This window comes from Natrix helvetica (genome assembly GCF_964273705.1).
Source record: "Natrix helvetica genome assembly, chromosome: 12".
In the NCBI taxonomy this organism is placed as follows: domain Eukaryota; kingdom Metazoa; phylum Chordata; class Lepidosauria; order Squamata; family Natricidae; genus Natrix; species Natrix helvetica.
This window is the reverse complement of record NC_138556.1, coordinates 3,979,213-4,237,878: the sequence shown is the minus strand read 5'-3', so window position 1 is coordinate 4,237,878 and position 258,666 is coordinate 3,979,213. Positions and strand designations below refer to the sequence as shown.

General features: G+C 44.2%; 5 protein-coding genes across 15 annotated transcripts in view; 2 read left to right on the top strand and 3 right to left on the bottom strand.

Moving 5' to 3' along the window:
* Positions 1-20,906: 20,906 nt before the first annotated feature.
* DPP8 (dipeptidyl peptidase 8) lies at positions 20,907-64,796 on the bottom strand. 2 transcript variants are annotated; one of them, XM_081965214.1, is made up of 20 exons: positions 64,678-64,796; positions 57,298-57,574; positions 54,555-54,667; positions 51,871-52,044; positions 49,492-49,660; positions 48,383-48,493; positions 48,018-48,146; positions 47,336-47,397; positions 45,793-45,893; positions 43,694-43,871; positions 40,967-41,126; positions 38,317-38,396; positions 34,706-34,858; positions 32,257-32,392; positions 31,113-31,258; positions 29,144-29,290; positions 24,686-24,838; positions 23,865-24,007; positions 22,745-22,856; positions 20,907-21,273 (listed from the first exon to the last, which is right to left on the bottom strand). In XM_081965214.1, the coding sequence occupies exons 2-20, from the start codon at positions 57,557-57,559 to the stop codon at positions 21,148-21,150; spliced, it is 2,655 nt and encodes an 884-aa protein (XP_081821340.1). In that variant the 5' UTR covers positions 57,560-57,574; positions 64,678-64,796; the 3' UTR covers positions 20,907-21,147. The 2 variants fall into 2 exon arrangements, with proteins under 2 accessions (XP_081821340.1, XP_081821341.1); XM_081965215.1 differs by lacking the exon at positions 64,678-64,796 and adding an exon at positions 63,437-63,455.
* On the top strand, positions 64,789-90,644 carry HACD3 (3-hydroxyacyl-CoA dehydratase 3). The gene is made up of 11 exons (XM_081965228.1): positions 64,789-64,935; positions 66,336-66,378; positions 69,010-69,083; positions 73,594-73,758; positions 78,556-78,607; positions 78,691-78,801; positions 79,156-79,283; positions 82,507-82,619; positions 84,466-84,572; positions 86,000-86,131; positions 89,428-90,644. Exons 1-11 carry the CDS (start codon positions 64,855-64,857, stop codon positions 89,502-89,504), a joined length of 1,083 nt encoding a protein of 360 aa, XP_081821354.1. The 5' UTR covers positions 64,789-64,854; the 3' UTR covers positions 89,505-90,644.
* A 1,237-nt stretch (positions 90,645-91,881) lies between these two features.
* Positions 91,882-110,222, bottom strand: INTS14 (integrator complex subunit 14). Of its 3 annotated transcripts, none has more exons than XM_081964790.1 (11): positions 110,146-110,222; positions 106,432-106,697; positions 103,383-103,646; positions 101,160-101,278; positions 99,106-99,248; positions 97,992-98,084; positions 97,747-97,891; positions 97,043-97,176; positions 95,346-95,464; positions 93,587-93,652; positions 91,882-92,459 (listed from the first exon to the last, which is right to left on the bottom strand). In XM_081964790.1, the coding sequence occupies exons 2-11, from the start codon at positions 106,651-106,653 to the stop codon at positions 92,208-92,210; spliced, it is 1,557 nt and encodes a 518-aa protein (XP_081820916.1). In that variant the 5' UTR covers positions 106,654-106,697; positions 110,146-110,222; the 3' UTR covers positions 91,882-92,207. The 3 variants fall into 3 exon arrangements, with proteins under 3 accessions (XP_081820916.1, XP_081820915.1, XP_081820917.1); XM_081964789.1 differs by lacking the exon at positions 110,146-110,222 and adding an exon at positions 109,982-110,118; XM_081964791.1 differs by lacking the exon at positions 110,146-110,222 and adding an exon at positions 109,982-110,118 and having other exon boundaries at positions 97,747-97,888.
* A 2,635-nt stretch (positions 110,223-112,857) lies between these two features.
* Positions 112,858-219,881, bottom strand: DENND4A (DENN domain containing 4A). Of its 8 annotated transcripts, XM_081965190.1 has the most exons (34): positions 219,745-219,877; positions 218,202-218,366; positions 216,138-216,218; positions 205,482-205,811; positions 200,699-200,948; positions 197,407-197,476; positions 189,314-189,483; positions 186,672-186,898; positions 184,026-184,092; positions 183,023-183,081; positions 180,025-180,172; positions 176,336-176,511; positions 174,174-174,274; positions 171,856-172,074; positions 168,398-168,543; positions 160,203-160,336; positions 155,819-155,954; positions 151,884-152,090; positions 151,504-151,632; positions 145,387-145,531; positions 142,626-142,742; positions 141,924-142,073; positions 139,946-141,033; positions 137,706-137,919; positions 136,570-136,646; positions 132,551-132,726; positions 132,313-132,459; positions 131,164-131,380; positions 127,653-127,907; positions 126,435-126,552; positions 125,622-125,784; positions 123,289-123,353; positions 116,738-118,484; positions 112,858-116,688 (listed from the first exon to the last, which is right to left on the bottom strand). In XM_081965190.1, the coding sequence occupies exons 4-33, from the start codon at positions 205,787-205,789 to the stop codon at positions 118,348-118,350; spliced, it is 5,616 nt and encodes a 1,871-aa protein (XP_081821316.1). In that variant the 5' UTR covers positions 205,790-205,811; positions 216,138-216,218; positions 218,202-218,366; positions 219,745-219,877; the 3' UTR covers positions 112,858-116,688; positions 116,738-118,347. The 8 variants fall into 8 exon arrangements, with proteins under 8 accessions (XP_081821316.1, XP_081821315.1, XP_081821322.1 ...); XM_081965189.1 differs by lacking the exon at positions 216,138-216,218; XM_081965196.1 differs by lacking the exon at positions 216,138-216,218 and having other exon boundaries at positions 131,164-131,377.
* A 28,846-nt stretch (positions 219,882-248,727) lies between these two features.
* The window catches only part of RAB11A (RAB11A, member RAS oncogene family), a 43,940-nt gene continuing 34,001 nt past the window's right edge, over positions 248,728-258,666 (top strand). Inside the window, exon 1 of the mRNA XM_081965234.1 lies at positions 248,728-248,924. Coding sequence (XP_081821360.1) covers positions 248,882-248,924 — 43 coding nt within the window. The 5' untranslated portion in view covers positions 248,728-248,881. The remainder of the gene's footprint in view (positions 248,925-258,666) is intronic.

Genomic DNA, 258,666 nt, shown 5'->3' with positions numbered 1-258,666 from the left:
CTCTCTCCCTCCATCTCTCCCCCTCTCTCCCTCCCTCCCTCTTCCTCCCTCTTTCCTCTCTCCCTCTTTCCTCTCTCCCTCTCCCTCTCCCTTCCTCCCTCTCCCTTCCTCCCTCTTTCCTCTCTCCCTCCCTCTCCCTCCCTCTCTCCTCTCTCCCTATCCCTCTCCCTCCATTTCTCCCTCTCTCTTTCCCTCTCTCTTTCCTCTCCCTCTTTCTCTCTCTCTCCCCCCTCTCTCCCCTATGTCTCTCCCTTTCCCTCCCTCCACCACTCTCTTCCCCCTCTCTCTTTCCTCTCTCCCTCCCTCTCTCCTCTCTCCCTCTCCCTCCATTTCTCCCTCTCCTTCTCTCCCTCCCTCTCTCCCTCCCTCCCTTCACCTCTCTCTCTTTCCTCCCTCCCTCCCTCCACCTCTCTCTCTTTCCCTATCCCTCTCTCTCTCTCCCCCCTCTTTCCCTCCCCCTCCTCTCGTGTCTCACACACACACAGAAACATACACAAACATACACAGTTACACTCCACCCTTGTTGCAAAGTGGAGAATGCAATGAGGACACTTTACTAACAATGCCAGTTTTGTAGTGATTTTGGTTCTCGCCTTTTATGCATTTCCACATTTCATGAGGTAAAAAGCAAGGGGAAAGTTTCAGTTGCTAAATTAAGGTGTTGTGCTTTAATTAAAGCCACCAGAGCAGGCGCCTATTGTGTTTCACAGGCTCTACCATACAGAGAGCACAATTCTTGCACAACTGCATTTCTTTGGATCTGTCTTGAGTCACTAAGAAGAAGGCAATCACCTTGAACCTGGGCTACAAAGTTTTGGATCCAGTGATCCTAAGTTCCTTTTTTGTAAAAGTGCTAGAGGTTCGAATATTGTTCAATACTTTACATTAATTAAAGTAGCAGCCTGCGATGCTGGCAAATAAACATGAGGAGAGAAACTGTGCTGAAAAGCGGCTATTTTCCAAGAGCGATTTTCCTCACGTATCAAAGATCATCCTATGCAGACGATATGGAGATACGTTCCTAGCATAAGTTATGTGTGACTTATTGGATTCAGCTACGTGACTTACAATTTGCTCAGGGTGGAGAAAAGCCAACGCCACTACAGGCTTTGAATCTAAATTGAGAAGTGTCCATTACTCACAGTGCTTATTTTAATAGCGACCAACCCAATGCCTTTGGGAAACTCACGAGCTCCAGATCAAAATAATCTCCTTGCTGCAGATAATACCACGGAATAGACCTCCCTCCCCAAATGGGGGGGCAGATTATGAAATCCACACAATAGGAAAAAATAAAGTTACAATATACAGGTCGTCTCCGACTTACGCCCACAATTGAGCCCAAAATTTCTGTTGCTGACTGAAACATTTGCTTAGCGCCTCATTTTACGATCTTTCTTGCCACAGTTGTTAAGTGAATCACTGCATTTGTTAAGTTAGTAGCCCGGTTGTTAAGTGAATCTGGCTTTCCCATGGACTTCACTTGTCAGAAGGTCGCAAAAGCGGCTCACGTGACACGGGGACATTGCGACCGTCATAAATATGAGTCAGTTGCCAAGAATTCAGCCAGCCAGCCATACAGAGCCCATATTGGTCTTTATACGTGACTGGCTGGGGAATTCTGGGAATTGAAGTCCATCCATTTTAAAAGTTTCTAAGATTAAGAAATGGATTTAGAGGCACAGAGCTCACCAACCACAGCCTTGCCATCATAATATGAGAGACACGATTTCTGCAAGTCACAGTAATTATTTTTGAATATTTATATAGCTTAATATGCACAAATTGTAGGTCATTTTTTGTCCTCTTTTTTACTTTAGGGGCTATCTTAGATGATCTATATTGGCTATCTTGTTGGCAGCATTGCCAGGATTTTAAACGGGTCTTTTTAGCACTTGATTTGACATATTTTTTCCAGCAGAATCTTTCATTGAATGCTTACATTGAGACACAAGTGAATGGATTCGCACTTATAATTTAAGCTGATTTCACTATTATTATTATTTTTGTACATCTGAAACGGAATTAGATTTGGGTTGATGCTTGAGTTTCTGTCCACAAAGAGCAAAATGGATGAAAGTTTATTAATTATATTGATATAAATATGCACGTAGGGGAGATCTGTTCCATTGAAAAATATGCTTTGATCATGAAAGAAAATATTACTATAACCTCAACAATAGTAGGTCTTATTTAACACATTTTTTTCAGAAGAAAGTATGCAATATGGTGTTTTGGAGGGAAATATTTTATTTAATACAAATATAGGCTTCCTTGATCATTTTTTCCAAAGGGTGGAAGAATCTTCCACTGTATAATACTGCAAACCTAATTTGGAAGCAAATTTCTTTTCAACTCAAGTTTTCACGAAGTATGTGCCTTTACTTCTCATTAAAATGCAGGATTTGAAACTAATAAAAGTGCCAGGATTTAAGTCAATTAAAAGCACCAAGAGTAGAGGTACTTGTAACTAGCTTGCTTCATCAGTTTTAACTCTAGTAAGTTTGATGTTGTAGTTACGTCAGAGAAATTGAGAAAGAAACACGTTTGAGCTACAGTGTGAGCTTTGTACGATTGTAGCGGACAATGGCTGTAGTAAGTGATCGCAACGGCTATAATAGATGTTTTAACTAGTGAGTAATGTCAGGTGGGATTTGATGATCTAGTTTGCCCTGGAAATAATCACAATTGTAATGTTGTTGATGGTTTAACAGTGTTAGAACTTCACACTATTTTTTTCTGTTGAGCATTAAACATTGAAAAAGAATGTGTCTCTTTCTTTTTTTTAATTTGGCTAGTTTGGCTAGTCTAAAGAAAAGAAGAATTAGGGGTAACATGACAGCAGTATTCCAGTATTTGAGGGGCTGCCACAAAGAAGAGGGGGGTCAAATTATTCTACAAAGTACCAGAGAGCAAGACAAGAAACCATGGTTGGAAACTAATCAAAGAGAGAAGCAACCTGGAATTAAGGAGAAATTTCCTAACAGTGAGGACAATTAACTGGCGGAACAGCTTGCCTCCAGAGGTTGTGGGTGCTTCATCACTGGAAGTTTTTAAAAAGAGACTGGACAGTCACTTGTCTGAAGTGGTATATGTTCTGCTTGAGCAGGGGGCTGGACTAGAAGACCTCCAAAGTCCCTTTCAGCTCTATTCCTCTTTCTGTTCTATTCTATTCTATTCCTAATTCTATTCTATTCCCAATTCTATGCCTAATTCTATTCTATTCTATTCCTAATTCTATTCTATTCCCAATTCTATGCCTAATTCTATTCTATTCTATTCCTAATTTTATTATTCTATTCTAATCCTATTCCGTTCCAGTCCCACCAGTCCCCATCTCATTCCATTCCATTCTATTCTATTCTATTCTTCTGTGGAACAAGAAAACATCCCAGAAATAAATTTCAAATCTTAACAACTGCTGTAAAAATTGTAGTAAAATCAGGTCTAATTCAACTTACAGCTGCCATGACCTAAAATGGAATTACATTTTAAAATTTTCAAATCTTCCTTCCTTCTTAGTTTGGATCAAACGGGGAGCATTGGAGTGGATTTCATCTATAGTGATGGGATTCAGCTACAAAACCGTACACAGGTAGTACCAACCTCAGGTTTTGCAGCTGAATCCCATCACTATAGTTGAAGCCCACTCCCTTGCTCCCAGTGGATCCAAACTAAGAAGAAAGGAAGATTTGAAAATTTTAAAATGGAATTCCATTTTAGGTCATGGCAGCCGTCAGTTGAATTAGACCTGATTTTACTACAATTTTTACAGCAGTTGTTAAGCAAACCACCGCTGTTATTAAAAGAATACAGTTTCCCCTATGGGTTTTTTTTTCTGGAAATTGCCCCCCCCCCAATTGCAATCATGTAAGCCGGATGCTGCGATGGTCACAAATTTGATCCAGTTGCCATGTACCCAAATTGCGGTCACATGATTATGAAAGTCATGCAACAGTCTTAAGCGTGAGTACAGCTCGTAAGTCTGTTTTTCTGAGGCCATTGTAACTTTAAACTGACATTAAATGAACTGTTGTAAGTCGAGCACTACCTATAAATCCAAAGTATTGAATTTTGCCCCACCTTACAACTTTTCTTGCCACCGTTGTTAACTGAACCACTGCAGCTGAAAGATTAGTAACATGTTGCTAAGTGAACCGGGCTTCCCATATTGACTTTGCTTGTCAGAAGGTCGCAAAAGGGGATCACATGATGCCAGGATGCTGCCACCGTCGTAAGTATGAGTCAGGTGCCAAGCATGTGGACTTCGATCACGTGACCAAGGGGATATGCTGCAACAGTGTGAAAATTGGTTATATGTCACTTTTTTCAATGCTGTTGGGACTTGAAACAGTCACTAAATGAACTGTCGTATGTTGAGGCCTACCTGTATAGTTCTGTGAATATACTGATGTGTTTTTAGCAAATTGGACAATTGGTACATTTTGCCTATTATTATTTACATCTCAACTTTTGGTAAGAGGGATAACACTATCAAGTGTAAAGCTGCAGAGGGACTCTTCAAATGTCACCAGGCCAGAATTAGAGGACCGGTGCCACTGTTGGAGAAAGGGAAAATTCAAAACTATCTATTACTGTACAAGCTGGTAATCTTGGATTGATTTCAGGACCATGACTCGTGTATTTCGTACAGTGGTTTTGTGGCATAAGTCGCCTGTCACTCTTGTTCAGAAACATGCACCTTTAATTGACAAGGACAACTGTAGAGCTAGTTGTCCAAAAACCTTCTTGGTCTCTGCTGCTTCTATGCTTCCACAAATCACAAAATTAACAGAGTTGGAAGGGACCTAGTAGGTCATCTAGTCCAACCCCCACCCAGTGGGAGACCCTACACCATTTCTGACAGATGGCAGTCCAGTCTCCAATGATGAAACCCCCATAACTTCTGAAGGCAACTTCTGTTCCATGGGTTGATTGTTCTCACTGTCAGAAAATTCCTCCTTATTTCCAGGTTGAATCTCTCCTTGGTCAGTTTCCATCCATTATTCCTTGTCTGGCCTTCAGGTGCCTTGGAAAATAGCTTGACCCCCTTCCTCTCTGGGGCAGCCCTTCAAATATTGGAAGACTGTCCTCATGTCTCCCCTGGTCCTTCTCTTCACTAGACTAGCCAGGCCCAGTTACTGTAACCATTCTTCCAATTATGTCCTACATTGCAACATTAAAAGAAGTTTCTTTTGTGGATTTGATCAATTACCTATGGGCATTATAATCCATACAGGTAGTCCTCGACTTACAACCATTTGTTTGAAGTTACGACAGCAGTGACTTAGGCCGGTGTTCACATTTACGACCTTTGCAGCATCCCAGTGGTAATGTGATCTAAATTAAGATGCTTGGCAACTGGCATGTACTTACATGCTGACTCTGTAAACTGCTTAGGGCTGTAAAGCACTGTTAAAGCGGTATATAAGTCTAAGTGCTATTGCTATGACAGCTGCACTATCCCAAGGTCACATGATCACCATTCCCAACTGGCTTCCAACAAGCAAAGTGTCAGGTATTGAGGAAGGGAATAATATTGTACTGGAGGAGTCTTGTTCTCACCATCTTCTGCGCATGCTGGTGGCTGATGTTTGGACTTGGTCAAGGCCAACCGTCTCACATACCAACTTGATGAGGCTGTTTGAAGATACACCCCACATGACACCCTTGGGAGTTCCAGATTGGACAATTTGTTGGGGATTATCCCCAACAGATTCTTGGGTTGGGGAATTGGGGGGAGGGTGCTGGGTAAATGTTTGATATGTATATGTTCCCGCCTTTCTGGCTCAGATCTTGCTTTCCTTTTAGCTGCTTTCACTTCATATCTAGTAAACGTACTTTATCTCTCTTAACATGGAGTTGAGGTTTTCTTTCTTGGATATTGAAGGAGGCATGCCTGACACAAAGTCAATGGGGGAAACCAGCTTCTCTTAATGACCAAATTATTCACTTAACAACTGCAGTGATCCATTAACAAGCAGGGCAAGAATTGTACAATGAGGCTAAACCCAATGAGCAAGCATCTTGCTGGGAGCTCAATTGTGGCCATAGGTTGAGGACTATATGTACTGTATGTTGGGAAGGGTTCTAATATCCAAAGTGAATCCTATCAGAAAAGATTCATTCTCCAAAGCACCTGAAGGCAGGACAAGAGGGCAATGGGTGGAAACTAATCAAGGAGAGAAAGAACTTAGAATTAAGGAGAAATTTTCTGACAGTTAGAACAATTAATCAGTGGAACAACTTGCCTCCAGAAGTTGTGGATGCTCCAACACTGGAAGTTTTTAAGATGTTGGATATCCATTTGTCTGAAGTGGTGTAGGGTTTCCTGCCTAAGCAGGGGATTGGACTAGAAGACCTCTAAAGTCCCTTCCAACTCTGTTATTCTATTCTGTGTGTGGACTATTTAATTTTTTGCTGTGAACAATCACAAATTCTACCATCAACTTTGCAACCATAAGAGTTATCCTATGTGAAGCCACTCAGGGATGCTTTAATCAATCAGTTATGGTCAAAAACCATGGCATAACTCATATAAAGGAGGAATGAATGTGGTTCTTCTTGTATAACCTGATAGTCAAAGTTTGCTTAGTCATAGTTTATTCAATTCGATTCAGTAGGTTTACAAGACTTTAAAAGAAAAGCTTTTAGATAAAATTAAGTTGGCTAAGTCTCTGGGATGTACAAGCCTAGCCACCAAAGTCAAAATGAACTTTCCTGCTTCTCTTAAAGCAGTTCAGTTCCCTTCAATTTCCATCTGCTTAAAAAAACCAGCACACTATTAAAAAAAGAAAAGAAAGGACAAGTTTGATATGCAATGCACTTTTAAAAAGCTTTTTAAAAATGTTTTTTTAAAAAACAGTACTACTACTACTACTTCTACTTCTTCCTCCTCCTCCTCCTCCTCCTCCTCTTCCTCCTCCTCCTCTTTCTCTCTTTCTCTCTCTCTGTATGTATGTATGTATATATATATACATACATAGATCATACATACATAGATCATACATACATACATACATGCATACATACATACATACATACATGCATATGGCTGTATGTGTCTATGTTCCAGCATAACTCTGGAACACCTCAAGCAATTCAACCAAACTTGGTACACAGATGACTTACTCTCTGGAAACAAACACTGTGGGGGTAAAACACCCCTAACAGCCCTAGGGGTGTGTTTTCTGTTAAGTTAAGTAGCCTGTTGTGCCTTAAAATGACTTCTACCGTACTGCCATAAAATGGCTTCTACTGTACAGCCATGATAATGGCTTCCCAGTACTCCACAAGGGGGCTCCCTCTGGTAAGGGGGAAAATCCAACATTAGAAATTACGGTTGGTCCAGACATTTCCCCCCTATAAATAAATAAACCGGGCAACGCCGGGTTATCAACTAGTTATAATATTTTTTTTAAAAGGAAGGACAATTTTAATGCCCTCAGGGAATCATGTCCCTTTTCCTATTGCGCCACCTAAAATGTTTACCCTTAAAAAGCAGAAATAGGCATAACTTATTTTGCAAAGCTTTTAGGATGGGAACCGAGGAGAAGAATATAAAAATAGACATGCAGCTCCAGAAGAATAAACTTTTGACAAGGGAGCGGCTGCAGAGACAACTCAATACTTTAAAAGGCTTCCTAAGCAAGCAAGTTTACTCTGCTTTAGGCAAACTGCCCTGCAAATTCCACCCTCCGTTTTTCTTGTGAGAAGCAATGCGAGGGAACATTTTTGAACTACTGGATAAGGGCAGGCTTCAAATATACCACTGGAAGGGTACCTGTCTTGCACAAATTTAGCTTTGCAGCTGACTCCCAAGTACAAGGAGCCCTCGATTTTAATGACCACAGTTGAGCCCAAAATTTCTGTTGCTAAGGGAAACAACTGTTAAGTTAGTTTTGCCTCACTTTATGACCTTTCTTGCCACAGTTGCTAAGTAAAACACTGCAGTCAGGGATGGTATATACTTCCCTTCCGTACCGGTTCGCGAATGTGAGCGTGTGTGTGTGTGCACAGATCCTTCCGCGCATGTGCTTTTGGCGAAAAAAGGGCCCAAATGGGCTACCGTAGAGCCGGGCGCCGGTAGGTGGAGCCACCTGCGATTTCTGCTACCGGTTCGGCCGATCCAGTCTGAACCGGTTGACTACCACCTTTGACTGCAGTTGTTAAGTTAGTAACCCGGTTGTTAAGTGAATCTGGCTTCCTCATTGATTTTTGCTTGTCAGAAAATTGCAAAAAGTGATCCTGTGACCCTGAGTCACTGCGACCGTCATAAATAGGAACCAGTTGCCAATCGTTTGAATTTTGAACTTGTGACCTTGGGGATCTTCTGCAACGGTCATAAGTTACTTTTTTCAGTGATGTTATGCCTTCGAATGGTCACTCAATGAATGATAGTAAATCAAGGACTACCTGTATTGAATTTTCCTGGATCTTCTGTTTTTTTAAGCAAGCATACATATAATTGCTTTGTTAAAGAAAAATCTTTCTCATGGGACTCGATGAATGATGAGAGATCTAACTGGTTTTTGGATGTGTTTTAAGAACAGCCAAAGCACTAAATGCTAAATATTTTTTCTAACATTGGGAAAAGGAATTTGGAAGTGAAGCAATGAAATAGAACAGAATGGAATAAGAAAAAGAAAGTTGGAAGGGATCCCAAAGGTCTTCTAGTCCAACCCCCTGCCTAGACAGGAAACCCTACATCACTTCAGACAAATGGTTATCCAACATCTTCTTAAAGACTTCCAGTGTTGGGGCATTCACAACTTCTGGAGGCAAGCTGTTCCACTGATTAATTGTTCTAACTGTCAGAAAATTTCTCCTTAATTCTAAGTTCTTTCTCTCCTTGATTAGTTTCCACCCATTGCGTCTTGTCCTGCCCTCAGCTGCTTTGGACAATAGCTGGACTCCCTCTTCTTTGTGGCAACCCCTGAGATATTGGAACACTGCTATCATGTCCCCCTTAATCCTTCTTTTCATTAAACTAGACATACCCAGTTCCTGCAACCGTTCTTCATATGTTTTAGCCTCCAGTCCCCGAATCCTCTTTGTCGCTCTTCTCAACAAAGTGCCTGAAATGTTTCCAGGCACATCACTTCTGGGAATGCGGGAGATTACCTCACTTGCCTCATTTTATTGAAGTGTTTCTGCTCACCAAGCAACTCTCTCTGAATGTAATTTATCTCCATAAAGATGTTTTTCACCCAGTTTTGCCAGGCGTAGGTGGAGTTTTAACTACTTAAATACCTTGCGTGCCAACATTTGCATCTCTAACAGCAATCTCGTCCCCCTTCTGCAGCCAGGATGACTCTATACCAGGGATGTCAAACTCGATTTCATTGAGGGCCGCATCAGGGTTGTGTTTGACCTCGGGGGGGGGGGGGGAGAGGCTGGCTGGGGATGGGCATGGCCAGCTCGACGTCACTCATCGAGGCTCAATTTTCAGCTGCGACGGCTTCCTGCAGCCATCTGCCAGTGAAAAAGGAGCGGCCCTCCTGAGCTCCGTTTTTGCTGGCAGAGGCACCGTGGGGCAATCCTTTATTTATTTGTTTGTTTGTTTGTCGAACATGTACAAGATAACAAGTATAGGTATGAACATAAACATGAACAAAGGAAGTAAATACAGATAAATGGGGACAGTGAGACAGGGATGGTAGACACTCTGGTGTGCTATGCCCGCCCCCCTTATGGACCTCTTAAGAGTGGGGCGAGGTCCACAGTAGACAATTTAAGGTTGAAGCTGTGGGGGTTTGAGGCTGTAACAACAGAGGTGTTGACCACTCTGTTACTGAAGTCGTATTTTCTGCAATCAAGTTTGAAGCGGTTAGTAGTCATTGGCTGGCAAGACGTTTTAGCAGACAATTTTGTGTTGTTTCCAGCTAGATCTAAACATCCTGTGGGCCGGATCCAGCCCGCGGGCCTTGAGTTTGAAACTTCTGCTCTATAGTCTAAGATGGAAATCCTTAAACCCCCAAAGCTTTCGTAGCCCATGACATTATAGTAAGATCACACCTAGAATACTGCATCCAGTTTTGGTCACCGCACTATAAAAAAGATCTTGACAATGAGTGCAGAGAAGAGCAAGAAAGATGATTAGGGGACTGGAGGCTAAAACATAAGAAAGATACGCTTGCAGGAATTAGGTATGTCTGGTTTAATAAAAAGGACTAGGGGTGACATGATAGCAGACTTGCAGTATTTGAGGAATTGTTACAAAGCAGAGTGGGTCGACCTATTCTTCAAAGCTCTTGAGGGCAGGATAAGAAGAAAAAGTTAGAAATTATTCAAAGAGGAATCTAACCTAGAACGAAGGAGAAATTTCTTGACAATGAGAACAAATAGTGGAACGACTTGCTTCTGGAAGTTGTGCTCCATCACTGGAGATTTTTAAGAAGAGAGTGGACAGCCATTTGATTAAATTAGATAGATGATAGATAGATAGATAGATAGATAGATAGATAGATAGATAGATAGATAGATGATAGATAGATAGATAGATAGACAGACAGACAGATAGAGTAGATGTAGAGATAGCTAGAATAGATAAAGTAGATGATGATAGATTAATAGATAGATATAGAGATAGATAGATAGATAGATAGATAGATAGATAGATAGATAGATAGAGTGATTGATCAATAGATAGCTAGAGAGAAAGAGATAAATAGAGTAGATAGATAGACAGATAGATAGATAGATAGATAGATAGATAGATAGATAGATGATAGATAGACAGACAGACAGACAGACAGACAGACAGACAGATGGACAGTCAGAGGTAGATGATAGATTAGGTAGATAATATCTTCTTTATTTAAGATAGATGATATATTAATAGATGACAGACAGGTGATAGATAAATATTGTTATGATTGTTCACACAGTCAGCCAGATGTTTAGACTGGATTTGTCATTTTTATCCACCTATAGAGTCTTTCCCAAGGACTTGGGATAGGCAGATGTGGATGTTTGATTTGTCTGGAATAGTATAGGATCTCCTGCTTGAGCAAGGGGTTGGACTAGTAGACCTCCAAGGTCCCTTCCAACTCTGTTATTATGTTATTTAATTTAATTTTATTCTCTTTGTGCAAAGCATAACTTGATTGTCATCTTTAGCTTGTAAATCAGCATGAAATGAACACTGTTGGAGACAATTTCATGTAAGAGCTTCCATCTGTTGCTCCATATTTTCACTAAAAGGTCATGGGTTAATTTAGTAACTGAAAGATCCAAGCAAGGACAATTAGCACATTTCACTTAATACATCCAGAGTATCCCATTTAATAAGAAATGGCTAATGCTGCCCTCAAAATAGGACTGTCATGAAGCTGATATAGCAGCCTCACGTTTTACAGTTGGGGTCTCTGTACACCAAGGAGCCCATCTGCCATCTGAGCTAATATTACATTTCGTGGCAAGTATATACTTTTCAGTTGCAGAGTTTATATTCTGTATCACAAGCTGACCTAACACAACTGTAGTGTTTGTCTCACTGGGCTATTTTGGTTTTTTTGCAAGGACTTGGGGAAAATGTACATCACCCATCCTGCAGAAGAAAATTAATTGCTCATTATAAAATATTCCTTATGTGTTCTATGAGAGTTAACATTCTTAGAACTATTGCCAGAAATGGAGAGTGGTTTGCAGGCATTTCTTGGATGAAATAGGTTGACCTTTGTGCCTGCAAATATGATCTCAACTAAGTTTACATTTGTGCTTATTTTATCCATTGGATGAGGATATAATTAGGAAAATTTGGGATTGTGCCAAAATGGATAGATTAACCTTAAAAATTAAAGATAAAGGAGACTCAAAATATTATCGGACATGGAATAGATTTTATGAATGGATAGAGACAAGAGGTAGAAATGAGAGGGAAAATAAGTTTACAAATGTCAATAATTGTTAGTATGACTATATATGACTATAGTAAGGGGGAAATTGTAAATTGGCTAATGTAAGTGGAAATTTAGCTAAAGCTCTTTTTCTTAACTCTTTTTGGTCATACTACCAAACCATACTACCATACTACTACTACTTATATTATTGTTATAGTTACTACCTTGTGTGTTAAGATTTGCTATTAACTTCTCATTTGCTTTATATTTAATTATTATCCTGACATGTCACTGTCTCTTCAATAAAACAACAACAGGAATTCTGGAGTCCTCTCTTGCATCTGAATGTTGAGAGGAGAGGGTGAAAATGAGCAGACAATCCTTTAGTGTGAATTTCATAGTTTTGGTTCAGTAGTTAAAGACCAGGCTAGAAAACAAGAGACCATTTCAAGTCCTGCCCTTAACCATGAATGCCAGTTGGTTGACTTTGAGCCAATCAGCTGGAGTTGGTGAGTTCTAGTCCCGCCTTAGACAGGAAAGTCAGCTGACCTTGAGCCAATCACACTGTCTCAGCCCAACCCACCTCACAGGATTGTCGTTGTGGGGAAACAACCCAAAGGCCCATGAGGTCGTTTGCCTCGAGGAAGCAGTCAAATCGTAGCATGTACGAGTCCCAGTGCTCGGTGACTGGGTCATATGGAGTCGGTGGGGCGTGCATGGCCATTTTGTGTTTAGAGGGCGTTTTGAGTTTGCCGCTCAAAAATGCCGCTCGACGCTGCGCTGAGCTGGATGTACTTGCTGGATTGCTACGCTCTTCGGTTCGCCTAGTTGCCTTCCAATCCCACCTTCATCGCAGTGTTAGATTGGGTAATGGATAGGCACACACAGGTTTAATGGTAACAACAGCTCTTTATTAAGTACAACAAGTGAGAACAATCCAGCGAAGGTTGGGTCTGACAGCAGCCCTTTTATAGGGAGCGGTCAGACCCTTCAATCAATAGGATTAAACCTCTGTTCCCGCCGGAACAGAGGACCTTGGTGGAAACCACTGTAGTTAGAGCAAGTATCTAACAAAGATCCTTCCAGTTTTTACGGTGGAGTTCATATTCAGATATGTTTTAATAGCATTCAGCTAGGAAAAGACGTAGCCGTAGACTGCAGAGAGCAAAACAATTCCTAACAAGGCTGCCAATTTCCATTCCATTTTACATGCTGCCCTTTAAAGGTTTATGCTGCTGCTGGTCAAAGCGATTCTGTCTGAATATAATTTATGCACCATCTGTAAACAAAACTGAAATGTCTCACACGCTTCTTCTGTGCAGGGGTGAAACGTTAGCACAGAACTGATAGTAGTAAGTGGTTTTTTTCCCAAGTTCACAGAACTTGAAAATTATTTTCATTTCATTCAACCAACAAGTTAACTGGGGGTTACTGGAGGGCCTCTGGAATGCATTCTTAATGCAAACCTTTTTAGTAAATATAGCTGATAACCTGGCGTTGCCTGGGTATTTATTTCTCCTAATCCTGTGTTAGATAGGAAAAGGAATGAATTATATCTATAGTGTCAAGTGAAAGTAATTCACTACACAGGTGAAACTCGAAAAATTAGAATATCGTGCAAAAGTTCATTTATTTCAGTAATGCAACTTAAAAGGTGAAAGTAATATATGAGATAGACTCATTACATGCAAAGCAAAATAGTTCAAGCTGTGATTTGTCATAATTGTGATGATTATGGCTTACAGCTCATGAAAACCCCAAATCCACAATCTCAGAAAATTATAATATTGTGAAAAGGTGCAATATTCTAGGCTCAAAGTGTCCCACTCTAATCAGCTAATTAAGCCATAACACCTGCAAAGGGTTCCCGAGCCTTTAAATGGCCTCTCAGTCTGGTTCAGTAGGAATCACAATCATGGGAAAGACAGCTGACCTGACGGTTGTGCAGAAAACCATCATTGACACCCTCCATAAGGAGGGAAAGCCTAATTGCAAAAGAAGTTGGATGTTCCCAAAGTGCTGTATCAAAGCACATTAATAGAAAGTTATGTGAAAGGGAAAAGTGTGGAAGAAAAAGGTGCACAAGCAGCAGGGATGACTGCAGCCTGGAGAGGATTGTCAGGAAAAGGCCGTTCAAAAGTGTTGGGGACTTTCACAAGGAGTGGACTGAGGCTGGAGTCAGTACATGAAGAGCCACCACACACCGACGGATCCTGGACATGGGCTTCAAATGTCGTATTCCTCTTGTCAAGCTGCTCCTGAACAACAAACAACGTCAGAAGAGTCTTACCTGGGCAAAAGAAAAACAGACCTGGTCTGTTGCTCAGTGGTCCAAAGTCCTCTTTTCTGATGAGAGCAACTTTTGCATCTCATTTTGAAACCAAGGAGCCAGAGTACGGAGGAAGAATGGAGAGGCACACACTGCAAGATGCTTGAAGTCCAGTGTGATGTTTCCACACTCTGTGTTGATTTGGGGAGCCACGTCATCTGCTGGTGTTGGTCCACTGTGCTTCATTAAGTTCAGGGTCAACGCAGCCATCTACCAGGAGATTTTGGAGCACTTCATGCTTCCTCCCGCAGACGAGCTTTATGGGATGCTGACTTCATTTTCCAGCAGGACTTGGCACCTGCCCACACTGCCAAAAGCACCAAAAACTTGGTTCAATGACCCTGGGATTACTGTGCTTGATTGGCCAGCAAACTCTCCTGACTTGAACCCCATAGAGAATCTATGGGGCATTGCCAAGAAAAACGTCTAGTGATGAAGCACCCACAGCTTCTGGAGACAAGCTGTTATACAGGTTAATTGTCCTCAATGTTAGGAAGTTTCTCCTTAATTCCAGGTTGCTTTTTCCTTGATTAGTTGGGGAGGAAGAAGGAGAGAAGGAAGCCTAAAGGAACATCTTGCTCACATCTCCTTCAGATTCTGATTTAGAGGCTGGAAGGATCTTTGGAGAGGCAGGAGAGCCAGTGGAGACCAGTTGCCCGTCGGTGCCAGTGCCTGGAAGATTCCTTCTGAGCCTGGCAGACAAGAGAAGAAGCAGGGAAGGCCCCAGGTTCTGAGGTCCTTCCAGGAATGGAGAGTAATTGGGTGGATCTCACAAATCTTTCCCCTGATCTGTCTTTCAGAGGGATCCCTGAGGATAAAAGTCAAGTAAAGGTCAGGATACCTCACTAGTGGACAAAATGGAGTCACCGTTGTTCACTGAATCATCTCCTTCTGTTGATGAAGCTGAAAGAGCTGCCGGATTCCTGACTCAGATGGCGGCGCGCTTGGACTTTAAGCTCCTGGTGTCACAGTAGAGTTAGGCAAAAACTAGTCTATACCCGCAGGGAGTTATTAAAGATTGCATCTTCTAGTCGACTAGATATTACCAGCGACTTCCAGCAGTCTCATAATGTACCGAGTGACCAGTGACGTGCGGTGAGGTTTATAGCTGGTGAGGCAGCAATTTTTTTAGACTTGTGGACTTCAACTCCCAGAATTCCACAGTCAGGCATGCTCAGTTGCGACCTGCCGCCCTCTGCCCTGGGATTCGGCCACGGCACCGCCTGCCAGAGCTGCGCGAAATCCGGGGCGCGCTTGTCGGGCGAGGGCAGCGCAGATGGGGAGCGGACGGAGCGGAGGAAGCCTCCCCCCCCCCGCTTCCCACACCCGAAAGAACAAAGGGAACCTCTGCCACCGCCCGGGCAACCTGGCCGGCCTCTCTCGCGGCGGCTCTCTGGTGCCGAGCTTGGGAGTCCCTGGAGGAGCTGGCGGGGGCTGCAAGCACCGCAGGCTGGACTGGAGCCTCGAGTCTAGGGCAGCGAGTCATTCGATAGGAAACTTGCCTCTTGGAAGGAATGACTCGGCTTGGCTCCTGCTTTGTCTCTCCTGCCTCTTCGCTTCTCCTTTCGGTCGTTGGGCGGCAGATCGAAAGCGGGAGCCAAGCTGGGTCATTCCTCCCAAAAGGCAAGTTTCCCATCGAATGACTCGCTGCCCTGATGATGAGAGGTTAGGCTGTGCCTCACTTGCCTCACCTGACTGCACGTCACTGCGAGTGACATAGTAAGACTGCCAGGCTCTCCGTGAATCGTTGTTGGGCCTAGGAAGAGAACGAAAGCAGAAGCAGGAATGCAGAGCTGGTTTGCTAGTTTGGTTACGGAAGCAGCCTCAGAGACCAGCATTACCAAGCATTTTTCTAACCAACTCTAGATCCTTTGGCCACAAAACTGATGAACTAGAGCTATGGATGGCAGCAAATAAGCTCATTCGTGACTGCAAAGTGTCTCTTTGCACTTCTACCATCAGGCGGAAGCCATCAAAGCTTAGCCAGCCAAACAAACAGGTTTAAAGATAGTTTCTATCTTTGGGCTGTGAGACTTTTAAATACAACCACCATCACTCCGTGCACACGCTAGGTTTTTCTTTCTTTTTTCGTTTCTGTTATAATTTTGCACCAGTGAGGTTAAAACCAATTTCGTTGTATTTAAGTACAATGACAATAAAGATTATACTTATACTTATAAATTCCCCTACGGAATTCTGGGAGTTGAAGTCCACTCAGCTTAAAGTTGTGGAGACCAACAACATTGCAAGTGAACTCCAAAAGCTGAATGCTGGTCATTCAATATACAAGGGCGCCCTCTCCCGGACAGTGCCAAGTCCTTTTTGAACCTTTTTGAAACAGACATGCTCTCAGTGAGAACATAGTTTGATTCTTTTGTGCACATCCTGTATTGGTTCACAAAATCATCTGGATGTGAGAAATGCATATGAAGCTACCAAGAGAAGAGAATCGGGAGTAATAGAAGCAGAAGCCCATCGAAATTCACAGCAAAAGATTACCCAGCCTGTGGGATGAGGTTCACTTTTCAGCAAATTTAAATCTTCCTTCCACTCCCCACTATTTTGTCAGAGCTGAAGAAGCTTCTTGGATGAGAAGCGAAACATCTTCAAAGAAAAAAAACAAGAAAGCCCAGTTGCCTCCTGAAAAAAAAACAACCTTTGGGACAACCGTGACCTGGATGACGGAGAATCTCTACAGACTTTTAGCTACACAGTTTGGGATGAAGACCCTTTGAAAGGAGTAAGAGGAGGAATGGATTTCCAGAGAGAGAAAAATGGCAGGAACCATTTGCACCACTCAGGTGACTCTGAGGACAGAGATAAACCTCCAAGTGGCCTCAATGTCTCTCTAAAAAGGATGCAAATGACCAGCTGTCTGCAAGGAGTATAAATCCTTCCATTTCCCACCATCCGGTCAGAGCTGAAGAAGCTTCTTGGATGAGAAGTGAAACGTCTTCAAAAGAAAAAACAAGAAAATCCAGTTGCCTCCTGGAAAAGCAACTTTGGGACTCCATGTGGCCTCGATGTCTCTCTAAAAAGGATGTAAGTGACCAGCTGTCTGCAAGGAGTATAAATCCTTCCATTTCCCCACCATCCAGTCAGAGCTGAAGAAGCTTCTGGGATGAGAAGCGAAATATCTTCAAAGAAAAAAACAAGAAAGTCCAGGTTCCTCCTGGAAAAAAAAGCCCCTTTGGGACAACCGTGACCTGGAAGACTGAGAATCTCTACAGACTTTTAGCCATACAATTTGGGATGAAGACCCTTTGAGTGGTGGGGGAGTTAGGAATGGGTTTCCAGAGGAAAAATTGCAGACTACAGGAACCATTTGCACTACTGGGGTGACCCTGAGGACACAGATAAAACCTCCAAGTGCTTCAAGGACCCTCTCAAAGGATGCAAATGACCAGCTGTCTGCAAGGAGTATAAATCCTGCCATTTCCCCACCAACTACTCAGAGCTGAAGAAGCTTCTTGGATGAGAAGCTAAACATCTTCAAAGAGAAATCAGAAAGTCCAGTTGCCTCCTGAAAAAGCACCTTTGGGACAACCGTGACCTGGATGACGGAGAATCTCTACAGACTTCCTCCCTACAGTATCTCTCCAATGAGAATCAAAAGTTACATTCTTCTTCCAATCTAGCCATAGCTTCTAGATGACCACATTGCTTACCATATACGGTAGATCCCAATTCCAATTATGGTGATATGTCAGGGGCTGCCTTGTATGTTAAGATCCAGAGCATCTTGTAAATTGTCCCAGATACCGAAAAGAAGTTGTGCTCCATTCCCAAACTATTTTGGAAGTAATAAATCTTATGAAACCAAATTGTACAACGGAATGGGACATTCCCTTTAGTGTAAGCCTTTAGTTACACTTCGTCTTCATGTGCTCTCTTAGGAAATACAATCTGGACTTTTCGTAAAGTAACACCGGCTTCTTTGTTGTTTAAATGAAATGTCCCCTTGCGTTTTGTTAAGGTTAATGCAGGGGTGTCCAAACTTGGGAACTTTAAGACTTGTGGACTTCAACTCCCAGAATTCCCCAGCCTGGCTGGGGAATTCTGGGAGTTGAAGTCCACAAGTCTTAAAGTTCCCAAGCTTGGACACCCCTGGGTTAATGTATAATGTCTGAAAACTTTTACAAATCAGAAGCATTAGTAGAAAAGAGGTTTCTGATTTCCTGACTTGCTGTAGACCATCTTTTAGAGTGTCATAATACAGAGAGCCCTCAACGTACAACAGTTCATTTAGTGACCGTTGAAAGTTACAACAGCACTGAAAAAAATGACCATTTTTCACACTTATGACCACTGTAGCATCCCCATGGTCACATGATCAAAATTCAGACGCTTGGCAAATGGTTCATAGTTATGACCGTTGCTGTGTCCCCAAGTCACGTGATTCCCCCCTTTTACAACCTTCTGACAAGCAAAGTCAAAGGGGGAGCCGGATTCACTTAACGACTAGGTTACTAACTTATCAACTGCAGTGGTTCACTTTACCAACTATGGGAAGGTAGGTCGCAAAACGGAGCAAACTTCACTTAACAAATGTCTCACTGAACAGCATAAATTTTGGGCTCAATTGTGGCCGTAACTCAAGGACTACCTGTACTTTTCCCCATAATTTTTGAAAAAGCCCAAAAGCTCTTTGCTGTAAATCAGCTGCTCCGTCACAATTTCAGCCAATCTGCTTCTAAATTAGTGGGAGAAGTGACTTAACTGATGCGAGAACTCCGATCGGATGTCTGTGTTGACCTTGGCTAGATTTCAGTCACAGAGTAAGCATCAGTGTGTGTACTTAAGATTATCTCATTTTCACTGTGTATAAAAGCTCCTTGATAGGACTAGTTGTAATACTAGCTGTACTGACAACGGGACAATAAAAGGAACAAGTACTGGCCATGTTTATGTTGTTATACAATCTCATTTGAAAGTGGCTTTCAATTAGGATACGTGGAGCTTCCTCACGGGAGGCTTTCAAGAAGAGATTGGACTGCCATTTGTCAGAAATGGTATAGGGCAGTGTTGGTAAAACTTTTTAGCACCGCGTGCCAAAATGGGAGCGTGCGGGTATACGCGGGGGGGGGGGAAGTGCCAGAAACCGGAAGAGCAACTCCCTGGCGCGCACACACACGCGGGCCAGAAGAGCAGATGAGCTTCTGGTTTCCAGCGTGTGAATGCGCACCAGTCACCTAGTCTTCCAGTTCCTGGTGCGCATGAAAACCAGCTGGCTGGCGGGCATGCGTGCACCGGAACTCGGAAGAGCAATGGCTGACAGCTGGCGAGCACGCATGCCATAGGTTCACCATCAAGGGTGTACGGCCTCCTGCTTGGGCGGGGGGCTGGACTAGATGACCTACAAGGTCCCTGTTAATCTATATCCAGAACTATAAATCAAAATGAAGTGAAGGTGACACATCTACCGCTTTCTCTTTCTTTTCTGTTTTTTGTGTCTTCCCCTGAAAGATGTAGGAAGATATAGAACATCTGGCTAATTGTTGTTTATTGAATAAATTGAAGCTGGGTTTTTCCTTAGAAGATGGCCAACAAGAGAGAAAATACCTCCCCGCCACATTAACCAACGTCTCTTCTGGTTCTCACCAATGTGTGTAGTTAATGGCAGTGACTCCAGTTGTGTCCAAGGGTTTCAGGCAGGAACGAGCCCACTACAAGTTGATCAAACAGAATCTTCAGAATTCTGTTTCAGAAAACCAAAAACGCGACGTGTGTTAAAAACCTTCCTCATGCTAGAGTTATAGTCACACTTTAGGAATGATATCCTGGGCTACTACACCCCAAGACAACGTGAAGAATGTAGAATAACCGGGTTGGAAGAGACCTTGAAGGTCTTCTAGTCCTACAAGGTCCAAATCCAGAATACCCCAAGGTCCAAATCATTCTGAATAATGAGGAGAGCTTGGTTTTAACAGAGATTAAGGGCCACAGGAGCTGCATGATAGGTTTTCTCGGGAGAACGGTGAAGAAAAACAGAACATTCCCAAGCAAACTATTTTGATCTGATTGATAGAAAAATGGAATCATAGGGCTGAAAGGGACCTTGGAGGTCTTCTAGTCCATCCTTGCACAATGTATACCATCCTGTGAAAATGGTTGTCCAATTTATTCTTGAAAACCGCCAGTGATGAAGCACCCGGAGCTCTGAGAAGCGAGCTATTCCATGGCTAAAATCGGTTAAACAAGGACCCAGATTGTTGGGGGCAAGAGGCTGACTCTGTAAACCGCTTAGACAGGGCTGTAAAGAACTGTGAAGCGGTATATAAGTCTTAAGTGCTATTACTTTATATGTCTTATCTCTCTGTCTCTGTCTCACTCTCCCTCTGTCTGTCTGTCTATCTATCATCTATCTATCTATCTATCTATCTATCTATCTATCTATCTATCTATCATCTATCTATCTATCTATCTATCTATCTATCTATCTATCTATCTATCTATCTATCATCTATATCTATCATCTATCAGAATGCAGTATTGCAGGCTGACTCTGCCCACTGCTAGCAGTTCGATCCTGACTGGCTCAAGGTTGACTCAACCTTCAATCATTCGGAAATTGGTTGAACGAGGACCCCAATTGTTGGGGGCCATAGGCTGACTCTGTAAACTGCTTGGAGAGGGCTGTAAAGCACTGTAAAGCGGTATACAATTCTAAGGGCTATTGCTATTGTTCTGTAACCAACATCCCCCTGGTTAGGAAGGAAGCCCAGAATCCAAGAGACTGTACAGCCATCCGTTTTATTATTTACATTTAAAATTATTCATTTGCCGTACAGTTATCTCCTGTATGGCAATGGGGGGAGGAGGGGATCTTGAAAAAGGAAGAGGATCATCAATCAAGCCGGGCAACGGGAATAGATTTCTCTCTCGGTTAGAAGCCGGCACCAGGAAGGAAGGCACCATTCAAGCACTCCTGTTTGGTTAAACCGCTGTGGACGAGAAGTCCTGGGGTTCAGGGGCTCAGGGCATCGCCTTCAGCGCGGCCATGCGCGATCCCAGGTTCTCCTGGAGGTAGTACAAGAGGTGAAGTTCGTAATGTTCTCCAGATTCAGGAACCCGGATACTGTGCCGCTCCTGCGGATAAATCTGGGGGAGGAAGGAAGAAAGCGAAAGAAATCCAGCTGTGACTGGGATGCAGAAGGCTGGGGTGCAATCCTCGGGATCTCTGGGGAGGAGGAGGGCGCCAGGTGTCCACTCTCGTACGAGCACCTCAAGAAAATCTAGGCTGTTTCTTTCCACCTAGAGCAGTGACGGCTAATCTTTTTGTCCCCGCACGCCAAAAGTGTGCACATGCACGCAACAGCACGCACTTGTGTGTCCACACCCATAATACAATGTGTGTGCGACATCACCCTGCGCGACATCCCACCGCGCATGTGACACCCCTACGACCCCCTCTGTTCCCAATGCGCATGCGTGCACGACCCCCCTCCTCTGCCCCATTTTGGCCCTAGCAGGCCTCCCTGATGCCTCCCGCGACCAAAAATTGGCTGCAGGGGTGTGTGTCGCACCTCCCCATGCTCCTCCCTGCACATGTGATCCTCCTCCCCTATGCATGCACATATGTCTCCCACATGCGCGGAAGACCTGAAAATCAGCTGGCCGACAGGAGGTATGCATACATGCACGGTGGAGCTGAGCTGGGCAACGGCTCGTGTGCCTGCAGAAAAGGCTCCGTGAGGTTCGCCCTCACAGACCTAGAGCTAAGAGAAGCCATGACCGAGGAACTCTGCAGATGGCTTCTGTTGTCTAGCACCTGAAGAGACAGGTAACCCCTGAGAGACACCGTAAGAGTGGTCATGTGACTGTGAGGAAGCAGCCATCAGGATTGGCTTGTAACTCCCTTGTTCCAGATGCCATATTTTTCAGAGTATAAGACGCACCAAGATTTTAAAGAGGCAAATTAAAAAAAAAAAGTTTTTGCACTCTGCAGACCTCCCCAAAATGGCCCATTTTTTGCGAAAACAGGCCTGTTTTTTGTCAAAAAAAGAGGGGGGGGCATGCATAGCCTTTAGGAGGCTTATAGAGTGTTCCTGGGGGCTGAGGAGGCAAAAATGAACAAAAAATGGCCCACTCCTAAAGGCTATGCATGGCCATTTTTGCAAAGGGGGCAGAGTTTCAAGAGGCAAAAAATGCTGCATTCAATGTATAAGACGCACCCAAATTTTCACCCTCTTTTTTGAGAGAAAAAGGTGTGTCATACTCTGAAAAATACGGTAGGTCGCAACTTCAAACGGATGCTAAGAAACAGTGGTAAATCAAGGACGGCCTGTATAATGCCTTCATTCATCCACAGTTCCTTTTCTAATTTCTCAGTTCTACAAGATTCTGGGGGTCTGAAAGAGCCGCAGACTGTTGAAGCCAGGAGGAAAGGGGTTGACCTGGCTGATTCCTTTTATCAGGGGTGGAAGAACAACATCTCCCTTGAGAGTTAGCCAGGAGCTCTCCATGGTCCTGATCCTGCCTCAGCCTTGCCCCCTCCATGCCACCCAGCCCGAACCAGACCCAACTGCATTATAACCCTTGCATCTTAGAGCTGTACACATTTCTCTGCTACCTGGAGGTCGTAGGGTTTCCCAGCCCTGACCAGGAAGCTCAGCAAAATACTAGTATGTGCAAAATGAACATTTTCATCCAGGAATCCATGCAGTAGCAATAATCGGTTGGGCCTGAAGAAACCGACAAAAAACAGGAAAAAATGTAATTAGAAGTAAAATCCAGTGGCTTCACAGAAATTAACTATTACCGTTAACGGTCTTATTTTCTTTTGACCCCCGAAATAAGCGCTTGGCCTTATTGAGGTGCAGGAGGCAGTGAGTGTGGTCACCTCATGGCTGCTGCTGTGATGCAATATTTTCAGGGGGGGCTTATTTTGGGGGGAGGGCTTAGTTTAGCGCATGTGCTCAAAAGCCCGATTGGGCTTATTATCCGGGAAGGTCTTATTTTCAGGGAAACAGGGTATATTTCCTGCAGATTTTTTCCCCACATCTAGGAATGCAGTATTTTATAAAATCACCTAATGACCCAAAGAACAAACAAAAATCAGTCAAAGAGAGCAACTGGGATGAAAAGCAAAAAGTTAAATCCAGCAACAATACTAGAACAGGTTTTCTTCCCAATAATTTCCTCGCTCAGAGCACCTAAATTTGTGCCTCAGCTTCTAAGACATACTCAGATTAATCATTTGTCAAAACTGTCACTGAAAAAAACCCCACCTTATTACAGGTAGTCCTCGACTTATGACAACTGAGCCCAACATTTATGTTGTTCAGTGAAACATTTGTTAAGTCAGCCTTGCCTCATTTTACGATCTTTCTTGCCTCAGTTGTTAGGCGAATCATTACAGTTGTTAAGTTAGCAACACCGTTGTTAAGTTCCTCTTTGTCAGACGGTCGCAAAAGTGGATCAGATGACTCTGGGACACTGCGACCGTCATAAGTATGAACCAGTTGCCAAGCATCTGAATTTTGATCCTGCGACCACGGGATTGCTGCAATGGCCATAAGTGTGAAAAAAGGGTCATAAGTCCCTTTTTTCAGTGCTGTTGTAACTTTGAACGGCCCCTAAATGAATCGTTGTAAGTTGGAGAGTACCTGTATTAGAGAGATGTACCGTATGTTTCTTTCTTTTATATACAAACATTATTTATTCTTTCTTTAAATGTCACATAGACTTACTGTGAAGGGAATTTCTCTGCCTGCATAGCTACGGAGCCCAAGCAGTAGCCCTGTTCGTTATTGTCCGGGTCTCCCATGTAACGCTCGGTGTAACCCGTGTCGTAGAAAAGCCACAACGTGACGGGAGCACCCGCCACCGCCACCTGCACAAAGAAAAGTCACGTTGGCTGCAAGCATTTGGAAGAATTGTCTCAACTAGATCAAAGCCTAACCCTACCCATTTGCTCTTCTCTTGCCCTCGGGTGCTTTGGAAAATAGGTTGACCCCCCTCTCCCCTCTTCTTTGTGGCAGCCCCTCAAATACTGGAATACCTCTCACGGGGATGCCTAAACTTTTTGTCCTTGCGTGCCAAAAGCCCATAATGCAATGCGCACACAACACATACCCACATCGTGTGGCCGGCCCCCTGCTCATGCACTCATGACTCCCCTGCACGACTCTTGTGACCCGCTTTGGGCCTAGGAGGCCTCCCTGAAGCTTCCTGGGACCAAAAATGGGCGTGGGGGGGCGTGACACACCTCCCCCGCATTCCCGCATATGCGCATGACTCCCCCGCCCCCCTCTGCATGTACCTGTGTCTTCCACATGCGTGGCAGAGACCTAAAAATCAGCTGGCCGGCGGGAGGCACGCACGCACGCAGGCATGGTGGGGCTGAGCTGGGGCGACGGCTTGCATGCCGGCAGAGGGGGCTTCATGTGCCACCTGTGGCACACTCACCATAGGTTTGCCATCGGGTCCTATCATGTCACCCCTGGGCCTTCTACACTTCCGCATCCCCCGTGCCCAGAGGAAGGGAATGGGCCGTGGCAAGGCAACCAACCTTGAAGATCTCTGGCCTCTGCAGCAAAGCCATCAGGGAAAGAAATCCACCGTAGGACCAACCGTGAATGCCAACTCGGTCTAAATCGATGAACTCGTATCGGGAAGCCAAATACTGCAAGCCCTCCACTTGGTCGCCAATTTCAATTTGTCCCTGTTGGAAGGAGAGAAAAAATAGGCGTGGGGGGAAAATATCACGTATATATCAAGTATGTAAATTAGGGAATCACAGAGTTAGAAGGGACCTTGGAGGTCTTCTAGTCCAACTCCCTGCTCAAACCGGAGACCCTATACTACTCTGGGCAAATAGCTGTCCTGGCTCTTCTTCAAAGCGCCCAGCGATGGAGCCTCAACAACATTTAAATATAGAATAGAATAACAGAGTTGGAAGGGACCTTGTAGGTCATCTAGTCCAACCCCCAAGCAGGAGACCCTACACCATTTCTGACAGATGGCAGTCCAGGCTCTTCCTTGAAAGCCTCCAGGGATGAAGCTCCCACAACTTCCGAAGGCAACTTCTGTTTCACTGGTTGATTGTTCTCACTGTCAGAAAATTCCTCCTTATTTCTAGGTTGAATCTCTCCTTGATCAGTTCCCATCCATTATTCCTTGTCTGGCCTTCGGGTGCCTTGGAAAAAAGCCTGACCCCCTCCTCTCTGTGGCAGCCCCTCAAATATTGGAAGACTGCTACTTCTGAAGGCAAGCCGTTCCACTGTTTAATTGTTCCCACTGTCAGGAAATTCCTCCTTAGTTCTAGGTAGCATCTCTCCTTCATAATTCAAACATTTATTGTCAGAGCACAACACGTGTACAACAAGATTGGCTGAGCTCCCTTTGTGCACAACACATAACCCAACACAATACAACTCACAGTGAAAGACAGAAAATCCCTAGCCTAGTGAGCCCTACTAACAAACACCCGGTCCTCCAAAATTGTGGTGGTTAACAACTAACAATGGCCACGGCTTTATGAAGAAAATCTGCATAAGATGTTCTACAGATGGTATCTTCCCCTAGCAGGGCTCTCCAAAATGTTTAAAAACTTGGCCCCAAATTGTTGGAAGTGCAAAAAAACACCAGGCACTTTTTATCACATGCGGTGGACATGCAATAAGGCAAAAACATGCTGGGAAATGATACGATCATGGCTGGGACAAATGGTGGGAGATCAAATTTTGTTCAAACCAGAACTTTTTCTCCTAGGCATAATACAGGAGGGGTATAAGAAAGATGCGCTTTATCTAAGATACATGTACTAATTACGGCACGTATAACTTATGTGCATATTGGAAAAAAGGAAATACACCACCAGAGTTCGATATACTTAGAAAAAATGATGGCCTGTGCGGAAGCAGATGGACTCGCCCTTGAACTAAAAAATAAAGGGGAATCGGAATATTTTGAAGTCTGGAACAGATTCTATTATTAGTATAAGACAAGGTGACAAGACTGAACAAACTGTAAATAATGTGATTGGATAGAAGGATAAATAATGTATTAATTAGGCTAACAGTTACTGGACGAGATTATTTTGTATATAATGTGATTGTATGGTTACTTTGACTTCGCGGTGCTGCACTGTTTTAAATGTAAAAACAATAAAAATATATTTTTTTAAAAAAATTGTAGCGGTTGAGGATTACATATATGGCAGAAGTGGACTTCTAACCTCTTGTTCCTTTTTGTCTTCACCAATGAGATTTGGCTGCTTACTTCAACGGCCTCTTGTGTGCTTTGAACATGGGTTTTTATCACCACTGGCAGGCAAAAAGGGAACAAGAACTAAATTCTGGGCTTTACTTGTTTTCTTCCCTGTGATGTAATCAGTCTGGCTGAAATTTATTACAGTATTTTGAAAAAGTGAAAGTATTCCAGGGCTACATTGGGTTCTTTCAGAATTGTATTACGAAGTCTACGCCCAGGAGAGGAATTCGTTCAATTCAACGTTATTATTCAAACAAGCAGCATTTGGGCTTTTCCTTACGCAAAAGGAAAGATGGAAAGATTGTATTGCTTGCTTCAAAGGGAGCAGAGATTCTTTGACAATCCCTTTTTTCAGTTCAATTCAAACCTTCATTGTCAGAGTACAACGTGTGTATAATGAGATTGGCTGAGCCTCCCTTCGTGCACAATCACCACCCCCTCCCCAACACAATACAACCCACCGTGAAAGACAAAAAACCCCTTGCCCACTGAATCCTACTAACAAACCCCCAGTCCCATTGCACCATTTGAATTTATTGCACGCCACGCCCGTCCTGCAAGTCAGTTGTACTATGTTGTTGTAGAGTTGTGTTTCATTCAGGAGTCTGACAAACTACGGATAAAAACTGTTCTTCAGCCTGTTTGTGCGGCTGCCTATGCTTCTATATCTCCTTCCCGATGGTAGGAGGATAAAGAAGGGCTGACCAGGGTGCGAGTCGTCCCTCAGGATTTTCCTCACTCTTCTAAGGCAACGAGCCCTAATAATGTCAGGGGACAGCCTACGATGTTTTGTGCTGTGCTCACATCTGAAAACTTCTTGTCCTGCATTCAGAACGAGGCCGGTGTCCTTACTCAAGTACAGAAAGGATACCGAAGCTGCTCTTTTCACATTCCCAGCTAAAAAGAACTTCCCTCTGGCTTGTAGGCTTAAGATACAGAAGGATCTTGACAAACTTGAACATTGGGCTCTATCTAATAAAATGAAATTCAATGGTGAAAAGAGTCAGGTTCTACATTTAGGCAACAAAAACGGAATGCACAGGTACAGTATAGGTGGTACCTTGCTCAATAGTAGTAACTGTGAAAGGGATCTTGGAGTCCTAGTGGATCACTGTTTAAATAGGAGCCAGCCGTGTGCAGCAGCTGCCAAAAAAGCCAACACAGTTCTAGGCTGCATCAACAGAGGGAGAGAATCAAGATCACGTGAAGGGTTAATATCACTTTATAATGCCTTGGTAAGGCCACACTTGGAATACTGCATTCAGTTCTGGTCGCCATGATGTAGAAACGATGTGGAGACTCTAGAAAGAGTGCAGAGAAGAGCAACAAAGAGGATTAGGGGACTGGAGGCTAAAACATATGAAGAACGGTTGCAGGAACTGGGTATGTTTAGCTTAAGAGAAAGAAGGACTAGGGGGGACATGATAGCAGTCTTCCAATATCTCAGGGGTTGCCACAAAGAAGAGGGAGTCAAGCTATTCTCCTAAGTACCAGAAGGCAGGACAAGAAGCAATGGGTGGAAACTAATCAAGGAGAGAAGCAACAGAACTGAGGAGAAATTTCCTGACAGTTAGAACAATTAATCAGTGGAACAGAAGTTGCCTCCAGAAGTTGTGAAGGCCCCAACCCTGGAAGTCTTTAAGAAGATGTTGGATAGCCATTTGTCTGAAGTGGTATAGGGTTTTCTGCCTAGGCAGGGGGTTGGACTAGAAGATCTCCAAGGTCCCTTCCAACTCTACTATTGTATTGCATTGTATTATTGAATTGTATGTTTATTCACTGTTATTCATGCTTACCGTCCCTTTTCAGGACTCTCCTCTCCCCCAACTGGGAATGAGAACAGAAAAACAAAGAATAGGTAGGACTTCAACTCCCAGAATTCCCCAGCCAGCATCTCAATGTTGCCAAGCCTGGTCCAGAGCAGGGGTCACCAACCTTTCGGACCTCAGGGACCACTACATTCATAATTTTAAATCCCGCGGACCACTAATATGATCTGCCTAATGACCAGCTGGGTCAGCGTGGATAGGTGGTCATGTGACTGGGTGGGTGTGGCCAACTTGATGTCACTCATGTCGAGGGGCGCCTCGCCAGCCTCTACTTGCCCCTCCCCTCCCACCACTCCTCGCCTGCCCGCCGGGCTCCTGAGGGCCCCAACAGGAAGCAGTTGTTGGAGCTAAGCAGCCACCAGGAGAAAGAGTTGGCAAAACAGCTCAGTTCAAATTGAATCTGACCGAGAAGGAGGCTCAGCAGAAGCACCTCACTAAGGACTAGGAGCATAGGCTTTCCAAGCAGAGGGAAGACTCCTGTGGGAGTGCAAGGCTAGGTACCGGTGCCTGGAGGCTCAGCGGGCTGAGATAGTCAGCCAGTTCCAGGCCATGATGCAGTCCCACTGGAACAAGGCCCTTTGGCTCTTGGCCATCAACAGCACTTCCCTCCAGCCTTCGTCCAAAGCCCCTCACCAGGAGGCTGAAGCAGACCCCAAGTCGGAATTTCTGCCCCCCTCTGCCCCACACAAAAAGACCATTTTTTCCATTCATTGCACGTACTAGTCCCAGGGGCCGTAATTTGAGGACCCCTGATTTAGTGCAATATAAAAAACACAAATAATTTTTCTGCGAACCACCAAAATTTTCTCACGGACCACCAGTTGGTGACTGCTGGTCCAGAGGAGACCCAAAATGAGAAAAAAGACCCATGAAAGGGCCGTTGGTCCTTTTCAGCACTTGCTACCTCCATTTGTGAGGCAATTTACCATCTTATATTTGAAGGCGCCTTCGAAGGCCAGGCCCCGGTGGCAGGAACCTCGGTTGTCCAGCACCACGACCACATAGCCCAGGGAAGCCAGTGTGTTCAGCCGGAAATATTTGACCCCTTTAAAGCGGTTGTTTACAAGCTGCACCTGGAAGGAGACATCAAAGCATCATCACCCTTGTGGTTGATGTTGTTCTTATTCATCAAGGGACAATAAAAGACACAAATAATCACATCTTGGGCTGGAATTCTTTGCACATTCAGATTCCAGCCAAGAACCTAGGAAACATTCAAATATTCGTGTAAATCATAACATGCTGAGTAAATCCACAGTTAATGCCCAAACTGAAAGTTTTTTTCCTTCCTTCATTTCACGAAGAAGAGGGTGTCAAGCTATTCTCCAAAGAACCTGAAGGCAGGAGAAGAAGTAATGGCTGGAAACTAATCAAGGAGTGGAACAACTTGCCTCCAGAAGTTGTGAATGCTCCAACACTGGATGTTTTCAAGAAGAGATTGGACAACCATTTGTCTGAAGTAGTGTAGGGTTTCCTGCTTAAGCAGGGGGTTGGACTAGAAGATCTCCAAGGTCCCTTCCAACTATGCTATGCTATGCTTTGTTCTGTCCCGTCCCATCGCATCCCATCCTATCCTATCGTGTTGTTATTTTGTAATTCTATTCTATTCTATTCTTAATTGTATTATTCTATTCTATTCTATTCTTAATTGTATTATTCTATTCTATTCTATTCTTAATTGTATTATTCTATTCTATTCTATCCTATATTCTGTTCTGTCCTGTCCCTTCCTATCCTATCCTATTTTTATTTTGTAATTCTATTCTGTTCTATTCTATTCTATTCTATTCTATTCTATTCCATTCCATTCCATATTCTGTTCTGTCTCGTCCCTTCCTATCCTATCCAATTATTATTTTGTTATTCTATTCTATTCTATTCTATTCTATTATTCTATTCTATTCTATTCTATTCCATATTCTGTTCTGTCTCGTCCCTTCCTATCCTATCCAATTATTATTTTGTTATTCTATTCTATTCTATTCTATTCTATTCTATTCTATTCTATTCTATTCTATTCTATTCTATTCTATTCCATATTCTGTTCTGTCTCGCCCCTTCCTATCCTATCCAATTATTATTTTGTTATTCTATTCTATTCTATCCTATCCTCTCCCATCCCATCCTATTCATTTATGTGAAAAATAAACCAAACACAGTTTTCCCCATCTATTTGTGCTCAGCTTGGCTTCTTTTGCTATCCTTCATCTCTGTCCAAAGTGGCACCTGTAAATTTAGTTGCAGAGAACTTAAGTAAATAAGAAGATGACCTCCGTCATCTTATCATAATTATGATTTCTGTCACAGGTAGTCTTGTAAGAGGTACAACTTTTTGTTTAGTGACCATGCGAAGTTACAGTGGCATTCAAATTTATGACCATTTTTCACACTTACAACCGTTGCAGCATCCCCATTGTCTCATGATCAAAATTTGGAGGCTTGGCAACTGGCATGTACTTACGACAGTTTCAGCATCCCAGGATCACGTGATCCCCTTTGGCGACCTTCTGACAAGCAAAGTCAACAGGGAAGCCAGATTCGCTTAGCAACTGCAATGGTTCATTTAACAACAGTGGCAAGGAAGGTCATAAAATGGGGCAAAACTCACTTAACAACTGTCCTGCTTAGCAACATAAATGTTGGGCTCAATTATGGTCGTAGGTCAAGGACTTCCTGTACTCTAGTGGGTTCCATTTGCCCTTTCAAGTGCAGTTCTCAATTCTAAAACACGGAATCATTTATGGGACATAAACATTTTCTGCAAATACAGACCATTTCTGCAATTCCCAAACTGAGCTCCTTCTGGGCACCAGCAATCAGATCTACTCAAATGCAGACTTTCATTGATTCCCTCCCACCCCAAAATGTAGCTGAAATACAAAAATGAAGACTCACCTGTGGGCCCCCATAGATGAAAAGCACCGTGGGGTATTTCTTCCCAGGTTGTAAATCATGGGGCTTGTACATCATCCCATAAAGCACAAACCCCGAGGAGCTCTCAAAAGAGAAGATTTCTGGTGGGATGTAATCTGGGAGAGATCCTGCAGAGAAACAGGAGAGAGAGCGAGAGAGAGGGAGGGAGGGAGGGAAGGGAGGGAAGGAGATATATATATTTTGAGTAGCTTTCTTGTTGGTGCAATATCCCAAACCTATCTGCAAGATGAGGCACCTGAATTAGGTCTCAAGGCCCATTTCTGCAGTTTCAAGAGATCCGGAATTGTTTTTCACTAAAAAATAAATTTCTTCTTTCCTATTTTTCCTTCCTTCCTTCTTTCCTTTCTCTCTTCCCTTTCCTTCCCACACTTCCTTTCCTTTCCTTTTCCCTTTCCTTTCCTTCCCCTTCCATTCCCTTTTTTTCAAGCACCCAGTTTCCCACAATAGAAGCCAGAATTTTCCTTCCTTCCTTCCTTCCTTCCTTCCTTCCTTCCTTCCTTCCTTCCTTCCTTCCTTCCTTCCTTCCTTCCTTCCTTCCTTTCTTCCACCCTCCCTTCCTCTCAATTATTTTACTCAGGGTTCCAAATAGCATCCAAAAGTAAATCAGAGTCCAAGGCAAAGTATTGCTCAAAGTTCCGATTTATTAAGAGAGCCATGTTGGCACATCTGGGAAAACCCGCATCCGAAAGCTTCCCGGTTTTCCCCACCCAGTTGAAAGTTCAAGATCCTGCCCCCATACCCACAAGTCCATCACATGGTCCAATCTCCCACTGCCATGCTGGCGGTTCCACCCATCCAGTTCCGCTCAGGTGCAGAGGTGCAAAGACAAAGGATGACCTTGGCTTTCTAGAAAGAATTTTGTTTTGGCTACATATCATCTAACTCCGTACAACCCCCCCCCCATTTTCCCACAATAGAAAATGCAAAGCAGAATAATAGAAAGTGTGGCAGGCCCAAAAGACCCAAGAGAAAAGATGGCTGCAGGCCTGACACTCTCCCTCCCTCATAAAACCAGAATGCCTCTGAGCATTGCAAGCCCCACAGCACCCTGAGCATTCCCTCCTAGTTCAGAAACATGCCCAGCCTCCAAGAGAAAATCGCTTACCTGAAGAATGCAAAATGGTGGCCCAGAATTCCTTGCCCCTTTGACCAATTCCCTCTTCCACTCCAGTCAGCTTGTAGAGGGAGACTTGGTGGGGGCATTTCTGGTTACTGAATTTACATATCACCATGTCGCAGTCCTGCAAAGAGAAACAGAAATCATACCAGACCCCTAAACCAATGTTGGCTTGTATTCCAGTTCCTTCTTCACTTTTCCTCAAGGACAAGGCCAACTCTGCTACAGCTGGACCGCCATTTCTTCGTGACAGAGCAAATCTCCGATATTGGAGCATTGGAGATTTGCTCTATCATGAAGGACAGGGTTTCTCAACCGTAGCAACTTGAAGATGCCTTGACTTCAACTCCCAGAATTCCCCAGCCAGCATGGACATGTGTTAAGACTCAGCCAACTCTCTAGAAAAGGCTCCCAAAAGCTGGGAAAGGTGGAAGGGAAGAAAAGAAGAGAATGACGAGCAGCAGAGTGGAGAGTCTCAGATTGTAAGGGTTTCTGACTCCCAGAAAGCTGGCTGGAGAATTCTGGGAGTTGAAGTCCAAACATTTTCAAATTGCCCAGGCTAAGAAACACTGGCTTAGATGTCCCGCCACTGGCTTCAAAAGAAAGAAATTCCAGTTCCCAACGCAAATAGAGATGCCGGCAAATTGGGGAAAGTTGTTAAAGACCAAATCTAACTTTCTGCAAAGCTATCATGCAAACCAATGTTTCCTGCATCGGATGAGGAGAGCACATCTTTCTCCTTCTGTCCTGGCTACTTTTTACAGAGGCACGACTGAGAACGTTTTAACAAACTGCATCCCTATTTGGTTTGGTGGTCGCAGTGCCTCAGATAGAAAGTCCCTACAGAGAGTGGTGAGGACAGCCGAGAAGATTATAGGAAGCTTGCTCCCTGTTATACAAGATGCTGCTTATAAGCTCTATGTGCTTAGAGCTCGAAGCATTGTTAGACACCCTACATAGCTATTTCACAGTCTGTTTCTGTTGTTCTCCTCTGGGAGAAGGTTTTGAAGGATTTCTAGCAGGATTATTAGATTTTGCTTATTTCCACAAAGTGGGATATATCAATCCAACTCCAGACTGAATCTGAACATCATGCTCCGGTATCTGACCTGGCACACCAAACACCGTAGACTCACAATAGCTAAGTTCACACATTTGACTAAGCTAAAAGAATATCTTTGTCTCTTCTACAGGTAGTCCTCGATTTACGACCACAATTGAGTCCATCTTTTGTGTTGCTAAGCAAGGCAGTTGTTAGGTGAATTCTGCCCCATTTTATGACCTTTTGTGCCAAAGTTGTTAAGCGAATCACTGTAGCTGTTGAGCTAGTAACACGGTTGTTAAGTGAATTTGGCTCCCTCATTGACTTTGCTCATTAGAAGGCCCCAATAGGGGATCATCCAAAGGTTGCAGTGTCCCAGGACTCTGCAACCGTCATAAAGTACATTCCAGTTGCCAAGAGTCTGAATTCTGACCATGTGACCACAAGGCTGCTACAATGGTTGTAAGTGTGAAAAATGGCCATAAATTACTTTTTTCAATGCTGTTGTCTTCAAATGGTCACTAAATGAGTCGAAGACTACCTGTATCAAATTTATGGTCAGGATAGGACCTTCTCAAGAAGATAACCAGGTTCCCTTGTAGATTGGCCCTTTTCATCATGGCATGATAGATTAGATAGATTAGTTTAGAAGCCCTAGAGCCCACTGTAGTAACAGCATTGCCAAAAAAGGCATTAGGAGTTATTAACCTAATTTTGCGAAGCTTCTTCTCCAGTAACGTTGTACTGCAAATTAGGGCATACAAAACCTTTGCCCGACCAATCCTCGGATACAGCTCATCTGCCTGGAATCCACACTGTCTATCGGACATTAATACAATCAAGCGAGTCCAGAGGTATTTCATGAGAAGAGTCCTCCACTCCTCTGCTCACAATAGAATTCCCTATGCCACCAGGCTTGAAAATTTGGGCTTGGACAATCTGGAACTGTGCCACCTGCGGTATGATCTAAGCATAGTACACAAAATTGTCTGCTATGTCGTCTTACCTGTCAACGATTTTGTCAGCTTCAACTGCAATAATATACGGGCAAACAATCGATACAAACTCAAAGTAAACCACTCCAAACTTGATTGCAGAAAATATGACTTCAGCAACAGAGAGGTCAACACCTGGAATGCTCTACCCGACTGTTGTTACAGTCTCAACTCCTCACAGCTTCAACCTTAAACTGTCTACTGTGGACCTCACCCCGTTCCTAAGAGGTCCGTAAAGGAGGCCTGCATAAGCGCACCAGTGTGCCTACCGTCCCTGTCCTACTGTCCCTATTTATTTGTATTCATTTCTTTCGTTCATGTCCATGTTTACATTTATACCTGCTATCTTGTACATGCTTGACCAACTAATAAATACAAATACAAATACAGAATAGTGTACCTGACTAACATAGGAAGCATGTGAGAAACCATGTTCGGTCAGCTGCTGAATTTCTCCAGGGTTCTCATAGCTAACGACGTATAAGTGGTGTTCCAAGGGAGAATCTCTTGTACCTTCAAAATATACCAGTTTGTTAACTTCATCCACCCGGATCTGATTAAAAAAGCAAAAGCACAAAACAGACGTGAGCCACTTTTCTACCATCAAGGATACCCACGAAGCCACATCAGTTGTAGCTTTACTGCCTGACCAGGAAGTGAAGGCAGAATTACCTTGTGCTAGAATGTCCTCCGCATGACTCTCTGAAGCCATTTTTCTCTGAAATGGCATAGAGTCCCCTGCTTGAGCAGGGGGTTGGACTAGATGACCTATTAAAACGCTGTTTGGAAATTAGCATCCTTGAGTTCAGCTGTAGGGTGATGGATGGATGGATTGATTGAAGGAGGGAGGGAGGGAAGGAAGGAAGGAAGGAAGGAAGGAAGGAAGGAAGGAAGGAAGGGGAGGAATGGGGAAGGAAGGAATAGGGAAGGAAGGAGGGGAAAGGGAAAAGAAGGAAGGAAGGCAAGAGGGGAGGAAGGGGGAAGGAAGGAAGGAAGGAAGGGGAGGAATGGGGAAGGAAGGAAGAGGAGGAATGGGGAAGGAAGGAAGGAAGGGGGGGGAATGGGGAAGGAAGGGGAGGAATGGGGAAGGAAGGAATTGGGGAGGAATGGGGAAGGAAGGAATGGGGAAGGAAGGAGAGGAAGGGGAAAAGAAGGAAGGAAGGAAAGAGGGGAGGAATGGGGAAGGAAGGAAGGAAGGAAGGAAGGAAGGAAGGAAGGAAGGAAGGAAGGAATGGGAGGAATGGGGAAGGAAGGAAGGAAGGAAGGAATGGGAGGAATGGGGAAGGAAGGGAGGAAGGGAAGGAAGGAATAACAGAGTTAGAAGGGACTTTGGAGGTCTTCTAGTCCACCTTTCCTCCTCAAACAGGAGATCCCATACCCGTGATGGCGAACCTATGGCACATGTGCCCGAAGTGGCACAAAGAGCCATGATGCCTGGCACATGCTGTGTCTCCCATTCCTCTTCTGGGTTTCGGCGTGCATGAGCCCACGACAATCTGCTGATTTTTGTGCGAGCGGCATTGCCGGAAACCGAAAGAGCTGGTCTTCCATTTTCCAGCGTGAGCATGCGCAGCACGTAGCTGATCTACGCATGTGTGGCTGTAACCGGAAGAGTTGCTGGCCAGCGCGCAGGTGTGCACTGGAAACCAAAAGTTCATTTTCCGGTGTGTGCATGCCCCCTGGGCAGCTCCTCTTCCGGGCTGTGGCCCTGACGAGGGAGCGTGTGCGAAGTGCTCCCTTTTTGGCACTTGGTGCCGAAAAGCTTCGCCATCACTGCCCTCTACCACTCCAGACAAGTGATTGCTCAGTCTCTTCTTAAAACCTCTGAAGGCAAGTTGCTTCATTGGTTAATTGTTCTGTCAGGAAACAGATTTCTCCTTAGTTGCTTCCCTCCTTGATTAGTTTCTCTCCATTGCTTCTTCTCCTGCCCTCAGGTGCTTTGGGGGAAAAAAGACCTCCAAGGTCTCTTCCAACTCTGTGAATCTGTTAAGTCAGAGCCATGACAACATATTTAACAACCAGAATCGAACACCAAAACTCATCATTAAAAATGAACTAAGCCCCTTGTACAAATGATGCTACTACGAGGTTTGTGAGTGAGCTGGTGGGGGCCCGTGAACACAGCTAGGTGAGAGAATGGACTGGACTGATTAAATTCACCATGCCTGTTGCATGGTGAATTCACCATCCACGTTGCCCCATCTTTACCACAACAAACCAGTTGGAGCAGTGGTGGGATCCAAATGCTTTTACTACCGGTTCTGTGGCTTGCTGGGCGTGGCAGGGCAAGGATACTGTAAAATCCCCATTCCCCACCCCACCCCACTAACCTGCTTTCCAGCTCCGTCCTCCTGTGCAGGGCAACAGGAGAAGCCCCAGCCGATCAGCTGGGACTCGGGAGGCAGCAAAGAGATGGGGGAAGGGCCAGTCAGAGGTGGTATTTGCCGGTTCTTCGAACTACTCAAAATTTCCATTATCAGTTTGCCAGAACCGGTCAGAACTGGCTGAATGCCACCTCTGAGTAGGAGGATTGGCAGAGCCAAGGAGAAGGGTAAAAAGAGGGATCAGCCTAGCCACAAACGAATTAAATCCAGCCCTCCCTGGTTTGCCAGTCAATCTTACCTAGCTCTACCCAGAAGCTGAGAATTGCAATAAAGTTTAGCAATAGATCAGTTAAATTGCTCCGCCTTCAGAAAAGAGACAGGCCCTCACACAGGAAACGAAGAGGGGAATTGTTGCTATACAGGAAGTCCTCACTGAATGACCGCCATTGAGCCAGGAATTTGGGTTTTGCGCCTGGCAAAAACCAGACATTTTATAATCTAACAACCAGGTGGCTATGGGACACGCAAAATGCCACAATAATCTCATGCAAACCAGAGGTGGGGTGCTCCCGGTTCAGCTGTGGAATTCAGGCCTGGGTCACAGAACCGGCAGCGACCCAGGCCTGCCACGCCCCTGAACCGGTTCCCTCGCCGCCACTGGGCTGCCGCCATTTTGGTTTTTACTGACTACGTGTGCGCAGTTCACTGTAAATTGTTCTGCGCATACACGAAGCTCAATTTTCATTAAACAGAGCAAGTGCGGGGGTTGCCCGTACGGGGGTTACAAACCAGTAGTAAAATTGGCAGCAACCCACCCCCGATGCAAACGATGAAGGGTTTAAAAGCCTGTTTGATTGTTATCAATTTGAAGAAAAGGGAGACCAAACAGCTTACATTTGAGCCGTGTCGGCCATGCACTTCCCATTCTTCACTTTCTAAAATACTGTTGATTACATTTGAAAACAAGAGAAGAAAAAGATCTATTCCATGAGGATAAACGCGAGATATGAATTTTCTCCCTTTAGAGCAGTGTTTCTCAACCTTGATGACTTTAAGTCCTGTGGACTTCAACTCCCAGAATCCCCCAGCCAGCACAGCTGGCTGGGGAATTCTGGGAGTTGAAGCCACATGACTTAAAGTCGCCAAGGTTGAGAAACACTGCTTTAGGGTTTAAAAAAAATATTGAAATAATTTAGAGGACATAACTCCTCCTTCCTCCGGCCAAGTGTGAGATTACTTGGATTATGGAGAGGATTCTCTTAATATGAATTACAATAAAAATTAATGAGTTAACAGAAGCATATATTATTCCCCACAACAAAGAGAAGCAGAGATGGTCAAATTGGTTCTTTTATCCAAAGAAGAGAAGATATCTAACTTTGTTTCTATTTTGAAATTGCTTCTCAATGTGCTTGCAATGAAAAAAAAATGAAACTTTGCTTTTGCTGATTAGATAGATTTATTGTTAAAGAAATGACTTGTACATACTGTTGTGTAAAAGTAAAAAGTTGCGGTTGTAATGTGATCTTCTACTGTGCTAAAGAGAGTCGGAAGTCGGTGCCTTTCTCTTTCCGTCTTTACCCCAGTTTTCTCTTACTTTTTTTGAATTTCTCTTCGTATTTTGATAAACCAACAAAAAGTTTCAAAAGTTTGTCAACTGAAGAAAAGGGAGACAAAACCAGCTTACGTTTGAGCCGTGTCGGCCAAGCACTTCCCATTCTCCGCTGGTGAGAGGCAGCTCTTCTTTGACATGACATAAGAAGTCGCCTACAAGGAGATCAAAGTTACGGGAGTCCGTCGTTTCTCTTCCCCAGCTCAACCAAGCAACATCATTTCTGAACGTAGAAGAGGCACGCAAGAAACTGGAACGCCATGCAAATGTCTATGGAGATTCTCAGTCATCCAGGTCATGGTTGCGCCACAGGTGCATTTTCAAGAGGCAAATGGACTTTCTGTTTTTTCTTTGAAGACAATTCGCTTCTCACCCAAGAAGCTTCTTCCGTTCTGACTGGATGGTGAGGAAGGAAGGATTTACATTCCTTGTGGTCATCTGGTTGTTAGCACTCTTTCAAAAGTATGGAAGAAGGAACCTAAACTGCTAATATGCATGTAATAATGATATTTTGATATATACAAAATAAGAGAGAGATGTAAGATCCCGGGGAAGCACCACCTTCCGTATGATGTAGCTGTCAAATTTTTTTTCCATACCTATGTACCCTTTTCCCCAAAATATTTGTAAAAACCAATAAAACTTAAAAAAAAGTATGGAGGAAGGGTCAAGGAGGCCATCTAAATTAAGACTGAACAGCCCTCTCTCAACAGTGGGGGAGAGATACGACATCATCTATCTCCAATCTACAATTTAGTCCTTTCAGCAGTTCCAAGAAGGCTCCACACCCATTTGCCCCACTCAGGTGACCCTGAGGACAAAGGTAAATCTCCAGGTGACCTCAACGACTCTCTAAAATGATGCAAATGACCAGCCGTCTGCAAGGAGTATAAATCCTTCCATTCCCCACTAACCTGTCAGGGCTGAAGAAGCTTCTTGGATGAGAAGCGAAAGAAAAACAAGAAAGTCCAGTTGCTTCCTGAAAAAAGCACCTTTGGGACAACCGCGACCTGGATGGCTGAGAATCTCCGCAGACTTTTAGCTATGCACTTTGGGATGGACATCCTTCGAATGGTGCGGGAGTATGAACGGATTTCCAGAGAAAAATTGCAGACTACAGGAACCATTTGCACTTCAGTTTGAGATGCAGACGCAACACAGACTCATCCCTAACACCCTGCACCTGTTTTTAACAGGAAAGGGACCCAGGGCAGAAAACATCCTGCAGCCAAGAAGTTTCCACATCTGTTTGTACTACTCAAGTGACCTCGAAGACACAGACAAATTTCTAAGTGGCCTCAACGATTCTCCAAAAGGATGCAAATGACCAGCTGTCTGCAAGGAGTATAAATCCTTCCATTCCCCACCATCCAGTCATAGCTGAAGAAGCTTCTTGGATGAGAAGTGAAGCGTCTTCCAAGAAAAACCACAAAGTCCACTTGTTTCTTGAAAACAAGCATCTTTGGGAACACCGTGCAAGTTACCATATTTTTCAGAGTATAAGACGCACTGGAGTATAAGACGCACCAAGGTTTTGAAGAGGCAATTTTTTAAAAATGTAAGTAGGTAGGTAGAGGGATAGAGAGGGAGAGAAAGAGAGAAATACAGTAGATAGGTAGGGAGAGAGAGAGAGAGAGAGAGAGAAAGAGAGAGAGAGTAGGTAGGTAGGTAGGTAGGTTGGTAGATAGATAGATAGACAGACAGATAGATAGAGATAGATAGAGATAGATAGATAGATAGATAGATAGATAGATAGATAGATAGATAGATGATAGATAGATAGATAGATAGATAGATAGATAGATAGATAGATAGATAGATAGAAATATAGTAGGCAGGTAGGGAGAGAGAGAGTAGGTAGATAGGTAGATGTTTCCAGGTGTATTTATCCATGTGCTGGAGAAGGAAATAGCTGACAATCTGCAGCACCTAAGACTTTGTTTCTGCTGGCACAGCACTTGATCAATGTAATTCTCATCAATCAGTTAAAGAGCTATCCAAAAGGGGGGGGGGGAGTTTTTTCATTCTGCAAACCTCCCCAAAACGGCTCATTTTTCGTGAAAACGGGCCAGCTTTTTGTTAAAAAAATAGCATGCATAGTCTTATGGAGACTTATAGAGTGCTGCTGGGGACTGGGGGGGGGGGCACAAAAACCGGCCTGTTTATTGCTCATTTCTGCCCTTCTCAGCCCCCCGGAGCTCTCTGAAAGCCTCTTAAAGGCTCTGCTTGTCCATTTTGTGGGGGGAGGCTTCGGGAGGCAAAAAAATGCTGTATTCGATATATAAGACGCACACAGATTTTCAGCCTCTTTTCTGAGGCAAAAAGGTGCGTCTTATACTCCGAAAAATACAGTACTTCTTATGCCAATAAAAGATTTGGCAGTTAGCCAGAGAGGGCATGGAAGGAAATTGTTCCACCTTCAGAAAAGAGACAGGCCTCCACTTTACAACTGTATAGTCTTGCTGCCTTACAGGTAGTCCTCAATTAACAACCGCCATTGAGCCCAGAATTTTGGTTAATTTTGAAAACTTTTTGGAAAGTTATTGCAGCTGTTAAGCGGGTCACCACATGACGTGACTCACTTTTTTCAGTGCCGCTGTAACTTTAAGCGGTCAGTAAACAAATGGCTGTAAGTCGAGGACTATCTGTATTGTATGTGAGACCTTCTGCCTGCACACCTAACTTCTTCCGTTTATTAAGACACAGAAGCAAAATGGGGGGTTACTTGGAGTTGGAAGTCCCCCCGAGGATCGTCTGTATTTGCTCTCTTTCAAAACGGTGGAGATTTTGTATAGATGTCGGAATCCTGTTTTGCACTCGGAGGCGAAGACGAATTCTATCACATCCTCGTGAGTTTGGGGAAAAACATGGAAGATATCATGGATCTGCGGAAATAAGGAAGAGCGGCAGGTCAAGACGAAGACTAGGAAAATTGGGAGGGTGAGTTCAAACTGGTAAAGGAAATCAGCTTTATAGAATACAATGGAATGGAAGGGAAGGGAAGGGAAGAGAAGAGAATTAGAATAGGAATAGAATAGAATTAGAATTAGAATGAAATGGAATGGAATAGAATTAGAATTAGAATGGAATAGAATAGAATTAGAATGGAATGGAATAGAATTAGAATAGAATAAGGAATAGAATAGAATTAGAATAGAATTAGAATAGAATTAGAATAGAATTAGAATGGAATGGAATAGAATAGAAAATATAGGGAATGGAATGGAATGGAAAAAATAGAATAAAATAGAATAAGAATAGAATAAGGAACAGAATAGAATTAGAACAGAACAGAACAGAACAGAATAGAATTCTTTATTGGCCAAGTGTGATTGGACACACAAGGAATTTGGCTTTGGTGCATATGGTCTCAGTGTACATAAAAAGGAAAAAAATACATTTGTCAAGAATCATAAGATACTTTGTGATAGACATAGAATACTAAATAAGCAATCAAATCATACTAGGAAACTAAATAAAACAACATAAATCGTAAAGATACAAGCAAGAAGGTTATAGGCTATCTTTACGATTTATATTGTTTTATTTAGTTTCCTAATATGATTTTATTGGTAAACTGGTAAAGGAAATCCCCTTAAAAGAATAGAATAGACTTTATTGACCAACTGTGAATGGACACACAAGGAATCTGTCTTTGGTGCATATGCTCTCAGTGTACATTTTTTTAAAAATGCATTCGTCAAGAATCATAAGATACATCACTTTGTGATAGACACAGAATACTTAAATAAGCAATCAAATCATACTAGGAAACTAAATAAAACAATATAAATCGTAAAGATATCTTTACGATTTATATTGTTTTATTTCGTTTCCTAGTATGATTTGATTGGTAAAGGAAATATCCTTTAACTGTAGTTGTCACTGTCTCCTGGTGATTGGCCCAAAGCCACCCTGCTGGCTTTCATGCCTAACACGGGATTAGAACTCACCATTTCCTGATGATTGGGCCAAAGTCACCCAACTGGCTTTCATCCCTAAAGTGGGACTAGAACTCACAATCTCCCAGTTTTTAGCCTGGTACTTTCACCACTAAACCAAAGTAGCTCTCTCTACATGAATTGACTAACAATGTAGACTTTCAAAAGTCCCTTTGATTTCTGTCAATGCCACATTCATGAGCCACGGTGGTACAGTGGTTAGAGTGCAGTACTGCAGGCTACTTCTGCTGATTGCAATTTGGCAGTTCGAATCTCACCAGGTTCAAGGTTGACTCAGCCTTCCAAGGTGGGTAAAACCAGATTTTTTGGGGCAAGAGGCTGACTCTGCAAACCTCTTAGAGAGGGCTGTAAAACACTATGAAGCGGTATATAAGTCTAAGTCTATTGCTATTGCTATTCAGCTCCTTGCCTCTGCCTAAGCCAGCGGTTCTCAAATAGTGGGGCGCGCCCCCCTGGGGGGGCGCGAGGCTCCGTAAAGGGGGGCGCGAAGGCTCCCTTTCCATCTGGGTGCAACGGCGGCGAAGGCGTGGGCGAGGCATAATATATCCCGCCTGGAAGTGGCAGCACTTCGGACTGTGGATTTTCATTGGAGCCGCGGGCTGGAGCTGTGCAAGAAGCCTGCTCGGGCGGGGGTGGGAGGGAGGGAAGCATGGGACCGCCCATCTTCGCCACCGCGTAGCTCGCCTCCCCGCCAGCAGCTCTACCGCCAGCATTCCGTCTGGAAGCGGAAGCGCAACAGCCGCAGTTGGGGAAGGGACAAAGGGGCGGCGGTCGCCCGATCTTGCCACCGCCACCCCTTCGCCCCTGGTAACGGCGACTGTTGTGCTGCTGCTTCCAGCTGGGATGCTAGAGGAGCTGCTGGCAGAGAGGGAGGGAAGAAGGGCAGAAGGGAGGTGGAAGGAAGGAAAGAAAAGCAGACACGCCGGAGGGAAAGAGGAAAGAAGGCAAGCAGGGAGGAAGGAGGCAGAAGGAAGGAGGGAAGAATGGAACTGGAAGGGAGGCAGGGAAGGAGGGAGGGAGAAAGGAAGGATAGGAGGATAGGGAAAGAGGAAAGAAGGCAGGCAGGCAGAAGGGAGGGAGGCGCAAGGAAGGAAGAAAGCATAGATAAGCAGGAGGGAAAGAAGGCAGGCAGGCAGGAGGAAAGAGGAAGGAGGGAACTGGAAGGGAGGCAGGGAAGGAGGGAGGGAGAAAGGAAGGATAGGAGGGTAGGGAAAGAGGAAAGAAGGCAGGCAGGCAGAAGGGAGGGAGGTGCAAGGAAGGAAGAAAGCATAGATAAGCAGGAGGGAAAGAAGGCAGGCAGGCAGGGGGAAAGAGGAAGGAGGGAACTGGAAGGGAGGCAGGAAGGAAGGGAAGGAGGAAGGGAGGGTGGAAGGAAGGATAGACAAGTAAGAGGGAAAGAGGAAAGAAAGCATGTGACTACGGTGGGAGACGAGGAAAGACATGTGTGCTATAAACTTCAGCAGGCCTCCCCTGAAGGAATACATCCTTACGTTTATCCAGATATCTGTTGTTTCTTCATAAACGATCAAGGGGGTAATGGAGTCAGGCACGGCATCGATTAATTTCTGTCTTTCCATAGCATCCTCTTCCACGGGGATAAATAAGGCTGGGGGAAGCAAAGCAATCTGCAGCCGAGTTTGAGAACGATCGAGCAGGATGGCCCAGGCGCTAAGCAGAAAAGAGGGCGAATCAGAAATCCAGAAGGGACTACCACCATTAAAATATTATTTGATGTTTTACCCAGGGGTGAAATCCAGCAGGTTCTGACAGGTTCTGGAGAACTGATAGCGGAAATTTTGAGTAGTTCGGAGAACTGGCAAATGCCATCTTTGGCTGGCCCCAGAGTGGGGAGGGAATGGGGACTTTGCAGTAACCTTCCCCTGGAGTGGGAAGGGAATAAAGATTTTGCAGTATCCTTCTCCTGGAGTGGGGAGGGAATGGGGATTTTACAGTATCCTTCTCCCTGGAGTGGGGAGGGAATGGAGATTTTGCAGTATCCTTCCCCTGGAGTGGGGAGGGAATGGAGATTTTGCAGTATCCTTCCCCTGGAGTGGGGAGGGAATAGAGATTTTGCAGTATCCTTCCCCTGGAGTGGGAAGGGAATAAAGATTTTGCAGTATCCTTCTCCTGGAGTGGGGAGGGAATGGAGATTTTCCAGTATTCTTCCCCTGGAGTGGGGAGGGAATGGAGATTTTGCAGTATCCTTCCCCTGGAGTGGGGAGGGAATGGAGATTTTGCAGTATCCTTCCCCTGGAGTGGGGAGGGAATAGAGATTTTGCAGTATCCTTCCCCTGGAGTGGGAAGGGAATAAAGATTTTCTAGTATCCTTCCCCTGGAGTGGGGAGGGAATGGAGATTTTGCAGTATCCTTCCCCTGGAGTGGGGAGGGAATGGGGATTTTGCAGTATTCTTCCCTTGGAGTGGGGAGGGAATGGAGATTTTGCAGTATCCTTCCCCTGGAGTGGGAAGGGAATAAAGATTTTGCAGTATCCTTCCCCTGGAGTGGGGAGGGAATGGAAATTTTCTAGTATCCTTCCCCTGGAGTGGGGAGGGAATGGAGATTTTGCAGTATCCTTCCCCTGGAGTGGGGAGGGAATGGGGATTTTGCAGTATTCTTCCCTTGGAGTGGGAAGGGAATAAAGATTTTGCAGTATCCTTCCCCTGGAGTGGGGAGGGAATGGAAATTTTCTAGTATCCTTCCCCTGGAGTGGGGAGGGAATGGAGATTTTGCAGTATCCTTCCCCTGGAGTGGGGAGGGAATGGGGATTTTGCAGTATTCTTCCCTTGGAGTGGGGAGGGAATGGAGATTTTGCAGTATCTTTCCCCTGGAGTGGGGAGGGAATGGGGATTTTGCAGTATCCTTCCCTTAGAGTGGGGAGGGAATGGAGATTTTGCAGTATCTTTCCCCTGGAGTGGGGAGGGAATGGAGATTTTGCAGTATCCTTCCCCTGGAGTGGGAAGGGAATAAAGATTTTGCAGTATCCTTCCCCTGGAGTGGGGAGGGAATGGAAATTTTCTAGTATCCTTCCCCTGGAGTGGGGAGGGAATGGAGATTTTGCAGTATCCTTCCCCTGGAGTGGGGAGGGAATGGGGATTTTGCAGTATTCTTCCCTTGGAGTGGGGAGGGAATGGAGATTTTGCAGTATCCTTCCCCTGGAGTGGGAAGGGAATAAAGATTTTGCAGTATCCTTCCCCTGGAGTGGGGAGGGAATGGAAATTTTCTAGTATCCTTCCCCTGGAGTGGGAAGGGAATGGGGATTTTGCAGTATCCTTCCCCTGCCATGCCCACCAAGCCACGCCACGCCCACCAAGCCACGCCCACAGAACCGACAGTTAAAAAAAATGAATTTCACCACTGGTTTTATCTCCTGGAGCTGAAATGATGGACAGGAAATTCCTGAAGTTGTGGGGCTTCAATGACTGGAGGTATTCAAGAAGAGACTGGTCTGGTCTGAGGATTCTTGCACTGGGTATAAGGATGGACTAGAAGACCTCTAGGCTCCTTTCCATCCCCAGGATGCTCTGAACCACCAGGGCTCAGAACAGGCCAGTCCAAAGGTGAGCAAACGGAGGAAATATAAAATACGCACTATTTCCCCTCTCGTGTCCATCCTGCCCTGGCGATATATTCCACTCCGTCGAATAAGATTTCAAAGGGTTGGACCAGTTCTTTGTCAACAGCACCCAAAATCTTCAGGGAAGAGGGGAAAACATCAATTAGAAAAAATTACTAATACCTTTCTCCAAAATATATTAAGAGGCATGGATGAAAAACAAATAAAAAACAAATTCTGGATAAATAACAGAACTTGGTCATAATCTCTTTCCAGGAAGCTTCACAGGTTTCATAGTTTGTAACTTGCTCTTAACTGGCTCCCATTATGTTGTTTTGAATCTTTAGGGCAGGAACGGTCTGTAGCAAAGCCCATTAATCCTACTTTTCTGCTTTCCTTGGAGTTTCCTCAGCCATACATAGTGGCACAATCTGCTATTTTCAAACAGGAAACGTAGAAAACCTTGAGTGTTTAAAACCCTAAATTTGATATAATGCTAAGAACCACTTAGAGGGAAGGGAGAAAGAGAAGAGGAGGGAAGGGAAGAAGAAAGAACGAAAGGGAAGGAGAAAGAAGGGAAGGGAAGAAAAAAGAAGGGAAGGAGAAAAAATGGAAGGGAAGGAGAAAAAAGGGAAGGGAAGGAGAAAGAAGGGAAGGGAAGGAGGAAGATAGAGAAGGGAAGGAGGAAGAAGGGAAGGAGGAAGGAAAGGGCAGAAAAAAGAAGGGAAGGAAAAAGAAGGAAAGGAGAAAGAAGGACAGGGAAGTTCTTGTCTTACATGCAGATGCAATGACCTTCTATAACACATGGGTTTCAAACTCGGCAACCTGACATTTTTGGACTTCAACTCCCAGAATTTCCCAGCCAGCACAATATATGGACTGGCTGGGGAATTCTGGGAGCTGAAGTCCAGATATCTTCAAGTTGCCAAGTTTGAAAAACACTTTTCTAACCCTTTGACGTGACTGCCTCACTCACTCTAACCAATTTTTAAATCTTCAAAAGTTCCCTGATCCTGTCTTCTTTCTCATCCATTACCCGACCAAGTGGCTGGGCATGTTTTTCAAATTAACCCACAACTCGACATGTCCCATAACACCACCTGACTAAAGCCTAGTTTGAAATCACCACTAATTTCCCTAGAAACCAGAGTGACTTGTTCATGCTAAGTCATCAGCCCCCAACACTTGCATTGGTGCGATGCGCGAAGGCCAAATCAACCCCGTTGTGGCTTTGTGCACTGTGGAACCAAACTATGGTTTGTAGCAAGGTGTTTTGTGACTTTGGACACTACAGCTGATTCAATGCACTACAATTCAAACAATACAAGGCATCACATCAGGGGTGAAATCCAGCAGTTCTGACCGGCTCAGGAGAACCGGTAGTGGAAATTTTGAGTAGTTTGGAGAACCGGCAAATAACACCTCTGGCTGGGCCCAGAGTGGGGAGGGAATGGGGATTTTGCAGTATCCTTCCCCTGCCACGCCTACTAAGCCACCTCCACAGAACCCCCCAAAAATTGAATTTAACCATTGCATGATAGACATTTATTCGAGTCATAAAAAAACAGAGGAGGCTTACTCTGCCATCAGATCCAATTGTTATTTCAGATAACTTGAAAGTGACTTTGGGATTTGTGGTGCCTATAAGAGGGGGAAAAAATTAAGAGTTACAGAGGCATTAAAGGCTCCTGATTATGTTTGTTCTCGAAGGTCAGTTGGTACCCAGATACTGTTGTGTTTCTTTACCTCAAGCCACTTCAAGATGTATGGATTTCAACTCCCAGAATTCTCCAGCCAGTCCACACATAACTGGCTGGAGAATTCTGGGAGTTGAAGTCCACACATAACTGGCTGGAGAATTCTGGGAGCTGAAGTCCACACATAACTGGCTGGAGAATTCTGGGAGTTGAAGTCCACACATAACTGGCTGGAGAATTCTGGGAGCTGAAGTCCACACATAACTGGCTGGAGAATTCTGGGAGCTGAAGTCCACACATAACTGGCTGGAGAATTCTGGGAGTTGAAGTCCACACATAACTGGCTGGAGAATTCTGGGAGTTGAAGTCCATATATAACTGGCTGGAGAATTCTGGGAGTTGAAGTCCACACATAATTGGCTGGAGAATTCTGGGAGTTGAAGTCCACGCATAGCTGGCTGGAGAATTCTGGGAGTTGAAGTCCACACATCTTGAAGTGGTTGAGAAACACTGCTTGAAGGCATCACTGGGCCCTTTCTGGAATGTCCCACCAGGTTCACTCACCTGTCTTGGGATACCGAAAAGAATCTGTCCTCCTGGTTTCCAACATGGGGGATGTGACGTGAATAACTTCCACCTCCGACTCGTCGTTTTCTTCATACAGAATTCTAAGAATTTTTCCTCCGCCAACAGCTACCAAGAGGGAAACCAGAGAAAGGCCAATGTATTCCACTTCTCCGCAACAGCTGCCTGAGCTCAGATTCTGTCCGATGACTTACCTTCCAAGGGACAACCCAACTTGGCTTGAGTAAAGTGCACTTTTGCTAATCATGAGTTCGAGAGCCTTTCTGTTCTAATAGGCCAAGGAGGGAGGGCTGACATCAGGGAAGTTAAGGAAGTTTCTTAAGCTGCCCACCGTGATTACTTACTTGGCTCAGCTGCCGGGCACCACCAGTAGCCCGTGTATCTGTCAAACTCTTCCTGTAGCACAAAGGTAGCGACGCCAGCCGACTTGGGATCCTCTTCAACGTTGGCAAGTTCTGTGCAAGCAACATAAGAGGCAAAAGAAAGAAGATAAATGACTGTTGCAAGCTTCAAAATGTCCTTTAGGAGCCACGTGGCACAATACTGCAGGCTACTTTTGATGCCAGCAGCAACCGAAAACCAACGTTTACTGCAAAAAAGGTTGTAAAAGATCGATCATCTGGGTGACCCGATTTATGACTATCATGACTTAAGATGATGATGTGCAGGATCTATTACAGTTGTAAGTCAAGGACAACCTGTAACTGAGCTTAAATTTTAAGTAATATGCAACACACTGGTAGTTCAAAGGCACCACACTGGAGAGCTGAGGCTGGGAACTCCCAAAAATACATTCAGAGAAGGAGGGCTTTGTTTAGGAAGACCAATCATGATTTAAAATCAGAACGAACTAATCAGAGACGAGAAAATAAGCCATGGTTTGGTCTAATCCAGTGATGGCGAACCTTTTCGGCACTGAGTGCTGAAAAGGGAGCGTGCGCATGCTTCATGCTTGTGCACACACATTCATCAGGGCTGCAACCCAGAAGAGGAGCTGCCCAGGGGGCATGCACATGCCCGGAAAATGAATGGTTTCTGGCACACGCATGTGCACCAGCCAGCTAGTCTTCCAGTCACTGGTGTCAGCTGCCCAGCACGCATGTCCACGCTGGAAAACGGAAGACCAGCTCTTCCAGTTTCCAGGACTCCCGCATGCACAAAGACCAGCTAACCATTGCGCACACATGCACCCCAGAAACCCAGAAGAGGAATGGGCAACACCGTGAATGCCAGGCGACACGGCTCTGCGTGCCACTTCGGACACGTGCGCCATAGGGGTGATAACAGGTCTAATCAGTTCCCATGAATAATTCTGCAGATATCTGAATTTGGTGGGGAGAATTTCGTTCATCCACTATGCTCATCCAAAACAGCTGTCATCTCTGCACATCCAGCCAACTCTACTTTATTCAATAAACCATCATTCAACAAACCATGGATCAGTCAGCATCACCTTTATGTACAAAGGTTAACCTCCGCTCTTCTTTGGTTGCCAGGTTGGAGATCCAGATATCGTTGCTATGAATAAAGGCAGTCCAGTTGGCGTCTGCGGGGCAAATCTTCGGATCCATCCGAATATTCGGGCAACTGGTCTCAACCAGATTGGGCTGCAAAGGTTGTTGCTATAATGATAAAAGAAGGTGGAAAGGACTCTTTTGAATCACGTACTTGCCTCCCCAGGACCACTGGCCCACGGTAGCAAAGGGTCAGAGTGCAGTAGGGCAGGCTGCTTCTGCTGCCTGCCTGCAATTTGGCAGTTCAAATCCCACCAGGCTCAAGGTTGACTCAGCCTTCCATCCTTCAGAAGTGGGTAAAATGAGGACCCAGATTGTTGGGGGAAACATGCTGATTCTGTAAAGCGCTTAGAGAGAGTTTAGAGTAAAGCACTGTGAATCGGCATATAAGTCTAAGTGCTATTGCTATTGAATGAAATAAGAGCCGCTCAGGATGGACGTTGAAGAGGATGGGCCAGCATTTGACGCCTTCAGAACATTGGAGAACATAAACCTATCTGTCAAAACAAAGTCCCTGTTCTGACCTAGGCTTCCCCAAAAAGCACGAGGCAAATGAATGTGAATTCCTCCCATTCACATTCAGCCAAGGCCTGGCAAACAGTCTTTCAAAGGTGAATTTATGACCACAGACCTTATCTAGCTTGGAAAGCTGCCATGTAAATATTGTCCAAACGCAGTGCTGTGCAAGGAAAGACTTGGCACAGAGTCTCTGAGAGTCACGGACAGATCTTCACACTCCTGAAACGAACGAAGGAACGAATGGTTTCCTGCAAAAGCCCCCACCCACCCCCTTTCGCTCCTCTTTTATTTTCTATGGGAGGGGCCATTCACCGTCCACCTGTGGCTTTACTCCCAAGTCAACCCTGATTTCCTAGCTGTTCTTTTCTTCTGGCAGCTCTGCACGTGCGCACACTGGGAACAGGCTCCAGCTGTTCTTCTGCCTCACTGCTGTCTAGCTCCAAAGGCAGCTGAGAACTGCCAGATACCTTGGTCCCATCTCTGCCTCTGGGCAGAGCCCTCGTCTGAACCTTCCCCAGCCTCCAGGACTGGCCCATTTTCCTCCCCAACCTCCCCACTGTCCGACTCTGCTGCCAGTTCTGCTGGCCACTGGCGGACCACAACATCCCCTTCATGTAGACTTCAAGACAACTTGTGAACATGTTCAGTTAAAACTAATAGAAACAAGAACAAAATAAAAACATTTCATTGCAAATTTTGATCTGCCCAGAATCGTTTTTGAGAAGGCATAAATCAATGCTCACAAAAACAACTGAAGACTTGGGTCTTCTCATAACAACAAGCCTAGAGTAAGGTCAAGCAACAACTGGAGGGAAGGAATTCAGAGATTCTAGCCAGTTGGTCTAAGGGGGAAAGTGCCAAGTCAGAAACTGAGACTAATTCTGACTGGGCAAAAAAGCTCGGTGGGTGACTTTGGGCCAATCACCAGGAGACGGTGAGTTCTAGTTCCACCTCAGGCAGGAAAGCTAGCTGGGTGACTTTCGGCCAGTCACTCATTTTCAGCCCAACCCAGTTCACAGAGGGGTAGTTGTTGTGGGAAAACAGGAGGAGGAAGTAGTATTAAGTATGTCCGCTACCTTGAGTCATGTATGAAAAATAGTAAAGGTGGGATATACAGTAAACAAATAAATTAAAAATAACAGATCCTTGAGAAGGACTCGATAGATGAATAAAAACGGCAAAATCCAATCTAAACATTTGGCTGACTGTGTGAATAATAATGATAATGATGAAAATAATAATAATAATAATATGATATTTGCAATACATTTTTAAACATTCAGTTGACTGAGTTTCATGAATAAGAGAGATAATGATAATAATAATGGGATTCAGCAACCAACAAGTTTGCTCCAAAGCTCCAGCAGGGAATGATGGTTGGAAGCTGGGAGAGAAGAAGAACCACCCAGAGGTGGCTTTCAGCAGGTTCTGACCAGTTCTGGAGAACCAGTAGTGGAAATTTTGAGTAGTTTGGAGAACAGGTAAATACCACCTCTGACTGGCCCCGCCCCCGCCTGATTGGGAGGAAACGGGAATTTTGCAGTATCCTTCCCCTGCCACGCCCACCAAGCCATGCCCGCCACGCCATGCCCACCAAACCACGCCCACAGAACCGATAGTAAAAAAATGTGAATCCCTCCACTGACCCAAGCCCTTCCCCAACATTTATGGTGGACTTCCATCCAGCAGCAAACCTCTCATCCTCTTCCCCATCCATCCAGCAGGATCAATTTTCTCCTTCCTGCCTCTCCAGAAAGTAAATTACACCCGTTCAGTTCTAACTGGCACGCAACACTTACCGTAAACCCATTTGGGCCGCCATCTTTGACATGGTAGATCCCACTGCCAGCTTGGAATAAAAAGGTGCCACTTTCCCGGTGATAATCGTAGGAGGCGATTCCAATGGTGCCGATGCGTTTCCTCTCCCGCAGCAGCTCCTCCTCTCGCGAGTACATCCCATAATCCAGGCTGGCCTGACGAGAGAGAGGACAGGGACAGAAGGAACGTGTGGGAAAACTAAAACTGTTTATTACAGATAGTCCTTGACGTATAACCATCCGTTTGAAATTACTATGGCACTGAAAAAACTGACTTATTACTGTTTTTCACACATACAACCCTTTCAGCATCCCTGTGATCACGTGATCAAAATTCAGACGCTTTGCGACTGACTTGTATTTATGACGGTTGCAGTGTCCCGGGGTCACGCAATCCCCTTTTATAGCCTTCTGACAAGAGAAGTCAACGGGGAAGCCAGATTCACTTAACAACTGTGTTACTAACTTAACAACTGCTGTCATTCACTTACCAACCGTGGCAAGAAAGGTTGAAAAATGTGGCAAAACCCACTTAACAAATGTCTCACTTAACAACATACATTTTTGGCTCAAATGTGATAAATAGGTTAAGGACTTCCTGTACGTAACTTCATTTGAATTACTTCAAAACAACAATAACCTTGCAATTCATAATTAAGAGGCTGGACTAGAAGACCTCCAAGGTCCCTTCCAATTCAGTTATTCTGTTAAGCTTCTCCCTGATATCAAAGCTGGTGATCCAAAGTAAACCTTTCAAACGACTCAGTCAAAAAGCTATTGATTAAAATTAAATACCTAGGAAAAAGTACTTTGCATGTTTAATAAGTGAAAAAAGTAGAAAGCAAGAAGAACTGTTAGCACTATCAAGATATGGCTGTAACCCTGAAGCTGGCTGAACTGTGGCCATTTTCTTTTTATAGTTTTCTCCAGGGAGATTTCTCTCCTCACTGCTTCAGGGCTGACACAGCCTGGAGCGAAGGGGCCAGGGAGTGGTGGTGTAGGGATAGCTGGGGTGTTGTAGCGTAAATAGAATTCTTTCCCCTGGGAATCAAGGACATTGGTGCAGGTGTTAGAAAGTCGGAGACTGAGGTCCTCTGGCAGATGGATTGTAGCTGATTGGACCCTGTAACTGGGAACTCTGTGAAAGTGACAAAGTTTTACTTTTAATTGGGTGTAAAATTGGCAGAAACTTAGAGCCGGTTTCCTACCAAGTCTGTGCCAAATAAAATGTTCTTTGGGGAATATGGCTGCCTCTGAGTTCTTATTGAATGGGATGTAATACTTGAAACCTTGACAATGGGTCCATATGAGAATTCGCCATGGCCAACTCACCATGATCAACTTGCCACAGCCAACTTGCTGCAGAACAGCTCACCATGGCTATTTCACCAGAGGGCAACTGGCTGGGGGACAAGAGTTACTACACTAATATCAAAGAAAGGGTGGAATAGAATCATTAAAGAAAGGATGCAAAAGGAGGAATAGAGTAAAATGTAAATGTCAAAAATTAAAATATTTTTATTTTATTTTAAATAATTAAATAGAATTGTTACATTGTCCCGCAGCGAGTTGGCCATGAGTTGTTTGTGATGAGTTGGCCGTGGTGAGTTGGCCTTGATGAGTTGGTCTTGGTGAGTTGGCCACGGTGAGTTGGCCATGGTGAGTTAGCCATGGTGAGTTAGCCGTGGTGAGTTGGCCATGGTGAGTTAGCCATGGTGAGTTGGCTATGGTGAGTTAGCCATGGTGAGTTAGCCATGGTGAGTTGGCCATGGTGAGTTAGCCGTGGTGAGTTAGCCATGGTGAGTTAGCCATGGTGAGTTGGCTATGGTGAGTTAGCCATGGTGAGTTGGCTATGGTGAGTTGGCCATGGTGAGTTAGCCATGGTGAGTTAGCCATGGTGAGTTAGCCATGGTGAGTTGGCTATGGTGAGTTAGCCATGGTGAGTTGGCCATGGTGAGTTAGCCATGGTGAGTTAGCCATGGTGAGTTGGCTATGGTGAGTTAGCCATGGTGAGTTGGCCATGGTGAGTTAGCCGTGGTGAGTTAGCCATGGTGAGTTAGCCATGGTGAGTTGGCTATGGTGAGTTAGCCATGGTGAGTTAGCCATGGTGAGTTGGCCATGGTGAGTTAGCCGTGGTGAGTTAGCCATGGTGAGTTAGCCATGGTGAGTTGGCCATGGTGAGTTAGCCATGGTGAGTTGGCTATGGTGAGTTGGCCATGGTGAGTTAGCCATGGTGAGTTAGCCATGGTGAGTTAGCCGTGGTGAGTTGGCTATGGTGAGTTAGCCATGGTGAGTTGGCTATGGTGAGTTAGCCCTGGTGAGTTGGCCCTGGTGAGTTGGCCCTGGTGAGTTGGCCCTGGTGAGTTGGCCCTGGTGAGTTGGTCTTGGTGAGTTGGCCGTGACGAGTTGGCCATGGTGAGTTGTCCCAATCCCCAAGATATCTAGCAAACGTTTTAGACAAATGTTTCAACTGATTGGTGCAGCTTCAGAGGCATTGAGATGAGAAGAGGTCTTGAAAAAGTCAAGATTGTGAGTGCCCTGGGCTCCATCTTGACTTTTTTGACCCCTCATCTCTCTACCAGGGATTCAGATAGGAACTCTAGCTCACCTTCAGGATAGGGAAAAGATGAGGGTTGAAAGAGGGAAGAAATAACCAAACAACATACCTGAAAGAGGTCTATAAGAGGCTTCCAAGACAGCATAAGAATGGCAGCCTTGTTTACCGTTTTGGGGATTTCGGAATAAAAAAGGGTGTTTTCTCTGTTTTCACCGGACATGGCTAATGAGAAAAAGAAAGAAAGAAAGAAAGAAAGAAAGAAAGAAAGAAAGAAAGAAAGAAAGAAAGAAAGAAAAGAAAAAACTACTGATTTTTTCTTTTTACTAGCAGAGTCCTAACCAGAAACTGTCATGCAGACTTAAAATCCAGCAAGTGCCTTAACCAGTTGATTTATAAATGCATTTATTTGCTAATGGTTCCATGATTCCATGCAGACCCAGAGACCTATTCAGAACAGCCAAATGCAAATTCCTCATATCACAAGAGTCATCATAAGAGAAACAAGAACAACTCTTAAGATAAAAAAAAGAGGAACCAAACCAGATGCCCCTCAGCAGGGTGGATCTAAATTTCCAAGCATCTTTGGAAAGACCCAGCAAAAGGAGGATATGGAGAGCTGCCTTTGAAACTGCCTAGTGATGCCTTGGGTGGACTGGGCAGCATACGAGTTTGATAACTAACTAAATAAATTTGTGGTGGGGACACCCAATTTCACAAAATGGGCAGGGCTGTTTCTAGAGCCTTCATACATCGCTCTAAATTCTGTTCTGACTTTCTTGGCAATTATTATTTAAATTTATGATCTCTAAAAACAAATCAACTGTGGATGATACAAAGCAACAAAATAATTCTTAAAACCATCATTACGAGATTAGCTAGGAACCTGCTCCACTCTGCTTCCCTTTAATTAAACCAGGTTTCCTGGTGGGATCCAGGATCTTCTTTCTCACAGCGCCAGTCCAATGGAACACTGATTTATGTGGCTCTTTTAAACCAAACCCACAACATCTGGCTCTTTCCCCCAAGCCAGAATGGTGACTATTTCAAAAGAATGATAACTGAAGAGACATTTGTCCAGAATGGTATAGTGCAGCGATGGCTAACCATTTTTGGATCGCGTGCCAAAAGCAGGGGGAGCGCAGGGGGGTCGTGAACAGGCATGCCACACCCATGCTATGCATACAACCCCAGCGCGCAAGCATGTGCGACCCAAGTGCGCATGCGCGCAAGACCAGCACTCCCCTCCCCCGCTTTTGGTGTGCTTTTTTCGCCCTCCCCAGGCTCCAGAGTCTTTATAGGAGCTTGGGGGGGGGGGCAAAAACAGCCTCCCCCTCTCCCTGAGCTTCCCTGAAGCCTCGGGAGGGCAAAACACAGCCCTACGACCAAACTGGAAGTTTGGGAATGGTGATTTCCGGTTTGGCCATAGGTCCATTTTTTGCCCTCCTGGAGTCTTCAGGAGGCTTCCCTGAAGGCTCCGGAGGGTGAAAAACGGCCTCAAAAGAAGGCTGAAGTCAGCTGGCCAGCGTGCACATGCGCACTGGAGCTGACAGGGCAACGTCTCACGTGCTCTAACAAATGGCTCTGCATGCCATAGGTTCGCCATCACGGGTATAGGGTTTCCTGCTTGAACAGGCGTTGGACTAGAAGACCTCCAAGGTCCCTTTTGTTATTGCATGTTCTGTGGCTGAGCAATGATCACTTTTTCAAATGGATGTTATTGTCTTTCTTTTCAGATGTTCTGGCCTACCGTGTCATTGTTTTTGTTTTCATCTTGCTTACTGTTGCCTTCTGTAGGCCCTGTTTATTCTTGTGCTACAGCAGAATAGGCTGGCTTATCCATTCCACGGCAAATGAGTGCATAAATAAATAATAGGAGGCAATCATTAGGCCTTTACTCTACATATAAATAATAACAATATGTTTATTGTTAATGTATGTTTATTGTTAATATGTTTATTGTTAAAACATAAATAATGTTTTAACAAATGTTCTTTCTTTACTTTAGGTCCTATTTATCACCATTCGGCTTGTAGCTCACACAGTAGGGTTGGAAGGGACCCTGGAGGTCTTCTAGTCCAGCCCCCTGCTGCAGCAGGAGAACTTATACCACTCCAGACAACATTTTCTTGAAAATCTCCAGTGATGGAACATCCACAACTTCTGGAAGCTTAATTGTCAGGAAATTTCTCCTTCTTTATAAGTTGCGTCTCTCTTTGGTAAGTTTCCATTTGTTATTTCTTGTCCTGCCCTCAGGTGCTTTGGAGAAGAGGCTGAGGCCCTCTTCTCTCTGGCAGCCCCTCAAGTAGTGGAAGACTCTAGTCCTTCTCTTTGTTAGAGAAGACACTATGCCAAGTCAACATGGCCTTGAAAGAGGTCAGTGCCTAATATCCTGCCCAGGGGTGAGATTGAAACATTTTAGCAACCAGTCCTCTGCGTGGTTGCTGGGTGTGCGTGGCCATGGAGGGCGTGGCCTACTCGGCCTCCTGCACCATGGCGGGGTGGGTGGGGTGTGTTTTTGCCCTTCCCAGGCTCTGGAGGCTTTTTGTGAGCCTCCGGGAGGCAACAACTGCCTCCCTCAGGCTCTGGAGGCCCTCCGGAGACTGGAAGTAGGGCCGTTTCCAGACTTCTGTAACTTCTAGGAGGCCTGTTTTTCGCCCTCCCAGAGCCTCCGTGTGGGCCCTGCACTCCACCTGGACGCGTGGAGACTCCTGGGAGGGGAGGGGTGGGCGGGGCCAGTCAGTCCTTCCAACTACTGGTTCAGCGATACAAAATTAGCACCCGGTTAGCCTGAACCAGTCTGAACCAGCTGAATCTCACACCTGATACTGCCCCTTTGGAGAGAGTCAACTCACCCAGGTAGTACACCCGGTCTGAATAAGGACATTCTGGGTCATTCCTTTTCACAAACGTGAAGTCGTGGGGCACTTTGGCCATCAGGCAGCTGTGATATTTCCTGGTATCTGCCAGGAGCTTCTTCAGGTGACTCCATGAATGTCTCTCCACGTAATATGGCTCCGGCTTGGCCGTCTCCTCGCCATCCGCCACATTCTCCTTGCACTCGGCCGCCTCAAAGATTTCCAGGGTGGGCTTCTCAGTCTTCATGGCTGATGCCATCACACATCTTGGACTCTGGAAAAGAAGTTCATCAAACCCCTCCTCTACTAAACTACCTACTCGACCCTGTGTTTCCCTTCAGGAACTTTCCACCGCCTCCTTCCATTCCGACTCAGGTTGAGGAAACCTGGAGCATCGCTCAAAAAGATGGGGAACATCTTCAGATGACTGGAAAGCTGTTTTATGGCAGGTGAGCTACAGGCCTACCTGCATCGTAGGTTCCTTTGGGATGTTCAAGAAAGGATGTACAGTGGTGGACAAGGGATTTTCTGGGAACTCTGACAACCACTGAATACTCTTTCTCTCATTTCTGAATTGTGCTCCTGCTCCAGGCTAACCCTCTGGGGTATTAAGTCCACTTTGTATTATTATTGCCTCCTTTTAATGACCCCATAATCCCTTGTGGAGTGGAGTCTGGGCAACTGAATGGAGCTAGCTGAGTGCTTACTGGCCGGATGCCCTTCCTGTTGCCAATGTGGAGTTTTATTCAGCAGATATAATCTCATCGTGCCCAGAGAGAGAGAAATATATCTGCCTCTACCTAGGATAGAACTCACAGCCTCCTGATTGTGAGGTGAGAGCTCCACCTCTAGGCCACTGCAGCACTCACTTTGTTTTATTACTAGGGTTGGTCAGAATCCGCCAGATGTTAGACTGGATTTGGTATTTTTGTCCACCTATCGAGTCCTTCCCAAGGACCTGGGATAGGCAGATGTTTTTTAATAACATTAACAGTATTATCACATTATTATCTGTTCACAACAATGTAAATCACAGCTACCAATTCTTTAGCTGCTGGTTATTATGCTTTGTCACACAGTCAGCCAGATGCTTAGTCTGGATTTAGCATTTTTATCCACCTATCATTACTACTATTACCGGTAGTGCTCAACTTACAACCAAAATTGAGCCCAAAATTTCCATTGTTAAGTGTCATGCCCCTGTCGGATTCTGACTCTGTGGCGGAAGATGAGCTGGAACAACTGACAGCGAGTAATAGGGCAGCTCCGTTGGCCTTGGAGGAAACTGGGGTAGGGCAGAGTCAGTCCAAGCAAGGCTGTTCAGAATTAGCAAGGCCTGCAGGCAGGGAGGAGAGACAGAGCTCAGACGAGGAGCAAGAACCACCCACTCCTGATCCAAGGGCAAGGAGAGTGCAGAGAAGGCGTGATCAGTGCAGACTGAGCAGGCCACTCGGGAGGAGAGCGCCCTGCCCAGCTTCACCAGGCACACCTGGGGAATGAGACTTAAAGGGACGCTGTGGGGAGGGGCATTTGTCGGGAACAAACTCTGAGTTCCTGGAGTGTTGTGTGTTGACGTTGAACTTGCCAAGACTCCTTGCATTCCTGTGTGGCATTCTGGACTGATGATCTGGATCGTTTGCTCCCAGAACTCCTTGCTTTGTTCTTGTTTTGCTAAATAAAGTTGGGATTTATTGCCGTACAGCCTTGGTGCAGACAGGGCTGGCCTGGACTAATTGTGAGCAGAGGCTGTTTGAGGTTTGTTTGGGGGAGATTTGGAGCACTAAAAGGGCCGGTTTGAACTGCCAGCCGTTTGCGTCATCTCTGTGCCCTGCCCTGGGTCATCACCTTAAGTGAGACATTTGCTAGTAAAGTTTTGTCCCATTTTGCCATGGTTGCAAAGTGAATCATTGCAGCTGACAAGCTAATAACACAGTTGTTAAGTGAATCCGGCTTCCACCATTGACTTTGCTTGTCAGGAGGTCGCAAAAGGAGATCACATGAACTCAAGAACACTGCAACCGTCATAAATATGAACCAGTTGCCAAGTGTCTTCATTTGGATCATGGGGGTGCTTCAAAGGTCGTAACTGTGAAAAAGGCCATAAGTTACTTTTTTTCAGTGCCATTGTAACTGTGAACGGTCACTAAATGAACTGCTGTAAGTTGAGGACTATCTGTATCATCATCAACAACATCATCATCATCATCTCTTTTGTTCATTAAATATGAAACTCAATCAACTGAACATTTAAAAATGTTGTTGTTGTTGTTGTTGTTGTTATGATTATTATTATTCCTGTATGTCACTGTTCTGATCACTTCTGGGTAGCTGACACACCCATTGAATAAATTACAATTAGCTAGTGTGATGAATTGAGGGTCTCGTTTTCCCTTGCTACAGGCCTGGCTGAAGGACAAACAAACAAATTGCTATTTATGCCTATTTAGAATAGAATAGAATAGAATAAAGAAGAGTAGAATAGAATAGAATAGAATAAAGAAGAGTAGAATGGAATGGAATGGAATAGAATAGAATAGTATAGAATAAGGGATAGGATGGGATGGAATAGAATAGAATAGAATAAGGGATAGGATAGGATAGGATAGGATAGAATTCTTTATTGACCAAGTGTGATTGGACACACAAGGAATTTGTCTTTGGTGCTTATGCTCTCAGTGCACATAAAAAGGCAAGATACATTCATCTAGAATCATAAGGTACAACACTTAATGATAGTCACAGGATACAAACAAATTTATAATTTATAAATATTTATATATTTATGGCAAACCTATTGGTATGCTGCCTACGCGAAAGTCTTGGGACAGATTACAAGACATCAAAAGTCAAAAAACATCCATTCCATGATTTTGGCCCTTTGTTTTTTCTTGGATCCTACATGTTTTAGTGTGTTACTGGATTTAGTTGTTGTGCTATATATTTTATCTCCAGAGTTAGTAAGGATTGTGGTAGAAAATAAATCACGGAGAATTTAAACAGTTAAATGTTTTTAAAAGGTGTAAAAAGAGAGAAAGCAATGAAAATTATCCAATATTGTTTTGTTTAAAATGAAAAGTCGTTTGGAAGATGCTCCCCAAAAGGTCTAATAATTGATATCCTTTGCACCGCCATCTTATTTTAAGTTTAGGAGTTGCCCAATTTTGTCTACTATTTCTGGATTGGCATAATACAACCAACCAACTGGAGAAGTGACTTTTTAAACAATGCTCTGCTGGTGTTCACTTGATATGTCACAATTTCTTCAAATTTCTAGGTTCTACCATATCTCAAGGGCTAGAATGGACATCTAACACCAAAAATGTCATCAAAAAAGCACAACAAAGAATGTTCTTTTTGTGCCAACTCAGAAAGCTCAAACTGCCCAAGGAGCTGCTGATTCTGTTCTACAGAGGAATTATGGAGTCTGTCATCTGCACCTCCATAACTGTCTGGTTTGGTTCTGCAACCCAACAAGACAGACACAGACGTCAGAGGATAATCAGAACTGCAGAAAAAACAATGGCTACCAATCTGCCTTCCATTGTGGAGCTGGACATTGCACAAGTCAAAAAGAGGACTGTGAAAATATTTACAGACCCCCTCACGTCCTGGACATAAATTGTTTCAATTCCTACCCTCAAAACGATGCTATAGAGCACTGCACACCAAGACAACTACTAGGCACAAGAATACTTTTTTCCCATCACTCTGCTAAACAAATAATATCCTCAACACCGTCAAACCATTCACTAAGGCTGCATTACTATTACTATTAGTCTTCTCATCGTTCCTATCACCCATCTCCTCCTACTTAAGACTGCAGGACTGTAACTTTGTCGCTTGTATCCTTACGATTTATATTGATATTGTTTCCTGATTGTTTATTTGTACCCTATGACTATCGTTAAGTGTTGCACCTTATGATTCTTGGGGAATGTATCTTGTATTTTTATGTACAGTGAGAGCATAGGCACCAAAGACAAATTCCTTGTGTGTCCAATCACACTTGGCCAATAAAGAACTTCTATTCTGTTTTGTTCTGTTCTACTCTACTCTACTCTCGCTCTACTCTACTCTATTCACTCTGGTTGTCTGAATGCAGCCCACTGGGTTTGTTGAGAGTCCCATAGATTTAACATATTAAAAGAGTTGGAAGGGACCTTGTAGGTCATCTAGTCCAACCCCCCCACCCAAGCAGGAGACCCTATACCATTTCTGACATATGGCAGTCCAGACTCTTCTTGAAAGCTTGCAACCAACCCCAGAAAATGGCTTAGCTTAGGTTGGTAGCCTTGTGGAAACACAGGCCTCAAGGACATGAACATAGAATGTGTTGGAAGGGACCTCGGAGGTCTTCTAGTCCAACCCCCCCGCCCAAGCAGGAGACCCGACACCATTCAGGACAAATGGCTGTCCAATCTCTTCTTAAAAGCCTCGAGTGATGGAGCACCCACAACTTCTGGTGGCAAGCTGTTCCACTGGTTAATTGTTCCTCCGGTTAGGAAATTTCTCCTTAGTTCTAGGAGAAATTTCCTAACAATGAGAACAATTAAACTAATGATGGAATTAATGATGATACTGACTTATGGCTTTGTTGAGTTACAGTTCAATGCTTTGTTACAGTTTAATAGTTTAATGAGAGTTCACCAAATCAACATGCATTAAACTATAAGCACAAACGAAGTCATAAACTGGTCTGTTTGTGTATCCTTTTAATAGGGCCTTGCTTGGGGGCTAAATTATCCCACCAAACACAGCATAGATTTTCTATGTTTAAATTGCATTTTAATTAATATGGGTAACCCTCAACTTACAACCATTTGTTTAGTGGCTGTTTGAAGTTACAGTGGCACTGAAAATAGTGACTTATGACCAAATCATGCACTTATGATTGTGCCAACATCCGCATAGTCACACGATGAGAATTTGGGCACTTGGGAATCGAGGACGGTATTTGTGACGGATGCAATGTCCCAAAGTCACATGATCCCCAGCAAAGTCAATGGGGGTACCCAGATTCACTTCATGACTGCGCAATTCGCTCAACAACAGCAGCGACTTGCTTAACAACCTTGGCAATAAAGGTTGTGAAATCGGGCGCAACTCGCTTAACTACGGAGTCAATTCGGGCCCCAATTATGGACGTTAAGTGAACTAGTACCTGTAGTCCAGAAAAGAGGGGGGGGGGACTTTTCATGCTCAGGTTTGATGCCCCAAATGGAAAGGGGAGATCTCTTGGAACACCTGGGTGGAGAATCTTAGAGATCCTGCAGGAGCCCCTTAGCGCTGGGGGCAGGGGGCAAGAAACGGACAAGGGGGGCTATGATATGTCCCCCATCCCATGGATTAGATATAGGGTTAGGCTAGGGTCTCATGTGGATAGGGAATTTTAGAGACCCCCACAGGAGCCACTTAGGGCTGGGGGGGCAGGAAACAGACAGGCGGGTATTATATGCCATATGCCACCCCCAATGCCATAGGTTATGCGTAGGGTTAGGATTAGGATGGGGTCCCATGTGGATAGGGAATTGTAGAGATCCTAGGAAGCCCCCTTGGTGCTGGGGGGCAGGAAACTGACAAGGGGGGCTATGATATGTCCCCAATCCCATGGATTAGATATAGGGTTAGGATGGGGTCCCATGTAGATAGGGAATTTTAGAGACCCTGCAGGAGCCTCTTAGTGCTGGGGGGGGGGGAAAGTAAACCGACAAGGGGGGGAGCTATGATATGTCCTATTCCCCCCCCCCCCCGCATCCTATAGATTATGCTTGGGGTTAGAATTAGGATGGGGTCCCATGTGGATAGGGAATTTTAGAGATCCTGGCGGGAGCCCCCTTCGTGCTGGGGGATAAGTGACTTGCACGGAAGGAGGCTATGGTGAGATCCCAGAACTGGCAGCTCCATGCCAGCTTGTCCAGAACATGGCATGGCTGGAAGCAGCCATCCAACCACCGATGGGGGCAGCGGGGGGGGATACCCCCCATAAATTCCGGAGGGGTGTGTGTCTTGCAAAGTCGGTGTCTGATCGTCCCCACCCAGCCTGGCACGCGCCCACCGCCCCTGGCCTCCCTTCCCACCCCCACCGCTGGCCGAGGAGCAGAGAAGCCGCCTGCTCGGCTGCTGCGGAGGGCATTACCTCGCCTGGCCTCGCCCGCGGCTGCTGCGGCTGCTGCTGCGGCTTCCTCCCGACCCTGCCCGGGGCTGCTGCTTCCGCTCCCCCCGCCCCGGAGCCGCCTCCCCCCCGCCCGCCGCCCTCCTGCCCACCCCGCCCCCGCCGGGCACGGAGGAAGGCCAAGCTGGGAGCGGTGCCCACAGCTGCAGGGGAAGCCCTTGGGGGTAGCCCGAGGGGGTCTCCGCCTGGAGCTATTGCAGGGAGGAGTGGGGCGCAATCCACCCCGGGGGTCTCCCTCTGACCCCCCCCCTTCCCGCCCTCCGGCTGGGGCACCCGAGCCTGGCAGAGCTCCCGTGGCTTGCCAGTTTCCAGCGGGGCTGCCCAGAAGACCCCGACCGGGCTTCATCAACGACCCCCTGCCCTTCCTCCTGCCGGGTGTCAAAGCCTGGCATCGCTGCCCAAGGGGAGCCCTACCAGGGCTTAGTCAATGCCCCCGACAGCCCCTCGCCTTGCCTTCGGGGGCCTAAGCCTGGCAGCGCTCCCCGTGGCCTCCCAGTGCCCAGCGGCACTGTCCAGAAGGACCCACGCCAGGGCTCGTCCAGTGGCCCCCCGATGCCGCCCAGAAGCCCCTCGCCCTGGCTTCCCTCTTGCCTGAGTGCCCGAGCTTGGCATCGCTGCCCGGAAGGAGCCCTAGCCGTGCTTAGTCAGTGCCCCCTTCTGCCCCCCGACAGCCCCTCGCCCTGCCTTCCCTCCTGCCAGGTGCCCCTGCCTGGCATCGCTGCCCAGAAGGACCCCCGGCCGCGCTTCATCAGCGACCCTCGCGGGGCTCCTCGCCCTGCCCAAGCCTGGCATCGCTGCCCAGGGGGTGCCCTACCGGGACTTAGTCAGCGCCCGCCGACAGCCCCTCGCCTTGCTTTCGGGCGCCCAACCTGGCAGCGGCCCCGTGGCCTCTCAGTGCCCAGGAGACCCCCGCCAGGGCTCGTCCAGCGGCCCCCGGAGCCCCTCGCCCTGCCTTCCCTCCTGCCAGGTGCCCCAGCCTGGCATCGCTGCCCAGAAGGACCCCCGCCCGGGCTTAGTCAGCGCCCCAGAAAAGCCCCTCGCCCGGCCTTCGGGTGCCCGAGCCTGGCAGCGGCCCCGTGGCCTCCCAGTGCCCAGGAGACCCCCGGACGGGCTCGTCCAGCGCCCCCCGGACGGGCTCGTCCAGCGCCCCCCGGAGCCCCCCGCCCTGCCCCGGCCCGGCGCCTCCCGGCTGCAGCGGCACTTACTGGGCGAGGAGCGCGGCCGCCGCGGCAGGAGAGGCGCTCTCGGCGGGCGGCCGCCGGGCGGGGGACTCGCCCGGCCTCCCGTCTTCCCTTCCTCCGCCTCCTCCGGCCCGCAGCGGCGCCGCCTCCCCGCCTTTGGCGCCGCCTCTCCGGCTGCTTCCTTCCCGCCTAACCGGCGCGATGGCGAGCCTGACCCCGCAGGTGCACTGGGCGCAGCGGCATCCCGAGCTCTACCTGCGCGTGGAGCTGAGCGACGTGCAGGTGACCCGGGGGAGGGGGAGGGGAGGGAGGGGGGCTGCCCCCGGGTGGGAGATTGGGGGGGGGAGGCTTGGCTGGTACCCGCCATCCGAAGCCGCCCCGACTGCCCCTCCCCTCAAAGGCGCCCCGTGGGAAAAGCACGCGTGGGGAGTGGGCGGGACCCCCATTTGGTACCCTGCATGCATAAGCCCCCGCCCCACCCCTTCCCATGCATGCCAAGCCTTGAGGCTGGCACTGCCCTGCAACTTCCTGGGTGGGAGGGGGTGCTGTGGGCAATCACAGTGGTGGGCTTTGCATGGATGGCATTCCCCCGCAGGGCAGGTGGGGCATCGATGATGCCTTTGGGCGCCCTGGACCTGGCTAGGCTTCCTGGAAGGGGGGGGGGGGGCTGAGAGTGAAAGAGAAGCGGGGGATGGAGGAGGATGTGCCTTTTGCCCCCAGGGTCTTGCTAAGGGTCTGTGCAGGAAGCCTCCTAGGCTTCAGTGCTTGGGTTTGGCTAGAAAAGGGGAGGGGGAGAGAAATGCCCCAAAAAGGGAAGGGGAAGATGGGGGGAACCATATGCATGCAGGACAGTAAGTGAGGACCCCCTCCTCCTTGGGTCACACGTATTTGCATGAGCCTTGCAAAGATGCTGGCAAGCGGGATCTGGGAGGGTGCAAAGCTACCCCTACCCTTCATTTAAAGCATTTAACCATTCAGACGTTTTGCAGAGGAGGGCTTCTGAGCTCCAAAGGGGAAGCCGCCAGGCCAGACGGCTGAATCGCCTTCCTTCCACTCTTTCTTTTAATGCACTTTAAAAAAAAAAAAACCCTACGTATGTGGGAATCCAAAACGCATGGAAAATTGCTCCCACCTTTTCCTGTAAGATCCGGCCTTGTAGCTATGAAAGGATTTGTTGCTTTCTTGTCCCACATAGCCTGAAAGAGGTTGCAGAGGAAAATGCCAGCCAGAGAAGAATAAAATTAGTAGAGATCCTTCATGCTCTCTGAGCTTGATTGTTTTCTTGCAGACGTTTCATGACCCTAACTAGGTAACATCATCAGTACTGAGAAGGGGTGTGGTTTGCTGTCCATTTATCTTCCGGTGGCTTGCCTGTTCAGTGTCGGTGGGGTCTTCAGAGGTCCTTTGGTTGGGCTGTTTACTGTTGCCTTTTTGGCAGTTTCTTGATTGGGATATTGTTTACGGGATTGTTGGACTGATGTTGACCTTGGAATTAACATCACTCCTTACTAGCACTGATGATGTTACCTTGTTTGGGTCATGAAACGTCTGCAAGAAAATCAAGCAAGTTCAAGAGAGCAGCAAGGATACCTCAGTACTCCTCCTCCTCCTCCTCTTCCTCCTCCTCATCTTCCTCCTACTGCTGTAATTGAAAGGCCATCTTTATTTCTTTTTTTCCCCAGGATCCTGAAATTACCATTACGGACAATGTGCTCCATTTTAAAGGTAAACCAAATTTCCCTATTTCCTCATTGAAAAATACCTTTCAGGAAAAAAGCATTTCAATTTATAAAATGACAAGTATAAAGAAGGCATTATCAATTATAACGATACGTTATAAAGAAACCGTCAGGAGTAATAATTTCCAGGGAGTTCTTCACCCTACAAGCCCAGATCTTTTCAAGATAAAATCAGCATTTCTAAACCACTCAAGGATTCGTTTTGCTGATTTAAGATTCTTGGGATTTTAAGGTTGCATTGCTAGGGAGAGATAACCAAACCGCCTAAACATTTATGGATCCTGATTTAATTCTCGCACTTCCCTCAAAGATTATCTCGTTCTGGGTTGTGCTGCTATTCCTCTGAATCCGGATGCATAAAATATGCCCCCTGTTGCAGGGGTCTCCAACTGTGGCAACTTTAAGCCTGGCAAACTTCAACTCCCAGAATTCCCCAGCCAGCAAAGCTTTCTGGGAGATTTGCTGCAGCAAAGCTTTCTGGGAATTGGAGTCTGCTAGGCTTAAAGTTGCCAAGATTGGAGACCCCTGCCCTGATGCCTGTATGATAATTTATGCAACACAACGGATGTGTTCCCCAAGTAAACATAGGTAGTCATAGACTTTACAACCTCAATGGAGGCCAAAATGTCTGTCGCAAGATGAGACAGTTCTTAAGTGAATTTTGCCCGGTTTTACAATCTTTCTTGCCACCGTTGTTGCAGGAATCATTGCAATTGCAATTGTTGACTAAGTAACATGGTTTTTAAGTTGACTTTTTCTTGTGAAAGGCTCTCAAATGACAGTTGGCAAGCGTCTGAATTTTGACCCTGTGACCACAGAATGCCGCATAAAAATCGTTCATGAGTCCCTGTTTTCAGTACCGTTGTAATGATGAATCATCGTAAATTGAGGAATACCTGTTATTGGAATCACCGAACAAACAATGTATTATTCCCAACGTCCTAGTTCCGGATTTTTCAAACAGATGCCATCTATGGCCTCATTTAAATATGATCGTAAAATTTTCATACCTGGCCTGTTTTTTTTTGCTCAGCGTTAAGATAACCGTAACTCCTTTTGATGTTGGATTTTAAGAACAGGAGGAGCTCACTTTCATCTGGGACTGTTATGTAAATGTTTATTTGCTGTGGGGGAAAAAGTGCCTTTGAATTGTTTTGCAAAACCTGCCCTCCCGCATTTCACAGAGGCCCTTGTGCTGTCGGAGGAAAGCTTTTGCAAGTATTGAAAGAAAGAAAAAAAGAACCATTTGACTTTGTAGAATTTGAAATCTGAAATGGTTTGGGGGGTCTCTTGCTTGAGCAGGGGGCTGGGCTAGAAGACCTCCAGGGTCCCTTCCAACCCTATTCTGATGGATTGATCACTGGAGGTTTTGATGACGAGGCTCAACAGCCACGTACCCTGTCTCCCCAAAAATAAGACCTCCCTGGATAATAACCCAATCGGGCTTTTGAGTGCATGCACTAAAATAAGCCCTCCCCTGAAAATAAGCCTTCCCTGAAAATATTGCAATGCAGCAGCAGCCATGCGGTGCTGCACTCACCGCCTCCTGTACCTCAAAAATAATAAGACATCCCCCAAAATAAGGCCAAGCGCTCATTTCAGGGGTCAAAAGAAAATAAGGCCTTGTCTTATTTTCAGGGAAATACAGTATTTGAAATGTTACAAGGTTTCCTGCTTGAGCAGGGGGTTGGACTAGAAGACCTCCAAGGTCCCTTCCAACCCTATTCTGATTGATTGATTGATTGATTGATTGATTGAAATGGTATGGGGTCTCCTACTTGAGCAGAGGTTGGACTAGAAGACCTCCAAGATCCCTTCCAGCTCTATTCTGATTGATTGATTTAAATGGTACAGGGTCTCCTGCTTGAGCAGGGGGTGGACTAGAAGACCTCCAAGGTCCCTTCCAGCTCTATTCTGATTGATTAATTGATTGATTGATTGAAATGTTACAAGGTCTCCTGCTTGAGCAGGGGTTGGACTAGGAGACCTCTAAGGTCCCTTCCAGCTCTATTCTGATTGATTGATTGATTGATTGATTGATTGAAATGGTACAGGGTCTCCTGCTTGAGCAGAGAGTGGACTAGAAGACCTCCATGGTCCCTTCCAGCTCTATTCTGATTGATTGATTGAAATGGTACAGGGTCTCCTGCTTGAGCAGGGGTTGGACTAGAAGACCTCCAAGTCCCTTCCAGCTCTATTCTGATTGATTGATTGAAATGGTACAGGGTGTCCTGCTTGAGCAGGGGGTGGACTAGAAGACCTCCAAGGTGCCTTCCAGTTCTATTCTGATTGATTGTTTAATTGATTGATTCTCTTTCTGTCTTGTGTCCATATTCGTGCCAGGGCTCAAGCCTGAATGATTAACAATTATTTCCCGAAACAATCTCAAAATTATGCTTCTTTCTCCGAATTCCTCCTCTCCATGCCGCTGTTCCGCCACCCCCTTTTTCAAGAGAAATGTGACATTTTGACATTTATTTTGAAAAGCCTCCTTAGAAACTTCCTCATTAGAAACTGCCTCAAACTGTCTCATTAGAGAAGGATCTGATTCTCTACAGTTATACAATTGCTTTTCTAGAGTTTTGTAAAAATAGGATGTATATCTTTGGTTTTCTAGCTCATGGCCATGGAGCCAAAGGAGACAATATTTACACATTCCAGATTGAGTTCTTGGAACCAGTAAATCCTCAGGTAAGAGTTCGTTACTTGCTGTCTAATAAAAATGAATACCTGTATGTGAAAAGGTGCCCATGGTTTTATTTGGGAACTGTCAGAACACAGTTAAATAAATTCAGTCACTTTTCAACTGTACAGGTAGTCCTCACAATTGAGTCAAAACTTCTGTTGCTGACCGAGACATATGTTAAGTGAATTTTGCTCCATTTTACAACCTTTCTTGATAAGGTTTTACAACCTTTCAGTTGATAAATGAATCACTGCATTTCTTAAGTTAGTCACACGGTCGTTAAGTGAATCCGGCTTCCCCATTGACTTTGCTGGTCAAAAGGGCACCAAAAGGGATCATATCAGTGGTGGGTTCCGAATCCTGTTGCAACCAGTATGGGTATTGCAGGGTATTGCAAGCGTCATAAATATGAGTTAGTTGCCAAGCATCTGAATGTAAATCATATGGCCATGGGGATTCTCTACAGTGGTCCTAAGGGTGAAAAATGGTCATAAGTCACTTTTTTCAGTGACTTTGTAACTTCCATGGGTCACTAATTGAACTGTTGTAACTCGAGGATTTCCTGTATGCCACTTGATTTCTGTAGACATATAAATGCATCTCTCCGGGTCAACTCACGAGGCCAAGTTCACACATCAAGAGTGGTTTCTTGGAGATCCCCAAAAGCAGGGGTGTCCAAACTTGGGAACTTTAAGACTTGTGGACTTCAACTCCCAGAATTCCCCAGCCAGCATGGCTGGCTGGGGAATTCTGGGAGTTGAAGTCCACAAGTCTTAAAGTTCCCAAGTTTGGACACCCCTGCCCAAAAGCATGAAAGCAGAAAACGCCAAGCCAGCCTTTTGTCCCTTGTCCTACACAAATACACCTTGTGTAAATGCTAAGCAGGCTGAATGAATGAAGTCGGTTGGTTTTTAACTCGACAAGTTAAGCATTAGTAGGAGGACAATTACGTATTAGCACAGGGTGAGCCCAGAATGAATTTTGACCTCTTTGATCTGATACAGCGTGCAAAGTATGAGCCAGTTCATTGTTACTCAAGCTGAGCAACGTTAAGATGCGGGGACTTCAACTCCCAGAATGTCTTAGCCAGCCTCCATTCTGGGAGTTGAAGTCCACCCATCTTAAACGTTGCCGAGGTTAATAAACTAAGTTATGAGCTAAGTTATTTAATATAAGTATATCATTTAAAAAGCAGCAATAACTAAATTCAGTAATGCATAGCACCGTTCCTGATGGACTTGTAGGAAGGTAACGTTTTGCATCTGCCTTTTTGGGAAAAAATGTATTTCTGCGTATTTCGGGGTCTGAAATAGGGGTCTCCAAACTTGGTTACTTGAAGACTTGCGAACTTCCAACTCTTAGAATTCTTCAGCCAGCATGTGTTGTGGCCCACCAGCAGAGCGGGCAGCAGATTCAGACAGTGAGGAGGTTGGGGAGGAACATGGGCCATTCCTGGAGTCTGGGGAAGGCTCTGAGGAGGGCTCTGTGTCGGAGGCAGAGATGGGGTCAGGGCCATCTGACAGTTATCAGCTGCCTTCAAAGTCAGACATCAGTGAGGCAGATGAACAGTTGGAGCCTGTTCCCAGTGTGCGCATGAGCAGAGTTGCCAGAAGAAGGGACAGCTAAAGAATAGGGGTCGACTTGGGAGTAAGGCCACAGGTGGACGATGAATGCCCCCCCCCAGAGGAAATAAAAGAGGAGCGAAAGGGGAGTGGAGTTTGCAGGAGACAATTAGTTCATTCCTACATTCTGGCCAAGTATTGCAACGTCTGAAAGATATTGGATTGGCCACTCTCCAAGCCTGATAAAGGTTGGTAATTAACTATCCTGAAAGACCGTGGGAAAGACTTTGCTGGAGAGGAATTCACTGTCAATTAAATAAAAGGGGTTTATTGGGACGAGGACTTGGCTTTGTGCTGCTGGGGAAGCCTGGGTCAGAACAGCTAAACTGGCTGAGGAATTCTGGGAGTTGAAGTCCACCCATCTTAAAGTGGCCCAGGTTGGAAACCCCTGTGTAATAGAACGTTGCAGCAAGAGTCCTTGTCAAACATCACATCTCCTCTGCAAAGCCCAACTGGTTTTTCCAGGGACCTTATGCCTGCAGAACTGGATCTAGGTTTTATTTCAGAAGCTTTGGTTCTTTGGGGACAAGCCAGGTGGACACACAACAACCACAATTGCATTGGAAGGCGTGAAGATCCACCCGCCCTGCAGATAGAATTGGCTCCCTTGAATTGCTCAATCATATTTGCACCCAGACTAGAAATCCTGGTTCATTCCAGCCTCTCGTGAATGTGGCTTATGAAGTTTGCCCACTGAGTAAATCCGTTTCAGGCCCAGCGAGTTGTGGGCAGGGTTGTGCGGTCAGCAAATAAGGGCAGGAGGCTCAGGGAGTACTATGGCGAGATTACTATGTGTGCAGAGGTGGAAAGATTTGGCACCACCCACTACGCAGAGTGAAGTTGGCAGGTTTTGCTGCAATGAATAAACAGGCTTTTTTATTAGGAAAAAAAGGCAGTATCTACATTTATTGGTGACTGGAAACCCCTTAAGGACCTTTTGCATGAAAATGTAAAAAAAATAAATGTATGATTTATGATTTTGAGGATCAGATAAGATACAGAAAGAAGAGTAAGATAATGGAGAGAGAGAGAGATTAAAATATATTTGAATTTATTGCAGCTGTGAAGACTATTGGAAGCCACTTCTCTGTATCTTTTTTCTTTTCTGTTTTTCTTCAACATTTTCTTCCGTTTCTTGCTTTTTCTGTGATTTCTTTTCCTTTTTTCTTCCTTTATATTACTTTGTACAGAGAGTCCTCAACTTACGACTCCAAATGAGCCCACAATTTCTGTTGTGAGATTATTTTATTGTATTTTATTCTATTCTATTCTACCCTACTCTACTCTACATTTCTGTTTCTATTTCTATTTTTCTATCTCTATTTCTATTTTTCTAGCTGTCTGGAGTGAAATTTAAGCATCCTGGGAGAAACAGGCCAATGATTGGCTCAATTAGAAATGAACACAAGGCAAACCCAATTGTCATAAATAAAATGTACAAAATCCAGGGGAACATTAGGAAAAGGCCTGATCGGGCACACTTTTGGTAATTGCACCACCTTTAAGTTCAGTTTAAGTTTGGTGACCAGTCACCAAAACAGCTACTTGTTGCTCGGTGTGTGTGTGTGTGTGTACACACCCATCTGACACAGAATAACCTTGCTTCTGGAGAAGCTGTTTCTTTTCCTGACCTCAGTCTCATGAGGAACTAACTTGTTCCTGGGTAAAACCAGAATGCTTTATAGATCTTGATTTGAAACTTATTTCTGGATCATGCAGCAGCCTTCCAGAGCTGGGGTCTTCCCAGGGTCCATGATGGCATGCGTGCCATCGCCAGCTGCTCTTCCAGGTTCCATTGCGCACATGTGCACCAGCCAGCTGGTCTGGCATGCATGTGCACTGGCCAGCTGCTCTTTTTCATGTTTCAGCATGCACATGGCCAGCTGGTCTTTGCACGAAGTCTAGCTGGCCATCGCACATGCACATGCCAGAGCCCAGGAGAGAGCAACTGGCCAGTGCACATGTACACCGGACCAGCTGTATGTCACACATGTGCGCAACGGAGCCCGGAAGAGCAGCTGGTGATGATGTGCATTCCCACAGAGAGGACTGTGTGCCATAGTTTCGCCATCACGGTTCTAGAGAGTTCCTTGCAGTCAATAATATATCAGTTTCATGCTGGAGGCTAAAACATGATGAACAGTTGCAGGAACTGGGCTTGGCTAGTCTAGGAAAGAGAAGGACCAGGGGAGACAGGATAGTAGTCTTCCAATATTTGAGGGGCTGCCACAGAGAAGAGGGGATCAAGCTTATTTTCCAAGGCACTTGAAGGCTAGACAAGGAATAATGGATGGAAACTGATCAAGGAGAGATTCAACCTGGAAATAAGGAGGAATTTTCTGACAGGGAGAACCATCAACTGAATGGAACAGAAGTTGCCTTTGGAAGTTATGGGAGCTTCATCCCTGGAGACTTTCAAGATGAGACTGGACTTCCATCTGTCAGAAATGGTGTAGGGTCTCCTGCTTGGATGGGGGGTTGGACTGGAGGACCTACAAGGTCTCTTCCAACTCTGTTAATCTGAATCTATCTAAGATGATCAAAAGGCCTGGAGACTAAAACATATGAAGAACAGTTGCAGGAACTGGGCCTGACTAATCTAGTGAAGAGAAGGACCAGGGGAGACAGGAGAGCAGTCTTCCAATACTTGAGAGGCTGCTACAGAGAGGAGTGGGGGTCAAGCTATTTTCCAAAGCACCTGAAGGCCAGAGAAGGAATAATGGATGGAAACTGATCAAGGAGAGATTCAACCTGGAAATAAGGAGGAATTTCCTGACCGTGAGAGCAATCAAGGGTAGATATTAATGCCTATTTTTTTTTCTATCGTGCATTCTCACTGAAGCCCCTTTTCCTTAAACGAGGGTCTGTTTTCTCCCCCCTCCTCCTCTTTCAGCCGATGTGTAAAGTCACCCAGAGGCAGCTGAATATCACGGTGAAGAAGGAGGAGAGCCACTGGTGGGAGAGACTGACCAAGCAGGAGAAGCGGCCGCTGTTCCTCGCTCCAGATTTTGACCGATGGCTGGACGAATCGGATGCCGAGTTGGAACTGAAGGCCAAGGTGAGGGCAGGTGGCTGACACGGCTGTATTGGTAAGCACGTCGGGAAGAGAGGACTCCTCTGGTAGACATTAAGCAAAGAGTTTTTCAGCCTAGAACCCACCTGTTGCATCTGTCCAAACCAGGGGTGAAATGCTCCCAGTTTGGGCTGGCTCGCCTGAACCGGTAGTAAAAAATACTAAAAAAAAGTTAAAAAGAGAAAAACTTCCGACAATTGCACGTTGCACAGCCAAAAATGGGTGGGTGTGAGTGGGGATCCGTTTTTGCTCCAAGCAGGCTTCCCTGAGGCCTACTAGACCAAAAAAGTGCTGAGAAAGAAATAAGGAAATAAAGAGAGAGAGAGAGAGACAGAGACAGAAAGAAAGAAAGAAAGAAAGAAAGGAGAAGGAAAGAGAAAGGGAGGGAGGAAGGGAAAAAGGAGAGGAAGGGAGGACTACAATCCTGGCACTAGACGCAGCTTCAGAGGATAATCCAGGCCTGGAAGGGACCTGGAGGTCATCTAGTCCAACCCTGCTCCAGCAGGACATTGTTAAAGTGAGTTTCTGTCTTTTGATCCCCAGTCACATGACTACAGTCACATGACCCCCCCCACCAAGCCACACCCACCAAGCCACGCCCACAGAACCGGTAGTTAAAAAAAAAAGATTTCACCACTTGTCTAAACCCTCCCATCAAGAGGCTGTCATAAGCATTCTGCAGGTAGTCCTCGACTTACGACCATAATGGAGCATGTCTGTACAGTCGTAAGTCATGATGCTAATAAATGGGGAGTCCTGGGAATCGAAGTCCACGGATCTCAAAAGTTGCCGTAGTTGGGAAACCCTGTCCTTAAGTGGGGCATTTTCCCAGGTATAAAAAAAAACAACGCTTTGGATTATGTCTCTTAAGTCTTGCAATTGAAAACAGGTGCAACCATCAGATATAACGTGATGAATTTGCCCCAGGTAACTCTTAGCTGGCATTAGATTAAAAAGTAGAATGGAAAAAAGAAAGAAACGCAACTCTTTCAGAATTAATCCATCTTGTGCAATGCCTGTGGTTCTTGTGTAAACTCTGGTAAAATTTCACAATTCTGAAATTTCTGGACATGTTAGTGCTTCAGTTGAGATGATGCCAAATCACCAAAATCTTGCAAGATTGTGTCTGCTTTTTTTTTGGTTTTTAAATGTTTGGCTAACACCCAGGGGAGCTCAGGGCTTGGAAAAAAAGTTTGCCAACTCTTGTTATCACCTTGTACTTCAATCTTTGGCATTTGGAAAAGAAAACGGGCCTCTCAGCCGCCCTGGGCCATTTGCCAGTTTTCACTTTATATTGAGCAAAAGTGATTTTTTTCTCTCTCTCTCTCAGAGGTACAGAAGGACAGATCGTCCTCGGACTACGACCACAATTGAGCCCCACATTTCTGTTGCTAAGTGAAACATTCAGCTGAGTTTTGCCTCATTTTATGACGTTCTTTCCAACTGCCTTAAATTGTTAAGTCGGTCACTGCAGTTGTTCAATTAGTAACACGGTTGTTAAGTGAATCTGGCTTCCCCATTGACTTGGCAGAAGGTCACAAAAGGGGATCGGATGACCCCTTGACACGGTCACTATCATAAATACCGTATTTTTCAGAGTATAAGACGCACCTTTTTCCCCTCTAAAAGAGCGTGGAAATGTTGATGCATCTTATACATCAAATACAGCTATTTTTGGCCTCCCAAAGCCTGCAGAGTGCTCCTGGGGGGCGTTTTTGCCTTCCCCCACCCCCCAGAAGCACTCTGCAGGCTTCAGCAGGGCTGGGGGAAGGGAAAAAGGCCCCCATTTTGGCAAAAAAACCTGCAGAGTGCTCCTGGGGGCCGGGAAGGACAAAAACTTTTTTTCTCTTTGAAATCTTGGTGCGTCTTATAGTCCGGAAAATACGGTAGATGCCTGGATTTTGATCACATGACCAAGGAGAGGCGGCAACGGTCGTTAGTGTGAAAATGGTCACAAATTCCCTTTTTTTGAAAGCTATTGGAACCTTGAATGGTCACTATAAACTAACGAAGGATTCTTCCCCGTGGCTTAAATCAACGGTCTCCAACTTTTACAGCTTTGTGGACCGGTGGGGAGCGTGACGGGGGGAAAGAGGATGGTTCCACATGAGGGGTGAGCAGTTACACACAGCTCCATTTGCACCCACCACTCACACAGATGGAGCATGCGTGAACCCTCGCCCAACCTTTCCACGGGCCAGTTCTGAACAGCCACGGCTCGGTAGTGGGCTGCAGCCTGTGGATTGAGGGACCGCTGCCTTAAATCATCTTAACAATGGTCTTGGTCTTAAAAATACCCATGCTACCTTGTTAGGTCAATCAACTCCGGGAGTCAATACAATACAATACAATAGCAGAGTTGGAAGGGACCTTGGAGGCCTTCTAGTCCAACCCCCTGCCTAGGCAGGAAACGCTATACCGTTTCAGACAAATGGCTATCCAACATCTTCTTAAAGACTTCCAGTGTTGGGGCATTCACAACTTCTGGAGGCAACTTCTGTTCCACTGATTAATTGTTCTCACTGTCAGGAAATTCCTCCTCAATTCTAAGTTGCTTCTCTCCTTAATTAGTTTCCACCCATTGCTTCTTGTTCTACCCTCAGGTGCCTTGGAGAATAGTTTGACTCCCTCTTCTTTGTGGCAACCCCTGAGATATTGGAACAATGCTATCATGTCTCTCCTAGTCCTTCTTTTCATTAAACTAGACATACCCAGTTCCTGCAACCGTTCTTCATATGTTTTAGTCTCGAGTCCCCTAATCGTTTTTGTTGCTCTTCTCTGCCCTCTTTCTAGAGTCTCCACATCTTTTCTACATCGTGGTGACCAAAACTGAATGCAGTCCTCAGGCCTATTGGCCTAACCAGGTCTTCAGGATCTCTGGAAGCTCAACAGAGATAAGGGCAACCTCACTTCAGGGGGGAGAAAATGCCCTGCTACCTAGGACCCCCCAATGTTTATGGGGATTCTCCATCATCCTGGTCACGGTTGTCCCCAAAGTGCTTTTTTTTTTCAGGAGGCAACTGGACTTTCTGTTTTTTTTTCTTTTGAAGACATTTCGCTTCTTATCCAAGAAGCTTCTTCAGCTCTGACTGAAGGTAGATCACAACCCCATCATCATACAGTCAGAGCTGAAGAAGCTTCCTGGATGAGAAGTGAAATGTCTTCAAAGAGAAAGCAGGAAGTCCAGTGGCCTCTTGCAAAAGCACGACTTTGGAGGACTGAGAATCTCCCTAGACCCAAAGCAGAGAAGGATTCTGCCCCATCCCAGCCCTTCCGAGGAAAGAAAAAAGCAACAATGGAAAGGCAGAGAAGGAGGCCGTGCCACTAGAGATCCTGAGGAATAAAGGAGTGCTCCATAACCGTTGGCAACTTGAAGATGTGTGGACTTCAACTCCTAGAATTCCCCAGCCAGCATTCTATTACTTTAAAGCAGGGGTGTCCAAACTTGGGAACTTTAAGACTTGTGGACTTCAACTCCCAGAATTCCCCAGCCAGCTGGCTGGGGAATTCTGGGAGTTGAAGTCCACAAGTCTTAAAGTTCCCAAGTTTGGACACCCCTGCTTTAAACAAAGCTTTGCTGTTTAAAAACAGTTACAACTCGGCTTACGACTGGACCCAGCCACATTAGAAACACTCAACCAACCATTGTTAAAGAAATAATGACATTCTGGGAAGCTGACACATAAGCATCATAGATGGTAATAATCTAAGCCTGGGATGGCGAACCCATGGCACGGGTGCCAGAGGTGGCACGCACAGCATTCTCTCTGCGCATGAGCGCCGTCTCCAGCTTCTCTTCTGGTGTTCATAGGCGCTGGAAAACGGACTGAAAACGGCCCCCCAAAACAGGCCATTTTTTCGGGCCATTTTCTGGGCTGTATTTGGGGCAAAAACAGCCCGAAAAATGGACTGAAAATGGCCCGAAAAATCGCCAAGAAACAGGCATGCGTGGGCCGGCCAGCTGGTCTTTGCATTTCTGGCTCTCCAGCGTGCGCCCACATAAACGCACGTTCCAGTTTGGGCGCTCTGTGCCGAAAAGGTTCGCCATCACTGATAAAAGCCCTCCATGGTCTCCAACCTTGGCAACTTTAAGCCTGGAAGACTTCAACTCCCATAATTCCCCAGCCAGCTTTGCTCTGGGAGTTGAAGTCCTCCAGGCTTAAAGTTGCCAAGGTTGGAGACCCCTGACCTAGACAATGGATCATGCCCTCTGCTGGGTCTGGTAAGGCAGGCAGATGAAATCATGCGTTGCATTGCATTTGCCCTGCCCTAAGGCTTTCTGGGACAATAGGGACGTGGTGGCTCGGTGGCTAAGACGCTGAGCCTGTCGATCGAAAGGTTTGCAGTTCGGCGGTTCGAATCCCTAGTGCCGCATAACGGAGTGAGCTCCTGTTACTTGTCCCAGCTTCTGCCAACCTAGCAGTTCAAAAGCATGTAAAAATGCAAGTAAAAAATAGGAACCACCTTTGGTGGGAAGGGAACAGCGTTCCGTGCGCCTTCTGTGTTTAGTCATGCCGGCCACATGACCACGGAGAGGTCTTCGGACAGCGCAGGCTCTTCGGATTTGATTAGTGCCGCCCCTTAGAGTCGGGAACGACTAGCACATATGTGCGAGGGGAACCTTTACCTTTTAAGGCTTTCTGAGTTGTGTGTCCCAATCCATTTGGCATACCAAAGAGCAGCCAGTTATTTACAAATAATGTATCAACCGCGAGGCTGAATCCCTTCTGGATGGGAACGTACCAGTTTTCATGCTGTCTCTCTTCTCTTTCTAACGTCTAGGAAGAAGAACGGATAAACAAAATCAGCCTCAAGAACAGAATCCCCAAAGACCGTAAGTGGCTCCACTTCGCAGTTGGCCATCCAAAGACGTCTGCCCTTCCTCCTTTGCTAATGTGGTTCTGTAACCCCTTGCAGCTTTCCGACACTTGAAGAGGGGCTATTTGTTCATGTACAACCTTGTGCAGTTCCTGGGATTTTCCTGGATCTTTGTGAATATGACTGTCCGTCTGTTCATGCTGGGGAAAGGCAAGTGGCACAGTTTCGGTTCCCTTCCTTGTCTCCGTGCCCAAGAAACTAGAGTGGGTTTAAGGGGGAGATTCCTTACGAGGCCCGTGGTTTGAGCTGCACCAGGCCACGTGTTCCAACCTCTGTAGTTGGAGCTTCTGGGAAAGTTCTAACTTCATGTTAGCTGAAAGGCATGTTATCTGGATAAGGTTGCGCAAAACATTTGAAACAGGTGCTTCACAATCCATGGGAATTGGTGCCGCAGTGTTATCTTTTGCAAGATGCCTAAAATCAGTCTGAAATCTATTCCCTCACATTTAGTAGGTCTTTTTCCTTCACACTCCAATTACAGGTAGCTATCTTATGTTTTTGCAGAATCTTTCTCAGATACTTTCCACATGAGTGGGGACGTGATGTACTTCTGCCAGATGTTGGCCTTGATGGAGATTGTCAATACCTTGATAGGCCTCATCAAAGCTCCTTTAGCTCCAGTTTGTTTCCAGGTAATACTTTTGCAAACCACTTTGGAAAGCGTAAAAACTCATTTTTATGGGGCTGGCTGAAAGTTTACTTTGTCAGTGCAAGAGATCAACCAAGATATTTCTTTAATACTTTCTGTCTTAGAGTAGAAATGGCAAAGGATTGTATGCTACATCATTCTGCTTGTTAATAATTCTCTTGAGCGAGTCTTGGGCGTCTAATGATGTGCAAAGTTTTGTTATCTTGTTGAAGCTCTCCCAAAGCTTCCTGCCTTTGATGCTTCATTAAAGGAAATCGGAGTTTAAAATATCAGACTGGAAACCTGGACGGTGTGAGTTCTAGTCCTGCCTTAGGCATGAAACCCAGCTGCGTGACTTTGGGTGAATCACAAAGAGGTAGTGAGTTCTAGTTCCATTTTAGGGTGGGTGAGTGGATTTCCAGAATTCCTGACAAGCATTGGGAAAATTAGGAAGCCCAGGCAATTCAAATGAATATAAAGGTTTATTGCAAACTTATGCTCTCTACAAGAATCTGAACTACTAACAAGAATCTGAACTACTAACAAGAATCTGAACTACTAATGGTCAAAGCAAATTGGTGGTAGATAAGAGTGAGTGGAATTTAAAGAGGGCTGGACTTAGTTCTCATGTGGGCACAAAGGGACTCGAGACTGACGACACATTTGACGCTTCCCTCAGCCTGGTCATTTCCTACATCTCCTCAGCCTCCTATGGAATTCAACTCCTATGGAGTTCAAGCTCTCAGATTTTCCCAGCCGGTTCACACAAGCTGGCTGAGGAATCAGCACTGTTTCTGACGAGCTTGAAGGAAGGTATCATTTTTCCCAAGTTTGGACACCCCTGACTTATGGACTTTTAACTCTCAGAATTCTTCAGCCAGCATGGCTGGTTGGGAAATTCTGGGAGGAAGTCCACCCAGCTTAAAATTGCCAAGGTTGAGAAATATCGGTGAAGGTCACTTTTTCACCTGGGTGCCTCAAGATGGATACACCTCTGAGGAAGCTTCCCTTGTTCCATTGTCCACGAAATTATTGATTGTGCTTGTTTTTCCTGGAGAGTTTCCTCCTACCCACTGAGAAGAAAGGCAGATTACTTACAGTACTTGACTAAAGTTTGCCCAAATATTTTAGCAACGTCCTTAAAAGATGCAGATGGAAAGTTAGAATTAAAGGGGAGATTTCCTGACAGTGCAGAAAATTAATCAGTCAAACAACTTGACTCCAGAATTTGTGGGTGTTCCATCAACTGAAAATTTCTAAGACGAGACTGGACTTCCGCTTGTCTGGGAAAGTTTCCTGCTTGTGCAGGGGGTTGGATTGGAAAACCTATAGAAAACCACACTATAAAAAAGATGTTGAGACTCTAGAAAAAGTGCAGAGAAGAACAACCAGGATGATTAGGGGACTGGAGATGAAAACATACGATGAACGGTTGCAGGAACTGGGCATGGCTGGTCTAGTGAAGAGAAGGACTAGGGGAGACAGGAGAGCAGTTTAAAACCAGAATGCTTTATATATCTTGATTTGAAAGTTATTTCTGGATCGTGCAGCAGTCTTCCTGAGCTGGTGTCTTCTCAGGCCCATGTTCCCCAGCTAAAATGACTATGGTAACTGACAGTAGCGCCCCAGGTATGGGTAGCTAAGGAAGGTTGTTTCTAGAACAGAGGTTCCCAATCTTGATAACTTTGAGACCTGTGGACTTCAATTCCCAGAATTCCTCAGCCAGCCTGACTAAGTCCAAAAGCCTTAAAATCACCAAGGTTGGACACGTTCTATCTAGAGCAGGGGTGTCCAAACTTGGGAACTTTAAGACTTGTGGACTTCAACTCCCAGAATTCCCCAGCCAGCCTGGAATTCTGGGAGTTGAAGTCCACAAGTCTTAAAGTTCCCAAGTTTGGACACCCCTGATCTAGAGAGTTCCTTGTGGTCAATAATATATCAGTTTCATGCAGGAGACTAAAACATATGAAGAACAGTTGCAGGAACTGGGCATGGCTAGTCCAGTGAAGAGAAGGACCAGGGGAGACATGAGGGGGGTCAAGCTATTTTCCAGGGAACCCAAAGGCCAGACAAGGAACAATGGATGGAAACTGATCAAGGAGAGGTTCAATCTGGAAATAAGGAGGAATTTCCTGACAGTGAGAACAATCAACCAATGGAACAGAAGTTGCCTTTGGAAGTTGCAGGAGTTTCATCATTGGAGGCTTTCAAGAAGAAACTGGACTGCCATCTGTCAGAAATGGTGTAGGGCAGCGATGGTGAACCATTTTTTGGCTTTGTGCCATAAGGGGGGGGGGAGTGTAGGGGGGGGTCGTGCGTGGGCATGCCACACCCATAATGCAACGTGCGACCACCCCAGTGTGCATGTGCGCATGGGAGGCGCACCCCCCCCCCCATTTTTTGCATGCTTTTTTCCCCCTCCCCAGGCTCCAGAGGTGGGGAGGGAGAAAACAACCTCTCCCGCCTCCCTGGAGGCCCTCCAGAGGCTTCAGGGACCTTCAGGAGGCTTCCCTGAAGCCTCCGGAGCACTAAAAACGACCCTACCAGAAAATCGGAAGTGACTTCCGGTTTGCTCGTAGGGCCGGTTTAAGCCCTCCGGAGGCTTCAGGGAAGCTCATGAAGCCTCCGGAGGGCCTCCGCGGCGGGGGGGGGGGGGAAGGCTCTTTTCACTCTCCCCAGGCTCCTATAAAGCCTCTGGAGCCTGGGGAGGGCAAAAAATGACTTTTAAAAAGGCTGAACTCAGCTGGCCTGTGCGTGCATGCATAGGTTCGCCATCCCGGGTTTAGAGTCTGCTGCTTGGGTGGGGGTTTGGACTAGATGACCTACAAGGTCCCTTCCAATTCTGTTAATCTGTTATCTGTACCTCCAAGGTCCCTTCTAACCCTGTTATTCTATGTACCCTGAAGCCACTTTTGCCATTCTGCTAGTTTTATCTATGTCTATATCCTATGCTGTATAGTTTTTCTGGGACAGAAGCTGAATGGAGCCAATTCTCCATCATTCCCACAACTTTCCCACCTACATGATGGGAAAAGGAATATATCTGCTTCCCCAATCCCTAAAATAAGTGGGAATTCTTAAGACATTCCAACCTCTGAGGACAGCAGCCTTATGAAAAGCTTGGCTGAATCCCAATGAGTTTTGTTCCGTGTTTGCAGTGTATATTTGAAGCGTCTGATCTCGGAACCTTCTTCCCATTCCTGATCTCTCTTTTGACCCCTTTCCAGATCTTTGGGAGGAATTTTATACTGTTTGTAGTTCTTGGAAGTGTGGAAGAAATGCAGAGCAAAGCAGTCGTCTTCTTCATCTTCTACATTTGGAGCACGATTGAGATCATCAGGTATTTGGGGCGGAAAGGCTCTCTCCCCCGCCCTCTCCCATTCTACCTGAAATCCTTTGCAGAATTCTTGCCTGTTGCCATCTCTACATTATCATCTTGGGGGTCTCTCCAACCCCCCAACCCTCTCTTAGACAACTTTTCTGTGCAACTTTAACTTAACCATTTTATTTTCATTTGCACCTCTCATTTGCCATTGCTTCACCTCCTACTGGTTGCAAAAAGAGGCGTCCTTGGTGCCCGGTTTTCTTGCAGATGTTTCATTACCCACTTAGGTAACATCATCAGTGCTGGGTGGGAAGGAGTGGGGAAAGGAGGAGGAAGAGGACTATGGAGTCCTTGGTGCTCTGTGAGCTTGATTGTTTTCTTACAGACATTTCATTACCCAACTAGGTAACATCATCAGTGCTATAAGGGGGGGGGGAGGAAAGTGGGAGGAAGAAAACTGGAGTCCTTGGTGCTCTCTGAGCTTGATTGTTTTCTTGCAGACATTTCATTACCAAACTAGGTAACATCATCAGTGCTAAAAGGGGGTAGCATTTGCTAGCTAGTTGGGTAATTAAACGTCTTGAAGGCTCCTCCAAGGCTGAGCTACAAATTATACCTTCTAGAGGTGGGTAGTTTAATCCCCAACTGCCTCTAAGAAGACCTCTGTTTTTAAACTTCTGTCATCAGGAGAATAAAACTGTTTTTAGAATATTGCCATTCTCTTTCTGTTGAACAGGTGGCATTGTTTCTACTTCTTGGCTATCTCCCCCCCCCCCCTTTATTAGTTTATATTATAAAATACAAAAGAAAATAGTAGGAAATAGGGGAAGAAGAGAGGAAGAGTATAAAAGAAAGAGAAAGTGTTGACATCTGTCTCCCTTTCATCTAGTAAAATAAGATAATAACATCAAACCTCATCTTTTTACTTTTATATAATAATATAAACTAGCCATTTCTATAAGAACAAACCTTATCTAAGTGAGATCCATCAACCCCTGGAATAGAAGTTGCCTTCAGAAGTTGTGGGAGCTTCATTGCTGGAAGCTTTCAAGAAGAGACTGGACTGCCATCTGTCAGAAATGGTGTAGGATGGGTGGGGGGGGGGTTGGACTAGATGACCTATAAGGTCCCTCCTGTTCATCTGTAACCAGTAAAGTCCAAAACCAAAAGTTTCATTTTTTTCCACCTCAAATATAAAGTCCAAAAGCAGTTTCCAAACAGAAACAAAAGCAATGGTGTGTTTTTTCCTTTAATCGAGGCTGCTAATTTAGCCATTTCTGGCTAGCGTTCTCTTGATTTAGTCAGGTGAACTTTTAATCTTGATTTTTAAGGCCTGTATAAAATACACAGGGACACGGAGGCTCAGTGGCTAAGATGCTGAGCTTGTCGATCAGAAAGGTCCCCAGTTCGGCGGTTCGAATCCCTAGCGCCGCGTAACGGAGTGAGCTCCCGTGACTTCTCCCAGCTTCTGCCAACCTAGCAGTTCGAAAGCACGTGAAAAATGCAAGTAGAAAAATAGGAACCATCTTTGATGGAAAGGGAACAGCATTCTGTGTGCCTTTGGTATTGAGTCATGCCGGCCACATGACCACAGAGACGTCTTCAGACAGCGCTGGCTCTTTGGCTTTGAAACGGAGATGAGCACCGCCCCCTGGAGTAGGGAATAACTAGCACATATGTGCGAGGGCAAACTTCACCTTTACTTTATAAAATACACATGAAGTTTACTAAGGAACATCTAACACTTTCAGTGTGCTGGTCAATGAGATATAGGGTGTGATATGTTGCTACTCCACTCCATTTCCTTGCACCAACCAGGTAAGTGATAAGAGATGACTGATATTTGTGGTTTTCCTTCTAGGTACCCCTACTATTTGCTTTCCAGCATCGATATAGAATGGAAAATTCTTACTTGGCTTCGATACACCGTATGGATGCCTCTCTACCCGCTGGGAATGTTGGCAGAAGGTACGTGGGAGAAATAGGGGTGAACATACTGTTCTGGTGAGACCACACTTGGAGTACAGGTAGTCCTTGACGCAAAACAGCTCATTTAGCGACCAAAGTTACAACAGCCCTTCATAACAGATTTTGCATTTACCTCAGACTAACATAAAAAAACATTTTCATGAATTCAGGATGGTTCTGTGCCCGTTGACTTGGGTTTGAAGTATGCCGGGGAAAGTCCTCGACTTACAATGCTTCATGTAGTGACCGTTCAAACTTACAACGGCACAGGAAAATGTGACTTATGATGGCTTTTCACACTTACGACCATTGCAGTATTCCCAGGGTCATGTGATCAAAATTCAGGTGCCTGGCAACTGCCTCATATTTATGACGGTCGCAGTGTCCTGGGGTCACATGATTCCTTTTTGTGACATTCTGTCGAGCAAAGTCAATGAGGAAACCAGATTCACTTAACAACCGGCTCACTAACGTATCCACTGCACTGATTCTCTTAACAACGGCAGCAAGAAAGGTCACGTAAAATGGGGCAGAACTCACTTAACAACATGTTTCGCTTAACAACCGAAATTTTGGTTGTAAGTCGAGGACTATTTGTATTATTCCTCTCTCTCTCTCCTGAAATACAAGTACAGGGGGTCCTTGCTTTACAGCCATTCATTAAGCAGCCATTCAAAGTTACAACAGCAAGTTGAAAAAAGGGACTTACAACTTGGTCCTCACACTTACAACGGTTGCAGCATCCTCAAGGTCTCATGATGAGAATTCAGGCACCTGGTATTTAAGATGGTTTGAGCATCCCAGGTTTTACTTTATCGTTGTTTGCGACTTTCCCGGCTGGCTTCCAACAAGCCCAGTCAAAAGGGGGAAATCGGATTCACTTAACAACTGCAGTGATTCATTTAGCCTTGGAAAGAAAGGTCGTAAAATCAGCCATGATTCACTCAACAGCCAACTTGATTAGCAGTGGAAATTCTGGTCCCAATCGTAGTCATAAGTGAAGGACTAAGTGTTGTTTGTGGAGAGGTTGGCTTGGCAGCCCCTGCCCTGCCTTGGCCAGCCTCCGAAGCTCAAAACAGATGGGTTGATGGACGGGAGACCACTCAGAAATCCCACAGGGTTCGACTGAACTGGGAAGTTCCATTTGAAGCTTTGAAATCATGAAGGAAGCCTTGGCTTGGCAGCCGCTGGTCTCTGAAGGCTGGGATGATGGACCCTCAGCGGGAGACCACTCAGAAATCCCAGGGTGAGCAGTTAGCCCAAACGGGAAGGTTGCATTTGAGTTGGCCTTATCTGAGGCAGCTTTCTCTGGAGGGTGTGTTGACTTTGCAGCATCTACTCCTCCTTGTCCAGCCTCAGAAGCTTAGCTCAGTTTCTACCCTTGTTCTTTGCTCTTCCCCTTTTAACCCTTTCCTTTCTACTTTTAGCTGTCGCCGTCATCCAGGCCATTCCTATCGTCAACAGCACAGGAAAACTCAGCTTCACCCTCAATTATCCGCTGAAAGTCACCGTCCCGTTTTCTGTCTTTTTGCAGCTCCATCTCATCTTGTTATTCTTAGGTGAGTTTTCAATGGGCAAAGGGGTATCCTCCAGTGACGTGCGGTGAGGTTTATGGCTGGTGAGGCACTGACCCAGTGGTGGGTTTCAAATTTGTTTAGACTTGTGGACTTCAACTCCCAGAATTCCACAGCCAGGCATGCTCAGTTCCGATTTAAAGCGACAGCATTTGTTTTTCTCCTTTGCGAAAGAAGATTCCTTCTTTCTTTTTCTTCTCCCTTCCCCTCCTTCCTCCCTCTCTCCCTCCCTTCCCCCTCTCTCAAACACACACACACACAGAAGTTGGATTGGACTACACACACTTTCCCCCAGCCTCGGAAGGATCCAGCCCATCTTCACTGATTACAGGTTTGAAAAGGCAACGTGGCTCTGCCTGCAATCAAACTACACTTTGAAGTTTGAATTCCTCCCCCTCCCTCCGACCCACACGTACCTTTTCCAGCTGTTTCAGAGAGGATTTCAACTCTGCTTTTGCCTCTGGTCCTCTGAAGAAGCCCCGCCCAACGAGCACCCTCTACTATGAGGCAGGAGAACTGCGTGCCTCACCTACGTCAGGAATTTTTAGGCTTTTAACCCTTGCTTAACTCTGCTCGAGTGATCATAAAATGCCTAAAGTCAGACTAGTTGAGGCATGCAGTTCTCCTGCCTCATAGTAGAGGGTGCTTTTTTAGAGGCTTTTTTAAACAGTTAAGCAGAGTCATCCATGGTGAGGCAGCAACTAGCTCAGCCTGACCTCAGCTCTCCCCTTTTTCCTTTCACATTTTCTTTTCTTTTCATGATGACAGTGGTGAGGCTGTGCCTCCCCTGCCTGCAAGTCACTGGTATCCTCTATACCAGGGGAGTCAAACGCAAGGGCCGCGAGCCAAATCCGGCCCGCAGGGTGCTTAAATCTGCCCCATAGAAATCTGGCCCTGTAAATACCAAGGGACCGAGTCACAGCGCCTCTGCCGGCCAAAACCGGGGGGGCGGGGCGCAGAAGCCCCGCGAGGCCCATTTTCAGCCTCCCAGTTTGTGGTTGGCAGAGTGCTGCGGGAGGCCAAGGAGGCAAAAACTGCCTGTGAGGGGCCTCCGTGCACCCCGTTTTGGCTGGCAGGGTGTTGCCGGAGGCGTCTGTCCTGTCCCCCCCCCCCCCCCTTTGCCATCCAGAGATGCTTATCCGGCCCTCAAAGAAATCTAGTTTGACTCTCCAGATCTATACACTCAGAAAAAGCTTATATACCACACACACAAGATATACCGGTAATATATCTTGAACTTGCAGCATTTCATTTAGTGACCGTTTGGCCGGCACTAAAAAAAAAGGACATCTGACTGCTTTTCACACTTACAACTCTTGCCACATCCCCACGATCAAAATTCAGACATTTGGAAACTGGCATGTATTTGTGACCGTTGGCAGTGTCACCTTTTGAGAGCTTCTGACAAGGAAAGTCAAGTGGGAAAGCCAGACCCACTTAATGACCGTGTTTCTAACTTAACAACTGCAGGGATTTGCTTAACCACTGTGGCAAGAAAGGTCATGAAATGGGGCAAAATTCATTTAGCGACAGAAATTCTGGCCTCAGTTGTGTTCGTAAGTCAAGTGGTGCGGTGGCCTAGGGGTAGAGCTCTGGCCTCACAATCAGGAGGCTGTGAGTTCGATGCTAGGTAGAGACAGATATTTCTCTCTCTGGGCACACTGAGTATATATCTGCTGAACAAAACTCCGCATTGGTGACAGGCAGGGCATCCGGCCATGAAAACACTTCACTAATTCCATTCAGTTGCCCAGACTCCACCCCCCAAGGGATTATGGGGTCATTAAAAGATGATGATGAGTTGTGGTCATAAGTCAAGGACTACCATGAAAAGGTTGACTCCCAGTTTTGCTATCAGACACCATCTTTAGTGTTTGAGCTTCTTGCTCTCAACCACCAATCCTTGTCAGTAGGAATTAAAACCCAAGCCACAACTTCATGTTTCCATGGAAGAGTGGACTTCTTCAAAATTTCAGGATGTTTTAGGCCCCGAGAAGTACAGAAGTCTTTCTTTAGAGCAAGTCTTCTCTTTGTTATCGCGAGTAGAAATCCTGTCTGACCAACAAAGTTCTGAAAATCTTTGATAAAAATCATTTGCATTGTGAAATCTTTGGATACAAATCTTGGGCTCCACCATATCACTGTGGCCTTAATTGAAATCTGGTGGGTTGATGGGCAGATGCTCTGGCCACTCTTAATGTGCTGGGGCAGAAGCCATGCTGGTCAGGGATCTCCTTTTCCTTGTTAACTTTCTTTTTTGTTGTGGCCCGCCAGTGGCCAGCAGAGCTGGCAGCTGATTCGGACAGTGAGGAGGTTGGGGAGGAACCTGGGCCAGTCCTGGAGTCTGGGGAAAGCTCGGGTGAGGGCTCTGTGTCGGAGGCAGAGAGGGAGCCAGGGAAGTCTGACAGTTATCAGCTGCCTTCAGAGTCAGACATCAGTAAGGCAGAAGAACAGCTGAAGCCTGTTCCCAGTGTGCACATGCGCAGAGTTGTCAGAAAAAGGGAACAGCTAAAGAACAGGGGTCAACTTGGGAGTAAGGCCACAGGTGGACAGTGAATGGCCCCTCCCAGAGGAAATAAAAGAGGAGGGAAAGGGGAGTGGAGTTTGCAGGAGAGAGTTGGTTCACTTAATTGGTTCGTGACTCTCCGAAACTCCTTGCCAAGTTTTGCAGAGATCGGCCGGGCAGCTCTCCAAGCCAGAGAAGGTCTGTGACTGTAAATCCTCCCTTGAAAGACTTTGCTGGATGGGAATGAGCAGAATTCACAGCAAATGAATAAAAGGGGTTTTTGTTGGGACCAGGAGTTTGCTTCCTGCTCTTGGGAAGCCTCGGTCAGAACAGTTTTGGTGGTGAGATCTACACAATTCCCGCCCTCCTTTTCCTGACCTCCGTTGGTCAGGAAGACAACCCAAAATGCCAAGCAACCACTGGCCATGCATGGAGCTCATACAAGTATGGGAGATAGAAAATCAGTTGGGAGGCCATGCTGCAGCATGGAAGGAGATTGGCTTGTTCTGCTAGTTGTGAACAAGAGGAGTCTCTCTTCTGTGGCAGCTTTGGGAAAATCTGTTACCCTCATTGACCACTATTTCTCAACCTTGGGGACTTTAAGATGGGTGGACTTCAACTCCCAGAATTCCCCAGCCAGACAGTTTGGGAGTTGAAGTCCACCCGTCTTAAAGTCCCCAAGGTTAAGCAGCCTTGCCTGGATGGCTCCTTGATTTTTATTACGGTTTCTGATCATGAGAATAAAAACTCATCCTTCCTCCATTTTTCCTTTCAGCACCGTTTGTCCTTTTCCGTCACATGTACAAGCAACGCCAGCGACGTCTTGGACCCAAAAAGAGGAAAATGCACTAATTGGAGTCTCTTTTTTCCTAATCTTCCTGGAAGATGGGTGCAGGGGGTGGGCTTTGGGCTCTTCCAAAGCCTTTTCTTTGGCCGTTAACCCAAAAACCAATTTTGTAGTTGCAATGACACACGTCTTCCTTGCCTGACACCAGAAAATAAGAGTCATCCAGCTAACATTTTCCTTTGCACCTCACTCCCTTCTTGGATAAGCTAAACAGGGGGTCCATGCTAAAAATCTCTTTCCTATGAAATAGACCCAGAATCCAGGGGGGGAAATAGCATAAAAACTTTGCTGCCTGAGAGATGCAGAAAAAGGTTTCCAAAACACCAACTTGAGGAGGATCTAAAGAACCTAGGAACGTAGTTAAGACTGAGCAGTGAGTAAGTTTCCTGTGGCTTTAAAAGAACCGAGTGGTTTGTTAGGATCAATTGTACTTTTTTTCCTCATCCAGACAGCAAAAATGACTAAATCTAGAGGGGCAAATTCATTGCCCGCTTCTTCCTAGTGGCGTTCTTGTATTTGATTCTTTATCGTCTGTAAACTTCCTGACGCACAAGTAATAAAATCTCAGACAAATTTAAAATGAGAGCAGGCCTCTGCAGGAAAACCCCAGGGAGCAGAGACTTCTTGTAATAAAGGACGGGGCTGGTTCAAATCCTCAAAGGTTTGAAAATGTTGGTTTCTGGTTTAAGAACACTCACCATGTCAGCTTTCCAACAAGCTGAATCTACAGTACTAGATTCTAGGAAAGGTGCCATTGGGACATGAAGGGAAGGAAAGATGATGAAGCTGCCATCTCTTTGGGTGAGAGTCACTCACCGCAATCCGAAAAGCTTTGCATTTTCCGAGTTTTTGTTGTTTCTCCAATTGGGGAAAATGGGTTTTGGATCCCCCCAAGTTCTGGGCTGCTAATTTTCCTTCTCAGCAGCGAGAGCATTTGGTGGTGGCATTTAACATTTTTCGCCCCTCTTAATCTTCAGCAGGGTTCCCCCATCCCCCGGGTGCCTGGCAGAGTGGGCTGTTAACGTATTCGGAGTTGGGGAGGTTAAGGGTTTACAGTGCAGGCACTTTGTTACGAAACTATGTTGGCAAGTTTTGGACAAGGCAAATCAAAGGCCTATTTCTAATAATAAACCCTTCTAAAAACATCCTTCTTGTTTCTGCGTCTCTGGCTTTGCAGGAGGTAGATCGATATTTAATGACTATATTGCCCGTGTGGGAGAGGTTTCATTCCTTCGCCTGGTGGTGTGTGAACATCTGTGCAATGGCTGCATTTGGAGATGGGGCGAATCCAAGACCAAAAACCAGGCTGGTGGAGGCAGTCATCCAGAGCTTTTCAGCTTAACTTAACCAGTAAACCCCCAGGACAGCTGCCTGGTCTATTAAACCAGCAGCTTCTAACTTGGATAACCATCTCGGCTGCGTGTACCAAAAGCCACAAAGAGAGGACAATAAGGCTGTTGACACGGTGTGTCTGGCCCAGGAATTGTTCCAGGCAGGGGTGGGTTCCATAGCTACAACTGCCGGTTTGCTTATGGGTGCACCATGTGCGCTTGATGCACACATGTGCAGTACAATAAAAAATGCTTCTCCACATGCGCAGAACTGACAAAACAAGATGGCGACGCCTATGCCGCTGCCCGGAGAAGCGGCGGTGCCAGAGCTGACTGCTTGCCCGTCAGCAAATATGGCTCCGTGTTCCACAGGTTCACCATTACGGAACTAGGCCAAGGATGGCTAACTTTTTGGTCAGCGCATGCTGAAAGCCCATGCATGCGTAATGCAATGCGCACCAACCCCTCGCGTGCACCCCGCCTTTGTCCATATGTGCGTGACCCTTCTGTGCTCCCCGCACTTTTGCACGCGAACCCCCCCCCATGCCATCCTTTGGGCCTAGTAGGCCTTCCTGCAGCCTCATGGGAGCAAAAACGGGCCACAGGGAGGGCCACACTGCACCTCATGGCCTCGCGCATGCCTGCACGTCTCCCACATGTGCCTCGCCCCCCCCACATACGCGGCAGATCCGAAAAACAGCTGGCCAGCAGGAGGCGGTGGACCTGAGCTGGGGCGACGGCTCGCGTGTCCACCCAGAGGGCTCTACATGCCACCTGTGGGACGAGTGCCATGGGTTCGCCATCACAGAACTACATAAGCTAATGCTCTGGGATGCTCATAATCCACCCACCAGGACCTTAATGCTCAGTAGAAGTACACATATTTTAAAAGCAACTTATTGCTTCCGTTTCCTCCGATTTGATTCCCTTCTAGGCATCCTTCAGTGCTCCCCAAAAACATCATGTTTTTAATCCTAGGTGGGCTGCTTGTAGAGATGGGAACACCCTCCCGGGGTTTTAGGATGGAAAGAAAAGCGAAATACAAAGGGAATAGGTTGAATAAAAACCCCATTTGGGTGAGGAGAGCAATCTCGACCTTTTATAGAACAGGGGTGTCAAAACAAGGCATGGGAAATGTAAGTGACTGGGCAACCTGCGTCACTTCAGCCCCGTCTACCCAACACAAAAAGGAAACATGCCAGCAGTTTGGGGAGTGGCGCCAAGCTGGCCACGCCCACGCGGTCGGCCATGTCCCTGACACCCCCACCCCAACACCCCGAGGTCAACCACAGCCCTGATGCCGCCCGCAATGAAACCGAGTTTGATACCCCTGTTATAGAACGTGAATTGTCCAGAGAGTCTCTGCCCAGGAGCTGGTCACATCCGCTCCGTCCCACTGCCAGAGAAGTCCGTCTGCAGCGGTGTGATGTTGTGGTCGTAAGTCGCATACTCGGAAGATCCGGAGCTCGCCATTTTGAGCTGCTGGGCTGCGTGGGTGAGCTGGAAGGCCGCGTCGGGGTGCGCCGTGTCAGGCAGGAGGGTGCATTCTCTCTCCAGGATATCCGCCACCCCTTTCAGCAGGTCCAAGAACCCGAAGGCTAAGGCGGCCTTCCGCAGGCGGTTGAGTTCCTGGAAAAGCCAAAATGGGCAGGAAAATCAGCCGCCGCCTCTCCCGCACGCTCGCTCCGGCTCAGAAGGAAGGATTCTCGGATCTCTCCCCTCACACCCTCCCATAAATGATTTTGGAAAAGGAAGTGGGAAATCTGGGCGAAAAACCCAGAGTTTGGATTGTGATTTTATTGGGCATATTTGTGTGGGGATTTTTAATGTCTTTTATGGTAAGCTTCCCAGGGTTTTATGATAAGGCCCCGAGAGTCGCTTTGAAACGAGATGGGTGGCAAATAAATTTGTGTGTGTGTGTGTTTGTGTGTGTATCCCAGCATAACTTTGGAACGCCTCAAGCAATTCAACCAAACTTGGTACACAGATGACTTACTCTCTGGAAACAAATACTATGGGGGTAAGACACCCTTAAAACCCCTTGGGGTTACACTCCCCCCCTGGCATTCTTTCAAAAAGCATGAAGACATGGTTTTGCCAGCAAGCCAGAGACCCCAGGGCACTACGGAGCCCACCAAGTGGTTGGTCCGATTGTTGTTGCCAGGGGTATCCTTATGCTTTGCCAATCATAATGGACAGGGAAGGGCTTTGGACTATACAGGCAGTCCTGACTTAGTGACTTCTTGTTCGGCAACCATTTGAAGTTACAACAGTGCTCAACAAGACTTATGGCCGGTCCTTGAAGTTGTGGCTGTCGCAGTGTCCCTCACAGTCACAAGATCATGACGGGGGCAACTGGGACACGGTTACAATGGTCACAGCTTCCCACGGTCACATCATCACTCCTTGCGATCGTCACTTCCAGCTTCCAATAAGTCAAGTCGACGAGGAAACCAGCCACCCCCTGATGTTGCGCTTAATGACTGCGCGTCAACAACAACCTCAATTCCTGAACTGTCATTGCACACTGAAGACTGCATTTAATTTCGTTGTACAAGTTGCAACGACAATAAAGTAAACTAAGAGCTGACACAGAGTCCATGATGGACGCTGGCTCTTGTGCTTCACCGTAGTCTCTTCCAAAGCCACCTCAGCTGTTCACCCTGCATTTCCCAGTTTCCATGCGCCCTGTCTGAGAATGTGAGACGGTTGAATAATAGCTGCACATTGACTGGCCTTCTGTTTCCAACGCTCACCTTATAGAAGGTCAGCGTTTTCTCAGGGAGTTTTCTTGCGTTCCTGAGTATCTTCTGTACGTCCGTCTGTGGGAAAGTGGAGAAGGCACAAGAGTCATCTTTGGCTGCTCCTGGCCGAAGCAGAGCTGCCAACTGAAGCTAAAGAGATCGTCCTCCCTTGCTTTGCTCCGTTGGAAAAGCAAGAGATGAATTCTCCTTTAATAGGCCTCTGCTTTCAGCATCTCAGCCCTGCTGTTCAGAAGCACCAACAGGGCCTGTCTTTGTCCGAAGCTCCATCCTGCACGCCCATAGAAAGCAAATAAACCCACCCAGGATCTTGGACAAATGGGAGCAGAAACTCTGCAATCCAGCATGCTGAGCATTATGTCAACTCCTACAGTTGTCATAGGGAGGAAGGGGGGGGAACGCATTCCACGCATACTTTCGGCTACAGTCGGATCTCAGATTACCGCAGCAGGCTTGGGAGGGGATGCACCTCATTGGGGAATGTGATTTATGACACAGACTGAAGGGAGGGAAGGAACAGGTAAGTTGAGCTGTAATTAAATAAGGCTGAGATCTGACTGCGAAAAGATCTTGCCCAAAATAAATGCTCCTAATAAATGACTAATTTCCTTTTGAAGTTTGGTCCGAGGCTCATGAATCAATTAGGGCATTTTGGGGGAGAAACCTGACACATTATTCATGGGCTTCAAGTGAACGTGAGTTATTTGGAAATTTGTGGCGGATGCATTTGTGCAACGGAGGACTAAAGAGGAAGCCCGCGCATGCACCAAATGGGTTTTACTTTCCATAAAAGGCACGTTATTTGAAGCAAACTACTGGCAGTCCTGAACTTATGACTACAATGGAGCCCACGCGTGTGCAGCTCCATCTGTGTGATGGGCGCACACGCAGATGGGAGTGCGTATGTACGTGCTCGCCCGTTGTTTGCACAAGGGAGGATCCTCACACGCACAGGCTTATCAGCCGCTTTGGCCAACCCGGTTTTGAACGGCTCACTGGCCCCGAGGGATGGGGACCCCTGCTGTAGACCACTGATAGGCTGGTCCTGCTGGGTGCCTGTAGGAAGAGAGCGCTTGCTCTGACCCAGCTGCCCAAACACAAAAAACCCTCTGAAGTGAACTCAAAGATTCCTTTAATTAGGAGCGCCGGCAGCCCTGGTAAACAGTTTCTCTCTCACCGCAGGCTAACAAGTCTGGCCGGGAGGGAGATGAACATTTATCTGCCACATCTATTCACCTCCGCCCTCTACCTTTGCTCCCCAGAGCTCAGGTGGGGCTTCGCTAGCAGCGGTGGATCTTCCGTCCCAAGGACCGGCCCATAGATTTCCACTGCTCTCCTCTCCTCTGCCTTTTGCACATCCACACGTCAGGCACTGGACCCAGTTGTTCCTCCTCTTCCTCATCAGCCACCTCCAGACCAGGGGGCTGTTGACTCTCCATCTGAGGGCTGATGGACGGCCCAGGCTCCCCCTCCGTCTCTCTCTCTCTCTGCCAGCACCATCCCCTCTCCCCCCTCGGAGCTCCCAAATTTGCCCCAATTCTGACCCTGACTCCCACGCCTCCTCCTCCTCTGATTTGGCTGCTGGCAGCCGACAGGCCACAACAGTGCCCTTAAGTTGCGCAATGCTTCTCACACCCCGAAAGAACGGGAAAGTGAGGCCATCTCTCGGGAAAGGCTGCCTTTCTGATTCATCTTTTTAGTGAAGGAGCTTTCTCTCCCCGCGGGGAGCAAAGTTGGATCCTGCTGGCTTTACCTGCAGGCCGTTTGGTTTAATCCACACTGTGACGTTCTGAGCGTAGCTTCGCTTGTTCTTGGGCTGCAAAGGGAAGGGGCTCTTGTTGTCATCTTCCCCGTAGGGGTTCTCTTTCGCATCTGAAAAAAAAATGTGTACAGATAGTCCTTGTTTAGTGACCACCACTGGGACCAGCAGTTCGGTTGTTAACCAAAGCCATCATGAAGAAGACATGATGACTGCAGCTTTCCTTTCATTTGCAAACTTCTAAAAGCTGGGGAATTCTGGGAGTTGAAGTTCACAAGTTCTTAAAAGTTACCAAGTTTGGAGGCCCCTGGGTTAGGCTTAAGGGCAGGATGAGGTTTTGCTCACTTATCACAGGAATTCTGGAAGCTTTGAGCACTGAGCTGTGGTGGGGCAGTGGTTGGAATGCAGTACTGCAGGCTACATCTGCTGATTGCCAGTTGCCATCAGTTCAACCCTGACTGGCTCAAAGTTGACTCCTCCTTCCGAGGTGGGTAAAATGAGGACCCAGATTGTTGGGGGCAAGAAGCTGGCTTTGTAAACCTCTTAGGGCTGTAAAAGCACTGTGAAGCGGTATATAAGTTTAAGTGTTGTGTTATTCTATTCCACAGGTGTCAAACTCGCTATGTCACGTTGCTGCCATGTGATGCATTGCGACGTTTTTTCCCTTCACAGAGCTGGGGTGGTTGTGGCCTGGCTGTGGCACATTTGGCCCGGGGGCTGCCAGTTTGACACCTGTTCTATTCCTTTTCCTTTCTCTTCTCTTCTCTTGCTATGGAGGCCCAGTAGTTAGAATGCAGCATTGCCGGCTAACTCTGCTGGCTGGCAGCAATTCGATCCTGACCGGCTCCAGGTTGACTCAGCCTTCCATCCTGCCAAAACTGGTAAAATGAGGACTCAGATTGTTGGGGGCAAGAGGCTGACTCTGTAAAACCACTTAGAGAGGGCTGTAAAGCACTGGGAAGCAGTATATACTGCATGTCAGGCCTGCAGCCATCTTTTCTTGTGGATCTTTGGCCTGCCAGTCTTTCCATTATTCTACTATGCATTTTCTATTGTGGGAAAACGGGAGGGGGGATTGTAAGGAGTTAGATGATATGTAGCCATAACAAAATTCTTTCTAGAAAGCCAAGGTCATCCTTTGTCTCTGCACCTGACAGGAACTGGATGGATGGAGCTGCCAGCATGGCAGTGGGAGGTTGGACCGTGTGATGGACTTGTGGGTGTGGGGGCAAGATCTGGAACTTTCAACTAGGTGGGGAAACTGGGAAGCTTTCAGATTCGGGTTTTCCCAAATGTGCCAACAAGGCTCTCTTAATAAATCGGAACTTTGAGCAATACTTTGCCTTGGACTCTGATTTATTTTTGGATGCTATTTGGAACCCTGACAATATAAGTCTAAGTGCTATTGATATTAATCTTCATTTCCCAAAGCTTCAAGAAGCACAGCAACAAATTCCAGAAAAGGGGACCTTGAAACGGATTCAGAAGGACGTGTGACACCAACACAAACCAGAGACCCTACGAGAGGCATTTCACTGCTCACACAATAGACAGCCATGTCTTCCTGAGGATAAAACACACCCAAGAGCAGAACGGCCACCTTCTAAGGCACAGCCAGGCATCCGTATCAGAATGAAAGTTACAAACAGGGAGGGAATGAGGGGCACCGTTTCAACCAGCACAGCCAGTACCTGAGATGGGACCAAGTTGGGCCATCTTGCCCAGCCAAGGAAGGGGCTCCAGTCCTGGCTCAAAGAGAGACATCATTAGGTTGGACTTTTTCTTGCTGTCGGCTTGAGAATAGAGCATTCCGTACCATTCGGGTCTGAAAGGAAGAACCAGAGAATCACAATGAAAACAGCTGTTGTCGCTTAGGGGAAAAAAAACATGTACTGTATTTTTCGGACTATAAAACGCACCAAGATTTTGAAGAGGTAAATTTAAAAAAAAAGTTTTTGCCTTCCCTGGCCCCCAGGAGCATTCTGCAGGCCTCCCAAACCCTCTACACACCCTGTTGTTTTGTGAAAAATGAGCATGCAGAGAATTTGAGAGGCCTGTAGACTGCTCCTGGGGGCCAGGGAAGGCAAAAACACCCCCATTTGTGTGAAAAATGGGTCCCTTTTCACTCATTTTTGCCCTCCGTAGCCCCCAGGAGCACTCTACAGGCGCTCAGCCTTTCTAATGGTCCAACCTTCACAGCCATACATTGCAACTGGGAAAACCATAGCCTTGACTATACACACTTTTGTTGGCAGGCTGATGTCTCAGATTTTTAGTATGCTGTCTAGAAACACAGTACGCACACACATACGTGTTTCCTTCTGAGCAACAACAGCTATTTTCCTGGTGACTACATCCATGTTGCCACCACCCACCCAGAGGCCAACCTCCGTACCCCAACTGGACAACTGCCACCATTCCTTCCACTTTCAGACTCCCGTGAAGCAGCACGCAGAAGTTGGGGATCTTTCCTGCGATCTGATTGGCTGAATTCTCATCTTCAACATCCTCGGCGATCCCTGGACCCATCTCGTCTCCTTCTGGGCAGAAAGAGAACAGAAAACCATCAGAACCTGCCTTGTCCTGTGGGGCCTTGCCAACTGGGGAACTGCCAGCATGGGGGAAGGTGTGATCGCTCACCTTTGTTGAGTGCGATAGGCAACACCAGGTGCCTGGACAGGACTGGAGGGCTGGCGATATCTGCTATGTCAATAAAGCCAACGATTTCCAGATCTACAAAAGAAAAGGTGCTTTCAGGTTTGAGAACTGGGCCTGGCTAGTCTAGGGAAGAGAAGGACCAGGGGAGACAGGAGAGCATCTTCCAATATTTGAGGGACTGCCACAGAGAGGAGGGGGTGAAGCTATTCTCCAAAGCACTTGAAGACCAGACAAGAAATAATGGATGGAAACTGAACAAGGAGAGATTCAACCTGGAAATAAGGAGGAATTTTCTGACAATGAGAACAACAAACCAATGGAACAGAAGTTGCCTTCGGAAGCTGTGGGAGCTTCATCACTGGAGGCTTTCAAGAAGAGACTGGACTGCCATCTGTCAGAAATGGTGTAGAGTCTCCTGCTTGGATTGGGGGTTGGATAGATGACCTATCAGGTCCCTTCCAACTCTGTTAATCTGAATCTACCTAAGATGATCAAAGGTCTGGGGGCTGGCACATACAATGGATGAACGGTGGAAGGAACTGGGCATGGCTAGTCTAGTAAAGAGAAGGACCTAGGGGAGACATGATGGCAGTGTCCCAACATTTGAGGGGTTGCCACAGAGAGGAGGGGGGGGGTGTCAAGCTATTTTCCAAAGCACCTGAAGGCCAGAAAAGGAATAATGGATGGAAACTGATCAAGGAGAGAAATAAGGAGACATTTTCTGACAGTGAGAACAATCAACCCATGGAACAGAAGTTGCCTTCAGAAGTTGCGGGAGCTTCATCCCTGGAGGCTTTCAAGAAGAGATTGGACTGCCATCTGTTAGAAATGGTGTAGGGTCCCCTGCTTGGGGGGTGTTGGTGTTGGACTAGATGACCTATAAGGTCCCTTCCAAGTCTGTTAATCTGTATCTATCTGTATCTGCTCAAATCCCAGTCTCCAGTCCCCTAATCATCCTGGTTGCTCTTCTCTGCACTTTTCCCACATACTTACGGTGTTTTATTGATGGTTAGATGTTATGGACTTTAAGGCACAGGAAGAAAGAAGATCAGAAGAGAACAAGGGCTAAATTCATTGCAGAGAAGAAAATGTTTACCTGTGTTAATTGTTTTAGGGATTGGGTCGATTTCTTCATCTATAATGAATGGCTCCGGCCTGGGAAAAGCTTGCACATCTGAAGACAAATGGCCACATTTCAAGACCGCATGGAAGGGTGTGTACGCCACATCTATTAGCTTTCTAGGGCAAGAGATGATCATCAGTAAAAATCCACAGGCACAAATCACTACGTAAGGAGCTTGTTCAAGTTATATTTCAGGGGGTGAATGCAGATCAGTGATTTGAGTTGTTTCTATTACATCTTTCTCTGCAAGGCCTCAAGCGCCGCAGAACAAGCCGTAGGATTTCCACATCACGCATTAAAACAGTGTGTATCCCAGATCTTGAATGTGAAATGCGTCCTAAATTTATCTAAGCCAGTTGCCTCCCTTGCCTTGCTCAGAAATGTGTAATTTGCACTATTTGAGCTCTACAAATTCCTCAACTCTGCTTTGAGAAGCCTTGTAGAGAAATGAATATAATCTGGCTACACAAATGAAACAAGCGTTGTTGTTTTTTTAACATTAGCACACAATTTCATGTGAAAAACCAAGAGATCCTATCGTAGCTTAGCATTATATATAGAATAGGCCTGTGATGGCATGCAGAGACATCTCTCCAGGCACACCAACCATCGCCTGTTGCTCTTCTGGGTTCCAGCGCACGCATGCGCGCCCGTCCAGAAACCGGAAGAGTAGTCCCTGGTGTGTGCACCCCAGCCAGCTGGTCTTCGCACACATGCGTGCCAGAAACCGGAAGACCAGGTTTTTGCATGCGCGCCAGGAACTGCTCTTCCAGTTTCTAGTGCTCCCCTATGCGCGCACTCCCATTTCGGCACTTGGTGCCAAAAAGCTTTGCCAACACTGGAATAGGCCATAATATTTAGTCGCTATCTGCTACTAATTCAATGCTTTCTTGGCTCAACGGCTTACATGAGCAAAACACTCTAATTTCCTTTCTTTTCATGCCGTCTGCTAAACCCCTTCAGAGAATAAGATGGAACATCCAATTTAAAAGCTCAAGATTTGTAAACCCTATTTATAAGTGGGTGGCTTCACGGTATTCCACTGCATCATGTAGACCAGCTTTTGCCATCTGACATCTTCCAGGTATGTCTACGGCAGAGGTCTTCAAATTTGGCAACTTTAAGACGTGTGGACTTCAACTCCCAGAATTCCCCAGCCGGCTATGCTGGAATCCTGGGAGTTGAAGCCTACACGTCTTAAAAGTTGTCAAGGTTGAGAAACCCAGATCTAGAGGGCACCAGATTGAAGGAACCAGGGTGGATAAAAGTCGATAATTTTTTAAAAAATATATATCAAAAGAATCAGAGTTTTTTAAAATTTAAATTGGATTTTTTAAAAATTTAAATCAGATTTTTTTAAATATCAAATTTATTGTAATAAAATGCTTTTGGAGTAAAAATCTTTCTAAAGATAGTTTTCCATTTGAGATACATTAATAATTTAGTCAATGCAGCATGAAATGGAGCTTGGTTATGTAGCATGAGGCTGTATATTCTGCAATATTTACATTTTGGGTAAACTCATTCAATGAATCCAAGCTCTGCAAGCTGAGATAACATGCACGCTAAATAGGAAACCTTCATTTTGTTTGCAAATAATAACATTAAAGATTCTAACTACCAGCAAGAATGAGTCCTTGCATTTAAAGAGCACCTGTCATTTTAGATCCATCATGGCAGCGCCCGTTAGCGGGCATCCACTCACCTGCTGCCTGCCAAGTCCCTCATCTTGCTATATCCCTGCCGCATCACCAGCTGTTCCATTAAAGTGAATGGGACTGTGGGTGAATCAATAGCAGGTCAGAGGAGGAGCTGTGGAGGGACAGAGATGACTGTTGCTCTTTAAAAATTATGATTTAAATCGAGTTGATTTAAATCAAGCCTTTTTTTACTAGTGATTTAAATCATGTTTTAAATAGACTGGATTTAAATCAAATCCTCCCCGCCCCCCCCAGAAGGAACGTGATGAAACCCAGACTATAACAGAAGGCAGTTTCACCCAATGATTCTGAACCAAGATTGCTTACCCAAACATCGACTGTACGTTTTTCAAGCAAAGGGGCCCATCGATGGTAAAAATCTGCCCCTCTCCATTATTTAAGTCAATAAGCCGTTCAAGGTAGTCTAGAGAATCGGAGCTCTGGAGCTTCAAATGGAAAGGAAACACAGTTTTACAGACAATGGCAAAAGCATTCCAAAAGACTGGGGTTTTTTTAAAAAAAAAATCTCAGGAGGGAACTTGCAATATTCAGAAAAAAGAAAACATAGCTATTGATTTGTCCGCTCAGCTCTGTGTGTATCTAGGTATCCTTGCATTTAGAGCAGTGTTTCTCAACCTTGGCGACTTTTAAGTCCTGTGAACTTCAACTCCCAGAATCCCCCAGCCAGCTGGGCTGGGGAATTCTGGGAGTTGAAGTCCACAGGACTTAATACAATACAATACAATAGTAGAGTTGGCAGGGACCTTGGAGGTCTTCTAGTCCAACCCCCTGCCTAGGCAGGAAACCCTATACCGTTTCAGGCAAATGGCTATCCAACATCTTCTTAAAGACTTCCAGTGTTGGGGCATTCACAACTTCTGGAGGCAACTTCTGTTCCACTGATTCATTGTTCTAACTGTCAGGAAGTTTCTCCTCAGTTCTAAGTTGTTTCTTTCCTTGATTAGTTTCCACCCATTGCTTCTTGTCCTACCCTCAGGTGCCTTGGAGAATAGTTTGACTCCCTCTTCTTTGTGGCAACCCCTGAGATATTGGAACACTGCTATCATGTCTCCCCTAGTCCTTCTTTCTCTTAAGCTAAACATACCCAGTTCCTGCAACCGTTCTTCATATGTTTTAGTCTCCAGTCCCCTAATCATCTTTGTTGCTCTTCTCTGCACTCTTTCTAGAGTCTCCACATCTTTTTTACATCGTGGTGACCAGAACTGAATGCAGTATTCCAAGTGTGGCCTTACCAAGGCATTATAAAGTGGTATTAACACTTCACGTGATCTTGATTCTATCCCTCTGTTGATGCAGCCTAGAACTGTGTTGGCTTTTTTGGCAGCTGCTGCACACTGCTGGCTCATATTTAAATGGTTGTCCACTAGGACTCCAAGATCCCTCTCACAGTTACTACTACTGAGCAAGGTACCACCTATACTGTACCTGTGCATTCCATTTTTGTTGCCTAAATGTAGAACCTTACTCTTTTCACCATTGAATTTCATTTTATTAGATAGTGCCCAATGTTCAAGTTTGTCAAGATTCTTCTGTATCTTAAGCCTATCTTCTGGAGTGTTGGCTATTCCTGCCAGCTTGGTGTCATCTGCACATTTGATGAGTTCCCCATTTATTCCCTCATCCAAATCATTGATGAAGATGTTGAAGAGTACTGGGCCTAAAACAGAGCCTTGGGGTACTCCACTGCATACTTCCCTCCATGTAGATGCAGTTCCACTTAAAGTCACCAAGGTTGAGAAACACTGATTTAGAGGATGTGTTAGCCTCTGACGATTTCACTGGCACCACAAACAGGCTAAACTTTGCCCAAACTAATTAACGGGCAAACTTTCTTCTTAACTTTCCTTAAAGTTCCAATTCAATAAGTCAGAAAGTGTTGCTTCCAGGTTGGTGCAGGAGGCTTTCCAGGCCCAAAATGGGGCACAAGGGGGCCTTGCATCCGTCCCCCCACCCCCTGCACCCCGTTTTGGCCCTGGAAGGCCTCCGGCACCAACCTGGAAGTCAAAACAGCGCATGGGGGAGGGCACACTCCCCATTTTGGGCCTGGAAGGCCTCCGGCACCAACCTGGAAGTCAAAACGAGGCACGAGGACACTGTGCAAGGTCCCAAAAATGTAATGTGTGTTTCCGCCGCATGGGGCCCACTCCCCGGGCATGCGTGGCAGAGACCTAAAGTCCAGCTGGCCAGTGGGAGGTGTGCGTGCATGTGTGGTGGAGCTGGGCTGGGGCAACGACTGGCGTGCCTGTTGAGAGGGCTTTGCATGCCATCTGTGCCACGCATGCCATAGGTTTGCCATCATAGTCCTATGTTCCCTACATCTGCATAGACCACCAAGTTTTCCCTCCCTTCCTCTGCCTCCCCCCAATTTAATTTCTCTTCCGGCCTCACCGCTCCATGTGCCTGATAAGAGTGGGGTGCAGTTCACCCCCCCCAAAAAAAAACCCCTCTGGTTTCCCTCCAAACCACCACTAAGGCCAATGCAAACCGAGGCCTAATTGGATCCCCTCCTGGCCCTCAAAGGGGACTCACCTCTTCGAGGTTCGCCATGCACATGACATAAAGCTTGGATGGAAACGGGAAAGGCAGAGGGAACCGGTTGCTTTCGCTCCGCTGGCTGAGCGTGGACAGGGAGTGGCGGAGGGAGCCCCTCCCAATGCCCAGGCTGCCGTCGGTGACCAGGACAACCTGGCAAGGGATGGCAGCGCCCCACTCCTGCTGCACGATGCTGCAAATGCCCAGCAGGGCTGACTCCAAGCACGTCTTGTCGTAGTCGTCTATATTACTCAAGGCTTCCTGGGGAAACAAAGGGGAGAACTTATTGGGCTGGGCTTAAACAAAGCGTCGTGGTAGCCAAGCGGTGAGGCTAATTGCCTCCCGTTCGGAAGGTTGAGAGTTCAATCCTAGGTAGCGTCTGATGTTTCTCTCTCCCCGAGTGCAAAGAAAAAAAAATAGTCTGCTGCGAACTCCACATGGCGTCAGGAAGGGCATCCGGCTAGCAAACGCTCAGCTCCAACCAGTCGCCCCGACTCTACCCCGAATTACCGTTTCCCCGAAAATAAGACTTCCCCGGATAATAAGCCCAATTGGGCTTTTGAGCGCATGCGTTAATATAAGCCCTCCCCCAAAATATTGCAACACAGCAGCAGCCATGAGGTGACCAGGCTCACCGCCTCCTGTGCCCCGAAAATAATAAGATCTCCCCCAAAATAAGACCAAGTGCTTATTTCGGGGGTCAAAAGAAAATAAGACCCTGTCTTATTTTCGGGGAAACATGGTAGTTACGGGATGAGAATCATTAAAGCAGGAGGGGCCTTACACTCCATTTCCAAACTCACGTGGTTAATTTAAGCTGATTTTGTTTTTAAAAAAAAGAAAAACATTTACCAACTCTAGGTCAGAAAGCACAAAAGTTTATTTATTCATTTATCTCTCATGTTGACAGGTAGTCTTCAACTTACAACCACAATTGAGCTCAAAATTTTACTGTTGCTGAGTGAAGCAGTGGTTACGCGGGTTTTGCCTGATTTTACAGCCTGATTCCTGGCCATTGTTGTTAAGTGAGTCACTGCAGTTGTAAGCAACATGGGCCTTGAGTGAATCTGCCTTCCCCACTGACTTTCTTGCCAGGTTGCAAAAGATGTTAAGTCACTTTTCATAATAATATGAAGAAGCCATTTCTATAAAGATCTATCAGCCTAATCGGTGATACCCAAAGTCAGAAAATCTTTAGGGAAACGGCTTGTTCATATTATTACGAAAAAGCAAAAAGTTGTGATTTGATCTTAATGCCTTATTTTACTGTAACAGAGAGACAGTTGGAAGTCAGTGCTGCTTTTTCTTTTCTTTTCTTATCTTTCCTCACTTCTCTCCCCCCCCCCGCTTTTCTATTTACTTTGTGTTTTGCATTTTATACTACTTTATAGCTCAATAAAAAATGTGAATGGAGAAACAGATTGTAAGCCACTTTTTTTCAGTGCTGTTGTAGCTTCGGTCACCAAAAAAACAGTTGTGAGTCAAGAACTGCCTGTTGCGAGTGAGGGGCTCTCTGCGGCATACAATAAAAGATTAAAAAGATAAAAAAACAATATGTAAGATTTAAAAGAAGCATGGAATGTTAAGAATTGATTAAAAGTCTGCTGTTAGCGCCCTAATCTTTCAGGGCACCAATCAACCATAGGGCTGCATTCCTATCTCCATGTCCCAAGCTGTTGTGGCCCACCAGTGGCCAGAGGAGCTGTTGGCAGACTCAGACAGTGAGGAGGTTGGGGAGAAAGATGGGCCAGTCCTGGAGTCTGGGGAAGGCTCTGAAGAGGGCTCTGTGTCGGATGCAGAGAGGGGGCCAGAGCCGTAGGACAGTTATCAGCTGCCTTCAGAGTCAGACATCAGTGAGGCAGACGAACAGCTGGAGCCTGTTCCCAGTGTGCGCGTGCACAGAGCTGCCAGAAGAAAAGAACAGCTAAGAAATCAGGGTCCACTTGGGAGTAAAGCCACAGGTGGACGGTGAATGGCCCCTCCCATAGGGAATAAAAGAGGAGATAAAGGGGAGGGAAGTTTTCAGGAGACAATTAGTTCAATTCATTAGACTGAAGACTTCTGTTCCTGACTGTGTCAGGCCTATAGTTATATTCTTTTTAGGATCTTTGGCCTGCCACACTTTCTATTATTTTCCTATGCTGTTTCATTAGTGTAGTAGTTGGGAGGGGGGAATAGAAAGGAGTAGGATTGTGGAATGTATTGTTGTCATTCTTTTCTAGAAGCTCAAGGTCATCTTTTGTCTCCGCACCTCGACACCTGACCGGAAGCAGCTGGGTGGAGATGCCAGCGTGGAAGATGATGATTGGAACATGTGATGGATTATGGGTGTGGGGATAAGATCATGAACTTTCAACTGGGTGGAATTCCAGGAAGAGAATCAGAGTTGGAATTCCACAGACGTGCCAACATGCCTGTATGATTAAATTGGAACTTTTAAGGATGATTCTGCCTTGGTCTCTGATTGATTTCATGCATGGTATTTGGAACGCTGACAGACTGCTTGGTAAATATTGTCTGCTACAGAGTGGCGTTTGGAAGATATCGGCCTGGCAACTCTCCAAGCCTGATAAAGAGCTGTAGTTGTGAAATCTCTTGAAAGACTGTTTGCTGGGACTTTGTTGGAGAGGAATTCCCTTTAACCTAAATAAAAGGGGTTTTAATCAGGACGAGGAGTCGGCTTCGTGTTTTGGGGAAGCCTCGGTCAGAACACAAGCAAGGACAGAGATCTAGGTTTTTACACCTTAACGGAAAGTTCCACAAGGTAGGGGCAATGGCAGAGAAGGCTCTTTTCCTGGAACCCACCACTCAAAATTATTTTGCTGATGGGGTCTGCAACATACCTCCCCTGCCTGACCAGGTGGGATGGGTTGATGTAATGTGATGAAGGCAGTTCCTATACTTTATTCTTAAGAAAGCAAATTTACACAGCTACCCATCCACCAGAGCAGCAAAGAGAGACAAAAACATGGTCTGAATTTACAATCTATGACTATATAGCATTTGACAACTGAACACAAGCCGGATCGCTGCTTTTGTACTGCACCTGGAGGGTGTTGTAGTCTCTCGTGAAGGGGACCATCAGCTCCCAGAGCGATGAAAACACAATCAAGGCGGTAAACTCCAATTTGTAGTTGGTAGCCATGTGCTCAAATAGCATGGTCAGACCATGGGCCGCTAAATGCTTCCGCTGATATTCTTCGGAGCCTTCGATGGAGACCGGCCGGGTCATGGAGAGGGACACATCCATGACCACAACGGTTGGCATGGTGGCCTTTTCCTTGTGCCGTCAAGTGCAGAAGGGAAAAATGTCTGCAGAGGAAATAAAATAAAGGTTTTCAGCAGCCTCTCCCTTTCAAATGACATGTGTTGTTCACTGACCCCTGGTAAAAGACGTTGGTCAATCTTAAGGAAGCTACTGTGAGTTGCTTTGATACAAGCTGGGTTTATCTCCAGAGCCTTCATGGGCTCCCTTTTGCAGGATGTATTGAAGCAAATATTGTATATTCATCTATTGGGATGCTGTAATTTGGATTCTAGTTCTTTTTTTTTAAACAAAGGTTTTTTTGTTTTGTTACATACACTATATTGGCAAAAGTGTTCGCTCACCTGCCTTTCCTCGCATATGAACTTACTGTAAGTGACATCCCATTCCTAATCCATAGGGTTTAATATGACGTCGGTCCACCCTTGGCAGCTATAACAGCTTCAACTCTTCTGGGAAGGCTGTGCACAAGGTTCAGGAGTGTGTTGATGGGAATTTTTGACCATTCTTCCAGAAGCGCATTTGTGAGGTCACACACTGATGTTGGACGAGTTTACGTGGCCTACCACTTCGTGGCTGAGTTGCTGTCGTTCCCAAACACTTCCACGTTCTTATAATACAGCTGACAGTGGACTGTGGAATATTTAGGAGCGAGGAAATGTCACGACTGGATTTGTTGCTCAGGTGGCATCCTATCACAGTTCCATGCTGGACTTCACTGAGCTCCTGAGAGCGACCCATCCTTTCACCAATGTTTGCAAAAACAGTCTGCATGCCTAGGGACTTGATTTTATACACCTATGACCATGGAAGTGATTGGAACACCTGATTCTGATTATTTGGATGGCTTTTGGCAACATAGCGTATTTTAACTTTTTTTATAAACAAAGGGTTGTCCGGATTTTCCCTCTTTGCATCTTCTGTTATGCATAGTTCATTTTACATCATATTTTCATTTCACGTTTCAGTCATCTTATTTTTTTTTCATATTTTCCAGCTTAACTTTAATTTCTCTTCATATATAAACAATATCATGATTTGCCTCTCCAAGTTAATCAAATTTAACATTTCATTCCCATCTATTATCCTATTTTACTATCAGTAAAATTTATCCTCAAATTTAATTTTGTATAGTAAACATTTCGCTTAGTTAGTTATCCACAATTAATTGTATCATCATATTAGCTATATACCATTGGCAATATTTACCATGTTTCATTCTATTCTACTAGTAAATCTTTTTCCTTCTTTCCTCCTTTCAATCATTTTCTCTTAGTCTCTCGGGAACTTCACTTCCTGAATCCTAATTTAGATTCTAGTTCTGAAGGGGAGGCTGACTCCAATTCTATGAATCTTTACAAAACTACAAATGCATCAGAGAAGAGCAACTAAGATGATCATGAGCCTGGAGACTAAACCATAGGAAGAATGGTGGCAGGATTTGGGTTTGGCCAGTCTAGAGAAAAGAAGAAACAGGGGTGACATGATAGCAGCATTCCAGTATTTGAGGGGCTGCCACAAAGAAGAGGGGGGGTCAAATTATTCTCCAAAGCATTGGAGGACAAGAAACAATGGATGGAAACTAATCAAGGAGAGAAGCAACCTGGAATTAAGGAGAAACTTCTTAACAGTGAGAACAATTAACTAGTGGAACTGCTTGCCTCCAGAAGTTGTGGGTGCTCCATCACTGGAGGCTTTTAAGAAGAGACTGGACAGCCACTTGTCTTGGAAGGGTATAAGGTCTCCTGCTAAAGCAGGGGTTGGACTAGATGACCTCCAAGGTCCCTTCCAACCTTATTTATTCTAATACAAGCTCATAGCAGCACTAAAACCAAGAAACTATAACACATAACCATAAAACAATCACATAACCCTCACCTCCCACTCCCTAGACAAAAATAGTATAGGTTCTCCTGCCTGAGCAGGGGGCTGGACTAGAAGACCTCCAAGGTCCCTTCCAGCTCATTCATTCATTCTTTTCTATTTAACAAAATACATTTGCTAAATTACACACTAAAGCTAATAGGCCACCTTTTGTCTTCATCCGAAGACTTATTCATACAACATGCTGAGACAATTGGCTGGATTCAAAAAATGAAGTGAATAAGCCAGTTTAGTTTAATGTAAGGTTTAACACATTGTGTATACTGAGACTATTACTGCCAGCAAAACCCCAAATGTGCAATACGTCTATTTTATATTAGCCAAAGCAATAATCTGCAAGATGAAAAAGCCAGAACAGGGAGCTAGGAAAGCATTAAGTCCAAGAGTAGGGAATATATGCAGGTTGAATTTTTGGATTCTTGGATTTTTTTCAGATCTGGTTGTTTTCCTGCAGAGGTTTCACTACCAGGCTAAGGAGCATCTTCGGGTCAGAGCGAGTGAAGTCGACACAACCAAGTTCAGAGAACATCAAGAGCCCCAAAGTTGAAATGAAGAAGTTGGGAGGGGAGAAACGACTTACAAACAAAGAGCAAACCATTAAAGTGGTGATTGAGAAATCAGAAAGGGGAGGACACCCATGCTTCTTTCTTTTCCTCCCTTCCTTTCCACCCTTTCTTTCATTCTTTTCTTCCTCCCATCCTTCCTCCTTTCATTTTTCATGCTTTTCTTGTTTCTTTCCTTTTCCTTTCTTTTGTTTTCTTCTTTTATCGCCTCTTTTTCTTCCCTTCCTCTATTTTCCTCTGCTCCTTCCTTCCTCTTTCCCCTTCCTTCCTTCCCCTCCCTCCTCATCTTCTCCTTCCTTCCTCTTTCATCTTCTCCCTCCTTCCCCCATCCTTCCTTTTTCCCTTCCTTCCTTTCCTCTTCTCTCTTTCCTCTTCTCCTTCCTTCCTTCCCCACTCTCCCCCTTCTTTCATCTTTTCCTTCCTTCCCCTCCTTCATCCTTCTTTCATATTCTCCTTCCTCCCTTTTTCTCCTTCCTTCCTCTTTCCTTTTCCTTCCTTCCCCTCCCTCCTCCTTTCATCTTCTCCCTCCTTCCCCTTCCTTCCTTCCCCTTCCTTCCTTCCCTCTTCTCCTTCCCCTCCCTCCTCCTCCTTTCATCTTCTCCTGCCTCCCTTTTTCTCCTTCCTTCCTCTTTTCCCTTCCTTCCCTCCCTCCCTCCTCTTCATCTTCTCCTTCCTCTCCCTCCTTCCTCCCTCTTTCCCCTTCCTTCCTTCCCGCCCTCCTCCTTCTTTCGTCTTCTCCTTCCTTTCCCCCCCCCCCAGCTTCCCCCTTTCTCGGACTCTGGGGCGCAACTGTCCTACCCAGGATGAAGTCCCGTCTCCCCACCTCCCTTCCGCCCTGGGCTTTCCTGGTGGTCTCCCATCCGCGCTTAAACTTCTCTGCTCACCTTCGCTGTTCCGGATTCCCCGTCAAGCCGGCCGGCTCGTTTATGGCGGGGTCTCCGGCAGGAAACCCACCCCCCCGGCCGCGCACACACACACACACAGGTGCACCGCGTCAGTCTTCCCCACGGCCGGGTCTCCCCTGCCTCCCCACCCTCCTCCCCCGCACCGTGTGAATTTCAAAACATTCCCCGGCGCCACCACGGCCGGGAAATTTGGTTCCGGGATCGCCAGAGGCCGCCTCTTCCGAGCATGCGCGAGCCGCGGGCACAGACTCAGTAGGAGCCTGTTGCTGAACTTGCCTATTCGGGGCGGCGCGATAGGCGCAGCACGACCGCTAGAGGGCAGCCAGGAGGACTTCGCAGCTAGTGAAACCGAGCTCTTTGCAGGATGATTATGATTGATGATGAATTGTTAGATTTTTTTACTCTGCCTTGGGTCACACACTATGGAAAGAAATAGTGTGCTTTTCCATTAGGCAGTGAATAAACAGGGTCCGAAAGCTGCTAAGTCTAAGCTGACGGGGGCAGGAATTGTTCATTTTTTAAATTTCAATTTAGGGCTGAACTTTTAGCCATTGAGCTGGTTTATTTTGTAAAATAAAATGGGGAAAAAATGGATGGGTTCATTCAACTGGCTGATCTCCTGCCCAAAGCCCACAGGCTGAGGCTCCAGTTCCTAAACAGGATAAAAACACAATAGCAAAGGCCTCCAGTCCAGAAGGAGCCCCCCTCCCCCCACAAACAGATGGCAGCGTTTGCCTAACCCAGGTTGGGATGAGAAGCTAAACCGGATCAGGTCTGATCAGTGCTAGGTTGGATGGGAGACCTCCAGGTGATACCCAAGCAAATCACATCAGCAACGTTATTAAGAAAACTGCCCTAAATACATGCCAGTTGCCAAGGGCCTGATTTTTAATCAGATGAATGTAGATACTGCAACAGTTCTCAAGTGCAAGGAATGGTTGCAAATCACTTTTCTCAGCTCCGTCATAACATTGAATGACGCTAAGGGATTAAGGGGCCACGATGGCTCAGCAGTTAAAGATGCTGAGCTTGTCAACTGGAAAACGGACAGCTACGGTTCAAGACCTCACCGGGGGTGAGCTCCCATTACTCTCCCCAGCTCCTGCCTACCTAGCAGTTTAGAAACATGTAAGAGATAAATAGGTATCACTTTGGTGGCAAGGTAACAATGTTCTGTGCACCTCCTCAGCATACAGTAGTGGCCAAAATTGTGGAAACCTTTTGGGGAAAGTGTACAGTATTTTTGAGGTTTGATAGCTAATAGCACCACTTTTTTTGGAGTGGTACCATAAATTGACACGGGATGTGGTGGCTCAGTGGCTAAGATGTTGAGCTTATTAATAAGAAAGGTCGGCAGTTCGAATCCCAAGCGCCGCATAATGGAGTGAGCTCCTGTTACTTGTCCCAGCTTCTGCCAACCTAACAGTTCGAAAGCACATAAAAAAATGCAAGTAGAAAAATAGAAGCCATCTTTGGTGGGAAGGTAACAGCATTCCATGCGCCTTTGGTGTTTAGTCATGCCAGCCACAGAGATATCTTTGGACAGCGCTGGCTCTTCGGCTTTGAGAGTCGGGAACGACTAGCACATATGTGCAAGGGAAACCTTTACCTTTACCATAAAATATATATATCAATGGAAAGATAATTTAATCAAGAATGTAATGCAATAACTTTTATGAAGGATTTGCTATTAGAATAACAGCTTTTATTTGGAATTCTACATTTTAGACCAAATTCCTGCAGCCTGCGCTGAAATGTCCTTGCACTCAACTTCACATTGCCTTGCGCCATTTCATGTTGCATACACTAAGATGATTTTCTTTGGTCACATAGGCAGTTTCTTAAATCCTTCTATCGTCACTTGCTGTTGTTTATGTTTATTGGATTTATATGCACCTTTGTGCACCTTTACCTGCCTTTGCCAGTGTAGTTTTGTAGTGACTGAATCTCCTTCTACCTCTTCAAAAACCTAGAAATGCTACCTTTGGTTAAGTTTCCACCAATTTTCCTTCTAATTTATTTATAACTGTAGCCTTGTTCACTTAATACTACTATTTTACATTGCTTTCTGGGCGACCAGTCAACTCTTTGCACGATTACTTTAATTTTATTACGGTTTTACAAGCTCACTAAATGAAAGAACACCAAAAACTCAACCAACTTGGTAGCAATCACATAACACACTGACAAATATCCTCCTCTCAGCTTCAACACATGACATCAATAACTGAATCCTACAATCAGATGAAGGGAAGCTACCTGAGATCAGCCTAAGTTGTGCTTCCTTTTTCTAGTTATTTGGCTATACGTTTTCATAGAATACAGATAATTTGTTGCATTACTTTTTTGATTAAGTTATCTTTCCATTGATATATAATTGTATGGCACTACTAAAAAAAGTGGTGTTATTAGCCATCAAACGTCAAAAACACACTTCTCCCATAAGGTTTCCACAATTTTTCCACAACTGGACAGGTAAACCTTCACCTAAACAAATAGTTTTCAGTTGAGATTCAGCCTGGGTTCAGAAGGTGTTACAGAAATATGGGCAGAAGCTTAAGCCCTGGGAAGGGGCATAGTATGTAGAAGAGACTCTTGAGATATTATGGGATGTAGAGGGAGGAGAGAGAAGACACAAGATTCTGTTACTATCTATAGCAGGGGTGTCCAAACTTGGGAACTTTAAGACTTGTGGACTTGAACTCTCAGAATTCCCCAGCCAGCCAGAATGGCTGGCTGGGGAATTCTGGAAGTTGAAGTCCACAAGTCTTAAAGTTCCCAAGTTTGGACACCCCTGATCTATAGTGTAGTTAAGAGTCTTAATAAAGTCAGCCTTGGTCTACCTTGCAGGGATGACATCATTGTGCTAAAGATATAAAGCAGAACATAGAAAAAAATAGCAATTTAAGCCTTGTTTCTGTTACAATCCACTCTCGATACTGAAGTCTTTATGAAGCCTGAAAATAAATGTAAAGAAATTACAGGTATTCCCGCTTGATAACAACAAGAAGAAAAATACACACAAGCATCTTTTTTTAAAACTTTTCTTTATTGAGTCTTTGTAAAACTTTAAATAGTCTTTTTTTTTCTTCCCTATGACATTTCAGGGGAAAAAATACGTTTTCCCATTGTGAAGATTGAAATATACACCTCAAAATTGACCTACAAATTGAAACCAAAAATAAACACTTGAACTGATGTTCCTTTTTTTTGATAAACAAAATGTAAACAGTTTGTATGTACAAATCTACAACCATTCCTTTGTGAAAGTGCTCTTTTGAAAATTAATAAAATGTCTGTTTTGAAATTCCAGTGAGATCCTATGTTTTTGAGAGATAAAACTACTTTCTTGAAACCCACCGATTTTCTTTTTTCTTTTTATGTTTTATGTACACATGTACATGTAATAAGTCTCCATTTCTGTCTTTGGGAGTAAAATATTTCTTACTGAAATGCTAAGTTACTAAGATAAAACACTTTATCAGATTCTTGATAAAGCCCTATTTATACATTACAGAGTTTTACAAACATTTTATTCCGTCCGATACCCTGAAGCAAACAGAAGGGAGACTGCTTTCATGACGAGTGGAAGTACAAAACTATTCCAAAATATTATGATAAAACAGGATGCTCAAAGGGAATGCCACATTTCATTTTCATTCACTTTAATAATAATAATAATAATAGTAATAATAATAAGTCTTGATTTGCTTTTTAAGGGAATATAAAACAAGGCAGAATTTCATGGTTTGGCCAGCAGAGGCCCCAGAATTCTCTTTGTATAAATTGAATTAGATACTGAGCAAAATAAATTTTAGACCCTATTGGGGTTATAAATCTAGAATTACCTGTATTGTTGGACCGTACAGATAAGATCAAGGTAAGGTTCCACTTCCTGAACTTGATGCTATGAATATGTAGCAGAGTATTAAATGGTTAATGAGATTAAAAGAGTTGGAAGGGACCTTGTAGGTCATCTAGTCCAACCCCCCGCCCAGGCAGGAGACCCTACACCATTTCTGACAGATGGAAGTCCAGTCTCTACTTAAAAGCTTCCAGGGATGAAGCTCCCACAACTTATGAAAGCAACTTCTGTTCCATGGGTTGATTGTTCTCATTATCAGGAAATTCCTCCTTATTTCCAGGTTGAATCTCTCCTTGGTCAGTTTCCATCCTTTATTCCTTGTCTGGCTTACAGGTGCTTTGGAAAATAGCTTGACTCCCTCTTCTATGTGGCAGATGTTTTTTTAACCATTTAGTCATGTCCAACTCTTGCTGACTTTATAGGCAAGTGCTCCCCATGCTACCCTCTCAAGCACAGCTTCTTTCAGTTGCTGGATGTTCACGTCTGCATCAGATTGGATGTGATCAAGTCTTTCTTTTTCGTCTTCTTGTTCCTTCAACCATTCCTGGCATCGTTGCCTTCCGCAATGAATGTGTACGCATGACACGGCCAAAATAATCCAGATACAGTCTTCTGATTTTAGCTTCTAGTGATGTTTCTGGTTTTATACGTTTTAACCCCTCTCTGTTAGTTACTCTGGCTGTCCATGAAGACCCTCCATACTGACTGGCTGTGAAAAGTTTGAGTTATCCTACTTAAACTGAATGAAGGGGTCATTTTTTAGTAGCAGCCTGGTACTTTGGCTGCCATTTTTGAATCAACCACACCTAAAGAGGAGCTCACAGGAAGTGCTTTCATTAGAATGAGGCTACAGGGTAGTCCTTGAGTTAAAACAGTCCATTTGGTGACCTAAGTTATAGCAGCACTGAAAAAAGGGACTTAGGACCATTTCTCACACTTTATGCAATCACCGTCAGGTGATTTACATTTGGATGCTTGACCACTGGTTCACAAAGGACCCCAGGCCTCGGTGTCCCAGAGTTATTTGTGACCTTCTGACAAGCAACGCCAATGGAGAAGCCACTTATCAACCGTTGTTGCTAACTTAACAATGGCAGTGATTCACATAACAAATGGGGCAAGAAAGGTTGTAAAATGGAGCAAAATTCACTTAACACATTTCTCACTTAGCAACAGAAATTCTGGGCTCAGTTGTGGTCTTCAGTTCAGGACTACTTGTATATTTTTCCCAGTCGTTATACAGTTCTCTTGGGTTAAGCCAGGGGTCAGCAAACTCTTTCCTCCCTCTGTTGCGGCTCCGTCACCGGTCGGTACCACAATTTTGAGGAGCTTCCGGTGGGAGGGGGGAGAGGGAAGCACAGTGCGCCAGGAGAAGACTCTATGGCAAGGGGAGGGTTTTCCAGTCGTCTCCACAATGGATAGGGCTTTCGGTTAGGACAGGTAGAGAGAAAAGTACGCCGCGCTAGGAGGAGACTCTATGGTGGGGGAACTGAACTTCCGGTCAGCTCCAGAATTGAACAGGGGGTTTCCGGTTAGGACCTTTGGGGGTCCCGGTGTTTTCTTTCCTGTGGGAAACGGGTCCAAATGGCTCTTTGGGTGTTTTAAGTTTGGGTTAAGCAAAGCTCCAAGCAAATATTCCTGATCAGGAAGCATATCTGCCAAAACTAAATGAATGATGATTTCCAGCTTAAGCATCTATTCTGGCTAGTGGTTCCCAGTTACAGCTCAGGAAGAGGCTTCCTTCCGTCATGGCTACAAAATATTATAAAATAGTGGCTTTCATACAGTTTGGAAGATGGCACCTTCTTAGCGACTGCCTTATTTAGTGACAGTCCACAGTTACAGCATCGGCTATATGAGCAATTCTCACACATTTATGGCCTTCGCAGATTGGTGAAGCAAAGGAAGGCCAAAGTCAGATCATAAGCACATTGTTTTTTTCTTTTTCTGCTTCACTTTAATGACCAAATGGCCAGTCCCAACTGTGGTCATTAAATGAGGATGACCTGTAGTGCACAAATGAAGTTCTGTAGGAGCTTATATTTGTTTCCTCTGGAGATACAATAACTTAGGAACTGTACAGGGAAAGTAACAGACACATAAGCCCCAACATTGCTAAATCATTGGCAGTAAGTGACTTTGGAAATTTAGAATATCCAGCTTTATCACACAATTCCTAGCGAGGACAGTCTAAAAATTCAATGATAAATAAAAGTTGGATGCAGAACTGTAGAAAAGTATGGTTCACCAGGGAAATTGACAGGAGTATGGCAGGAAGAAAAATCTTGCTGTATCGTCCCTTAGATTCTTATAGCTTTTCATAATATATAATGGCTTCAGATTTCAGTTTCTTTAAATGGAGGGGCAAATGCTGTTTAAAACCTTCAAAAGCAAAGGGAACTGATGGAATCAAAATCTCAATAATGCAATTATTAAAATGTAGTGGGGCACCTAGTTTGAGATGACCTTGGGGGGAAAAAAGAGCTAAATTAGCATTTATTGTATATGGGGGACCAGTAAGAAATCCCTGGCCTCTTGGCAAGAATGCAAAATCAAAAATCACAGTGGAAAAAAGGTTTCCTTTTCATCTTGTTGAAAGGAAATCTAGTGCACGTATCCACAGAGTCACTCTTTGACTTCAGTTTTTTATACTGAAAGTATGTTTTCCTGGATTAAGCATAAATTTGCATCTCGTCTGTTATTAGCAGAGACTTGAATCTGATAAAATCTGCCTTTAAATTAGATCAGAGGTCTTCAAACTCGGCAACTTTAAGACTTGTGGACTTCAACTCCCAGAATTCCCCAGCCAGCATAAGCACCTCTGGCAGGGAGCATAAGCTGGCTGGGGAATTTTGGGAGTTGAAGTCCACAAGTCTTAAAAGTTGCCGAGTTTGGAGACTCCTGAATTGGATAATAAGAAAGATGAAACCATAAGAATAACATTTTGGAAATCAACTGTGTCTTTTTCAAGGATCACTCACGCCCAATATAGGGAAGACACGGCTGCTTCCAGATGCTATTCCCATGTTCCTAAGCCCTCCAAAGCATCTTTGGCAGTGCACAGGATCTGAATTTGAAGCACTGCGCACCTCTGGCAGGGAGTTGCTTTTACAGACACCTAATTCTCCATCAATATATCAGTTTGAAATATGGGAAGCCAACTCCTCCGGTTCTTAGGAAACCAAGAAGCACAGACATGAACAATGCAAAGTGAAAAGAGGCAATTCTGCCTGAATATTTTGCAGCCTTCCAAATGCTCAGCTCCTTACTTCAATAAACAGATAGTCCTCGACTTACAACAGTTCCTTTAAGCGGCCATTTAAAGTTACAACAGGACTAAAAAAAAAAGGTGACTTGCAGCCGATCCCTGCACTTACAACCACCACGGCACCAATTTATGTGGTTAAAATTGGGACGCTTGACATGTATTTACGATGGTTGTGTTGTCCTGGAATCATGTCATCGCCACTTCTGGCCTTCCCAGTCAGTGGGGAAAGCTGGATTAATTTAAGAACTGATTTAAGGATGGCAGTGATTCGCTTAAAAACCATGGCAAAAAGGTTGTAACATCAGGTGTGACCCTTTTAACAATTGCTTTGCTTAGCGATGGTCCCAACTGTGGTCGTAGCTCAAGGACTAGCTGTACAGAGAAGCATGCGCTCTGCTCCATAGATGTCTTTAGACTGTTCTTTGCAAAGATCAGCTTCTAATATTCAATGATTTTTTTACAGAAAAATATTGGAGAAGCTCAGCTCGGTGGGACAGAAGGAAAGTGACCTCAGCTTCAGTGTTCAAACTGTAACAAATCTGGTTAACTTACCAAGCTTCCTATTACTCAGTCAGCAATACTTGTCAGCTAAAACGAGCTAGGTAAATATAGATTTTGCAGGATAGGAAATATAGTACCGAAAGTTCTGTGTTACATTAAAAAAAAAAAAGCAAAATGAAAGAGGTGTTTCTTTAGAAAAAAAGGAAGGGGGAAAAATCAGACATGTTGCTATACACAGCAATATTCTGAAAAGTATTGTTCAGGCAACGAAGTCCCTCGGTTCACTATTGGAATTTAAAAAGTTAAAAAAATATGAACTTGCTATAAATAATTTAAAATCTGTTATAATATAACTCTGGCCTGCTTCCTGTCACTTTTCGCACCTCCTCGGCAAACAGTTTATTTCAAAAGCTTATTTGATGCATGCTCCCTTCCCTGTGTGTTTCTGGTCCATCCTGATTTGCCCTTTTCTGCCGCAAAACGCTCCCTGTTCTGCGCCACGTGGCTCATCTCTGCGTCAAGATGAAGAGAGAGACCCCCGCTGGAGCCCGGAAAAGAAGGGGGGGTCTTTCGTAATCCCAGGGTTGTGCTCCTTGCAGGAATTCTCCTCTAAACAAAGGCCCAGGGGCTTTTTTCTCAGAGGAGGAGAGTCTGCGTCGGCTGTTTGCATTGTTCACCTACGAAGCACTTCGTGAGGCGCCCTGGTTCCGTCTAGAGATACGGCTCCCCAAATGTCTTTCGACACTCCATCACGCCGGTACTGGGTGGCCGATCACAGTTGTGGGTGTTCTTGACCTGATTCGCGGTGAGACGATCATAAGCCATCTTGTATTCTCTGTCGAAAGCATCTGGAGGGAGAGGAAGAAAATATCTATAGCGCGGGATTATGCAGGCAGGGAGACAGACAGAGTAGGTAGGTAGATAGGATAGACAGAAGATAGACAAGGGAGATAGAACAGGTAAGACAGATAGTGTTGTGGCCGCCAGCAGAGCTGGCAACAGATTTGGACAGTGAGGAGGTTGGGGAGGAACTGGGCCAGTCCTGGAGTCTGGGGAAGGCTCTGATGAGGGCTCTGTGTCGGAGGCAGAGACGGGGCCAGAGCTGTGTGCCAGTTATCAGCTGCCTTCAGAGTCAGACATCAGTAAGGCAGAAGAACAGTTGGAGCTGTTCCCAGTGTGCGCATGCACAGAGTTGCCAGATGAAGGGAACAGCTAAAGAACAGGGGTTGACTTGGGAATAAGGCCAGAGGTGGACGATGAATGACCCCTCCCAGAGGAAATAAAAGAGAAGCGAAAGGGGAGTGGAGTTTGCAGGAGACAATTAGTTCGCTTAATTGGTTCGTGACTCTCCGAGACTCCTGGCTAAGTTTTGCAGATATCGGCCTGTCAGCTCTCTAAGCCAGATAAGGTCTGTGATTGTAAATCCTCCCTTGAAAGACTTTGCTGGATGTCAATGAGCGGAATTCACAGCAAATTAATAAAAGGGTTTTTTGGCAGAACAAGGAGTTTGCTTAGAGGAGGAGCCAACATTGCGACGGTACGGATGTGCGGTCTCGATGCTCCGAGACCGCCGCCGATACTTTTACCACTGGATGGTCCAATCGGACCTAAACCGTCCCGAAGATATGGTGAACAGGAAGACTACGTCTTGCTGATCTCAGGGACCCTGCAAAGTCCCTGATTGATCCAAGAGAAGGTTTTCAAGCTGGCGACAAAAGGCAGCCTAGGCTGATGAAGTTGGGACGGCTCCGGAATGGAAGGAAATGGAAAGAGAAAGTGTGTCCATCTGGTGAGGAATCCTTTCTGTTTTGAAAAAGACTGCCCAAAAAACTTATTTTTTAAGCGGCGAAATTGACCTGCATTGTATTGTTTTGGATAGTATGCTTTTTTTTTCTTTTTGTAATTACACTTTGTGGATTGAAGTGCTCACAACTTTTTTCTCTCTCTTCTTCTTAAAGTGAATGGACTGGTTTTTCTTCTTCGACTTTTTCTTGCTTTACTTTTTAACTTAAGGATTAAAATCTCCTTCTCTACTCTAACAAAAGTTTCTATTATTTGCTATTAAACTCCATTTAAGAACTTTGTTTCCCTTAAGCCTAAGACAACATCAGAGAGTGAAAGGAAGCAATACTGCCGCTCGGAGGCTAGAGGCTAGAGTTTCTGAAACTACGCATTCGTTCCTGTTTTTCCTTTGATTTCACTGTTTTTGTATTTCAAAGTTCCATAATTAAAAGTGATAAGAGCCAAGGGCACGAAGTGTTTACACAGGTGTCCTTTGAGAGCCTTATCGGCACTGGGAGGGGGGGGGGAAACGGAACCTCTTGTGAAGATTACAAATTTACAATTTGGAAATATAGATCAATTTTCAGAAGAGGAAACTTTAACTTTGCAAAAGAATTGGGATGGAATTCAAAATTTATTGGAGGTAACTGGGAGAACTGAGAAGAAGATAGAGTTTATACTAGAAAAAAATGATGGAGATGAAGCCCCCAAAATTGAAAAGAAAAATGAATACAAAGATAAGAAAACTAATGATTTGATTTATAGAGTGAAAGTGGTTGAAAGCAAAAAGATGGGAGTATGCAAAAGGGAATTTGATGGACTGGAGCTCTTCCCCAAATTTCAAGGCACAGAAGAAGAAAAAAGGGAAAATGATGGTTTTAAGGAGAGAAACCTTACCAGAAGCACGATCGACAATCAAAGATAAATTAATTAAAGTAGCAAATGAAGGGCGCCGAGATTACCTGAGAGATGCAACAAGTAACAAGGTGCGGAGAGATGTCTATAAAAACTTTACCAAGGAAATAAACAGAAGATTAACTCCACAAATGGCAAAAGATATAAGATTATAGGCCTTCTGGAAGGATACAGGTTGATATAAGAAAATTGATAATAAAAAAGTAGCTAAGTTTGGTGATTAGTAAGTAGGAATTTAGTAATTTTTAGATTGCTTTGTTAAATAAATAGTTGATAATGGTAACAAGGTACATATTTATGTTGGCTGGAGGTGAGGAAGTTGGATATAAGTAGTAAATGATTTTGTTAACAAATATTAATGATAATAATAATAAAATGATAAGAGATATAGTTAATTATGTGTGTGTGTGTGTGTGTGTGTGTGTGTGTGTACTGGTTTAATATAAGGAATTTGGATATAAATTGCAAACAGTGACTTGGGAAAAAAGGTTTAGAAATTTTGTTAATTAATTCTTATTTTGAATATGTTATAAAGGTGTAATGTTATTGGACATATGAAAGTTGATAACAAAAAATTAAGTTTTATAATTAGTAAGTGGTAATTTAGTAACTTTTAGATTGTTATGTTAAATAAATAATCGATAATGGCAATAAGGTATACATATGTGTTGGTTTGATGAGAAGAAAATGGATATAAACATTAAAGGATCTTCTGTTAACCAATATTAATTATAATAACTAATAATGGAATGATAATAATAAGGGATACAGTTAATGATATATATATGTACTACCATAACAAAAGGAACCTGGACACAAATTGTAAACAGTGACTTGGGGGGAAAAAAGGCTTAGAAACTTTGTCAACTAATCTCTATTTAGAATATGTTATAAAGGCTTAAGGTTATTGGATGATTTTTGTAATAACTAATGAAATGCCATCAGGTGGTTGTGTTTTTAACTATGGATTATTTTAAGCAAAAGGACACTAAAACAACTTCAGTCAAATGAGAACTATGCTATGTTGGTAGTAAGACTCATTAAGAATCTTTGACATCTGATATGAATATAAGTAATGACTGTGGAAGAGATGCACGAAAGCTAATTGTAACCAATTGACACACTTTCTACAAGATGTAATGTAAGATGATGATTATTTTTGTGTTGTTTGTTTAATAAAAATAAAAATTTCTTGCAAAAAAAAAGGAGTTTGCTTCATGCTTTTGGGAAGTCTAGGTCAGAACAGATAACTGATAAACAAATATAAATAGATTAGAAATACATAGAGACATAGATGTAGATAGATAAATGATAGATTGAGATAAATAGAGATATAGATGACAGATGATAGGTAAGCAGATAGAGATATGTGTGTGTGAGATATATATATATATATATATATATATATATATATATATATATATATATATATATATATATATATATATATATATATATATATATATATATATATATATATATATATATATATATATATATATATATATATATATATATATATATATATATATATATATATATATATAATGTTTTCGTAGATTTTTGTTTTCGTAGATTTTCACGGGTGTAGGTATGCTGGTTTTGTTGTATTCGGGTCTTTTCCCGTGTAAAGTTGAGATTGTCTTTGCAATGTTTCGGCAGGATCGCACCTGCCATCTTCAAGCGTAGGCTCAAAATGTGGGCTTAAAATGGGAACGGAGCTGCCGTCTTTCTGTAAGTCTTGGTGGGAGGGGATGGGGTGCTGGCTTTGTTTCAGTAAGTGGAATGATTGGTTGTGTGGTTGTATCATGATTGGTAGATTGGTGCTGATTGGTATATATATATACATACACACAAGGGCACATACACAGGCAGACACAAAAGTGTGCGCGTACCCACCCACCCAGACACCCCCATCCATCATATATATATATATATATACATACATACATACATACATACATACATACATACATACATACATACATATATATATATATATATACACACACACACACACACACACACACACACATATAGCCACATGCAAAAACATACCTATCAAAAATATATAAGAAGATACACAGTTTAAAAGCTCATGTTTTCAAAGTCTTTTTTGGTGAGGCTTATATGCAGGCAGTACAGCAAGTCCCTGATTTTTGACCATTCATTTAACAACCGTACAACGTTATGACAGTGCTGAAAAGAAGTGGCTTCTGACTGGTGATTGATTTGAAAACTAGCATATTTTCAAAGGATGATGGAAGCTTTTGTCTCTAGCAATTACCATGGTTACCCTTCCGGCTGGAACTGGGATGGCACATTTGAGTGAATGACCATCGTTGGGAAGAGATGCTAATTCAACCTGGAAACAGCATCAAGGTTGGGAAATGGAAAAAAAAAATCTCCCTCCATCAAAAAGCCAAAGAAAGCCAGAGTCTGCAATTAGGGATCATTTTCTGGGGAAAGTATTTTTGCGCAGAGGAGCAAATTCAATTATTCTACTTTACACAAGCTTCTCTACTTTCTGAACCTATTCTTCCCCTGTCATTGGCTCAAATGTATTCCTTATTTTGGAGAACAGAAAGGATTAAATACCTGTATGTTACTGTGTTTTCCCGAAAATAAGATAGGATCTTATTTTCTTTTGACCCCCCGAAATAAGCGCTTGGCCTTATTTTCAGGGAGGTCTTATTATTTTTGAGGTGCAGGAGGAGGCGAGCGTGATCCCCTCATGGTTGCTGCTGTGTTGCAATATTTTCAGGGAGGGCTTATTTTAGGGCATGCGCTCAAAAAACCAAGTTGGGCTTATTATCCAGGGAGGTCCTATTTTCAGGAAAACAGGGTATATTAAGAGGACTCAACACTTTTCAAATACAAATATGTTTTCTAAGCTCAGAAGCGATAGTTTGCAGTAAACATTTAACACATATTTAGAACACTGGCATCACTTACCTATATCGATATTATCTCTTCCAAGAGCAACGAGAGAGAGAAATAATATCTCTCTATAAAGACTCCTGAAATGAAATAGACAGAAATAAAATGGGAAAGCTTTATTTTTCAGTCACTGTTTTAAATCCGCTATAAAACGGGCTCCTCCCGAGCTCTGTTTTTGGCTGCGACGACCTCCTGCAACTCTCTGCGCCAGTGAAAAGGGAGCTCAGGAGGGCCGGGGGGGGGGGGGCGCTTGTGTTTGACACCTCTGCCCTAAACGGAAGGAAACGAAGCAGCTGATTTGGAAACCTCCCAGTTCTTTGAAGCAAGCAGGGCTGGAGCAGAGAGAGCATCTACTGGCATTTTTTTTTAATGTGCTGTCCTGCACTGATTAAGGACGCTGAATAAATCAACTTAATAATTATAGATTGATTATTTAATAATTAAATAATTAACAACGAAGGAATGGGCTTGGAGAGCATCCTTTAATTAGGGTATCCTTTGGAAACTTCACAATAAACCACTGTCGAAATCTAAAACCTAAGCTACAAATATTTTCTATTATGAAGAATGAACTTAAGAAACAATCGCTTGCTGTTTTACCAAGGGATCCCTTGGTAAAGTGGAAGAGTGGTGCAGTGGCCGCAACGGGCCGTACCACCTGGAAGCCACCACTGGAGTGGTGGTGTTGCCGAAATCAAGGAATCACCCTTCAACGGGCCACAAAAAGGAAGCGGGGACAAAAGGAAGAGATGGCATTGCTGCAAGTCTTTTGTGATAGGACGAATCCCATAAGCACAGAACATATTTGGAAATGTTTCAAAAACGCAGGCTATTTTTTACAGGGAAGTGCTGATGTAAAAATAGCTCGCATTGTGCAACGGTTTCTCAAGTACGTTCTATTCGTACGTGATAAAACGCCCTCTGGAAGCGTCGTCTCAAGGAAAAGGTCAACAATTCAGAACAGGCTTACCCTGCTGATTTGGAAGGTCAACACAGCCTTTCGGGAGGCTGTAAAGACCTGCTTTGTTTTAGCCAGGTGCTAAAGATAGGATGGAACAGAAGAGATAGAAAGGAATGAGGGTACATGGAGCTTGCCGGGAGCATCCGATTGGGGTAGGGGTGGGTGGGAGGTGACGGTTATGTGATTGTTTTATGGTTATATGTTATAGTTATTTGGTTTTAGTGCTGCTGTGAGCTTGTATTAGAATAAATAAGGTTGGAAGGGACCTTGGAGGTCATCCAGTTCAACCCCTGCTTGAGCAGGAGACTTTATATCATTCCAGACAAATGGTTATCCAATCTTTTCTTAAAAACTCCCAGTGTTGGAGCATTCACAACCTCTGGAGGCAAATTGTTCCACTGATTTATTGCTCTAACTATCAGGAAATTTCTCCTTAGTTCTAGGTTGAGTGTCTCCTTGATTAGTTTCCATCCATTGCTTCTAGTCCTACCCTCAGATGCTTCGGAGAACAGCTTGGCCCCTTCCTCTCAGTGATAGCCCCTCAAGTACTGGAAGACAGTTATCACGACACCCCTGGTCCTTGTTCAAGATGGGCAACTAGGGCACATTTTTAAAATGAAACAAACAAACAATTGGGGCTTTTAAATGATTAAACCTATAGCTTTGCTGAACGCTTGGAGTCCTGCCAAATGCTCAGCCCAAGGGAAGATGCTTCAGCCCATCTCAATACGATGTCTGGACCTAAACCAGGGGTGTCCAAACTTGGGAACTTTAAGACTTGTGGACTTCAACTCCCAGAATTCCCCAGCCAGCATGGCTGGCTGGGGAATTCTGGGAGTTGAAGTCCACAAGTCTTAAAGTTCCCAAGTTTGGACACCCCTGACCTAAACGAAGGAAACCAGCGGGACAAAAACACCACAATATAACTCAAACTCCAGGTGCCCCAATTCTTTTGGAAGAGGAGGAACATGGAAGGGATGATACAATAGCAGACTTCCAACATCTCAGGGGCTGCCACAAAGAAGAGGGAGTCAAGCTATTCTCCAAAAAACATCAGAGGGCAGGACAAGAAGCAATGGGTGGAAACTAATCAAGGAGAGAAGCAACTTTAGAACTAAGGAGAAATTTCCTGACAGTTAGAACAATTCACCAGTGGAACAGTTTGCCTGTTGTGGGTACTCCATCACTTGAAGCTTTTAAGAAGAGATTGGACAACCATTTGTCCGAAATGGAATACGTTTCCTGCTTGAGCAGGGGGTTGGATTGGAAGACCTTTCCGTTATTCTGAGCATTTGGTTCCATGTTCTCTTTTTACCTTCTCAACGAGCGAGTGACCGAATCTGCTGAGTTTTTTCTTCCAAGACAAAAAGCAAATTTCCAGACTTACCTCTGCCTTTTGATTTGTGGTCCTTTGTTCAGCCTCTCTAGGATCTGGCTCATTGGTCCGTAGACGTCATTTGTCTTAATACTCTTGACCATGCTTCTTAAGAGCTCCTGGTTAAAGAAACGGTCGTCCTTTTGCAGTAAATGGACCACTGGGTATTTCTGAGCTGTAGAAAGACATTTAGAAAGTACAATGAAGAAGAAGAACAACAACAATACAACAACAAACCCCCCCAAGACTGCCAGCTGCTTTTAAAAATAAAATAAAAATCGCATAAAGGCAATTTTGTGAAGCTGGGGTACAAAAATGAAGCGCAACAGGGAACAGCCAGCCGTAAGAAAGACAGTCTGATCAACGGCATAGAGGAGCTGTAAGCGAAGGAATGTTGAAGCCAGGTCAAAACAGGTAGGAAGCTGAGAAGTCATCTCCAAATTATTGCAAGGATTCCTAGGGTTTATCTCAAAGAAAGTGAAACTAGGACACAAAATAGCTGGGGGGAAAACGCGGGGAAGGAATGCCTATGCAGGATACTTTGCTGTAAGCAAAAAAACCCCACAACCCCAACCACATAAAATATACACACGCACATACACTAGGAAAGGAAAGAAGTGTGTGGTTCAAAGTAAGTCAAGGAATAAATAATTTCTCAGCCACAGCAAAGACGTAACACAACACTCACTCTCAAACACAAGGGCACGGTTTTGACCTGTAAGACAAGAATGGCGTGATCAAACTCCTAATCCTTATCTTTTCCGGCTTCTGGCCTGGTGGGAAATCTTTTTTCCATAAAATGGTTAAGACTACCGGGGAACTTACTCTGGGCGTTCCACAGAATATAGAGGGGCTGCCCTGGATCTTTGTGGAGTTTCATATTGTCCCACAACATCTGGATCAGAACGTGCTTGCTGTTCTCCAAGATGCAGTTTCTGGGTATCTGTAGAGGGAGGACACAAAATATTTCGAATATGATTGCAAAAGGCAATAAGGCAGCATCACCTGGAAGCAAAATCACAAGGGACAGGAAATGCGAAGAAAAATGGGATTTAGCTCAGGATGAGAAGAGGCACTGGAAATTCCAGAATATAGCAACAATGAATGCTTCGGTACAGGTATTCCTCGACTTACGACAGTTCATTTAGTGACTGTGCAAAGTTGCAACAGCACTAAAAAGTGACTTAGGACTGTTTTCACACTTATGACCGTTGAAGCATCCCCATGGTTACATGATGAAAATTCAATTACTTGGCAACTATATTACTAATAAGAACAGTGGCACCTTTTGTGACCTTCTGACCAGCAATGAGGATGCAGGATCGGTACTACTAACTTAACAACTGCAGAGATTCCCTTAACAGCTGTGGCAAGAAAAGCCGTAAAATAGGGCAAAATGTGCTTAACAACGTCTCTCTTAGCAACAGAACTTTTTGGGCTCAATTGTCGTCATATGTTGAAGACTACCTGTAGTTTAACACGATTGCAAATCAGGGCTATACATTCTATAGCAGGGGTGTGCAAACTTGGCAACTTTAAGACTTGTGGACTTCAACTCCCAGAATTCCCCAGCCAGCATAGCTGGCTGGGGAATTCTGGGAGTTGAAGTCCATAAGTCTTAAAGTTGCCAAGTTTGGACACCCCTGTTCTATAGGAAGGTTAAAAAATATATATATACCCAAGAGACAAAGCACCCAGTTTAGTTAAAATGTTTTTGTAAGGTGTGAAATACCAGGTCCACACATAAAGATTCAATTAAACTGATTTATTCCTCAAGGTCTATGCACAGGAATCAATTCACAAGGGTTAGAGTTAGATAAGGGTCAACAGTACTCAAAGGGGGGGGGGGGGTGGACTTGGTTCCCTTGTGACCATGCAGTGATTCTAGGCTGATTCCCCTTTTCACTCCACACCCCCCCCCCCCAAGTTCTGCCACCCCTTTCCTTCACAGTTCTTTACATTAATAACAACCACAAATTATCTGCTAGATTTCCCCAACAAAATCAATGCTTACAATTAGCAGAATGTTTTGTTTTCCCATACCTTGGAATTTTTATTGCAGTGTTCAGAGGAGAGGATCAATCCGGGCAAACTACTGGGTAAGTCCAGCCGCCGGAAATACCAGACCAGGTTCCAGAAGACGATGGGGTGATGGTCCACAAACTCCGCCACGGTAATCACGTGATCTCCTTCGTTTTCCAATAAGCTCTCAAGCTCTTTCCAGACAACGAGAGGACTTAGATAAGGAACGGTGATGGGCTCCGGGCTAGGCAGATGCCACTCCAGCTGCACAGACTCCTGCGATGCCAGAGGGGGAATTAAGAACAAAGTGAGAAATCCGCATTGAATAATCATGAGAAAAGGGGTCTTTGTTTGGGGGACCTTCCTCTTGAATCTCCCAGGTGTTAGGGGTATGTATGTACCTTCTGATTTTCCTGGGCTTTTCTACTTTTGACTATTTTTAACTACAGAGAAGTTTGTCTTGTGTGATCCTGTACCATAATTAAATTGCACTTTAACGCTTTTCTCTTGTTCTTCCTCCTAAAGCAGCCCAGAGCGCACCTCAAAAAGAATGCAAAAGGCAACTGCTACCACAATTTACGACTACAGGAGGGGGCAGAATTTCTGTTGCTAAGCAAAGGTGGATGTTATGTGGGACACACCTGATTTTCTGATTTTTTTTTTTTGCGACGAGTGTTGAGGAAAACACTGCAGCTGTTAAGAGAATCATGTGATTGTTAAGTGAACCCAGCTTCCCTCCACTGATTCTGCTTGTTGAGAGTGGGTTGGGAAGGTGGCAAGTGGCGATCGCATCTCCCTGGGATGCTGCAACCGTCACAAATACAGGCTTTTTGCCAAGTGTCCAAAACTGATGACCACGGGGATGCGGCAATTATCCTAAAACACATTTTACAGGGTCGCTGTGACGTCAAATGATTGCTAAGCGAAAAGTTGTAAGTTAAGGACTGCCTATAAAACGACCAATAATAAAATCATCAATCCAACAGCAGGAATTATTTACTTCCCACTGAGATCCCTCTGATCATTTTCAGCAAAGTGATTTCATAATTAAACCTCAAAGGGGTTAAGGCACCCAATTGGAAAGAGGGAGACCTGTTAACTTTAGGTCCAACAGTGGGATGATTTTAGGCCAGGAGAACCCAACAGGGGATGGTGAGTTCTGGTCCCATCTTAGCCATGAAAGCCAGCTGGGTCACTTTGGGTCGGTCCCGCTCTCTTAGCCCAACCCAATTCCCAGGGTTGTTATTGTGGGGCAAATAGGGTGAGGAAGGTGTGTTGGATAGATTCATCGCCTTGAATTATTTTAAAAAACGATAAAAGGCAGGATACAAACAAAGAATTATCACTGCAAAACTTTAACAATAGCAACAGCACTTAAGACATACATATTGCTTTAAAGCCCCCAACAATCAGGGTCCTCATTTTACCCACCTCGAAAGGATGGAAGGCTGAGTCAACCTTGTGTGATCTCCTGACTACGGGCAGAGTCAGCCTGCAATACTGCCTTTCTAACCACTGTGTCACCATGGCAATAGAAAGGAATAGGAAATGGAACGGAATAGAATAGAAAAGAATACAGGAATGGAATGGAATAGAAAAGAATAAAATAGAATGTAGGAATGGAATGGAATAGAAAAGAATATAGGAATGGAATGGAATAGAAAAGAATATAGGAATGGAATGGAATAGAAAAGAATAAAATAGAATATAGGAATGGAATGGAATAGAAAAGAATATAGGAATGGAATAGAAAAGAATATAGGAATGGAATGGAATAGAAAAGAATAAAATAGAATGTAGGAATGGAATGGAATAGAAAAGAATATAGGAATGGAATGGAATAGAAAAGAATACAGGAATGGAATGGAATAGAAAAGAATAAAATAGAATGTAGGAATGGAATGGAATAGAAAAGAATATAGGAATGGAATGGAATAGAAAAGAATATAGGAATGGAATGGAATGGAATAGAAAAGAATAAAATAGAATATAGGAATGGAATGGAATAGAAAAGAATATAGGAATGGAATAGAAAAGAATATAGGAATGGAATGGAATAGAAAAGAATAAAATAGAATGTAGGAATGGAATGGAATAGAAAACAAAAAAAATAGAATGTAGGAATGAATGGAATATAGGAATGGAATGGAATAGAATATAGGAATGGAAAGAATAAAATAGAATGCAGGAATGGAATGGAATAGAATAGAAAAGAATAAAATAGAATATAGGAATGGAATGGAATAGAAAAGAATATAGGAATGGAATAGAATAGAAAAGAATAAAATAGAATATAGGAATGGAATGGAATAGAAAAGAATATAGGAATGGAATGGAATAGAAAAGAATAAAATAGAATGCAGGAATGGAATGGAATAGAAAAGAATATAGGAATGGAATAGAAAAGAATATAGGAATGGAATGGAATAGAAAAGAATAAAATAGAATGTAGGAATGGAATGGAATAGAAAAGAATATAGGAATGGAATGGAATAGAAAAGAATAAAATAGAATATAGGAATGGAATAGAAAAGAATATAGGAATGGAATGGAATGGAATAGAAAAGAAAAAAATAGAATGTAGGAATGAATGGAATATAGGAATGGAATGGAATGGAATAGAATATAGGAATGGAATAGAATAGAAAAGAATAAAATAGAATATAGGAATTGAATGGAATAGAAAAGAATATAGGAATGGAATAGAATAGAAAAGAATAAAATAGAATATAGGAATGGAATGGAATAGAAAAGAATATAGGAATGGAATGGAATAGAAAAGAATAAAATAGAATGTAGGAATGGAATGGAATAGAAAAGAATATAGGAATGGAATGGAATAGAAAAGAATAAAATAGAATATAGGAATGGAATGGAATAGAAAAGAATATAGGAATGGAATGGAATAGAAAAGAATAAAATAGAATGTAGGAATGGAATGGAATAGAAAAGAATATAGAAATGGAATGGAATGGAATGGAATAGAAAAGAAAAAAATAGAATGTAGGAATGAATGGAATATAGGAATGGAATGGAATGGAATGGAATATAGGAATGGAATAGAATAGAAAAGAATAAAATAGAATATAGGAATTGAATGGAATAGAAAAGAATATAGGAATGGAATAGAATAGAAAAGAATAAAATAGAATATAGGAATGGAATGGAATAGAAAAGAATATAGGAATGGAATGGAATGGAATAGAAAAGAATAAAATAGAATGTAGGAATGGAATGGAATATAGGAATGGAATAGAAAAGAACAGCACAGCACTTTGACTTATATACAGCCCTCTCTAAGCAGTTTACAAGGTCAGCAAATGGACTCCAACAATCTGGGTCCTCATATTACCGACCTCGGCAGGGATGGAAGGCTGAGTCAACCTTGAGCCAGTCAGGATTGAACTCCTGGCTGTGGGCAGAGTCAGCCTGCAATACTGCATGCCTAATCCCTGTGCCACTGGCTCTTTATCCAGGCTATGTTTCTTCTGAAAATCCAGCTGAAGAAGGAACACAACACTTGGGCGCTTACCATTCTCTGCTGGAAGGTTGTAGGCAAGCTCCCTGTGGGCACCACATGGTTGTGGGTATGGACTCCCACTTCGTCTATCTCTAAAGAACTGTACGCTCTGACGCTTCTTGACAGGGGGTGGCCAAGGGGCTCCTCTTTGGCTGAAGGATGCCTTCGCTGAGAAGGGATCTGGATGCTCTTGGCACAGGTGGTGTCCAAATGTTTCGTCTTGCAGCTGCTGGAAGAATTTACATAGACTGCTTAGAAGATGCCAGGTATTTAAGCCATTTACAAGATAACATAGTTGGACGGGACCTTAAAGGTCTTCTAGTCCGACTCCCTGCTCAAGTAGGAGACTCTATGCCAGTGATGGCTAACCTTTTTCTCTTTGCGTGCCGAAATAATATGCATGTGTCCACACCCACAATGCAATGCGCCTGCCCCCATGTGCATGCGTGCGTAACCCTCCTTGCACAGGTGTGTATAACACACATACACACACCACAACCTACTTGGCCTCCTGCACCACAGTGTGTGTGTGTGGGTGTTTTCGCCCTCCCCAGGCTCTGGAGGCTTTTCTCGAGACTCCGGGAGGGCGAAAACAGCCACCCCTGGGCTCTGTAGGCCCTCCCTGAAGCCTCCTGGTGCCAAAAATGGAGCACTCCAAGTGACACCCCCAACGAAAGAAGACTCGGAGGCTTGAGGTTCCTCAAAGTTCCATTTTATCAGAGATGTCATATTGGCACATCTGGGAAAACCCGAATCTGAAAGCTCCCAGGTGTTCCCCACCCAAACGAAAGTCCAAGTCCCTGCCCAGCACCCACATGTCCATCCCACGGTCCAATCAGGCACCATCCAAAATTGGAGATGCCTCCCATTCACCATCGCAGCTGCAGGGCAAGATGTCCTTGACTCTCTGAGAAAGGAAGTTTATTTTGACTATATATCTCCCATGCTCCATATAATCCCCCCCCCCCAATTTTCCCACCGTAGAAAATGTGAAAAGACTGAAGGCCCAAATGTAAAACTTGGCTTCCAGGTCTGACAGCATTTTGCAAGTCATTTTTCTCCATCCAATTAACCTCGCCAAGTTTGGGGTGTTGAGGTTTAGAGGAAAAAGAAGTTATAAATGCAGTTATGAATGTTTTAAAAACCGTGAGATAAATGTACCTTTCTGAAACGACGTCATTTTGAGCTGGAATTAAAGTGGTAGTAAACCCTGAAAGGGGATCAGCAATGCAGGTTTTGCCGGCCTGGTTCACCCCAGAGGATGGAAGCTGGATAGTTTCCGAAGAAGGACTGGATTTCAAGAAGTACCTACAAAGAGTTCAGGTAATTATGAAATTGTCAGGCATGGAAAATATTGCCAGTAAAAAAATCCCTTTCCAAAGGATCGGTAAACACGTACCTTCCAGGTCCCCGGAGATCTCGGATCTCAATATTCAGGAAAGGCAAGAAGAGATTTCCACAGAAGGGGCAGGTGGTGTTGAGGTTGGAGTCGTCCGCCGTCCAACCTGCCATGATCTCTTCGTCATGAACCAGGCAGTCGCAGGTTCGACATCGGGAACAGCTTGAGATCAGGACCTGAGGGAGGCACGGAGTTAAAGCCATGGGGGCCATTTTGCTTTTCTTTGGGCTTTAGCTGACTAATCTACAAATTAAGCTAATTACAGCTTGCTAGTCTGGGGGGAAAAGTCCAGTTTTAACAAACAGATCCAGTGGAAAACAGGACACTGCCTCATCCAAGGTGCACAGATAATAACGGATCTATTATCCCTACTGTATGCATACCAATAATTTAGGAACCCCAAAATCTCAAATTACCGCATCTATTTTTTTAAAAAAATGTTTTTTTACTTCTTTTTCATATAACTCATATAAAGGTTTTGTTAAATATTTCCAGGGATAACCTTCCTTGCCATTAGAAATGAATAACTAACGTCATTTTTATTATAGTTACTGATAAATATTCAACTTCTGATATACTCAGCAGATAAACCGAACAATACAAAATTCAAATAAAATTAACCGCAGCGCCTTTAACAAGCATACAAATCACATTTAAAAAAAAAAACTTTAATCTCTTCATAAACAGGCAACACATTTTTCATATGCCCCGTAATTTTAGAAACTTGGTCTGTGTACCTGACTAATGTAAAAATTAACCTGGGTGCTTAGACATTTTTGCAGATGACTGGATAGAGCCAAGAAATGAGAAAATTCTCCTAAAAGGAGCAGAGAGGAAGTGAGGAGGCAGGGTTTTAAGTGCCCTCTCTTCCCCAGGGCTAAATCTCTCACCAGAGAGACTTTTTATACCTATCTTTTAGAACTGCTAAAGGAAGGATATTACAACACACCAAGGTAAATGCTTTTTGACATTTTGCTAAAAAAAAAAAGGATATTCCCCATAACTTTCCTTGCAGGAATTGAACGTCTTATTTCCAGTTAGTTCATTGGTAGAAACAATACATATTCCAGTACAGACTGCCACCATGTCAGTACCAATTGAGTCTTGCCATTGCATTGTCTCATCTTCCTCGTCGCCCATTATGAAGGATATCCAAGGAGCATCGTGGCTCAAGTAGGTAGGACGCTGGGTTGGAAATTAGTAAGCCTGCTATCAACCCTGACACGGATCTGACCGAAGCCATCTTGGAGCTTCAGTGCTGCCACAATGGAGCAGAGGGACAGGGAGACGGGATTAGAGATAGCTGGGACTTTGTAGCCAAAGCAAAAGGTTTTCTCTTGGGAACCAAGGGCATTCTCACACCAGGTCAGAGGAAGGAGGAGCGATGTCACCAGGCAACCAGACAGAGCCGTGATTGGACCATGTGACTGATTGTTTGGGGTTGAGGGAAAACTTTTACTTTTAATTAGGTGAAAACCATGGGAACTTGCAGAGTCAGTTTTCACCAGATCAGTGCCAATATGATATATCCAATAAAGCTATTCTTTGAGGACTCTACCTGCCTTGGGAGTTTTGCTTGCTAGGGGTCTATTACTTGGAACCCTGACACCTGCCTCCAAGACCCCAGTGCTACCATGGGGTGGGGTGAGCTCCCGTCCTTCGCTCAGGCTCCTGCGGGGGCCATGAAAGGAGCACCACATTGGGCTCTACCCTGGGCAACAGTGATGTCACCAGCTGATCCTTTCAACCTGGAAGCACCTCAGTGCTTCTGACACGAGTGTGATGCGATGAAGGTTACCTGTGGGATGAGCTTAACAGGAATTATTTTCTTCTCTACTTCCCACACCCGTGGAAATTAAAAGAGATGGACCAGGATTAAGGGGGCTGAGCCCTACGGGCAGAAGAACAAATAGCTGTGAACAGGCTCTGGATTCCAATTTTTATCATCCTTCTTCTAACTGCAGCGCCATACCAATTGAGCATCGGAAAGATTTTGGATTACACAGACTCTTATTGTAGTGTTTCTCAACCTTGGCAGCTTTGAAGATGTATGGACTTCAACTCCCAGAATTCCCCAGACTAGCAATAAAGATGTTATTGGGTAATGAAATGTCTGCAAGAAAACAACCAAGCTCAGAGAACACCGAGGCTCCCACAGTCCTCGCCCTCCAGTAAACCCAACTCTCTTCTAGCATTGATAATGTTATCTTGTTCGGTCATGAGAAGTCTGCAAGAAAACAACCACGCTCAGAGAGCACCAGGGACTCCTCTTACTAATTGCATTTAACGGACTGATTGGGCAGTAATTAGAATGCAGGTCTTTTTTCTTCTTCTTTTTAAGCGTAATAATATTATCTAGGACAGTGATCGCAAACCTATGGCACGCGTGCCACAAGTGGCACGGGGAGCCATTTGTCAGGGCACACGAGGTGCTGCCCTGTCAGCTGGCCAGTGCGCATGCGCGCGCTGGCCAGCTGAGTTCACCTTTTTGAAAGCTATTTTTCGCCTTCCCCAGGCTCCAGAGGCTTTATAGGAGCCTGGGGAGGGCGAAAAGAGCCTCCCCCGCCCCCCCCCCGGAGGCTTCAGGGACCGTCCCTGAAGCCTTCGGAACGCTTAAAACCACCTTCCGAGCAAACCGGAAGTGACTTCCGGGTTGCTCGGAGCGTGGTTTTAAGCGCTCCGAAGGCTTCAGGGACCGTCCGAGGCTTCCCTGATGCCTTCGGAGCGCTTAAAACGACCCTCCGAGCAACCCGGAAGTCACTTCCGGTTTGCTTGGAGGGTCGTTTTAAGTGCTCCGAAGGCTTCAGGGAAGCCTCCAACGGTCCCTGAAGCCTCTGGAGGGCCTCCGGGGGCTCGGGGGAGGCTCTTTTTGCCCTCCCCAGGCTCCTATAAAGCCCCTGGAGCCTGGGGAGGGTGAAAAAAGCATGTAAAAATGGGGGGGGCGTTGTGCGCGCATGCGCACTGGGGGGGTCGCGCGTTGCATTATGGGTGCGGCACGCCCACACTCAACTCCCCTGCGCTCCCCCCACTTGTGGCACGCGAGCCAAAAAAGGTTCGCCATCACTGATCTAGGATATAGAGATGTACTGTCTGTAGCACAAACCCTTATTTAATGGTTTATCTGGCTTTGACACAAGCTTTAAAACTGTTCATACACTCTAGTGTTCTGTGAGTGAATTTCATTCAAGTGTAAAATCAGTTCGGATTTGATGGACATTCCAGTTTAATGGACACCCCTTGTCCCCAATAGATAATAATAATAATAATAATAATAATAATAATAATAATAATAATAATAATAATAATAGACTCACAGTGTTGTCCATGAAAGCAGAGTGTTAATTGAAAGTATATATAATGAGGCCAAGATCAGAACCAACCAATCAATCCACACCTTTTAATTAGCTCTGGGGGATTTGAGGATCAAACCAGTGCCTTTCCAGCTTTTAATTGATTATCTCATTTTAAAAGCCCTGGTGCTGAAACAGGAGGCCAAAGAGGGCAGTAAAATTAATTAGTTTCTTTAACAGAAGAAAAAGTGGCGGCACTGGAATGTCAACAGAATTAACAGATGAATTAATCTATGTATACAGCTGACAAATAACATTTTAAACTGATTTGTCCTTTTTATTTTTCTCATAGCCGCTCCCATATTCTGGAACTATCAAAAACGGGCCATTCCGGAGGGTAACGATGCCTTGATCTCTATTTGAAGAGTGAGCGGTTGCCTGGAATACCTGTCCAAAAATGCTCCCATGAAACTGCAGCTGATTAAATCGGATAATTCCTTTGATTGAAATCTTAGGATGTCAGGGAAAATGTAATGTAAAAGTAGAAGGCAAATAATGCTTCTTTTGAAATCTGTTCATGGCAGGGGTGTCCAAACTTGGGAACTTTAAGACTTGTGATCCTCAACTCCCAGAATTCCCCAGCCAGCTGGGAGTTGAGGTCCACAAGTCTTAAAGTTCCCAAGTTTGGACACCCCTGGTTTATGGTAACGATAGCAAAAAATACCGTACCTCCAGGGCGTAATTCTGGAAGACGCTCGTGCTGCTTGGACTGCAAGAGGAAACCATCTCTGATTTGGAAAAGGAGCCTAAAAACCAAAAGGACATTGTAAAAGCAAATATTTACACTAGTCCTGGAAAAGAAGATATCCTCCCCGCTGCCCCCTATCTTTATTTTAAAGAGAAAGGAATAATGATAACAATAGAAATAATTAAAATATATTTGCCACCTGACTCTCAGCAACTCTGAAAAGTTTATCTATTATTTAGATTAGATTAACAGAGCTGGAAGGGGTCTTGCAGGTCATCTAGTCCAAACCCTGCCCAAGCAGGAGACCCTCCACCATTTCTGACAGATGGCAGTCTAGTCTCTTCTTGAAAGCCTCCAATGATGAAGCTCCCACAACTATCAAAGTCAACGTCTGTTCCATGAGTTGAATTTTTTCACTGTCAGAAAATTTCTCCTTATTTCCAGGTTGAATCTCTCCTTGATCAGTTTCCATCCATTATTCCTTGTCTGGCCTTCTGGTGCCTTGGAAAATAGGTTGATCCCCCCCCCCCCCCGGGGCAGCTGCTCAATTATTTGAATACTGCTATCCTGTCTCCCCTGGTCCTTCTCTTCACTAGACTAGCCATGCCCAGTTCCTGCAACCGTTCATCGTATGTTTTAGTCTCCAGTCCCCTAATCATCTTGATTGCTCTTCTCTGCACTTTTTCTAGAGTCTCCACATCTTTTTTATAGTGTGGGGACCAAAACTGGATGCAGTACTCTACATATATTTAAAACATTAAGGAAGACATTAAAATGACAAAAAAGGGCAAAGATGGCAGGAGAGAGACAAGTCCTTCTAATATTGCCATCAAGAAGGAATCTTCCAGCTTTAGAGACCATTCTGGATTTCTTCCATGAAACCCGTGAGATGTCAGCATTCTTCAACCCTTATTTTCTCTGAAACCTTGCAAGAATTTTGATTTTGTAAGATTGAATCCCTTGGGCCAATGTTCATGCCACCCCCTTCTGGAAGGAGAGGGGGCCACCTCACCAGATCATAGGGCGACAGGCGTTTCCCAAGCCCGTGTCAGTTGACGAGATGGAAGTGGACGAGGGAAAAAAACAACCCACAACGCCATTTGAGCACCTCTCTTACCGCAATGCGAGGAAGGCTTTGAGGAGCCGTTGTGAGAAGCGGTGCTTTCAAGACTGGTGGAGCTCAGGCCGATGCCCTTGAAGGCCGACGACGCGTCGTCCCGAGGAGAAGAGCCGCTTTCCAGATCGTTGCACATGTCTTCATCGGTTAGCGAGGCTGATTCCGAATCCAGGGCCCCGAGGGACGACAAGCTCGCTCGGTCCGAGTTTTGATCCTGAAACAAGAACAGGCATTGGAGGGGCTGTTGGGAGTTGCTACAGATTCTCATCTGGTAGCAAACATCTAGTGCAGGGGTGTCAAACTCAAGGCCCGGGGGCTAAATCCAGCCCATGGGGTGCTTAGACCTGGCCTGCAGGGCCGCCCTGGAAACAGCGAAGGACAGGGTGCCTCTGCCAGTGAAAACGGAGCTTGGGAAGTCTCCATGCAGAGGCTGTTGCGGCTGAAAATGGAGCTTGTGAAGGCCACACACGGCCCTCCCAAGCTCCGTTTCCGCTGGCAGAAGGTTGCAGGAAGCCGTTGCTGCTGAAAACGGAGCTTGGGAGCCCATTTTCACTGGCAGGGAGCTCGGGCCGCCACAGGCATCCCCGACACGAGTGATGTCAAACTGGCCACGCCCACCAAGGTCAAACAAAACCATGATGCAGCCCTCAATGAAAACGAGTTTGACACCCCTGATCCAGCGGCAAAGTACTGCAGGTAGTCCTTGGCCTACGACTAGTGGTGGGTTCCTACTGATTCGGACTGGTTCAGCCGAACCGGTAGTGGTTTAGCGGCCTGGGGTGCTGGAACCGGCTGAAACCCAGGCCTGCCATGCCCCTGAATTGGTTCTCCAGGCGCCGCTGTAGGTGCCATCTTGTTTTTTGCTTCTGCGCAAAGCCATTTTTATTGCACTGCGCATGCACGCGCAAAGCACGCACGAACCGGCAGTAGTGACTGCTGGAACCCACCCCTGCCTATGACCATCCTAATTTACAAAGGACCCATTGTCAGCTCTGAAGCTGACCTGACCGAAGCCGTCTTGGAGGATTCAGTGTTGCCACACTGGAGCTGAGGGATAGGGAGTGGGGGAATAGAGATAGCTGGGATTTTGTAGCCAAAACAAAATAGTTTCCCCTGAGAACCAAGGACATTCCCACAGGTGGCTCAAAAGAGGAGTGAAGTTTCCAAGCAACCGGACAGCACCTTGATTGGACGACGTGACTGTTTGGGAAAGAGGGAAAAACCTTTGCGTAAGTGAAAACCACAGAAACCTTTAGAGTCGGTTTTCACCAGCCTGTGCCAATATATGATATATCCAATAAAACTTTTCTGTTGAGGAACCCACTTGCTTCAGAGTTCTGTTTGCTGTTTGCAAGAAAACAACCAAGCTCAGAGAGCCCCACGGTCCTCCTCTGCCTACTCTCTGGACACCCCACTCTCTTCTAGCACTGATGATGTTACCTAGTTGGGTAATGAAACGTTTGCAAGAAAACAACCAAGCTCAGAGAGCACCAAAGGCCCCTCTGTTCAGCCCTCAGCTACAGACATTCTCTTCTACCAATACTTGTCTTGTAGGCCTCGTGATTCTCGCCAACACCAAGGAGTATAAACATCACCTAGGCCAGTGATGGCGAACCTTTTTCTTACGGCGTGCCAAAATTGAGCGCACCCACTCAATCTCCTTGCCCACCTGAGCATGCACGCACAACTCCAAGCTCCGGAGGCTTTTCTGAAGGAGGGTGAAAACGGCCTCCCCCGGCCTTCCGGAGTCCCTCCAGAAGCTGGAAAAGGATCGTTTCCGAACTTCCAATTGGCCTGTTGGGGCTGTTTTTCACCCTCCCCAGTCTCCGGAGGCTTTCCTGAAGCCTGGGGAGGGGGGAAAATGGTCCCAATGGCCCAACAGGAAGTTCATTTCCAAACTTCCGGTTGGGCCGTTGGGGCTGTTTTTCACCCTCCCCAACTTCCGGAAACTTTCCTGAAGCCTGGGGAGGTCGAAAACAGCCTCCCCTGGCCCTGCGGAAGGGCGAAAAATCAGCTGGCCAGAGCTGAGAACTGGTGTGCCACCAAATATGGCTCCGTGTGCCACCTCTGGCACACATGCCATAGGTTCGCCATCACGGACCTAAGACTTTCAAGGCAACCCCTGTGGAGCTGAAGAAGTGTTCCACCCTGAGCCATCAAGGGGTGAGGAAGGGCAAGGAGCCACACCGCAATCTCTGCTGAATAGTGTTATTTTCACGGCAATTATTCGAAAGCCTTACCTTCGATGCTGCCGCGTAGGTGGCGAACTTTGAATACCACCTGCTGGCCTTCTCCGCCACCCCTTTTCCTGCCGAAAACATGCTGCTCTTCAGAACATCGAACGTCGGCGTCAGGAGCGTGTCCAGGTTGAAGGAGGTTGGAGAGGCGAGCGTTACTGCCCCCTCTATGTCTTGAGGTTGCCCCCTTGACACATTGTTGGGAGAGAACACGGGAGAGGACCAAAGCCGGTCCCTTCCTCTTTCGTTTTTGACCTGGTAGCTCTTGGATTTGGGGAGCACTATCGACCTGGGTGAGTTTGGCGGGAGGCTTGATCTTCGGCACGGCTGGCCTAAGGTCGGACTTTTTTTGTTGGGGTTCTTGTCGCCGCAGGCCTTTTGCAGATCGACGCTGGGGGTCCGGCTTGTTAAAGGGCTGCTCATATTATTCATGTACATCTCGATCTCTTCAGCTAAATCGCGCCTTGCTGACGGGGTGGAGACCCTTTCCTCCTCCTCCTCCTCCTCCTCTTCCTTCCCTTGTCCCGTCTCAGCTGCCAGCAAGGAGAGTGGATCAAAGCCAGTTTCAACATTAACTTTCTCGACAGGCTTCACGGGAACGCTGACAGCCCGCTGGATCTTCTTGGCCTTTTTATGCATCGGCTTCGCGGGTTTCACTTGCGGGACGGTTTCGTTATCCAGCTCTTCCAAATCGAATATAACCGGCGACTCGGTCTTATCCACAAGGCCGTTCTCGTAGGCTACGTCTTCATCGCTAGACTCTTTCTCCAGATGGCTCTTCCGAGCAGGTCCCAAAGCAGCCGGTCGGAGGTCGAGGGTCTTCGGCCTCATTCTTTTCTCAAACATTTTAGTGAGGATTTCAGCATCCGCGCCCAGTTTCTCCACAATTTCTTCGGGACTGGCTTCCTGATTGATCTGATTCCTCATCAGCCCCATTAGAGCATCTCCGCTCAGCTTCCTGTTGCGCCAAACGTTCTGTTTGTGTTCCATTTCAGCGGCACTTAAATGCCCGTTTCTCAGCTTCTCAGCCTTAGCGACTCCCGTTTTATGGATATTGTCAAAACAAGAGAAGAGCAATCCTGCAGAGGTTTCTGGAAAGAGAGAGAAAAAAAGCATGGACACAATCCAAGGATATTACATGAAGTCGCTAAAACACCAGCAGACTCACAGGATCCCCCTTAATATGCTCACAGGACTTTTGCTGTAGTTGCTTTTTTTACAAATGGAAAGGGTGCAAGCCTTCTTTTTCTATTCAATTCACGATGAGTTTTTGTTCTGACCCGCCTCCCCAAACACGACAAACCCTCTGGAGTTAAATCAATGATTCCTTTATTACGAGTGCCAGCAGCCCTGGCAAAAAGTCAGTCTGTCTCTCTCCCTCCCTATCTCTCCCTCTCCCCCTTTCTCTCTCTCTCCCCCTCCCTCCCCCCACTCTCTCTCCCCACAGGCTAACAAGTCTGTCCGGCAGGGAGATGAACAGTTGTCTGCCACACCTATTCATCTCTGCCCCCCCTGTCTTTTATCCCCAGAGCTAGGAAGGGGCTTCGCTAGCAGCAGTGGCTCTTCCAACCCAAGGACCGGCCCATAGATCTCCACTGCTCTCCTCTCTTCTGCCTTCTACGCATCCGCATGTCAGGCATTGAACCCAGCTGTTCCTCCTCTTCCTCATTAGCCACCTCTAGACCTGGGGGCTCTTGACTTTCCATCTGAGGGCTGATGGACGGCCTAGGCTCTACCTCTCTCTCTTTCTCGCTCTCTGACAGCTCCATTCCCTCTTCCCCCTCGGAGCTCTCAGGTTGCCTGGATGCTGGCTCTGACTCCCACACCTCCTCCTCCTCCTCTGATTCGGTCGACGGGCCACAAGAGTTTTCAGGAAAATCTAGCCATCCATGAATAGCCTTGTGCAAGGGGAATGTAAAGTAAGTCAATATCAATAAAGTTCACCCAGGCTTAGAAAGAACTCTCAGCCGCATCAGCTTACCTATAGCCCTGTCTCCGGCTGCATCTGATATTTTGCCAGTTGTATCATTAACACGAACAATCCTTGAACCGAGCTTGACACAGGTGGAATTTTGATAATGTAACACGGGGAGGCAATCACTGCTTTCCTTTCCACTCTCAATTTTGGACACTATATGCACACAAAAAGGCACGAGAATTGATCAAAAGTTAAACTTAATCAAAGGCTGAAGATACTCAACTTATTATTCTTTAAACTGGGTTATTAGCAATGATTGATTTATATGGAGCCTGGAATGTCAGCAAATATATCTGAATAGAAGCCAGATTCACTTAACAACCGTGTTACTAACTTAGCAACTGCAGTGATTCGCTTAACAATAGTGGCAAAGAAGTTGGTACATTGGGGGGAAACTCACTTAAGAACTGTCTTGTTTAACAACAGAAATGTTGAGCTTAATTGTGATCCTAAGTCAAGGATTACCACTAACATGAAATCTAGCCAGGTTTTTGTCTAGATTTCTGCTTGGGTACCTGGAAAAACCGCTATTGGAAATTAAGTGATCTCTGACAGCAAGGAGGAAAAATTATTTTTAAAGTTTCACGGTAAAATAACCTTCAAACAAGATGGCAAAGTCAAGCATGGTTGGAATTAAAACAAATCAAGCCTGAGTATTTTTTTAAAAATAAATCAAATTCGATTGTATTTGCATTTGGTACATACAGGAACTTGAGTCGCTCTCTTTTTTCTCATATCTTTGGTCAATGCTGTTCTGGATGTTTGTTTTTCCTTGCTTAATTGCTTCTTTAGACAACTTGTATAAGAGATCAGAATGGTCCCCTAGTAAAAAAAAGACAAATAAAATGAATTTTAGAAAACAGGATAAAACATATCTTAAAATAAGGTAAGGTAAGGTAAAGGTTCCCCTTGCACATATGTGCTAGTTGTTCCCGACTCTAGGGGGCGGTGCTCATCTCTGCTTCAAAGCCGAAGAACCAGCCCTGTCTGAAGACGTCTCCGTGGTCATGTGGCTGGCATGACTAAACGCCGAAGGCGCATGGAACGCTGTTACCTTCCCGCCAAAGGTGGTCCTTATTTTTCTACTTGCATTTTTTACAGGCTTTCGAACTGCTAGGTTGGCAGAAGCTGGGACAAGTTAACGGGACCTCACTCCGTTACACAGTGCTAGGGATTCGAATCGCCGAACTTTCTGATAGACAAGGTCAGTGTCTTACCCACTTAGCCACCACGTCCTTTAATACAGTGCATCATAAATCCCCAAATAAGAGGATGATGTGTGACTCATTTTATTTTTCAATTATTGTATGGAGAAAAACAAACCTGCGTCATAGCTGAAATTTATTAAAAGCATGGGCCTCTAAATCAGGACGGTGTTCCTTTTTTTTTCCAGACTGGAGATCTCATCTAAGCCTCTAAATGGAGCAAGGACCAAATATCTATTTGATTTCCGTAGAATTTAAATTAAATTGAGATGAAATTAATTAAGTATAGCTCATAAAATTATTCCTCATAGTCAACCCTGTTGGCAGTGCCATCCATTTACGTCCAGTTTTCAGCAAAAATGCAATGTTTGCTAAACATTGCATCTGTTTGCTGCAGAAAAAGGTTGAAAAACAAGATCCAGTCACATAGAGACCTTTTTTATGATCACAACTTATGACCATTATTGGCCGGCTGCATTACCATCATAACTTAGGGACTACCTGTTCCTACTTTAATTAAGACTGCCTATAGCAGGGATGAGGAACTATGCCCCCTTCACGACCTGTGGACTTCAACTCCCAGAATTCTTGAGCCAGCCATGCTCAGGAATTCTGGGAGTTGAAGTCCACAGGTCACGAAGAAGCCATAGTTCCCCACAGCTGGATAGCATGGAGTTATCTTTACCTCATGGCTATTTCTTTTGGCCTACTTTCCTTTAAGCCCTGAGGAACTATGGCAGGAGGTGTGGGTGTGTTTTGGGGCAACTGGTCCTTTCGTTCCCCTCTTGTCTTCTCTTCATTTCATTTATGGTTTCAATTACATTTGAAGTTTCAGGTTTATCAAAAATTAAATTTGACGTTTCAGGTTTATCAACAATTCTGTTCAATCAATATTGTGAGCACCTCTGGGGCACACAATCAACAATCTATATCTAACAGATAAATAAATACATTTATAAACTCTGGAGCTAAAGAGTATGAACTGTTTCCTGATGTTGTTTTCCAGAAATTGGTTGCTAGCTATTAATGTACGACCATCTATTTCTTTACTACGTCTGCCCTGTTTTAGTGCAAAGATTGTATTCAATGTTTTTTTAATACGATCCATGGTAGTTAATTCCATGCAATCCTGCCACCTTAATTTTGTAGCCATACTGCACATTTGTTTCTGTTTTAGTTTCCAGTTTCTGTAATGGTTTGTACAATTTGATTTATTACCGCTAATAAGACTCTAATGCTTTAGGGGTTGAAAAGGGGGAAAATCTGTTTGTATAAAACTCTTTTAATTAAAAAAAAAAAAAGACTCTAATGCTTTTTTGCCTTTAATTTATTCAAGAAGGACTCATGAGCCTTCAACAGAAACCAGAAAGGGAAAAGTACAGAAACAGGAAGGGGACATTAATATTTACCATTTGGGAGAGTTTCCAGTTTGCCTGAAATGGTCTTGCCACATAGGCTAGTCCCAAACTTTTGCTGTATTCAGGTCCATGGTTTTTTGAATGACACATGTTTCTATTAGAGCATTGACTACACTGACATGTTCTGTCATTTTTACTGGCTGTTAATATTTAATAACTTTAATATATGAGCAATCTATACTGCTGCTATCAAGTTCTTTTTTTAGCATGATCATTGTGCTTATTTATTTAACGCATAGCAAATACAGGAAACATAGTGGTTCAAATGTTAATGTCCAGTCCACCCAGCCATTCTAGGACAAGGTGGCCCATATTGGAAAAAATCAGACATTGAGCTGGTATAAGCTTTTCATGGACACTCAATACAATACAATAGCAGAGTTGGAAGGGACCTTGGAGGTCTTCTAGTCCAACCCCCTGCCTAGTCATCTATGTAGCTGCCTGTATCTGGGCGTTCAGCAGCCCATTTGGCTTGCCGCTTTGCGGTGATGTCGAAGTTGTTAAGGCAGCTGTCGGTAGTGTGAACCAAACAACTAGTAACAATTGGTACCCAGACTACACTGAAGAATTGGAAGTTGACAATAGCTGGCAACCAGGTATCTTTGTAGAACTCCTGGCTCTCTAAATATGTGGCAATGGATCATTGTGCTAGTAAGTTATTTATTTACTTAGGCTCAGGGGCATCATCACCAATGTGAAAACATTTCTTGTAATTCCAGTTATTTATTTACTTCGGCTCAGAGGCATCATCACCAATGTGAAAACATTTCTTGTAATTCCAGTAGTCTAAAGTTTAAACATTCCTAGAAATTTCAAACCAGAAAACACACACGAATGATTTACCAGAAAGAGTTTTGTAGATGCCATTTGCAGGCTGCTTCCTTAGGACTCTTTTAAACTGGGTTATTCCTAAAATGACATTTCTTATCTTGGTCCACAGGAAGTAGCCACTCCGATTGCTTGACGGCCAGCTACTTTCCAAAACAGCCTGCAACGACATCAAATGGATGTTAACCATTTATTTCTGAGGATCTTGGCAAACGTTAGATCATATTTGAATTTAAACCATCTAGTATACCTTCGAGACAGGGGTTTATTCAAGAAGGTTCACTACTACATACACACTGCAGCCGTACTGCATTCTAACCCCTGTGCCACTGTGGTACTTGATTAAGAAATACACAGAATCATAGAATAATAGGGCTTATTAGAGAGATTGCCAGGGAGGGCAGACAATTTTTATCTAGGCTTTCTCCTCCAGGACACAAACCCGGCTACGATGTATGCAGTGGCAAAATTCTATGTTGCTGCAATGTACACAAGAAAAAAAAATGGTTACAGAATTATAGTTGTCATCTTGTACCAATTATTTGGACGTATCTCTAACAATTTCTGGACCATTGTATTTACTCCCATAAGTATTGGCTTTTCACCCACGTAAACCAGGGAGTGACCCGAACAGTTTGAGAACATGGATGTTTTTATCCACTTTTAATGTCAATACTTTTAAAATATATGTTAATGTCAGTTTTAATATATGGTAAAAAGTAATGGGTATTGCTGGTCTTTGACCGTAATAAAGATTTATACTTATATAGGGCTGGAAGGACCTTGGAGGTCTTCTACTCCAACCCCCTGTCCAAAGCAAATGTCCTTATTTCATACTGGACAAATGGAGGTCCATTCTCTTCTTGAAAACCTGCAGTGTTGGGGCATTCACAACCCCAGGAGGCAAGCTATTCCATTGATTAATTGTTCTCACTGTTGTGTCTTACAATACAATACAACAGTAGAGTTGGAAGGGACCTTGGAGGTCTTCTAGTCCAACCCCCTGCCTAGGCAGGAAACCCTATACCGTTTCAGACAAATGGCTATCCAACATCTTCTTAAAGACTTCCAGTGTTGGGGCATTCACAACTTCTGGAGGCAACTTCTGTTCCACTGATTAATTGTTCTCACTGTCAGGAAATTTCTCCTCAGTTCTAAGTTGCTTCTCTCCTTCATTAGTTTCCACCCATTGCTTCTTGTCCTGCCCTCAGGTGCCTTGGAGAATAGTTTGACTCCCTCTTCTTTGTGGCAACCCCTGAGATATTGGATGTCTTAATGATGTACACGCAATATACAATAATAGGGTTGGAAGAGACCTTGGAGGTTTTTCAGTCCAACTCCCTATTCAAGCAGGAGATCCTATGTACCATACCAGACAAATGGTGGTTCAACCTTTTCTTAAAAACCTCCAGTTGCCTCTTGAAAAAGCACCTTTGGGACAACCATGACCTGGATGACCGAGAATCTCCACAGATCTTTACCTCCAGCAATGGAGAACCCCAGCTCTGGGAGCCAAGCTGTTCCACTGATTAATTGTTCTCACTAATAGGAAACTTGTCCTTAGTTCTAAGGTGGATTACTTTGATTAGCAATTCTACAGAAGCTCATGAGGGCTGCAGCTATGATGGAATGCTTAAAAGAACTTGGGAAAGCCATGTGAGAGAATAGCTCAAGCAGGCTCCTAAGATTCTGCTTACATTACCCTGTTAGCAATAAAGATCTTCGCAGAAAGCCAAGAGGTTTTTGTTTTTAGAGTTTGCAAGTGTCCAAAGACTTGATATTAGGCTAGACCAGTGTTTCTCAAACTTGGCGACTTTAAGTCCTGTGGACTTCAACTCCCAGAATTCCCCAGCCAGCTATGCTGGCTGGGGGATTCTGGGAGTTGAAGTCCACAGGACTTAAAGTTGCCAAGTTTGAGAAACACTGGGCTAGACAGACTTAAAGTCAAAGAATTCCAACTAACAGGGCCCAGGAAGGGAGCCTTCACGGCTGTTGCCCCAAAACCTGTGGGATTTTCTTCCCCTAGAGGTCTGTCAGGTTTCCAAAAGATGCCCTAATTAATTCATGAGCCTCGAGCCAAGTTTCAAATCCAGTCATTTATTAGGAACGCCATTTCGGCAATACCCCATTGCAGTCAGAGCTGATCTCATTTATTTATTATTTATTTATTTTACCGTGCTTCTAGACCGCCCCTTCTCCCAAAAGGGACTCGGGGCGGTGTACAGTCCATGCAAAATATATCAAAATACAATAAAAAGTTGAATATGTACAGTTGGAATGGAGGAGGTTAAAAATGGAATTAAAAGAACTGTACAAAGCCAGTATATATAAATATAAATTTTTAAACCCCTAAAACACACACAATAAATTAAAAACAATACCCCTAAAATAACCAGTTAATAGTACATTTGCCAGGAGGGACAGTTGTAATTATGCCAGGCCTGCTAATCGGAACAGGTGTGTCTTCAGTTTCTGTCGGAAGGAGCGGAGGTCAGTAGTGGTTCTAATGTCGGGGGGGGAGGTCATTCCAGAGGGTTGGGCCCATCACAGAGAAGGCCCTACTCCTTGGTGTCGCCCGTTGGCATTGCCTAGTGGACGGCACCAGGAGAAGTCCCTCTCTGTGTGAGCGAATTGGCCGCAGGGATGTATGTGGGAGGATGCGATCCCGCAAGTAACTAGGTCCCGTGCCATGGAGCGCTTTAAAGATGGTAATCAGCACCTTGAAACGCACCCGAAAAACCACAGGTAGCCAGTGCAGCTCACGCAGGAGAGGTGTTACGTGGGAGTACCTCGTACTCCCCATCACAGCCCGCGCGGCTGCGTTCTGAACTAACTGCAGTCTCCGGGCGCGTCCCAAGGGCAGCCCCATGTAGAGAGCGTTGCAGTAATCCAGGCGGGACGTCACCAGCGCATGAGTGACCGTGCGTAGGGCATCCCGGTCCAGTAGGGGGCGCAATTGGCGCACCAGGCGAACCTGGTGGAACGCCCCCCTTGCCACGGCTGCCACATGGTCATCCATTGACAGCCGGGCATCAAGGAGGACGCCCAAATTGCGCGCCCGTTCCACAGGGGGCACTTGTTCGCCCCCTATGGCCAGCAATGGAATCAGCTGGCTGAACCGAGGTGCCAGTAGCCACAGCCACTCAGTCTTGGAGGGGTTGAGTTTAAGTCTGTTGTCCCCCATCCAGACCCCGACGGCTTCCAAACACCGGGACATCACTTCAACAGCCTCGTTGGGGTGGTTTGGGGTTGAAATATACAGCTGAGTATCATCAGCGTAGAGGTGGTACTCAACCCCAAAACCACGGATGATCTCACCCAGCGGCTTCACATATGTGTTGAACAGGAGAGGCGAGAGGACTGACCCCTGTGGCACTCCACAAGTGAGTGGCCTCGGGGTCGACCTCTGTCCCCCTGTCAACACACATTGCTTCCGGTCGGAGAGGTAGGAGCCGAACCACCGCAGAACGGTACCTCCGACTCCCATCCCCTCCAACCGGCGCAATAGGATACCATGGTCGATGGTATCAAAAGCCGCCGAGAGGTCTAATAGGACCAGGATAGAGGAACAACCTCTATCTCTGGCCCTCCAGAGATCATCGACCAACGCGACCAAGGCTGTCTCCGTGCTGTGCCCGGGTCGGAAGCCGGACTGGCGTGAATCTAGATAATCGGATTCGTCAAGGTGTCGTGGAAACTGCTGCGCCACCACATTCTCGACAACCTTCGCTAGAAAGGGAAGGTTGGAGACTGGACGATAATTAGCTAGCTCCGTTGGGTCAAGTGAAGGCCTCTTAAGTAAGGGCCTCACCACCGCCTCCTTCAAGGCGGTTGGTAAGGATCCCTCACCCAATGAGGCATTCACCAGGCCCAGAAGCCAGCCTCGGGTCACCTCCCAAGATGCCAGTACCAACCAGGAGGGACACGGGTCCATTAAACATGTGGTGGGTCGCAGCCGTCCACGCAACCTGTCCAAATCCTCGGGGGCAACAGAATCAAACTCCTCCCAGGATGGTCTCACAAGACTCGCTGTTGGCGGCCCGTCCGGTCCACTGAGGGGGGCCCATCCGCTCCGGATCTGAGCGACTTTGTCCTGCAGATATTCCCCAAACTCCTCTGCTCTGCCCTGCAAGGGCGCCCCCTGCGTCCTCTGTGACAAGAGGGAGCGGGTCACCCTAAACAGGGCGGCAGGGCGGTTATCCGCGGACGCAATAAGAGCGGCGCAATATCTACGTTTGGCCGCCCTTAATGCCACAAGGTAGGTCCGTAAATAGGCTCTTACCTGTGTTCGATCAGATTCGGAGCGTGAGGACCTCCACCTGCTCTCTAGACGTCTCCTATGGCGCTTCATCACCCTCAGCTCCTCGGTATACCAAGGAGCCCGGGTGAGTCGCTGCCGCAGGAGAGGTCGCAAAGGCGCAACCCGGTCCAAGGCCCCAGCCGCCGCCCTATTCCAGGCGGCCGCTAGGTCCTCCGACCGAGCGCGGGTCAGGGCTACAGGTAATGGCCCAAGCTCCGTCTGGAACCTATCCGGCTCCATCAGGTGCTTGGGGCGGTACCAGCTTGGACCGTCTGGTCCCGCCTCCTCGCGGTGGGGGGTAGCGCCAGGAAAGTCCAGCCGGAGACATGAGTGATCTGACCATGACAGGGGTGTAACAACTAAGTCCCCTATACCCAGATCACTCGTCCACTGCTCAGATACAAAAACAAGGTCCAGTGTGTGGCCGCCTTCGTGTGTGGGGCCCTGAATTAATTGGGTCAGGCCCATGGCTGTCATGGAAGCCATGAACTCCCGAGCCACCTCAGATGCTCAGGTTTTTGTTTTTAGAGTTTGCAAGTGTCCAAAGACTTGATATTAGGCTACACAGACTTAAAGTCAAAGAATTCCAACTAACAGGGCCCAGGAAGGGAGCCTTCACGGCTGTTGCCCCAAAACCTGTGGAATTTTCTTCCCCTAGAGGTCTGTCAGGTTTCCAAAAGATGCCCTAATTAATTCATGAGCCTCGAGCCAAGTTTCAAATCCAGTCATTTATTAGGAACGCCATTTCGGCAATACCCCATTGCAGTCAGAGCTGATCTCATTTTAATTATGACTGAACTTTACCCGTTTCCTCCCTTCCCTCAGTCTGTGTCATAAATCACACTCACCAACAAGGTGCACGCCTCACAAGCCTACTGTAGTAATCTGAGATCCGACTCTAGCCAAAGGTATGCATGGCATGCGCTTCCCCCCCCCTTTCCTCACCATGGCAACTATGAGTTGACATTAGGTCTCCACTCTGTTAAAACATGTTAAAAGATGACGCTGCTGCTTCATGTGGGAAGCCCCCAGGGGCAGGCAGCCATGGGGATGTTTAGGGCCCTGAAACTCCTCCTCTGACTTTTTAAAATTGTAATGACTTTATTCTTGTTTTTAATTGGGCTCCAATGTGGGCAGGGGTGTTTCACAATGGAGGTAGTGGATAGATTAATAGCAGATCCCACCTCCCTCCCTTTCTCATTTCCCCCCCTCCCCATCTTTATTTAGGGTTGAATATTTGGATTTTTATTGCATTCTATCCCATATTGTCTACAGGCTTTGTACTGTAAGCTGCCCAGAGTTACCCTGTGCCTAGCTTAGGGATATAAAATATAAAATGTTATTATCATATTTCTATCAGGGGCGGGTTCTGGCTGCTGCTACTGCCGGTTTGCTTAGGGATGCGCCACGTGTGCTTCATGCATGCTACATGCACATCTGCAGAACTAAAAAAAATGCTTCTGCGCATGCACAGAAGCCAAAAACAAGATGGCGGCACCTATGATACCGCCGAGAGAACCGGTTCAGGGGCGTGGCAGGCCTGGGTTGCTGCCGGTTCCAGCGACTCAGGCCGCCAAGTTACTACCTATTCAGGCGAACCGCACCGAACACCGATTTATATACAGCAATTATGTCTGATGTCTATTTGTACATCGCCCAGAGCTTCTCTATAAGGGAGATGGAAAGTTTTTTTTAAATACGATATATAAATGAATATGGATAAGCCCATGTGATGGAAAGGATGCTGAACTGGCTTGGAAAACAAGGGCTAATCAAAGACAGGGGAGTGAGCTGGTATTTCCATCCTATCTGATGCCAAATATTCACTTTACCTTATTGTAGTAACCATAGGTGATGGCATTAGGATCAATGCCAGCTTTCTTCATCTCGAAAAGGACTTTCACGGCTAAGACAGGCTGACCGTACTGCCCACAGAGCTGCATCAAGACCCGGTAGCATACCTGATCAAAAGAGAGAGAGAGGGAAGGAGGGAGGGAGGGAAGGAAGGAGGGAGAGAGAGAGAGAGAGAGGGAGGGAGGGAGGGAGGGAGGGAGGGAGAGAGGGAGAAAAAGAGGGAGGGAAGGAAGGAGGGAGAGAGAAAGAGAGGGAGAAAAAGAGGGGGGGAGAGAGGAGGGGTTGTTATTTTTTCACTCTTGGAAAGCTAACTCACCTGTCTCCATGGCCTCAACTGCCAGAAAGCCCGTCCCTTTACCTCATCGGGTGGCTCTATTTTTTTCGTGTGCATCTTGCGCAAGACATCGTAGGCCGTCCTGAGGGCCCTCACTTTGGAATGGCAAACGCGGATGTAAGCAGGCAGGCAGATAAACCACAAGCCGTAGCAATGGCGCAGCAAACACCTGGACCACATCTGCGGGATGGAGGAATATCTCTTGGCTATTTTGTGCGCAGACTTGATTTCCTGCAGAGAGAGGCAGAAGGGAAGAGGTTAATCACAGCTGCAGCACCACGGTTATTGGGAATACTGGACCAAATACTGGGATTTCCCATTTCCCAAAATATTGGGAAATGGTGTCAGAGTTTGTTGCAGAAGTTAAAACCAGGAAGCACACACAGGTAACTGATTTAGCAGGATTCATTAACTTCTTTACATATACACAATATAACACATGAGACATATATACAATATCAAGAGTGGTTCTTCCAATATGGTAGAGAGTACAAGCAAACACAGGCAGAGGAGAGAACAGTTTCCAGTTTTAATTCCAGCAGCAGACTAGTTAAACTAGTTCTTAGTTTTTGCACAGACTCAGAGCTACAGAGCTAAGCCATACCCAGGCTCCAAAGTGTTTCAGTTCCCATTGGCTGACCTTGTTGCTATGCCCTATTCCAATTCATGAATATACTCTGACAAATGGGAGGTTAGATTATAATACCAAGGAAGGAAGGAGGGTCCTGGCTTCTCTTTAAAATCCACCACAAATCTTCAACCTTTGTTTGGGTCACTGAGAAGCAGGCAGCTTCTACTACATCATGGCAGGATTAGGTCTTACAACACCTCAGATGCACCTCATTTTAACATCCAATTTAATTTCATTCTTTTGCCATTATTATTATGATATAATTCTTAATTCTCTTTTGCTTTGCCGTTGTTCTATCATTCTAATACAGTATATACATTAATCCCATCCTTCGTTCTAAAATTAGCTTTTTAAAAGTAACACTTTATTCCTTAGCATACTTCTTTTGTCAGTAAAGTTTAATAAATTTATCCTAAAAATCATAGTTTTGGAATTTGGCCTTACACATTTTGCCTGTTTATCTATCATATTTATATAGTTGCTCAGTTAAAGCAACCCTGGGTAACGTACTACAACAAGCATTTGTTATTTGAATCTTGGTCACTTTGAATCTTGACCAACAAGACATATATATAACATATTTATTTATCAGTACAAATATAACACACACACACACACACACACACACACACACACACACACACACACACACATATATATATATATATATATATATATATATATATATATATATATATATATATATATATATATATATGTTCTGACCCCCCTTCCTCCGTTGCCCACACAGCACACACACTCCAGAACAGTACAAGGGAACAAGGTTTATTACACCAACAGACAAGAGGTTTTGTGGCAGCAAGCCACCAAGACAGAACTCACAGAGATAGAACACACAAAAGCCGCTATCCAGCTGGCCAGGATCCCAGACTAGAGTTGCTGGCTTAAGTCCTTTGTTGATTGCTACGCAGAGCCTCTCCAGAGTCAACCCTTTTATAACCTAAAAAGGGCGTCTCCCAAACAGCACCTGAGAGCTCTTTACTGCCTATAATTACGCCCACGCTCCTTGCGTTTGTGGGCGCGCCGGAAACGGGCATCTAGAAACGCCCTGCTAAGTCCTGAGTCACTGTCCTCTCCGCTGCTCCAAGGCAGGGCATCGGGAGCCCTCCTCCTCGGGCTCTCACCGCTGCTCCATGCCTCTGGCGCCACCTGGTGGCCGACCAGACTCTCGGATTCCTGCTCAGCCTCCAAATCCTGTCCAGGATCGCCCATCTCCTCTGGAGCTGACTCGTATGGAGTATCACTCTCGGAGTCTGGTGACAGCGGCACCGGCTGGGCCACAACATATATATATATATATAAAATTCAAAGTCAAATTTAAAAGGAGAGGAATATCTTCATTGTCATGTAAACGATGAAGTATTAATAATTAGAAATCATAAAACTTCACATGGCAGTTGTTGAAATTAATCAAAGGTACTGGTTGCTTTTCCAGACATAAAATCAACAAAAATAATACAAAAATTTCAAAGGAAAAAAATTGTGAAAAAAGACCATGCTATAACAAAATATCCAGTGAAATGTTTAGGATTTTACTTGATGGGATACAATAAAGACATATTTTTTAAAAATTGTAACAAATAATAGAAGGAAATAAAAGAAGACATTGAAAGATGGAAAAGCTTAACATTTTCCAGGCTAAGATTTACAGCAGGAATAAAAATAAAAGTATTACCCGAGATGAACTTATTACAAATGGCACCAATTCAAGTCCCAGATTAAAACAAGTTGCAGAATTGGCAAAGAATAATTAATAGATTGATATAGAATTGGGGAAAAAAAGACTAAGATTCAAAATTTTGCAAGTCATAGAAAGGAAAAGGCAAAACTAGTTTTTCCCAATTTCAGATTATATTGTAAAGTATGCCACTTATCATGACACCTGAATGAATAAAAGTTCCTATTTGTAGAATATAAACTAGAAAAAGAGCAGACTTAGCAAATGGTTTTCACGGGTATTGATGATGAAAAGGAACAAAGAAGACAATAACCTGAAGTGACATAAAAGGAAAACTCCTTAAAGGCAAGGATAAATCCAACTATTTTACCACTAGCATCACTGTCAAATCCTTCTGATTTCAAAGGCAAGGATGGCAAGAGAGATCTGATGACATATGTCGACACGATACATCTCCAGAAACAGACTAAAGGCACAACAAAAATTGCAAACTAAAGGAAGGAATCTACCACGGCTATTATATTTGCAACTGGAAAAATAAAAACTGATTGTAGGCCCTGAGAAAGATGAAATATTTATACAGGATCAAAATTATCCACTAGGAACTTGGGAAAAATACATTTTGGGGCAGAATATTTCAGAAGAAATGCTTGTGTTTGCCACTTTAATATAACCTATAAAAGGAAAAGAAACCTCTTGTCTTAATACAGGGGTCAGCAACCTGTGGCTCTGGAGCCACATGTGGCACTTTTCATTCCTCTGTTGCGGCTCCCTGTTGCTCAAAATATGCGTCACAACCACCAATGTACGACACCCGCCAGCACGCAATTTATTGAGCTTTTTGACCCCCAGTAGGCCAACCATAGATAAATACAAGAAAAGAAAAGTTTCAGGAAGAAAACAGAATGTTTAATTCAACTACATATGCTAGTTTTGTGGCCGCTCAGAAAATAGCCAGGCACAAGAAGGGTTTTCTTTTCTGTGGGAAACGGGTCCAAATGCCTCTTTGAGTGTTTAAGGTTGCCGACCCCTGGTCTCAATATTATCCAGATCAGATTTTGGATTCTTTTTTTTTCCCCAAAGGATTTTATTGGTTTTTGCACATATATGGGGAAAGGTAAATGGGTATACAAAAATTTTTGGCAGCTCCCACACTGGTGTTAGTAACCCATCCAGCACTCACGGTTTTTACAATCTTAAAAACAAAATACAAAAGATAAGCAGAAAACAAGATCTTATTCTGTAATGTTAACCATGTGTTCATTCATTTTCCTTTGTCACTTTCTAGAGTATCACCAATTGCTGTTTATTTCAAATATTTTTATTTTTGAGATCTGAGCCTTTTCGATATTGCTTCTTCCTCCCTGTCCCCAGAGGAGCCTTCAGCCCCCCCCCCCCCTCCTTCTTATCCTGCACCATGCTGCCCCAGATTTTGGATTCTGGTGGGGTATCCAGCCTAGATAAAACGTTGTCAAGACATTGAATGACATTTACAATCTTCTTCAAGGAAGGCAAGCATCTAGGCAAGCTATCCCAGCAGCAATCCCATGGGATTCTATGGGCACCTAGTTTGTTATTCCTATGTTCACCTATGTTAATGCTGCATTGTATCGCAAGGATATAAGTTACCTGTTTTGTTCTTCTGAACACTGGCAAAGGACTGTTTGGGCTGCTGACTTTCGAAGACAATTTGCTGTTTTGTATTGTCAGAAGCCCTGCTGGCTGCTCAAATAAATTCTGCTTCAGTACCGGAAATCCACTGTAGCTGAAAAAGAGTAAAGCAGTGCTTTTATTTACTTGTACTCAACAAACCCCTGAAGGCTCCTTCGTACTTTGCCATTAAGGTAGAAAATCTGGAGCATGTCTAAAATGCTTATTTCCTGAGTATTTTATTTCATCTATTGTAGGAGACCACAAAGTTCTTGAGAAGGAAGAGCTGCTACTTAAGTTATTTTTTTTTACTGACATACTTATTTCTAAAAGGTACGCTTCGTTCATATGTTATACATCAGGGGTGTCCAAACTTGGGAACTTTAAGACTTGTGGACTTCAACTCCCAGAATTCCCCAGCCAGCATGGCTGGCTGGGGAATTCTGAGAGTTGAAGTCCACAAGTCTTAAAGTTCCCAAGTTTGGACACCCCTGTTATACATCATACATTTTCTCTTGGAAAGAAACCCTTCCAAATCCTGAAATCCAGAGGTTTATACTGACATTCCGTTCTTGGGCTGCTGAATATCAACCTCCGGTAAGTCCACTGCTGCTGTTGTTCGCCAAAGTCTTAGTCAGAAAGTATTCTCTGTCATCTGATTATAACAGAATAACCGGCTTGGAAGGAACCTTGGAAGTCTTCTATTCCAACCTCCCTGCTCAAGCATGAGACCCTATATACCCGTGATGGCAAACCTATGGCACACCTGCCGGAGGTGGCACACGGAGCCCTCTCTGTGGGCTCGGTGCCATTGCCACCTGGTCTTCTGGTTTCCATCAGCTGGTCTTTGTGGGCGCCGGAGCACCGGAAAATGCTCAGAAAACAGCCTCAAAAATGCCAAGAAAACAGGCTGTTTTGAGGGGCATTTTCAGGGCATTTTGAGCTAGAAGACTGGTACCTATGAGAATCAAAAGACATGGCAGATTGACTTGGTGAGGCTTTGAGGACTTCTTCTTCTTCTTCTTCTTCTTCTTCTTCTTCTTCTTCTTCTTCTTCTTCTTCTTCTTCTTCTTATTATTATTATTATTATTATTATTATTATTATTATTATTATTATTATTATTATTTATTAGATTTCTAGATGGCCCCCTCTCCCTGAAGGGACTCGGGGCGGTGTACAGGTATAAATTTAAAAAAAAACATACAAACAATAGTATACATAGATAAAATTAGATTAAATAGCCCCTGTACGAATTTATAAAAATTAAAAACTTAAGACCATAAAACCAATCATAAAAATTTAAAAATAAAACTGAGGTGGGAAAGCTGGAATTAGGCCAGGCCGGCTAGCTGAAACAGGTGGGTTTTAAGCTTCTGACGGAAGGAGCGGAGGTCAGTAGTCATTCTAATGTCGGGGGGGGAGGTCATTCCAGAGGGTCGGGCCCATCACAGAGAAGGCCCTTCCCCTAGGCGTCGCCCGCTGGCACAGCCTAGTGGACGGCACCCGGAGGAGTCCCTCTCTGTGTGAGCGAATCGGCCGGAGGGATGTATGGGGCAGGATACGATCCCACAAATAACTAGGTCTTGCCGTGTCATTGCTCGAAAACTAGTTGCTGTTCAGGAAACTCTACACTTACTTAAATTTCAGTATTTAACCAGGATGGGATTTTTTTATTCCACTCAGTTAGACTGACAACTTCATTAGTATTGACCACATTTAAGAATGCAGTTTATAAAGCTTATTTAGTTTTTAGGGAACTGGCAGAAACAACAGCCCATGAAAATCAATACTAAACCATAGATTCATTCGATAGAGAAAATTAGATGATGAATGAAAATGGGAGCCTCAGAATGAGTGGAAAACAACAGGAAAACAATTATTGTTTGGGACATCAAATAATTAAATTCATTACATGCATTTTATCTTACTTGGTACGAGACGCTTTTTAGCTGTTGCTGAAGTACAACAAAAAGGCTGTTTGAGCTCAAGCAAGAAATATCTGTTAGAAAGGCGAGGCGCTGAAATTTTAAACCCCTTTCAAAATGAAGCTCAGTATATAGAATATTCTGCAGTCATTCAGGCTGAATATGATATAAACCTACTGTATGTGACTACAGTCTGTTCATTGTTCATTGAGATTGCTCACTGCCAACCTCTGAAGCTGACATTCTAAATAGGAGCCATATTTCTACGTGCATTTGAACACACTAGGAAGCATCCCAGTACCAAATCCATGCATCACTAAAATGTGCCTGTTTAAACCCACTGAAATGATTGCAATCAAGAAGATGAAAACCGCCATTAATTAAAATCATTCAGCTGTAGAAAGCTGCGAGAATGTTTTCTGCCAATAAGGCTCCACACCACTGGTGAAATTCAATTTTTTCTGTGGGCGTGGCTTGGTGGGTGTGGCAGGGGGAAGGATACTGCAAAATCTCCATTCCCTCCCCACTCCAGGGGAAGGATACTGCAAAATCTCGATTCCCTCCCTACTCCCAGGGAAGGATACTGAAAAATCTCCATTCCCTCCCCACTCTAAGGGAAGGATACTGCAAAATCTCCATTCCCTCCTCACTCCAGGGGAAGGATACTGCAAAATCTCCATTCCCTCCACACTCCAGGGGAAGGATACTGCAAAATCTCTAGTCCCTCCCCACTCCAGGGGAAGGATACTGAAAAATATCCATTCCCTCCCCACTCCAAGGGAAGGATACTGTAAAATCTCCATTCCCTCCTCACTCCAGGGGAAGGATACTGAAAAATCTTCATTCCCTCCCCACTCTAGAGGAAGGATACTGTAAAATCTTTATTCCCTCCTCACTCTAGGGGAAGGATACTGTAAAATCCCCATTCCCTCCACACTCCAAGGGAAGGATACTGAAAAATATCCATTCCCTCCCCACTCCAAGGGAAGGATACTGTAAAATCTCCATTCCCTCCTCACTCCAGGGGAAGGATACTGAAAAATATCCATTCCCTCCCCACTCCAAGGGAAGGATACTGTAAAATCCCCATTCCCTCCACACTCCAGGGGAAGGATACTGCAAAATCTCCAGTCCCTCCCCACTCCAAGGGAAGGATACTGTAAAATCCCCATTCCCTCCACACTCCAAGGGAAGGATACTGCAAAATCTTTATTCCCTTCCCACTCCAAGGGAAGGATACTGAAAAATCTCCATTCCCTTCCTACTCCAAGGGAAGGATACTGAAAAATCTTTATTCCCTTCCCACTCCAGGGGAAGGATACTGAAAAATATCCATTCCCTCCCCACTCCAGGGGAAGGATACTGAAAAATATCCATTCCCTCCCCACTCCAAGGGAAGGATACTGTAAAATCCCCATTCCCTCCACACTCCAGGGGAAGGATACTGCAAAATCTCCAGTCCCTCCCCACTCCAAGGGAAGGATACTGTAAAATCCCCATTCCCTCCACACTCCAAGGGAAGGATACTGCAAAATCTTTATTCCCTTCCCACTCCAAGGGAAGGATACTGAAAAATCTCCATTCCCTTCCTACTCCAAGGGAAGGATACTGAAAAATCTTTATTCCCTTCCCACTCCAGGGGAAGGATACTGAAAAATATCCATTCCCTCCCCACTCCAAGGGAAGGATACTGTAAAATCCCCATTCCCTCCACACTCCAAGGGAAGGATACTGCAAAATCTCCATTTGCCGGTTCTCCGAACTGCTCAAAATTTCTGCTACCAGTTCTCCAGAGCCTGTCAGAACCTGCTGAATTTCACCCCTACTCCACACCCATTTGCACCATTCAGGTGACCCTGAGGACACAGACAAACCTCCAAGTGGCCTCAACGTCTCTCTAAAAGGATGCAAATGACCAGCTTTCTGTATAAATCCTTCCTTCCCCCACCATCCAAAGTCAGAGCCTAAGAAGCTGCTTGAATGAGAAGCGAAACGTCTTCAAAGAAAAACCACGAAAGTCCAGTTGCCTCCTGAAAAAGCATCATTGGGGCAACTACGACCCGGATGACTTAGAACTTCTACGGACTATACAGCTATCGGCTATACAGTTTGGGATGAAGACCCTTAAAATGGTGTGGGAGTATGACTGCATTTCCAGAAAAATTGCAGACTACAAGAACCATCTGCACTACTCAGGTGACCCTGAGGACACAGATAAACCTCCAAGTGGCCTCAACGACTCGCTAAAAGGATGCAAATGACCAGCTGTCTGCAAGGAGTGTCAATCCTTCCATTCCCCACCATCCAGTCAGAGTTGAAGAAGCTTCTTGGATGAGAAGCGAAACGTCTTGAAAGAAAAACAAGAAAGTCTATTTGCCCCTTGGGAAAAAGGACCATTGGCATATCACCGGATGGCTGGAAAGATCCCCATGATTACCTGTATTGATATGGGAGTTCCTCTCCGTTGGGCAGGTGAGGAATCTCTGGGGGAGTTACGAAGACGGTGTGCTCGCTCTTGTGGGACTCATCGAGTTCTATAAGCCGCGTGTCGCCTGTCTTGTCTATATCCACCTGTCCAAAACGGATAAAAATACATTATATTCCATGCCAGGAAGTTAGGAGTCCTTTATTCAGTGAGCTTTTGCAAACAGTTGCCAGGATGCAGATTAAGGGATAACGTTAAAAACCTTTATTAAAAACTACTTTGCTGGTATTATTTGTAATTCTACAATCTGGTAGAAAAAGAGGATAATCTTTTTTCTTGCATTCTTTTCTGACTGGACTCTATCAGGTTGTTTTCAACACATTTCTTTCTAAAGATACCTGCTCTGTGAAGAGACTGCTTTCATGCAGTGTTTCTCAACCTTGCCAACTTTAAGATGAGTGGACTTCAACTACCCAGAATTCCCCAGCCAGCATGCAGAAGAATATACATTTTTAAAGTGGTTATGTTTGAGAAAACACAGGCTTTTGTGTAATGGTCTCATGCTTGTACATTGCACACCAGAACAACTAGACACAAGGACAGTGTTTCCCCCACCCCATGTCACCACTCTGCTAAAAAAGTAACTCCCACAACACTCTCAAACTATTTAGTAAGGCTGTATTACTATTATTCTTTTAATCTTTCCTATTATCTATCTCTTTTTCTACTTATAACTTTTGCTTGTATCTTTACAATTTATATTGTTTTATTTAGTTTCCTAGTATGATTTATGTTGATTGCTTATATAGTCTCCTATGACTCTCACTAAGTGTTGTATCTTATGATTTATGATGAATGTATTTTTATGATGGCTATGCTCATGATTATAGCTTTTATGTACACTAAGAGCTTATGCACCAAAGACAAATTCCTTTAGTGTCCAATCACACTTGGCCAATAAAGAATGTTCTGTTCTATTCCATTCCATTCCTATTCCATTCTCCTGCAAACATTTTTGCAATTGTTCAGCCCCTTTGCAGAGATAATGCAGAGATAATGTGAAGTAACTTTTTTTTTGGATTTAGGTATTGATTTAAATCAACAAGCTTGCTTAGCTGTGTTTAACAACATTTTACAAGAAATTCTATGTGCCACTTTCTTAAAAGCATTTTTTTTTCTACACAGGATCCTATGTCACTGAGTCTCAACCGAAAACATGTTTTCCTGCCAGCTGAAGAACTTGTCATCAATAAAATGGCACCTGGGGGAGCTGGTCCTCTTTCTACAGCATGCAGGAAATGTGCTTAATTTTCATAGTTGCTATGCTCATTCCTCTCAGGTGCCTGATGAGTAGTTTTCGTATTTGCAGCCATTAGCCCAAGGGGATTCTTGCAAAAATAAATGTTACTGCCTTCGAAAGACTTCCACAGTGCACAGAAATCTCAAATTACTGTCTTCAAAAGGCTTCCATGGAGCACAGAAATGTCATAGCTTGCTCTCAATGAGACTGGGAGCAAGCCATGCACATGTTAATTACTTGGACAGATTATAAAATCTGTCTGAAGCAAAACGGTGCTGAGGATAAACCTCATTATAGAAACACATTATAAATGCAAGCTATACTGAAGCTATGGCATCTCACACTGCATTATTCCATTTCTTTTTCTTTTTCAACACCCAATGGAAATTACCACATCAATCAAAAGTGGACTATTAATATTTTGAACAAGAATGGGTCTTTGGGTCAAGATCACACAGAAAAGGAAAAATGGAAAAGCAAAATAATATAACAGAAGCAACCAAAGAAAAATCAATTGCTCTGAAGTTGGTTAATCATCCCATCCAGGAATAGAAGTTCTCGTAGGACAATACCTTTGATGGGGAATTAAAGAAGGCCTGGATTCTACACTGAAGAAGAGATTGACCTCAGGGGTCTAGATAATCCCATCCAAAGGGAGGTTTCTAGGATTTATCATAAAGTTAATCTATTCTTGGAACAGAGCGATAGTAAATAAAGAGTATCCTTTGTCAGCCTGAGCAGGAAGTGGCTATTTGGTTCCATATACGATTTGCTGAAGTTGTTCATCCAAAACATAACTCTCTTCAAGTGAAGGCATCTAGGTAACATCACCAGACATGATTCAGTTTTGGTCCCCACATTACAAAAAAGATGTTGAGATTTTGAGAAAAAATGCAAAGAAGAGCAATTATGCAGAGGATGTAAAGAAGGGCAATTAAGATGATTAAAGGCCTGGAGACATATGAAGAACGGTTGACGGAATTGGGTAGGACTAGTCTAAGGAAAAGAAGAACTAGGGGTGACAGGATAGCAGTGCTTGAATATTTGAGGGCTGCCACAAAAAAGAGGAAATCAACTTATTTCCCAAAGCACCAGAAGGCAAGACAAGAAGCAATGGATGGAAACTAAACAGAGAAGCAACCAAATTTCCTAGCAATAAGAACAATCAACCAGTGGAACGACTTGCCTCCAGATATTGTGGGTACTCCAACATTGGAGGATTTTAAGAAGAGACTGGACAGTCATAACAAGCAAAAGTCCATGTCCATTACTGAAATCAATCCTTCCCAGGATTAGGTCCTTGCTCTTCTACATTTAAAAACTGAGAAAATAAAAAAATAAGAAAATATTGGATAGCAGAAAGGTGGGACTAAATGTGAACTGTAATGTTTTTTAAACTATCCAATGCATCATTTCACTAATTGGCTCTCTTCAAACATTACATTCAAGAGTGAAATCCATACCTTCCACCCGCTCAACATTTCCAGAATACACATGAAACATAAATCTTGATTGGAGTTGTGTCCAAGTCACATTTGTGCATTTTAAAAAAATAGAACATGATAGCAGTATTCCAATATTTGACAAGGAAACAATGGATGGAAACTAATCAAGGAGAGAAGCAACTGGAAATAAGGAGAGACTTCCTAACAATGAGAACATTTAACCAGTGGAACAGCTTTGCCTTCAGACGTGGTGGGTCCTCCATCACTGGAGTCTTCTAAGAAGAGACTGAACAGCCACTTGTCTGAAATGGTACAGGATCTTCTGAGCATGGGGTTGGACTAGAAGACCTCAAAGGTCCCTTCCAGCTCTATTCTGATTGATCGCTTCTTCTATCAATATAGGTTAGTGACAGGTGAAGGAGAATTTCCACCTTTCATAAGCTGAAGAGAACACCTCTACTAGGTTGGGATCCTGGCAGGAGAGGTATGCTGTGTGACTTATTTGCTAATGCAATCTTTGAAGGATGATTTCCAAAGTGTCTTTCCTACGGCAAGCTCACTTTATATGCAACACACAACAATTAATCCCCAGTCACTTTCTGTTCTCTTAGGTTACACTTGAGGGACTCTAGGCAGATCTACTCTGTCACTTTTTCCCTGGAGGGAAAAGAAGAAAAACAAAAGGTTCTTATGTCTACCAAAAGGAGAGTGATTGTGATAATAAAGAGGGCTGTGAAAATATCTACAGACTCCTCACATCCTGGATATAAATTGTGTCAATTTCTACCATCAAAACGACACTATAGAGCAGTGTTTCTCAAACTTGGAGACTTTAAGTCCTGTGGACTTCAACTCCCAGAATTCCCCAGCCAGCTATGCTGGCTGGGGGATTCTGGGAGTTGAAGTCCACAGGACTTAAAGTCGCCAAGTTTGAGAAACACTGCTATAGAGCACTGAACACCACAACAACTAGACACAAGGAGTTTTTTCCTGAATGCCATCACTCTACTTAACAACTAATTCCCACAACACTGTCAAACTATTTACTAAGATTGTATTGCTATTATTCTTCTCTTCCTTCCTAGTACCTGTCTCTTCCCACTGATAACCATGTTGCTTGTATCTTTAAAATTTATATTGTTGTATTTGTTTCCTAGTATGATTTGATTGCTTATTAGTAACCTATGACCATCACTAAGTGTTGTATCTTATGATTCTTGATGAATGTATTCTATTTTATTTTTCTTTATGTCCGCTGAGAGCATCTGCACCAAAGACAAATTCCTTGTGTGTCCAATCACACTTGGCCAATAAGGAATTCTATTCTATTCTATTCTATTCTATTCCACACACACAATCCATATGAAATTTCTCCCTCTCAGAATGACATATAATGTGTTGAAGCAAAACAACAACAGAGAGTTTTGTTGATGTTGTACTTTAAGAATATACTTTATCCTTTCAATTTATACTTTAAAGAAGCCAGAGGCTAAATAAAATAAATAATACTCTAAAGTTAATATTTTGAAAACATGGTGTGGTACAAGTTTCCACAGACATAACCCTTCCTTGTAAGCCTATTGGTATTAGAGCCTACACATTATCCTTGTTTAACCCTTGCTTAGTGACTACCTCATTTAGTGACCATTTTCAGTTGCTTCAACAGTGATGAAAAAGCAACTTTGTGACCAAACCTCGCATCTACAACCTTCACAAGTCCTGTACGGCACAGAAAAGCTGAAGTAAGCAGCAGTGGTGGTTTCACTTAGTGACTGCTTCACTTAACAATCGAGTTGCTGATCCCAATTGGATTGTCATGAGGACAATCCTAGACAAGGATTGTCCTCATCGCTCATGAGAGCAAGAAAGAAAAGAATCAAATTGCAGAGGAAGGTTAACGTGTAACGTCTCACTAAATTTTAACATCTTGTCAGAAAAGCTGCGCCAAAGAAAGTGTGATCAAAAGAGTCTCTGAAAAAGTCAATTCACAAGGAAAGCCATTAAAGTGACAGACTTTAGATCTAAATATGCACCCAAACTTCAGATACAATATGCACACAAACGTGCCTTGGATAGATCAAGACAGACAAATATTTTGACAAGTACGAGGGAAGGGATGTGCAAATCTCCTCTCCTAAGTGCTGTGGTGGCTCAGTGGTTAGAATGCAGTATTGCAGGCTAATTTTGACTGCCGACTGCCAGCAGTTCAACAGTTTGAATCTCACCAGGCTCAAGGTTGACTCAGCCTTCCATCCTTCCAAGGTTGGTAAAATGGGGACCCAGATTGTTGGGGGCAAGAGGCTGACTCTGTAAACCGCTTAGAAAGAGCTTTAAAGCACTGTGAAGCAGTATATAAGTCCAAGTGCTATTGCTTGAGAAGGAAGGAAGGAAAGGAAAGGAAAGGAAAGGAAAGGAAAGGAAGGAAGGAAGGAAGGAAGGAAGGAAGGAAGATAAGAAAGAAGGAATGGAAATGCAAAGGAAGCCATAATGGTGCAGTGGTTAGAATGCAGTATTACAGGCTGACTCTCAACTGCCAGTAGTTCGGTCTGATGGGCTCAAGGTTGATTCAGACTCCCATCCTTCCAAGGTGGGTAAAATGAGGACCCAGATTGTTGGGGACAAGAGGCTGACTCTGTAAACCGCTTAGAGAGGGCTGTAAAGCTCTGTAAAGCGGTATATAAGTCTTAAGTGCTAATCTGGTCTGCTGTTCTGTTCTATTCTATTGCCATGGTAGTGCCATGGTTAGAATGCAGTATTGCAGGCTAACTCTGCCAACTGCCAGCAGTCTGATCCTGACCAGCTCAAGGTTGACTCAGCTTCCATCCTTCCAAGCTCAGTTAAATTCCCAGATTATTGGGGGAAATAGGCTGACTCTGTGAACCGCTTAGAAGGGGGCGGTAAAGCACTGTGAAACGGTATATAAGTCTAAGTGCTATTGCTACTGGAAAAGCAAACAGGGTTTGAGCAGCGTATCAGAGCTCCAAAAATGATTGAAGCCGGGGCTGTAAGGGATAAAATGGACTCCCTATGCAATTGTAAGTCTTCGGTTAGTCCTTGATTAACAACTTCAACGGGGACAAGCCACTCTGTTACTAAGTGACATCATCGTAAAGTATGATGTCCCTGTAATCATGCCGGATTATGACTGTTCTGGCATTTTTGGTTGCTGTGGTTAAGCAAATCACCATGGTCATTAAGTGAATCCATGGTTGTTAAGTGAACACCATGGTTATTAAGCAAACCCATTGATTGCTATGAGGTGTTCTTTACGAAAACCGGAAGTAAGCAAAAACATCATAAATCAAAGTCATGTTCTCAGACGCTGTTGAGAATTGAGTATAGCTCAGGCATGTCCAAAGTGCGGCCCGGGGGCCAAATGTGGCCCTTTTTCAAATTGCAAGCGGCCCACAGCCTCTTCTCCCCAGCAGAGTTATTTGTTTAGTCTTTCATAAAATACCGTATTTTTCGGAGTATAAAGATGCATCTTTTTCCCCTCAAAAAAGAGGCTAAAAATCTGGGTGCATCTTATACACTGAATACAGCATTTTTTGCCTCCCAAAACTCTGCCCCCTTCACCAAAATGGCTGTGCATAGCCTTTAGGAGGTTTTCAGAGCGCTCCTGAGGGCTGTGGAGGGCATAAATGAGCAAAAAACAGCCCGTTTTTTGCTCAACTTTGCCCCCCCCCCCCCAGGAGCACTCTAGAAGCCTCTTAAGGGCTATTCATGCCCTTTAAAAAAAAGGCCCATTTTCGTGGGAGAGTGCAGAAACTTTTTTTTTTAATTTGCCTTTTCAAAATCTTGGTGCGTCTTATACTCCGAAAAAGACGGTAGTCAATTCGCATTTAATGTTAAGGGTTCAAAGAATGTCAGGCTGAATGATCAGCCCCACACATTTTCACCTCACCAAATCTGGCCCTCCTTGCAAAAGGTTTGGACACCCCTGGTATAGCTAGTTTAGTGAAAAGGTATGATATGATAGCAGTGTTCCAATATTTGCAAGGCTGTGACAAAGAGCAGGGAGTCAACCTGTGTTATAAAGCTTCCAAAGGCAAGATGAAAACAACGGATAGAAGCTAATCAAAGAGAAATCCAACTTAGAACTAAGGAGGAATTTCCTGACACTTAAGAACATTGAACCAGTGGAATGACTTGTCTCCAGAAATTTTGGGAACTCCATCACTGGAGGCTTTTAAGAAGAGAATGGACAGCCACCTGTCTGGAATGATGCAGGGTTTCCTGCTTTAGCACAGGGCTAGACTAGAAGACCTTCAATGCCTCTTCCAATTCTGTTATTCTATGGGGTTTTTTTCACTGAAGAGCTTGCAACCAGGAGTTGAGAACTAATAATCTTTCTGTTACCCAACCCAATCTTCTAGACTGCTCTGAGTTCAAGAGAGTTTCGTATTTCCTTGCATCTTGCTTCAAGGCAACCTTTCTCTGGCTGGTCTCCTCCAGATGTTTGGGTAATTATCTCCCTATATAGACGTGGTGGTGCAGGAGGTTAGAGTGCAGTCCTGCAGGCTACTTCTGCTGACTCCCGGCTGCCTTCAATTTGGCAGTTCGAGTCTCACCAGGCTCCAGGTTTCCAGCCTTCCATCCTTCGGAGGTGGGTAAAATGAGGACCCAAATTGTTGCAGGACAATATGCTGACTGTAAACAGCTTAGAGAGGGCTGTAAAAACACTACGAAGCAGTATGTAAGTCTTAAGTGCTATTGCTATTGTATTCCTATTCCTATTCGCCATGGTCGCAAGTGGTTAAACTGCAGTATTGCAGGCTACTTCTGCTGACTGCAGGCTGCCTGCAATTTGGCAGTTCGAGTCTCACCAGGCTCAAGGTTGACTCAGCCTTCCATCCTTCCGAGGTGGGTAAAAGGAGGACCTAAATTGTTGGGGGACAATATGCTGGCTCTGTAAACCACTTAGAGAGGGCTGTAAAAGAACTATGAAGCGGTATATAAGTCTAAGTGCTATTGCTATATTCCTAGCAGACATGCCCAGATTGGGTAAGATGAGGAATGGCCTCTCCTAGACCAGCCAGGTAATTTACTGAAGTGGGGGAGAATAAAAGGGTCAAGTATCCTCTTGAAGCTGGTAGAGACATCTCCTCCCTGCTAGCTCAGTGAAAATAAAAAAAAAACAGCCATACCTTTCAAGCCAATTAACAAATAGAAGAAAAGGGGGTGTAAATCACAATATGCTTTTCTTGTTAGACCCTTTGGCAACTGTAGCCAAAGTGGGAGTCCCTCTATAGCAGGGGTGTCCAAACTTGGGAACTTTAAGACTTGTGGACTTCAACTCCCAGAATTCCCCAGCCAGCTGGCTGGGGAATTCTGGGAGTTGAAGTCCACAAGTCTTAAAGTTCCCAAGTTTGGACACCCCTGCTCTATAGCGTAGTGAGTGGACAAAAGTCCTTGGAGCAACAAGTACAGTCAGACAGGGTGTGACACCAGAGCACACTTACTTTATTTACACAGTCGTCAAAAAATGCAAGGCTTGCATCTTTATCGCTCACAAAAGAGCATTCTTCAATGAAGCGAATGAACATCTGGGTCTTAGTCATCATGGTATAAAACTTTTGATGTGAACGATCACGGCTTTTCAAGAACCCTGTAAGGTTAAAAAAAAAGAGAGAAGCTGCTGATCCCACTAGCAGAAAAACAAGGAGCAAATATTCCACGAACACAGGAAGAAATGAAATTGAGCACAACAAATTAATTCATACGCTCTCTAAGCCACATATATTTTGATCTGTGTGTGTGTGTGTGTGTGTGTGTGTGTGTGTGTATCTGTGTTTGTGTTCTATAGCCACCCAGAATCATTTATTTTGCAAAATGGGTGGCCATATAAATTAGATAGATAGATATTTAGATAGATAGATAGATAGATAGATAGATAGATAGATAGATAGATAGATGATAGATAGATAGATAATTTAGATAGATAGATAGATAGATAGATATTTAGATAGATAGATATTTAGATAGATAGATAGATATTTAGATAGATAGATAGATAGATAGATAGATAGATAGATAGATATTTAGATAGATAGATAGATAGATAGATAGATAGATAGATAGATAGATAGATGATAGATAGATAGATATGGGGGGAGGGAGAAGGGAGGGAGGGGGAAGGGAGGGAGACGGTGAGAGAGAGAGAGAGAGGGAGGGAGGGAGGGAGGGAGGGAGAGAGAGAGAGAGAGAGAGAAACTGAGTAAAATATTTAAATATTGCCAAATTCACAATAATCCATCTTGGATACAGATGTTTCCTGTATACTAAATTGTAATTTGCAAATTGAGTATTAGGATTGAATCACAGACTGTCCCCTTCCCTTCATTATCAGCATGCTAATCCTGATTGCTTTAAATCATGCTTTCTTGTTTCATCTGTGTCTTGCTACTCTTAATGCCAGACCTGATGATGGTTCTGTTTTAGTAAACTGGGATTTAACAATCCAGGAAATTTCCTGGGAAACCAAGTCACTGAACAGGTCACTTGTAGTTGGTTGACAACTGGAGTATGCGTTAAATCAATCAATCAATGACATTTTTTATTGACTATCAATGACCAACCCTAACTTTGGCCAACATTTTTGTCTGGTTTATTTTGAAAACTGCCTCTACGCTACTCTAATGAGGAAAAGGTTTCACTTTGTAATCTAAAGTCTGGGTGGTGTTATTTATGTATTTATTTAAATTTATTGGCCAGCTCACTTTGGTGGACTCTGGGAGGCCTAGAAAAAACTAGAAAACTAGAGAAAACAGAAAAACAGCTAAAAACTTTGTCTTGGGAGACATAGGATATTTAGGTCTATTACATACAACTGCCACTTAATACTAGAATTGATCAAATCCATCAACCGGCAAATTATATGTAGACTTAGAGTGCCAAGATCAGAAGCAACTGCAGAGACCTCGAGAGAAGCATTTTGATTTTTGCTGGATGCTTTGTTCGTATTGGGGTGACCACAGGGGAGAGTGGGTGCTCCATAGCACCAAAACGGTGGGTGGGACTGGAAAATCCAAGCCCCACCCCCCTTTTTGCATATGCATAACACCCATTATAAAGGGGGACAGTTTTGATCTACAACTGCTGATACCACAGACCTCCACAAATAATAATAATAATAATAATAATAATAATAATAATAATAATAATAATAATAATAAATATTTATTTCTTAGCCGCACCCTCTCCCGAAGGACTCGGGGTGGCGTACAACGAAACATATGAAATAAATATGTGGACAAAACAAACATATAACAGAGACATATACCGAGACATACACAAGGAGGAGGTCGGCTGACAAATAAAACAATTAAAATACAGTATTTAAAAACCCCTAGATAATTAAATAAAATATAATTAAAATACCCAATAAAAACCCGTCAGGAGCGATATGGTTAAATCAAAGTTAAGCCAGGCCAGCTGCTTGGAATAGGTGGGTCTTAAGCTTAATACGAAAGGATTAAGCCCCTAACTCGTGTTTTCTATTTCAGCCCAGCCTCCACATCAGTGTTTCTCAACCTGGAGAACTTTTTAGAAGAAAGCCTCCTATACTATCACCTCTTACAACACTAGACAACACCGTATCAATAGTAGAGACCTTCAAGTTTCTAGGTTCTATCGTGTCTCAAGACCTAAAATGGACGCCTAACATCAAAAACGTCATCAAAAAAGCACAACAAAGAATGTTCTAACTGTACCAACTCAGAAAGCTCAAACTGCCCAAGGAGCTGCTGATTCTGTCCTACAGAGCAATTATAGACTCTGTCATCTGCACCTCCATAACTGTCTGGTTTGGTTCTGCAACCCAACAAGACAGACACAGACTTCAGAGGATAACCAGAACTGCAGAAAAAACAATTACTGCCAACCTGCCCTCCATTGAGGACTGTATACTGCACGAGTAAAAGAGGGTTGTGAAAATATCTACAGACCCCTCACATCCTGGACACAAATTGTTTCAACATCTGCCCTCAAAACGACGCTATAGGGCACTGCACACCAGAACAACTACACACAAGAACAGTTTTTCCCAAATGCCATCTCTCTACTAAACAACTAATTCCCACAACACTGTAAAAATATTTACTAAGTCTGTATTACTATTCTTCTTCTCTTCCTTCCTAGTACCTATCTCTTCCCACTTATCACTATAACCATGTTGCTTGTATCTTTACCATTTATATTGCTTTGTTTGTTTCCTAGTATGATTTGATTGCTTATTAGTAGCCTACGAGTATCGCTAAGTGTTGTATCTTATGATTCTTGATGAATGTATTTTATTTTTCTTTATGAACACTGAGAGCATCTGCACCAAAGACAAATTCCTTGCGTGTCCAATCACACTTGGCCAATAAAGAATTCTATTCTATTGAGGAGGAGAGAATGAAAGGAAGACGGGGGAAAGAAGAAAGAGGTAGGGAAAGAAGGGTGGAAGGGAGAGGAAGAGAAGGAGAGAGGGTAGGAAGGGGAAGAGGAACAGTAGGAGTAGGAGAAAGGTAAGGGAAGAAGGAAGGGGAAGGAGAGGAGGAAGGAAGGAAGTAGAGAAGGGAGGGAGGGAGAAAAGAAAGGGAAAAGAAGGTGGTGTTACAACAGGAGGAAGGGATGGTAAATAAAGCAACCCAAATTGTATATTATAACCTATTAAATGAAATAATAAATGTATAAGAATGACAAATGTAAGGAAGAATAACAATTATGTGAATGTATACTTAAAATGGTATGTAAGAAAATAAAAAATAAAAAAAACATTTTGGAAAAAAAAAGAATTCTATTCTATTTAAGATTTGTGGACTTCAATTCTGGGAGTTGAAGTCCACCCATCTTAAAGATGGACTAAGGTTGAGAAAAAACTGCTCCAAATCTCTAGCTAACTTAAATGCTTACGAACACAGAGGCTCTGGCTTACCTTGCAGTTCAAACAGGGAGCTTGCATCGGTGGCAGTTTCCGAAGGGGCTTGCGTAATAGGCCGTAGGTAGGACCTGTAACCTTTCAGGATCGAAGCCATAAACGTGAGAAACGCCTCTTGAATTTCTACATCCAACAGGTGTAGCTTGGAGCCTGATTGAAAATCGTAGTCATTCATAGCCAGCTCCATTAAAGCATCGTCACGGGGTCTCTGCTGCACTGCGGGTTAAAAAATATAAAAGGAGAAATGTCAAAACATAGTTATATTTAAAGAATGACGGAGGTGGAAGGGACTTTGGGTAGGTCTTCTAGTCCAACCCCCTTCTCCAGCAGGAGACCTCTACCATTCTGGACAAATGGCTGTCTGGACTCTTCTTAAAATCCTCCAGTGATGGAAAAACCCACAATTTATTTACTTATGAAACTTATATCCCACCCATCTTCCTGTTACACAGCAACTCTGGATAGCTTACAGACAATGCCCCAAAGATGCTTTTTTCAGGAGGAAAGTAGACTTCCTTGTTTTTTTTCTTTTGAAGGCTTTTGCTTCTTTTGCTTCTCGTCCAAGGAGCTTCTTCAGCTCTGACAGGATAGTGGGGAATGGAACATAGGATTTATATTCCTTGCAGACAGCTGGTCATTTGCATCCTTTCTTGAGGGTTGTTGAAACCCTTGGAGGTTCATCTGTTCCTCAAGAGTCACCTGAATGGTGGTCCTGGTTCCTGTCGTCTGCAATGAGCTGAAGAAGCTTCTTGGGTGAGAAACGAAACGTCTTCAAAAGAAGAAAACAAGAAAGTCCACTTGCCTCCTGAAAAAGCACCTTTGGGACAACCAGGATCTGGATGACGGAGAATCTCTACAGACTTACAGACAATAGAAGCATGAAAAGATAACATACAACCATTAAAAATGAAGGAAGATTAAAGAAAAGACTAAATTATTAAAGATGCTTAGTATTGACCACAGTAGTTCTTTCTCCTCTGCCAGGCTGATTTCGCTGAAACTCGGTTCATGATCTGATCGCACTAGATGCATTTTGCTAGCAGTGACACTGACCTTCTCAAACCTGCAGGACAGCTGATTTGCACCCAGAAAGCACAATTCAGAAGCAACAAAGGCTGCCCCCAGTGAGGTGGGGTTAAATCTGATTTAGGCACAGTGTCAACTGTCCAACTAGTGGGCTCAAAATAAGGAAACACTCTCAGGAGCTTTGAATTCCCAAAAGTAGAACTTTATTGAATACGCCATTGTGGTACTGAAGAATCAAAACCAGCTCTGGTTTCCTGAGCAAATGCTTGCCTAGTTAAACAATGGCTTCCCTTTCTCCCCACCCCTGGGTGATAACACTGTCCAATTATGAAACATCCTTTTGTTTTGGGAACAGTCCACCTCCTTCTCAAGAACCTGCAGTCGTGACCTTGACGGTTGCCAGGATCTGTGCCCAACTTCTCAGCGTTCCATCTTCCCCTTCCACCCCGTTTATTGGCAAGTTGAATAGTGATAAGAGTTTGAAAGAAGCAAAGAGTTTCCATCGTGACACACAGTCAACATCCAAGGTCCAGGAGAACTTTCTAAAGAAGTCTGAGCTTCTCAACCTTCTGAACTTTAAAACTCTAGGACTTCAACTCCTAGAGTTGACAAGGTTAAGAAATATTGCTCTAAGGCAGGGGTGTCAAAACTCGATTTCATTGAGGGCCGCATCAGGATTGTGTTTGACATGGGAAGGGGTGGCCAGCTCGACATCACTCGTGTCGGGGGCGCTTGTGGTGGCCCGAGCGCTCTACCAGCGAAAATGGGCTCCTGAGCTCCGTTTCAGCTGCGACAGCCTCCTGCAACCCTCTTACAGTGAAAACAGATTTGGGGAGGGATGGGCTCCTGAGCTCCGTTTCAGCTGCGACAGCCTCCTGCAACCCTCTTACAGTGAAAACAGATTTGGGGAGGGATGGGATGGAGTTCCGTTTTCTCTGGCAAAGGCACCGTGGCATGTTCCTTTGCTGTTTCCAGGGCAGCCCCGTGGGCCAGATCTAAGCACCTGCGGGCCAGATCTGGCCCCTGGGCCTTGAGTTTGACACCCCTGCTCTAAGGATTTAAATAAAAGGGTTGTTTTTAAACTTTAGCCAGGGTTGCAAAGGAAGTGACACATCATGCAAATGAGATGCTGGGTCCCTCGGTACTACTTCCCCAAGCACACATTTCCTTCTGTATAACCTGAATCTAACTTCCCTCTGCTCCTCGACGTGAAAAAGGGTTTCACTATCATAGTATACCACAACCACAACCACAATCACAGAGGGTCTTCTGGGCCCTCCTTCACTTACATGCTGCCAGCTGATGATACAAGTGATTTAGAGTGCTCATCAGTTTCTTACAAGGCTTCTTCGGCAAGATCTTCCATGCGATCGTTCGCTTATCTCCTGGCCTGGAATCCAAAGGGAAATGTGAGAGATTAAGAGCCATGGTGGCGCAGTCGTTAGAGTGCAGTACTGCAGGCTCCTTCTGCTGCCTGCCGGCTGCCAACAGTTTAAACAGTTCGATTCTCACCAGGCTCAAGGTTGACTCAGCCTTCCATCCTTCCGAAGTGGGTAAAATGAGGACCCAGATTGTTGGGGAAAATAGACTGACTCTGTAAACCACTGTGAAGTGGTATATAAATCTAAGTGCTATTACTATTCATTGAGGCCACATTTTGACTCAAATATTTGGTCAAATTTGAGCACCAGAACTCCCAGAAGTGATTTTTGCTTCAGTATTGTCAGCTGAACTTAATCCGGTGGAATGGAAATCTTCAATACCGTGTTTCCCTGAAAATAAGACAGGATCTCATTTTCTTTTGACCCCTGAAATAAGTGTTTGGCCTTATTTTCAGGGAGGTCTTATTATTTTTGAGGTGCAGGAGGCAGGGAGCGTGGTCACCTCAGGGCTGCTGCTGTGTTGCAATATTTTCAGGGAGGGCTTATTAGAAGCAAATATTTACTTCTGTCTTCTCATCTGCAAGGAAATCATTTCTATAATCTAGAAGGGGACCTAATTTGGGCCGCAGGTAGGACTGGTTAGGAGAAAAACCAAGTGTTTCAGAGGCAAGCAAAGAATGAAGAATCAGAGCGGTTATTATTACATTATTATTATTAAATTTATTTGCGCTTATCTCATGGTTTGAGGTGATTCTGCTTTTCCTTTCCTGGCATCATTATTTCACCCACGGCAATGTAGATGGGGATGACAAATTGCAGCAGGAAGGTTCCCTCCCCACCCAGAATGACCCAGCAAATATAAATAGAAAAACCAAATATGAATATTTATTCCTTTCCTTCCTGGATGCAGGCACTCTGGCTTTCTGGGTGAAGCTATTCTCAGCTTCTGCAAAAAAAAATTGCTTGTTGGGTTGCATAAAAGGAAGTTCACTTTTCCTGGAGCACGTGACTATTGCTTGGTACAAATGACAGATTCCTTAGTTGAGCGACAATATCCTTCATGGGGAATTGGTTCTGTCGAGCACTCGACACCCTATTTGAAATTCTCCTGCTCTGTCATTCAATCGCAAACTGCTCAAATTTTAGGTCTTCTAAAAGGGATTCGAACCACCGAACTGCCGACCTTTTTGATTGACAAGCTTAGCGTCTTAGCCACCGCGTCCCAATACCAAGTGTAACCATACACAAAACAGATTTCCAAGTTCGGGAGCAGTTAAACTTTAAATAAATTAGAATTTGTTCATGAAGGCCGTTTCCTTCACTTTACAGGCACATTTTCCCCTGCAATTTTTCCTTTTGCTGGAGCTGCTTAAAACCTGATCACCAAGTTGTATTTCATGTTCAGAAATGTGTTTTCACCCCAAGGACTTCAACTTTTTGTTGTAATAAAGCTTTTCCGAACGACTAAGAATAACGGAAGACTATCTGCTAAGCGTTTAAAAGATTAATTTGTACACGGACTGGCAAAAACAAATTGCTGAGGCAACCAATATGTCTTTGTCATTCACTAATGCACTGTTCCTGCAAAGCAAGGCAATAAAAGAAAACAAACAGATAATAGTCCTTACACGAACGTTTATCCTCTGATTGTAGTTCAGCATGAAATTTGTTAGGTAAAGGGCCAATTATTCTCTTAATCTCGCTTCCCAGTTTAAAGCTAATGCCAGTTTATTTTACAAGGCTATTGCAACATGAAATGGATTACAAGCACATGCTAAATAATTATATTTACTAAATGCAATTTGCCTCTGTGAGATATCTGATATCCAAGGATTAAATGCTTATCTTCAAAACAATGTTTTTAGCGCAATCAATTTACAGATTCAACTGTACGTTTTTCTACTGCTCAGTAAAAAAGGGACATCCGTGCAAATGTGAGCGGAGCCTTTCATTCCCTTCTCTGATAAATAATTTAGCAAACCTAGGAAAATTAATTTAAAAGTCTGCTGCCCCCATGAATTACATATTATTTAAAAAAAGCAAGGAAACGAAGCTCTCCAAACACTTACTGTGAAATGGTGTTTGTATCTAGGTCAACACAGCTAACATCTGGCGGTGGGTCATAAAGGTCAAAATATCTGGAATCGATTCCCACTATGAATGGACAGGGTGCGCTCAGAACATCAGCCAGGGCTAGAGGGCAGAGAGGAATGTACGGGCATGGCCAGTGGAAAGGAAAGATCATCTTTCAAAAGAGAAGAACAAACATGTTGAATGCAGATAGCCAAAAACAGGGTCGACAACCTGTAACTCTTGAACTCATTTCAACCCACCCAAAGAGATGATTTAGACCTTGAGCAAGAGTTCTGTGGGTCCCCAAAGAATCTGCTCTAATCAATGTCTATGGAGATTCAGGTCACAAAGGTGCTTTTCCAAAAGGCAATTGGACTTTCCTTTCTTTTTTTAAAGTTTGTTATTTTTTTTTTTACAAACGTATCAATGCGTGAACAGTGTGGCACCTGGGTGTCATACATTCTAATCAGAGGTGGGTTGCTCCCAGTTTGGCCAGTTTGGTGATTTGGCCTGGGTCGCAGAACCAGTAGCGAACCAGGCTGTCCATGCCCCCGAACAGGTTCCCTGGTCTTTTCTGCCGTTGCCGACATGTTTCTGCACATGCGCAGAACAAATTTCAGTCAACTGCGCATGCGTGAGCAACGCAAAGCGAATCGGTACCAACTGGTACAGGAACCCAGCCCTGATTCTAATACAAATAAAACTAATAGAATTAGTCATAGTTATTACTTTAAACCAACCTATATATTTCTAATAGTAGTACATATTTATATGCAATCTGTCATTATTCAGTTACTCCATGTTTTCTCTTATTATTGCTCTTATTTTATTATTGAAATGAATAATAATTATATTATTATTATTATTATTATTATTATTATTATTATTATTATTATTATTATTATTATTATTATTAAAGTGTATGCACTAATATTCCCCTTTTCTCTTATTTCTATCTCTTATTGTAACTTTTAATCATGTCATCCTTTGTTGAAAAGCATTTTCTTTCTATCCTACTGAAGAAAGATTAGATTAGCTTCTAATCATGTCACCTACTTACACAAAAAAAAGGAGAGAGGAAAAAAGAAGCAAATCAAAATAACACCAAAAATGAAAAATCATCTATCCATCATCTCATGCCCGCTTCAATACTTAGTTATGCTTATTTTCCTTTTTGACTTGAGCAATTGGACTTTCTTAGTTTTTCCACAAAGATTTACTTTACTTTACTTTATTTCGTATTTCTAGACCGCCCCCTCTCCCAAAAGGGACTCGGGGCGGTGTACAGTCAGGCTAAAACACAAATAGGATGCATATAAATAAATACATAAATACATAAATGGAGGAGGCTATATAAAACTGTACCTTCAAGTAAAGCATTAAAAGCAGTATTTAAAAACAACCCCTAAAAATACCCCAAAAAATTGAATTAAAAAAATTACCCATGAAATTCCCCAATTAAAATATCTGCCAGGAGGTAAGATAAAACTATGAGTGGGCCAGGCCGGCTAATCGAAACAGGTGAGTCTTTAGTTTTTGTCGGAAGGAGCAGAAGTCGGTGGTGGTTCTGATGTCGGGGGGGGGAGGTCATTCCAGAAAGATGTTTCATTTCTCTTCCAAGAAGCTTCTTCAGTTCTGACCTGACCTCCAGTCAGAACAGGAGAAGCTTCTTGGATGAGAAGGGAAAGGTCTTCAAGGAAAAACAAAGTCCAGTTGCCTTTTGAAAAAGCACCTTTGGGATGTTCTGCAGAAGAAAAAGAGGGTCTCAGACTATAAGCATCTCAAAGGATCTATACATTCTTGTTATTAGGAGATAATCTTGGAATGTTCATTTTATTGATTGTACTTATTGGTCCATGACTGAAACAAATCTATCTGATTCTGCTTGATCCTCCATGTGGACTAGCATATTATTATGCCTGGAAAAAGTTGTTTCTTGACAAAAGAAAGGTTGTCTACCTTGGAAGAAAAGGGAACACTCACAAACCATGTTCTACTTTCAATACTCACACATCATTATTGAAAGTAGCCATTCCTTTCTTTTAAAATATTAATTAAGCCAATGGATAGATACAGTTGGGAAATTTTCATCAATAAACCACTTGAAACAATAGTATTAATAATAACACATGATTATTTATTGATATACCTATATTAAAGTGCTCTTCTCTGCACTCTAGAAAGAGTGCAGAGAAAAGTAACAAAGATGGATTAGGGGATTTGAGGCTAAAACATATGAAGAACGGTTGCAGGAACTGGGTATGTCTAGTCTGATGAAAAGAAGGATTAAGGGAGACATGATAGCAGTGTTCCAATAACCCAAGGGCTGCCCCAAAGAAGAGGGAGTCAAACTATTCTCCAAGGCACCTGAGGGCAGGACAAGAAACAATGGGTGGAAACTAATCAAGGAGAGAAGCAACTTAGAACTAAGGAGAAATTTCCTGACAGTTAGAACAATTAACCAGTGCCTCCAGAAGTTGTGAATGCTCCAACAATGGAAGTTTTTAAGAGAAGATTGGATAACCATTTGTCTGATGTGGTGTAGAGTTTCTTGCCTAAACAGGGGGTTGGACTAGAAGACCTCCTAGGTCCTTTCCAATTCTGTTATTCTATTCTATTCTATTCATTAGATTTATACCTGCCTTTTATTTATCTATTAATTTGTACGAAATGGAGAAGAACCTTTGACAAGGACTGTGCAAATGATCTGAGCTAGATGAATAACACGGCTCTATTCTATTCTATTCTATTTCTATTCTATTTCTATTCTATTTCTATTCTATTTCTATTCTATTTCTATTCTATTCTATTTTCTATTCTATTCTAATAATATTCTATTCTATATATTAGATTTATACCTCCTTTTTCCATCAACAAAAGGATGTTTTATTTATCTCTGTTAATCTGTACGAAATGGAGAACCTTTGACAAGAGTTGTGCTAATGATCTGAGCTAGAGGAATAATACGGCTCGGCAGCCATCTGTACAAACATCCTCAGGAGGTGAAAGCAGAACAAATAAAATGTTTAAAACATGACACTCAGCGTGAAGTGGAGGGCAGGGAGGGCTTGTGCTAGCTCAGTGGAATTTTTGACTTCATTTCTTTGAACAACTGGCCTTCCCACCCGCTCCACTAATGGTCTTCAAACCCTCCTGCTCAGTTTGATCTGCAGCTGGTATTGAGCAAAGCACTCTAAAACCCCCGAGCTGAAGAATTTTGCAAACAGCTCTGGATCCTAGAAAAGGGAGCAAAGGCCCATCAGAACGAGAACATCAGAATGACAGAGCTGGAAGGGACCTTGGAGATCTTCTGGTCCAACCCCCTGCTCAAGTAGAGACCCTATACCCGTGATGGCGAACCTATGGCACACGTGCCAAAGGTGACACACAGAGCCATTTGTTAGGGCACTCGAGGTGTTGCCCTGTCAGCTTCAGTGTGCATGCGGTGCTGGCCAGCTGACTTTGGCCTCCCCTTAAGGCCGTTTTTCGCCCTCCAGAGGCTTCCTTGAAGGCTCCAGAGGGCGAAAAACAACCCAACGCGCAAACCTGAAATTCGAGAACAGACTTCCAGTTTGCCCAAAGGGCCGTTTTTCGCCCTCCGGAGCCTTCAGGAAGCTTCTCTGAAGCCTCCTTTTCCATTTATCTTAATTTGAAAATACTTGTTTGGGAAATTCTCACAACTTACAGAGACCAGGGCTTCAGTTACGCTGGTGAGGACCGAAGGGCGTAAAGAGTGGATGAGGATTTTATGTTCTGTCACTGCGAAGACGAGGAGATTTACAGCATTCTCGGGTCCCAGATTCTGCAGAAGAGCAGAAAACTTCCCTCCGCTACTAATCAAAGAAAAAGGAACAGGAATAAATACTACAAATGGCTTATTTTTTTCCAGGAACTGAACCACGTTTTCTCCCCAATGTTAGCCCAGCATCGAATGACTCAGCATAAGGGTATTCAATTTCTAGTCTGAGTAAGGCTAAAGTTACACAGCACAGAATAGAATAAAAAAGCAGTTTTCCCTTTGGTGCGCCATTAACGTTTAAATAAAGTTGTAGAGTGAAGTTTGTAAATTAACATTTCCACACAGTCCAGCCAGAAATGGACTTCGTTCACTGCAAACAAGCCATTTGAGAGCAAACAAACCAGACATGGAATCAGAGGTGGACCGGTTCGGTTGAACCGGTCCGAACCGGCCTGTTTGCTGGAACCAGGGTTGCTGGTGGCAACTTGGGTCGCTGGAACCAGCAGTGACCCAGGCTTGCCAGGCCCCCAAACCGGTTCTCTGGGTGGCGCCATAGGTGGTGCCATCTTGCTTTTGCCTTCTGCGCATGCTCAGAGCAATTTTTGTTGCAACGTGCATTGTGCACATCCCTGAGCGAATTGGCCCTGCGTGGAACCCTTCTCACACTCTCTGAATCTGGTTTCATTCTTTCCTGCTTTCCATAACTCCACAAACCAAGAACAAATTGTCATCTAGCTTTGACTGGTTTCCTCAGCTTGACTGCAAAGTCCCCACCTCCCATTTTTGGTGTGTTTGACCTCCTTGCCTGGAGAAAAACCACAAACCAGAAACTGTTTTTTCAAAAAGGTTTATTTATTTATTGGCTTTCTTAATACATCTGTCAACTGCCCCAATCTTACAGCTCTGAGTAATCTACCATAAAATGAAACAAACCGGAAACGGCAAAGCAACGTTTCCCATCGTTGGCCATTTTGGGATTGTGGACTTCAATTCCCAGAATTCCAGTGCCAGCATAGCCATCAAGAAGAATCCTGGCAATTAAAGTCCCTACCCTAGAAATGGCCAACGTTGGGAAACACTGCCATAAAGTACAGTAGTCCTCGATGTACGACCACAATTGAGCCCAACGTTTCTGTTGCTACCTTAGACTTTAACTGAACTTTGCCCCATTTTACAACCTTTCTTGCCCGTTAAGTGAATCACTGCACTTATTAAGTGAATCACACGATTGGTTGTTAAGTGAATCTGGCTTCCCCATTGATGGGGCTTGTCAGAAGGTCACAAAAGGGGATCACGTGACTCCAGGACACTGCAGCCGTCATAAAGGTGGGTTGCCAAGCGTCCGAATTTTGATCACGTGACTGAATTTTTATCACGTTGCAACCGTCGTAATTGCAAAAAAACCCCGGTCATGTCAGTTTTTTTAGTGCTGCTGTAATTCTGAATGGTCACTAAATGAATGATTGTTAAGTTAAGGGCTACCTGTATGACAATTACGACTATCAAAATACACATGGCAACTGACATGTATTGATGACGGTTGCTATGTAACAGGGTCACGTTATCATCTTTTGCGGCTTTCTAACAAGCCTAGTCAATGGGGAAGCCAGATTCATTTAACAACCGTGTGACTGACTTAGCAACTGCAGTGATTTATATAACAACTGTGGCAAGAAAGGTCATAAACTGAGGCGAAACTCACTTAACAACTGTCTTGATTAGCAATTATCTCGCTGACAGTGGTCATAAGTCGAGGACTACCTGTATATGAGGGCTGCCTGAGTAAGCAGGGGGGGGGGGAAGCAAGATAAATCCAGGTGCAAGTGAAAGGAAACCTGTAGTGTAAAGTTCCTGCTTTTAAGTGGGTTATTTTTATAGAGATTTTTTTTCTGTCGTTTTCCTTATCTCAACCTTTAAGAATTAGAGAGGAAACGAATTCATTTATACACACACACACACACACACACACACACACATAGTTCCTGCTTTTAAGTGGGTTATTTTTGCAGGTCTTGTATATATATATATAGATGCAGGTCTTGGCGTATTCAGGTCTTTTCCCATGTAAGATTGACAGTATCTTGGCGACGTTTCGACGAGGTCACACTCATCATCTTCAGGCTGGTGCCTTTGGCTTCGTGCTTGTGCGAGCAAAGCATGATCGGAGCTGCCAATTTTCTATAAATATAGGTGGGTGGATGTGGAATGTTGGCTTTGTTGCTTTAAACGGATTGGTTGGCTGTGTTGTCACATCTTGATTGGTTGATGGAATTGATGTTTGGTGAGGGTGATTGGTGGCGTCCTGTATTGTTCTGGGTCCTGCGTTGGTTTTTGTGGCTGGGAATCGTTTATTGACTAGGGCTGGTTTCCAGATGCCTGGTAGGCGGGAGGTATTGTCACGTTTATTCATGTTGTGGGGGTGTTTCTCTATTTCGATAGCTTCCATATAATTATTCTCTTGTTGAAGTGTTCCGTTTTGGAGAGTAATTTGGTTCCTTCAAAATCAATTTCATGTCTTGTTGCTTTAAGGTCCTGGAAAAGGGAGGAAGTTTTTTCTTCTTTTCTGACTGCGTTCTTGTGTTCTGCGATGTGTTTAAAGCAACAAAGCCAACATCCCACACAGCCCCACATATATTTATAGAAAAACGGCAGCTCCGATCATGCTTTGCTCGCACAAGCATGAAGCCAAAGGCACCAGCCTGAAGATGATGAGTGTGACCTCGTCAAAACGTCGCCAAGATACTGTCAATCTTACATGGCAAAAGACCTGAATACGCCAAGACCTACATACCTATACCTGTGAAAATCCACCAAAACACACACACACACACACACACACACACACACACATCTGTTGTCTTCTTCACTAATTTCTAAATTGGTTGTTCATCCCTCACATAACAGCACACACATATATAGACACACACATATATATTTTACTTGCCTCAGCGGTAGAGGTGATGATATGGGCTGACTAAGAATCAGATTATCATGGGGTGATAGCTATAAAACAATAAAAGCATGGTTTTTATATTTACCTGAAGATTTAAATATAAAGCAATTTGTTTGTCTAGAAAACATATTGCTGTCACAGAATTAATACCGTTGCTGTAAGCTTGAAAACATGATGGTTAAATATGCAGATCTCTAATGTTTTTTTTTTTAAAAGTATAAAGATATATTAACATGAAATAGATACTATGGTTTGACTCCAGAATCTCAAGCAGCTTCAAGCGCTGTTCTATTTGCTTGCAAATGCTATAAAACTGCTTAAATAATTTATTACAGATGTCCTTTCACCCCCAAAAAAATCCCAGGGAGTGCCCAGAAAAAATATGCAGGCTGAATATTTAAAAAACTGCCAGATGTCTTTTTTGTAATTGCACCTCCCACATCACATTTATTGCAGCTTTTAAACTTAAATACAGAATTGATTTTCATAAAGGGAAAGCTTCCATCAATCAGATTGAATTGTAAAATGATTTAAAATAGCAAAAAAAAGGTATATATTTTTGGGTAGGGCATAAGAAAGTTTGAAAATAGAATTGAATTCTATATCAAATGTGTTTGTTTTTCAAAAAGGGATCCAGAAATATTTAGCGGTGGACAGATTTAACATGCCAAATTTCTAGCAAATGGGATTTTTTTTAAAATTAGTATCTGATACTCTAGCTTTATTTTATAACGATAACATTTAGAAAAAGCCAATCGTTTTCTTTTATCAACTGCTCCCAGGCCTAGATATATTTAAAAAGTAGATAATCTGACAAATAAGCAGCCTTGTAGCATAAAAAGTGTGACATACACATTTTTTGATGACTTCCAGCATTGAGTAGCAAATTTGCAGTTCCACGTCTGTAACATTTTTACAATGACTTTTATTTTTTTTAATGGAACCTTCTCGTCTGAACAAACAAATGAACAGAATGGAATAAATGTGCACTTACCTGAACTAAAATCCTTGGTCTTTGTGGAGATGGAAAAGGAACCTTGTGCATAAAATGGGAAATATGCCTAAGGAGGGAATAAGGACTTTGTCTTAAGAAAAATAAATAAATCAGCAAGCTAAGAGAATATTCTTGGTTTATTGCTTGCAAAGATTAAACCCATATGAAACTAAGCAGGAATCTATCTATCTATCTATCTATCTATCTATCTATCTATCTATCTATCATCTATCTATCTATCTATCTATCTATCTATCTATCTATCTATCATCTATCTATCTATCTATCTATCTATCTATCTATCATCTATCTATCTATCATCTATCTATCTATCATCTATCATATCTATCCATCCATCCATCATATCTATCCATCCATCCATTCATCCATCTATCATCTCTCTCTCTATCATATTGCTCTCTATTTCTCATATCTATCCATCCATCATCTATCCATCCATTGTATCTGTCTGTCTGTCTCTCTCTGTTCCCATCCATCCATCCATCCATCCATCCATCCATCCATCCTATCTATTTACCTACCTATCTATCATCTCTATCTGTCGCCCTCCCTCCATCATATATATCTATCCATCCATCCATATATCTATCATCTCTTTCTCTATCTCTCATATCTATCCACTCATCATCTATCCATCCATCCATCATGTCTGTCTCTCTCTCTCTCCTCCCATCCATCCAGCTATCATCTATCATCTATCAATCTATCTATCTATCATCTATCTATCTATCATTTCTCTCTGTCTCCCTCCCTCCTTCCCTCCCTCCATAGATTCAGACAGAAAGCTAAACTCTGGCCAATGTAGTAAGATCTCAGTTGCAAGCAGAGCTGAGGAGACAAGCTGGGGAACAAACACCCCCAGGGTACTTTTGATGAGCCATAAAGAATAATCTGAAGAATTTTGGTCAAACACTTTGCACAAACACATTATAGTATCATCGATCATGTGAAAAGAAAACAGGAGGACTCGGCTATGGCCAGAATGCACTCCGTCAATATTTGCAGCTGAAATACACACAAGAGATCTTGCTTCTAGATGTTGGCTTTTTATAACAGCAGTTAAATATAATATGGATGGATTAAACCTCTGCTGGGCCCCCAATTCTAGAAAGCAATGGCAAAAAGCCAGATGTTTCTTTTCCTATGCCCAATATATCATTGTTGAGCCCTGTCTCTCCACTGCTACTCTGGAAGCTATCCCTAGAGCAGGGGTGTCAAACACGATTTCATTGAGAACCAAATTAGGGCTGTGTTTGACCTCTGGGGGGCGGGGTGGGCGTGGCCAGGGTAGGTGTGATCAGCTCAATTGTCACTCGTGTCGGGGGCGCCTGTGGTGGCCAAGTGCTGAGACAGGACTTCCCTCAGATACCCTCATTATAATCTCTTTCCTTCCTTCCTTCCTTCCCTTCTTTCTCCTTCCCTCTTCCTTCTCCTTTCTTCTTCCTTCCCCTCTTTCCTTATTTTCCTTCCTTGCTCTCTTCTCATCTTCCCTTTGTTTTCCTTGACTTTCCTCTTTTCCTTTCTCCTTTCCTGTCCCTTCTTGCATGCTCAAATGCTTTTCTTTTGTTCTGCTTTTAGTTTGTTTTGCTAGCCCTCTGCCAGCAAAAAACGGAGCCTGGAGGGGGCACGCTATCAAGTTTGCATTAGCAGCAGACCAGGAAAAGGGGGGGAAAAAAAAGAATGACCAAATCTCTCCTGCGCGAGCTGCACTGGCTTCCTGTGGTCTATCGGGTGCGTTTCAAGGTCCTGATTACGATCTTTAAAGCGCTCCATGGCTCAGGACCTAGTTATCTGCGGGATCGTATTCTGCCCCATACATCCCATTCGCTCGCACAGAGAGGGACTTCTCCAGGTGCCGTCCACTAGACAGTGCCATGGGGCGGCGCCTAGGAGCAGAGCCTTCTCTGTGGCGGGCCCAGCCCTGTGGAATGACCTCCCCCCGGATATTAGGACCACTACTGACCTCCGCTCCTTCCGTGTAAAGCTCAAGACCCACCTTTTCCAAATAGCTGGCCTGGCTCAACCATAATTTCATAACGCTCCTGATGGGTTTTTTAATTCAGTAATTTTATTTAATGGGATTTTAAATTGTGTTTTTAATTGTCTTTCACTTATGAGTCTACCTTCTTCCATGCACATGTATATGTCTTTGTTTTTATGTATGTATGTTTGTCTTTATTTGTATTTTATCTGTTTTGATTGTACGCCGCCCCGAGTCCTTCGGGAGAGGGTTGCGGCTAATCAAATAAAATTATTATTATTATTATTATTATTATTATTATTATTATTATTATTATTATTATTATTATTATTATTATTATTATTATTATTATTTGAGGAGGGGACAAGATTTGAGGACAACGCCAGGAAGGCTTGCACCAGTTACCAAGGGCATAGGCCAGGGGTGTCCAAACTTGGGAACTTTAAGACTTGTGGACTTCAACTCCCAGAATTCCCCAGCCAGCATGGCTGGCTGGGGAATTCTGGGAATTGAAGTCCACAAGTCTTAAAGTTCCCAAGTTTGGACACCCCTGGCATAGGCTGTCTCAAATGCCCTTCCCATTGAAAGGATCAAAGTTATGTATTCCAATGATGTGTGGAGCCCAAAACGCCCCTCCAACTTACTTCTCAATAGGAAGGACGTGTGGACCAGATATTGAATAGCGGTAAAGAAAAGTGAGAAATTTCTTGAAGGCGTCGAAGAACGGCCAGTGAGACAGTAGGCAGATGCACTTGTTCGTCTGAACGGTTTTGGAGCTGGGGAGGGCCATGAAGCCAAGCTGAGCCTTCTGTTTTTCGGTCAGGTTTTCCTCGGAGTATGTTTCGTAGAACTGAATAGCAGCACCATAGACCTGTAAGTGACAGTACATTTCATTTAAGTGACATGGGCCTGCTGCAGCTGCCAAGGATTTCCTCCAGGCCTAAGACATTCAAATAGACCTGCCATGGGCGACACTCAAAATGCAAGGCACATCTGCTGTAAACATTGCAAATGTGGCTTTTAGGAACCTGGAAAAATAAAAATAAGCTCTAGTCAAAATCTGCTTGTGCACATGTAATGGTATAGCAGCCGGCAAATGGATCACTTTTCAAAGAGCAATTGTTCATCTAAGGATGGATTACAATGAGTCTCTCCTTTCTTCCCTTTTCCAAGACTTTGGATAGAATCTAGTGCCCTTCCATCAAAAATTAATCTGGAAGAAAACATTTTTGGGGGTGGGGATGGAAGAAATAGGACCTCCTCATTTCCAGGAAGAAAAGTTACAGATACAAATTAACAGAGTTGGAAGGGACCTTGTAGGTCATCTAGTCCAACCCCCACTCAAGCAGGAGACCCTACACCATTTCTGACAGAGGGCAGTCCAGTCTCTTCTTGAAAGCCTCCAGTGGTGAAGCTCCCACAACTCCCGAAGGCAACTTCCGTTCCATGGGTTGATAATTTTCATTGTCAGAAAATTTCTCCTTATTTCCAGGCTGAATTTCCAGGCTGAAAAGCAATTCTAGCAACAAAATGCTATAATCGCATTTCCTTCTACATTTTGTAAAATTGCTGCTGCTCAAACAGACAGCAGAGAGCAATCCTCTGTCACCCAAACTGAAGAAGCAAATTGTTTTGGCAACGATTCGGACAGACTGACAGACTCAAAATGTGTAAGGATGTTTCTGTATTCAGGTAGTCCTTCGACTTATGACTTTCTGTTGTTAAGCAAGATTAAGATGTTAAGTGAATTTTGCCCCATTTTATGACCTTTTTACCACTGTTGTTCTGTAAATTGCTGCAGTTGTAAACATAATAACACGGTCGTTAAGTGAATCTGGCTTTCCCTTTAACTTTGCTTGTCAAGAAGGTGGCAAAAAGGGATCACATGATCGCGTCATAAATACGAGTTGGTTGCTAAGCCAACGTGACCAGGGGGATGCTGCAACTGTCGTAAGTGTGAAAAATGATCGTAAGTCACTTTTTTCAGTGCCATTGAAACTTTGAATGGCACTAAGCAAATGGTCATAAGTCGAGGACTACCTGTATTTGTATGAGAGAAAAAGAAAATAGATGTCTGGACAATGCGGCAAAGAGGCAAGAAAAAGAAATATATGAATGGCTGCAGAACGTGGGCAAAAGTGAACACAGGGTCACTTTAGTAAAAGCTTTGAGCCTTTCAGCTCTTTTGATTAAGTGACCAAACTCAGAAAAAGCAAAACAACAAACAACAAAGCGGATTTGCAGAAAAAAATTGCAGACTGCAGGAGCCATTTGTGCTCCAGTTTGAGATGCACATAACACAGGTTCATCCCCAACAGCGTTCAACAGTGAAGGGACACAGGGCAGAAAATATCCTGCAGAAAGCACAGCTCCACAATCCAGGCCTTTCACCGATTCCAAGGAGGCCTCACACCAGGGGTGAAATCCAGCAGGTTCTGGAGAACCGGTAGCGGAAATTTTGAGTAGTTTGGAGAACCAGCAAATGCCACCTCTGGCTGGCCCCAGAGTGGGGTGGGAATGGGGATTTTGCAGTATCCTTCCCCTGCCACGCCCACCAAGCCATGCCCACAAAACCGGTAGTAAAAAAAAATTGAATTTCACCACTGCTTCACACTCATTTGCACCATTCAGGTGACTCTGAGGACACAGAGAAACCTCCAAATGGCCTCAATGTCTCTCTAAAAAGGATGCAAATGACCAGCTGTCTGCAAGGAGTATAAATCCTTCCTTTGGGACAACCATGACTTGCGTGACTGAGAATCTCTACAGCAGGGGTGTCCAAACTTGGCAACTTTAAGACTTGTGGACTTCAACTCCCAGAATTCCCCAGCCAGCAGAGCTGGCTGGGGAATTCTGGGAGTTGAAGTCCACAAGTCTTAAAGTTGCCAAGTTTGGACACCCCTGCTCTACAGGCTTTTAGCTAGGCAATTTGGGATGAAGACCCTTGGAACGGTGTGGGAGTAGGAATGTATTTCCAGAAAAAAAAAATTGCAGACTATAGGAACCATTTGCACGACTCAGGTGACCCCGGGGACTACAGATAAAACCTCCAAGTGGCCTCAGCGACTCTCTAAAAGGATGCAAATGACCAGCTGTCTGTAAGGAATATAAACCCTTCCATTCCCCACCGCTCGGCTGATGAAGCTTCTTGGACGAGAAGCGAAACGTCCTCCAATAAATACAAAGGAAGTCCAGTTGAAAAAAGCACCTTTGGGACAACCATGGCCTGGATGACCGAGAATCTCCATGGATACCGAAATGACATTTGAGGATAAATTGATCGTACCTTTTCAGCTGAGGCTCCAGTGAGCACAAACGTAGAAAACACCGGGAGAGGATATTTGCTGTTGGAAGGCCAGCATTCAATGGTTGCCCCCATCGGCAGACAAAAAAGAGGGACCGACTCTGGCAGAGGAAATGAATCGTAGTCTTTTTCTGGATATCTGCATATGAGACCTAGAGGAAGCAATTTTCCGTGTCACTCAAAGGTTATGTACATAAGAAAAACAAAAAAAACCTAAAATATATATGAACTCTAAGCATCATTTAATGACCCATAATCCCTTGCGGGGGGTGGATCCTGGGGAACTGAGTGGAGCTGAGTGTTTACTGGCCGGATGCCTTTCCTGTCGCTAAGGCAGAGTTCTGTTCAGCAGATCTATTCTCAGTGTGCCCAGAGAGAGAAATATCTGCCTCTACCTAGGATCAAACTCACAGCCACTGCACCTTCTCCAAATGTGAAATCTAATGCATATAGAAATAAAAAAAGCTTTCAATTCCTCTACTACTCTGTACTACTACCTCCGTGCCAGGAGCACTGAGGTGCTTCCGTGGCGAAAGAATCTCCCGGCGACATCATCGTTGCTCCAGGGGATGCCCAGTTGGGGGCTGCCTGTGAAGTTGCAGACTGAAGTGGTACACATTTATCTACCTTCTCTTGCCCGCTTTCGAACTGCTGGGTTGGCGGAAGCTGGGGCGTGCGACGGGAGCTCACCCCAACCCACAGCAAAACGGGTCTCGAATGCGAGGCTGATAGTCATCAGCCCTGGGTTCTAACCTTGTGAGCCACCATACTCCTTCTATTCCAGGGGTGTCCAAACTTGGGAACTTTAAGACTTGTGGACTTCAACTCCCAGAATTCCCCAGCCAGCATAGCTAAGTCCACAAGTCTTAAAGTTCCCAAGTTTGGACACCTCTGGTGTAAGGTCTCCTACTCCAGCAGGGGGTTGGACTAGAAGACCTCCAAGGTCCCTTCCACCTCTGTTATTTTGTAGGTTGATGCTGAATTGGTAAATAAGACTCTAATTCCTATATCGGCCTCACTAGTAGACCTGATGAGAACACCATAAAAGAAATAAAAAAGAAGTGCAGAGAAGAGCAACTAAGATGATTAAAGGTCTGAGACTAAAACGTATGAAGATCGGTTGCAAGACTTGGGTATTGATATAGTGAGATACCGTAAATCAGGGGTGTCCAAACTTGGGAACTTTAAGACTTGTGGACTTCAACTCCCAGAATTCCCCAGCCAGTTGAAGTCCACAAGTCTTAAAGTTCCCAAGTTTGGACACCCCTGTTCTATTCTGTAGAAAACACTGATTGTTTTAATTCATTCTGATTCAAAATTAAGACCCAATGAACAAATCAGAGGCCAATTTGAATATTTGGCTGAATTTGCCTACCATTTCTTTTGTTTTGTTCATTCATTTTCCTACAGCAATAGCACTTAGACTTATATACCGCTTCACAATGTTTTGCAGCCCTCTCCAAGCAGTTTACAGAGTCAGCCTCTTGCCCCCAACAATCTGGGTCCCTCATTTTGCCCACCTCGGAAGGACGGAAGGCTGAGTCAACCTTGAGCTCTTGGCAGTCAGCAGAATTAGCCTGAAATGCTACATTCTAACCACTGGGAAGGAAGGAAGGAAGGAAGGAAGGAAGGAAGGAAGGAAGGAAGGAAGGAAGGAAGGAAGGAAGATAGCAATAACACTTAGACTCATATACCACTTCACAGTGCTTTCAGAGCCCTCTCCAAGCAGTTTACAGAGTCAGCCTCTTGCCCCCAACAATCTGGGTCCCTCATTTTGCCCACCTCGGAAGGATGGAAGGCTGAGTCAACCTTGAGCCTGGTGAGATTCGAACGGTCAAATTGCAGGCAGCCGGCAGTCAGCAGAAGTAACCTGCAGTACTGCACTCTCACCACTGGGCCACCGTGGCTCTTGTAGCTGCCCTTGTCAATCCAAATGGACTCTTATTTAGCTAAATTTGATTAGTTCTAACACTGGTTGTATCTTCTGTGGATGAGTTCATTGTGGTGCAATCTCAAGACAGTTTGTTGCTTTGTGATGCAGTGTGTTGTGCAAAATCAGTTGGCAGGATTAATCAGTACAGTAACCTTAAAATTAACCAAGCTTCCTATGTGCAAACACAGCCACGAAATAACACCGTACCTCTTCCACACAAGCTATATAGACTGCTTCTTCTGACCACTAAGAGAATGAAATTCATGAAAAACTGAATAGGGAAAACTCAAATCCAACAGGTAGTCTAACTCAAAATTACTGCGCCAGGAATATTCATTTGTGTTTAAAATATTTTAAATTGAACACGGTGTAGATCTTCAACTAGAGCAGGGGTGTCCAAACTTGGCAACTTTAAGACTTGTGGACTTCAACTCCCAGAATTCCCCAGCCAGCTATATGCTGGCTGGGGAATTCTGGGAGTTGAAGTCCACAAGTCTTAAAGTTGCCAAGTTTGGACACCCCTGAATTAGAGCAAATGAGGAAAATTCAAAGTCCGGTGTGGCTCAATTTCCCGTTACTTATTTATTCACTACATGTAGCCCTCAACTTACGACCTCGATTGAGCCCAAAATTTATGTTGTTAGGGGAGACATTTGTTAAGGGGGCTTTGCCCCATTTTACAACCTTTCTAACCATACTTGTTAAGTGAATCACTGCAGTTAGTAAGACGGTTGTTAAGTGAATCGGGGCAAAATCTGTTCAAGTGACACTGCAACTGTCATAAATAGGAACCAGTTGCCAAGTTAGATCACACGACCACGGGGACGCTGCAATGCTCGTAACTATGGAAAAAAATGGTCATGGGTTGCTTTTTTTCCCAGTTCCTTTGCAACTTTGAATGGTCACTAAACGAACTGTTGTAAATTGAGGATTGCCTGTTATTTATAGTTCTCAAGGCAGCCTTTTAAATTATGTAATCTTCAGCACCAGAACAGATCTGCAGCCGAACTCACCATGCCGAAGACAATGTGCCGTATTTATCTTATTACACAAATATGTATGCCACCTGATTCACTGCCACAGGATGCAATTAAGAGCATCCTTGGCTAGTGACACTCTAGCAATTTGTCTCAACGCTTCCTGTGTTGAAGGTGCTCCTAAGGCGTTCTGATCCACTCTTAAATATCTGAGCCAAGGCGATACCTCTGCTAGGCTATAACTGGACGTTTAGTTTAATAATCCCATTGCTATCCACTACGTCTCACCCTCGGTCCTCTGAATAACCAGTCAATGAGTCCGTTCCAGCTTCTGCATCACCTCACTTCAGATGCATGGAGACGGCCTTCATGTCTCCCCTTTGGCTTTTCCAATCTAGATTGTGATGGATTCAAATCTCTCGCCTATTCTTCGTGTTGGTTTCCAAACACTCGTTTTTCTGACTGGCTGCATTTCGGTCTCTGCAGGTTCTTCTGGACAGTGACGGCGAAGCTTTTCAGCACCAAATGGCAAAAAGGTCGCGCGAAAATGTCCTGCGCATGCTCGTCAGGGCCTGCGCTCCAGAAAAGCCAAACTTCTAGGTCAGTGTTTCTCAAACTTGGCGACTTTAAGTCCTGTGGACTTCAACTCCCAGAATCCCCCAGCCAGCTGGCTGGGGAATTCTGGGAGTTGAAGTCCACAGGACTTAAAGTCGCCAAGTTTGAGAAACACTGTTCTAGGTTCTAGCCAGCATGCGCGCCCGACGATCAGCAGGCAGGCGCACATGCGCAGGCTGGTTGTCGGCACTGCCACACGCGTGAAGGGATCGCGCTCTGGAAAAGCCGAACGTCCGGGTTCTGACGCGCATGCGCACCCGACAATCAGTTAGCCAACGCGCATGAGCACACCGGTTTTCGGCATTCATGTGCGCAAAGGACATCTGATGGTTGTGCATACATGCGCATCAGAAACCCGGAAGACAAACAGGCAAGGCCACGCGTGCCGGGCAACATGGCTTCAAGTGCCACTTTGGGCACGCCTGTCATAGGTTTGCCATCACGGTTTTAGGGGTTAAAACCAGAATCAGAGCAGCATGATCCGTGGCAGCGCAGTGATTAGAATGCAAGATTACAGGCTGACTCTGCCCACTGCCAAGAGTTCGATTCCAACCGGCAAAAAGTTGACTCAGCCTTCCATCCTTCCGAAGTGAGTAAAATGAGGACCCAGATTGTTGGGGTCAATAAGGTTGACTCTGTAAACTGCTTAGAGAGAGCTGTAAAGCACTGTGAAGCGGTATATAAGTCCGTCCAAGTGCTATTGCTATTGCTTCATCTGTCTATCTATATATCTGTGGTGCTCACTGCCAGGAGTTCGATCCTGACCGGCTCAAGGTTGCCTCAGCCTTCCATCCTTCCGAGGTTGATAAAATGAGGAGACAAGAGACTGACCTTGTAAACTGCTCAGATTGTGATATAAATCAGGGGTCCCCAACTTGTGGGGTTTGCAACCAGGCTGCAGGCCGCAGAAACGGCTGGTGAGCTCACCGGCACTTGCACGAGCAATGTGCGAGCATGCATGTGGCATGCCCCATTTAAGAGCGCAGCAGGCGTGCATGCACACTGCTGGTGCAAATGGAGCTATATGTGCCGCTTGTGCAGAACCCTCCCCTCTTCCCCCTCCCACCCCAGCCAGTCCACAAAGCCAGAAACATTGGGAAACTCTGCTATAAACTACTATATGGAACGGTGTATAAGTGCTATTGCTATCATCCCATTGGAATGATTATTTCTCATGATATAATGCTTCGTGGTTCTTTCTCATTAATTAGAGATTATGCTGAGCAGCCTAAGATTGCATGAGCTTTGTTGGCATCTGCATCACACCGCTGGCTTATATTCAGTGTAATTATCTAGGACTCCTAAATGTGGTGGATTTTTTTTACATGTCAAGACAAATATCCTTCTGGCAAGCCAAGTTTCTTCCATCCCTTTGATGTCCTCCAATTTATTTATTCCTTTTGTTTGGGAATCTGTTTAGCCTACATTCATGGCATTCAAAGGTCTAAAAAAAAACCCACCAACTCTTTCAAAAAAGGAACAATTTAAAATTATTGTGGACATCACAACTGTGACCGGGGTAGATGTTATGTTCGTTTATCTCTTTAGAAGGCTGTTCTTTGAATAATTTATTCTAAAACTGTGCAAAGTTTCCTGCAGGCTTTCAAATCCTGGCTTATGTTATATTAATTGAGCCCAATTTCCCTTGTGGAACCAAACAGATAGAAAACAAAGGTTAGCTTATTTAAGTTATTCACTGATGAATGGACCAATAAATGCAGGAGTAACTTCTTTAGTTGTTAGTAATACATCCAAAGAGAAAAAGAGTATAAAATAATTTGTTTTTACTTAAGACGTTGAATTTGATTCAGGTTTAGTGATTTAAGAGTTTTATATTTGGATGTCTGTGTACTCATTTCATGGCTGCCACTTAATCTCCATTGTTTTGACTAGCATTATTTTCCACCCTGCTATCATTATTCTCTTAATAGCAAATGTGGGTGGTAAAATGTGCATCTATTTGGCAACCAAACAGGGCCACCCAGCTGTAAGACTGTGGCTTATGCAGCTATCAGATTATTAGAAGTCCAAAATAAAAGGGTGAAAATGCTATTAAAATAGTCTAACAAAGAACTACGTATGGAGGGAATCTTTCTGAATCTGTCGTGATGTTCAGCTCTGCAAGACAACTACATTCAAAGCCTTTTCCTGGTCTTAGTTCTCAGGAAGATTCTCCCAGAAATCTTCCCATTAGAAGATTAGACCTGACATATAATTACATCAGAGGTCTCCAAACTTGTTAGCTTTTAGACTTGTGGACTTCAACTCCCAGAATTCCTTAGCCAGCAGAGCTTGAAGACTTGAAGCCTTAAACCCCCACAGCTTCAACCTCAACTATCTACCGTGGATCTCACCCCATTCCTAAGAGGGGTCGTGCATAAGCGTACCGTCCCTGTCCTACTGTCCCCATTTATCTGTATTTACTTCCCTTGTTCATGTTTATGTTCATACCTATATTTGTTACCTTGTACATGTTTGACAAATAAATAAATAAGACTTAAAAGGTGACAAATTTGGAGATCCTTGGATTAGGTTAAGATTAATGTTAGACCTCGCATGACCAAGGTCCCTTCCAACCCTATCATTCTATGTTCTGTATCTTTTTCAATGTTATTCTTTTTTTTTAAGTATCTTTATATATATATATATATATATATATATATATATATATATATATATATATATATATGTATATGTATATGTATATGTATATGCATATGCATATGCATATATATATATATAATTAAATTTTTAAATAAGTTTTACAATGAATGAAGGCATAAAGGACATTACAATTTATTCAAAGTTAGTTTAATAAAGGGGGAGTTAAAGCACAAGAATAGTAACATGTTAAAATTAGTTAGCTTACGTTAGCGTATGGTTGTTAAATGTTTATACCCTGTACTTTGCTCTGGGAGGGCGGGGGGAGGGAGGGAGGGAAGAGGGAAGGGTGATTGTAAAACTTTTAAAATATATTTTGGTTTACTTCTTATTGCAATTGATTGCCTCAAATAGTTGACTGAACCGAAAGGTGGGATATCGATGGAATAAATCAAATTAGCAATCAAATAAAAATCTTTGCAAAATGCAATCAAAGGAATTTTGGATGCTGCCCTGTCTTCAAATGCGGGTCATGTATCAGTCACATGAATCGCTTTTCCCTTTGTAGTGCTCGGAGGAGCTGCGGTTCCATTATTTCTTTACACGAAATACTTTGAGAAACCAGTTGACAAATTCTATGTCCGAAGTTCAGGTAGCAATTTTTAAATGCTGGTTGTATCAGACGGCACAGCTACTTTTACGATGCTCCTAACTTTTCCCACGAGTTCAACGCTGCTACTTCGACTGTGCTACTTCCAGGAGCACAGTCAGAAAATACAGTTTGACATTTTGCTCTGTGGATTACGTACTATACTTAAATCTCTGAAGTATTTCAACAGACTTGTCCAGGCAGGCTCTGTAGGGGAAAAAAATAGGGCTATTTCTATGCTTGGCTGTTTGTTCCTGTACGCCTCCAGAGTTTCGCAATTAAGTTTTCTTTTCAAACTCAACAACAGCTATGAAGACACTTGGTCCCTGAAATATCACTACTAGAATTCCCTTGCTGGGGGAAGAGTAGCTACTTGAGACAGCCTAAAACTAAACTAGTGTATGGAATGCTCCATACAGTTCTGGTCACCACGATACAAATAAGATTCTGAGACCCTAGGAAGAGCAACAAAGATAATAAGGGCTCTGGAGGCAAAAGATACAATGAACAATTGGGGAATTAGGTAGATCTAATCTAATGAAGGCAAGGGTTGACTTGACAGCACCCTTCCAATATTTGAGGAGTTTCAGAGAGAAGAAGGGTCGCAGGACAAGAAGCAATGGGTGGAAGACCATTAAAGAGGTCTTAGAACTAAGGAGGAATTTCTTGGCAAGGTGAACAATAAATCAATGGAACGGCTTTCACCAGAAGTTGTGGGTGCAGGTTGGAATAGAAGACCTTTGAGGTTCGCTCCCACTCTATTATCCTATGTTCTATATTCTAAATAGGTTAGATTAACACAGGGGTGTCCAAACTTGGGAACTTTAAGACTTGTGGACTTCAACTCCCAGAATTCCCCAGCCAGCATAGCTGGCTGGGGAATTCTGGGAGTTGAAGTCCACAAGTCTTAAAGTTCCCAAGTTTGGACACCCCTGGATTAACAGAACAGAATAACAGAGTGGGAAGGGGCCTTGGAGGTCTTCTAGTCCAACTCCCTGCTCAAGCAGGAGACCTTATACCATTCCAGAAAAGTGGCTGTCCAGTCTCTTCTTAAAAGCGTCCAGTGATAAGCAACCTCTGTAGGCAAGCTGTTCTACTGATTAATTGTTCTCACTGTCAGGAAATTTCTCCTTATTTCTAGGTTGTTTCTCTCCTTGACTAATTTCCATCCATTGTTCTTGTCCTGCCTTCAGGTGCTTTAGGAAAGAGGTTGACCCCCTAGGTTGACATGTAATCCATAAAGCCGTAACATGTAATCCCAGACCCAGAAACGTTTTTGAAATGAATTGACCACGCTTACCTGCTTTGTATGATATGGTGTTCGTTTTTGCCACAGATTTCTTATAACACAGGTAGGCTGATAATCCCCACTGTGGAAACATAACGTTGAAAAAGGCAGATTAACATTCTAGGCCATGTAGAAGCACAATGTTCTATTCCAGGTAATATAGAAACAAAATGTTGGATCATAAAGTGTTAAACAAATTCGATAACAGAAGCTACGTTTCATAAAACGCTGCTTCTTTAAACCAACTTTTCTAATTACAAATGGAAAGTGCTCAACAATCATATGAAATAGTTTATTTTTTTTCATATAGGTAAAACATTGCAACCTTTTTTCCTCTTTCTATTGGATTCATGCTGACTTAAACCTTTCGGGGCAAAGTGCTTAGTTCTCCTAACTTGCAATTATTCACTCTAGGAGCCACTTTTAGCAAAAAAATATTATGCAATTCGATGATTTCTGTGCAGTACTAACTTATTTCTGTTGCTAGCAACATGTCTACGCAAACAAAACATTTACGGTATCTCACTAAATGTTGCCACACATCTAAATTCCAGGGCAGGCCAGAAGTAAAGGGGAAAGGGCTACCAACCCAAAAAAAGCATTTTGGACAGACATTTTGGGAGGCAAAAGGCATGTTTTCATGTATTATGCACATGATAAAATATACATTTGACAGCTGTCAAAGCTAGATTATAAACTAGCTAAGGACATCGAGAATAGGCAAGGAACAAAATTTCCATTAACTGCAAAGGGAGTAAGATAACTTGGGTGAATATGAAATTTTACAACATCCAAGCGTGTAAAAATAATCATGAAGAGGTATCTTCATAATCAACCACTTATACTCAACGCATCTTATCGGAGTTCCCCCAGTTCTAACATGTCACGAACTGATACCACAATTTCATTTTTTAAAAGCTGTTTTCTACATTAGCCTTTTTCAGCATTGTGTTTTCGAGAAACTGTGTGCAGGAGACAGGCTAGATGACTGGCTTCTGTCATGCAAACCAGCCTACAGCCTTACGGCCCCAATTGAGCCCAAATTTCCCATTGCTAAGCAAAACATTTGTGAAGTGAGTTTTGCACCATTTTACAACCTTTCCTGCCACAGTTGTTAAGTGAATCGCTGCAAATATTAAATTTCTCTATTTCGACAAGCAGAGTATTAAGGGAGTCCTAGCCATTCTTATAACAGAATAGCATGATAAATTGTGAAATAATAGAAACCACTGCCAAAACATGATGTACTCTACAATATGAAGGCTGGGAATCTATGGTGTTAAGGTTTAGTAGCAAAGGCAATCTGGAATCTAGAGCAGTGATGGCGAATCAAGTGCCAAAAAGAGAGCATTTTGCCGAAAGGGAACACCAAGTGCCAAAAAGGGAGCACTTCATGCACGCGCATTCATCTGGGCCACCAGGAAGAGGAGCTGCCCAGGGGGCATGCGTGTACCAGAAAATGCACTTGCGGTTTCTGGTGAGCACATGCGTGCCAGGCAGCTAGACTTTCAGTTACTGGTGTGCATGTGTCCACGACAATCATCTGGCCGGCGCGCATGCTCACGCTGGAAAATGGAAGACCAGCTCTTCCAGTTTCCGTCACAGGCCGCACATACGAAGGCCAGATGATCGTTGTGCATGCATGCATGCCAGAAACCTAGAAGAGGAACGGGCGACGCCGTGTGTGCCAGCTGACATGGCTCTGTGTGCCACTTCAGGCATGCGCGCCATAGGTTCGCCATCATGGTGAATCTCAGGACCAGCAGTAATAGGAGTTCAATGAAGCGACTATAATCATAAAAGATCCATATAATTTAAACCTGTAAGAAATTAATAACACAGATGAATGTATTAGTATTATAACATCTATGCGTTTGGATTCAATATTTTAAATTATATGTCTGTGTGTGTGTGTGTGTTACATTTGTGTTGATAAGTAAATAAAGGGAGACTAGTATAGATCTATTTCAAGCTATTTAGCTCTCATCAGCTAGCCATACCCTTACTGGGAATTGAACTTTAAAATAGCTAAATAGCTTGAAATAGATCTATACTAGTCTCCCTTTATTTATTTATCAGCAACACAAATGTAACAAAGGCAACATTAAAAATGGCTTTCTGCCTGGATATGGGCAGGAGGACCTACAATCACACTTTGCATTACTTCTTCTACAAATATCCATTCAACAGAAACATTTATTACATGGGAAGCTTTGTCTGCTTAATTTTTTGCAATTTTAAAACTAAGAAGGCTGCTGTTTTACTGTCACCATAATTTGTTCCGATCACTGCGATTGGAACAATATGTAAGCTCTCTGTAATTAGAAATGAATTTTAAAACTCAAATGTGTTGATCATGCTTCTCTTTCAGCTGTCAAAATGCACATGGTTTTGCCTTTTTTTTCTAAGAAATGACCGAAAACCACATTTTATCATTTAAAAACAGCCCTGAAGAATAGGGAGATAAAGAAATCCTTAACACATAGGAAGACTAGCAACATTCTATGAAAATGTTTATTTTCAAAAATAAACTATTAGCTTCCATTTTTTTTACATTTGAAGAAGTCCTTTTGTCACAACTGACAGTTGAAACAGGAGATTTTCATTTTCTATAACTTGAAATATCAGAAAATAGGTAACATCTGAAGAGTAGTTTAATTCATGCCTTTAAACCAGTGCATCATTTCAAAGCCGTTATGTGAATCGTTAATAGTTAATACAAAGAAGATAATGAAAACCTTCATTCCCATTGCTTGAAGCAAGGAATGGGTAATTGCCGGACGCTGATTTAAAAAATAATATTTGCACTTGAAATATTAGCCATTAAGGACAATATTCATTAAAAATCTCTTAGTATCAGATGCTAAATGCAAACAGGAAGAAATCAGTGTAAATTCCCAGAGATATAGCAGGATATGTCAGTGCTTTCAACCTGGGTAAATTTAAGAGGGGTGGATTTCAACTCCCAGAATCCCCTAGCCAGGAACCCCCCATGGCTATCTGGAGAATTCTGGGAATTGAAGTCTTAAAACTTGTCCAGCTTGGGAAACATTACTTTATGGCATTCAAGAATGGCTAAGAACAGACAACATTATAACATAACCAAGTAACCAAGAGTAGAACAAGAGTTGCTCACTCATCAAGAGCAGCATGGGAAAATCTAGCCCCAACTAGCTAGAAAACCTACAATAATTCAGAATATTAAGATGAATTAACAGACCGTCACCTATGCTTTACCGTATGGCAAATATTACAAATCTACCGAGGGGGGGGAAAATAACTCCAAATCCAGAAATCACCTTACCATACTATTGTTCAGATTCTTGTCAACTTTACAGAAGGTGTGTGGCGGGGTTTCCCCCTTGCTTGGGATAATGATGCAGATGTCCGTGACCGCCAAGGTGTTCTGGGTCATGTTCTCCAAAGCTCTTCGATACGTTATGTACACTTTCTGGGACGAGGCACCGCTGCTGATATTCGCAGGGCGTCCAGACAGAGTGGTCTGGATGATTTCGCATCCCTGCTTCAACCTCTCTTTCCCGTCATATAAAACCCTAGGCGGGAGGAAATAAATGAGAAGCAAGTACTTCAGCACTGCTGGGGTAGGGAGCAAAATTCAGCCCCGTCATAACAGCGCAATCCTAGATCTCCCCTACAGCAGGGGGCGTCAAACTCGATTTCATTGAGGGCCACATCAGGGTTGCATTTGACCTCGGGGGTGGTGGTGGCGGGGGGGGGGGCATGGCCAGCTCAATGTCATTCATGTCGGGAGCGCCTGTGGTGGCCTGAGCATTCTGCCAGTGAAAACGGAGCTCAATAGGGCAGCACATGGCCCCCCCAAGCTCCGTTTTCGCTGGCAGACGCACCGCGGGGCTGGCCTTCCCTGTTTCCAAGGCAGCACCACAGGCCAGATCTAAGCACCCACAGGCAGATCCACCCCGTGAGCCTTGAGTCTGACACCCGTGCCCTACAGGTAGTCCTCCAGTAATGACCCCAATTGCAATCAGAATTTCCTTCGCTAGGCGACCGGTTGTTAAATGAGCCGTGCCTGGTTTTATGACTTTTCACCATGGTGACAAAAAAAGCAAATCAGGATGCCATCGCAATCCCACACAATCGTTAAGCTGATTCCGCTTCCCCCATAAACGTGGCTTGGCGGAAACCAGTTGGGAATGTTGCAAAGGGTTCCATGACTCTGGGATGCTGCAACCATCGTAAAGACCGAGTGGCTGAATTTTCGTCATGTGACCGTGAGGATGTCGAGACGGTCGGAAGTGCGAGGAGCGATCGCGAGTTAATTTTTTTTTCAGTTCCACTGCACCTTCAAATGGTCGCTAAACAAAAGTTGTAACTTGAGGACTACCATTTCAGTCAGAATCCGTCACATGCTCAAAATCGAACGCCGTATATAGGCATTTTTGCAAATAAATACATTTTCTAGTCAATTCTGGTTTTGCCACCAAGGAGTATCTAAAGGCCCATTGGGTTTATAATTTGCATGTTACTATTGTCATCTGAAGCAAAGAAACCCAAAAGGACAGGATCAGACTAAATGCAGACTCTTAAACCATGATGTCCTCACTGTGGCCAATGAGAGGCCAAAGGGCCGTCCATAAACAGGACACTCAAACTTCCTCTTGTGTTTCTCAGCTTCAAGTACAGGTAAATAGTGGGAAACTTCCTGATCCCAAACCAAGAGAAATATATATTAGCTGCTGACAGCTTTCTCTTTGGTATTGTCAAGTCTCCAAATTGATGGCCATCCTTATATCTTATGAGCCGCATATCAGTGGGACAAAGTCCTTTTTCTTATTCCAATTTTCCCACTAATAGGTTTTCTGGGACAACCACAGGTTGCAATACTTTTGAGCAAAGAAGAAACTCTTCTCCTTATTACTGAATCTTCTTGACAGCCATTTTATGCCTTTAGTATCTTTTATGATAGGTGGCATTTGAATTACACCTAATATTCTAAATCATCATCTGCACCATAAATTTGATTAGGGCGTTATTAATATTGACAATTTCATTTTTTTAATGCCTTTCTTAACAACCGCCAGGAGAGAATTTACTTTTTTCATAGCAATCAAATCCTGAGTCAGTTTTTCACAGAGTTATTCATCATCGTGTCAAGCCAGTCGATTTTTGCTCAGAGAATCAGATTCTTGCTTTTACGTTAGACTCCCCCCCCCCCCTGCATATTCTGTAAAGGTTTCCCCTGTCCAGTCGTGTCTGACTCTAGAGGAGAGCAATCATCTCCATTTCTTAGCCCAGGGAGATATCAGAGTTTGTTGCAGGGAAATCAAATCCAGAAAGCACGCAGAGATAACTGATTCAGCTGGATTCATTAACTTCTTTATATACATAATAACAGATGAACTGCACAGAATCTTAGCTAGAGGTTCTCCCCAACCCCTGCGAACCCCCAGCAGCCCTCCCCTGGAAAGAATTCAAAATGGTGGTTTAACTAAGGCAGGGGTGTCCAAAGTTGGGAACTTTAAGACTTGTGGACTTCAACTCCCAGAATTCCCCAGCCAGCATGGACACCCCTGAACTAAGGAGTCTTAGGTACCTTGAAATCTGCCTATCCAAAGGACAATTCCATTCCACATTTGCTCATCCAAACTGTGTAATCTTCATCTGAGACCCTACTCTAGGTGCTCCTGCCAAAATATGTGGAAGGATCTCCCCTGAGAGGTCTACCTGTCACCTACATTCCAGCATCACGGTAAAAATCTTCTGTACTTTTCTCAGGTTTCATAGAGATAAGACTGTGATTTTGCTGCTTGTTTTGCAATCAATTTATCAGCTCTTATTGCTGCTGCTGGACATTTTATGTCCATAATACTGAGGGTTTTTTGTTTGTTTGTTGGTTTCGGTTGGTTTATTTTATACATAGCTTTTACACACTACTGATGAAATTATGATAACTGGGCAGTTTAAAAATGCAAGACATGAACAGATCAATAGACGTCCTAACAGTTCTCTAAAATAGCTGTGTTTTATTTTAAAACCAAACATCCTTCCATAGTGGCTTTAAGAAAACTACCACTGAAATAGAAAAACCATGATATTGTATTTTTTTTCCCCTGTGCTTTTCTGCATATGCATGCCCCCCCCCCCGCCCCCCGGGAACTTTGGAGGATTCAACAGGTCGTCCAAAGTGGGTTGGGCTGACAGAGGATTCTCACAGTTGTGGAGAAAATACAAGGACAAAGGTGTGTTGGATACGCTTTGCCTTAACTTAGTTCTAAAAATAATGGCGGGATGTAAATAAATAAGTAAAATAATATTCTCCTTTTGGCTCATCACTTATTTCCTCCCCTCCCCATTTAAAACCTAGGACTATGAAAGCAGGGCATCCCTCAAGAGTTTAATGCAGCTACCTCCTTCGAACGTACCTTCAAATATCGGTACATGAGAGGGGCTGCCATAGGGAAGATGGAGTCAACATTCTCCAAGGCAACTGAGGGCAGGACAAGAAGTAAAGGACGGAAGCTCATCATGGAGAGATCCAACCGGCAACTAAGGAGAAATGCCCTGACCATGAGGATGCTTAATCAATGGAGGAGCTTGCCTCCTGGGGTTGTAGTTGCCTCATCACTGGACATTTTCAAAAATGAAACTGGACAATTGTTTGTCTGGGATGGTATAAGACAGTGATGGCGAATCTTTTTGGCACTGAGTGCCAAAAAGGTTGAACGGAAACATTGCGCATGCGGTCGTCAGCGCCATGCTCCGGAAAAGGCAAACTTCCGGGTTCTAACGCGCATGCATGCCTGATGATCAGCCGGCTGGCGCGCATGCCGGTTTTCGGCCCTGCTGTGTGCACAAAGGGAGCGCGCTTTGGAAAAGCTGAACTTCTGGGTTCAGCCATGAATGCGCACCCGATAAGCAGCTGGCTGGCGCACATGCACACACCTGTTTTATGCACTGCTGGGCACGCGAAGGACAGCTGATCATCGTACGTGCATGCGAGCCAGAAACCAGGAAGAAAAGAGAAAGGCTGCGTGTTCCAGGCGACATGGCTTCGCGCGCCACTCTGGGCATGCATGCCGTAGATTCGCCATCACGGGTATAAGACCTCTTGCCTTGAGTAAAGGGTTGGATCGGAAGGCTTCCAAGCTCCCTTCCAATCCAATGATTTTGTGATTCCATGAAAAGGCCCAGAGTTGACCGTTTCAAAAGCTTCCTCTGGTTGCTTCGTTTCAATAATGATCTCAGTGGAGGTGAGTATGGATGCACACCCAAATGCAGGAAAGCCTTCAACATGGCCACATTTATCCTCCTGAAGAATGCAGATGCTTTAAAGCTCAAAAGGCAGGTGTTTCATTCACCTGACATACGTTAGGAATGGTGTTGTGGCCCACCAGCAGTCAGCAGAGTTGGCAACAGATTCGGACAGTGAGGAAGTTGGGGAGGAACATGGGCCAGTCCTGGAGTCGGGGGAAGGCTCTGAGGAGGGCTCTGTGTTGGAGGCAGAGAGGGGGTCAGAGCCTTCTGACAATTATCAGCTGCCTTCAGAGTCAGACATCAGTGAGGCAGACGAACAGCTGGAGCCTGATCCCAGTGTGTGCATGCGCAGAGTTGCCAAATGAAGGAAACAGCTAAAGAACAGAGGGCGACTTGGGAGTGAGGCCACAGGTGGACGGTGAATGGCCCCTCCCAGAGGAAATAAAAGAAAGGGGAGGGAAAGGGGAGTGGAGTTTGCAGGAGACAATTAGTTCACTTAATTGGTTAGTGACCATCTGAGACTCTTTACCAAGTTTTGCAGATATCGGCCTGGCAGCTCTCCAAGCCAGATAAAGTCTGTGGCTGTGAATCCTCCCTTGAAAGACTTTGCTAGATGTGAATGAGCAGAATTCAGAGTCAATTAACAAAAGGGTTTTTTGTTGGGACAAGGAGTTTGCTTCGTGCTCTTGGAAAGCCTCGGTCAGAACAAATAGTTTATTTTAAATTCTTTGCCCAACCTATTCAAAACATCTTCAATTTCATTCCCTACGAATGCTTCCTGCCATATTAAATGCTCCTTCAATTCCTGCCAGGTTTCCTCAGAACAATAAACTAGTAAGGAAAAACTGACTTACCCCAGATCTGTTAGTGGGGGTTTGTCCCTTCCTCTCCTGTAGCACATATATATTTGGGGTCCCATGAGGCTGCCATTGTTGAGATCAGCAGACAGTCCTGAAGGAGTGACATCAATGCATTTGTATCCAGGAGGGACTTCTTCCCCAAGTGATTTAATGATCACTGCCACATCTGTGATTGGTTCTTTGGGCTTTGCAAGCTTATGACAAGCATCGTTGAAGTGAATTTCCTCCTCAAGGGGTTTAGAAATATCGGTTAATCCCGCCACCACAAAATAGTCAGCAACCCGAGATCCTCTGTCTTCCATCTTCCATTCCAGAAAGTTCTATCTGGTGAAGGATTAAAAACAAAACAAACAAATAAATAAACGTGACCACATGGAAGTATCCCTTAAAACCAGCAACTTTCAAGAACTATTACATTTTAGGGGGATGACTCAGCCACATTCAGTTTTCGGTGTAACATTTTTATTGAGTTATAAAATATTGTAAGATGCAAAATAGAAAAGCAAATAAGAAAAGGGTAGGGAGGAAGAGAAGTGAGGAAGGATAAGAAAAGAAAAAAGAAAAAGTAGCATTGACTTCCTACTCTCTCTGTTGCGGCAAATATAAAGCATTAACATCAAATCACAACTTTTTGCTTTTTCATAATAATATGAACAAGCCATTTCTATAAAGATTTATCAGTCTAATCTGTAAAACCCCAAATCACAGTTTCATTCTTTTCCGCTTTAAGCACGAAGTTTAAAGGTGGTCTCCATGTTATATTTTTTTCTTTAATCAAAGTCAGCCACATTCAGTTTTATGTAAAAGAGACTTTTCCTCCTCCCCACACCATGGAATGAGAATACACTTAAGATTTCAGGATTTGGTTATACACCCAAGTTCCAGCTTCATTATATAAAAACCAGAAATGTCCATTTATCAACAGACCATAAGCATAAAGAACTTGTCTAGTTGTGAGCTCAAAAAACCCACGTGCTAGGCCCGCACAGTTCTTTTTTTGCAATAATAACCGAATTACGTACCAAGATATTCCCTTTTCAGCCTTTGGCTAAGATTAGCCATAGGGTACACCAGTGTTTCTCAACCTGGTTGACTTTAGGATGTGTGAATTTCAACTCCCACAATTTCCCAGCCAGCACAGAGGAGCTGAAGCCTACGCATCTTAAAGTTGAGAAACACTGGTTTGTAAAATCACTATGTTGTGTTATATACCGTGTAAAACACAACACCAACATCTTTTTAAGAAACTTATTGTACTGGGAACTTGAAGTGAAATTATAGCCTCAACCCTCAAAAGCAATTTGTGCCGACATAATGGAACTTCAATATTTTTTTCAAACACAATATTGGCTGTGTAAGCAAATGCTTGTAAGAGGTCACATAATGCAATCCAGATTAGCCCTCTTCCTACTCTCCCTGCCCCCTCCCCCAGCACTATTTTGTACCAGGAGGTAAAAGGGGAATTAAGAAAATAACTATATGCACTGCAGAAATGTCAAGTACAGAATGACTAATAATTGAAAAAGAAAAGAAGGGATATGCTAAATATATATTCTAATTTTTTTTCTCCAGGAGCGCAAAGAATCTTACCTGGACACTGAAAAGGGGGAAATGAACTTGAATTTAATGGGGTTTGCACACACACAAACACACGTGAGATAAAGTGGAGTGGATCCCACTAATTTATATGGAACAGAATAATAGAATTGAAAGGTATCTTGGAGATCTTCTAGTCCAAACTCTTGCTTAAATGGAAGATCTTATACCATTCCGGACAAATCTTTTCTTAAAAACCTCCAACGATGGAAGCTCCCAACTTCAAGATACAAGCCTTTCCACTGGTTAATTATCCTCATCGTTAGTAAGTTTCTCCTTAATTCCAGGTTGCTTCTCTCTTTGATTAGATTCCATCCATTGTTTCTTGTCCCGCCTTCTAGTGCTTTGGAGAATAGTTTGATTCCCTCTTCTTTGTGGCAGCCCCTCAAGTACTGAAATATTGCTATCATGTCCCTCCCAAATCCTTCTTTTCTCTAGAATATCAATACCCAAATCTTGCAACCGATCTTCATACGTTTTAGTCTCAGACCTTTAATCATCTTAGTTGCTCTTCTCTGCACTTCTTTTTTATTTCTTTTATGGTGTTCTCATCAGGTCTACTAGTGAGGCCGATATAGGAATTAGAGTCTTATTTACCAATTCAGCATCAACCTACAAAATAACAGAGGTGGAAGGGACCTTGGAGGTCTTCTAGTCCAACCCCCTGCTGGAGTAGGAGACCTTACACCAGGGGTGTCCAAACTTGGGAACTTTAAGACTTGTGGACTTCAATTCCCAGAATTCCCCAGCCAGCTGGCTGGGGAATTCTGGGAATTGAAGTCCACAAGTCTTAAAGTTCCCAAGTTTGGACACCCCTGCCTTACACTATTCCGCGCAAATGGCTGTGCAAGCGCTTCTTAAAATCATCATTCATTCAATCCTTCATTCATTCCACTTTGCCTTTAATGCCCAATTTCTGTTGACAGTTCATCCCACATCTGCCACCAAATAATTGTAGGGGATACATATAAGCACATGTGCAAGTACACACACACACACACACACACACACACACACACACACACACACAGTATAGTAGGTTAAAAGTCATTGATTTCCATGAGTGCCTCTAAACCACAATCTTGCTGCTATCCACTATTTCCCCCCCAGAAAAATCCTTCTCTATCTACTTTATTTAGAAAGAGAGAAATCATCTTTTTTGCCACAGCTTAAGACTTTTTTTTTCCAGACTGAGCATTGCTGATTCACTAAGTATCGAAGTCTTTAATCCTGCATTAAGGATAAAGAATTAGAGAGAAGGCACGAAAGGAGAAAGGAAACAAAAAAAGAAAAGAAAAGATAAACCGATGACTTTTCAATCACTGCTCCTTGACTGTGGAATCCCCACGGCTGATATCGCAGCCTATAAAATAAAATAAAATAAACTTCAAACCAGCATTTAGCTTCCTTTAGTCTCTACAGTTTGCCTCTACCTTATTGGCACAATTGAGTCGGCAGTTCTGAGTTTAAAGCCCTTGTCATTAGGGATTGAGGCTTCTTCTCTTACCTGAGGCTCAGCTATCCCTGGGGGGCGGGGGGGGGGGGAGAGAGACCTCCAATGGTAAGGAAGAAGAAAGATGAAAGCCAAAGGCAGCTCCCCTCCTCTTCTCAAAGCTTATTGGCCAGCAGAAAACTCCCAGCTCCCGATTGGCTCTTCGGCATTTGAAGCTCTCCTGGGCTTCTCTTGTCTCTGCTCATCACCTGGATCCATAAATCTGGTTCCTTGTTCTTTAACTCTTCAATCTTCAGGTGTATTGGGACTGCGCTCTTACAAGCAGCAAATAAGTCAGTACAGTTTACACTGAGCTTACATAAGTTCTGTTTCATAGGTTCCAAGAACTAAGCCTCGATACAATCCAGCGTATTTTTAAACGATGGTCTGCCAGCCTTCAAGGGAAGTCAGGGTGACATGCGTGGCCGTCACTCACTGCTTTCACTTCCCACTTGTTCTCAAGGGATATAAAGAAAGGAGGAGGACTAAGGAAGACCCAAGGTTGCCTCATGACGAAAAGGGTCCGTGGGGGAAACGTTTCCGTCACTCGGTTGGGCAATGTTGAAGAACCTCTCTGTCCTCTTGAAGGACACTTCCTTCCCCTTTTCAGACTTCCTATTCATCACCAAACACCAAGAAGAGCCACTGATTTGCTCCGTCAGAGAAGTTCAGTTGCATTCTTTAACCGTCAATCATTCCTCGAGTCGAGCCTTGCTGGAAGAACATATTCCACTTCTAAGGCTACTAGACTGAGAAATCCTTCACCAAGGAAGCAAGGAAACATCTACCGTTGGAGTCAAATTTATCAATACATAAGATTCAACCGCCCTCATCGCATTACTTCTTGTCCTTCAGAAAAAGAAAGCAGGACAAGAAGCAACAGATGGAAACGAATCAAGGAGAGAGCCAACCTAGAAATAAGGAGAGATTTCCTGACACAGAGAAAAATGAATCAGTAGAACAGTTTATCAGTAGGGACGCGGTGGCTCAGTGGCTGCTGAGCTTGTTGATCAGAAAGGTTGGCAGTTCGGCGGTTCGAATCCCTAGCGCCGCATAACGGAGTGAGCTCCCGTTACTTGTCCCCGCTTCTGCCAACCTAGCAGTTCGAAAGCATGTAAAGATGCAAGTAGAAAAATAGGAACCACCTTTGGTGGGAAGGGAACAGCGTTCCATGCACCTTCGGTGTTTAATCATGCCGGCCACATGACGTCTTTGGACAGCGCTGGCTCTTCGGCTTTGAAACGGAGATGAAACACCCTCTAGAGTCGGGAACGACTAGCACATATTTGTGAGGGGAACCTTTACCTTTAGAACAGAGGTTGTGGGTGCTCCGTCACTGGAGGATTTTAAGAAGAGACTGAATAGCCATTTGTCCAGAATGATATAGGGTCTCCTGCTTGAGTAGAGGGTTGGCCTATAAGTCTCCCAAGGCCCCTTTCAACTCTGTTATTCTGTCATTCTGATTCAGAGTAGGGATAAGCACAGAAAGCCTCTATTATTGGTTCTTTCAGCTGCATCTTTGAAGTCACAGCTTCAATTTTTTTAAAAAAAATGAGATTAGCCATAAAGATAATTCCTCGGTGTGTGGGAAGGGAGATATTCCAACAGGACTTCCAACGATGACATCCCATTGCGCCTACATCCTCTCTCTCCATGACTACTGAAAGGTGGCCTATGTTGGTTTCAGCCTCACTAATATGGCACTTCCTCCCCCTCCTCTTAACTCCGATAAAAATACTCAGAATTGCCAGCTCAATTGTGCTGATGAAGTAAGAGAAAGACATAAAATATTGATGGGGTGATCCAAACAACGCAAATACAGATCCTTTCTCAAAAACGATTTCAACAGATAATTAGATCCGAAGAAAAAAACTGCTGCCAACCTGCCTTCCATCGAGGACCTGGACACTGTACGAGTCAAAAAGAGAGCAGTGAAAATATCTACAGACCCCTCACATCCTGGACATAAATTGTTTCAACATCTCCCCTCAAAACGATGCTATAGAGCACACTGCACACCAAGACAACTAGACACAAGGACAGTTTTTCCCCCAAATGCCATCACTCTGCTACACAACTAATTCCCACAACACTGTCAAATAATTTACTAAGACTATATTACTATTCTTCTTCTCTTCCTTCCTAGTATCTATCTTTCATGACTATAACCATGTTGCTTGTATCTTTACAATTTATATTGTTTTATCTGTTTCCTAGTATGATTTGATTTCTTATTAGTAACTTGACTAACACTAAGTGTTGAATCTTTTTATTCTTGATGAATATATTTTATTCTCATGTCCACTGAGAGCATAGGCACCGAAGACAAATTCCTTGTGTGTCCAATCCCACTTGGCCAATAAAGAATTGTTCTGTTCTATTCTGTTCTGTTCTATTCTAAAAAGACAAAAGCAGTTTCCATCTAATGAGGACCTGTAATGATGACAGGGAGGGAAGAACTGGTTTCACCTTTCTTAATCCCTGGAAGCTGATGCTATTTTATCAAACACGCTGATCTAATTGATTTAAAAGAGGATACGGATAGGGTTTTTTAAAAATTGAAACAGAGGGACAAGATTCTTTCTCCAGAGGCAATGACTCCCTTCGAAAACGTGGCCCCTGTTGCAATGGGGAGGGTTGAGCATTTGTTTAAAGCCAGCCAGGCTATCTGGCAGAAAAGAAAACAGGGATGACTCATCCGAGTTCAACAGAGAAGCTTTTCCCATCCAATCTGTATAAAACAAGCAAATCTCCATCGAAATGGTTAATTCTAAAAAAAAGCCCAAGGGATTTCACCGAACTGCAGATTTTGTAAACCTTATTTAACGAATCCCCCCTCCTTAAACAAACCTAGTAATCTCCCTTTAGCCTCCTGGACTGATAGTTGTAATTATTAAAAAGAAGAAAGTACGTCATTCTTTGTTTTCCAAAATTATAATTTTTCTCTAATATTAGCAATGTTACACTTTTAAAGGGAGAAAGAACCGTTTTCCTACCTCTCAGTGGAAGGTCAGAGTCATCCAGCAAAAAGAGCCCGTTCTCAAGCAAGAAGATTGAAAGTAAGTTTGGGAAAAAATAAAAACCCAGTAATGGTTACATCATTGCCTCCTGCTATGTCAGACAACAATTGCCTAATAACTGCACATTTCTCTTCTGAGAAATTAAAGCGGTATGTGTAAAATGATGATTACATCAATTATACCTTTTTAGAACAATTTATTTGGTTGGGAAATTCCTTTCGGCTCTCTTCTTCTAAAAAGCATATTTCCAACACAAAAATCCATGTTCCTGTAGGAAGTTAGCACCCAACCCTCTCCTAAAAAAATGAAATATCCTGGGAAATATTGAAAAGGCAGAATATTATATTTCCCTGGATAAGAAATGGCTAAACATGTTTTTAGGCAGGAAAGAGACTCACTCTTAATAGCCCCCACCTTTGTCAATGGGCATAAAAAAAGCCTGAGTTACAATACAATACAATACAATACAATACAATACAATACAATACAATACAATACAATACAATACAATAATAATACAATACAATAATACAATACAATACAATAATACAATACAATAATACAATACAATACAATACAATACAATACAATACAATAGTAGAGTTGGAAGGGACCTTGGAGGTCTTCTAGTCCAACCCCCTGCCTAGGCAGGAAACCCTATACCGTTTCAGACAAATAGCTATCCAACATCTTCTTAAAGACTTCCAGTGTTGGGGCATTCACAACTTCTGGAGGCAAGCTGTTCCACTGATTAATTGTTCTCACTGTCAGGAAATTTCTCCTCAGTTCTAAGTTGCTTCTCTCCTTGATTAGTTTCCACCCATTGCTTCTTGTTCTACCCTCAGGTGCCTTGGAGAATAGCTTGACTCCCTCTTCTTTGTGGCAACCTCTGAGATATTGGAATAATGCTATCATGTCTCCCCTAGTCCTTCTTTCTCTTAAGCTAAACATACCCAGTTCCTGCAACCGTTCTTCATATGTTTTAGTCTCCAGTCCCCTAATCATCTTTGTTGCTCTTCTCTGCACTCTTTCTAGAGTCTCCACATCTTTTTTACATCGTGGCGACCAGAACTGAATGCAGTATTCCAAGTGTGGCCTTACCAAGGCATTATAAAGTGGTATTAACACTTCACGTGATCTTGATTCTATCCCTCTGTTGATGCAGCCTAGAACTGTGTTGGCTTTTTTGGCAGCTGCTGCACACTGCTGGCTCATATTTAAATGGTTGTCCACTAGGACTCCAAGATCCCTTTCACAGTTACTACTACTGAGTAAGGTATCACCTATACTGTACCTGTGCATTCCGTTTTTGTTGCCTAAATGTAGAACCTTACTCTTTTCACCATTGAATTTCATTTTATTAGATAGTGCCCAATGTTCAAGTTTGTCAAGATCCTTCTGTATCTTAAGCCTATCTTCTGGAGTGTTGGCTATTCCTGCCAGCTTGGTATCATCTGCAAATTTGATGAGTTCCCCATTTATTCCCTCATCCAAATCATTGATGAAGATGTTGAAGAGTACTGGGCCTAAAACAGAGCCTTGGGGTACTCCACTGCATACTTCCCTCCATGTAGATGCAGTTCCATTGAGAACTACACGTTGAGTGCGGTTGGTCAGCCAGTTACCAATCCATCTGGTGGTGATGCTGTCTAACCCACATTCTTCTACTTTATCTAGTAGTAGGTTATGGTCTACCTTATCAAAAGCCTTACTGAAGTCCAAGTAAACTATATCAACGGCATTCCTCTGGTCCACTAATTTTGTCACATTATCAAAGAATGCAATAAGATTACATTCTTTGATAATGTGACAAAATTAGTGGACCAGTTAGTCTACTCTACTTAACAAAGGTAGGATTTGCCTTCTACAGAAACTCACCACGTGGCATCTGGGAACTCAACCAAGCTTGGGACTCAAAAGACACACAACCTACAAAGTTAGCCAAGACCCCACCCCTGGGAGTCTGACAACCAATCAGAATACATTTCTTACACAGGAACAGGAAACAGAGAGATGGGGCTGAACAGAGAGTATAAAAAAAACCAGGACCTCTCAGCAAGCCCTTTTCCCCCTCTTTTTCTTCTTCAATATTTGAGGAGGAGAGGGAGTCAACCTATTCCCCAAAGCACCTGAAGGCAAAATAAGAAGCAACAGATGGAAACTAATCAAGGAAATAAGCAACCTAGAACTAAGGAGAAACTTCCTGACAGTGAGGGACAATTGATCAGTGGGACAACTTGCCCTCAGAAGTTGTGGGTGCTCCATCACTGGAGGTCTTCAAGAAAAGATTTATCTTACCATTTATCCAGGACGGAATGAGGATTCCTGCCTTGGCAGGGGTTAGACTAGAAGACCGCCGAGGTCCCTTCCAGCTCTATGATACTATTTCTATTTCATTTACACACAGAGTAGCAACCTACATAGCTGCCTGGTTCAGGAAGCAGACAGCCATCTAATATTCACACGTATGGAATTACATAGATGAGTGAATAATGTTAGCATGCTAGCAATGTAATTAAGAAACACTTCAAAATACATTGTTGGTTATTGTATCAACTGGCCCTAAACCCCAACACGTTTTTTCCCTTCTGTTCAACCCTCTCTTGATTATCAGACACAAAGTAATAGGATTATTTAAGACAGGAGAGCAGTTCTTTTGTCTTTTTCTTCCTTATTTTTATTTGGGCCACATGAATTAAAAGGAGCACATCCTAACTTCCATGGGATGGGGGAACACTCCAAATTTAAATTCTAATTCCCCCCCCCCTTCCAGATGACAAGCAGAATGCAACAACTACTACATGCATCAAGACTGGTTGTTGTTGTTTTTTCCAAAGCAAGCCGTAACTAATTTTGTTTCCTGTTAAAAAGAACAAAACATACAACTTTACTTCTCCGATTGCAACGTCTGGGCTGCAATATCACCTTTCTTTGCGCCACAACCCAGCCACCATCTCATTGAGCCAAGCACCCCAATACATCCGTCAATTGACGCCATAGGAACCGATGGCCAACCAATCTATATCTTCAGAAGGTTTAAACGTTAGGAAGTGCAAGAACAATCTTCATCAACGTGGAAAGTAGATTACAAGAAAGGAAACCTTTGCTGCCCCTTGACATCTTTTCATGTTGCCTGCTGGGAAGGTTGCACTTTTCCCTATAAATAAATCTGGTTCTACATTTCAGCGCAGAAATCCTGAGGAAAGCTTTCATTATTCAGTTAACTTTGCCAGAACAATACCAGGTGTTATCACAACTGGACTCTTTTTGTAGCCCTGCCTTACAACTGAATAGCTTAGTTGCTCCCCTCAAGGAGATGAACTGGAGTCAAAAGTGCCACTTGCGGATGTCCACTCCGGAGCAAAAATTAAAAATTTCCCCCTAGATCAAGGGTGTCCAAACTTGGCAACTTTAAGACTTGTGGACTTCAACTCCCAGAATTCTGGGAGTTGAAGTCCACAAGTCTTAAAGTTGCCAAGTTTGGACACCCCTGCCCTAGATGATTAGGGAACGCGGTGGGACTAAGACGCTAAGCTTGTCTATCAGAAAGGTCGGCAGTTCTGCAGTTCGAATCCCTAGCACCGCGTAACGGAGTGAGCTCCCGTTATTTGTCCCAGCTTCTGCCAACCTAGCAGTTCGAAAGCATGTAAAAATGCAAGTAGAAAAATAGGAACCACCTTTGGTGGGAAGGGAACAGCGTTCCGTGCGCCTTCGGCGTTGAGTCATGCCGGCCACATGACCATGGAGACGTCTTCAGACAGTGCTGGCTCTTCGGCTTTGAAACGGAGATGAGCACCGCCCGCTAGAGTCAGGAACGACTAGCACGCATGTGCAAGGGGAACTTTTACCTTTACCAAGATGATAGAGCCACAAGATCCTAAATCTTTATTTTTAAGAGTCAACATAGATACTTAGATACTTATAATCCCTAGGTAAGACCACACCAAGAATATGGCATCCAATTTTGGTCACCACAATACAAAAAAGATCTTGAGACACTGGAAAGAATGCAGAGAAGAGCGGCAAAGATGATTGGAGGCTAAAACATATGAAGAATGGTTGCAGGAATTGAGTATGCCTAGTATAGGGAAAGGGGGTAGGGCAGTCATGATAGCAGTGTTCCAGTATTTGAGGGTCTGCCACAGAAAAGAGGGGGTCAACTTATTTCCCAAAGCACCAGAAGGCAAGACAAGAAGCAATGGATGGAAACTAAACAGAGAAGCAACCAAATTTCCAAGCAATAAGAACAATGAACCAGTGGAACGACTTGCCTCCAGATGTTGTGGGTACTCCAACATTGGAGGATTTTAAGAAGAGATTGGACAGTCATAACAAGCAAAAGTCCATGTCCATTACTGAAATCAATCCTTCCCAGGATTAGGTCCTTGCTGTTCTGCATTTAATAACCGAGAAAATGAAAAATAAGAAAATATTGGACAGCAGAAAGGTGGGACTAAATGTGAACTGTAATGTTTTTTAAACTATCCAATGCATCATTTCACTAATCTCTTCAAACATTACATTCAACAGCGAAATCCATACCTCCCACCCACTCAACATTTCCAGAATACACATGAAACATAAATCTTGACTGGGGTTGTGTCCAGGACACATTTGTGCATTCTAAACAAAAAACAAAGAAAAAAAACAGAACATGAAATTAGCAGGGTTCCAAAAGTCGCTGCCATAATTAACAAGCTGTTAAGTGTTATTAGTATCTGGCCTGCTGATTTTTCTGGTTATTAAAGAAAGGATAGCCATAAATATCCCGTACCCTTTACAGTTTACACTGCTGCTCTGTCAGAGGAAAAATACTATGACTCTGTTTTTGAAGTAACCGATATTATGTAGAGCATCATCAAGAGTTGGCACGGATAATGGCCTCAGTAGGCACATTCTGGGTACTATTAAAGGCAGCAAAGTGGAAAATGGGCCAATTTATGCATGTACATTTTCCTATCTTTTCAGTCCTCTCAAATGGATGCAAGAGGAATGTTCTGATAAATTAGGGATTCATTAAAAGAGTGGGTTGCATTGGATTTTTCATCTCCGCTAGAAAAACTGGGTTGAGTCGCTCTGAATGATCTTTATCCAGTCCACCCCTAGCTATCAGTTTCATGCGGTTCAACTGAATTTGCAGGCCTACTGAGCAAAAACTTCAAAACATTTCTTTCTTCACTCTATGCAAGTGAAACTTTTCACCACGTTTATGGTGCTGCAAGAATGCAGATCAAAATCAATGTCAACAAATGATTTGTAGCTGTAGATAATCACTATCTCGGTTCTTCCTGATCTTTGAGACTCTGTCGATATATAGATATCTTAAAAAAAAACAACAACAATGAAACCTTCCTAAAACAAAGCTAAACCCTAACCCACACTCCAAAAATCCATTTATAATGCCATTCATGATGCAAAAAGACATCGATAGAGTTCCAGATCATGGACGAATAACAAACGCTAAAGCACCTAGCCATTTCTAACATGAATTTCGAAGTTATTTATCTAGTATATTTCCTCTAACGTCAAACACACACACACACACACACAAATCTAAAGGAAAGTTACTGTCTCCATTGGAAACCAGAAAATGAAGGGGAGGTGGTAGTGGAAATCACATCACGACTCTTCCAAACAAAACGGAGGCGTCTAATTTTAGATAGTTTAATCCCCTCCTTACTCAACACACATTAAATCACAGTATCTATACCATCCTCGCTCACAGAGAAGAGTAAATGAGGGAGATAAACCGTTCAATCAGTTTTGCATCTCCTGGGTGACTGGTCATACTGGGGTCTCCTTGGAATTCCTAAATTGTTCCAGAGCTCTGGACAATTCTTTTATTACATTGACCATTCCTAGCATGCCTTCTAATACTGACACTTGATGTTCAAATCTTTATTTACCATCGTAGATCAACATAAACACTTGATACTAAAATTTTGAAAGGTGTTCGCAAAATGTAGTATTTATTAACCTCCTTCCTCCTAATTTTCCAGTCCCCAATAAAAGCGTTTTTTCTATCCCCAAACTTGTGTATCTCACTCTCCCCATCTTCACCAAATAATATCCTTCCTTCCAATGTAAATTCAATTTGTAGCAAATAGCTTCCCCTTCGATATATTTCTCACATTTAAATAAATGCTCTGAAGAAGAAAATCTTTTTGGACCTGAAAGTCCACATGCTATCGGGTTGATCTTACAGAATTCGAATTCAGTTTCTCCTGTGAACATGCTTATAAAAGACCAACAGAATTACCTAACGCTTATAAACACAGCCATTCCCAAATGCCTAAGCTGTTCACACAATCATAACAACTCTAGCAGTTAAGCTCCCGGCTCTATTTTCCAATAGCAAACTTCCACGTGTCGGATTACTAATCCTAGGTAAATTACCTCAAAGACAAATAAATAATCTTTTTAAAAAAATAATAATAATCGTTCTAGAAGGCAATCTGAAAATACCACCGCTACTACTTACAACCAGTAATAATCCTGTACTAAAAATACTATCAGAGAAAATCTTTTTCAACCTCTGCTTCAGTCTCCGGTAATAAAAATCAAGCACATTCATTTCAGTTTCAATGCAAAGCAAGAACTGCTTACCTAATTTTCAGGTCTGAAGTTGGAGCAATTTAAGCGTTTATGCTGTACATCCCAAGGAAGTTAAGGATTTCTTCTTGCACACAGCAAAATGTCAATATTCTAAACTGTTTTTATCTCCCTTTACTGAAGATGTGAATCTTCTGCTCTGAACAGAAGACTCACGCCCTTCAATATAAATGAAATAGGATATACACAGTAAACATTTAATTATCATTCTACGTACAAGGAATGGGATAGTTGCAGCCAACCTATAATTATAATTCTACATAAATGGAACCGGATATATACCGGAGCTGTTATGTTTACATGAAACAGGAACACATACTGCATTTCGCAAAAAGCACAGCTGGCATTTTCACCCAAAACATTTTACTTTGAAAGGGGCAAGAGGGCTCTTAGATTTGATGGCCATAAAATAAAAGAGGTAAACCAGCTTTCCTGGATGTGGGGAGAGAGAGGAGGGAGAAGGGTCTAAAATGCAGATTGAGTTTCTTCCCGAGGGAAACTCCGCGGACAGGTAGACAGGCGGGCATCGACTCGTACAACTACCCTGTGCCTGATTTAAAATGCCTGACAAAATGAGAATTTAGGACAGGTATATTGAGATGAAAACAAGCTGGAAGAAGCAACCTGGACCCAGTCTGCTGATGGAGACTGGGGGGAATCGGAGGATCACAACATCTCCTACCACCAAGAAGGGTATCCTTGTACTTGAAGGGTTTTCAAGAAGAGACTGGACAGCTGTTTGTCTGGGATGGAATAAGGTCTCTTGCCTTGGGCAAGGGGTTGGACTAGAAGACCTCCAAGGTCTCTCCCAGCGCTTTGATTCTATGTCTCATCAGCACATCAGGAGGGGGATCCATATGGCTTTCCTTTTGTGGGCATCTCCCAAAAGGGGAACCCCCCCCCCCTCCCAATGCACCCCCTCCATTCTCTTCCAGGGCTTCCCCCTTGCTGCCCTCCTTGGGGAACCCAAATGAATGAAACCAGCCCCATCATCCACTCCTATCCTGCACCTTCTCCTGCTGAGCTCTAGATCGGGCACCTCCAGGTCCTTGTTTGGCCCGAGAGATATGGGGGGGGGGGGAGCAGTGCCAACCCCGGGCAAAAGGTCCAGCATGGCAGGGATGCAGGGATGAAGCTGAGAAAACCTGCTTCCCCCAAGGAGCATCCTAACAAACCGCCCAGTCCCAGTCCCAGTGACATCAATAGCTAATAATAACAATAGCAATAATAGCAATAATAGTAATAATAATAGCAATAACAGCAACGCCAATAACAATAATAGCAGCTTTTTATTGCTAGGTCCATTAATAGGAGTAGCAGCAGCATCCCTAAAGCCAGAAGGCTCTGGACCGATGGACCCCCAACTCTGATGCCCCCCCATGAACCTCCCCCTCCAGAAAATGGTGAGGGTCGCCGACTCCCCCCCCGGGCAGAGGGCTTGGGGGGGGCTCCAGCGCCCCCTCCCCCGGGGACCCCACCACCACCACCACCACCACGAGGCGGCCGGCTGCCCTCTTTCCCCGCGCGTCCCGCTCACCGGAGGCGGAGGAGGCCCGTCACGGCTCCGGCAGCGGCGGCCGCCCGTCACACGCGGCTCCGCCACCAGTCGCCACCACCGCGCCTCGCACCCCGCCGGGGAGAAGCGCGCCGGCCGCCATCTTGGCCGAGGGGAGGGGCGCGCGGGGGAGGGGGCGGAGCCACGGGGCGCCATGGAAACCGGTCCGCCGGAGGAGGGGGAGGGGCGCGCCCTTCAGTTATGAGGGGGGGGCTGAGCAGAGCCCCCCTCCCCCCCTCAGAAGAAGGGGGTCTATAGAATCCCCAGAGGAATGGGAGACACAGAATTAATCCCCAATACAGGAGAATGGTTGTGGCTCAGGGTTGGCATGTGGGGTCTTCGGTGGTCTCTGAGCTTGTTTTCTGGCAGACGTTTCATGACCCACCTAGGGAACACCGTCAGTGGGAGAAGGGGGGTGGGTCTGTGAGTAGAGGGAGGAGGAGGAGGAAGAAGAAGAAGAAGAAGAAGAAGAAGAAGAAGAAGAAGAAGAAGAAGAAGAAGAAGAAGAAGAAGAAGAAGAAGAAGAAGAAGAAGAAGAAGAAGAAGAAGAAGAAGAAGAAGAAGAAGAAGAAGAAGAAGAAGAAGAAGAAGAAGAAGAAGAAGAAGAAGAAGAAGAAGAAGAAGAAGAGGAGGAAGAAGAAGAAGTACTACTACAACAACAACTACTACTACTGAGGGGGTCCTTGGTGCTCTCTGAGCTTGTTTCTTTTCTTGGAGACATTGCATGACCCAACTGGACAACATCATCAGTGCTAGAATGGGGTGGGGTGTGCAAAGAGGAGGAGGAAGAGTATGGTGTCCTTGGTGCTCTCTGGGCTTGGTGGCTTTCGTGTAGATGTTTCATGACCCAACCACGTAACACCATCAGTTCTGCAAAGGATTGGAGTGCACTGATGATGTTACCTAGTTTGGGTAATGAAACCTCTGCAAGAAAAGCAGCAAGCTCAGAGAGCATCAAGGACACCTCAGTTCTTCTTCTTCTTCCTCCTCCTCCTCCTCCTCTTCCTCTTCATATCTTCCCCTCTTCCCTCCTCCTCCTCCTCTCCACAACTCCTCACTTCCTTTTGCACTGATGATGTTACCTAGTTTGGGTAATGAAACCTCTGCAAGAAAAGCAGCAAGCTCAGAGAGCACCAAGGACCCCTCGCAGTATGAATCGCCTCGAATAATGAGAAAATCCTCGGGGGAGGGCAGTTCAAACTGATTAAGGGGTTCATAGACACCCCTAAGGTGTTTCTCCATACTTTCCTTGAGAAAGAGGGGGGGTCTTGGGGTCAGGCAGGAGGCCAGAGCAGATCATCTTATGAAGCACCCCTGAAATAATGTGGGTGTCCTGGGTTACAGCCAGGAGTGAGTGCTCAAAGGGGTTCATAGGGTGCAACAGACCTAAGTAATGGGGCACCCCACCCCCCATATCATTGAGCACCTCATACAATGGCGACAGCAGGAGGGAGCATCCAAGGAGAGATCTAAGCTTCAGCACCCAGAAATAAGGGGGGATCATATTCAAACGCCTGCAAAATAATGGCTTTGTGTACAACTGAACACCTTGAAAAATGAGGGGGGTCTTATGATGCCAGCAGTCCAGAAGGGATGTGCAGGGAAAGAGCTTAGCTTCAGCACCCCAAAAAAAGGGCCCCTTTTCACAGGATGAAGGCCAATGTATATAGGAGACACTCCTTCCGATGCCCTAAATTATGGAGGGGGCTCCACAGGAGTGAGAGAGAGAGAGAGAGATATGGGGTTCCCAGTCCTTGGTCCCTGAGAAGTAGAGGGGGACTTTACATTTAGGTCCCCTAAATTACGTTGAGCTTCTTGTGCAGAAGGGGGTCAGATACTGCAGTGTTACAGGAACTGGGCATGGCTAATCTAGTGAAGAGAAGGACCAGGGGAGACAGGAGCGCAGTCTTCCAATATTTGAGGGACTGCCACAGAGAGGAAGGGGATCAAGCTATTTTCCAAGGACAGACAAGGAATAATTGAGGGAAACTGATCAGGGAGAGATTCAACCTGGAAATAAGGAGGAATTTTCTGACAGTGAGAACAATCAACCGATGGAACAGAAGTTGCCTTCGGAAGTTATGGGAGCTTCATCACTTGGGACTTTCAAGAAGAGATTGGACAGAGATTAGTCAGAAATGGTGTGGGGTCCACCCGCTTGTGCAGGGGTGGGACTAGATGACCTATAAGGTCCCTTCCAACTCGGTTAATTTGTTAAAGGAAGGATTCTTCCTTCAGGCACTCCCAATTAGGGGAGAAAATCCATATTATATAATAACTCGTCTTGTTAGATTGAAACAGTGTGCAGATTTTTGTCAATAAAAATGAATGATTACATGGAGGCCTCTGGGCAAAAGGGAGAAATATGTATTTATAAATGGGGGGGAGGTCTGTGTCCAGCTGGAAAAACAGTGGCATGCTTTCATCCCGGAAGGAACAGATGCAGGGAGGAAAGTCCTGGAGAATTTATAAAGGGGAAGTTGGATTAAACATTCACCCCCTTACTCTCTCCTATGACCTCCATATGTTTGGGGGTAATTGCACAACTTCCAAAGAAATTGCATAGTATAGATCCGTGATGGCAAACCTATGGCATGCATGCCACAGTTAGCACGCAGAGCCATTTCTTAGGGCACACGAGGCGTTGTCCTGTCAGCTCCAGTGCACATGTGCGCGCTGGCCAGCTGATTTTGGCCTTTATTTTCAACTGTTCAGGAACAGACTTCCAGTTTGCACGTTGGGCCGTTTTTCTCCCTCCTGAGGCTTCAGAAGGCTTCCCTATGGGCAACCCGGAAGTCAGAAAACAGCCGTTTTCGACCTCCAGAGGGCTGGCGGGGAGTGGGGAAGGCTGTTTCCACCCTCCCCAGGCTCCCAGAAAGCCTCTGGAGCCTGGGGAGGGTGAAAAATGGTCCACTGTGCCATCGTGCACCAAAATCAGGGGGAGGGAGGGGTGTCATACGCGCATATGCACATGGTGGGTCTCACGCACGCATACACACATGGGGTTGAATGTGCATGTGCGGGGAGGGCACGCACGCGCCATCCCTCTGTGTTGCCCCCGCTTTTGGGACATAATGGTAAAAAGGTTAGCCATGATTGGTATAGATTGTTCTTGACTTCTGACCAACATTTTTCTTGTGAATCAAGACAGGACATAAGTGAATTTTCCCACTTTTAATGACCTTTCTTGCCACACTTGTTCAAGTGAAGTACTCACACCACTCATACAGCCTTCGTAAGACCACACCTAGAATAATACTGCATTCGGTTTTGGTCCCCACTCAGCAACAGGATGATTAGGGGACTGGAGACTAAAACATCTGAAGAACGGTTGCAGGAACTGGGTATGGCTAGTCTAGGGAAGAGAAGGACCAGGGGAGACATGATAGCAGTCTTCCAATATTTGAGGGGCTGCCACAGAGAGGAGGGAATCAAGCTTATTTTCCAAAGCACCCGAAGGCCAGACAAGGAACAATAGATGGAAACTGACCAAGGAGAAATTCAACCTAGAAAGAAGGAGGAATTTTCTGACCGTGAGAACAATCAACCCATGGAACAGAAGTTGCCTTTGGGAGTTGTGGAAGCTTCATCCTGGAAGCTTTCAAGAAGAGACTGGACTGCCATCTGTCAGAAATGGTGAAGTGTTTCCTGCTTGGGGGGGTGGGGTTAGACTAGATGACCCACAGGATCCCATCTCTGACAGATGGCAGCCCAGTCTCTTCTTGAAAGCTTCCAGTGATGAAGTTCCCACAACTTCAGAAGGCTGTTCGTTTGGTTGATTGTTTTCACTGACAGAAAATGTCTCCTTATTTCCAGGTTGAATCTCTCCTTGGTCAGTTTCCACCCATTATTCAGATGTTCAAGGTGTAACTAGATTAGCTGATATCAGTGAAGAATAGATCTAATCAACTTTGATTATTAATTCAGTGGGAAAATGGAGAGCAGGTCAATGGTAGGAGGTGGACCTGACTCCATGGGGCTCAGTCCATGATGTTTGAAGAGCCACAAAGATGTCTGGGGAGCTGAAGGCTAAAACAATTGCAGGAATTGGGCATGTCTAGTGTAGTGAAAAGAAGGATTAAGAGGTGACATGATTGCATCTTTCATGAGGGGCTGCCACAGAGAGCGCGGGTTCAAGTCACCAGAAGGCAAGACAAGAAGGAATGGATGGAAACTAATCAAGGAGAGAAACAACTTAAAACTAAGGAGAAATTTCCTGACAATGAGAACAATTAATCAGTGGAAGGACTTGACTTCAGAAACTGGGGGTGCTCCATCACTGGAGGCTTTTAAAAAGAGACTGGACAGCCATTTGTCTGAAATAGTGGAGGGTCTTCTGCTTGAGCAGGGGGTTGGACTAGAAGACCTCCAAGGTCCCTTCCAACTCTGCATTCTGTTATTCTAAAGGCTGCAATGTTTACAAAAAAAAAGGGGGGGGGGTTCTGCATATATTTTCTCCCAGATAAAATGTTAAAAGCTGTACATGGTTATTGTTTTGTATTTGGCTTATTTTGTTCCAGGAAGGAACTCAGTATGCTTACTGAAATGTACTTAAAAGTCTGCGTGGCGAGTCTCAACATTATTGTCTCTCTTCAAAATATTAATTGCAGCAGTCCTGCTTTGCAGACTGATGTTATTAGCAACACAAATGGCTTATTGGCATAGAACAGAGATGGATATTTATAATGGAAAACAGTCACCATTTATTGAAATATTCATGTAGAATTTTCATAGAAGTATGTGCATCCATTAATATATTCCCTCTCTGTTTTTCTTTATAGTTTTTTGTTTCCTTTTAAAAATAATTTTGTGTAGTGTTTATTTTTTAAAAAACGTTGAATTCAATTAATAAAACTATTTTTTAAAAGTTGAAGTTTTAACCGCATTATGCACAGGGGTTATATCTATGTGTGCGTGTGTCTGCTTGATATGGCATTGATCCTGGGTGGAGAAGAACAAAGAAGCAAACATTTCTAACATAAACAGTGAGCAAATGTATTATTTCTTATTTCAAACAGCTAATTGGCTCAGTCCTTTCCTCTCGTTCTCTTAGGATGCTTAAAGGTTATACAAAATGAGACTTTTGGCTTGCGATCTGCCTATTAAAACTCAGACTATAATGCCAAGAAAAGCTCTAGGTCTGTTTGTCAGGAAATTTAGCATTGATCCCTCAGAGCTTATATTTGATGGGAATTGATTAACTTTAAACCAAGCAAAGAAAAGTATATTTGAACGTAGGAGTAATGATGGGGCAAGACTTAAAACAACAGCTTTAAATATCTTTGTTTCTACAAAAATATTTTGTTTGTTTTGCTTCTACAAAAGCAAGATTGGGAAAGCAATGACACTAGCTATAATTCATAAAAGAGGAAAGCAGATATTAGTTATGGATGGGGACAAAAGATACTCAACTTACAACCCCAATTAAGCCAAAAATTTCTGTTGATAAGCAAGAAACTTAAGTGAGTTGGCATCCATAACCTTTCTTGCCACAGTTGTGTCACATGACCCCAGGATACCACAAGGGTAAGAATTATGATCACGTGATGTGACCTTGGGGATGCTGCAGCGGTCATAGTTGTGAAAAATGGTCATAATTCACTTTTTTCAGTGTCGTTGTAACTTTGAACACTTGCAAGCCTTCTAATACTACCTGCATTAGAAGTCATTTGCAACACAAATGGTGGTGAGTGAAATTGAAAAGCCATTCAATATTTTGTGGGAAGCCCCACTGATTTTGTGGGGACATGGAGGCTCAGTGGCTAAGACCCTGAGCTTGTCGATCAGAAAGGTCGGCCGTTCGGCGGTTCAAATCCACATAACAGAATCAGTTCCCGTGACTTGCCCCAGCTTTTGCCAACCTAGCAGTTCGAAAGCATGTAAAAAAATGCAAGTAGAAAAATAGGGACCACCTTTGATGGGAAGGGTAACAGCGTTCTGTGCGCCTTCGGTGTTTAGTCATGCCAGCCACATGACCACGGAGACGTCTTCGGACAGCGTTGTCTATTTGGCTTTGAAACGGAGATGAGCACCGCCCCTTAGAGTCAGGAACGACTAGCACATATGTGGGAGGGGAACCTTTATCTTTCTTTTTACCTGCACTGATTTTAGAGACGTGAATGAGTGAAACTCCACATCCAACCGCATGTTGTGGTGATCGTGTCTTTTAGAATTGCAAGATCCTTTTGGGTTGTTGTTTTTTTAGCAGCAATCAGAGGCCCCAATTAGAGAAGGTGGCTTTTAAAATTCTAATGCACAGGTAGTCCTCAATTTACAACCACCACTGAGCCCAAAATTTCTGTTGTTAAGTGAGACATTTGTCAAGTGAGTCTTCCCCATTTTGCAACCTTTCTCACCTCAGTTGTTAAGTGAATCACTGCAGGGGATAAGTTGGTAAGTGAATCTGGCTTCCCCCATTGACTTTGCGGGTCAGAAGGTCGCAAAAGGGGATCATATGACCGTGGGACACAGCAACCATCATAAATATGAAACAGATGCCAAGCGTCTGGATTTTGATCACATGGTCATGGGGATGTTGCAAAGGTCATAACTGTGAAAAAAGTCATAAGTCACTTTTTTCAGTGCCGCTGTAATTTCGAATGGCCACTAAACGAACTGTTGCTTGTATTTCTCTGCTCTGTTAAATAAGCTTGCAAGTATTCCAATTGTTTTTACATCAGATGCTGAATAAAGTCATAGTTTATTTTCATTGCAATAAAGAAAATACTCTTACGTTTGTAAGAACTGACCTTAACAGAAAAATTCATCATCTATCCTTGAACAGATTAACAGAGTTGGAAGGGACCTTGTAGGTCATCTAGTCCACACACACACATACATACACCTCGCCCAAGCAGGAGACCCTACACCATTTTCGAAAGGTGGCAATCCAGTCTCTTCTTGAAAGCTTCCAGTGATAAAGCTCCCACAACTTCCAAAGGCAACTTCTGTTCCATGGGTTGATTGTTCTCACGGTCAGAAAATTCCTCCTTCTTTCTAGGTTGAATTTCTCCTTGGTCAGTTTCCATCCATTATTGCTTGTCTGGCCTTTGGGTGCCTTGGAAAATAGCTTGACCCTCTCCTCTCTGTGGCAGCCCCTCAAATATTGGAAGACTGCTATCATGTCTCCCCTGGTCCTTCTCTTCCCTAGTCTAGCAATGCCCAGTTCCTGCAACCGTTCTTCATATGTTTTAGTCTCCAGGCCTTTTGATCATCTTAGAACGATTCAGATTAATAGAGTTGGAAGAGACCTTGAAGGTCATCTAGTCCAACCCCCCACCCAAGCAGGAGACCCTACACCATTTTCGAAAGATGGCAGTCCAGTCTCTTCTTGAAAGTCTCCAGGGATGAAGCTCCCACAACTTCTGAAGGCAACTTCTGTTCCATGGGTTGATTCTTCTCATGGTCAGGAAATTCCTCCTTGTTTCTAGGTTGAATCTCTCCTGGATCAGTTTCCATCCATTATTCCTTCTCTGGCCTTCAGGGCTCCTTATTTGAAAATGCTGACTTTGGATCTGGGGTGGGTTCCGGCAGGCACTACTGCCGGTTTGCTCATGTGTGCGCCGAGCACTTGCGCTTGATGTGCGTGCACGTGCAGTGCTATTAAAATTGTTGTTTTTATGTGCAGAACTGAAAAACAAGATGGCGGCACCTCGGGCAGCGCCTGGAGAACTGGTTCAGGGATGTGGCAGGCCTGGGTCGCTGCCAGTTCCAGCGACCCAGGCCACCAAATCACCACTGGTTTGGCCGAACCAGTCCGAACCGGTAGGAACCCACCATTGCTTTGGATAAGAGATCCAGATGAAATCTAAAGGCCCACAGGATCCCTATAGGAGCAGAGCAAAAAGTGTGGTGAGAAGACTCCAAAGTTGAAGAAAACCTTTGAGAAGTACGCGTAGAAAGGAACTAACTTACTCTTGCCAGAAAAAGCAACTTTAAGTGGGATGAGAGGCAAATAAGGTCAGGGTGGAATTAGAGAAGTTCAGTGTTATTAGAGAGAGAAAGAGAAAAAAATCAATGAGCAAAAATTCCTGGAGAAAGACAATCACCCTAAGAAAACAAGAGAAAATCTGAATAAACGATATGAAAAATAGATCCAGTGTAGAAATATCCAGACAGTCAGGCAGGTCTGTTGGAGGTCAAAAAATCAAGGTGATGGCCACAACCATGGGATTTACAAACACACACACACACACATACACACACACCACTATCACCATCCCCAGTCCCTCTTGGGTACACGTAGTCCTCAATGTATGATCACAATTGGGCCCAAAACATCTGACGCTAAACAAGACAGAGTCTTAAGTGAGTACCAGGACATTGCAACTGTCATAAATATTAGCCAGCTGCCAAGCTTCCATGGGGGATCCTGCAATGGTATAAGTATGAGAAAAGGCCCTAAGTCACTTTTGTTTTCAGTACAGTTGTAACTTCAAATATCACTAAACCAATAGTTGTAAGTTGAGGACTTCTTATATCTACATAGCTTGCTTTTTTCCTCCTGGAATTAAACGGTAACAGGCAAATATTGTTGTGAATGCACCAATGATTCTGGACTGCCACGTCCCAAATCAAGATCACATGAAGTATTACTACCACTTTATAAAACCCTAGTAAGACCAGACCTGGAATTATTGTTGTTAGTAACGAAGTAATGTCCGATCCATCGCGACTCCATGAACAACATTCATCCAGGCCTTCCTGTCCTCTACCATCCCCCGGAGTCCATTTAAGCTCACACCAACTGCTTTGGTGACTCCATCCAGCCACCTCCTTCTCTGCCGTCCCCTTCTTCTTCTTTTGCCCTCCATCGTTCCCAGCATGAGGCTCTTCTCCAGGGAGTCCTTCCTTCTCATTAGGTGGCCAAAGTGTTTGAGTTTCCTCTTCAGGATCTGGTCTTCTAAAGAGCAGTCAGGGTTGATCTCCTCTAGGACTGACCGGTTGGATGACCTTGCAGTCCAAGGGACTCAATGCAGGAGTCTTCTCCAGCACCAGAGTTCAAAGGCCTCCATTCTTTGGCGCTCAACCTTTCTTATGGTCCAACCTTCACAGCCATCCATTGCAACTGGGAAAACCATAGCCTTGACTAGATGCACCTGAAATACTGCAATCAATTTTGGTCACCATACTACAAAAGACTTTGGAAAAAGTTCAGAGAAGAGCAACTAAGATGATCAAAGGCCTGGAGACTAAACCATAGGAAGAACGGCTGCAGGTTTTGGGTTCATCCAGTCTAAAGAAAAGAAGAATTAGTGATAACATGATAGCAGTCTTCCAGTACTTGAGGGGTGCCAGAAAGAAGAGGGGTCAAACTATTCTCCAAAGCACCAGAGGGCAGGACAAAAAAAATGGTCGGAAACTAATCAAAGAGAGAAGCAATCTGGAATTAAGGAGAAACTTCCTAACAGTGAGGACAGTATTTGAGAAGCTGCTAGTGGACTAGCTTGCCTGCAGAAATCGTGAGTTGCCTGCAGAAACCTCCATCACTGGAGGTTTTTAAGAAGAGACTGGCCAGTCACTTGTCTGGAATGGGATAGGTGGACTAGAAGACTTCCAAGGTCCATTCCAGCTATATTCTATTCCTTTCCTTTCCTTTCCTTTCCATTCCATTCCATTCCATTCCACTCCACTCCACTCCACTCCACTCCACTCCACTCCACTCTACTCCTATTCCTATTCCTATTCCTATTCCTATTCCTATTCAAATATCACTAAACCAATAGTTGTAAGTTGAGGACTACTTAGATCTGCATACCCATAGCTTGCTTTTTCCTCCTGGAATTAAGCCGTAGCAGGCAAATATTGTTGTGAATGCACCAATGATTCTGGGCTGCCAAGTCAACCTGACAGGCTGAAAAATTTCAGAATCTTGTAACCAAGCCCTTGAGTGGCAACTCTTAATCTCCTTTCTGAAGCACGTTTCATTTGCAAAGGACATTCCCAGCGGATAATCTGCCATGTTTATGGATTCAAGATGAAGGTATTTTATTGATAGCTGTAGACATTCCTCTTCCTTCCCAGACTTTCTTCTTTTAAATTCGAAAGGAAGAAGCAGTTACCGCGGTACAGATTTTTTACAAGATAATTTCACAGTGGCTGGCATCCCAAGCCCATCTGCCTTCTTCTGCCTTCCTTCCATGTTAACCGTTTCCTAGGATTCAGGTGATGCTCTGCCTCTGCCACAATTAATACATTTATACATTTTGCTTGCAATTGTTCGAATCATCTCCAGCAGTGGAAGAAGGCACATTAAGGATAATTCAGCCCTCGAAAGGCAGCGTGGGGGCTGATGCCAATGGGCCCACCCACATCAACAGCTGCTTTTGATTAATCCACTTCTGCAAAAGCCGCTAATGAATATTCTGCCCCACAAAGGGCCAGCTTTCTCTGGCAGAAACCTGGTCTTTCTTTCCCGTTGCTAATCAGGAGGGAGAAAAAGTTATAATGTGGAAACCATTCAATATGCAGAAGAAAAATCAGCAATCTGCCCAGCTCAGTTGTGGAGCAATTGTGGAACAGTTGTGGGGCTGCCCCAGAGAGGAGGGAGTCAAGCTCTTTTCCAAGGCACTCAAAGGCCAGACAAGGAGCAATGGATGGAAACTGATCAAGGAGAGATTCCACCTAAAAATAAGGAGAAATGTTCTGGCAATCAACCCATGGAACAGAAGTTGCCTTCGAAAGTTGTAGGAGCTTCATCACTGGAGGCTTTCAAGAAAAAGCATCTGTCAGAAAAATAGTGCAGGGTCTTGGCTGGGGGGGTTGGACTAGATGACCTACAAGGTCCTTTCCAATTCTGTTATTGTGTTATGTTGAGACTTTGGAAAGAGTGCAAAGAAGAGCACAAAGAGCTAAAATATATGAAGAACGGTTGCAGGAACTGGGCATGGCTAGTCTAGTAAAGAGAAGGACCAGGTGAGACAGGATAGCAGTCTTCCAATATTTGAGGGGTTGCCACAGAGAGGAGGAAGGGGGTCAAGCTATTTTCCAAGATACCCAAAGGCCAGACAAGGGATAATGGATGGAAACTGACCAAGGAGAGATTCAACCTGGAAATAAGGAGGAATTTCCTGACAGTGAGAACAATCAACCCATGGAACATCAGAAGGTGTGAGAGCTTCATCCCTGGAAGCTTTCAAGAAGAGACTGGATTGCCTTCTGTCAGAAATGGGGTAGGATCTGCTTGGGTATGGGGTTGGACTAGATGACCTACAAGGTCTCTTCCAACTCTTAATCTGAGGAAGCAACTCAAACTGGTGTGAGTTATCACTTACACTTGTTCCCAAGAGAAATTGGCGGTTTTATTTTATCCCTTCAACCAGTATAATCAGGACTCCCCAGTGAAATAGTAAACCATATTCCATTCAAATCAGGTCTCAGGAGGGAAAAACAAAACCACAACTTCCTTTGTTGGACAAAACAGCAGATAGTCTATTGACCCATGATCTGGAGACGTTTCAGAAATACGACTTTGACACCATGCCCTGTCTGGGATAAAGAAAGAGCTTGCAATGTTCCTGTTGATGGATTGACATTTCAGAAGCACGCCGCGGACCGGCTGATGACATTTGCAGCACAGATTTTCCTGGGACTGTTCAAGCCCAAAGGAAATGTTTGGCTGAGTTGTCTTCTTTTATAATTGCACGGAGGAAATGGGTGTGACCCCTGGCCACATATTTGGGATTTGGAAGTCGTTTTCAAGAGGGGGCCTTCCTCCAGCTCTTGGCTGCTGCTGAAAAGAAACGCACAACGTTTGCACACCGATCTGTGTCAGAAGTGGCTACCTCTGGCAACATCCTATCCTTCCACCCACCCACCCCCACTTCCCATCCAGTCTCAACTACCAGTACCTTTTCTTCGAACACTCCCACCATAATCAGAATTGATGGAGCTTCTTGGGTGAGAAGGGAAATGTTTTATTCTTCCTCAAGGAAAAAAATAACCAAGTTAGCTTTTGAGAAAAAAGCATCTTTGAGGGAACTATGACAACTATGGATGATTGAGAATCTCACAGGATTTATAAGTCAGTTTGTATTAGTGAGTGCTACTAACAGAAGGCATTTCTGATCTCACCCAGGACCACGGTGAGTAGCTTCCCTCCTTCTTATTCATTCTCATTGCAGGATCCCTGAAAATCCAGAGGGATACAATCAAGATCAATACTAATACTACTCTATAAAGCCTTAGTAAGGCCACACCTAGAGTACTGCATCCAGTTTTGGTCCCCACACTATAAAAATGATGTTGAGACTCTAGAAAGAGTGCAGAGAAGAGCAACCAGGATGATTAGGGGACGGGAGGCTAAAACATATGAAGAACGGCTACAGGATCTGAGTATGGCTGGTCTAGTGAAGAGAAGGACCAGGGGAGACAGGATAGCAGTCTTCCAATATTTGAGGGGCTGCCACAGAGAGGAGAGGGTCAAGCTTATTTTCCAAAGCACCCGAAGGCCAGACAAGGAACAATGGATGGAAACTGATCCAGGAGAGATTCAACCTAGAAATAAGATTTTTTTTGACATTGAGAGCAATCAACCCATGGAACAGAAGTTGCGTTCTGAAGTTGTGGGAGCTTCATCCCTGCAAGCTTTCAAGAAGAGACTGGACTGCCATTTGTCAGAAATGGTGTACAGTCTCCTGCTTGGGTGGGGGGTTGGACTAGATGACCTACAAGGTCCCTTCCAACTCTGTTAATCTGAAATAAAACCCCACATGGCACAGTTTTTATCTATTAGTGTACCTGCAACTTTTTAAAATCCTGAGATTATCACAAAAGGAAACAAGCTTTAGATTCTGAGCAGCGAAACGCTCCAGGGACCGCTTGCAAGCGGTCAGCCTCCACTGAATCCCAGTCTGTCCTACATTTTTGACTAAATCATCACTTAGGAAATGTTTCTGGCACGTTCAGCTTGCCCCGTCTGAAAAAAAATAATAGGAACCAGCTGCTAAAACACAAAAGCAGGAAGGCAAGGAACAGCCGCTTTTTGGAAATGGGAACGTAGAGAGCGAAGAATGTGAAAATCAGGAATTCATTATGAAACCTCTTTGACATTAGAAAAATGTCCACCCTCCTGGAGAACTGCTGTCTCTCCAACAACAATATACTTTTTTTTAAAGTTAAGTTGCAAAAATGTGCCATATAGGAGAAATTAAGGCAAGGATCAATTTTCTCTTTTTCTGGCTAAGAATCAATTAAGCAAAATGTTCCCCTTTCAGTTGCATGGAGAGTGTGAGTCTGTGTGTTACGTTACAACCACAATTTCCATGGCTAATTAAGACATTAAGTGAGTTTGGCCTCATTTTACGATCTTTCTTGTCGCAGTTTCGTTACGTGAATCACTGCCGTTGTTTAAGTTTAATAACGCACCCTTGTTCGATGACTCTGGCTTCCCTCTTGACTTTGCAGGTCACAAAAGGGGATCACTTAACCCCAGGACACTGCAACCGTCATAAATACGAGTCACTTGCCAAGCTTTTGATCGTGTGAGATGCTGCAACAGCCGTGTGAAAATTGGTCATAAGTCATTTTTTTCCCCAGTGCCATGGTAACTTTGAACGGTCAGTAAACAAATGGTTGTAATAGGTAATCCTCGACTTACGACCCAAATATCTGTTGTTAAGTGAGACATTTGTTAAGTGAGCTTTGCCCCATTTTACAACCTTTCTTAGCTCAGTTATGAAGTGAATTAACGTGGGTGTTATATAAATCTGGCTTCCCCATTGACTTTGCTGTCAGAAGGTCACAGGAGGGGATCATTGTGACAGTCATAAATGTGAGTCAGTTGCCAAGCGTCTGAATTTTGAGTACATGATCTTGGGGCTGCTGCAAAAGTCATAAGTGTGAAAAATGGTCATAAGTCACTTGTACCTGCGCTGGTGTAACTTTGAATTGTCACCTTTGTAAATCAAGGACCATACTTGTGTATATATTGTCTCTGTGCCTCTCTGTGTGTGTCTACACACTCCTGTGCATTTCCCCCACTATAGACAAAGGGAACTGCCTCCCTGCCAGATCTCAGGATGGATGTTAGAAAGAGAATCAGGAAATCTCCATCGGGACATCCGTGGCAATCATTTAGTTCTAATTAGGACGAGGTTCAGTGCCTGAAATGTCCATCATTACATCATCATCCTTCTAAGTAAGGATCATCTCCATGGTGACGGGATTAAAATTGGGCAACTTGCATGAATTCACAAGGGTTGCAGTATCCCAGGGTCATGTTCCATGTACCCCCAGAGGGTTTCCAATCAATATCAAATGAAGTACTAATACCACTTCATAAAGCCTTAGTTCTTACTAAGGCTTTATGGAATGGTATTAGTACTTCACTAGAGTACTGCGTCCAGTTTTGGTCACCACACTATAAAAAAGATGTTGAGACTCTAGAAAAAGTGCAGAGAAGAGCAACCAGGATGATGAGGAGACTGGAGGCTCAAACATATGAAGAACGGTTGCAGGAACTGGGCCTAGGGAAGAGAAGGACCAGGGGAGACAGGATAGCAGTCTTCCAATATTTGAGGGGCTGCCACAGAGAGGAGGGGGTCAGGCTTATTTTCCAAGGCACCAGAAGGCCAGACAAGGAACAATGGATGGAAATTGATCAAGGAGAGATTCAACCTGGAAATAAGGAGGAATTTTTTGACAGTGAGGACAACCAACCAATGGAACAGAAGTTGCCTTCAGAAGTTGTGGGAGCTTCATCACTGGAGGCTTTGAAGAAGAGACTGGACTGCCATCTGTCCGAAATGGGGGGGAGGGGAGTTTGAAGTAGATGACCTACAACTCTGTTAATCTGCAAGCAAAGGCATAGGAAAAACCAGATTCTCTTAACAACCTAAGTAAAAAAGGTCATAAAATCAGGTTGGACTTATTTAACAACCGCAGTACTTATCAAGTTCTGGTCACAATTGTGGTTGTAAGCCAAGCACTACTTGTATAATTACTACTTTACCCAAATGACACAATGCACTACTTGCGTTTTATAACATGTAATACAGTAAAACAATATACACAAAGTTCTTGACTTACAACAGTTCACTTAGTGACTGTTTGAAGTTACAACGTCGCTCAAAAAGGTGGCTTATGACCGTTTTCCACACTTATGACAGTAGTAGCATTCCCACAGTCATCCAATTTACATTCGGATGCTTGACAACTGACCCTCATTTATGACGGTCGCAATGTCCCGGAGTCACGTGATCCCCTTTTGCGACCTTCTGAGAAGCGAAACCAACAGGAAGCCAGATTCACTTAACAACCCTGTGACTCACTTAACAACTGCAATGAATTCACTTAACAAATCTGGTGAAAAAATGTAGCCAAACACCCTTAACGAATTTCTCACTTAACGAACATAAATTTTGGGCTCAGTTGTGGTCGTATGTCAAGGACTACCTGTCTAAGGGAGGGAGGAAAAGGTAGCACTCAGATTGCACAGTGGGGGCCACCATCTGGCTTTTTGGACCAGACTGTTGTGCCTGTCGGCTGTCGGCCCCTCCAGCAGCCAACTCAGAGGAAGAGGCTTGGAAGTCAGGGTCAGCGTCAAGGCAACCTGGGAGCTCCAAGGGGGAAGAGGGAATGGAGCTGGCAGAGAGAGACAGAGACAGAGACAGAGACAAAGAGACAGAGGCAGAGCCTGGACTGTCAGATGGAGAGTCAACAGTCCCCGGGTCTGGAGGTGGCTGATGAGGAAGAGGAGGAACAGCTGGGTCCAGTGCCTGATGTGCGGATATGCAGAAGGCAGAGGAGAGGAGAGCAGTGGAGATCTATGGGCTGGTCCTCGGGACAGAAGAGCCACCGCTGCTAGCGAAGCCCCACTCTACCTCTGGGAATAAAAGGCAAGTGGCACAGATGAATAGATGAGGCAGACAGCTATTCATCTCTCTTTCGGACAGACGTGTTAGCCTGCTAGAAAAACTTTTTGCCGGAGCTGGCATCCCTCCTAATAAAGGAATCTTTTGAGTTCACATCAGAGGGTTTGTGGCGTTTGGGGAGCTGGATCAGAACACAGAGCCTGCAGGTCCCTCTGCTGCCAAGACCACTGTCTTCTTCCGTGGGAATCCTTGGGAATCTTTTGCTGGTTGTGCACGAGGGTTTTCCGTCTCCATGACGACCGTCTGTGCCGCTCCATCGGAGAAGGAGGCCTTTGCACAGGAAGAGGTTTGCCAATGTGGCTTCCGAAAGAGGATGCTGTGGCTTCCTTTTGTCCTTTCTGCGGGCTTCGCGTTCCGCAATCGCAGCCATTCGGCGGAGGTTCCGGCCACACCCCTTTCGTCATTTTCTGACGCAGGGATCTAAACCAACCACAGCAGTGGACTTTTTCCTTTCCGTAAACATTCGAGGGCAAAAACATTGCCAGGTAGCCCTCGGGAGCCCAATATTTCCATTGCTAGGCAAGGCCATTAAGTGAGCTTTGTCCCATTTTACGACCTTTATCGTCACCGTGCTTAAGGGAATCACTGCAGGTGTTAAGTTAGGGACACGGTTGTTGTATCATGTTTTAATAAAATAGGAATAAAATATCGACGGAGGAGAATAGTTGTGGCTGAGGGTTGAAATGAGGGGTCCTTGGTGCTCTCTGAGCTTGGTGGTTTTCCCGCAGACCAGTGCTGGGTTCTCTCCGGTACAGTACGGCCCAGGGGTGGGTTCCGGATCCTGTTCCAACCGGTGCAGTTAGAACGGGCCCGGCGGCATCCACATACACACGCGTGCAGTGCGTGCATGCGTCTTAGCGCCTATGCGACACTCCAGCTGCTCCATGGTGTGCGAAAGCACGGAAGCCTTAAAAGACAGGTAAGGCGCTCGGGCAGACAGGTGGGCCCTCTGGAGCACCGTACCGGAACGGTATCCGGTGCTCCAGACAGACTCCGGTACCAGGGCGTACCACCTGTAACCCACCACTGGTACGCCCATACCGGTAGTAGCTGGGAGCAGCTGACAGCTTGCTGGTACGGTGACTTGTTTGGCCCACCTTCCTTCCTGCCCGCATTCTACACCTGTTTTTAAAGCAACCGGCCAACTGCGCACACGGGCACAGCGCCTGCGAGAGCTCTGACAAGTAGCTGGGTGTTGCAGGGGCAGTGGAGTACGTATGCATGCGCAGCGCCTGTGCACGACAGGGAGAGCAACCCACCACTGCTGCAGACGTTTTATTACCAAAGTAGGTAACATCATCAGTTCTGGAAGAGTGTAGGGTTTGGAGGGAGGAGGAGGAGGAGTAATAATGTGAAGTCCTTGAGGCGCTCCAAGCTTCCTTGTTTTCTTGCAAGGACCTGTAGTTGAGTGTCTTCTGAGCAGGTGCCGCAGGATTTTTGCTAGGAGCAAAATCATTGCAGATTTCCATATTAATAGGAATGCTCCAATTTTGCTTCTGGACAGGCCTCTGGGTATTTTTAGATTAGGGAAGAAGCAGAAATCCAAAGGAGGCAGCCCAGGGATTCGATGCCACGTTGTGTGAAGCAAGACTTTTTTTTGGCTGGGTTTCTGCTAGAGGACAAAACTTCTTTCCAAAGCTCAACCACACCAAGGGGAACCTTTCCCAAATTATCAATTGTGCTTTGGAAGGCCTTCTTCTCCCTGTGCTTAAAAACATGGAAGGGGAAAAGTTCATTTCCCCATCTGTGCTGCCTAAAATGGATGTGAATTCTGTGAATGCAGAATGGAAAAATGCATAGGACGTAGCATAATAGAGTCATAAAGGAACTTTGGAGGTCTTCTACCTTGAGCACAGGTAGTCATAAAACTTAGAATCACAGGGTTGGAAGGGACCTTGGAGATCTTCTAGTCCAACCCCTTGCTTAAGCAGGAGACCCTATACCATTACAGGCAAATGTCTGTCCAGTCTCTTCTTAAAAGCCTCCAACCATGGAGCACCCACAACTTCTGGAAGCAAATTGTTCCATCGATTGATTGCTCTCACTATTAGCAAATTTCTCCTTACTTCTAGGTTGAATCTCTCCTTGTTCAGTTTCCATCTATTGTTTCTTCTCTTGCCTTCTGGTGCTTTGGAAAATAGTGCGACCCCCCCCCTTGTCTTTGTAAGAGCCCCTCAAATATTGGAACACTACTATCATGTCTCCCCTCGTCCTTCTTTTCCTCTAAATTAGTCAGACCCAATTCCTATAATCTTCCTTCGTACGTTTCAGCCTCCAACCTCATTAATCATCTTTGTTCCCATGCTGAGATCACCGAGTTTATCTCCGAACTTAAGTCAGGCAAAGCTCCTGGCCCTGATGCTATTCCCCCTGATCTGCTAAAATCCAACCCTGAATGGTGGATTCCTCTATTGGCAAGACTCTTTACATATATTAATTCCTCTGGCAGAGTACCTTCCTCCTGGAGCTTAGCAATTATTGTGCCAGTTTTTAAACGAGGAAATAGAAACAACCCAGCTGACTATCGCTCCATACGCCTGCTCTCCATTATTGGGAAATTGTATGCCAAATACCTCCATCGCAGACTCCTCACTTGGGCTGAGGAATCCAATATCATTGGTGCTGAACAAATTGGGTTTAAAGCGGGCTGTGCCACACTAGATCACTGCTTTGCCCTAGCGCACCTGGTCGACAAATATACCACTATACCAGGTGGTAAACTCTTCACTGCTTTCATCGACCTAAAGTCAGCATTTGACTCAGTCCCTAGGGGTTTGTTGTGGTCAAAACTGCTTAAAAGTTCTATTGACAGATGTTTGCTGTTTTTAATTAGGTCCTTGTACAATCAGACATCCAGCCAGGTCAGGTGTGGTCTGCAGGGAGAACTTTCCAATCCTATCCCGATTAAGAATGGAGTAAGGCAGGGATGTGTTCTTGCTCCTCTTCTGTTTAATATATTTTTATCTGACCTGGCTGGTTACATCGGACATATTGAGCCCCATGCCCCGAAGCTGACAACTACAAAGATCCCGCTTCTTCTTTACGCTGATGATGCGGTTCTCCTTTCATTGTCAAGGCCAGGACTGAAAAGATTACTTTCTGCATTTGGGTCTTACTGTGCTGAAAACCATTTGGCTATTAACTATGATAAATCAAAAGTACTAGTGTTTACTAGAGCCCGGAAATTGTATAACTGGGATATCAGTGGCAATGCTGTTAAGCAGGTTTTCCATTTTAAACATCTAGGTATTCAATTTCAGAACACTGGTGCCTGGACTAGACATCGAACCCAGGTGCTGAACTCGGCCTCCTGTAGTCACCAGCAGATTTTAAGATTTTTTTATACCCAGGGTGGCCAGTTCATTCCTTCTGCCCTACGTATTTACAAAGCCAAAACGCTGGCCCAAACTCTTTACGGCATTCCCATATGGATACGGGGCTTCAAGGATTGCATTGAAAGAACCCAGGCTGCTTTCCTTAGAAAACTTCTGGGTCTTCCCCCTTGTGTTGGTTTTGCCCCGATATACCTGGAACTGGGCATTCAATCGGTGGAATGTATGGCCTGGATAAACACCTTTAAATGGTGGTTTCGGGTGCTCTTTCTGGCAGTTCCTGGCAGCTACCTCTCCCTGGTGTTCACGGACTCCCATATTTCTCGCTGGGAGAAAGAGCTGCTGAAGAAACTTCATCTGCTAGGTTTCATGGAGGATGCCTTGGGAAACTACGACCTCAAGGATGCCCAATTTAGGATAGTCCAACGGCTCATGGACATTGATTTACAATATCTACGGGCCAGAGTCAATAAAACCTGCTCCCCCCTGACTCTCAACCAAGTTAATAACTATGGATTGAGGATGGCTTCCTATTTTTATACCCTAACCATTCCCAAGTATAGAAGAGCTTTTTCCCTAGCTCGCTTCAATGTCTTGCCCTCAGGACTTCTGGATGGTCGTTTCAAGAGGCTCCCGATTAATGAGCGGCTGTGCCCTTGTGACAGAACCGAGGTTGAGACAGCGGAGCATGTCCTTCTATTTTGCCCTATGTATAGCGCGGACAGATCTAGGTTACTGTCTCTTCCTGAAATTGTCCCTTCTGGTCCTGATGGTCATGATTTGTTTGTGCATTGCCTTGGGGATGTCTCCTCGTACATCACCTCTCAGGTTCCCAGGTTTTTCTTGAGAGCTGTGACCATTAGAGGAGAGAGCTGTAACCTCCCTTAGTTGGGCTTTTGGTGACTGGCTGCTGTGTCTCTTTTGTACTGTTTGTGTTTTGGTCTGTGACTGTAAATAAATTATTATTATTATTATTATCATCTTTGTTGCTCTTCTCTGCATTCTTTCCAGAGTCTCAACATCTTTTTTATGCTGTGGTGACCAGAACTGGATGCCGTATTCCAAGTGTGGCTGTACTAAGGCTTTGTAAAGTGGTACTAAAACTTCATTCATATATATCCAGAAGAAGTATTGTGAGAAGCTGATACTACTTTTGGCACTACATCCAAAGCAAATAATTTTTTCATAACTGACAACAGAAGAGGGAAATTCTTCTTTCAGTTCACTTTTAGCTCAAGGTTTGTTAAATGAAGAATAGAATAGAACAGAACAAAACAGAATAGAATAAGGGATAGAATAGAATAGAACAGAACAGAATAGAATAAGGGATAGAATAGAATAGAGAATAGAATAGAATAGAAGTTCTTTATTGGCCAAGTGTGATTGGACACACAAGGAATTTGTCTTCGGTGCAGATGCTCTCAGTGACAAGACAAGATACATTTGTCAAGAATCAAAAGGTACAACACTTAAGGATAGTCATAGGGTACAAATAAGCAATCAGGAAATAATATCAATATAAATTGTAAGGATACAAGCAACAAAGTTCCAGTCCTGCAGTCATAAGTGGGAGGAGATCGCAACGACACAATGTGTTACAGTCAATACTTTTGCCACTGGACGGTCCTTTTGGACTTAAACCATCCCGTTTGCTCATTTTGGAGTGGGGGGAACCCCCCAGGAGCACTCTGCAAGGCTCCTAAAGGCTATTCATGCCCTTTTTTTGAAAAAAAACCCCGGGCCCATTTTTGAGAAAAACAGGCCGTTTTGGGAGGTCTGCGGAGTGCAAAAACTGTTTTTTTTTTTTTAAATTGCCTCTTCAAAACCTTGGTGTGTCTTGGGAGCAAGAGCTGACATCGCAACGACACCACGTGCGATCTTGGAGCTCTAAGATCGCAGTCGATACTTTTGCCACTGGACGGTCCTTTTGGACCTAAACCGTCCCAAAGAGATGGTGATAGGGAAAAGTACGTCCTGCTGATCTCAGGGACACCGCAAAGTCCCTGATTGATCCAGGAGAATCTCTTTTTGCCAGCGACAGAATGCAGCCATTGAAGCTGCTGAAGTTGGGACAGCTCTGGAACAGGAGGAAAACGGAAAGAGAAAGTGCGTCCATCTGGTGAGGAAATATTATTATAAAAGAGACTACCCCCAAAAAAATTAAAGCTAAATTACATTTGAAAACAGGAGAGAACAAGCGGCGAAATTAAGCTACATTAGACAGTGTGTTATCCTTTTTGTTTTATTTTACGGATGGAACTTTTGCAAACGTTTCCTATTCTTTAAATTGAACGGATTAGTTTTTCTTCTACTACTTTTTATATTCTTTTTTCATACCTATGGATTAAAATCTTTTTCCTTATTTTTATAATGCTGGATTGAATGGGGGGGGTTGCTCCATTTAAGAATTTTGTTTTCTTTAAGCCTGGAATATAAAGAAAATATAAAAGGAATACAAAGAGGGCTGTAATAACAGAGGGAAGGGAAGTAACACTGCCACTTGGAGGCTGGAGGCTTGGAAGGCTTGGAAATATTGTCTTTTCTTTTTTCGCTTTGATCATTTGACTTTGCATTTCAAGATTGCTCAGATTGTTTACAGAAAGTGATAGTGAGAAGACCATGGGTTGTTTATACAGGTGCTCTTTGGGAGCTTTATTGGCAGCTGGAGTGGAATAAAAACAAAGCCTTGTCTTGAAAGATTATAAATGAACTTGCTTTAAATTTAATAAAAAGTTTTGAATGCCAGAGTGGCAGTGTTTACAAGTTGGAAGAATAGTGCAACATGAAAAAGAAACCTTAACATTGCAAAAGATTATGTTTGAAATTCAAAAATTATTAGAAGTAACAGAGAGAATTGAGAAGAGATTGGAGAACATAGATCGCAGAACAGTAAAATTTGATAGAAAAATTGAGGATGTTCATCAAATGAAGAAAGTGGAGGTCAGAGTTCTAAAAACTGAAGGAAAAAATAAACAAAGAGACAAGAAAATTGTTGATACTGACAGTGAACTGAGCGTGGTTGGAAATGGAAAGAGTGGAATATGGAAAGGGGAGATACAGTAGATGGATTGGAGCTCTACCCCAGATCTCAAAGTATAGAAGAAGAAAAGAGAGAAGAACTGATGGAACTAAGGAGAGAAGCACTAGCGATAACCAAAGATAAGCTGATTGAAGAAGCAGATGGAGGGTTTCGAGCTTATACAAGATAGGCAATAAGCAATAAGTTGCGAAGAGAAGTCCATACAAAGCTTACTAAAGAAATAACCAGAATACTAATACCACAAATGGCAAGAGACATAAGACTGCACAAGACACAGGTTGATGTAATGAAAGCTTATAATTAAAAAATTAAGTCAAATTTAGTTAAATTTAGAGCATTATGTATAAAATGAAGTGATAATGGATACAGTTAAATAATTGATTGATAATGATAATAATGCATATATATTGGTTTGATAAGAGGACATTCAATATAAATTGCAAATGGTGACTACAAAAGGAGGTTTAGAAACTCTATTATTAAATATAACCAATTTTTATATAGAACATGTTATAAAGATGTAATGTTACTGGATGATATTGGGAAGAGCTAACGGAATGCCATTATGTGGTTTTGCTCTAAATCTGGAATATTTTATATAAAAGGACGTAAAAACAATTATAGTCAAATGAAGGTTGAAGTATGATGATAGTAATATATATAAATATATTTGATTTAAAATATATGATTTGATATGAATTGTAGGTGATGACTGTGGAAGGGATGCACGGATGTTTTTGTAACCAATTGACACACTGTCTACAATTTGTAATGGAAGATGATTTTGTGGGTTTTTTTCTGTTTTGTCTGTTTGTATTTATTCAAAAATAAAAAAAATATTTATATAAAAAAAGAAGACTAATAGTAATAGTAATGCAGCCTTAGTGAATACAGTAGTTTGACAGTGTTGAGGGAATTATTTGTTTAGCAGAGTGATGGCGTTTGGGGGGAAAACTGTTCTTGTGTCTTGTTGTCTTAGTGTGCAGTGCCCTATAGCATCGTTTTGAGGATAGGAGTTGAAACAATTTATGTCCAAGATGCAAGGGGTCTATAGATATTTTCGCAGCCCTCTTTTTGACTCGTGCAGTGTTCAGGTCCTCAATGGGAGGCAGGTTGGCAGTAATTGGTAGGTTGAGGACAATAAGAGGCAAGCAATGGGATTGGGATAAAGGGAGGAAAATTAACTGGGAAAATTTGGCACAAACCCTCTCACCAATGTCATTCACTTGACTTCTAGTAAACTATACCTTTCTCAACAAATGGAGTTAAGGATCATTTCTACTTAGAAGACCAAGTTGTGGCAGGTCTGACATGAAGGAGCTTTTGGGGCTTAAGATGGACTAGGATCTTGTGACTTCTTAACATCCAACATTTCAAATTCTTCCTCACATTTTTCCTCCTACCCTCTCAGCCTGATTTGGTGTGTCTTCTAAAGTCTGATGAAGTTAGCAGCTTCCTCTGTTGTTTGATTTTTTTTTTTGTTTTAGTGGTTTAGTAGCAGATGGAAAAAAGCCAGGAGGGCGAGGTTTTGCTTCCACCTCCGTGCATGGAAGCCCAATGTTTATCAAAGCAATCTGCAATTTTTTTTAAAAAAACCGTAGCATTAAAAAAACAGGAAATTCTACCTGGGCCACGGTTTCCAAAGTGTCAGGGATGTGTGACCACAGGGGAGAGGACACCCAACCATCCTTTGTCATGTCACCTGTTTGGCATCTTCTGAATAGCAATCTTACTCATCGTTGGAGGTTCGGCTGCTTTTTAGTGTGTCCTACAAATTCATTCAGAGGTTGCCTAAGCTGGATGGTCAACAGGCTACATTATGTGTTGCGTGCTGTTAACCTGCCATGTTTAACGGGGAGGGACAATTGTGGAGTGGGATAAGGGGGTGGTGGTTAACACGAGAGGTATCAAAACTAAGCATTGGATTGTGCCACGAGAACCGCTGGCCATTACAAGGTCACATAAGGCAGCAGCAGAGGTGAAATTCAGCAGGTTCTGACAGGTTCTGGAGAACCGGTAGTGGAAATTTTGAGTAGATCAGAGAACTGGCAAACACCACCTCTGGCTGGCCCCAGAGTGGGAACAGAATGAGGATTTTGCAGTATCCTTCTGCCACACCCATCAAGCCACATCCACAGAACTGGTAGTACAAAAATTTGAATTTCACCACTGGGCAGAATTTCAGAATTCTGGGAGTTGATGTCCACAAGTCTTAAAGTGGCCAAGGTTGGAGACCCTTATCTCCAAACAAATTGTTAGCATGTAATTGGACACTTGTTGATAACCGGGGCGGTGGGGGGAAAACAAGGGAAACCAAGGCAAGATAAGAGCAGAAAATGAGAGAGAGAGAGGGGGGGGGGAGGGAAGGAGGGAGGGAGGGAGGGAGAGAGAGAACAATTTGGAAAAAACAGGGGAAAGATTAAAGTGCTTCCAATAAAGGAGAACATAGGTAGCTCAGGATTAAATGAGGAGTTCTTGCTGCTCTCCGAGCTTGGTTGTTTTCTTGCAGATGAGTCATTACCCAACTTGGTAACATCATCAGTGCTAGTCCTATTACTAGCAAATATGGTGTTATCTAGTTGCAGGAAGTGGGTATGTCTAGTCTAGTGAAAAGAGGGACTAGGAGTCAGATGATAGCAGTCTTCCAATATCTCAGGGGTGCCACAAAGAAGAGGGAGTCAAGCTATTCTCCAAAGCACCCAAAGGCAGGACAAGAAGCAATGGGTGGAAACTAATCAAGGAAAGAATCAACCTAGAACTAAGGAGAAACTTCCTAACAGTGAGAACAATTATGCAGTGGCATAGCTTGCCTTCGGAAGTTGTAGGTGCTTCATCACTGGAAGCTTTTAAGAAGAGACTGGACAGCCATTGGTCTGAAATGATAGGGTCTCCTGCTTGAGAAGGGGGATGGACTAGAAGACCTCCAAGGTCCCTTCCAACTCTGTTGTTCTATTAATAAAACCTCTGCAAAAAAAAACAAAAAAAAAACCAAGCTCAGGGAGCACCAAGGACCCTTCATTAAAATGCTTGGAAGCTTAAGAGTTTAAAGTTATCATCTACATTGTTGGACGGATGAGATCTCCGGAGAGCTGTCCCCAACAAAGTGATCCATCACATGGGCCTTTCTCCGTCTCTTCAATCCAGGCTCCATCCGTCTGCAAATGCAAACCTCCTGATTCTGCTGGCATTTTAAGATCAGCCAAACCTGGCTACCTGCTGCCACCTAGACCTCAATTTAATATTTGTACATTCATCCGACCAAGTTGTTCCATTGCCTTTTTTTCTTTTGCCATTGCCTCTCTTTGGAAGCAGACCCTGGAATTTCAAATCCAGGCATGGGGTTATTTCATCCCACTGATGCAATCATTATTTCTCAAAAATGTCTTTTGCAACATCTGTCTTTTGTTCTGCTTTGGAGGCTTCCCTGATCAAAATTGGCCCTTCTGGAGAAATGCTGGGAATCTTTGCAGGGAATAATCCAAAGGGCTGCAGAGTAACTGATGTGTGTGTGTATTTTGTGTACAATTGTCTTCATTTATGCAGAAAGGGGCAAGAGAGGGGTGGGTTACTTACGGCATTACTGCCGGTTCGGTGTGTGCGCGATTTTGGGCGCGCTCGCTTTGCTCGCCCGTGCGCTCCGCCTGCATGCGCAGTTGCCTATAAATAGGTCTGCGTATGCGCAGAACATTTAAAAAGGCGAAAAAAGATGTGGTGGTGACCGGGGAACTGGTTCGGGGGCATGGCGAACATGCCGTCCCTACTGGTTCGGAGGCTGTTGGAAGAAACGTCCTTCTGGGTTCAGCTGCAAGTGGGGGAAAAGACACTGGAAACACGGAGGCTGCTTGGAAAGATGGTTGAATGGGGGACAGGACCACATGGCTTGGGGTCCTGGGAAAAAGGTGATCAGATGCTTCCAGATGTTGGGTGAAGAAGATGAGAGATAAGAAGGGGCTTGCTGGGTTTTTTATACTCTCTTCGGCCCCACCTCTCTGTTTCCTGTTCCTGTGTAAGAAATCTGATTGGTGGTCAGACTTCCATGGCGACATTCAGGGGCAACTCTGTAGGCTGTGTTTTGAGTCCAAGTTTGGTTGAGCATCGCTTCTTCCCAGGTGCCCTGTGGTGAGATGGGTAAAGGGCTAATACTATCATGCCTTAACCCCATCACCCTGGAGCTGAAGGGGGAGATCTTTGTTATGTAGAATAGACTGACTCAGGCCTTTTAATGGCCCATTGACAAAGGTGGGGGCTATTAAGAGTGAGTCTGTTTCCTGCCTACAAACATGTTCCTCCATTTCTGATCTAGGGAAATATAATATTCTGGCTTTTCAATATTTCCCAGGATATTTGATTCTTCTAGGGGAGGGGGGGAGTGCTAACTTCCTACACACCAAACCAGTGCGAACTGGTAAGAACCCACCACTGGGGCAAGACTTTCTTTCCATCCCAGACTTCCTACCTGGGAGGAGAGGGGGGCACTGAGAATTTTACAAATGGGCGTGTCAAAATTAGAGAACAGCAACCAAACAAGACAGAGATAATTATCCACAGATAATTAAGACTGAAGGGAAAAAAAACAAACCAGCCTGATTTCCATCGAGGGCATGTAAACTGTAGAAGGGTCAGGAAGAGGGCTGAGAAAGTCTCTACAGACCCCTCACATCCTGGACACAAACTGTTCCAACTTTTCCCTTCGGGATGCCACTGTAGGGCATTGCATGCCAAGACAACTAGACCCAAGGAGAGTCGTCCCCCCCCCCCCCCGTGCCATCCCTCTGCTGAACAGCTAATTCCCACAGTGCCCTAAGGATATTTACGCATGTAGCAGGGCTCTGTGGCTATTATCCTTCTCATTTTTTTCTACCGCCTTCTATTTTTGATATCATTATGATGATGATTATTACTCTGTACACTGCATGCACCCTGAGAGCTTCTGCACCAGAGACAAATATCTTATGTGTTTAATCACACTTGGCCAATAAAGAATTCCATACTTATTTGTATATTCTTATATTCTTATCCTTTCATTCTTACTTCTTATTCTTATTCTTTTAATCTTATATTCTTATTCTTTATTTTTTATTTATTCTTATTCTTACTGTTCTTATAATCTTATTCTTATATTCTTATTCTTTTGTCCTTATCCTTATATTTTTATTCTTTATTTTTTATTCTTATTTTCATTATATTATTTTCTTATTTTTATTCCTTTCAACTTATTCTTATATTCGTATTCTTTTAGTCTTATTTTCATTCTTATTCTTTATTTTTATTCTTATTCTTTTCAATTTATTCTTATTCTTTTATTCTTATTCTTTTATTCTTTTATTCTTATTCTTTTCAACTTATTCTTTCTTATTCTTTTCAACATTCTTATATTCTTATTTTTATTCTTATATTCGTATTCTTTTAGTCTTATTTTCATTCTTATTTTTACATTCTTATTCTTTCTTATTCTTATTCTTTTCAACTTATTCTTTCTTATTCTTTTCAACTTATTCTTATATTCTTGTTCTTATTTGTTCTTATTTTTGTTCTTATTTTTGTTCTTATAGTCATATTCTTTTATTTTTTTCATTCTTATATTATTATTTTTATTCTTTTCAACTTATTCTTTCTTATTTTTACTCTTATTCTTATATTCGTATTCCTACTTTATATTCTTATTCTTATTTCTTCTACTTCTTCTTCTTCTTCTATCCTTATTCTAATGGGAGGGGCTCCGCCTGGGCAGCTGGAAAGGCTGGGGGGGGGGGATTCTGAGAGTTGAAGTCCATTCTTGTTAAAGCATCCGAATTTGAAAAGCGCCGATTTTAAATGGGAAAAAAAACCCGCACCCAGCCTCAGGGGCTCCGGAGGAAGCTCCCGGGGAAAGAAGCAGCCAAAGATTAAAAGGAGAAGGAAAAGAGAGAGACAGCTGAGCAGGTTCCACCGAGATTTGAACTCGGATCGCTGGATTCAGAGTCCAGAGTGCTAACCATTACACCATGGAACCGCAGCGCCACCGGGGCCGTCAGGAGCCCGCAGAAAAGCCGCCTTGGCAGAGGCTTCCTTCGCTGCCTGGCAAGAGAGTGGCAGGGATTTTGGGGTGGGGGTTTAAAGGGCCACCGAGCATGCACAGAGGACAGCAGGGAGGGGGGAGAGGGAAAAGGGGGGGGGGAACCGCTGCTGCTGCCTTTGGGGAGAAAAAGGAATTCTGCGTATGCTCTGCGGCACCGAGGGCGAATTGCAACCAGACTCAAAGGGGGAAAAATGTAAGGGGCGGGGGTGGGTGGGTAGAAGGCAGCACTCTGTGCATGCTCAGAGGCCTAGCTCTTTTGCAAACCCCGCCTCTCTCCTCCCCCTTCATTTTTATTTTTTTAACTTTTTTTGCCGTTCCACCAATTTTCTCATTCAAGGCTGCAACCAGCCGGCCGACCGACGGGGGGCAGCAAAGTGCAGTTCTGCCTCTCAGTGGCTAGTCAGATGCGGGAAGGCTCCTTCTTTCCCCCACCCCGCCCCTGACAGATCAAAATCAGAGAGTCCTTCCACTTCCGGCTACGACTGACAGGGGACACTTCCGGCACTTCCTTAATGAACCGGAAACTAGAGGCGGGGGACGCGCTACACCCTCTCCCCCGCGTCTCTCTGGAGCTCTTCTTTCTCCCTTCGGCACCGGAAGAGCTCCCCCCTCCCACGGAGGGCGTAATCCCGGAAGCGCTTGGAGCATTGCCCGGAAGCTGCCCTCGGTGGGCGGAGAGAAGAGCGCGCGAGGCCGGTCAGGGGGCGGAACCGGAGCGTCACTGGTCTGGAGGCGGAGGGAGCGGCGGCTGCTGCAGGGAGCGGCCCCTTGGCTCTGCCTGCGCTTCCTTCTTCGCTCAGAGGCCGCCATCGCCGCCATGGGGGGCTCCCGCGACGACGAGTACGACTATCTCTTTAAAGGTAGGCTCCGAAGCGCGAACCCCGCCCGCCCTGTGGGGGGGAAAGCCCGGCCGGAGCCTCCAGACCGGCGGACAGGCTTCCTGGCGGGACGGCCGCTCCTCTCCGGCCTGCCTGAGTCGCAGTGGGGAATGAGGGGCGGGCAGAACGAGGGTCTCGGGGGAACCCTCCCCCCTTGGCCCCGCCTTTTCTTTCTCTCGGGGGTCTCCAAGGGGAGGGGGCGTCCGAAGCGTCTCCTCGTGACCTTGGCTCCCGTTTGACCTTCCCGCCCGTCCTGCCTCGCGGGGCTGTTGTGCAGAGAAAGGAGGGGGAATCGCCCTTCCCGAGCAGAGTCTCTGTATTGGGGGGTGGGCGAAATGAGCGGTGAAAGAGCCTCAATTCTCTCTGCTAGGCGCAATCCTTGGGGGGGGGAGGGGGAGGCTCTCCTTTCCCTTGAACCCCAGATGGGAGCCCCCTCCCCTCTATTCTCTCCTTTTTTCCGGGTCTCGGCATCTACTTGGCAGCTCTGCCAATCTTAGGCCGGTGGTTCCCAACCTTTTTTTTTGGCCGTGCCCCACCTAAGCATCTCCTGATCCCCCCCCCCCATGACATATAATTCTTACTTAAAAAGTGAACTTACTCAGCGGAGGAAGCCTAAAAGCCCATTAACTTGGTTTAAACAAGGTTCAGATTCCCCCTCCCAATTAAAAATCACCCCCCCACACACACACACACGTTGGGCACCACTGGTCTAGGCAGAATCTGAAGTCTCCCCTTATTCATTCATTCCCTTGTTCTGGCTTTTTTTGGGGGGGAGAGGCAAGTGGGTAGGGGCTGCAGAGGCTGTGGGTGCCCCACCTGCATAGGTTTTGGGAGGGTGCTGGATTTGGGGAGGGTCCTTGAGGGTCTCTTCTCCACCCAAAGATCCTATGAGACCCCTTCCTTGTCAGAAGGCCCAGGAGGATAGAGGGGTGCTTCACCCTTTTTTGGCCCCCAATTAGCCCAGGGCGAAATAATCCATTTCAGCATCTTTCTCATTTCCAGCCTTTAAAAAAAAAACCTTTGCTTTGTTTTTTTTTTAAAAACCTGGAAGTGAACCTTGAACTCAAGAGCAACTTTTCTGCAGTGCAAAAAAAAATGAATTCATTTTAAAGAAAGAGCAAAGTCCTCTGAGAAAGGTTGAATTCCTGGAGGAATTTATTATCTAGTATGGGGTGTAAAAATGGTTAGGAACAGAAATCTTTTTTTTAAGCATCCTTACCCCATTTATTTCTACCAGTATGCAGGCAATCTGCTTGTTGGAGAAATTCACTTAATTCTAGCCAAACTTGTTTTAAAAAGAAGAAGGTATTTGATTCAGGTGGAGAAAAGAAAAGATGGGAGTAAACCAGTCAAATTAATAAATTCTAAACCTCCTTTGGGTTTTTTCCCCATTTGTGTTTCCTCCCTCACCCTCCTAACAATAAGGTTCTGCGTTCTGAATATGCCAGTTTATTGCCTTTTCTCCAGAATTGTCTTTCCTAGCTAGGCACAATAGTTGAATGTTTAAATAAGGGCCAGGCAGCTCAGGGATGGGCAGGATGGCACAAAGCATTGGCAGCAAAGGAGGTTATCAGGTGTAACAGGAATGTCTTGTTATTATAGAATTGTTTAGGATTATTATTTCTTTTTCTTTGTATTGTTTTTCAGTGCTCCAAAGGGTGTCTTGTTATTATTGCTCCAATACTTACTTTGTTTCTTAAGAGTTTTGTGGGTACAGCAAAGATCAAATTCTTAGTAAGCTTTCTCTTGGTTGCCAGCTCTTCTAAGCACTCCTTTGATGTGAGGATCCAAACTGTTAACTTTGTTATAGTTTTTATGCGAATGATTGCTGCAATCGTTTGTTAAGAGATATTTGCAGGGTTGTGGCTTGACTTTTGTTCCAAATGTGTTGGGGATGGTAGTTTCCTGATTCGGACAAATAAAAGTTTACTCGCCCTGTTTTTTTGTTTTTTTTTAAACTTTCAAGAAAATCTTTTTTTTTTAAAGCAAATTCCCAGTCTGAGAATAAGCCATTATTGCCTTGGCTTTGGGTTTTAAAAAGTATAATTTTCAACTCCTCTTTGGGTGTTTCATCTACATGTTTTTGCTTCCCTAATTTTTGTGGCCCTTTGAAATAGAGGAAGTGGTTGCCAAAGTGGTAAGGCTTTTCAATCTGGAGGTTAGTGATTTAATATATTAATGAGGTTTGTTTTAAATGCATGAACTTGCAGGTTTATTTTGCATCTTTGAGGGGTGGCTGGAAAGAGAAAGCTAGCTTTTGAACCTGAGATTTCTTTTTAAAATGTATTGCACACCTTTTACAGTTAGTGTGCATTTATTTTTAAGGGTAAATTGGATTCTCTTTAAAATATATTCTTCCCAAGTAGCAGTAGACCAGGGGTGTCAAACTCAAGGCCTCTGGGTCAGATCTGGCCGGCCTTTGAAACAGTGGTGGACCAGTCCGTGAAAACGGAGCTCAGGAGGGCAATGTGCAGTCCTCCCGGGCTCCATTTTCGGCCGCGACAGCCTCCTGCAACCCTCTGCCAGCAAAAATGGAGCTTAGGTCGGCTGCGTGCGGCCCATTCGAGCTCCGTTTTCACTGGCAGAGGGTTGCAGGAGGCTGTCGCGGCCGAAAATGAATCCCAATCGATGAATAGGTCTCCCAGGTCCCCCGAGGTGAAACACAACCCTGATGTGGCCCTCAATGAAATCGATATGCAATAGACATATCCTCCCTTGGGCTCTTCCATCCATCCTTGTTTTGGGGTAGCCATTTCATGAATAGATTAGATTCCCTTTAGTTGATAGTCGTAGCCCCCCGAAGTTATGCTCCCACTGACCCACAAAACCCTGGACCTTTGGAATGCCAAACCCTGATCTGTGCGGATCACAGAGGAAGGTGATGTGGGTTGCTTGGTTTTGATTTTGCCACTGGCCTCATTTCCCTTCCTGTTGTTTCTGCCTAAATTCATTTGAGGGACCGTCCTCCTTTGGGATGGGTGTACATTCTTCCCAGGTTGCTTACTCAGCTTTCTGATAGTCGACAGGATGTGCTGGGGAAGTGCCATACTTGTCTGCTTAGATAACGAGCGTTTCATTATGAAAAGGAAGTATTGCACAGAGCTCTGCAGCCAGCTCTTTCAGAAGCAAAGGTGAGGAAAGTGGAAACAGGCACTGGTCTCATTTCCTAGGCTTTAGAACTGGGTTTCCTTTTGATCCGGCCTTCCCAGTTGGAGACTCACCTGTGCCGTGACCTGAAGTTCCTTTTCAGTCCCAGGTCAGATCATGTAGAACATCTGCCCAATGCTGCCGATTACAGTTAACATCTTCCAAGACCAAGGAAGAATAATTAGCCTTGTCACATTATCCTCATACTGACTCCCATATTGGAAATGCCTCTAAGTGCTTTCCTGTATTATTTCTCAGATCATTTTGGCCTGCATGACATGAGTATCACTTGAATTTCAAACAACCCCCTGGTAATACTGGTATTCGTTTGTTCACTCCACTTATATCCGTGACATCTTAAGTGTTATTTATTTACACCCACCTTTATTTATTTATTACAAATAAGGCAGCAAACACACACTATATACTTTCCTCCTCTTAGTTTCTCCATAGCAATAACCACCATGTGGATTGGGCTGAGAAAGAGGGATTGGCCCAAAGTTTCCCAGCTGGCTTTCATGCTAAGGCAAGTCTTGAACTCATGGTCTCTTCCTTCCTAGCTTGGTGCCTCGTGGTACTTTACCAATATCATAAATTTTAAAAATCATCAATCAGCATTTAAAACATCCACACTTACAAATAACCTAACAGTCTTAACCAATGTAAGAACTACAAACATAAAATAGAATTTAATCAAAGTATGACTTTAATCAAATACAGGTAATCCTTGACTTACAGCCATTCGTTTAGTGACTGTTTAAAGTTACAATGGCACTGAAAAAAATGTCTTTGTTTCACACTTATGACCTTGGCAGCAGCATCCCCATGGTCATGTGATCAGAATCGGATGCTTGGCAACTGGTTCATATTTATGATGGTTGCAGTGTCCCAGGGGCATGTGATCAGCTTTTGCGACTTTCTGGCAAGCAAGCTCAATAGGGAGACATTGTCTGCAAGGAATATAAATCCTTCCATTCCCCACCGTCCTGTCAGAGCTGAAGAAGCTTCTTGGATGAGAAGTGAAATGTCTTCAAAAGAAAAAACAACTGGCAAGAAAGGTGGTAAAATGGAGCAAAGCTCACTTAACTCTCTTGCTTAGCAATGGAAATTCTGGACTTAAACGGGCTCGAAAGCCGAGGAGCACTTTTAAGAAAATCGTGAGTTTACATAGCAAGTTCCAACGATGAAAACCTTGCTCATGTGCCATGAAACGTTTGCCTTGTGGGAAGGTGGCTTTATTTCCGTCATGCAAATTGGGAAGAGAAATAGTATCGCTCCGTTGTCGTAATAATGGCAGAATTTTGGTGCAACAAATTGGCTGCTGGAGCTTGTTAGGTTGAATGTATTGGCTTTTCCTGCTACGAGTGATTAAACCAGGGGTGTCCAAACTTGGGAACTTTGAGACTTGTGGACTTCAACTCTCAGAATTCCCCAGCCAGCATGGCTGGCTGGGGAATTCTGGGAGTTGAAGTCCACAAGTCTTAAAGTTCCCAAGTTTGGACACCCCTGGATTAAACGAACCAGAGGTGCCCTGTCTTAAAAGTTGCCTAATGTGGGGGAAATCTGATTTAGAACTTCAGTATTTCTCAAGCTTTGCCACGTTAGGATGTATGTACCAACGCCCAAATTTCCCCAGCCATCAAGTTCGCCCATCTTAAAGTGGCCAAGTTGAGAAACTTTTGCTTTAGACCAGGGGTGTCCAAACTTGGCAACTTTTAGACATGTGGACTTCAACTCCCAGAATTCTCCAGCCAGCTCTGCTGGGAGTTACATTCCACAACTCTTAAAGTTGTCAAGTTTGAAGACCAAAAGGCTAAAGTCGCTTATATGCAATATGTTCTTATGGATTTATAATCTCAACACTCATGACTTGGAAGGCTAAAGATTGAAGCTGGGATGAGGAAAAGTACCGTATTTTTCAGAGTATAAGATGCAGCGGAGTATAAGACGCACCACATTTTTTTTAAAGAATTTTTTTTATTTTTGAATAAACACAAACAGACAAAACACACACAAAAAAACCCCCACCACAAAATCATCTTCCATTACAAATTGTAGACAGTGTGTCGATTGGTTACAAAACCTCCGTGCATCCGTTCCACAGTCATCACCTACAATTCATATCAAATCATATATTTTAAATCAAGTATATTTATATATATTACTATCATCATACCTCGGCAAAAGTATCGACTGCGATCTTGGAGTTCCAAGATCGTACGTCGTGTCGTTGCGACGTCAGCTCCTCCTCCCAAGACACACCAAGGTTTTGAAGAAGCAAATTAAAAAATAAACAGTTTTTGCACTCTGCAGACCTCCCCAAAACAGCCCGTTTTTCGTGGGTTTTTTTTTCTTCAAAAATAGGGCATGAATAGCCTTTAGGAGCCTTGCAGAGTGCTCCTGGGGGGTGCCACCCCAAATGAGCAGAAAACGTGTCTGATTTTTGTCAAAAAAGGGCATGCATAGCCTTTAGGAGCCTTGCAGCGTGCTCCTCGTGGGGGGGGGGGGGGGCAAAATTGAGCAAAAGACAGCCCACTTTTTGTTCATTTCTGCCCTCCCCAGCCCCCAGAAGCACTCTGCAAAGCTCCTAAAGGCTATGCACGGCCATTTTGGTGAAGGGGACGGCGTTTTGGGAGGCAAAAAAAATTAGCTGTATTCAGTGTATAAGACCCAGATTTTCAGCCTCTTTTTTGAGGGGAAAAAGGTGCGTCTTATACTCTGAAAAATACGGTATACAGTATACAGTTGTTGAAGCTGCCTATTGGTTCATCCATAATGACTGTCAGTGGATGAACATTAAACAAGGAGAGATCCAACCTGGAACTAAGCGATTCCCTAACAATTAACTAGTGAAGCTGGTTGCCTTCAGAAGTTTGTGGGTGGGACTAGAAGACCTCCAAGGTCCCTTCCTTATTTTGTTATTCTGATCCAAAGCTAAGGATCAGTTACACAAATATTGAGACAGTCTGGGTTGAAGCAACTATCTGCATATACTTATTTGTTAAATTTCTGTATTGCCCATCTCACTAATATAGTGACTCGGGGTGAATTACAATATAATAAAAAGATAAAAACTGCTAAAAAACAAATAAAAGGATTAAAAGTTAAGAACCAAATTCGTGGGCAGTCAGGAGGTAACAATTCTCTTTACTCTATTCGTCACCCCCAATATAGCAGGACCCTATTGGGGTCCCAGGCCAAGAATCAGAGGCATGTGTTTAGACTCTTGCAGAAGGCCAGGAGGATAGAGTTAGGATCTTACCCTTAAAGGAGAATACTTGTAGCTCAGGGTTGAAATGAGGGGTCCCTGGTGCTCTCTGAGCTTGGTGGTTTTCTTGCAGACGTTTCATCACCCAATTGGGTAACATCATCAGTGCTGGGAGGGAGCAGGGTGCACTGATAACATTACCTAGTTTGGGTAACAAAACATCTGCAAGAAAACCACCAAGCTCAGAGAGCACCAGGGACCCCTCAAACCAATCCTGGCCATGTGGCTCTGCTGGCTCCTAATTGCCCCGCCTCAATTTTACTCCTCTACTCTGATGGTAGAACATTCCAGAGTGCAGGGGTCACAGCCGAAAAGGCCCTTCTTCTAGATTCCACTGGCCAAAATTCTTTGGCCGATGGGATCTGAAGCAGGCCCTTTCTGCTAGAACAAGTGGGCTAGGTTAGCCCCATTGGGGTAAGGCAGTTCTTCAGATACCCTAGAGCAGGGGGTCTCCAACCGTGGCAACTTTAAGCCTGGCGGACTTCAACTCCCAGAATTCTGAAGTCCACCAGGCTTAAAGTTGCCACGGTTAGAGGCCCATGCCATAAGGAGCTTTAACGGTGATGGCCAACACCTTGAATTGGACCCAGAAGCAAACTGACAGCCAGTGCACTAACGGAACAGTGGTGTCACATATGCCACCCGAGGGCACAGAACCATCTGGAGTTCTCCACCAGTTGTAGCTTCCAAATAGTCTTCAAGGATCGACCGCATTGCAGTAATCTGCCAGTGATTTTTGGCAAAGGAACTGGACTTTTGTCCAAGATCTTGGATTGCAGGTAGGTCCAAGCGACACCATCCGTTACCTACATCTAGTTCAACAAACCGGTCAGCCCTAGAGGAGATCAACCCTGGCTGCTCTTTAGAAGGCCAGACCCTGAAGATGAAACTCAAGTACTTTGGTCACCTAATGAGAAGGAAGGACTCCCTGGAGAAGAACCTCAAGCTGGGAAAGATGGAGAGCAAAAGAAGGGGACGACAGAGAATGAGGTGGCTGGATGGAGTCACCGAAGCAGTAGGCGTGAGCTTCAATGGACTCCAGAGGATGGTAGAGGACAGGAAGGCCTGGAGGAACGTTGCCCATGGGGTCGTGATGGATCGGACACGACTTCACAACTAACAATAACAAGTTATAAAAAAAGCCTGTCGCCACCAACATTGCCAGATAGCATCAGGGAGGTGATATTGGAATTAGAGGCAAGTCAGTTGAAACTTAATTCTGTCTTATTTTTCATCAGGAGTAAATTACACAGTGTAGTTTGGGAGTTTCCCTTTGATCAGGCTATTAGTGACCAGAAGTGCTGCTTGTCAGCTTCAATTGGGTTGCCGGTTGAGTCCTCCTGCATTAATCTTGCTTTGCTGATATTTGCACTGGAAGCAAATCCAAAGCACACTCTTTTGCACGTCGTGCTTTTTTTTAATGGCAGCTTGGAGACTTGAATTCATTTTAGAAGCCGTCATCAAGACCTTGGAAGGAACAAGGCAGTTGGATCATGCAGGGTCTTCCCCCATGTTCTTTACGCCAACGATTTTAACTCTTAACGTTTAATGTTTTAAAAACCTTCCCTAGAGTGCAGTTGGTTATTGAAAGTTCTGCTCACAGGATTTTTTTTTCCCTCTAAGAAATGGGTTGTTTTTATTTGGGATAATACAGCATCTTATGCAAGGTGAAAGTTTAGCATCAAGAAATTAAAAATGTGTTAATGTCTGAGCAGCAGGGAATTAAGAGTTTAACACTTTAAGAACTATAGAAAACTTGCAACATCTCATTGGGGATAGGACAATGTTGAACAGCCTTCCTTGTAGGAATTTGACAACCAAAATGATGGTGATGATACGTTTACATAAAGCATAAAGACCCATCTCTGTGGAGATTCCCAGTCATCCATCTCATGGGTAGGCCCAAAGGTGCTTTTTTCAGGAGGCAACTGTGGACTTTCTTGATTTTCTTTGAAGATGTTTTGCTTCAAGATGAAGACGTTTCTTGGATCAGAAGCGAAACATCTTCAAAGAAAAAACCAGAAAGTCCAATTGCCTCTTGAAAAAGCATCTTTGGGACATAAAGGCTATACATGACGCTATATCCTTCTACCCTACAAGAGAGAGATTCTAGGGCATGGCCCCCCTGGACCTTCCTCCCTCTCCCATCCAGTTCAGGACTGCGCAGTCTTGGGACCTTCTCTGGAATGTGCTGCCGCCCCAAAGCTTCTCCTTCACCTGCACATTTAATCACATCTGAATGTAGAATAACAGAGTTGGAAGGGACCTTGGAGGTCTTCTAGTCCAACCCCCAGCCTATTGGCTGTCCAATCTCTACTTAAAAGCCTCCAGTGATGGAGCACCAACAACTTCTGGAGGCAAGTTGTTCCACTGGTTATAGGATAACAGAGTTGGGGACCTAGGAGATCTTCTAGTCCAACCCTCTTCCCAAGCAAGAGACCCTATATTGCTCTGCACAAATGGCTGTCCAGTCCCTTCTTAAAGACTTCCAGTGTTGGGGCATTCACAACTTCCGGAGGCAAGCTGTTCCACTGATTAATTGTTCTCACTGTCAGGAAATTCCTCCTTGGTTCTAGGTTGCTTCTCTCCTTGATTAGTTTCCACCCATTGCTTCTTGTCCTGCCCTCAGGTGCTTTGGAGAATAGCTTGACTCCTTCTTTGTGGCAGCCCCTGAGATATGGAACCCTGCTATCAAGTCACCCCTAGTCCTTCTTTTCACTGTGCTACAGATCCCTTGTAGTCTGAGCGAATGGCTGCATTTTCTGCTCCAAAGTATTGTGGGCACAACTTTTACTTTGCTAAGTAGGGGAGGCTTTATGTCCACTTAAGAAAAATATCATGCAGACATTTAAGTCTTGTTGGTCCCTCTCGCAAAAAAACCCATTTATTTCAGATCAGCTTAAGTAGCTTTGAACTGAATTTTAAAGAACAAGATGCTACTCTTTGAGGCTGGATTCCCCCCGATTATGTTGGGCATATTTGATTTATTTTGACTTCATGTTCTTTTAGTTGTTGTCCCAATCGGAAAGTTGAATGGCAAAGGATGGTGAGGTGCAGTTGAAATCCTCTATGTCAGTGTTGGCAAATCTTTTCAGCACCCAGTGCCGAAACGGGAGTGTGCATGCCGGAAACCAGAAGATTATCCCGGGAAGATAATCTTCTGGTTTCCGCCTTGTGCATGCGCACCGCCCAGTTGACCTTCATGCATGCCAGAAACCGGCAGACCAGGTGGCTGGTGCGCATATGTGCCGGAAACAGGAAGATCATCTTCCTGATGCGCACATGTGCTCTGGGCAGCTGCTCTTAAGT

What these genes read in the sequence shown, in the direction of transcription:
- DPP8 (XM_081965214.1), bottom strand. Translation starts at nt 57,559, where the DNA reads ATGGCATCAGCCATGAAGACTGAGAAGCCCACCCTGGAAATCTTTGAG. An exon ending in ATGCTTCCTATGTTAGTCAG is followed by an intron (nt 32,393 to 34,705) that starts GTACACTATTCT and finishes TTCTCTTTGCAG; the next exon opens with GACTGCGACATGGTGATATG. An exon ending in AGAGGCCAGAGATCTTCAAG is followed by an intron (nt 24,008 to 24,685) that starts GTTGGTTGCCTT and finishes TTCTTTGTGCAG; the next exon opens with GTGGCGGTGGCGGGTGCTCC.
- HACD3 (XM_081965228.1), top strand. Translation starts at nt 64,855, where the DNA reads ATGGCGAGCCTGACCCCGCAGGTGCACTGGGCGCAGCGGCATCCCGAG. An exon ending in TGGAACCAGTAAATCCTCAG is followed by an intron (nt 69,084 to 73,593) that starts GTAAGAGTTCGT and finishes CTCCTCTTTCAG; the next exon opens with CCGATGTGTAAAGTCACCCA. An exon ending in AGCACGATTGAGATCATCAG is followed by an intron (nt 82,620 to 84,465) that starts GTATTTGGGGCG and finishes TTTTCCTTCTAG; the next exon opens with GTACCCCTACTATTTGCTTT.
- INTS14 (XM_081964790.1), bottom strand. Translation starts at nt 106,653, where the DNA reads ATGCCAACCGTTGTGGTCATGGATGTGTCCCTCTCCATGACCCGGCCG. An exon ending in AACGTACAGTCGATGTTTGG is followed by an intron (nt 99,249 to 101,159) that starts GTAAGCAATCTT and finishes CTCTTGCCCTAG; the next exon opens with AAAGCTAATAGATGTGGCGT. An exon ending in AAACGCTGACCTTCTATAAG is followed by an intron (nt 92,460 to 93,586) that starts GTGAGCGTTGGA and finishes TGGCTTTTCCAG; the next exon opens with GAACTCAACCGCCTGCGGAA.
- DENND4A (XM_081965191.1), bottom strand. Translation starts at nt 205,789, where the DNA reads ATGGAAGACAGAGGATCTCGGGTTGCTGACTATTTTGTGGTGGCGGGA. An exon ending in GAACTCCCATATCAATACAG is followed by an intron (nt 155,955 to 160,202) that starts GTAATCATGGGG and finishes ACTCTTTTTCAG; the next exon opens with CTACAGTGGATTTCCGGTAC. An exon ending in AATGACGTCGTTTCAGAAAG is followed by an intron (nt 131,381 to 132,312) that starts GTACATTTATCT and finishes AAATTCTTCCAG; the next exon opens with CAGCTGCAAGACGAAACATT.